At 42.4% G+C, this 202,485-nt stretch overlaps 2 protein-coding genes and 2 long non-coding RNA genes across 4 annotated transcripts; all 4 read left to right on the top strand.

Annotated features, from left to right (window-relative positions):
• Positions 1-12,502: 12,502 nt before the first annotated feature.
• Positions 12,503-97,179, top strand: PLB1 (phospholipase B1). The gene is made up of 58 exons (XM_074579675.1): positions 12,503-12,551; positions 16,884-16,921; positions 18,075-18,138; positions 18,625-18,683; positions 20,169-20,209; positions 21,094-21,137; positions 22,069-22,153; positions 22,675-22,726; positions 23,924-24,010; positions 24,505-24,567; positions 25,887-25,969; positions 28,840-28,918; positions 29,577-29,681; positions 31,222-31,314; positions 37,461-37,529; positions 38,347-38,427; positions 39,896-39,962; positions 40,696-40,754; positions 41,850-41,923; positions 43,290-43,333; positions 44,174-44,282; positions 45,220-45,271; positions 47,191-47,271; positions 48,796-48,861; positions 49,562-49,662; positions 52,393-52,474; positions 53,131-53,235; positions 53,920-54,015; positions 54,497-54,568; positions 55,223-55,282; positions 55,686-55,746; positions 56,481-56,539; positions 58,313-58,380; positions 59,407-59,450; positions 61,472-61,580; positions 65,238-65,289; positions 65,417-65,497; positions 66,623-66,688; positions 67,094-67,194; positions 68,086-68,167; positions 68,611-68,715; positions 70,533-70,628; positions 71,740-71,811; positions 73,642-73,713; positions 75,721-75,781; positions 76,478-76,536; positions 79,046-79,104; positions 80,308-80,351; positions 81,599-81,698; positions 84,031-84,082; positions 85,951-86,031; positions 87,118-87,183; positions 87,730-87,824; positions 88,996-89,077; positions 90,388-90,492; positions 91,559-91,654; positions 95,177-95,251; positions 95,704-97,179. Exons 1-58 carry the CDS (start codon positions 12,503-12,505, stop codon positions 95,923-95,925), a joined length of 4,425 nt encoding a protein of 1,474 aa, XP_074435776.1. The 3' UTR covers positions 95,926-97,179.
• A 12,655-nt stretch (positions 97,180-109,834) lies between these two features.
• Positions 109,835-112,749, top strand: LOC141740657 (uncharacterized). Its single transcript, XR_012586106.1, has 3 exons — positions 109,835-110,108; positions 112,172-112,238; positions 112,446-112,749. It is a non-coding gene; the product is annotated as an uncharacterized LOC141740657 (long non-coding RNA).
• Positions 112,750-133,843: 21,094 nt separating this feature from the next.
• On the top strand, positions 133,844-138,605 carry LOC141740655 (uncharacterized). The gene is made up of 3 exons (XR_012586105.1): positions 133,844-134,582; positions 135,366-135,452; positions 137,418-138,605. It is a non-coding gene; the product is annotated as an uncharacterized LOC141740655 (long non-coding RNA).
• A 1,299-nt stretch (positions 138,606-139,904) lies between these two features.
• PPP1CB (protein phosphatase 1 catalytic subunit beta) lies at positions 139,905-169,429 on the top strand. The gene is made up of 8 exons (XM_074579674.1): positions 139,905-140,234; positions 152,466-152,597; positions 156,002-156,232; positions 156,568-156,672; positions 161,708-161,779; positions 165,181-165,332; positions 166,924-167,058; positions 167,673-169,429. Exons 1-8 carry the CDS (start codon positions 140,183-140,185, stop codon positions 167,775-167,777), a joined length of 984 nt encoding a protein of 327 aa, XP_074435775.1. The 5' UTR covers positions 139,905-140,182; the 3' UTR covers positions 167,778-169,429.
• The last annotated feature ends 33,056 nt before the right edge of the window (positions 169,430-202,485 follow it).

Below are 202,485 nucleotides of genomic sequence, written 5' to 3'. Positions count from 1 at the left end.
AGGGAGGAAGACTGTTTCCACCACGGGGCTGTATGAAAGGCTGAATCCTGTGACCTGGTGCCACAGGGAAGAAAGCCATTACTAATCCCTACCATACAGTGGCTCCGCCTGCCCAGCAGGATCAATGGCGCCATCTCGGCCCCATTATGTTGACTCTGAATCAGCGAGGAACGCCAAGGAGCTGGGAGGAGAGGGCTCCTCCCTGTGTGGGGTACTGCTGTCTGCCTGGGACAGTCAAGTCTTCCTTTTGTCCTCCCTGATTTTGGAAGAGGCGGCGAAGCACTCAGCGGCACTTAAGCCTGCAGGCTAGCCCAGACCCTAGAGGCGGATGGGCAGAGACCCTGCCGGGGTGCGTGCCAGCCTCGCCAGCCCCAGAAGCACAGTGCGAGCACGGCTGCCATGCACTCTCCCTGCTGAGGCCAACCAGTTCTTCTGGCAGGTGGAGGCAGGGGTGGATCTTGGAGCCATTTCCCGGGAGCAGGCTGGTACTGCGGAAAGCAGGGAGGCTGTGGCTTTCTCCTTGCCCTCATGTTCACGCAAGGTTGGGGGTCCAGCATTTTGAAAAGGGTCCCATTGAGAACTCGCCCATCCTTTGCGCTGCTTGCAAAGACGAAGGGAGCCGGCTTTTGAGACTATACCATTTAAGGAGTTCCTCAGCTTAGTGAACCTCGGCTGACCTCGGGGTATGCTGAGTTTCCAGCTCAGCAGAGCAGCGTTTCAGTTGAAAGCACGCCACCCAAAACTTCCCTCCTTGCATCTGGGGGAAGGGGGAGCTGCGGGAGGGTGGGCAGCAAACCTACAGAAGCCAAGGCAACGCTGGGTTAGTGACTCTCGGATGCAGCCAGGTCCCTTCCTAGGAAGGATGTTGCAGACCGACAGGACCAGCTTGAATGTGAAGCAGCTTCAGCAGCTTTTGGCAGGTGCTGGGGCAAGGGGGATGGGAGGGCGCCAGGCCCGCAGCACCACTGGGTGCTGCAAGTCAGGACGCAGGAGCATCGCCCCAGCGATACTGTGTTTACAAAGGTGAAAAACATTAGTAACATGGACTATGCTCCTCCTGTTGTTTCAACAAGATCAAGGTGTGTACAGGAGAGCCTGTGTGTATACACATGTGCACGCACACGCACTCGCTGTGGCTGGCGCGGGACACCGCTCGGCGCAGGTTTTTTCCAGCCAGGCTGCAGTCAATACCGACAAATACAGTATACGTCCCATCTTGCCCACAGCAGCGAGGGAGCTGCGGCAGGCTCGACGTTTTCCTCCCTCTTGTGAAAGACCCGGGGTGTTTTCAGCAGTGCGGGGAACTCGGGTCCCAGCCGCCTCGGGTCCCAGGGGTGCATGGTCTTTGCCACCCCACCGCACGATTCTAGGGGGAGCGACACCCAGCCGGGCGCCTTCCTCGCCGCCGGTTCACCCCTGCGTGCTCTGCCCGCTCAGCGTGCTGCGCAAGACAGGGATTCAGTGTAAGGAAAGAAAAAATAAAAGAAGAAGGGAAAAAAAAAATAGTATGTGAGATCATATAATTAAAGATGGTATCAGAATGTCTAATTAGGATGACTGAGAGAACTTGGCTGGGAGACGCAGCCAAGAGCTGAGTTAGTGTGTTTGCCAGTCCAAAGCTCCTTAACAGTAATTAATCCTTAAATGTCCAATTGTTCAGAGTTCAAGGAAACACCTCCTACTACTGTACTTTGTGTTCCTGTTAAGCAAGGAGACACAGCAGGGCGTGTGCCCTTATTCTGTAAGAGCGACACGCCTAGGGGTGTTGTTAGGAACTAGACCGAAGGTTGAGTATAATTATTAACTACCTAAGAGTTCCCAGCATTGCACAATTACCCAGGCCGCCTTGCAGCTGCGCGCTCGCCCGGTTTTAGTATTTTTTTTTTTTTTTTGGAAACAGAAATGCCCAGCTTCAGTGGTGCATATGTACAAATTATACCGGAGTGTCGTCTGCTCCCATTCCAGTGTCCTTCGTGCCACCGAGCTGGGATGCATTAGCAGAGGGGGCCGAAGGGAGCATATGTACGTATATACGTACTGTATGAAAGTCAGTGCTCTTCACTGAAACTCAATAGGCTTATTTACATCAGTTGCAAATTTGACCCAGAGATTTTTCCTTTGTTTTGATGCTGTCAGCGACTCTTGCATTAACATAAAAGCCTTGGCTATTTACTCTTGTGGGGTTTTTCATTCTGTTTGCATTTTTGAGGTGGGTTGTGTTGGTTTGTTTTTTTCTTTGTTGATATTAACAGGGGGGAAAAACCTGAGGGAATGAAACATGGGTTTGACGCGGTAGGTGAATCAAACTGCTTGTCCTACTGCAGGTCTTCTGCCGTTGTCGGACCCTTGTCCGGGCAGTGACCAGGACGGTGGGAAGGGGTGCTCAGGCGTGGGCAGGTGCTGTTTCGTGCAGGAGGGTTTGAGGGGCAGAGACGCCGCTCTTTGGTGCCTTCAGGAGAGCCCAGCTCAGCGGCGGCATCGCACACCACTGGCAGATAGGAGGGAGTTGTGTGTCATTTCCTCAGATGCAGCATCATCTTTTTAAGTTGCATTTCTGCGTTTTTATCCTCTCCTGTCTTTTTTTTAATTGACCCTTTCTGGTGGGTGTGGTGAGGGCCATGGCTGGGAGCCGGCTGGCCAAAGTCGCTTCTGCAGGGGATCATTAACTCGGGCGTCAGCCAAGGCCGTTTAGTGTTTATAAAACTCAGACAATTAAACACGGTCGCAGCCCTGAAATGCTATAATTGGAAAGCAGCCTGTGACGATGTCCACAGAGAGGGACCGGCTGCCTGGCACCGAGATGGGCCGGGCGGCAGGGCCGGGCGGGCAGGGCCACACCAGCCCAGCCGGGCCTGGCCAGGGCCACACCATGTGAATGCCCAGCCGGGAAGGTCCCAGCCCTGCTGAGCCTACACGAAAACAAAGGCTGGGGAGGGAAACGAAGGAGAAAAGGGACTTGCCCCGGGGCCACCCAACAGCCAGGAGATGGCTCGGGTGCATCGGCCGGGGCCCTGAGCGTAGGCTGTGCTGTGCCCCCATGGGTCCATGGAGGGCCCCTGCGCCAACCCAAAACCGGCTCTGACGTTGCTCCTACAGGTATTTTTCAGGGCATGAAGACCCTCCCTTGCCAGGCTGCCGTTTTGGGAGGGCGAAGGGTCTGGCTTTGTCCCATGGCTGCTACCTGGGGGTTTGGAAACGGCCATTAACCAGGCCCTGGGCCCCAGGCAGGCTTTGAGGTGGCAGCCAGTTGGGAGCAGGGCGGCTGGGGCTCTTCCCGGTTTATACAGTACTCCTGCAACCTGTCCACCACTCTTAGCCAGTTCTGGGAACTGCAGTACCAAACGGCATTGATGCTTGTTCCAGCCAGTGACTGAAAGGCCACTGGGGGCTGCGTCAGGTGGCTGTTGAACTTGCTCTCCCATCAGATCTATGTCTTCTGTAAAGTCTGGCAAGTGGGGAAGATGCTGAGTACCGGACTGGGATCACCACAGCCCTGCTCCAAGCTCTGCAACTGACTCACTGTTTCACCATGAGCACATCACTTCACCTTTTTTGTGACTCAGAATTTTCATCTATCAATTAGGGATTTATGAGGTTTAATTAAGGTCTGCGAAGCCCTTTGAGATCCTTGCTTGAAAGATGCTGTGCAGGCATAAAATGGTGTACGCAATGAAGAAAACAAGAGAAAATAAGTGCCCCAGACGAGAGAGAAGAGAGGGCAGGTTTCCCACTGCTTGGTCTCTCAATTACATGCTCTTTGTTTGGATGTCAACCTCGCTTTAACCTGTGGACAAACGAACTTGTTCACCCCTTCTTGCAGCAGACAGGCAATGACGTGCAGCAGCGTCTTACTCATTAGTTAGCCTTCAGTCATCTTTCCAGAAGTATGAGCAAACGGGGAAGGGGGCAGGGAGCGAGGGCGGGCGAGCAGTACGAATTCCAGAGAAAAGGGAAGTATCAGAAAGCAAGCTAGGATGTGCAAGGGCCTTTATCGCTGCTGCTGAGATCTAGCTCTGCATAGTAACAAACAGGAATAGATCTCATCTGTCCCTAGAGGTACGTGCCCCGGAGCAGGGAAGAGCTGATGAGTTACAGCAGAGAGGAAGCAAGAGAGTCTTCTTATGCAAGGCATCTATTTCAGTGTCAGAGGGGTGGTAGACTCGACCTGAAGGAGTCCGAGGAAAGTGTTTGAACCTAGCTAGTGAACAGATGTTTTATCTATGTGTGTTTTTTAAGGTTAAGGCCTTGTTTGCAAAAGTCATTCAACACACACTTCGTTTGAAGCTCATACTTAAATTTAGGCATGTGTTTAAGACCTTTGCCGAATGGCACATGACCAAATTTGCTTAAGTGGCTTGGTGGAAACCACGTCTAAGATGAGGGAGTCTAACAGCAGCTGTGAGACTAGTGAGACCATGAAGATCCCCAGGAGCTGCAGAAAGCAATAATATGTGAACAGCCTTGCCATACTACTCATAAGGTCAGGTTTACCTGCTGGAGGAATGGACAAAAAGGAAGCTTCATCTCCAATCTTCTCCTTTGCTTGCTGTACAAACAACCCTGTGGAAGCTGGCTCCAGTAGGTGTGGTCTGTGTATGCACTCCTGGGCGTGCCACTTTGTTGTGTTAAAAGGACCATTCCTCACCTGAAAGCAAGTTTCCAGGTTGTCACTGACAGTCACATCAAAACTCGTGACCCCTCCTATCCCCCACCCGCATGCCTTCCCTCTTACGTAAGAAAAACAGAGATACCTGTTGAGATGAATCCCAAACTAGTCTGGGGTTTAGTGTCTGTCTTTGTTCCATGCTGATCTGGGACCCCTCTGCGTGTCTTTCTTCTGAGCTGCCAGGGAAAACAGATGGATGATAATTGCTGCTGGCTAGAACAGCCCCCTGCATTGGGGTCAGCCGTCCTCACTCTCCTCCTCTCTCCTGGAAAAAGCTCCCCCAGTCAATCCAGCTTTCCTCAGGGTTTCTTAAGCTTCCTGTTGGGCTGGCTGGTCTGCTCTAAACTCCATCTTTCTGAAAGCGCTGATGCCCCAAATTTGGCACAACTTTTAGCATCGGTGATCACTCTTTTGGGATAAAGCATAATAATGACCTTCTGTGACATACTTATGACACTCCATTAACATATCCCAAAAGAAATATTTTTGTTGCAACAGCAACATGCTGTTGACTCATTATATGATCCACTCTAATTCCTCCAGATCCTTTTGTGTAGTATTGCTGCTTAACCAATTATTCCAAGTAATTCATTTGTGCACTTAATTTCTCCTACCCAATCATAGTACTTTGTTGTGTTTTTATTGAATTTTATCCAGTTGATTCTGAGCAGCTTTTGCAATTTATTGAGATCACTTGAAATAATAATGCGCAGATTAATTGTTCAGAAAATCCTATGCACAGGCCCATGCCTGCACCCATAGCTGGTTCCAGAGCCCAGCCTTTCCGTCTTAAAAACAAAGGCTTCTAGCACTTGGTGGCATTCTTGCAATATTCAGCTGAAATGTCAGGCTGAAGCCTGGCAAAGCTGTGAATTTTGGAAGGCTCTTTCAATGGAAATATGGAATAAGAGCATCTGTTCAGCTGGCAGTGGCTTTTGGTCTCCGATCATTTAGCATTGATTTGAATCACTGATATTTTCTGTATTATTAGTGGTCTTCAAAGCGTGAAAATATGCAAGCTTGAAAATGGCTTCTGACTGTAAGGGAGGATATGGAACTACTCTTGTGTAGTTGTACAACTGGACAACCATAGGTCTTATTAAGAATCGCCTGGCTTGGGCTTCCCCTCCAAAGGACTGGAGCTACAACTCCACTGGCATTACATTTTTTCCCTGTTCTCAGCCGAAGGGTCCGGATACATGGTGTGTTCCGGAGTGAAAATGTAGGAATTTGGTGTCCTCTGGTGGCAACTATGGGAGTTACCGTTGGCAAAAGCAAGCGTGACCCTCCAAACGTGTCATTCAGGACAACTGGCCATACCTGGGCCATGTGCTCCAGGCAGAACAGTGATATTCCTTTCCGCCCTGGACTGTAAATATTTCTAGTCCAGTCTGGTTTCTATTGTTTCTGTATGCTCACCCCTCCTATTTATTTTATGCCCAGGTAGCCGCTCCCCTTTCTGGAGTGTTGAGGGGTGTGTGACTTTGGGTTTAAGATTGACTTGATGGTGTTTGCTTGTTGTTCGCCTGTGATTTCTTTGCCTCACAAAAGGAAATTTAGCTTCTGTAAGCACCTCTGTACAGTTAGTGAAGGCTTTAGCTCCTTGTCCTTGTATGGTCCCTAAGTAAAATAAGCATGCCTGTGTCCAAAGGCCTTTTAACCCACTTCTCTAAGCACTGAATCTGTTACCTCCAGGCTTGCCCCAACGTGGTTCCACTCACTGGGTGAAAAAAACGGTGAGCAAGAAGACACAGAGCACCTGGACGGCCTGTGTTTGGCCCTTTTAGCCACAAAACAGGCGAGAGCAGCTCAGAGCATTGCATAGATGGTGAACACTACGGTGGGAGGACGTGTTTGCCGCAATTTGCGGTGTGTAAAGTATGTAAAGGGAGCATGCTGAGCCATAAGCTCCTGGCTCCAGGTGCCTCTGCTGGATATGGATGAAAACTGATTGGCCTCAAGGACTGTTCAAAGGTCTGTAAGTGTTTGGTGCAACCGCAGCCAGAAGGGTCAAACAGCCTCATCCCTCATGAGGAAAAGCAGCCTTAACCTCCTCTTCCCATCTCATCCACCCTATTACCACTTGGTAGTCTCTTTTTGAAGGGCAGCACAAGCGTTAATGATACAAAAGGAATATAGCACAGCTGGGACTGGCTCTTGAGGTCAAAGGGATATGTTTTCTGACATGTAGATGCAGGCTGAGAAACAAACTTCTGCGGGGAAGTCAGGTAAACAGAGGGTTTTTGGGATGTGGGTAGATGGACTAGGAAGTCTGGGACACCATGGCACCTAGACAGGTTGACCCCACGGAGTCTTTGTGTGTTGTACCTTCATGTGGGAAGAGCTTCAGAGAGCACAGGGGAGTCAGGAGCTTCCCACATGGTTGCTGCAATTACAGAACTGACTGAAAACAGAGCCCCTTTGTGGCGTGAATACAAACAGCAAAAAGCTGGCACTGCTCTGGGAATTTTATTACTTAATGGAAAAGAATGGGAGAAAGGGAATACTAGTGTTTCTATTTTATAGAGGACCACGGCGCTTTGAGACCTGGGCTTCAATTCACAGAGGTATTTATTCAGGTGCCCATTTTCCATGCAAATCTTTGAGAATTATGTACTTTGGATATGAGACTGAAGGAACTCACCCAGAGACTCACAGGAAGAGAGCCTACATTTTCTGGTCCCTACTCTAAAACGCCATCACTGTCTATCAGAAGCAGACAGACTGCTTCCCTTTGCTATCTGCCTTCCTGCCAGCGCCTCTCTGTCAAGGCTGTGGTAGCACTGACAGACTCTCCCAAGACTGTGGCTGTAAACAGGGCTCTCCAGAAATGAACATTATCTCCTGATCTGATAACTGAGAGGCCAGCTGAAGATGAGGCCATGGGAAGTATCTGGTCCCCAGCTTCTTGCTGCCTACAGACTCAAGCAAATCCTCACGCTACAGCAACGTCAGTAAAGAGTCTTTAGCAGAGGATCTCTAAATCTTGACTTCTGCTGTTCTCTGGGCACTCAGAGCCTTCAGCTGGCTTGCAGCCACCATCAGGCCTCAGCTGGCCCGCAGAAAGGCAATGAGTAGCAGGAGCCCACAGCTCCGGGGCTCCTGCCCCTGTGGAGCAGAGGGGATTTCAGCCTATGGCATGATCTACAGCTTGTCTTTATCAAAGGCTCAGAGCTGCTAGAAAAGGCAGTGAGGAGCAGCTCCAGCTTTCACTGTGTGGGTACACCGGGTTTTTGTGACAGGCGATGGGGCATGAGGGACCTTTGCCAGCTGTACAAGCTGCAAAGGCAGGTAGGGGTACCACCAGCCTCCCAGAAGCGCCGGGGACTGCCTGTGGAAATGGACTTTGTGCTTTACTTTGGTGCTAGCCTCAGGTCGGCGGCTAAAAGGGCTTGTGCCCTTGCCAAGCAGTCAATCTGTGTGGGAGGTTGCGCCCTCCTGCAGGTACAAGGAAGAAAATTTGAGTTTCATTCACCTATTAATGTTGGATCTGAGGTTTCATTGTAATATTGCTGCCTTCACCTACTGCTGGGTATTTGCAGGAGGCTGCTGCTTCATAGCTCATCCAAAACACGGGTATAACTTCAGCGGTGACCTTGCTTATTTACTTATTTAGTGCCACAGCTTAGGTTTCTGTAGCAGCTCTGCTGATACCAAATGTCCACGTGAAGAGCCCACTGCTCCAGTCATGTGCGGAGCTTAAAAAAAATTACTTTAGGATTTTGTGGCTTTGTGTTTGCATTTTTTAACAGGTATTTCTTTTTTAAAGCAATTTCAGAAACAATTTAGATCCTCCTTGTCTGCAGCTCCAGAAGCTTGGGGTTTTTTTTAAGATAGGCACCAAGTAGTACAAGGCCTTTTGGCCACTTTCAGTAACCTGCCCATATGCAGAGCGGTGCTTTCCAATTCCTGCCCGAAATGGCTAAATTAACGTTTGTTTTCTTCTTTCCCCTTGAGTATTTGCATTGTCTCCAGCAGGTGGTAGCAGCCTCCTTTAAGCTGTGCAGCTCTCCTGCCCGCTGCTGCAGAATTGCTGCCCTCTGATTCCTGTCCCTGGCTGCCCTTGGCTTCAATTCATCTCCTCACCCTCTGCTTGCATACCCGAACCCTCCTGTGGAGGATGAGCTGCTGGTTAGGCCCAGAGCGTGCACTAAATTTGCCAGCAGCGTGAGGCATGGCAACCGGAGGTGGTGGCACAACATCACGAGGAAACGTGAAATGTCTCGCTCTTGCGTGTGATTTCCTCCCAATGGTTTCACAGTGCTATAAATGTTCTACCCATTATGGATGGGGGGAGTCTCGTAGGTGGAACAATTCAGGGATATGCTTCCTAAATAAAAAATTCAGGTCTAAGGTCTTGTCTAGACAGTAGGATTAGCTGAAGCACTCACAAGTCACAGACAGGCTTTGTCTTCAAATGAAATGGAGAATCAGTCTGCTCTGTATTTCCACAACAAGTCCTCTGCTATGCTGGTGTAATATGATAGTTTTGTGGATGCGATTACATTACCCTCTGATATATGGCCTCTGCTTGTTAGCAGTTTAGGGCTACTTCCCTAACTTACTCAGTAAAAGGCTGTGCTTGTGGTGACAATCATCCTGAGTTTAAATTATGAGTGGTTGAATGCTACGGGGTTTTGTGTCTGTTTTTTGGGGGGGAGTTGTTTTGTTTGTTTGTTTTAATGTGCAGCCATAGCTTCATTACTTTGTACTTTAAAACACTTCTCCTGTAGGTGAGAACATAGGCAGGTTGTCAGAGTTTCTGGTTTTCAATATTCTGTATAAGTAAAAGGAATGCAGAACCCCCCCCCCCTTATTTAAGTGTGCAGATAAGGAAAATCTTAAACACAAGGTAGAAAAATCCCTTGGCTTTCCCAGCTATAGCTCCCATACCAGGTATGAGAGGTGAAGCTCTAGGTATATTAGAAGCCACCTAAAAATGTTGCAATGGGCCAAGAAGCTTGGCTAATATGTTTGAGTATCTTTTGGACGATGCTTACTTTAAAGCTGTAACTGGGACCTCACTTTTGGTTTTGTGGTGTTATGCACTATTTAGGGCCTCGACATGAGAAATGTGTCCTTTGCTTGAGAACATACCAAGGCACAAAACTTCTCTTTGCCACCATCTTCCATGCAAAGCTCTTCTGTGTAAAGTTGTGTTGTCAGCCTCCTCCACCCAGGGCAGGTGACAAGAAGGCTCACACAATTCAGGCAGGATTAGCTACAAGGTCCAGCCAGCTCCCTGTGCCACCTGAGCAGTGGCAGGCACTTTAGAGAAGGCACAAGATGCTCTGTGTTCATCACTAGGTAATTAGCTGTATGGCTGCAGTTCCTTGGAGTATTCCTAAATACCATCAGCTGGGCATTGACTCATGGTCTGGAGGTTTTCATACCTTCTGTGAGAAGCAGCTTTGCCCTTGCAGTAATGCAAAAGCTTTAATTCGTCTCTTGACACCTTCTACATCTAAGAGAAAATTCTCTCTTCTCCCTTTTGCAAACTTCTTTGATCTTTACTGCCACCTGCTATTTGCTATTCAATCTAGGAGCTATTTTGATGCTTGGGTGGTGGGAAGGAGTGTTTACAGAAGATTTACAAGCCTTGCAGTTAATGCTGTTTCCCTTCTGAAGCATGTCACAGTGTCTAAAGGCTAAACTCTTACTCTTGGAGCTGTGGTTTATGGCAAATGTATGAATTAATGCTATCTTCCTTTCCTTCTTTCACTTGGTGTACAGTGAGGAAGAGACTGCCTGGGATTTTAAACACTCCCAGCTCACTAAGAAGTGTGTTTCTCAGACTTGTTGATAATAAGAGCTTTCTATTGAGGAGTGAAGCAGACACTACCCCTTGTATGTCACGACAAAAACCAGCAAAGGTAACTCCCATCCACCCCGAGAATGACAGTTTGACTGACAGGTGACAATGACCCTGATGAGCCTGACCTGGGGCCTCCCTCAGTCTGCCCATATGCCTGGGAACTCCATTTCAGCTCAGCCCAACCAGGGGACCTGTTGGCTGGTGTGGTGCCCTGCCAGCGAGTAAGCTTCTAATTTTTCATTACCTTACTGGTCAAAGGAGCCTGGGTATCAAACTGTGCTTCGGGGTGTGAGATCCCCAAGTGGAACGAGCTCGACCCTCTCAGACTTGAACGTGCTGCCATGTCTGTGGTGAGTAGCTGCTTGTGCTGGTGAGGTCTATGGTATTTTTGTGCTGGGATGAGGTTGGAGGCTTGAAGGGTAGAGGGAGGTTTTCCCCTGACTGTGCAGATTCCTCCTCGTGTGTCACTCTGAACAATAGCTGTTCATGTTCAGAATTAATATTACATTCCTGTTTTTTGAAAAGTGGGCATAAGATCTACCTCCAATGTGTTTCTTCAAAGAATGTCAAATTTCAGTCATGAAACAACAGAAAGCCAAAATAAACAGCCCTTTGAAGGATGGGTTAGACTACCCAAGATGGGTGTGTTAGTGGTTTATTTAAGCATTTTAAGCTATTTACTTAAGCATTCGCCCACTATTCATGTAGGAGCTCTATCTGTGTGTCAACGGTCTTGGAAGAGACCAGCGGTCTCTCTGGTGCTTTGTGTGAGGACAGCAGGATGTTCTTCAGAGGTTTGATGCTGACACTGTAATCAAGGTATAGCAGAGTCTCGCTGGGGAGTGTAGTATCACAGTCTAACTGGCATTTCTGCATGCTCTTTGAATCTGCAGAAATGACCAGGCTACTGCAATAGCGTCGTAGCCAGGGTTTTGGAGACCTGGGCAGGATAAGGACAGGGTTGCCAATCCTGCTTCTCTGCTAGTACTCTGCCTTGGCAAATACCAATGAGGAATACCCCAGTGAAGGAAAATTTGCCAGAAGAACTGCCTGCATCCCCTGGGCTGAAGCTGCAGAAGTGGTCTTTAATGTGCCAGTTACCAGGGCTGGTGGTACTTAAAGGTTTGTGTTACTTCCCTTGGCGTTTCTCTGCTTCTTCTCCCACCATCAGGAACTTTGCAATCTCAGGTAACACAGGAGAGGTGACACATCTCTTACATTGCCTCACTTGAGGACAGGGTTTCACAGCACAAGGCAGAGGTGCGCTGCCCTACACCATGGCTCGCTGCTGCTCTGAATGGAGGCTTGCTCTCCTCGCTCAGATCACGACCCTCCCACACTCTTCTGTGCTGTCTCTCATGTTATTCACATTCCTCTGGCAGCCAGTTAAACTTAGGGTTTCTGGAGTTTCAACAAGCCAAATCAGCTTGGAGAAGGACCTGGTGGTTCTGGAGCTAGTGGAAAAGAGACAGGCACAGCATGAGGCTGGTTGAAGGCAAGGAAGGAGCAGAGGCAGGGAAGGAGATGTGGAAGAACACAACCTTCCTCTTCAGGTGGCTGTAGGCTATTACATGGGGCTCAGTTGCCTTGTTGCCTCACAAACAGAGGCTCTTTCCCTGCTTGCTAGAGACAGGCTAATGACAAATTAATGTGTTATGTATTGCCTGGAAGACCCTTGACCCTGCTGGAAGCTGACTCATGTGATTTAGGTCATCGTATTTGCTGCGAGTCTCCCTGAGAAGTGGCCAGCTGCCTCTGAACAACCGAGAGAAGCTGTGCTGCTTCTGCACTCCTTTGACCCTTGGATAGGGAAATTTATAAACTGAGGTCACACTTGTCTTTGCAATAAGATACCATTGTCACTTTGCTTTCCAAAGGTAAAGATTCTAATAAATTTTATGGCTGCTGAGTTATCAATTTGTTAAAATATAAAGGAGGAAAAAGAAGATAATTTCTTTCTTCAGAGACTTAACGTCTAACAGACAGCACTCCAAGATTATCAATTCGTACAGGCGTTTATCATGAAGCTATCGTTAGGCCTGGTGTTCCTTTGGTTGCTCTCCTCAGAAGGTAGGTTTTGAAAGGCCCTTTGAAAATTAAAGTTACACAGTATTTAGGAACCTATATTTTTAGTTGTTGCAAGGTGGGTGTATAGCAGGAGTCTTAGAAGCAGGATGAAGAAAATCTGCGAGTAAAACTGATCTTGCAGGTAGTCTGGGGTACGTTTGATCATTTTCGATAAAGATACATGCGTTGGTTTGCACTGTTCTGGGGACTGACTGTGTCTTAGGCGGGCACTAAAGCTTTCTGATGAGAAAAACATCATCAAATAATTAGACTAACAGCGAGATCTGTCCCAAAATGGTGCAGAAATTCAAGCAAGGGACAGAGGTTTTCTCTGATTTCATATCTATGATCATCTTCTTTTCAGTGATTGAAGATTGTGTGAATGGGTTAGGCAGTATCCTGGCACTCAGGACGTCATTGATCAGATTTCTGCACATTTCAGGGTAGGGGGGGGAGCCTTTGTTGCCTATGCCGGGTCTGTGAAGTTCATGTGTGGTGCCATATGCCAGTTTTGTAGGACTAAAAATGCTGTGTATGTTTTGGCTTTATCGGCTCTGTGCTTCAGCTCTCTGTCTGTAAGAAAATAATGATAAACAATAATAGTGCTTTACCTTACCAGTAGTCTGTGAGGATGAGTATTGTCAGATGATTATAATGTGCTCTGATAAATAACTGTTAGGAGGTTTTGGTGCCTAAAATAAACAGAAGAAATGATCACATTTTGAGCCCTTTAATTTAGGGGAAAAGATGCATGGTGACTGGAGTTCCTGTGAAAACTTGATTCAGGAAAAAATGTTGCTTGATAGCAGCCTGTAAAAATTATTAGCTGAAACAGGTTAACTATACAAGCAAGGGAGGAAGGAGTAGAATCTTTCTCCCAGATTTTGGGAAAATTGTCAGAAAAATACTTGTTGGTTTTTTTTTTTTTTGTGATGTTGAGAAAATTAAAAATACAAGCTAGAATTACAAAATGAATAGAGTAAGGGAGTAACTATAATATTGGGAGCAGGCAGAGTTAAAAATAATCATTGTATGGAAAGCATAAATCCAAAGTAAACTAAGAAAACTAAAGAATATATTCTCTGGTAGGTTAAAATTTAATCAGCCAAGCAAAAAAATGAACCCAAGGGGCAACAATGAATCATTGTCAAAGGAATAAAAAAGAATAAATCCTTTTCAAATACATCTGAAACAGGGAGCCTGTAGGGCTGACTGGTGTATAAAAGAAAGCTGAAGCCCAACAGAAAAGCTTAATTAATTTTTCTTTTTTTTTTTTCTTTGGTGTCCTCTGCACAAAAGCTTAAAAAAGTCCTTGTGCTCAGAGCCTTTCAGTGTGGGGGACAAGTTGGGGAACAATCAAATCCTTGAACAAATTGACAACAAATAGTAAAAAGCCTGCCAGGATTAGATGATATCCACCCAAGGGAGTGGAAATATGCCAAGCAGAAATACGAACATGTCTACATATTAACTGTGGTGTGAACTATTTTTTGAGTCAGCACCGGTGTCAGGAATGGAAGACAACAAATGTGAAACCAGTTTTTATAATGGGTTTCTTGTTAGGAGGATGTGGGGAACTGCAGTGGTAGTTGTACAAAAGCAGTAATGTTGACTTCTGTACTAGGCAAATTGGTGATAGCAGCTTAAAGAACAGAGTGAACTGACCGGGAGTAAATATGATATAACAGGGGAGCTTCCTTGTGGAATTGATGAATAAAATCCATGACAATGGCTATGTGCCCATTGATTGATTATTCAGCTGGGATGTATTTGGGTTTCTACAAATCTTTTGTGCAAGAAATCCTAAGGAAGCTAACTGTCACAGTATAAGGGTGAGGAGGGTGAGGGCACCTTTGTGGGCCCCTGGTTAAAAGCTGGGGACTGAAAAATCAGATTGCAAATTTTCAAACTGTGAGAAGAGACGAGAGTGAACCTGCAGAGGCTCGTATTGATCTGTGTTGGGGCATGTTCTCTCCATGTATTCAGATGTGATCTGGATAAGGGGGCACGCTAGCTTGCTGATGCAAAACTATTCAGGATGCTTGGAATGAAAACTTAAAAGTTTAAACTTGCTCTAGCTATGCATATGCTATGGTGAACTCTAATTTAGATACTGCTTGGTCACAGAACGTAGCTATCTGAAAACATCAGCTCAGTGTTAACAAATAATTTCAGGAATCGGGGAGAGAACAGCATAGAAAACACATTTCTGCTGCTGTGTGTAGGTCCATAATTCACCCATATCTTGACAGTTGTCTATACTTTTCATCTCAAAACAGGTGTGGAAAAACCTAGGAGGGAGGGTAAAGGGGAAGAGTGCTCAGACTTAGGAAACAACTTCCACATGAAGTCAAATAGACTGACCCTTCAGCTTGGAAGAAAGATGGATGGGTATATGATAAACACAGACAGACATATGCAAAATGATAAGTTTTCTGGGAACACGGGAATGACTACCCTTTGCAAGAATAACAAGGAAACAGATCAAGTTATTAAAACAAGAAAAAGCATTTTTCAACACATACTTAAATGGTGAAGTACCTTTGCCATGGGAGTTGGGGGGGAAGCCGGAAGTGTGAAAGAGTTAGAAAAACATATAGACAAATTCACAGAAGAAAGGTCTCAGAGTTCTTCAACACTAAGTAGCTGCTTGCTCAGGGAGACCAACAGCACAGATAGTTGGGAGGACAGAGCATGGAATTATACCTGTATTTTCATTGTTCTTTCCCTAAGTATCGGCATTTGGGTGTTGTCAGAGGCAGAATCCCAGGTTAGATGGACCTTCAGTTTGACAAAGAATAGCTGTTCTTAAATCTTTGAAATGTTAAGAGACCATTCCCCAACTCACCCCCTCCTCACACCCCACCTCTGCAATCCCGAAAAATAGGATTGGATCCTCTTTCTCACTCAATGTAACCTGTGGACTATTCTCAAATACAGTTGAAATTAGTGTTAAAAATCTGAAAGATCCTGAGTTACTACAACCGATTTGCATGATGCAGACAAATCCTTCCTTGCACGTGCCTCCAGTATCTCAAACAACAGAGCTGGGATTCTGGTTATCATCCTGAGCAAAGCATCAGCTAAAAACATAGATGGAAGAAGCATGAATTTGAAATAAAATGTCACGCAAATGTCTCAACCTTCTACAAAGTACAGTAAAAATAATATAAATTTGCAAGTAGCTCATGTCTGAAACCCGAGTAGGGAAAAAAAACCAACCCAAATGCATGGAAGTTCCTGATGGTTATTGAAGATGGTCACGTAGTATGGCTCATGAGACAGACTGAGGTGGTTGTGGGGAGCAGTAGTGGCTCTCTGCCACCGTACTGACCTCTGTGTGCTCTGGTACCCATGTCCACAGGGGCTGCTCGGAGCCCCCTGCTCGTGCCAGGCACATCACCTCCTTGCAGCGTGAGCACTGCTGGCTGTCCTATGCATAAGTGTATCTCACCTGCTGGGCTGGGCTGCCTCCGCGTCTCCTCTGTCTTTGACATGGAAAGAATGATTTACGAGCAGAAGTACACAGCAGGACTAAATATTCCAGATGTAGCTCCTGGATGTTAAATGACAATTATTCTAAGTGCAGAAAGACTCGTTATGAGACTTGCTGGATGCTGATGGCTTCAGTGTGGCAAACAGGGACAGCTGTGAGCACGCTTTGAGGTTCAGCTGAGGGTCCACACCCAGACATCATAGCTACCTTTGTGGAGATTTCAGGATAACCCAAAATCTATGCGTATAAATCCAAGTGCATACTCAAGAAAAGAGAATAATGTTTACTGATATAGTTACAGGCCTGACTTCTGTCTGTTTCATCTGTCAACACTCTCTACTAAGAGAAGAAATGGCAGCTGTTTCTGTATCACTATGGCAAACTCACAACAGCATGATGTTGCTTTCTGACTGGGGAAGATGTAGATTAATGTGAACTGCTCCTTTCTAAGGAGTTCCACTTTGTACATGTTCAAATTACTCTAAATTTGTACAAAACAAAGCTACTGAGATATATGGAATGTGCTGAAGAGGAAAACAGGTAGAAAGGGCCTATGGAGGATGAGGTTGGTTGAGGAGATGCACAAGCAGTCTGTCACCTCTGTGTATGACTTCATTGTATTCCACTAATTTCAACAGATCTCACCTGCTTATAATAACTAAAGGCTTATTCTAGTATAGCAAAAACTACAAAAATACATTTGGTTGTTGGAATGAACCTCACTCTCAGAAAGTAGGGCAGAGGAAAAAGGTTGCTTCTGTCAGGATTCTGTCATTTTAGGTATATTAAGTCTTCTAAAGTATTTTTCTAAGGTTAAAGTATTTTTTTATGTTTTTAAGGTAATGCAGAAAATCTGGAAGATCAGGGGAAACTAAAGGTAAAGTATGAGTGCAGCTTTCTCTTTTTTTCCTTTTTTCAACACCTATCATCACCCTTCTGACTGTCACTTCCTCGAGGCAGATAGGAGAAGAAAAACTACAGCTTGGTGCACTAAACTGTTCGATTTTGCAAAGAATAAATGTAAAGCAAATGACTCAGCAATGTGACATTGCAGCTGCAAGATTACAGTACCTAATCAGGAAATAAAGGTTTCTCCGAGCGACGTTTGTTATTACGTTGCGTATCCTGTACGTAGATCGATTGTGGTTAGCACTTGTTCCTAGATGCTCTGTTGCTCTTTTAGAAACAAAAGACTAAACTCTTCCTTGTGCTATAATGGTGCAAGGCGTGCGCAGCATTGAAAACCTCCAACTGAGGACTAGTGGGTGCGTGTGGACTGTGGTGGCCCTTGATGCAATATGGGTTTCACCGTTACGTAGCTAGCCAAACGTGGTCATAGTGATGAGGGAAGCCCTAGCAAAGTCACCCTGGCGGGGTTGTCTTTTTAAGTACTAGGTGTTGGACCATACCTGGAGTCAGGATGTAGGAGGGCATTAAACAATGTTCCTCGTGGTACTTAGCTGTCTCTTATGTTAAGTGAATAACATCAATCACCATCAATCATCCTTGCCTCAAATGCAATTCTTTTTTACCCCCCTTCTCTTTAGTCCTTTCTATGACCACATGGGAATGTTAACAGTTGCCAAGGGCCCAGAACTGGTTCATTCTGCCTCTCCTGTTGCATGTTGGAGATGTAGCTTTTTGAGGTGTACATTGGGTGCCCCTTGGCATATGAAGATGCATGCAGTAGCTGTCCTGATGACCTCCTCCAGATTAAGCTTTCACTCTTTGCAGCAATGGGTGTAACAGGTTGTGTTCAGCACATTTTATTGTTTGCTCAGGCCCAGTTCTATGGCAATCAGTAAGAAAACTGAGCAAAAAGAATCAAGTCTTGGAAGAGTGAATTTGAAAATGCTGCTGTCCAGATCTGTGTTCCTGCGTATTTCTAGCAGAGCTGTAATTGCTCTTTAAAATTGTTGTTACATGAGTAAGAGCTTGGTACTGTGTGAGAATGGAGCCCATAGGACCCCTCCTTCCACAAATTTCCTTGTTAGATCTAAGCAATCAACCATATTTTTTTTATGTTAAAGGCTCTAAGAAGCTTCCAGTTTTCATGTGAACAGGCGATGTTACCCGAGACCCCTTCATCTTCAGGTTTGTGTTTGATTGTCCCTGTAGAGGCTTTCCCTCCCAAAATTATTTGAGAATGGGCTGAGGGAGAAATCAGCTGTTTCAGGGGATGTGTATGTGTGGGATATGACTGAAGTGAGGGTGGGCTCTATGAACTCCTCAGTCTTTTGTTCTATTTAAAATTACTTTTTTATCTTGGTTTCTTCAGCTGCTGTTGTGGCTATCCTACCAGTGGCTATAGGATGCCACTATTATTTAAATCATTCACAGTGGTGTTTTGTGATCTCTTCTGGCGTGATGACTGAGCATTTCAGTGGATCTGAACACCTGAGTAAAACTTCTCATCCTCTCTGACTGATTTAAAACTGACGGTCGAAAAGATCAGCATAGACTTCTTATGTATTAATCAATTTTGCTATGTTTTAGTATACTGGTGAATGTAACTTTCTTTCAAGGTTACTGCCTTTTTTTTTTTTTTTTTTTAACCTAAAGTCTTTCACCTTTCCGCAGTTCATGCTCTGAGGCCAGCTGACATTAAAACAGTCACTGCAATAGGAAGTCTGCAAAGAGTAAGTACAAGCAGGAAGTGTGCTGAACGTGACCCATTTCCTCCATTGTGACTCTGTGATGAGGTGACGATGAAGTGAGCTGATGATGTAGTTTGGGGTCCCAGTTAGTGCATTTAGGACTTGAATCTTTCCACAAGCATCAAAGACTTCTGGTGAAAAATGACTGGAAATACCTGCTGTTCGGTGTTCCAGTATACCCTGAGTCTAAAAATAGCCATCTGACTTTGCGCAGGAGGAAATGTGATCGCAGTGTTCTTGGAAAAGAACAATTATATTTGATGAGAGTGCTTGGATTTTCCTAACAATGAGCAGAACAGATCGAATAACTGTAAGAAGCGGCTGGGAAAACTCAAACTGGAAATAAGTACAATTTTGGTGATCACCATTAGAACAAATTATTGAGAAATGCAGTAGATTTTCCATCCTGTTAAAGTGTTTTCCGCAGAGACTGGTTTCCTATCTAGAAGGCAGAAGCTCTAGAAGCATCACAAAGGTATACTTCTGATGTATAAATCAGTGAGTAAAGTTCTCCTGCCTGTTCTAATACAGTCAGATTTGGATGATCTTTGCTTATTTTAATAGCTGGAAGCAAATATCTGAATAGATTTGGGGCCCAATTAAATGCATTTAACCACAATTCTCAAGTTTTGAGGAAGTATAGAAATGCATGTTGGGCAAAAATTGGTAGCCGTTGCAGGGACTACAACTGCAAAGAAATGGGGGAGGCACTCCCTTGTCACAAAACAAGTCTCAAATTTGAGTGGTATTCATCAAGACATCATACTTTTCCTTGGGATGAAAGCTTTCCATTAGAAAATCAGCACTCCTGGACTCCACCTCTGTCTTTGGAAGAAAATTACTGTCCTAAATGCAAAGGTGCATCCATATCTGGCGGATGGCCCTTTAGAGCCAGTCTTTTTTTGTGTTAATGTCTTTGTTGCTTCTGGATGTTGCCACAGAAAAACATATAAATGATCTTCTTTTAAGGAATGTCTACTTTCCTACAGCAAACATCTCTGTCACTGTCTCCTCCTCAGACTCTTTGAAATCAATGAACTTCCTCTGCTTATGTTTAGGGTTGTTTTTTTAGTAGACATCATACTGGCTGAGTGCCATTCCTGTAAGTTATCTAAATGACTTCAGGTTGCTTTCCTTGTTAAAAAGGTGTAGATCCAGAGAAATTTGGTTAGAACAGCGTTTCTTTTGACCAAATCTGTGTTCAACTTGTCACTTTTAAACCATATGTAATAAATTCATTAATGAAAGCAGTAACTAAGAAAGGATTATCAGACTATGCAAATGGACTGTAATAAGGAAGGTCTGGAAAATAATTTAAATCTGTGAGTAACTGCAACACAATGGAGAAGAGTATGTAGAAAACAATTTTACCTATAACTGGAGTGGAATACGGTAGGGTAACAATGTTTGTGGAGCAGCTAGTGTTCCCTTTGCTTAATGCTATTCTTATTGCTTGCGTGTTCACAGACACCAGGATCTGGCATGCATCATGAGGATTTACTCCAAAGGTAACAATGAATTGTTAGCATTGATAAGCGTCACGATACTAATTTATGCAGTATCACAGTGCAGGAATTAGACCCAAGAAATTCTTATTGTTGTTTTCTAGAGAGGAGGAGAAAGCCTGTGTAAACTAAAGGATTTTGAGACACTGGATCCTTCCCAATCCTTAGTCAATAGAATTTCTTTGTACTTACACAAGATATGGAACTACCTTAGGCTTGCAATAGCCTTGATTAAGAATTGCTGTTCCACGATGGATTCTAGGCAGTAAATATTATCATTAACTAGTTAGAGATCAGAAAGCGGAGATTTATCAAAGCAAAGAAAGAACCCAGGAGTCCTGATAGCCTATCCTCTGTTTGAATGATTCCCAGTGCTTCATGGATAAGCCTTACCTCATTTTCTTCTTTCCTGACCCCTTAGCGGATATAAATCAGTAAGTGAACGTATAGCTAAACCTTGTAGATGCAAGTCTGTGTAGCTCTTTTGAGTCATAACATTCCAGATGAGGATTTGGCCCTGCACTAACCAACTTTAAAAGAGTAATTTTTTTAAATGGTTGCACAAACATCCGTGTCCACTTGTATGTGGGTGAACGTAGAGAGGCTGCTGCATTACTTTTACATATGCATAAGCACAATTACTGCAACACTGAGAGTGTAGAGAGGCACAAAGAATTGAGATCCAAGACTGTGTTCTTACTCAGCAGTAGCTGATGACATGATGGTTTTGGGGAGGGAAAGGCTCATTCTAAATTTCAGCAGCTGCTGTGAATAGGCACTCTGAGCTGCAGCATAGCTAATAAGAAATTGAGGCTGTGCTATAATATATTTTTTTCTTTGAGAAATGGAGTAGCAGCAACTTCCTGTTTTCTCTTCCCTTTCTATAGCACAGGAAAGAGCCTCCTCGAAGTAAGCGTGGAAACTTTAGCAGGTGCGTCTTGCTGTCACACTGAAACTTGAGCAAATTTATTGAACGGGACACTGGCAGGAGCTCCAGTGTTTTGCCAGGCTGCAGAGTGGGTGCAGCAGAAGCACACTATAGGGGTGTAAGGGAAGCCTGAGGGACAGTGTACTCAGGGGACGTGAGTACAGCCAGTCTGAGTCATCTGTGCTGGTTTTAAAGAGTCTGTCTGGGTAGACAAATCAGGTTGAAGAAGCGATGCTGTAGGCTGCTGTAAGAGCCCTACAGGCCCAACTACCCATGCCTGAGTCCCTGCCGGTGTGTGCTTGCTGCCCATGTTAGCCCAGTGAAATCTTGTGTGGGTTTAGCTGTGCAGTACTCTTTCCACTGACACATGTTCAGGATTTACATGGGGGCTGCTATAGATGCATCACATAGGTGAGTTCATCATCTGAAGGAAGCCTTGACTTGCTTGAAGGTTGTTTCAAATAAAACTTTCATGTCCACTGAAATGCTGAGTTGAGTAATGGTTAGCTCCGCACTACATCTTCTTCATAGTGTCTTAACATCATCTCCATTTCCCTGCGAAAGGGGTTCAAAACCTGGCAACTCCTCAGTGCTTCAGGAGGCTGCCTCTGGGTAGCCCTTCCCTGGAGCTTAATTTCTGTGGCTGCCTGTGCTTAAATCTGCCAACGCTACTTGTGTCTGACATGAGAGATGGGGATGGAGGTTTCTAACCCGAGTCTGGAGGCAAACTTGGAGGTCAAACTTCCACTTCAGAAGGTGAGGAGCAAAATCGGCAAGAACAGCTGCAGAGGGGCTCAGCGTACCTGTCTTGCGTGCCAAGAGATCCTCAGACTTTACGTTTTCTGTCTGCTTTAGTTCTGTTGTGTTTATAGTGAAACTGCAGAGTAGCAGTCCCTTGTATGCAGAAATTGCCTAACCTGTGTATGTCATTCAGCTCTCATTAGCAGTTTTAATCCCTCGGTCCTACACCAGTCTCCTCTATCTGGCACAAAGGGAGCGACATCAGACAGTCAAGCCATGTAAGTCTGAGGGGGGTTTTGTCTGGGCAGTTCATTTACAGCTGGAAAGGTGGAAGATGGAAGCCATTGATGCTGAAGCACTTAACTGGACACAGAATATGTTCAGTACTGGCAGAAGCTGCACAGACCATACTACTGTGGCTCAATTGTCACCTCTCAGAAGCAGGAGGAACAAAGTCCACTGTGCTCTTTGGGGTCTGGAGCACCTGCCTTAACATCCGGCCTCCCTCTTTATAGCTGCAGAACAAATTTTTGGGCTCAAATAAAATTAGAGGTGTGCCTACCAACATGTGTCTGCTGTTTTCATCTAAGTGCACGTGTCTGTAAGTGAGATACTTGAATATGAGCTAATCACCCCAGGCTCTCTGTGTAGAACAGTCAAATGTCTAATCTCAACACATTTAGGATAGACAAGATTAATCCCACCTGAAGTCTCAGATGTTGATTTAATGGTAAAAATCAGCCAAAGCTTTACCCTTACCGATGCCTTCATAGTTTCTCTTTTCCTTTCTGCTTTTCAGAGACCTCCTGCGTCAAGCTGAAGAAATAGTGAAGCTCATGAAAGAGAATCAGGTTTGTCTAAAGCACATGATGATTCAGCGTGGTGCGAAGCAGAAAAGGGGAGAAATGCGATGAAATACTTTGAAAAGATTTTTGAGTGCTGCTTAAAATAGAAAATACCATTTCTTGAGGTTAACGGACTTTAGTCTTTCTGTCATAAATAAGAATCAATTCTGTACCTTTCAAGTACAGAGATTTGTTCTTGAAAGTATCCCACTTGGTTTATGTTTGTCAGAGTGGCTGAAGAGCTTGGTAGGGAAGCCAATGTGTTTGTTTTCCATTGGTTAAGGATGTGAGACCTCTGCTAGCTGTGCTCCGTAACTGTGCCAGTGTTTCTGAGAAGCCAACCCAAAATAATAGTTCTCAGTATTTGTCTCTTCAGTTTCCTCTTAGTCTTTTAGCATTATATTTTCAAAAAGGGCAGTGAAGACCCAGATATGCTTTGGCTGATGTCAGTGGTTGATGCTGGTGAGAGCTTGAGTTATCACTCACGGCTGAGTGCTTTGTAAATCCCATCCTGGAGTTTTACGCATTCGTTTTGCTTCTATTCTTAACCCCAAGGCATGTTATTTTGTAAAATGGTCCTGACATAATGGGAATCTGTAATTGCCAAGGCGATTCTGCTGTTGGCTCTTCGCTCTACACGGAGCCCGTTGGACTGTTTGTACATGGATTTAGCATGCATTTTTGTGGAACTGAGTGGTTCTACCAATGCTCTTCAGGATTGGCGAGAACTGCCTAATAAACATAGCACAGCTGAGTGGGGCTTTAGCTCTCAGATTTTTGCTTGAGTCTTCATCCCACTAGTGTTACCCAATCTCAGCAGTTCAGGAAGATTAACCCTGTCAGCAAGCTGCAACAGTGACGGAAAGAAGCAGCATCAAGCTCTGTGCTAAGCTGTGCATGCCCATCTTTTCCAATAGACTCTAATGGCAGCAGCAATTTCTGGCTCTAACCTGAGCTTTTTATAGGTGTGTGTTCAGCTTTAATCGCAGCATTTGTGGCCTAACCATCCATTTGCTGTTTCCTGTTGGGAAAAGCTGGATGGTTTGTCAAAAGGAAGTGATCAGGGTGGCCAGGGTTGGGTCATGGACTACTGCTTGGTATTGCTGATTTAAAGCCATAGAAAATCTTGTGTGAGAAAGGAAAATAGCAAATAGGTCTCTTATCATCCTATTCCTTTCAATTATATCTTTTTTTTCCTCCTAGATGATGGACTTCCAAAATGACTGGAAACTGATCACAGTTTTTTTTAGTGCTGAAAACCCATGCTCTTCCTGTGCCTCCACACAACTGGTAAGCTTTTCATGGGTTGGTTTAGCAGTCAAGGCAGGAGGTTATGAGACTTTTCCCAAGTTCTGCTCTCTGCCATAGTGAACCAAAGCAGTAGCTGGTTCCAGGACGTTGGAATGACTCTGCCCAGTGATGTAAGCACCTGGAATGCTTTTTTTTTTTTGGTATTTATAAACGTGTACTTAATTTGTGATCCCAAGTCCGAGATGCCTTAGTCTTTTCCACCTTCAAGTCTAAAGATACTTTTCTTCCTTATCTCTGTCTTTTTTTTTTTTTTTTTTCATAGGCTAAGTTGTCTAATTATAGGCAGTTAAATTACAAGACTAGTGCCATGTTTTGTTTTTTTTTCTTGGCGCCGGCTACGGCTGAATCCAGAACATAGTGGTTGTTGGTAACACTTCAGTGCACAGCTCAACGCACAGGGTTTGTGACTCTTGGCAAATTGATAACTTTGTTTTTTCTACTAGTTTTGATGGCATTTCTCATCTCATTTACAGAAGAGCTGCATATTGGACAACCTGGAAAAACTTAAAGCTGCCTTGGACTTTTTGTATAAAAAGGTAAGATTTATTCATCAACCTTGAATACCTGAATCCTTTGCTGATTTTTCTAGTCTCCCTTACTGGACATGGGCTTGTACGACTGTTCAGGTGATGTAGAACACCAGTTTCATTGACTTCAATCCACTGGCTTCATTTGTTGTCAATAAGTGTTTTACTCATGCTTTTAAGCTGACACATGCAAACAGAAAGGATGGGCAGGTAACTGCTCTGTTTTGCAACACAAGCTGATGTACCACTCAGTCTGGTGGGTTGATTTTTTTTTTTTTTTAAGTGATTTATATTAAAAATGGAGTACATCTGTCTAGGTCTGAAAGTCATTCATGTTTAGGAGAGCTGTTTGTGACAATAACTGATATCTAATTACTGGATGTATGGAGCTACCTAGGCCGTGTACAGGCTGCTAACTACCTGGTGATGACTTTTACAGACCAGGGAAAACACCCATTACAAATGTGTAATAGATCTTTTTTCCTATTAAGTGTTCATTTTAAGATCTCAGCATTTCTAAAGGTTTTCTAGCTGGCTGAGCTAAGAATTACCTACTTATCTAGGATAGTTTCTGGGAAATGCTCTGCAGTGAGTCTACTAATGAATAGTAGACTAGATGCAGATGTATCGCTACTAAAGCAGACTATTAACTGTTTATCTGAAGTATTTCAATAGCGTCTTCCAAGAATTCTGTTTGCTGTATTGACGGCCTAAAGGCTATCCTAAGCCTGCTATGGTTTGGTTGCCTTGGGCCGCAACCACTCGTTTTTCTCAGACTGATTTCAACAAATGTTGTGTACAGGTGAAGTTCCACCTACGCATTCTCTTCAGATTCTCTCCAATATTATTTCTATAATCTGTTTATGTGCACTTGTAAAAGTTGAAATATCATTATGTAAATGGAAGTTTGCTTTCTGCTTGGGGGAGAGGTGAGGCAGGATGCACGAGTGCTTATGCTGTTATACAGGATGTTTCATCCCCAGCTTTGCATTGGTACATTACTACAAAAATGGCAGTTCCTAATTCATTTGAGGTCAGTTTGGTTGACTGGTGTCAACGTACTGGTTACATAAAATGTATTGGTGGGTCTCAGTCAAGAAGTCATGGTCACAAGTACTTCGTGAATGAAGATCAACATTATTCTAGATGGCAGGCATAGGAGTAAGGTTCAGGATGGAACTGGCAAGGGCTTAGATCATTGATTTTATGCTGGCAGAATCCCAGGCCAGAGGTAACACATGTGAAGCTGTAGACGTAATTTACGATTATCACTACTTGTGGATCTTTAATTGCAAATATAACATGATTAATTTATACTGTCACTGCAGGTGCCCAAAGCCTTCGTAAATTTGGTGGATTACACTGAGCTGATAACATCCTCTCCTGCATGCCAAGGTTACAATAATACCAGGTAACATTCCTTTAAATTCTTGACACTGTCTCCCACTAGTTTTCAGATATGTACTTTATAACTGAGGTAGAGTCTTCTGAACAGTTTTTCTGCCCTTAATATAAAAGTATGTGACAGATTTTAGGACTCCACTTTGTTTCTGACAAACTTTCTCTGCAAGGCATATTTTTGCTAGGAAGAGTAGGTGCTTTTAATCCTGCCAACTTGGATAGCATATGTTTAAATATTGCACGCTGTGGTTGTGGTGGATGGACTGTGACTAGCAGCCACAGCCTCTCACTCACTTCCCCTTTTACCAACCCCCAGCAGGACAGGGGAGAGACTAGGAAGAATGAAAGCAAGAAATCTCACGGGTTGCGATAAAAGAAATCTAATAGGTAAAAGAAAAAGAAGGGGGAAATAAGTTACACAAAAGTGATTGCTTGCCACCTCCCATGAGTGGAGTGAAGTCCAGCCAGTCTCCAAGCAACAGTGACCTTGGAAGCCAAAGCACCTCTCCTCTTCCTCCTCCACCTCAATTTTTGTTGCTCAGCATGATGTTACATGGTATGGAATATCCCCTTGGCCAGTTCAGGTCAGATGTCCCAGCTGCGTCCCCTCACAATCTCTTGCCCACCCCCAGCCTAATCTCTGGGTGGGTCAGAGTGGGGAAAAAGAGAAAGCCTCAATGCTGTACAAACACTGTTCAGCAACAGCCAAAGCAATGGTGTGTTATCAACAGTTTTAGCCACAAATCCAAAACACAGCACCATATGGGCTGCTATGAAGAAAGTTAATTCCATCCCAGCCAGACCTAGTACTGTGATTTTGGTCACAAGACTGCACAGTCTACCTACCCCCAGCTCTTTAGTCAGTGCTACTTCTGCCCTGCAACTCTCGAGCTAGAAACTCTGAAGGCTCTTTAAAAGTTTAACTTTTTAGGTACCCACATTTGCAAAAGGAATAACTGGTCTTAAAGTACATTGTTAGGCTTTGCGAAAGCTACTACTTGGGTTTAGGGTATGGTACGAGGGAGGACACCTAGCTTGTTAAGTCCTTATAGTAGCTGCATGCCTAGATGCTTTCATCCATCTCTCTTCCTCAGTATCTTGTAACAAAAGTGTGAGTAGTTATGTCCTAATTTAGTACAGAGTAGGAGTGTGCACATGGACAGTTATGATGGAGTAGTTTACAGCTGATGAGATTACACTCCATCTTACTCCACAATAATTTTTTTCCTGTGCCTGTGGCATAAGACACCATATGTACTAATATAGTCATCCTGAAGTGTTTCACAAGCTTTGCACGTATACAACCAGGGAGACATTCCATCAATCAAGGAAGGCGTCTGGCTGCTCCATAACCACATGCTTAACAACAAGTATAAGCAGAGGAGAAGTTTTCCTTGTCAAAAGCAATTGTGTGGAGCATTCTAGCTTATTTCTCCTGCACAGGCACTGAGAGGAAAAATGTGCAACAGGTAGATGAGAGGTTGAAAAGATGGCTTGAGGAATATGGGCTTTGCTTATATTGAAGGCCTTGAAAAACAAAATGAAATAGATCTAATTTTTTTTTCCTCTGAGGAATTTTTGTATTTCCTCCTCAACTTAAGGGAATTTACTTTCTCATTGTCAGTGTGCTCTTGTGTAGCTATGTTTATCTGGTTGAACAGTTCCACCAGTTTGCAAGCCAGGTATTTCAGTGTTTGGTAAACTCCTGGGTTCACCTCAGCCTCAGGCCCAGATCGTCTCCCAGATAAAGGTCTTGGGATTTGGCTACCAAGTCCTCATTTTGAACTGTGCTTTGAGAGAAAAACATAAACCTATGTCTAAGAGGAAAGTCTTAGAGGAAAGTAGCTGACACTCCCAGTCCCATGTCAGTACCTAACTTTAGGCATTGAAGTTTGGGACACAAGAGGGATTTAAAGTTCTGTCCTTTATTAGTTTCTTACTAACTAGAAGTGCTGTCTGCAGTAAAAGTAGTGTGTGAACCACATTTTTAGGCATATAACTCTCTTCATGTATTGCATGAGGGCCTTCTGTTAGGCTTAGGTAAGATTCTGGTCCTGAGTTCATATTACTTTTACTTACCAGCAGTGATAAAAGCCCTTTAACAGAAAACTCCCATTTTATAGGTTTATCTAGAGTTCTGTGAAAATGAGAGTCTGATCCTGACAGGTACTTACTGCAAATCCCACAAAAAGTTTTCTCAGATTCCAGTCCATCCAGGCATTTTCAACTGAGTATATCATTGCTCTAACCAGACTAATCCTAACTGTATCTTATATTGTTCCTGTCTACAGCCTTGGTAGAAGGTCTGAGTTCTCCAACTAGCTGCAGAAATACGCAGTATGCATATCTCGCCTTGCAGGTCAGAAATTTGGCTGAGATTGGCTAGCTGTTTGACAGTGCCTGGCCATTCTTCAGCATATATAAGCTTTTGCGGTACTGAGCTTCCATCCGCATTTCTAGATGGAAGTCTTGTTGCCAAATACTAAGGCAGAAGTTCTTGTGGAAGTATTCTGAGGGTGTTCAATTTTCCTATGTGACTGTAGAGAGGGAAATGTTTGAAAACTAGTGCAGCTGCTATTTTAAGCCTGATCATGCTGCTAGCTTGTGAGATCCTGTGCTAATCAAAGTCTGGCATATTTGTCATCTGTCATCATTTGTCATCTTGCTGTCAAATCAAGAAGCATTCCAAAGCTCTGGACATGGCAATATACGTCATTCTACGTTTATATCAAAAATTAGATTGTTCCATGTAGCTTTCTCAATATATGCAACAATTTAGTCTTCAATATATGCTTGTCAGTGGCTTAGAAGAGTTCATGTTATCTGTCTTGTTTATTGAGAGTTCATGAAGCCTTTCATGGTTTTCATTCTTTTCTGCAGCAATCCAGGCAGGAATCAGTGCAATTGTGTTGGTGAACACTCCACATTAGATGATAACATATTGAGGTGGTCCTATCAGGTATGGCATCTTCTGTGTTACTTGGCTCTCATATTGCTAGGCATGTCATTTCATTTTCTAGATTGGACTGAAGTGAGGAGGTAGGGAAGGAATAGCAGTGAGGAAGTTGAGTAACAGTCTTTTTACCACATGCCCACAGCAATCCTGACCCCATTTCTTACATCAGGGACATTGGAGATAAGCTCTGTCTATACCTGAGTGATCTTGGTATCTCATGAAGTTTCTAATGACTATATAGCTTTCAGCAACCTAGGATTTGTTGTATCCCATCAGAGAAATGATCTGTCTTGTTCAGTAACCTGTCACGTGATTTAGAAGACAGAAACTTTATGTTAAGACAAAGACAGTTGTGCTGGAATTCCTCTTAAAAATGATAGGGAGGCAATAAGCATGGTATTTCATTGCCTTGCTAAGCTTGCTGCTCTTTCAAAGAAAGGTATGGTAAATCAGTATAGCTTTCTCAGAGCTACAAGGAGTCTCCAATTATTGTGTAAGATGATTTCATTAAAATACTGTCTTTGTTCTGGATTACAGAATTTGATTATTGTGGTTTATTAGGGATGGAGATAATCTTATTCACTTTAAGACCTGACGAACTGCACATACATTACACTCTCTACCTGATAATACTCATCTGTTTAAATGGTTTTCTATTCAGGATGCTTGGGAAAAACTGCTGGAGTCTGAGAGGTATGATCAAAAGGAAGATTTCACTGTCGTTCTTCAGCCTTCTTTCCAAGAAAGAAATCTGCTGCTCAGACCAGTGAGTAAACCTGAGTTGCTCCGTTCTTTCTGGACTGTATCTGCTGAGATTGAGTGCAATATTCAGCTGGTTCTTTCCTGTCTAAGCTGTGTGTAATGCCAGGAGACAAGGGTAGTTGGACACATGCAGAACACACCTCAGGATCAGACATGGAGGTCCTGAGAGTGGAGCTTGCTTCAGACAGTGTCAGTCAGAGAGCCTGTGTTTCTTGAATGCTATGTTCCTTGGAGAAATCGAGTCATGGCACCTTTGTAGATTAGGTCATGAGTGTCTGGAAACTGTCAGTGCTGCCAATTTGTCCGTATCTTTGCAGTCATCGGCTCATTCATCCCTGATCATGATCATGTGTGTTTGGAAACAAAGGCAAAAAGAAGGTAACAAGAAGTATTTAAAAAAGGAGGGGGAAAGATAAAGGTTTTGTAAAATCTGTTGGAAAGTAGAGTTACCTCCCTGCAATGAGGTTAATGCAGTCGGGGAACCTTGGAATTAATTTTGTCCAGATTTTGTATTTGGTATAGCCAGTGGGGAATGAATATAGATAGGGTTGCCTGGGATGTCAGACATAATTTTGCCATGGGTGATCTACAAAGGGAAGTTCAAAGCTCAAGGTTGTCTGAAACCTGGCAAGGAAAAGCGAAAATATTACTTACTAGATGATTGTTCACTCAGAGCAAGGTATCAAAATCCAACACATAATATTAGGTGGTGATTTGTAAAATAGGTTGGTGGTAAGTCTTGGTCTGGCTCCTGGGCATCATAACAACTCCTTGAATTTGTGGTAATTCCATTGCTCTCCTTAGCTCAGTATCAGAATAAAAAGGACTGGGAGAAGAAATCTGTTTTCCAGGAAGGTTGGGATTTGCTGTGTTGCGAAATGTTTCTTTTCTGCTTTGTCGTCTTATGCTGGGCTTGCTTTGTCAATGGTTGGCCCGTATGCAAATGGCAGACTTTTAACGTTCAGGGCATTACTTTTTCTCTTAGTAAATTGCTCTGTTACTGCCTTAAATGCCATCTTATGTCATAGATGGATTCTTAATTTCTTCTGATTTGTGGTACACCTAGAGGCCACCACGTGCAATCTTCCAAACCCTTCCAACATCTTCCAACAGTAACTTTCTTTTAAAAATAAGTATGATCTCTTCTGCATGCTCCCACTTTTTAAATGCACGTAAGTGTTAGCTAGAGGTGTTGTTTATTCCAAATCAGTCATGTGATCACGTCTGCATGTTTCCCTGATCTCCTATATGTCACTATTGTGGTTGTGCTTTGCTCTTGCTCTGGTCGTCTCGTCCTGTTGATGTGCAGTCCCTTCACTGCTACCTTACAGCAGTAAGTACAGCAATCACTTTGAGGAACAGCATCTGTTCTATCTTAACACACCAGTAGTAACTGAGATCAGCAACAAGTGGCTTAATTAGAGTATCAGAGATTGATGTTCTTGTGGATATCAATATTATTTTATAGAATGAGACCTTTTGTGGCTGAATGTCTCACCTTTTCATATTCTTCTTTTCTCATGCTGAAATGCTTTCTCTTTCAGGGCAGGGATGGTTTCATTACCACATCAAAGACACAAGTAGAAGCTCTGGAAGAAGATTATATTTTCATGGCTGTGGGTCTCTGGAACAACATGGTGAGCAGTACCACAAACACTGTTGCTTACTGGACTTAGTACGCATGCTTGGTAGCAACTCCATACTACCCAGACTGAGTAGCAAGGAGGGAGGGGAAGGAAGAATGTAGGAAAGAAACATCCCATGACTGCTATTCTCAGCTGTGCAGAGAGACTGCTCTCAAATAATACTAAGGCAAATCTCTTGCTCTTCTGTGGCTGCTACTTACTATCGAGACCTTTTTTGAAAGGTTTCCAAAGTAACCCTTTGGGAAGTCTCAGGAAGTAAATGACCTGTGACAGATGACAGACTCTTCTTTTGCTAGTCTTGCCTCTGTGATACAGTGGCACGGTGACAACTGAGGCTCGTCCTAGCCTGAGACTATAGCAATTATGCTTTTCTGTCTCCTCTGTTCTGTATCGATTCCCTTCATTACTAATGAGACTCATAAGGTTGTCTCCTCCTTAACCACCATCCTTCTGCTGTTGTTTCTTATACTAAAAAGGTGATAGATGGCCTTGAGGAGGTCCTATTAATTCCTCGAGAGCTGGATGTCCTACCCAGCTGAGGAAAGCCAACAAATGGTGCCTTCTAATGCGAGGGAGAGTGTGTCTGAGAGAAACCTGGACCCTCTGACCCACTCGAGCTTGAATGCAATGACCAGATCTGTAGGAGGCTGTTTCCTTCTGCAGGCTTGAGCTGCTGGCAGACAGCATTTGTGTGTGTGACTGAGTGGATGCACGTACAGCTGGAAGGGTTTACATTTTAAAATTGATGATGGGGGCAAGTGAAGAAACAGGAGTTGCTTTTCAATATGAATGAGACAAAAAAGCAGGCACATGGGTTTGGGCTCCCCAGAGCAAAGTAGGATGTTTCTGCTTAGTGCATATTATGTTTGGATGTGCCCTGATATTGGTGGTTTTGGATAAGATGTTGATTTTACTGTTCCTTCTGACTTAGAAACTTAAAAAATGTTCTGCTTTTGTTTTTCTAATAATCTTCTTATAACACATATAATTCACTTTAATTAAAAAGAATCTGCAATGGCCAATTATGTTAAAGACAAAAGACTTACTTTTTTTGCTTGTTGTGCTGTCTATCTGTTATTAAGATTTTCATCTGAAAGCACTTGCTATTCCTGTGTCTGTCCAAATTATCCTAAGCATGAAGGGAAAAAAGTCTATACTGTAACGGCGTTTTAGTAAACTGCATTTTAAATAAATCCATGCAGATTGGCATGTTCTTGTTTCCTTTTATGCTAATTCTGGCTGTAGTAACACTGTTGTAGCCCTGATCGTTTAAACTTGCAGGATTTGGAGGAAGAGTCTTTTATTCAACCAGATGATGTAATAGAAAAATCCTACAGTCACTCTAATAAAAGATATTGTCTTTTAGTTAATGCTAGAAGGACTTTAGTTAGTCAGTAGGAGCCAAAGAGTTAAAAATTGATCAACTGTTGAATCTCTAACCTTGGAATCAATGTGCTGCATGCAGTTATCTCCTTTGCTGTTATCTATGACATTCCTCGTGATGATGTCAAAGTTCCTACCTCAGTTCTTCTATCATAAAATAGATGCCATAAGATGCACATTGGCTTCTTTATTATTCTTTTGCCTTGGCCTCACTAGGCAATTAGTTGCACTAGTTAGGTGAACACAGCAGACTCCAAAAGTCAGGTTCCTGACTGTTCCTGCAGTTTTCTTCTAAAAAGAGTGAGTGAGCCCATGTCTTGGTGTCCCTTTCAGTATTGTAGATATTTACCTAGATCACACAATTACTATCACCTAAACACGATCTGTAAGATATTAGAAAGCAGTGGCATATCCTCCTGAGATACTAACTGTTATAAATATTGAAGCAAGTCAGGAGCAAGCCACACAAAGTATGAATATCCAATTTGCTGGGAAAAGTGGCCCTTTACATCTGCTTAGCATGGTTTTTCAATCAGAAAACTTTTAAAATGAAATGCTGAATATTCTTTCAGCTAGTGCAGAAAATGAATGCTTTGGACTGGAGAGGGACCACCGTGCTGCCAGTTTGGCAGCCTGTTTTGTGCCTCTCTGGTGGGAGTTGTTTGGGTCTAACTGAACCAAACTTGTCAGAATCTGAGATCTGACTGTGGTGATAGATCAGCCTGAACTGCTATGTTTTCTAGGGCTTATCAGTTGGAAACTGACCTCCAGCATTGAGTAACGTCCTTCCTTTTTTATCAGATTCTGCGATTAGCAGAGTCCATGTGCTTCTAATGGGCTTCACTTTAATTTTTTCCCATTTTTAATTTTTTCTTTTTTTTTTTCATTTTCCATTTTTTGCTTTTTTCTATGGCTTCTTACTGTCCAGCTTTTTAGATTTCAATTTATGCAGAATGCCAATACGAGGCATCTTGAATATTTTTTTGTAAGGATTTGTGATGGTATCATCCCCATTCCAAAACAGCTACGTTGCCTCCTTCAGATCCAGGCTCTGTAGAAGGGGGTTTCTCTCCTGAAGTTTAATAACTCATGCAAACATACTCAGTTAACCCAGCACTGATTTCTCTTTCCTGCCCTCTCAAATTTTTACACATAGCCTGCAACAAATTCCTTCTGTCTCTTCAGAAGATTTTTTTTTTTTCTTTACAGCTTCTGCCAGCAGAAGAGCCTTCCTCTTTCCCTCTGCTTCATTTTTCTGCCCATGTTTCCCCCTTGTCTGCATAGGCTTTGTTTTGCCTCCTGGTCTCTGTCCTTGAGCATCCTGTTCTTTGCTGTGTTACTCTATTCTTGTCACTTTAACTGCTAAGAGCATTTTGTGGAAATAGCAGAGGTGATAAATTGTGTAACTGTGTCGGGGCAGTTACCCAGTCTCAGGCAGTGACCATGCTGGGGAGCCACCAGAACTAGAGAATTGTCATAAAGGAGACAAATACCAACTTTGCTTTATTTCAGTGTTTTTCCTCAGTGTGAGGTGGTTTCTCTAGTGAGGGGACAGCCTAGGTGATCTGGAGGAAGAGCAAAATGTGGCAAACCACATCTTGCTGCTGGTTTGAAGGGAGGCTACAGGAATGGTAGTATTCCCTTCGCAACACCTTTTCCCCTCTGTTTTCCTGCTTTTTCTTTGTTTTAGTGGAATTTTCTTAGTACAGCTGGCAATCATTGTACAGGCACCTCTCTCGGTAGGTTCCTTGTCTGCCTGTGATGATACTCTGGCATGATGTAAAAGTAGATGATATGAAAGATGCTTTCCGCATAGGAAGCTCTGGCAGGTGTCCTCACACAGTATAGGTCATTCTAGTTATACTGGGAAGCCCAGCTAATGGTTTATGCTGACTTCTTTAAAAACAACACAAACCAACCCACAATGCAGTATTGGGAACTGATAGGAAATCAAGATTGTGACTTGCCAGGCAGCAAACACAGCAGAATCAGGAGGTGCCAGCGAACTGCCTTTGGAGAGTTTCCCTCCTCCTGCTGTCTGCCAGCCTGCCTTTACCTTGTTTGGAGGCTTAGTACCAGCCTTGGAATGATTACCTGCCTATTGACCAAAGGGCAAAACCTTGAAAATCTAGTGGCAGTTGTCAGTTGGACTGCACTTCAATCTGCTGAGAAGAAGCTGAGCTAGCACGTGTTAAGGAATTGTCCTAGGCATGGCTAGATATTTCATTAAAGCATTTCTAGCTAACTAGGAACTGTGCAATTCATACACTAAACATGTCAGAGAACAGTCAGCAAAATGACATTGGGTACCTAGGAAAAGCTGAGAGAGGTTAGTTGTTTACTTGGACAGCTTTTATGTTTACCACAGAGAGCCTAATTCATTAATTTTGGCAAATGCCTACAACGTTACCTCTGAAAATATATCTGGGGGCAAAGCTCCTTTCATGTGTGTGAAGAACTTAGACAAGAAGCACTTGCTCTTGTGTTTGGCATTCTTTTGTGTAACAGAAAAGACCACAAAAAAACCCATCTGCCAATCAAGAGAAAAACTGAAACCAGGCAAGAACCCAAATGGGAACAGCACCACAAGAGGCTGCCCGTGCCTCTCTTCTGTGTGCAGGGGTTTACTTAGGGACTTAGAAACTGCTACAGTACCAGAGCAGACTTATAACTATCCTGCATGAGAGATATGCTAGAAATCAGGGGAGGTTTTGGCTGACCACAATGCAGACTTGGTGCCCCATTTTCTGACCAGGACCTTGCAGCTCTGCTGCATGGGAGCTGTCAGTCTCTGCTGGGAGAACAGTGTTTCTGAGCCATCTGGAATGAATTGCCTCCTGGAGAAATTTGTTCTCATCACCTAACTCCCAGTGACATACAGGTGTCTAATACTTGTTTGAAATTCACTCCTAGCCAAGAAATACCACCGTTGTCCCATGTTCTGTAGGATCATTCTGTGCTGGAAGAAAAATATTTTCTTTTAAGAATGTCATTAAATAGCTCCTTTGTTTTGTCCAAGGGGGATGAGAAAGTACCAGCTCCCAATGTATCTTTTCTCTGAGCTTCATTATTTTGTGTGTTTCAGGGATGTCCCTTTTATTCATATCTCTCTCAAAAAAGCACCAGTTCTGTTTCTTCAAACGCTTCTTTCAAAGAATATCTAGCTCTGTAAACCTCTTCTCTATTTCTCTGAATTTTTCCATTATTTTCGTTGATGGAACAACCAAACCAGAATATAACATCCCTGCCCAGAATGTGCCGGTGACATCAAGCCTGTTATTGCTGTATTTTTCAGCGCCTTCAATCCTATTTCTTCTGCAGTCTGCTGCTTCTGGCAGCTGCTGGTGCAAACTGAGCTGAGGGAATCTAAAACAGTGGCCAACTCCTTTGGGTGTGATGATTGCAATTTAATTAGCACCTAGCAAGGTGCCTAAACAGGTGAAGTGATTCTTTGAGCTATTTGCCGTTTTGTGCTGTCAGTACTGAGTTTTGAATCATTCCATAATTTCTCATTAGCAACAATCCCTTCTCCATCTTGCTAGAAGGTGGATAACTATAAATATTATCAATTATCAAACCTCTGTGCAGAGTTGAAGTGCACTTTTTCATGTTGTTTAACATGTGTGAAAATGTAGGTAAGGAAATAGTTCTGGAAGGTGGGATAAATTAGCAAGCGTTTAGTTGCATGGTCTACAGCCACCGGAGAATTGGTGTGTGATCTTAATGTGTTATATTCCATGTTTCTGACTTCGCTGCAAAAGGAACTGCAGTAGAGGGAGTACATAAAGACAGTGCTCGTAAGACAGAAGGAAAAAAGCTAATGCAACACAAAAGGAAAACTAAAAATCTTCCATTTGGTGATACATTTATGTTAGGGATTTTGTACTTTTTGCTTCTGAGGTGAAGTGATGTGGTCTTACCCAAGCTTTGAGTGTATAATCTGTGTCAAAGCCGCGTTTTCTGAGGAGTTTCAGTAACACCATTTTTACTTCAAAGTTTCATTCTACTCGGGGTTGCTTTTCCTCCCACACAAAAGTCTTTACTTTCTTTATACTTTTGTATGAAAACTATAAACTGTAGCAAGCTGAAGAAAGATCTCCCAATGGTGCCTTTCTCAAATGTTCGTAAGCATGGTTTCACAGCCTGGGAAAAGACAAAAAAACCTGTGGCAGATGAGGCTTGGGAGGACGGACAGACTGCTGCAAAGAGTTGTTACCTGGCAGGGAAGCTGTGGCAACCCACCTTTTGTTTTCTCATACTCAGCCCAGCTGGGAAGTAAAACTGTCTTGCAAATCTCAGCAAAGTTTAAATTTTGCATACCATAAGGGGGGGAAACTAATCATGAGGATGGTTTAAGCTATGCTCTTTTAGAGCATCTCCACAGTTACTATGGTTAAGCTGATAAATAGTGACTCGATTGCAAGCAGTGCAATCTACTGTGGTATGAGATCAGTGCCTTGTGGGAAAAACATCTACAGGTTCGGCCTTCCCAACAGCAGAGTTAATGTGTGGATGCTTAATGATGATGGGATGACAGTCTGATCATGCAAGAGGCCTTGTTTTCGGTTCCTTGCTTTTGTAGGTATACATGTGGTATGTTATACATAGATAAATATTTATCATAAGCAAAACAAGTTTTTAAATATATGGACCTGATGGAAAACTCCAGGCACTAGAGCCTTTGCATTGCTGCTGTTCTCCCTTCCCTCCCCCACACAGCATATGTACGATTCCTCTGTTCTCTCCCTTTCCAGATGGAGCCGGTTGGACAGAAGCAGCCTTATGATTTCACAAAAATGCTTCAGGTGCAGTGTCCATCTCAGGTAAAAGGGTTTCCTTATTACTGTGAGATTTTATTTACTTTCTGCAGAATTTCCAAGTCTTGAAATACTGTGATTGTCTTCTGAAGTTCTTGGGAATGTGCACTTACTCAAGATACTGCACTGTTAAAAACTCAGTGTACTTCCAGTTCATTGACACAGACTCTTTATTTTCTAAAGATGAAATTATGAAAACAAGAACTTCTGACATAATTTAGTTAAATCATTTTACTGTGTCAGATGTTTTTTTATTCAAAATATAACTAGCTAATCTGAATTTATTAATTGCCGATATCAGGGGTCTATTATCAGTATTAAAATCTGTGTCACCAATGAAATTCAATCCATGTATTTTATATAATTTAGCTTTTCTGTAATTTGACTCTGTCTGCTGCCAGGTTTAACTGTTTTAGTCCCCAGAGCTGTCAGTAGCCCAGTAGTATCTTCAGGGTGTGAGCATCTCTGGTTCAAAGAACAAGTTCTTGAATGTTTTTGCATTTAAGCTCTAACTTGAATAATTTGATAGTGATAAAATATTACTGGCATCCGAAAGCTTCACTGAACAGCAATTAAAGCATGAAAGAAATTGAATTATGTGTTTTGTTTGATGTCAGGTTTAAGGCAAGAGGTGGTGCAGTCCCTAGAGCATACCAGGGCTTAATTTTCAGGTCTAACCTGACTTATTTCACTAGTGCAATGTTAATTCAAAAATATAATACTGCAAAGATTTTCTTCTCTTGGAAAACCTAACCAGAAGACTTCAAGGTCAGCTGACTGTGTTTCCACTAACGTTGGTAAACATACTCTCTTCGCTCTGCAGGAAAATCCATATTTGTTCACATATAGAAATAGTAACTACTCATCTTCCCTGGAGACATCAAACACCAAAGAAATATCTCAGGTACAGTAGCACTGTTTGCGTCATATGGACCGAGTGTATTCCAGGCAGTGGGGCAGGTGGGTGAGAGTGTGCTGGAGCCTAATTAAACAACACTACCTGGGAAAACTAAATACAAACCTCCATCTCTTTATTTCCATGCTTGACTAAATAGTCAGATGCTTAACAGTACATTTTCTCCTTGGTGAATTTTGTGGAGTGTGATTTAAGGTAGATGTGTTCAGCCAGCCTAAACTAAGTCTTGCCTTCACTGTTAAAAACCTTTTTTAAACATCTTAAACAGTGTTAATTTCCCTGGGATAAGAAGACGGAAAATTTAGTCCTGGAGGAAAGTAGATCAGATCAGCATGACGCCACTGTATGGGTCTGATTTTGTCTTGTTTATGCCATAGTAAAACTGAAGAACAATGGATTATTCGTTTTTCTTTTTTGTGAGTTAGTTGCAGATTAGATGTGCAGAGATAAATGGCTGTGCTTTTTTTTTTTTTTTTTTTAAGTCATGGTACTCTGGTTCTGAGCAGAGCTTGGTGCTCTTAAGCAGCAACAGAGGGAGGTGATAACGCTCATTTTCATGCACAGTGTTTAGACCACATCTGCACTCAAAATGGCCTATGCGTCATCGGAATACACATTTCTCCTCTCATTTTAATATAATGCCAACTGTTTTGTTAGTTACTCTGGATGTATAGACATCTCCCTGGGGCGATGGTACCTACCACTCTGACTTTTGGTGGTAGTTATAGTGTAGGACACAAGAAGAAACACTGTGTTATGTTTGTGGGTTTGTTTTTTGTGTGGGGTTTTTTAAATAAAAAAAACAAACCAAAATGAAACAATGGGACAAGACACACACATTTATTTTCCTTACGCAAGTTAGCCTACTTAAGGAGTTCTGTAGAGAAATTTGTTCCAAACACATGTCCTTGGGTCTTGTGCAATGCTCTGCTCTGGTACACTGACAGTCAGCCTTCACTGACTGTCCTTGGGGCGCTTCCATCAGTTGATGGCAAGCCAAAAGAGCCAGGAGGGAAAATCCCTGGCTGCATGTAGAGGGCTGCGCGCAGAGAAGGCAGACTCATGGCCTGCTGACAAAGGTACAGTTTCGTGCTGGGATATTCCAGGGATGTTCAAACAGTTTCTTGCGAAAAGAGGCAAGCTCGCCTAGCTCGGAGTATGGCCACACAAAATGTTGCATAGCTGAACACGGCACAGCACGGAGTCTGAAATAACTGGCCCTGCTGGTAGGCAAGAGCCATGCTGCACTAATATGGCCATGTGACTTCTGAGCAGGCTGAGCTTTTGTCTGCCTTCAAAGGGCAACTGTAGGCATGGCCTGAGGACAGGCTGAGCTGGGAAGACGTGTACAAAGTGCGTGGGAAATTTGTTAATCAAATGCCTGAAACATAAATGGTTTTTCGTGACCAGAGTATAGTGAGTCTGATGCAAAGTCTTGCCCTGTCTGTCTTTTCAGGAGAGGATTTATGGAACAGATATTCCCTGTTTTGACCGGGATCCCTCTGATACCGTTCCAGTTTCAGGTACAGTCCTATACAATTTTATTGTAGAGCTACTTCATTTGATGATAGAAGTGGAACAGGAACTGGGTTTAATTAGGAAAGGTACACTTTTCTTTGAAGCAGTGCACTCTATTCACTGTGGCTTTTAAGATCCTGTTTGGAACAAAGTAAATAGTTGTATGCAGGATGTAAGTTCTCCCTCAAGGATGGTAAAAGCTTATGCAACTGCACCTTCCATGTACAAAGAAGTGACAGTGGAAAAGACAGGAGGTAGTTGGGTACTTCAGTTGCAGAGGTGGGTAAACTGCGTATGTGTGAAGTAGGGGCTTTTGTGAGTGCAGTCTGGGGTGCAAAAAGCCACATGGAATTCTGTCCCTGGGTGGATTTTGTCTTCCCTCAGAAGCTGTGATGGTTCCCAGATTTCCACCCTGTGCTGGCACCAGAGCTGTGCCTGCTTTTCAGTCACTTCCACTGGTTAGAACGAATTTGAGTAAGCACAGATGACAGACCAAAATCTTACTGCCTCCCTTGTTGCTGTAGCTAATGCCCAGCTATGGTACCAAGAGCCGTTTCTCATTTGATGCCTGTCAGTGTCTGTCATTTTGAGCTGATGCTGTCATGAATATTAAAATACTGTCTTTGCAATGCTTAATGCTTTATGCTTATTCTAAGGAAAAATTCTGATAACCATCACAATTTGAAGTTTTCTTTCTTTCCTCTTTCCTTTACACTATCTTTATTTTTTATTTATTAGTTCATAATTTGAAGCCGGCAGATATTCGTGTAATTGCCGCCCTGGGAGATTCGCTCACAGTAAGTAAAGATCACTGGATAACCATCGTTAAAGCAAGCAATGAAAAAGCATTTTTCAATTTTTAACTGGAGAAATAGAATACATACAGTTATGCTCTATTGAGCCAAACATTTTTTTTTCACATATTCTTTTCCACACTCCACCTTGACTGACTGATAATCAGATCATGAGTCTAATTGAGCACACAGTTCCCATTTAAAGTCCACAAGAGTGCCACACAAGGAAGAGCCAGGAGATTAGATTGCACAGCAGTAAAACCAGCCTCCTAGAGTGGACTTGCAACAATTGCTTTTCTTTATTGATTCTCGGCAAATCCCAAGGTATTGGCCTTCAAAGCTATTAGTGAGCAGCATAAATAGAAAGAAAAAAAAATCTGCAGCTAATTGTGTCTATGTGTATAGATATATGCTATAATAAATATATATATGATAATACCAAGCTTATAAAGTTATGTTCATTTATACTAACTAAATGTTTGAGTAAAATTGCAATAAATCATCATGTGTATGAAGTGTAACTTATCTTGAGTTTTTTTTTTTTTTTTTTTGGATACTGTTTCTGGAACTACATAAACTTGTTACCCTTAGACTGGCTGTGATTCTTCAACCAGTGACGGCTGCTTCGCAGTGCATATCATAATTCATGTGTCTTATGTGTTCTGTGCTAATTACCACATTAAATCCTTGTAGTGCCCTTTCTTGGGGAAACTGGGTGAGGGAATATGAAAAATCGCCACGCCACTTTTTAATGTAAGGAACATTATAATAAATTATTCATTCAGGACCATTGCTATCTTATTTATTCCTTATGTAAATTTAGAATTATACGAGTATTTTGAACATTCTCAACCAATTTTTTTCCCTACTTGATCTAATCAAGAAGTTGATAGAAGAGGGTAATTCACTGGAGCAGAATTAAAATACCCTCAGCCCTTGATCCTCTTGAGAACAAGGGTCTGTTATATTTTGGTAAGATGACGTAGCTTGCTTCATTAATATACTCTTCAATTATTTTCAGTAGGATCAGTCAGAGAACTAGTTACTGTAGAAATTCTTATTTTCTGAAGGTGAACTCCTCTTTTCTCCTGCTTCCAGGCAGGTAATGGGGCAGCATCCAAACCCCATGATGTTGCGGATGTCCTGACTCAATACCGAGGTGTTTCTTGGAGGTGAGTCCCAGGTATTTCCCTCCCACCAGCGGGAGGGAATCCGTTTTCTCGTGTCTTGATATGTATAGTTGTTTTTGTAGCAAATGGAATCTTGTGGAGAGTGAATGTGACTTCACGTTTTGCATGGAGGCACATGGTTGTGCTATTCAAACTAGTGGTTATCTCGAGTATGATGTAGCATGGCTGGAACAGGCCTGGATACACGGATAAACAGTGGTCCTTGTTAAGAAGGTCTCGACTCTTCAGATGGTTGTAGCTATTGCAAAGGGGACTTTGAGATCCCAGTGGCATTGCACCACTTGCACACTCTGCATTTCTGTCCCTGCTGTTTGTGTATTCTCTCTGCTCTTGTGGCCCACGTCACCCATTTGTCTCATTTAAAATCAGTGGTCTACAAAAAAGTGAAAATGGGATCTTTGCTGCTGCTGCTGTTTCATATGCTGTATCTATTTCCTTAACCCTTTCCCAGCATTGCTTACATCAGGCAGAACAGTTTATCAATTATGAGTCAGTACAGACTCTTATATATGTAGCACTTGATTAGACAGGTCAAAAAGTCACTCTGAAGAAAGGTGATCATGTTCGCTTGTTATTCTGCAACTGTAAATTTATGATTTAACACCAAACCTGTCAGGCTGATTTTCTGTTCGTCACCTCTTACCCCATCTCAGTCACTGCAGGTCTATAAGAAGTTTAAACAGGTACTAAAGCACTTCAAAATATTCTGTTCCAAATTAAAGGGATACTTTAGAGGTGTTTTAAGTCCATCTTTTTGTATTTTGATCTTTAATAATAATCTGCTGGCATTTGGGGTGGGGGAAGTATACTAGCATTTTCTACAGCATGGAGAGTAAAGAGCACGTAGACATATGTTGAATTTTACCAGTCTAGCAGTATTCTTCCTGCTGAGTGAAATGGGGGGCAAAAGGTATTGAGTATACTTATCAGTCTGACGTATATGCTTTTAGAACTTGTTGTTATGGATACAAAGGATTTGTTAACTAAAAATGGAAGTAATAAATATTTTAATAGGGAGAAAAATATCAAAGATGACGGCTTTAAAAAAAAATAATCTAATTTCTTTCAGCTAGGTTTGAACACATGCCAAGACACGTGAGAGAATTCAAAGGGCAGCTCTAGTGTACAGAGCTTTTAATATGATTACTATGATTATGACAGAGTCTCTGATTTTGTGACCCTGTTGGTATGCACAGAAAGAGCTTGCTTTGACTTGGTACAACCACCAGAGAATGTGCTGTGTACACGTGTAGAAACCCCATGAGGGGGAGCTGTCTGTCTTAGTCCGTTGCCTTACCAAGTCCATCGTACATTGGAACACGTTTTCCTTGTTCTTTCTTTTTAACAGTGTTGGAGGAAATGAAAACATAAGCACAGTCACGACACTAGCAAGTAAGTGCCTATTCCCGTAAACCTGATAAATATTGGGAGCTGTTTATTAAAACAGCTGTTGTTATAAAAGAAGACATGAAGAAAGATTTACAATTTGTAGCATGACAGCACCAGTCCCTTGGTATTCAACGTCCAGTGCTGAGTGAAAGTTGCATAATGACCAAGCTGTAATTTGCTGTGCATGACTTAACTATGTATTTTGTAATTCCCAGGGGTTTGGTTGTTTCAATATTCTCCTGTTGTTGGTTATAGTTCTGCCCAAAATGTGTTGAGGATAGATGAATCAAAGATCTTAGATCAGAGCCTAAAGAAGCTATTTTGACTGTATGGGAAAGTTGTTCTAGGCAGTAGCAGAATCACTTTACAAGATCAGATTTTACATGCTTTTTAGAGGTCAAGGCGATCTGGGGTGTTGTAAGGCTGCTTTGTAACCTAAGATCTAGAAGGGAATCTTGGGTCTTTGGGGTTAATACATCTGGTGAGATCACGCTAAAGGATTTGATTCCAACCCATCTGCAGTTAGAGTATGACGGCATGAGAGTCTCCCTCCTGAGCGTAGGGTTACTCAGCCTCGCTTACCAGGCGAAATGGTATTGCTAGCCAAGATGGTCGTGTTAGGTTGTGAGATGATACCTGAATTTGTGAAATTCAGAAATCTTGAAGGCAAGGAAGTATTTGTATGGTGTTGAATCTCCACATTTATTATAGTTAAAGGTTATTTTTTTTTAATAGGTATCTCTTAAAGCTTTTTAAAGGTCTTTTACTAAAGTCTAATCTTTATAACCTCATTTGCTACCTGCTGCAGTACGCAACATTTCAGGGTGCTGTCTTTTTCTGCAGACATTCTTCGTGAGTTCAACCCATCCCTGATAGGGTATTCCATTGGCACTGGAAAGGAGACTACAGATAATGCTGCACTCAACCAAGCTGTGGCAGGGAATCGTGCAGAGTAAGAGGAAATCTCTTTTAATTTTAATGGAAAGCTGATTTTTCTTTAAAACTCAGTTCTAACTTAAAAAAGCCCAAACCCTGGACTTTGGCAGGAGCACAATAAGGCTGATAGGCAAACCGAAATATATAACTTTAGCCCATCTCTAGCATGAAGGCCAAAAATTTGTGATGGGGACTTTGCGATGTTTTGAATCTCTGTCAAATAAATTAGCAGCAAAAGCAATGCTTTCTCTAGTATTTTCAACCAAGAAGCACAAAACACGTTACATGCGCTACTCAGAAAGCTTCACATCCCTATTGTGAGGCAGAGAAAAAATATTCCTATTTTATAGGAGGTATTTTCAAACCTGCTTGTAAGCAGGACCAAGAGTTTGTGTAGAGAAACTAGGAGAAAGTTGTGGGTTGCCTGTGGTCAGTCTGTGGCAGAACTGGGAATTAACTAGAGACCACTATGCTCCGTCTTCAGTGAAATTCCTATCGTCTCTTTTTCTCTTGGGAAGGCTTCTGATAAGACATGCCTCAGTGACTTGAGGGCACGTAATAACATTGATACATGCACGGATGCTTCAGTGGGGTGTTTATCAATGGCATCTGTACGATGTCGGGAAGGAGCAAAGTGCATTTATTTTGTGTCAGCCCAGTGCATTTTCTATATAGCTTGTAAAAGTGTAACTATGCAGCATTTGCAAAGTGCTTGAGTGCCTGTTGGATACTAATTGTTTGACTTTTTTTTTTTTTTCCCCATCACTATCTCAAAATATAGCCTTTTTGGAGTATCATACCTTTTGGTCAATGAAAATTGTACTTTCCCAGGTTTTTTTAGCCGTTATGTGAGGGAGGTCCATTCATCAGCTTTTCTATTAGCCTTGCTGGCTATGCAGGATTCTTTTTTTTACTGTTATTATTTTATGATTTTATTTTTCTCTTCTCTTTAGGGATGTTCCTGCACAGGTTAGAAGACTGGTGGACCGCATGAAGAACGACACTGTGAGTTTAACATGTCATTAATATCTTTAGAATGAAGTTATATGGCATCATTAGTTTCTAACAGACAAACAGCAGATGCCAAACATTAAAACTATGGGTACAGCCGTGTACAGTGTAGTATTCCCTAGTGCAGAACGTGAGTCAGTACAAAATAATCTATGGCTTCGTCTTAAGTGAATTTGTACCAGCATGTGATAGTTACTATCAAACACAAATAATTGTAATCTTCTTATCGTTTTTACTGCAAGTGGCTGGTAAATTCAGCACTGTTGCTTCCCCTCCCAACCTACATTACCCTGTAAAGTGACTGAACTTTGCTAGGATTTTGCTGTGGTACTATTCATTATCTTGTAAGCACGTGGTTTTTCCAGCAGTAATGATACGCGCTAGGATGGTGAGGGCAAGCTTTTCAAGTGGCAAATCTCATGTGGAGTGAACATGTGAGATGAGGAAAGGACTTGTTTTCTTTAGAAACAATTTAGTCCCTTCTTTCACTTAGTCATCAACTGATTTTTGATTTTAGGAATTATTTGATTAATGGTCTGTAAAACACACATTAGGATGAGGATCACTTGCAGATTTTTCACCTCAACTAGTGCTTTGAATGTTTGCTATTTGTAATTTGACAAACATGCTATGCAATCAGTGGCCTAAGTTAGATGATGTTATTTTGGCTTTCCAATTGTGCATTTGGAAAGCAGCCAAAAAGCCTTGAAAATAACTGTGTGCATGTCTAGTATAAATACTCTGGTGAATAACATATTGGCAAAAATATTTGCAGTGCCTTTCTTTTTGATTCACTTTCTTTTAAACAAGATTTCACTCTGGCTGTATCTGAAATGAGATTAAAAGGGATAGCAACTAACAATGAAGTGGTTGGATGCTTTTCATTCAAACCATTCAAGGCTTCTAAGTATTATTCTGCTGTATTTATCAGCTTGGAAAGGTCACACAACAGAAATTAATACAAATACCTTTTATTTACTAAATTCTTTCTAACTAAAAGGATGTTCATATTGGATGTCATATATGCTCTTTGATTTAAGAGCTCCCCCTTTTTTTCCCTGCTTTTTAAAAACACTTGTTTAGTGCAGGAGGAAAATTTTCCCCTCTTTTAATTTGGATAAGTACATATTGAGACGAAACTACTGAAGAGTGTGTTTACTAGTTGGGATGTGTTGCCTTCTGCCTTTGAAGATAGATGTTTTTAAACCACTTGAGGCTGATGTACTATTGCTGCTTTTCTCAGTGGTGTTTTGCACTGAAATTGGAGTGCTAAGATATTGAGTACAACATCTGCTACATGGTACTAAGCATATCTGAACCTTTCCTCAAGGCTAAGAAGATGTGTGTTTACTGCAGCATATTTTCCTTGCATTAGGTAGCCCTTTGCAAAATCCCTCCAGAGGAAAAAGTGCTATAATTCTTTACCAGTATCGTTAGATAGAGTTAATATTGCCTTTCTATTCTTTGCAGTTTGTCTCACAATAAGACCAAAATATAGTGCCCTCCAGGGTTTTCCAGCAGGATAGCTGCATTATTTATGACACAGTAGGACATATACCATCAGTTTTGTAATGAAGATATATTCCTAGAACTGCAGGAGGAGTCACTCAGTGTATACGCACAAGATAGTGCTAAGAAAAGCATACACATGGATTTTGAGCAATAGTTTCCTAAAGCAAATAATTTTGCATGGTGCTACTGATATTGGAAAACCTTATTTAGATCATACTAGTTTCTACGCTTTGTCATGACTGAAAATTTATTTTTGTTGTGGATGCTTAGAGAACTATAGCCAGGTATCCTGAGAAATGTTAAATTTGTGTTTAGTATGTTGACTGCCCCTCTTCCCTTTCTTTCTTTCTTTTTTTTTTTTTTAATTCAATAACTTTCATTCCATCTCTTTCTGTGTGCAGAGAATAAATTTGCAGACTGACTGGAAGGTCATAACACTTCTCATAGGAGGAAACGACCTATGTGATTTCTGCAAGAATCCAGTAAGTCCCCTGCTGCCTACAGCATGAACTGGGACACCCTGGGCATAGGTTCTCTATGCATTGCAGTGGGTGAGAGGGCAGAACTCAGTGAGTGAGACCAAAATAAGGTAGGTCTTATTTGTGCAGCTCTGGAATGTAACTGTACTGAGACCTTCAGGTTGTCCAACTTAATGTTCTGATAAATGAAGCGGTATCTTTAGAACACCTGTAAGTTTTGCTGATAACTAAGATAATCTTCCATTATCTACTCACTTTACCACCTGTAGATAAAAGGGCAAAGGTTTTTGCTCTTCTTTGCCTTGTGCACAGTCATACTCCTTAGTCTTACTTGGTGTTCTCTTATCAGTTTCAGTGCTATGGGAATGGTTCCATCCGCAGCTCATGCTGATGCAATTATATATAATATAATATAATATCTATTGTATATGTATGTAATATATATACATACTGTATATAGCCTTTGGTATGTGTGAATACAGAGAAGGTGAAAGGCTGTGGCACACTCCTCACTTAGTGATGAGTCTTACCTACTTTTAAGCAGCAGAGCACACACTTTTCATTTTGCATGATTAATTTCAGATCAGGAAAAACAGCAAAGCAGCACAGCAAGATGGTTATAAAACAAGGAAGGGAGCAAATTAACCATTCCTACCTACTGCTCCTGACCCAGACACAAAATGGCAGTCACACATGAGTGTGGGTGGCAAGGAGATAGCATATCTGCATCCACAGATCACCGTGATACTTCCTTTACGTTGCACAGCCACAAATAGTGCCAACCACAATGCTCTTGGTGAGCTGTGATTTAGGAAATGAATAAGGGAACTGAGCTGTCTGGTTTTGTGAGTAGGCCAGTGGGGCTCTCAACAATCTTTTGCTTGAAATTAAATCAAAGAGAATTAAGGCTGAAAAATAAGATAGGCGTTTCTCATAGGGAAGCTTATCTGATTGTCGAATAGTTCCACAAGTGAAGAAATAAAAGTTGGATTACTTGAGACAATTAAATTAGAGGGTTTAAGCCACCCAAATGGAACAGGGAAATTTCACTGCTGAGAGGCAAGTATATATTCCCAGATAAACACCTAAGCTTTGCCAGTTATTATTTGTGGCAGGTAAGGAGCATATGGGAGGCGTGTTGCTAATTTTACATACAGCAGAAATAAACCGATCTCTCCCAGAGACACTCCCTGTTTGTGAGTTGCCAGCCATGCTTTTAAGACCAGCCCAAGCAAGCCTGGGGATGGAGGATGTGGTGATGCCTGATAAAGGCCCCTGAATCTGCTCCCTCACTGGTATCCAGCGGCTGCTAGATCTTTTCTTGTGAGTGAGACAGCTGTGATGGGGAAAGAAGAAAAGCAGAGACAGGACAGTTTTGCCTAAGACTCTGTTACTCTTGACCCAACAGTTAAAAACACAAATGGTGCTGTGAGAGCATTCTGTGTGAGAGCTAGCTGACTCTAGCTAGTCACTGTTGTGCCTGCTTGAGTAAACTGATAGCAAAATTCAATCCCCTTGCTTCAACAGGTATCCTATTCTCCTGAAAACTACACCTACAACCTGCAAAAAGCTTTGGACATGCTTCACAGCGAGGTAAAACAAACTTTTCTAGTGTGTGGGAGTGAGGATCGTGTTCTGTTTGTAAAGCAGTCACTGACTATTGATTGAGAATTTTGTTCATTGCTTTCATATGTGGACCAGTGCTGTAAGCAGAGATGCTTGCTTGCAGGAAAATCTTTGTGAGAGGCAGCAGAAAGAGACAGAGAAATATTTTACCAAAGGAATAAGGATGTGCTCGGTTCTAGCTGACGTGCTCTGGACAAATAACATAAAAAGTATTGTAACAAATTTGAACGAACATATGGTATTCAATGGCTACCAAATGCTTTGCTTGTTCATTACACTGCAAATAAGTATATTTTTGTGGTCGTTGAGGGAGGTTCTTACATTCCAGAGGAGGGTGAGGGAGACGAGAGTATTCAAAGAGTTAGCAGGTGTCTGAGCTGCGCTGAGACCTGTAACAACTTATGTGGACCTTTTTGAAGTGATAATTTTCAAGTGACTGCCATCAGCATTTAAAACAGAACTAGGCAGCGCAGGCAGGGGCTGTAATTTAGTATTGTGTGTGTAGGGGATTAGTTGTTTAGAAAGTACTTTGAACACTTCTGTTATAAATAATGCAAGCTGCCCGAGTCAGCAGGCTGCTACCTGAGGTCTGCTGTGGCTGTGTAGGGGCAAAGATGGCACTTTATGCTCCGGGCATTAGCTATGGGTTTACTTGTTCTCTTGGCAGGTTCCACGGGCATTTGTGAACCTGGTGACAATACTTCCCATAACAAGCCTCCGGGAGCTGCACAAGTCAACAAACAATAGCTGCCCAAAGCTGCTTATGAGGTTTGAAGATGATTTCTGTTACAGCTCTTGCTGTTGCTCACAGAGGGCTGCAAGGTCTTCTGGAGAAACTTTTTTTCTTACAGGGAAAAGGCTCTAGTATTGCAGACCACCAAACACTTTCCTCTGTGTATGCACATGTACCTACACAATGATTTCAACATAGCATTTAGAAATACCTGTCTGTCTGTCACTGTCTCTGTATCTGAGCCCTGCTGTTACCACTTTTTGTGGTGGTGCCATTTTAATGACTCATTACTTATGCTGCAAGAGAGTTCAAGCCAGATCAGAAAGAGCTCAGCTGAGTATGACAGAAAAGAGATTCAGACACAGGATCTTCATAGTTGATCACTTTAAACTAGCTTTATTTACAGATTTGCCTTTCTGCAGTCTTAAAATGCTTCGTCTTGCTCGTGTAGTTTCTGATCTCTGTAATCTTATTGCTGATTCTTAGTTTTATTGTTAATTAGTTTCTCAAGTAGAAGTCTGGGATGCTTAATCATGCTACCTGTTACCTCATGGCTCAACAGTCCGCCCAGGTCAGCGTGAATCCACCACTGAGGTGGCAGGTCTGCACCCCAGTGAGCTTCTGGTGACTTGGGTAGGGTCCAGTGTGTCCCCCCAGACTTGTTTCTGGCAGGACTTGCTTGGTTTCAGAAAAGCAAATCTCTCTTTTCTTGACAGAGAGGCAGAATAAACTTGTCCTGTGAAGGTAGGCAGCCATTGCTCCTCCTGCTGCTTGGGCCACGGTGCTGGTACTGGCTACTATGAGGATAGATATAGGAGTTAGCTTGGAAGCCAGAGTCACCTTGCTAAAACATCTGCTTTGAATTGATCCTGCTGGATCCCTTCAGCCACAAGGGACTCTGCAGTTGCTCACAGGGGAAGTGCAGGCACCTGAAGAGCTCCATTAAAGGAAGTGATTTTACAGGAGGAACATAGATGCGATCCTCTTGCTCTGTTTTAAGGGCTCTCCAGTGACTGTCAATGGAAAAAACAGCTTTTAAGCTCAGAGTGCTGGTGCTTCTGATCACCAGTTGTAGTTTTTCTTTTTAACAAAGGTTACTGGCTAGAGTGCACACGTATCTCAAAGCCCTAACCATTGAGCAAGGATAGTTAGTGAAGCCTTTAAGATTAAATTATCTCAAGATACCGGAAATCTTTTCCCATATTTTCAGGTGCTATGCTGAATTTAATATTTGCCTGTCTGGCAGCAAGCCAAGTTTACAGAGTACTAAACAGACCCTGTTGGGGGATAATAAATGCCTTGCTACTGAACTGAAGAAGAACCTGAAGGAGGCTTTTGGTCTTGAAAGCTTGTCTCTTTTTTTTCTGAGTAGCAGCAAATAACCTAAAAAGAGTTTACGTTTACACTAATTTTGCCTTGCTTATGTTACTGAAGCACTTCTGAAAAGGTTGGTATTGCCTTTCATATAGATGTACTGTAGCAGAAAAATACTGTTTTGTTAGTTGCTCTTCATTAAGGCAAGTTTGGAGGCGGTAGGGATGTGCGTATACTTTTTATGTATCAACTGCATCTCTTTGGAGCTATTGCTCCAAGAGCTCTCTCAGGGATGCTTTACTGTGATTATATGACAGGACTTTTAAATGGAATCCTTTTTCTCACTTGGATTTGTCAAGTAATAATGAGGCATGCCCAGGAAGAGGGAGCATCAGAAGAAAAAAATCATGTGCTAGAAGGATCGAAATTTCAGGGAGGGATAAGGTGGCCAACATGAGTTCACAGAACCTTAAAATGGCTCAGGTTGGAATGGCTCTCTAAGGATGTCAGTCCAGTGTCAGTCTTGGCACCTGTTTTGGTGCGCTGCCATCCTCCATGTGAAACATCCTGCAACTTGTGACCCTCAGTTGATTAGAATGAACTTGTGGGAACTCTGTCTTGAAGGATGCTTGCATGGTTCTGCTGAAACACACCACGTTGCGCAGGTGTACTTACGAATGGTTTTTGTGGTGGGTTGGCCCCAGGTGGCAGCCAGGCACCGACACAGCCGCTCATTCACTTCACCCCAGCAGCATGGGGGAGAAAACAAGAGTAACATGAGCAAGAAAACTCAGTGGTCAAAATAAAGTCAGGGAGATCACTTACCAAGTACCGTCGCAGGCAAAACAGACTTGGCTTGGGGAACGTAAATGAATTTATTGTCTGTTAGCATAAATATTTAATTACTGATTCACATATTGGGAAATGAACAAATAAAAAAGTTAAACAGTTAAAGCACCTATCCTCCCTCATTCCCAGGCTCAACTTCACTCCAAGCACTCTCCCTCCCACCTTGTTACTGCCGCAGGGTACCCTCAGTCCCTTCAGTGGGGCATGGGTGGTGTGGGCAGCTAGGATCTGGATGTAGTGGTATCTCTCTGTCGCTCCTTTCTTCTCACTCTTGTCCTGTGCTCTGGCAGGAGTCCTTCAGACTTGTGCCTCTCCAGTGTGGGCTCATCTACAGGCTGTGGTGCCTGCTTTGCCATGGGGCACCTCCTCCTCATTCCTGCTGTTGTTCTCTCCTCCTCTCCCTCTCCAATGTTTTCTGCCCTTTTCTAAACAAGTTTTCACAGAGGCAGCACCATCTTGGCTGACAGACTCAGCTGTGCCCTGTGGTAGATTCGTTCAAGCTGGCTGGAACCAGCCATGTCCAGCACAGGCAGAACCTGGCCTCTCTTCACAGAGGTCACTCCTGCTACCAAAACCTTGACTTTGCCCCTCTCCTTCCACAGGGTCCTGTGCCCTTGTGTCTTAAACCCTCATGATAATTCTGATGAGATCAAGAAGTTGGTCTACTTTAACAGAAGGTATCAGGTAAGGCACGTGGCATTTGTTACAGGTTTAACGTCATCCTCCTGTTGATGAAGGGACCACAGAGAGGCTAATATTTGGAGGTGGAGGACAGTTTCCACTCATTTTAATGATGTAATCGTAGTTATGATTTTAAAAAAAAAAAAAGGTAATGGGGAGATGGGAATAGGCTCAAGATCTTTACAAGTCTGAATCACTAAAACAACAAAACACATAAGAAAAAAAAGTTAAAGAGCCATAGAAAGCAGAGTGTGTCAGAGAGCCAGCAGGTTTTTTTATTACTTATCTCGTTGGAGATCAGATTAAGTCAAAGAACATGATAACTCAAGAACAAACATCGGGCATGGGATGTCAGCCAAACCAAAAATGCTTCGGTGGTTCTGGAAGTATATCTTTTTGACAGAAAATCTAATTACTGAGCAGGCTGCTTGCCCATGTCAGTCAGGCAGCCATCCCCAGGCTGCCTCTCTGCAAAGAAGCCTGGGATGTCTCAAAAAGGTGGCTTTGTTGGCTGCCTGGTGTGAGCTGGAAATCACAGCCATGTCTGGGTTTCTGCACTAGGGAGGGGGAACCCCTGGGTGAGATGTAAATGGATGGACAGACTCATATGAGCTGAATGTAAAAGAAAGAACAGTGGCAACTTTTCTTTGACTCTTTAGGAGAGAACCCGCCAATTAGTGGAGAGCGGAAGGTATGACACTAGAGATGATTTCACAGTGGTTATGCAGCCATTTCTGACAAATGTGAAGATGCCAAAAACACAGGTAAAAACAACCAAAATAAATGTCCCTGCACTAAATCCTGATGCAATTCCACCGACTCTTCAAAATTGTCTTGGCTGTAAATGTGACCATCAGTTTTCTGGCTTAATAATTATTACTTTCAGTTGAATTAACAACCATAAGTGCAGAAAATGCTTATGGAATAACTTGAAGATAATGGGAAACAGGAATACAGACCTTGAAGACGTGATCTGGGGCACTTAGTCCACTCCACTGCAGTTGGACAACCATGCAGTAGGTATTTAGTTCAAAGTCTTCAGCAGGGAGCACTTGCCCTATATCTCCCATACGTCACAAAGTTCCTTCCAGTACTTTGGTAAATTACTTTTAGTATAAAAGCCCACGTGCTTCGAAAGACTATAATGTGTGAATCTCAGGGGAAGTAAAGAATACAATCGATACCTGTGCCCAGGTATTCTATACCCAGAGTCACAGTGGTCTGTATTCCTTATTCCTTTGGAAATCCTATGTTAAAAAGCTTTAAAAGACTTCTTAATTCTGAGTTACTAGCGTTCTTTGGCCCAGTTTAATTCTCTTGGCCTCAGAGGCCTTTGCCCCTACTTCAGTTTGAAGTCAGCTGGCGTATATCTCTGAAAGAGAGAGGGGATAACGCACACCTTGTTGCATATTTACTGCCTCTGTGACAGCACGCGTCTTGTTCTCTAGGAGGGGTTGCCAGACAGTTCATATTTTGCCCCAGACTGTTTCCACTTCAGCCAGAAGTCCCATTCCCAGGCTGCACGTGCTTTATGGAACAACATGGTAAGATTTTTAAAGGTTGTATTAGTCTCTCCTTGTCCACTCCATCTTGCCCTTGGCAGCAACCCCCCTCCTCCTGCCCGCGGGAGCTACTAGGTAGCTAGCCCTATCTCTTTTGAGTCCTTAATTGTGTTTACAAAGGAGACGAGCGGTCATGTGAAGAAACGTCACCTGCACTGTTAAACCAAACATTTCAAACCAGTAAATCTCAGGGTACGTTAAGGCTGGGGGTGTTGAGACTTGTCTCAGGGAGATGATGCCTGCCTGGGATGTTGATCATTAGGCCACATACATGGTGTATGGGAACTAGCCTCTTCAGCACACGAAGAAGCAGTGCGTGGAGGCAGCCACCAGCATGGGTGCAGTGCACTGCAGTTGTCTTGCTGTGTTGCAGATGTAGTTTCCCGTGGCTGGTAGCCCAGTCTTACCCATTGCTCTCTGATACTCATTCAGTTTTCCTGTGTGCACCCCCTTTTCCCCTCAGCTGGAACCCTTAGGGGAGAAGACAGATAATCAGAAAATAGAAGATGAGATTCTTCTCAAATGTCCAAATGCGGTAAGCTATGAGGGTGTCTGTGTTTATGTGGAGGTGCTAGGGGTGGCTGGGAGTCTGCGTGAGCCTTTACACAACTGCCTGGAGCACTGTCTCTGTGAGGGTGTCTCTAACTCTTCTCCACATACTTTGTGCAACTGCCACCAGTAGCAGTATGAGTGCTCCCCCATGAGATGGGAGAGCAAGCTTGTCCAAGGAGTAAGCTTCCTCACAGTCACACATCACTGCTGGCCAAAACACAAGGGAAGGGTGTTTGGCCTGCCTAAACAAGATCATCAAGTATCCACACTGAACAACTGAGCTTCAGTGGGGGAAACGGGGCAACAATGGCACCAGTCAGCACAGCTCTGCAGAGGTCACTGGGACTGCCTTGCAGTGGGACCACAAGCTTCTTGTTAATCACACACAGCAGGGTCCTGAGCGTATTCTCTAAGTTCTGCCTGTGTAAAAATATTGCCCCAGGTTTACATTGTTATTGTATGGATTTTAAAAATGCCATTCCTTTCTTTCTTTTTTCTTTTTTTTTTTAATCATTGGGATTCATTTGCATGAAGCTGCTAATCGTCTACAGACATCTGAGAACTGGTGGTTGGGTAATAGAAATTTCCGTGTATTCTTCTGATGCTTTGCACTGACTCAGATTGCCTTGTTTTGTAGGCTGAGCCATTCCTGAGGACATATAAGAACAGTAATTACACATACCCTAACCAAACTCCAGTAAGTGTCAACATCCATCTCACTATTACTCTGTTGCATCTGCTCCTGTATGGTAACCAGATGAGTCATGCTCTGCACCACAGGTGAAATCAGTCTTTGGCCAAAGGGTTTCGGGAGGCTGAGCGCATGGCACTGAACAGGAAAGCACTCCCTGAGTTAGGCAGAATGCATCCAGAAACACCTGTAGGAACACATGCTCAGACAGCACAGTTATCAGTACGGGATGCTACTCTAATCTGAGCAATACTGAATATGACTATTGAATTGAGCAACTGAGGCCTGTCTGGTTAATTACATACTAAACAGGCTTTGGTTTATCCACCTGGCCTCTACTGGGAAGATCCTAGTTACTGCCGACTGTATTTCCTAGTCAAATGGTATTCAGCTTTCTTCTTCTCTTTAGAATCATGGAAGCCAGCTGCTATGCGAGGACAGGTCTCCATCCTCCCCTCCTGCAACTTCAGGTAGTCTTGCCTGTTTTGTCTTATGAAGCTGAATTACTTTCAACTGTCCTTCAAGATGAGTTTTTATTTTTGCTGAAATGACTGATGGACTGTGGAAAAATACTGGTTGGAAAAGATGTAATGTTTTTTAGCAGCTGCTTGACAGATACAATGTCATACTGTCACGCAAGGTAACTTTCTGACTAAGTAGCTCCACTTAAATCACTGCCAGTGGAGAACTTCAAAATATCTCGTGAAAAAATTCCAATTTGTGTGCTGACGTAGCCTATAAGTGATACCACCTAAATCTTGGGGAAGGAAACCAGAAATCTAGCTTCCTGCATGTTATTCTAGGACATAGCAGTATTCAGTTTTAAATAATACTTTCATATTGTCTTCTCCTTAGTCCTTCTTTGCCTTCTTACAGCTTTAATATGCTGTTCCTGCTTTGTCTAATACTGCATTGTTTTATCTTCATCTTGATGCTGGACATTGTTTGCAACTTAATATTATTTGCTCCTTGCTCTTCTGTGGTTTTGGTAGCAAAGTTAACCATTGACATGCTGAATAATATGCATTTGCTGCTGCTACAAACACATGAGATAAGCTGGAGAGAGCTCCTGTTTTAACACCTGGGTATTGGAAAAACAACATGCCTGAGCATCAGAATGCGCAATGGCATGTTTCACATATACAGTGGTAAAAAAGAACAGCTATTTCCTATCCAGGTTCAGCTGCATCTCTTTCCTTTGCAGTGCATTCCCTGAAGCCAGCTGATGTGAAAATTATAGCAGCTCTTGGGGATTCTTTGACGGTAAGAAGATAAGTGTTTTTACTATTCTCTTGGTAAAACTACAAACATGTGCCTGCTCCAGTGGAGGGGAAATAGCTGTTGTACCTAGAAGCAGAGATCCATTCATTCATGGATGATAATAGATCTAGCAGCTAGAACAAGAAAGAAGGTGTCAGTTCTCCAGCACTGTTCCTCCCACGCACATATTCACATGCTTTTGAACTCAGGCAAAAACACAGGCAAATCCTTTAAAGAGGTGCTTAAATCATTTGCTGAGTTGGAGACAGAAGAGCTCAGATGCTGTTGAAACTAATGGGACAGAGTACAAGCCTTAGATTGTTGTGGTTTTCAAAGTTTTTCTGAATAGGAGTGGGCTGGTGAACCTGTTCTTTTGCCTCAGTTCTTTCAGGAACTAAGGGATATTGGATAATAGCCTTTTATTCATTTTAGCATTACTGAGATAAGGATGTGCTGGGGTGAGAGCCCTCTGACTTTATCCATTTCGGAAGATATTCAGTCTCTTTATTGTGTCTGTTTAACTCGTGGCTAATTTCTTTATCAAGATGTAGTTCTTGCTGAGGATTATTATCTTTGGTAGCCTAGAAGGAATATGTCTTAGCATTCAGACATCCTATATTCCAGTTATGTCTTTCTGCCTAATGTCTTCATACTGGTCAAAGACTGAAACTCTGCAGTCAGCTCAAAGGAAACACTGGGCAGAAAGATGTAATTGGAACATAGATTTATCTGAATCTGAGCCTTAACAACAAAGGCATTGTGTGTACAAACCATGAAGCATTTACAACTATCTGGCAGGCACGTTGCTAAAACTCCCACACACAGGAGGCTACTGAAATAAATAGAAGCATTTGAATGCAAACGTGCAATACTGACAAATGCAAGATATTCTGTATATAGCTGTGGTTGCCATGTTATAATATCCAGGACTTGGCAGGTGTTTCTGCTTCTAAGTATAGTCTGTAGGAAATGAGAAAAAAATTTGCTTTCATAGAAAGTGCAGTGGTGCGTTGCTGTCTTAGAGCTGTGCTTGGCCCACGCACAGTTATTCAGAACATCAGTTTCCCATTAATTCAATAAAGTTTATACATAGAAGAAAATGTAGTATTGTGGTTTAATCTCAGGTAGCAACAAATAATCTATCTGGTCTTGTGCTGTACTGAAGTACTACCCTGTACCCAAATTAAGCATGAAACTATAGTATCACAGCTGACAGGCACTCTGCTTCTGAATTATGGTGGTGTTTTAGGAGAGATGTAGTTGCTAGCTTGCCTCTTTCTTCAGGGTAAGTGTAGAAAGTGCTTTCTTCCTTGCTGTAGTACCAATATAAGTCTCTCCATTTAGCACAATACTCTTCAAATCGGTGTAAAGGTATTATAGTGCTTCTTTCTGAGATACGTTTGTTTTCTCTGTTGAGTTCATATAGTGTTTCTTATCATTAGCCAGAAAGTTTTATGTGTTTGTCTGAGACGTTTTTATCATTCTTGAGTAATGCAAATGTAAATGAGTTATTCAGCTCATCCAGGGCCATGAGAAGAAAGCCTTTGTTTCATGCCTCCATCATATTTTGTACATCATATACAACGTGATGCTTGTAAAAAAAAATAATGACAGGTTTCACTGCGTTCTTCAGGAGGAAGGTTGGGGAAAAGCCAGATGCCTTCTAAAGCTTTTGAAGAGATGCATTCAAAAATAAATAAGATTACTATGTATGAGTGACTATTGTATTAGTAATTGTGCTTTGATTTCATTTGGTTAATGGAAAATAATGTCCAGGCTGGTACAGGAATTGCCTCAGATAATCTCCTGGATTTGGACACTGAATACCGTGGACTGTCTTGGAGGTAAGCCTTCAGCTAAGGTGAGGAGGAGCTGTGTGTTCTCTCCTGTAAAGCATATTATTCCTTTCCACATGTTTTGTGGCTTTCAGCTGTCAGAAAATTGAAAAAAAAAGGTTGCTTCTCTGGCTAGCATTTCTTGTGAAGATGTATCAGGATCCAAGATTTGACATAAGGGTGGCTTCACAGAAGATGTTTTCAGCAATGGATTTTAAGATAGCCTTTTGACTTCTCTCATGCTTTCATCTTTGACTGCTTGTGACACTATTTTTATGGTGGGATGGCAAGTTGGAAATCTACAAAACCAGAGAAAAATCACTGGAAAAAGCAAGTCAGAACTGGTTGCTTTTGGGACTTCCCAAAGTTTGCTATTTCTGAACTTTTTGTAGTACTATGGAAAACAGTTTGTTTAACTGGATAACTTTTACCACATGCAGCACACAGCCATAAAAGACTAAATTTTTTTTGATGTGACGATGTAGCTCAGCTGACATTGACTGGTTCTGTGCTGTCCTAACACCTCTCCATAAGATGGAGCGTGGCCTCAGTGTGTCCCACAAATTGAGAAGCTGGCGACAACATACCCCTGTGTGGGAAGCAAGACAAGAGAGTGAGGAGCTGCTGCTGCTGCAGCTCTCTTGTCACCTAGGGCCTGGCAATTTGGTGCTACCTTAGAGTGGCTTCGTGAGGCTGGAACTGGCCTCAAAGTCAACCTTCTAATCTGCAGTACTTTAGGGCTCAATCATTCAAGTATGTAGCTGTCTTGGGCATTTTTCTGCCATTTCATAATGATTGACTATACCTGTGTACACCTGCAACATCATTAAATCCTTCTGACAAGCATCTTTGCCACTGAAACCTCAGCCATTCTCCCCAATAGCACTTCTGTCCTCTCCATGTATACTGATAGATTGATAGCTACCAAATTAATCACTTTTGCTTTTTCTCGTGATCTGCAGTAGATTTTCACTTTGCTTATTGTCTCTGTCCACCTAAGAGATGACTGACTGGTATTTTTCTTTCTCATTTTAGTATTGGAGGAGATGCGTCGTTAGAGAATGTGACAACACTACCTAGTAAGTAAATGCTTTGCTAGATTTAATTGGCAAGATTGAAGAGAGGGAATGGGCTGATATGTTTACAGAGAGCTGTTAAGCATCTCAAAGCTGTTTTAGAGCAACTAACGAGAGCTACCTTTCAAAGAAACAATATCCTAGGACTAATGAATAAAAAGTTGGCTTCATCAGTGAAGCTAAGAAGCAACTAGAAATTCCCTTCCTTTCTTTTCCCTCTCCCTTCACAACTGCTTCATGAGTGTTATTTGAATTTCTAAATAAGTTTGCTATGCCCATGCTTGTGATGCAATTAACATTTGCTTTTAATAAATATTCTACCACAGCTTTTTCCAAAAAGAGATGTTTGCATAGAATAGACCTCTTTGGTAAATAAAGCTGACTACTCGTGCATGTAACCTGAAGGGAATAATTTTAACTTTCTCTTCACTAAAATATGCAACTTGTCATAGCTTGGTCTATTGTTAATGTAAAGCCACTGGAGTTTCAGTTTGGATCAGCCGTAATAATAAACTTCCATTTGAAGAGGAAGTTCCATTAACTGTCCAACAACTGTGTGTTGCCCGTTTATTACAAGCAGACTGTAACAAGAATCTAATTAGAATAAGCAATTACTGATTCACTGGATGCTATTACATTTGACAAAGCCTTCATTATAATGTGGTTAATTTCAGTCTTTGAGATTAAGGTAGCTTTTATAGTTTATAATGGGACTATTTTCACTATCAATCATGGGGCAATCCCAAGCACCGATATAGGCTGGGCAGCGACTGGCTTGAGAGCAGCCCTGAAGAAAAGGACTTGGGGGTGCTGGTAGACGAGAGGCTCAACATGAGCCGTCAGTGTGCACTAGCAGCCCAGAAAGCCAATCGTATCCTGGGCCGCATCAGGAGGAGCGTGGCCAGCAGGTCAAGGGAGGTGATTCTCCCCCTCTACTCCACTCTCATGAGACCCCACCTGGAGTACTGCATCCAATTCTGGAGCCCCTACTACAAGAAAGATATGGACATGCTGGAACGTGTCCAGAGAAGGGCCACGAGGATGATCAGAGGGCTGGAGCACCTCTCCTATGAGGACAGACTGAGAGAGTTGGGATTGTTCAGTCTGGAGAAAAGAAGGCTCCCAGGAGACCTTATAGTGGCCTACCAGTATCTTAAGGGGGCCTACAAGAAAGCTGGTGAGGGACTTTTTAGGATGTCGGGTAACGGTAGGACTAGAGGTAATGGATTAAAACTGGAGTTGGGACAATTCAGACTGGATGTTAGGAAGAAGCTCTTCACCATGAGGGTGGTGAGACACTGGAACAGGTTTCCCAGAGAGGTGGTGGAAGCCCCATCCCTGGAAGTTTTTAAGGCCAGGCTGGATGGGGCTCTGAGCAACCTGATCTAGTGGGAGGTGTCCCTGCCCATGGCAGGGGGGTTGGAACTAGATGATCTGTATGGTCCCTTCCAACCCTAACAATTCTATGATTCTGTGATCACCTGTGAATTACTGTCAACTTCCTTTTGGAAACTACTATGGAGGCAATAGAGAATGTGGTGGGATTTTGTCAGAACCATGCATCTGAGGCTTTCTTCTTCATATTTGTCAGTAGTATGAGATTTTTACACAGCTGTGTAAAAAATCTCTACTTTTTAGCTAGCTCTAGCTGAAAACAGTCTCCTGCTGGGCTGAGGCCCCTTCAGCCTTGCTTCACAAAGTCACCATCACATGACTGAGCATTTTATTTTAGGCTTTAACCACTACGACATGAGATAACTGCATGCAGTAATCATCAATTCTGCTTGTTTTATCCTGCAGTGACAGTGCAGGGCACAGCAAGCACGCTGCTGTCTTGAGTTGCTGCCAGCTGGTGGTCTCTCTCTTGCCACTGCTTGGTGGATGCAACTCGTTGAGTGGAAGCCACAGCGGCTGTGCTGTGCCGTCAGAGAGCAAAACTACGGCAGTGCTGGTGTGTGTTAGTCCCTGTAGGCAGGAAGCAGACATATATGCTTTTCCCTTTCATTACCATCTTTCTCTTTCAGACATCTTTCGAGAGTTCAATGTTACAATCGTGGGTTATTCGACCGGCACTGGGAGTGAGAATGATTCGAATGCATTCCTTAACCAGGCAGTTCCTGGAGCACAGGCTGAGTATGTAGCTTTTTGTTTTACATTTGCAGGTGATGGTTGCTTCATCTAATTCCCTTTCAACTGTCTCATGTGCTGTCACAACTTGCTCTGAACAGCAAGCAAAACCAGTCTAGTTAGAGTTGAAAATTGGCTCAAAACCGGTTAAATGTGTGGGCTTATTTCATAGCTGAACCTTCAAATGAAGCCAACAGTCCTGGTTATGAAATCCACAAACAAGAAACTGGCAGAAACTGCTTGGTTGTGGTTTCTACTCTTCCTCTTCAACATCTATTCATTTATCAATTTGTCAATAAATCTCTGAGAACATGGATGTTTTCAGAAAATAAGCATGTAGTGAACTGGTAAAGAGATACTAGGAGAAAAACTAGATGAAATGTTCCATAATTCTGGCCTCAGGAGAAGCAAGCAGGAGCGGTCAAGAGAGAGGAAAAAACCCTAGCCACAGTCTGGAATCTGAAGCAAGGAAAATTGCTGATGGCCATATATGGCTTTTGGTGCATTGCAGACCTAGGGACTGTAATATCTTGTGGTCACCTGAATTTGGCTCTTTGCTTTTGGTCACACCTGGGAGGCTGCATGAGTTCAGCTTTGCTGTACTGCTTATCCTAGAAATCCCTGGCTTGTTGAAAGAGTCAGTGCTGTTTAATTAACAAAACAGATGGCTGCTGGAATTCAGTCACAGTTCGGGCACAGATTCTGGCAGACCATGCCTGGATTTGACATTGTTAGTTGATATTACCCAGACCTTTGTTTGTTTGTTTGTTTAAAGAAAAATTCCTATTAATTCCTAAGGAGGTCTTGGAAGTGAAGTTCAGAAGCCAAGTGAGGTGTTTGGGTTTGCTGTATCTAAGCAAAGGTTGTTGGGATTTATCGGGTATTTTTATTGCTCTCCTGTGGGCCTTGTGTAACTTCTGACTCGCACGAGCAATCTCAGTAAATGCTTGGATTTACTGGCAGAAATAGTCTGCTAGGTGCCCTGGTATATCCTACAGCCTCCCATACCTGAGAGAAGGGATTTTGTTTCCTAGCGATGACTGAATATATCTGTGTATGTATGTCAGTGAAACATGTGCAGGGATTATAGCTCAAGTTCCTATGAAAGGCTGAATTGATTAACATACTTCTACATGTTGCATATATCCAGATTAGCTTCAGCGTTCACTTGTTGGAAAGAATGAGATAGGTGCCTATCTCATATTTTAGATCCTAAACAGGCTTTTTGGAGTGGTGGGAGGGCTTGAAATGGGATACACAACCTCTGAAGTCACCAATATGACTTAAAGCAGTTTGTATCAGTTGTAACTGAGGCATTACTATTAAATAGTTACTTGTTAGCTGTATGAAATGAGTTGATGGATGTTAGTCTAATGAAAAATTTTCTACTTCTTCTATACCAATTAGTCTTTCATCTTCTCATGCAAGCAGCTGGACTGGATAAACATGACGAAGTGGAGCTATCTATGTTCTGCAACCATCTTTTGTAAACATTCAGCATGGAGATGCAGACAACAATTGTCCCAGATTTGTTAGTTTTCTGTTGTTCTCTGTCTCATTACTTTCTGTAGAAAGGTTGCAAAAGTAAAGTCCTGTAAACTACTACACTAATATCCCTGAACTTTGTGATGCTTCTTTTGGGTTTCTGTTCTGTCACATTGTGGACCTTGATGCCTCTGAGAAGATGAACGCATCCTAATTGAATATCGAAATGTATTGCAGCACAAGGAAAGGTTTCTTCTGCTTTAGGTATTTGTTTCTGGAATGATGGTGCGATCCAGCATTTATTCTTCATCAGCCAAAAATATCCATTTTACTATGATTCAGAGGGCAAAGAGTCCACCAGTTAATGCTGGTGTTTCAGAATTGTTACCTGGCCTGTCTCACATTTGGGTGCTAATCTGGAAACTGGGTGCTGGGACCTTTCTGAAATCAGGTAGTTCTGCACCCTTGGGAGCTTTTGGAAACCAGGTGTAAATAAATGTTTCTTAAATAAAAACAGTGGATGGTTTGAAGAGCTCTTTAGTGAACTTGATGGCAATGTAGCGAGGCAGGTCTCATTCAGCAAAACATTCCTAAGCCTATCTGCATTCATTGCCAAAGTGCTTACGTACGTGCTGGAGTTAAGGGTAGATCTGAAGCATGTTGCTGAAGCAAAGCCTGGCTGAGATCTCTGATTTCACATGGAAAAAAAGGTTATGAATTTAAAACTGAGAGGAGAGAACAGGTGACAGGAACTGTGAATATCTGTATTCCCCATTAGCAAACTGTTTCTGTTGATGAAGATCTAAATTTGGTGGAAACTGCAGCTCAAGGATGAATGATTGCTGTTACCGCTTCATTCAAGATGTTGTTAGATCTTACTGGCTGCATTGGCTCAGGATGCGTCAGCACTCCAGTGACTGCATGAGAAATCAAAGGTGTTGCAGACGATCAGGTCAATAAGCGGTGTTTTCCTCTGGATCAATATTGAAGTCAGTGCCCTCGCTTAGGGGTTTCCACAATAAGAACAGAAGGAAATTGTGAACGCTTGTGGTAGCTTTGAGATATAAATAAGTAGGTTCTGACAGTGGACAAGGGTGACGGTGAGCAGAACTATTACATGAATACAGTGTCTGTGCCACAAGTAGATGTGTGACAGAGCTCATTCCCCATTATTGCCGGCTGGGGTTAACAGTTAGTGTTAGATCAGTATTCAGTTGGAGAGGGGTGGTGAGAGGTGTCTCCTGTTCCTACAATAAACAGTGTTGCACAGGAGAGCGGAGCTCTGGTTGCCATACAAAACAAGTGTTGTGCTTATGAATGTCAGCTGATACGCTTCCAGAAATGATAGATAGTCAGTGAAGTGTTTCTAACGAGAGCCTGGAGGGAGATGCAGCTCATACTATACTACAGAGCTGCCTGGAAGGCCAAAGCTTTCCAACCATATTCTCTTTTCTGTGCATATTTGAGGATCAGTGTGTCAGGGCAGTCAAACAAGGTTGAAGTGTTCAGCCTTGGTAGCTCAAAATTCATGGCAGTTTATATATATGTATGTATGTATATATACAAAAAAGAGACAGTGCTCATCTGACTATTGGAAAACAGCGAGGCCGTCATCTTAATTTGTCTGAGTAATCTTGAAATTTTCTTGGGTTTTTAATTACTCTGTAAGGGTAGTGTGCACAGAGCTGCTTTACATAATTGAAAATTAAGTATTCACTCTGGGTGCAGGCTACAGAAATGAGGGAGGTGTGCACAGTGAGCTCCGAAACACTTCAGCTTTGCAGGGGGATGAGCTGTGGTTTACACACAAATGATGCTCAAGAGACCAGTTAAATGTTGGGACTTGGGATTCCTTTTTTGTTTTAGTCCACGAGAAATAGATTGATAACAGCCTAGTTCTAAACAGCTGGTTTATGTGCTAACCACTGTAATAGAAGCTGAATTTATGGCTCCAGATTAATTACTGAACATGAGTAAAATCAGTATGCGGGGTCAATTTGATGTTGACTTTCTGCAAAGATGTGAACGTGTAATCCACGGCAACATGAGGATTGTACTGTCTCCTCACTCAGTCCTTCTGCTATCTGACAATTTGATTTAAGGCGTAGGAAGAGCATTAATACTGTTCTCTCCGTAAGGGTGTTTTGTTCACTCGCTAGTTGTTGTCCTTCTTCACAGGCACTTACCAGCCCAAGCAAGAAATCTCGTGAGACTAATGAAAACTGATCCCGTAAGTTGTCTGTGACTCCTTTAATCTTACAGCATGACAATAAACACAATAGATCCACCTGCAATGACACCAGATGTGTATCAAAGACAAAGAAATTCAGGCTTGTTATTTTCCTTTTATTGCACAGAGAATTGACTTCAGTGCCGACTGGAAGCTCATAACGGTGCATATTGGAGGCAACGATCTGTGCAACTGCTGTAAAGACCCTGTGAGTAGTAGAACTGGTTAACTAAAACTGTCGTGGGACTGTAATATCAGTGTAGAAACATGTCAAGGGAAATCCATGGATCCTTAGAGCCTTCAAAGAGACAGCACAAGTTGTATGTGCTGCTGTAGGTTTTGCTGGTGGTTGCTGCTGACAGTGTCCTGATATAAAAACAGTTACCAGCAACAGAGTAGGACGGTTGTGTTATCTCTGGTTTACTCCAGGGTAAGAACCACTGTCTTTTGACCATGAGCAAAAAATGGAAGGGAAGAAAAGCTTCACTTCTTTCATGTGGTAACTGCTCTACTGCTAGCATTGACTCTTTAGACATCCAAGAAAAAAATTATACTGCTTTGAACTACGACTAGTTCAATCCTACAGTTGTCATCACCTCATAACTCACAGTGTAGGGAGGTGCTAGGAACAGGTGAGGTATGTATGAGGGAAGTTGCTGCAGTGCTCAGTGTAATTTGAATTTTATCCTTCTCTGGATTGTGGAGAAGCCTTTCCGGCTGCCATAAGGAGATCATGGGAGTTGAGTGGGCAGGTGGCAGGGAGAGGCCACCTTTCTCTGCCAGCTTTTACTCTCTTGCCTTTAATAAGCTAACTTCTTGTGAGCATTTTCAATTCTCCTGCAATCCCTTGTGCTTGAGAAATTTGCTGCTTCTGCAGGAGCCTCGCTAGGCATCTTTGCTGCTGCTGCCAAGTTTTATAGCTGTATTTATAGCTATGACCTTGACTGGCAATGATTTCACCTAATTTTATGAGAGCTTATCAACTGGCTGTGAGAATGCCTATGGCTGCGAGCACGCCTATGGCTGCTTGGTTTATGCTGTTCTGCATATGTTCAGATTAGGTTCCTTCCTGCATCTTTACACAAAGGACCCAGTGGATTTGGATTAAATATACTACTACTCAACAAGGTTTATTTTAAATCCAAAATTTCACCGAGTCTTTCTACATTTTAGATTAACTGATATTGAAATCCCTGGTCACTGGAAAGAAGCAAGAACATTCTACTGACCACAGAGTATGGCAGAAAAGGAAGTGAATTAATGTGACTCTCCAGCCTCCCAACCAAAATGCCTTGTTTCTCCATTTAGCAGTAATCTTTTCTCTTTCTATCAGGATCACTACTCTTCTGTGAATTTCATCAGAAGGATTCAAGAAACTCTTGATATTCTGCACAAGCAGGCAAGTGCTGTGAAATCGTCTAGCTCATACTGGTACATGACTGACTGATGCTGGCTCTTCTGATTGTTTGATGTTGGGGTTTTTTTTCTGTTCTGGTACCAAACGTATTTCGTTGACTTCTACAAAAGCATTTTCTTTTGTCTTGTCTATCTGAAAGTAGTGAGATGCAGGCTGAAATGACAGACAGTAACACTGGACCATGGTGTTGGAAAAGAATCAAAAGCTGAGTTGGGGGAGTTTGGTGGGGTTTTTTTGTTACTTCTTACCCCCCCACACCCCCCGCCAACTTCCAACAATGGAGAAAGGGAAGGGGTGTCAAATGGCTGGACTTTGGGGTAAAAGTGGGCTTGCATTGTGGGCTGCATAATCGGTTCCTTCTAAGCTAAACTCTGTTGTACCTTTCAGGTTCCGAAAGCTCTAGTGAGTCTGGTTGAAGTCATGGACCTCCTCCCTCTGAGACAGTTGTTTGTGGATACTCAAGTTCAGTGCCCCACTTATATGGCAGAGTAAGGCTTGTTTGACTTCCTTTTGTACATGAGCTTACTGTCTGTGATGATAAAGCATGTTCTTATTCCATGCTTCTCTCATCATTTGAACGGATGTTCAAAGGTAGCACTGCAGTCCTACACACATCCCATGCAGTGCTGACATCACCCTGCCTGATGGTGTTGCCTTCTCTTGGCTTTGACCTAAATGTTGTCAGAGGACCTCTGTGTTTTGTCCAGGTCTAGAACTGTAAGGTTTCCTGTGCTCCGTAATGTACAGGTCAATGAGCTTGAGTTAAAGTTATTGATAAGGGGTTCCTCAAGGTGGGGTTGAAGTCCACAAGCATTTGGATTTTCAGGCCTCTTGAGGGAATGTGGAGTATTTGCAGAGTAGTCAAATAGACAGGTTTCCCCTGTTTCAGAGGCTTTATTGCAATGGGAAATTTGCATTCCTTGATGACCCTCCATACAGGGACAATTTCTGTGTTTTGGGAATGCAAAAGGAATTGTTGATTGGAAAGGTATGAGCTCAGAGGTAATGCAGCCAGTACATTTCAAAGATCTGTTTTCTAGTTCCAGCGGGACTGGCATGCACCTCTATCAGGCTGCAGGGCCTTTGGATCCTGGTGTGTAATGAATGGGACAAACTATCATAGTACAGAGTACATCACTTTGATATACTCGAGGGTGAAACCAAACTGTTTGAAAGTAGGATCATTCATATGAGGCAGAAAATAAGACTAAGGGTTGAAATGATGGCAAGGACGATAAGACATTTTCACAGAAATAGAACTGTACAGGTTTCCTTATTCCTCCCATGTCCAAAGGTGTTGGGTGGCAAAGGCTGACTTCTGCATTCTCAGATCTCTAACTCTCTCTATTCTTTTTTTATTCCTCTAACCTCTCCCACAGTTATCTGTGTAGTTGTGTTCTCACAGGAGAAGAAAACTCACCAAATCTCACGATGGTGAGGCAAGTCACCAGAGATTACCAGGTATGTTTATCAAGAGTGGTGCAGTTACTTTATCTCCAGTTGAGGTGAGCTCTTGATTACCAAGCAACATATCATAGCAATATTTTACCCAAATGGGCCCATGAGCTAAGCAGGAGGTAATTTGATGCTACCCAAAACACTATATGAATAAAACAATGCAGCAAAGCTCTTCAGAAAAATTTTGTTTTCTAACAAAAACAATGGATAGATGGGAGTTTAGTCACCAAAATCCTGTCCCCCACAGACAGTTGTAGTATTGTGTTCCAGCCTTGTCAGCCACTTTGTGAGACACCTTTTGACGACAGCTATTTCAGTTAAGAAGAAAAAGTTTCCTTCTGATTCTTGGGCTCTCAAAAACAAAAAACAAGCCAAAACCAAAAAAACCTAGTTATGATGCAGAAGTATTGATGGGTTATTGGTGGTTCCTTTTTTGTTTCTTGCAGCTTGGCGTTCGGAGACTAGTGGAGTCTGGCAGATACGATACTCATGAAAATTTCTCAGTGATCATCCAGCCTTTCCTGCAAAATCCCAAGATTCCCGTTGGTCAGGTATGGTCTAAAGAGACTTCTGCATGCGAAGGACTACGTGTGGGTATCTAGCCTTTAGAGACTATCTGAAAAACAGCTTCAGCTTGTTCTGTGCTTTTCTTAGAACTTTTTCCTTTTTGGTATAGTACACCAGATTTCTTTATATAGTTAGCAGTTCTTTGTTTTACATAATGTGCTGTTGAAATGAATTACTGTTTTGGAAAAAGAATCAAACCCCGAATTAAGAGGTTGGTTTGTGTATGTTCTCAAGGCTACATAAATAATTTTCTTTCTGAAAATATAACGTGATTAATAAAAGACACAGATATTAAGTTACAGTTCTTAAAGCAACATAGCTGTTTTGCTCACTGGAGACTACAGCACCACCTCCTCTTCATGTTCCATAACTCATTCTTCTATGTCTGACAGAAAGAGAAGTTTGCATATGATGTGGTGGAAATAGCAGTTTTATGTAGCAAGCCCTTTTTCTTGTTATTGACAATTATATTTCAGTACCTCGAATGGTAAGTCTCAGTAAACTACAAATCTAGGGAATGACCCAAACCTTCCTGAAACTCCATTTTCTAGTTGTCACATGCATCTACACTTCCTCATCTCACCTGGAACTAAGAGCAGATGGGGTAAAACATTAAGCAGGGATTGCTCTGGTATAATTGAACCAGAGTGATCCTGAAAATGCTGGCAATAGCTAGTGGTAACTTTGAAAAGTTCAGATGCTGCTACAGACAAATACGGAAAACTGACTGAAAGCTTCACAGGAAAAAACAGGCTTTGATATTTATTTTTGTTGTTGTTTTGGTTTTTTGTTTGTTTGTGAACCTCGTTTATGTGAAAAGTCATCGCTAGGGGTTTTGGTACTGAGGTAGGGAACACAGAAATGAAAACAGAAGCAAAAACAGAAGCAAAATATTTCTGAACCTTTTTATAGTCTCACAAGCATTAGTTCAGATTTTAAAAAAGCTCGAGATACTGGGTTTTTTTGTATCTCACACAACATTTGAATGTTCCTGAACTGAAAACTCTGCCTCTAAACTTGGCAAAAGATCAGATATCGATTGCAAATGTTGGTAGCAGTCTTCTAATAAGCTAGCCCAAACACACTGACTCAAAACCTCCTCAAGTTTTGAGGAAGGACTGCTCTGACCAAAAAAACCCTGCTGTTTCAGTCACCTGTGATGTAAACTTTTTCTCATCTCAGTACTCACATGAAAGCCAAGATATTTAAATTTCCAAACTCCTTTTCCTCCAGATGCTCCAGTATCTGTATTAAAGTATACCTTTGCTCAGAAAGGAGATTGTACTGGTGTACTCGGTCAGCCCGGCTGCTTTTGCTTGAACACTTACTTGCTTCTTGTTCCTTTCAAACTTGCAGAACTGACACAGCTGTGAAAAAGCAGATAGGCTCTCTTCCTTCTGCTAAAGCATCCATAACATGCTCGTTACCATGCAAAGGTACTGCAGAGCACAGTGGTGCCTGTGGTGCCAGTTCTGATAACGTGCCAAGGAGAGGAACTCATCTTTATTGCAGAACCCAAAGACAGACTACACACATAATTGAAAATGGTGGTTCTGCTCCTTCTGGGTCGATCTGCCCTTGGATGCACATAAGCACCTCTAGTTAAGCGTATCTAGTAGCTCATGGATCTCCAGTAGTACACTTTGTTGTGTCACCAGGTAGTCATGAGACTTTCCACATTGCAGCAGCAAGAACAAGTAGCATGAACCTCCCATTACTGGCTCTGATTTGGCCTCAGCAACCCTGAGTTGGAGGTGTGGATTCTTCTGCGCTCAGATGTCTTTTACACTTTTGTTTGTAGGATGGGCATCCAGATATCTCCTACTTTTCACCTGACTGCTTCCATCCAAGCCAGAAAGGCCATTCTCAGCTTGCCAAGGCTCTCTGGAATGCTGTGGTAAGGTGACAGGGTCTGCATATAATGTGGTCTTTACCTAGACCTGACTACCATTAAAATAATCTCTGTAATAAAGATATTGGAGTTGCAATAAGGGCCTGGTTAACGCTGGACCTTGTGTTTGTTTCTTCTTTACTAGTTAGATACCCTCAAATTTCTGGCGCTGCTCTCAGCCTAGAATCTCTCGGTTTTCAAAGTGTGTGGGGAGGAGCGGGGCACTGTAAGTGCGTGATCCCAGTCATTCGTTATGTCAGCTGAGCAAGTCTACTTCACCTATTGTCATGAAAGGCAGGACAGTATTCAATAAAGATGATGTTTCTGTGCGCTGATGTGGGAAACCACCAAATAAAGAAGAACTGTAACTGCATATGTCAATTTAAAATGGATTACTTAGAAGTTTGTTTTAAATCCACATTTTGTGAATGTCTCATTAGGAATTAAAGTGGCTTTAATTTAGTTTTGGTTTACTACCTTTGGAAATGAGTAAAGCTCAATAAAAGTGCGTCATTAAAGATTCCTTAAGCAAACTCATTTTACTTAGCATTGCAATGCAGTAGGAGTACGCATCTAGTCAGAGGCAGTATCTCAGATCCTGGATGGTAACTTCTTATGTACTTCGGGGTAATGTCTTAACAGCTGACATGATTGCTTGCAATCCTCAAGCAGTACCTCTAATTAAATTTCATTTAATCTTCTATGCATAAACAGCCTTTTGTTGGAGACGCCATCATGCAGCTAGCTGTAAAAGTTGAGGGACTCTTAGTGTCTTGTCTTTTATGCAAGAGAAGAGAGTTTATGACCTTGCTTTCTGGCGAAATTCCAAGGTACTTCATGTGCCTGCCAAAATCCTCCAGGAGTTCAAACTGATCCAGTGTAGCTTTCCACTTGCCATTTTAAGCTTCTTTCTAGAGTTGCTGTTTTGTTACGCAGTTGCCATGTTCTTTCTGAGAAATAGATGCATTTCAGCAGTGGGTAAATCAAGGTCTGTAAATACAGGTAGCTTTATATAAATTTGAAAGGTGTATTTAGATTCATTTGGATTAGAATTGTTATACGAATGTAAGATGAGCCGGAATGGTTAGAAAATCGGGTTTTTTGTTTTCCTTTCTAGTTACAGCCTGTAGACCAGAAAGCTGACTCTTTTGATTTCACAGCTGACATTGTGCTCGCCTGTCCAACTCAGGTAAATATACCCACGTTGTGGAGATTGGGTATCAGGTGGCTGTACATGCTCGCGCCTGCTGCAGAGAGCAGGGGTTCAGCATCTCTAAAAGAAGTTCACTGAAAACTTTTGTTCTCTGCTTACCTCTGAGTGAGCAGGTTCTCTCATACACCTGCTCTGGTGTCCCCTGGCTTTTTACTGTGCAATGAATGCTGATTGACAGCATGCTGATTTGTGTGTTTTCAGTTGTAGCAGAGGTTGGGTTTTGTGATGTTTGTGAAGTATAGAGGCAGCTCAAGCAGCAAATAACAGAATATGCTGCATTAACTTTCCCATCAGAATCAATGGGGTTTGGGCACCACAGTGTCTCTGAAAACTCTGGTGTCTGTTATCTTTTGATTTAGTGGCAGGTTGGTTTTCCTGACCTGATCCATAACAGAGGTACTTCAGACTCTTTGGAAGCTGCTTCTACAGTTATAAAACAAGCTGCTGAACTTGCAGTACAGTTGCTAGGTATCAGCACGTGGAAATGGCTGCTGCAGTCAGCAATAATTGGCTCCCTTTCTTCAGCAGTTTCAATGGGGAGGCCAAAGAACTGCACAGATCAGGGAGCTGAGTTATTCTCTCAGGTCTGGAGACAGTCATTCCAGTCATACAGGAGGATTTTGTCCATATCGTATCCATCTTGTCAGAAAAGGAAGATCTGCTGAGTTATTAAACAGCATGTTTCAAAAGTCCTCAGATTCACTTAACTTGCTAATACTTCATTTTACCCAGGCAGCTTAAATTAATTTAGCAACTTCTTTAGTGCCACATAATGTGGATTTTATACTTCCTTTCCTTCATCCACTCTTATTCAAAGATGTTGCTTTTCAGAAGCAGGCATAGAAAAGTTTTATATCCCCTGCAAAAAATATATGGCCATTGTTTTCAGAAACGGTAAGCCCACACTGCTTTGGAAAAGTCATTGATAGCAATGTCAGTAGCTTTCCCTGCTGAGAAAGCTCTGGGGTAGACTATGAAACAGTGCTACAAAGGAATAAATAGACTGTTTCTAGGGGATTTCACCTTCTGTGTTACTAAAGGGAGTAGTAAATTATTTCAGATTCTGACACCCACAAATTCCATTTATTGTTCCCACGGTTTCTTACTACAGTTTTCAAATCTTACTTCAGGTAGTCATGTCCATGGAAATAGCAGGTGTGCCAGATTGTAAACCAAGGAAAGTTATTTGTATTGAAGCAACTTAAAGTAGGATAAAACCTTGCAAATAAAAGATCAGTGGGTCTTCTGATCAATTACACATGCCTTCTGAATTTAGTGCTTTGTAAGACCTCCTCATGCAGATACTGGAATTGCTCTTATTTGAGATAAGTGGGCATCCCAGTGAATTTTTTTAGCCTATACAATGTGCGTGTACTCCTGGCATTAGTAGGGGACAAAAATAACCATGCAGCCTCTCATGGGCGGAAGAGTGATCCTCTCAGTAACCCATCTTTCATCTCCTTCTGCTGACACAGGAAGATCTGCCCAGGTTTCTCTAGACTTTACATCAGTGTCTTTTGAAAGAACTAAACATCTAATAAAGTCTAAGTAATTTGTGGAAGGTTAGAAGAGGAAAATATTAAACTGTAATCAGGGTCTGGCATATGTAATTTTTGCCATAAGGTGCTAAATACAAATCTTACTTTTGAATTTTAAGGAAGGAGCACGGTTTCAAAATCCAGATCTCCATTTTGCAGCTTAGGCAATTACTTTCTTGGTGATATGATGTCTTGCTATCCCTTGCTATCATCTGTGCCATGTGTTTATTGTCTATTTTCTCTTACTTTCGTACTTCTCTTTCTCCAGAACAACCCATTCCTGGCAACATACAAGAATAGCAACTATCTACCTGTGGAGCCCACTAATGAGCCAGTAGAGGTAATCGTTTCATCTTTTGCTGCATTTTAGGCAAACTATGCAGAGCTGTATCTGATGACTGTTCGTGCATCATCCTGAATTTATAGATGAGATGATAAGTTATCACCAGTTTTCAGAAAGGGAAGTCTCTCTTGCATTGCATTTTTTCCTGTGTAAACAAATATTAAACTCTTCCTAAAAGCTGAACAAAATAAATTGTATTAATTGCTGCAATTGTAGCAAAACTGCTCAGCAGTAAGTCACCTGGGATGCATCATGAATTCAGATAGCAAGTCCCTCGCAATAGGGAGAAGATAACTTAGAACCCTGAGCCCCCAAATGATCTGAAAAAGGCTTACATATTCTCTTCTGGAGCCACTGTACTTCCATGCACTCAAGTAAGTTTAACCCGTAGAGGGCAGTCACCTTTACATATTGAATAGGCGGCCAGATACAAAGGTGATAGGAATCCATTTTCAAAGGGATTCACTTTCCACCATGACTGAGGAACTGCCACAAGGTAGATTAAACAAACTGCAGAAACAAACTTGGTGTAGGATTTGAGGAAATGGGGCAGTTATTTGCTCCTGACAAATGGCTGCAGGCATGCAGACTAAGAGTGGTTGGAGATGGCAATCAAAATGGGCTGGGCTAGTTTGGCATTCTGGTGGTCCTCACGCCTAGCCGAATTATGAAAATCTCTGTGTGCCTTCAGGGTTACAAAGAGCAACAACTGTTATTGTTTCAGCAAGCCATAGTTTTCAATATCGAAATAGGGGTTTTATCTGTAAAGCTAGAGTTATACTTTTAATGGGTAATTCTTGCACTTCCACTGAATCTCAACAGCAATAGCTTTTGAAGTGAATAGGGTAAAGGAAAGAAACAGCAGGGAGAGTAAAGGAACAGTTTCCTCTCTGATCTAAAAATAAGCCCAGCTGTCCTTTCGAGGATCTGCAACCAGCCTTTAACTAGATGGCTGATAGTAGAGCCTATTACATTCATTTTTTTTTTTTTTTTACAAGAACAGATGAATTTGTCTTGATGTTTTTTTAACACTAACCATGCTTTCTGAAGACCATTGGTCCATATAGTTCTTCTCGGAATGGTATAGTTGTGCAATCATAGAATAATTGGGGTTGGAAGGGACCTCAGGACATCCCTAGTCCAACCTCCCACTCCAAGCAGGGCCGGCTCTTAGATCAGTGTAAGCAAATGTCATTGCTAGTACAGGGACTGCCCATTACAACAAGTACAATTTTTTCCTTGCTGCCTTCTTAGCTAATATTTTTGCTCACTACCAACGAACGTGGGTGGCACATTGATCAGTTATCTCTGCTGGTGAATGTTCTGCAATGTGTGGTTGACTCAAATTCCTCAGTTGGTGGAGTAAACATAGTAGCTATTATGTCACCTGCAAATGTATGGTAAAGTCCAATTATTGAGAGGCTGATAGTTCTCTTTACTGAAAGTTCTGAAGCTTCAAAATTTTTTAAAATTTTATATTCAGTGAAAGCAAGTGCTTTTTGAAAGTTTCTAGGAAAGTAATAGGTTTCTAGTGAGGTACATGGAGAAATAATAAAAATATAATACATTAATATAGTATTTTAACTTTGCAGAGAATTTTATTGTTGATTTTTTTATTTTTTTTTTTGGTTTTACATCTGATGTCTCTTGAGTCAGAGCAGTACTTCAAACCTGGAGACTCTACCTTCTAGGTCATGGACAAAATCTCCAGGCTGTAAAGGAGAGGAAAAAAAATTATCCTCCTTATGGAAACTTGTCTAAGCAATATTTCTAGATGAAATGCTTTGCCTTTGGAAAAATTGTATGCTTTGCCTAGATAATTTCACCAAAAGTAATTAATGTTTGGACAGTGTTCCACAAAGAAGAGGAAGGGGCTGTTGAGCTGTATAGGCACCAAATTAGGATCTGTGTCTTAACTTGGTTTTGCCCTTTGCTGTAGCATGTCTGAATTCCGTATTATCTTCTAACCACAAGGTGAACCAATTTTGTAACTTGCCATTTCAGAATTGGGGCAGTGACCTGTCATGTTCTGAACAGGCTCCATCCAGTCCTGTCCCAACATCAGGTGAGAAAGCACTTGTAAGCTAAAATCACAAATAGGAAAGATTTCACCTTTTGTTTTTAGAAACAATAAGATCTTGAAATTGCAAATCCTAGATGGAAAGGAAACAATAAAAGCTGATATATTTAGCAGCAAAGGAAGAAAGTTTATCTTGCCATACACAGCAAGTTCTGCAACGCAGCAGATGTGCTCTCTGTATAAATAAGACCACATTTATCATATACATATATCATATACAGCAACGTGGCAGATTAAAACTGCTGTGGCAGGTTAGTGACTCAACAATTTTGACCTACCTGGTGAGCCTACTGTGACAAGCAGCGCAGCAGGCGCACTGTGTGTAGTTGGAAGGCTTTACGGGCAGATTGCTAATGGGAAATATTGATCTATGACCCAAACCTGAAAACCAATTAAAAGAGATTGAATGCATGCATCCCTAAACATATCTAATGTCTTTTCACTTTTTCCTAAGCTGTTTTAAGGTCCATTTATTTCCTTGTTAGTCGAGTACACTTTTGCAAGCAAAGGCAAGAAGTTACGCTTTTTGCCTAGCTGATGCATAGAACTTGAGGCTCATTCCCCCTAAAAGTCCGTAAAAATACCTTCAAGTTGGAACCATAGACTTGTATCTTCATTCTGTTAAACAGTATTTTGTGCCGGTTATCAATAATCATGCTTTTTTCTCCTACTATGTTTTAGTACATGAGCTACAACCTGCTGACATCAAGGTTATAGGAGCACTGGGAGATTCCCTGACTGTGAGTACTGCTGTATTCCCACGTTTAGAATGAGAAGAGCAATTGTCCATTTCTACCTAGATGTGGTCATGTCAGGCATCATCAGATACAAAGCAAATTGCTTTGGTTTGGCAAAGCAAAACTCATCTACCTGTGTCCCTTAGCAAAGAAATAGCCTTGAGGGATATGAATGACACTGGCAATTGTGTAATCCAGTAATGAATAATTCAGGCCAGAACAGAAATGGGATCACATTCTCTATTGCACACAGTTTATTCAAGTGTTTTTGAAAAGGGAAGGTCTGCCTTATAGGAATAGTCTTTTCTGACATAAAAACAAGAGCGAGCAATTTTTTCATGCAATGAGAGATCTTGATGAAAATTCCTATGGAAATAATTGATTGCAGAACAAAGTGCTTCTCACTTGAGATAATTCTGATACTTCTGTATTTCAGAATTTTGCTTTCAGATGTTGCTTCCTGGTTTAGGCTTCTTCCAGTTAAAACTGATGTATTTCATGTATCAAGAAACGCAAACTGAAAAGAATAGGGACAGAAAAGAAAGGCCCCAGAAAAGAATAGCAGGGAATAGTGCAGATCTGCACTGAAGTTTTCTGAGAAAATGTTCAAGAATTACACAGCACTACAGAATTATTCTGGCATGGGAAGAAAGCAAACATTCGTGTCAACAGTTCCCATGAATTTTAACTCCTGAGTTAAACCAGTGCTCATTCTGGCAGCTTCAGCTCCCGTAGAGTTTAGAGGGAGTTGAAGGGACTGAAGCCCTTAAATGATCAGGCTCATCTCCAGGCAGGTGTACATGTCTTCACCTCCTCATTAGCTCTGAAACTGATTTTGCTTGAGCTGATGTAATCCTGGCTTTCCCCCCAGCGCTGAGCTTTGAGCTTTTCTTAGAAGACCTCAGTAATGACCCTGCAAGTCTCCCTGCTATCCATTGCCATGACTCTTGAAGTTAATTGCTTGGTTTCCTCCCCCACATCTAGTGCTAGACATGCGCACTAGCACAGATCTCTTCTCTTTTAAATTTTAATTCTTTTAGTGCCTGAAATGTCTCAGAGAGCCCTAGTCATAAGGGCCAGACTCTGATGCTTGAGGTCCCTGTCTTCAAAAGCTAAGCAAGGCAGTTTTTCATACTGCCATTATTCATGCAGTTTCTGTCAGTTGCCACTGCCACAGCAAGGTGTGACTGGGGTTTTTATGAAGGGATTTATCGCTGGGCGGGAGGAGGGCAGAAAAAATGACAGAGTACATGTGCGTATGTGCACACCTCTGCAGAAAGTGCAGTACGGCCAGCAGCAGCGCACACTCTGTACTGCCTAACCACCCCTGGCACAGAGGGACTGCAGCAGCAAAGCTATGCCTTGGTCCACTAAGGCATTGATTTTCCTTGTGGTATTTCCCACAAGAGCCCTGAGTGCAGTTAATGTTTATGGCTGAATTGATACTGTGGCTTTTCAAAGAATACAAAATTAAGTGAAACCACTAAGAAACTATAAAGCTGTAGAAGAACCCATTTTCATGATTGCTGTCCTGAATGTGAGTCAGGGTGCTGACCTTGCTAGCGGTCTGTCCGAGTCCTGTGAGCTACTCAAATTCATCACAAACTTCTTTGTTCTGATGGCTATATTTATTTATTTTTGAAAGATATTAAAGTTCACACTGCAGGAAGGTTGTTCTCAGTCTAGATGCAGTTGGAGATTAATGTAACGTTGAGCAACTCGGTCACGTCACTGGCTAGAATGCATCTGTCTGACTTCTTAGCACCAAGGCACAGTGAAAGCAATAGATATGCCAACATGCTTATCTGTATTGGCAAAAAAATCCTGCCTACACCTCGTCAAATCTCTGTGTTAGACTAGCAGACTGGGTCCAGCAGAGGAAAAGTGGATTTTACACGGAAGATTTGTTTTCTTGGCAGATTAAAAAGCAGCTCCTACTGATTTATTTACAGCTAAAACTGGCTGGGAATTTTTCATCAGTAGATTTTTTGGGTGTCGTTTCTCCCCCCCACCCCGAATTATTAAGTCTCTCAAAATCAGCTTTCTTCAGGAAATGCCAGGATGAAGCATTCTCCATTAAAAAAAAAAAAAATCCAAACAAATACAAAGCTGTTGATGTTAATCTGGGTCCCATTGCGTTGCTAAAACAATATTAGAGCAGTAGTTCTAAAGCCTTATGTCCTTGACTTTACAGTCTGATGCCTTCTGGCTGGACTATATCTCCTCCGATGCTCCACGGTCTACTATCTAGATGAGCTGCTTTTGTATATGAGGAGAAGCCTGTGAATTTGAAGCACAGGAGATGCAGAGCTGCCCAGAGGACAGCGTGTGGTGGTGAATAAGGACGTGGACCATTTATGCTAAAACTGGGATATTGCAAAAGCTTGGCTGGATTCAGAGTAAAGATATCAAAATGCTTCAGCACTTTCAAATCACAGTGTCTGTCTTACCTAAACTTGTAGCACTTTTTTCTTCTAGTATTTTTGTAACTTATTCTTTCCATCCTTTCCAGACTGCAGTAGGAGCCAAAGCAACTGACCTACAAACAGACTGGAGAGGACTTTCCTGGAGGTGAAAATGCTCGATTTTCTCTTTCTCTGCTTTTGTCCACAGGTGCAGTTAAAAGTGTGGGTCACCTGGTTATGTAGTTACAAACATAAGTATGTAAATGCAGGGGTAGGACGCTGAGATCAAGTATTGCTTGGTAAGGATTGGAGGAATCAGGACCGTAAGAGGGAGGAAGGAAGTGATTCTTGTGGGGGGTTTTTTATGTTTGGTTCTGTGAGGTTTTTTGTTGCTGCCTTTTTTTTTTTTTTTTTTTTTTTAACCAGGCATGATTGCTACAAGCATGGTCCTGTATTTCTGACAGTACTGGATTATTAATATGAGTGAATTCTTTTAGCGTCTTGCTAGCCCTCTGGAGTTTATTCAGAACGCTGCTGGTGGTGTGATTATGTACTGCAGTAGACAATGCAGTAGCATTAGACATAATGCTAAAGAGTCTGAGTGAGTGTGGATTGGCATGAACGTGGTGAGAGCACTACAGGCATATTCAATGAAGATGTCCCAAACATCTTTGCTATTGCAAAGTGGACAAAGACAATACGTGTCAGAGGGGGTGCGAATCTCAATGTCCATGCTAGAGTGGAAGTAAACTGCCTGATTCATATGGGGAGAAGTATGGTTGATGAGCCCTGCGCAGGTATACATTCTTATCTTCATCCTTTCTTTCCCCCTTGTATGTATCTGCAGGCATAGATACCTTCAGGAGGGGCTGCCAGAAGTGGTATAAGAATGTATGGCTATGCACACAGAAAACTCTTGAATGGCAGAGGCAGTGGCTTTTTTCATAATCAGCATTGCCGAATCACAGATGGGTGGTTAATGAGCATTTAATGCAGTTTCTCTTCTATGCATAACTGCACACAAACGTAGTTTCAGCAAGGTCACATGCAGCAACTTTGGTGAGGAAATATGCCTTTCTATGATGGGCATCCCAGCATGTCTATATGAAAAATCAGTTCTCCCAGTATGCTCTATTCCCAGTCTGGAGGCATAGCTTCTATCTTAGCTAACACCCTGCTTGATTTAATGCTAAATCTCCTTTCAGTACTTCCCCTGAATTCTTGTGGTTTATCTCCTTAGTCCTGTTTGAGGTTAGTCTTTTTGTGGTTTTTTTTTTGTTCCTGGGCTACTGCGGCAACATATGGTGACAATAAGATAGACGGTTGCAGGACTAACTCCACTTGATGATTTTGTTCTTTCCCTTTGTAGTATCGGAGGTGATGGGACCCTGGAGACCCAGACTACTTTACCCAGTGAGTATCCTGGAAAATCAATGTGAGAAAAGCAAAAGGCGAGTATTACTCTGAAAGCAGTCTAAGTGGATGTTGAAAACATCTGGAAATGGTCATGCTTTCCTTGCGAACAGTGGGGAATGCCCATCTCTTGTGGATGTGAGCAGTTCACGAGAGTCACAGCTGAAACCCAGACTGACCTGACTAGCTGTAAAGTTGATTCAGCCCCTCCACATCACAGGGCCTGCACGTGATTGTATTGTCCTTTTGACATAAATGATTAGGACTAAATGTGCTGAAGGTGACAGAAGTTCATAGCAGACCTGCTCCTCCCTTATTTCATTTTGTGCTGTCCAGTGACTGACTGTAATGGTTGTGGGCAAACAAAGCGTTATAAAACAATTAGTAGTCCATCTAGAGAGGGTTGTTTACAAAGTTATGGTTCCTACTGATGATTTCAAGTTGCTATATTGCACTGAAAAAAATATAAAAATACTATAAATTTCTTGTCCCGGTGTTCTGTGTAATCAGTCCCTGTAGTTGCCATAGAAACCATTAAGTGGTCAATGTGACCATAAATTGGAGGGGACTCGGTTCACAATGGTTCATCTGTTTGTATGTGATCTGTGCTGTGGAGCAGCTTGACAATACCTGACATCGTTGGTAATAAAATCTGATATGCTTTGTCTTGTACCACACACATTGCTGGGTTTAAAGAAAAATAGAAAGCATGTTTCTTTTATGCATTATAAATGAGACTCTATCAAGAGATTTCAGACAGCGCTACAGGAACAGTAACAATAACAGTTTTCAGACATGACGCTTCCCCACTGAGGGTTTTCCTGAAATCTAGAAATGTGAATAAAATTCACTTCTCTGCAATACATATTATTATCTTGAGGGGTGGCTGGAGGAGTGGGATGTAGAAGGCCATATTTGGAGCATCTGCTCCTCATACATGAAGGACAGTAACCATGATTATTCTGACAATAAAATTCAAGACTGGCGAGTTGCCTGGGACCTGTGCATCTCCTGAGTTGCCAGACCCTGGCTCCTCAAGGCCACAGACAGAAACAGTTGCAGTGCTGAAGTTTGGACAATAACCAGAGTTCTCCAAGCATGTGTGTCTGTAGCTTCTGTAAAGTCACAGTGAATGAGGGGAAAACCCAGGGCCACATTCTCACCACTCGGTTGGTTTTTGCTTCTGTGGGAGGCAACACTGCTGATTGTACTGTGGATGGTTAAACATTGTATTTTCTATTTTTAAGATATCTTGAAAAAATTCAATCCGAACCTCTTTGGCTTTTCGACTGGCAGCTCTAAGGAAACAGCTGGATTCAACGTTGCGGAGAAAGGTGCCACAGCGCGGTAAGCACAATCACAAATGAGAATGGGCAAAGGGGTGAGAACTGATGGACTGGCAGATTAGCTTTGAAGTGCATGTTAAGAATCAGTTAATACTGATGACTTGTTTGTACTGAGCATGTTTCTGTGATCTGATGCTTTTAAATTTGTTTTAATTATTATTTTTTTTAATTCAGGATTTGGGGGATTTATTTGTATCTTTTTCTAAAGCACAGAGAGAGAGAAACTTCCTTTCTTCATTTGACCTCGCCCAGAATTTCCAAGCCAACGCCTTAGTTAGGCTTCTTATTCTACCACTATCTGGTAGAATGCACTGGTGTGTTCTACACTGATTTGAGTGCACCCTCAGCAAGTTTGTGGATGACACCAAGCTGAGTGGTGCAGCTGACATGCCTGAGGGGGATGGGATGCCATCCAGAGGGACCTGGACAGGCTTGAGAAGTGAACCCGTGTGAACCTCATGAGATTCAACAGGGCACCTGGGTCCTGCACCTGGGTCAGGGCAACCCTCGGTATCAATATAGGCTGGGGAGTGAAGGGATTGAGAGCAGCCCTGAGGAGAAGGACTTGGGGGTACTGGTGGATAAAAAGCTGGACATGAGCCAGCAATGTGCACTTGCAGCCCAGAAAGCCAACTGCATCCTGGGCTGCATCAAAAGAAGCGTGGCCAGCAGGTTGAGGGAGGTGATTCTGCCCCTCTGGTCTGGTGAGACTCCACCTGGAGTGCTGCGTCCAGTTCTGGAGCCCTCAGCACAGGAAAGACATGGACCTGTTGGAGCGAGTCCAAAGGAGAGCCACAAAAGTGTTCAGAGGGAGGAAGCACCTCTCCTGTGAAGACAGTCTGAGAGAGCTGGGGTTGTTCAGCCTGGAGAAGAGAAGGCTCCAGGGAAACCTTATTGTGGCCTTTCAGTACTTAAGGGGACATACAGGAAAGGTGGGGTCAAACTTTTTAGCAGGGCCTGTTGCAGTAGGACAAGGTGTAATGGCTTTAAACTAAAAGAGGGAAGATTTAGACTAGATACAGGGAAGAAATTTTTTACAATAAGGGTGTTGGAACACTAGCTCAGATTGCCCAGAGAGGTTGTAGATGCCCCATTTCTGGAAACATTCAAGGTCAGGCTGGATGGGGCTCTGAGCAACCTGATCTAGTTGAAGATGTCCCTGCTCATTGCAGGGGAGGTTGGACTAGATGACCTTTAAAGTTCTTTTCCAACCCAAACTATTCTATGATTCCACCTTTTTCTGCGCAGCCTTCAGTATGCAGGTCCCTGATTCGCTGACAAGCCATATCTGTAATGAGAGAAAAATTCATAAGCATCTCTCATTTATTCCTTGATTTCTGGGAAATGTGCCTCAAACTAACAAATAGAAGTCTACTGCTACCCTAATGGTGTTTAAAAACTATCCGTATTTGCAGTGCAAAGAAAAGGAACAGAATGAGCAGCTGGGAATTAATTTCTTTCTCCTCCTGAAGAAAAACTCTACTAGTCCGTTACAAACTCGTACACATTTGGGTTCTTATTGCATACACTGTCCCTGCTTTATGGATATTCATGGAATTTGCTTCCAAGCCTTTCTGTGATGTCTCTAACAGTCATTAAATTTACTGCAAGGGACTTTCAGGATAGCTAGCAAAGTCTGTGTAGCTACCAAATACTTCTTGGGTGCCCTGGGCAAAGACTTAGGGCAATCAGTACGGTTGTGGGAGGACAAATAATGTAACCGCATTTGTGTAGCTGCCGGAGAGAGGCAGGGCTTATTAGTTCAAGCACAGTCTCGTGCTAGTATATCAGAAGCTCAAGTTTCCAGCTGGTCTCTCAGCATGGTTTGTGCTTCACTCTGTGGACATTGCATCCTGTCCAGAGCTGGACTGGGACTCTACAGCCTGGCAGTTCCACAGTGTAAGCAATATGTTCCAGCCATAAGACAAGCCATAGGAATTTAAGGCCAGCTCAAGAAGGCTGGTTAGGTGCCCAGCTTCTGTGTAAGTATCAAGCTCCCCCACTAGATTGCGAAGGGAGTTATGCAACTAAATGTCTCCGTGCATCTGGGCATTAGTGGTTTTCTCCAAACAAAAACACTTAAGCCAACTCTGAGATGGGAAGAATTCGTCCCAGTTGCCTGCCACTTGGCAGCCATCCTAGTTGAAGCCCTTTCCGATCAGATAATTCACTTGTGCAGCTGCTGCTATCTTGGTCCTTCTACGTTTGTTCATCCTTTTAAGACTTCACTTTCCTTGTACTGATTTCTGTTGATCCTAAGATTCCCTGAAATGAGATCAAGATGATATGCTTTCAGAGCATGCATTTAAAATGCTTCTGTCCTCTTTCTACAGCAATATGTCAGCCCAAGCACGTGAATTGGTGGAGCTAATGAGAAGCAGCTCGGTAAGTGGAATTCGGGCCACCCCTCAGTGCTCCCGTGGTCTCTGGGAGATGATTTTAATTGATGGAGTGCTTGAGTAGTGAAGAGTTGTTAACTGATGGAAGAAAAGTCACTGTCCTTGTCTCCGGCGTGCTTGCCAAGATGAATGTGTCAGGCATTGCCCTTTAGGAGATGATAATTTACCTATATAAATCAGTGCAGGTAAGGTGCAAGGCACACAAGGCAGAGACTGTTGTAGGGTGCAGTGTGGCCAGGAGTTGTAAGGATGGTAGTGAGGAAGAGGAGAGATATGAAGGCTCTAGGGGAGCTCACAGGACTACTCAGCTGTACAGCAGCATTCAAAGTGGAGGTCATAAAGGCCGAGTGTAAAACTGCTGGAGCAGGCACACGGTGACAAACATGAATCACACTATTCACTCTTGGGTCTGGGAAATGGCACTAGTGGGAAGGGGGACAACTGAAGTCTTCCCAGGAGATTAGGCCCTCTGAAACCCTGGTTCTGACCAGGCAAGTGATTAATCAGTGGGCAGAAATCTCAGGGTTGGGTGAATCCCTGTCACGCCACAAGCTCTTAGGGAATTAGTAGTGGATCTAGTGTTGCGGACCAGCATGCTGTGCCAGCTCCCTTGAGAACTACAAAGGGCACCAAAGGGGTGACTGGCTTTTAATTCAGTGGCTGCAGCTGCAGTTTGGGGTGGTGGGAGGAAATCTGGGAGGTAAACAAGGCTGCCCTGCTCCAAGTGTTGGCTGAATTTGAGTGGATGACTGGGTGTGAGATGTTGGTTCAGGGAGAGCACCCTGTAAGGGAATGGGAGTGCCTGGTGCTCCTTGGCTCGGGCTGAATGGGAAAGGAAGGTACTGAATAAGCAGGATTTGTCAAAGCATGTGTCTCTGTGCCAGCATTCTTGATGGATGCTGCATGCGAGTCCCACTGTCAGTTACTCTGCAGTACTGATTGTTTGGCAGAGTGAAGGGAGCTGGCATGGCTCTTCAATAAATGAGTACGTGGCTCTAGAGCTTTGTTTTATTCACTGCTTTTCATGCATCTTTAAAAAAGGGGAGGAGGGACGTCCCTGCCATGCTTTGCCTCTTCATGAAAGGCTTTCCAAGCAAAGTGCAGGTTAAGGAGGAGAATTCAGACCTGTGGGTGATTCCCAGGCCCTTTCTCTATTTGTGGGATCCTTTCGCAGATGTTTGTTATGTAAATGCACCACACTAAAAATAGTTGCCTTTGATTCCTTTCTTTGTACTGAACGTTACAAAATGTTTTGATGAGACCCAGCTCTCAGCAGTGCCTATTGTTAGCTTGCAGTGACGTGGATGCTGCAGCTGCCCTTATATGAGCTCAGTGAAGTCACCAGCCTCCTGGACTCTTCTATTTTAATCCAACTGTCTGTTCCCCGGGGCACCCCTCACCCCTCCTGGCCATGGGGTAATACTTGCCCAGCTGGCAGGGATCCCCAGCAGCTCCAGTTCTGCAGCTCCATGAGTCACGCCAGCATCCACTCCCTCCATCTCTTCATCCCCACATTGCCTGGAGTGTTCAGCCACGGCTGGCAAATCTCTCCTGTCCATCCCTGTCCTGATGCTAACATTCATTTAGGCACGCTTGCTGCCACAGACACATTTCTATGCTCAGCTACCCTGACAGATCTTGTCTGCTGAAGGGGATTTCCTTTTGAAAGCCAAGGTGAATTGCAGCTTATATTTTCCCCCTGGACAGATACTTTTCTTCTGCCAACTTAACTCAGCATGCCTCCTTTCTCTGTTCTGCCATGCCGTCTGTGCCCTCTTTAGCCCCATTTTTGAATGTTACCTCTGCATGCCTAAGCAATGGATGCTGCAATCTGTTTATTTTATGTGCCACTAGAAAATTAATTTCAAGGAAGATTGGAAGCTGATTACTGTCCTCGTTGGAGGCAACGACCTATGCCAGTACTGCTTGGACAAGGTTTGTATCTCTGAATTAGGCGTGCTCATCCAGGCACTTGGCAAGTGACCAGCCCTGGAAATTTAACCTTTCTCTCCCTTTGTGAGCCAAAGCTCCTCTTTGTTCAAAAAGCACTTAGAAGTCCTGTTCCCTTCATCTGTATTGTATCAGAAACAACTGCGCAGCTTTTAATATTGGGGCACTGTAGCTCTGGAATAATGCATTATTTAAGAACCAGCAATCTGCCCCATATGGAACAAAATACCAAGGATAAACTGAAGAGCTCTCCCAGCTTAACTGGACGAGGCAATCAAGACAGCGTGGTGTCTTAAGTACGTTGTTATGGGGACGCAAGTGAAGCTTTATTCTGGAAAGCTTCTCCACGTAAAAATTACTTAGGATGCCTGATTCTTGCTTCAGAATGACACCAAAAGAAATAACATTCATTCATAGTGAAAAAGATGTCTTTTATCTAGTTATCACTGCTCATCTCCTCTGAAAAGGTTCCTGCGGCACAGACTGGGGATCTGGACCCCAACCCATTGAAATGACCGGAGACTGTTCTCTCGGTTTTGCTGCTGCCTGGAGCCTTTGCCCCCACAGCTACACCTCTATAACTAAAGTCACAAAATCATGTTGCCTATGGGTTTTATGGGGCATGACTGCCTCCTTATCAATTTCCCCAGATTGACAGTTAAAAAAAAAAAAAAAAGAATCACTCTGTTCATAAGGCAAACTAGTCTGGTTTGGGTCCCATAAAAGACACCATGAAATCCAAAGGTGTGATTTATGTAGTCATTCATGAGGCAAAGACTCTGCCAAGAACAACTATACGCCTCAGGATTTTCTATAGAGATTAAGGGAATATATTAGTGACATAGAAACACAAGCAGTATATAACCTGTGTGCATGTGGCAATAAAGCCCTTGATCTGAAAATATGTCTGCCAACAAAGGCGAAAAGGAGCATCGAGTCGGTATATCTTCTCATGGACTACCTTGCAACTAGAGAGTCTATGGACTCCTGTGGTCAGGTGAAACAGTTAAACTTCTTGGTTCCTGAAAGAAGACTGATCCAATTTTTTTTTAATTATTTTTAACTATACAGGAAACCTATTCAGTGCAAAAGTATGTAAAGCACCTTCAGGATGCTCTGGATATTTTCTATAAGGAGGTAAGCTGTTAAGATACCCTAGCAGGCTATGTTCCTGGCAAGCACACTGTTTTTCTCACCTCTCATAGACTGTCAGTGATTATGTTTCATACAAGGTCATCTTCCAAATAGCTGGAGTCAGACTAATCCTCAATGCTGTGTTTCAACAACTGTATTAAATAATGCCCTGAGAAAGTGGGCTGTAGTTTCAGGAAGACTGTGTGTTTCACAGTATTTTTGCTGTAGACCAAACATAGCACAACCCTACTGTCAGTTTTGATGGCTAAACCAACTGTACGAAGTTTCATTTACCCTAGAGAAAATGGAAATGCCCCAGGGAGTGAAGCAGCCTTTCAGCTAGTTTGTACTCGCTGCCGGGAATTTTTTGGCTGACATCCACTGTATGTCTCCCTCCCCCTTCATTTATACATAATCCTTGCACATGCCATTGGTTGCAGTCGGTGTAGTTTGCACTGACTCCCTGACCTACGGATGGCACTTCTTTCTCACTTTGTAGTGGTATCACGTTCTGTGATTTGGTATGTCTGGTTATTATAATCCCTGCAGCTCCCAAGAGTCTTTGTCAACATGGTGGAGATACTAGAGATTTCTGGACTGCGTCAGATCTCAGCAAGCTCTTCGGGGTGCGCTTTGACAGCAAAGTAAGTGAGGAAAACAGGTCTTTGCCTTTAAAGTGCTACTCTTTCAGAGCAATCTAAATTGCTTCTACAGGAGGACACTGACACCGAGCTTTCCAAGCTATTTTCGTTGCTGCCTTTACTCGACGCATTAGTTCCCATCAACTTTCTACTGCTTCTTCCAATACTTCAGCTAAAAGGCATGCACCTGTAGATAGCAGAGTTGTCACTTGCCTTCTCAGCTCTAAGGCAGCGTGTCACAGCACAAGTCACCATATAATTGGTTTACTACTGAACTTCGTTCACTGCTCAGCAGCACAGGCTGACTGACATCCCTGATGCTTCTCCTTGTATTCAGTGCTGCATTACCTACGGTGCAGCCTGGGCTGCGTACAGCAGAGTGCACAACCAGGGACTACTTTTCACACCTAACAGAGGAGACCAAAGTCCTAATTCAAAGAAGACTGAGGGACTTGTTTGAGAAAGGAGCCAGTGCCTTTACAAGCGTCAGCATGGACATGAAAATGCTCTTTAGTCTAGTGGAGAAAGGTATAACAAAGACCAGTGATTGGAGGCTGATGCCTAATGAATTCAAATGAAGTTAGGCACAGATGTTTAATAATAGAAGTGATTAACTACTGGAACACATTAGAAGGGAAAATAGTGAATTGACTGTATTGCTTGATGTCTTCATGTTCATTCCAGGCACATCCTTACAGGATGCATTTCAGTGAAACACAAATTATTACCTCTTGATGGTGGGGCTAACAGAATGAAACACAGTGGTCTGAAGAGTCAGACTACATGAACAGTTTGTCTTTTCTACCTTTAAATTCCCAGATTTCTGAAACTGCTGTGAGCCTATATGTAGTTTTGTTTGATTTTTTTTTTTTTTTTTATTCTCACGCATGTGCTTTCCTGCTAATGTGTGGCATACTAAACGCTTTTGTGTCTGACTCAGAACTGTGGATCCTGCAGCTCTTACTGGCTGTGGCAGGTGTTCACTTTGAAAACTAAGTCAATAGGGATTTTTTTTCTGAAGTATCTGTCTACCTCTAAGCCAACAAGGTGGCTCTTCTTCTGCATGTGAGCTTTGAGCACCTGTCCTGAGCTTCTTCAAGCAGACATGCATTGCTGAAGAATTGCACAGGCTATTCCAGGTGGGCTTTTAATTCTAGTATTTCTTTTGTTGAAGGAATGTTTGCCCATGTTTCTTAAACCCTGAGGAAAACTCTTCTGAACTAGAAGAAGTTAAGAGAGTTAACAGAGATTTTCAGGTAATACCTTGATTCTGTAACTGGTCATCTTCACTTGTGTTTCTCTTGATATCACTTCCCTTCCTCTCATGCATATTGTCAGCAGGACAGAGAGGGATGACTGGGAAAGAGCTTGGCTACAGTCTAACTAAACCCCTACCCAGCTAACCAGTTAGCAGCAGTGCAAGTCTTTCCACACTGCTTGTAATTTGACCTGAGCTGGATCAGATTGAGACTGGTTCTGGTTCCAGTTGCTGTTTCGGCAGTTAAAAAGGAGTTACTGGTGATGTCTGTTTTGTTGATATGTGTTTGTCCATTAGGAATCCAATAAATAGGTCACATGAATTAACATGTCACTGTAAGGGTTACAAATTACCTTGCGTCATCTGTTTTGTGGTAAGCCTTAGCAGAGAAAATGAACTAAACCAACAAGGTATTCCTTTCTTTTGCTATGGGCTGAGAGAGTGCATGCAGATGGCTTACCATGGGTCAGCTTGCTCTCTGAGAGTAACTTTTCATAGCCTCGAGCGTAAGATTCACTCAGATCTAACAAAGACTATAAATAGCTATTGGAGCGGAAGGTTTTTCCATCATTATTCCTATGAATACAGGAATCACTGTATCAGTTCACATTATGTTCTGCAGTCCTCCATTCTGTCTCTGGCAGTGGATGTTGTCTGATGAATCTCACAATGCTCAAAAAATCCATCTTGGAAAATACTTGTATAAAACTATCCAGGGCATGTTTTCCTTTACTAAGGAAGTGGGGTTAGGAATGTTTTGAGATATGACCAGGAGCATTATAATTTATATCCATAAGGTGGTAAGTAACAATGAGATGCTTTTATTATCTGTGTGAGTGTCTATTGCCATAGTTTTCAAAAGGGGCAGGTGATTTTTCAATGCTTAGGTTTGATTTTACTTCAGGCACATTTCTGTCTCAAGCTGGCCTTCTGGAGTCATTTGTCACTTCTAAAAGCTTTGGCCTTACGCCTTTTTTTAATTCTCTGTAAATTTGAATCTCATTGTGATTATGCAGCACTGATTTCTATAAATAAGGTACGAACTACTTTCTTCTTTTTTAATTAAGCAACTTTACATTTCAATTTATACTAGCTTCTGTGTGTTTTCCTTATGAAAATCTCTTCATGAACCAAATTATTTTTTTTAGTCGTTCTCTGGACTGCTTTAAACTATTCATTTAGATTTATACCAAATAATCTATGGGTTCCTACATTGAAAGAAGTGTAATATGCATGTTTTTGATAGCTGACAAATGTTTGATGAACCTTTTAAGTAACTCCTGTTTCCAATCACGCAACTCCATACAGGCTGAAGCCTTACAGCTGATCAACAGCGGTCGGTACGAGGAGCGTGAGGACTTTGCAGTTGTCATGCAGCCATTTTTCCGAAACACCTTGTTGCCCCTGGATAGTGTGAGTCCTGTTTTTCTTTCCCATTAAACGAGGACCAGTATCTTAATTTCCCCAAGTCAGTAAGATCCATGCCACAAGGACTGTGTTTTCTTCTCTTTGCGCAGTCTAGCGGCACAGGGTGGAACCTGCAACGGGTGACAAAGGAGAGGACAGGAAAGACTGTGCTGCCTGTGAATCAAAATGGCTTTAGGAAACACTCGTAGTGTGCCTGCATTAAACCTAAGCACCCTCTGGCTTCCTCTAAACTGCACGTTTCTTCCCCTGTTGGAGGCTCGGTTGGCATTCACCACAATTTTCTTCCGATGTAGATTATGGAATATGTTCAGGTTTCCTTCACTCAGAGACCAGCACTTGCATGCCTGACTCATTCCAGCCTGGAAACATGAAGCAGCCTTTGAAACCAAACACTGATTCTCCTTCTTTTCTCCAGCCTTACTATTATGTATGCTGTGTAGTTAGGGATACAAATATTTAGCATGAATCCTGGTCAAAACCACCCAGTTTTGCATAATACCGATCTTTTATCATATCATCCCCATTTTCTTCTGGCAGCCTTCAAGTCCAAAGAGAAGTCACCATACAGGTAGTAATGAGGCAAATTTTTCCTCAGACAGACATTTGCCACAGCTGGATAAGCCACAATTTTTAATGTTGATTGAAATTCAGCGCAAATTTCAACACTTGAAAGGTTATAAGTCTGAGTTACGGAAGTTTAACAAGCAAGAATAAGCAGTGTTCTATCAGTTCTGTACAAGGTGGAGTGTGGGTCAATGGTAGTGTCCGTATAAGAGCTGTGACTGTTGGTTTAATGATAAGTTTAAGTTTGTTATGAAAATTGTTCTGTGAAGCTGAGCAGGCTGCATTAGATCTCAAGATGCAGTAATCAGCCCACAGTTAGGAGTACCTAAGTTTATTTTCAGTGTCAAAATACGAGCATATGGCTTTTAGAAAGATACCAAAATTGTGGAGTAAGTATGCCAAGTACAGTGCGTTATTAGATAGATATAATATATCAGGTGTCAATGGTTGAAATGTGCTGAGAAATAAATTTTTGCTTTTATTGCAGAACGGCAAGCCAGATCTGAGTTTCTTTGCTGCAGACTGCTTTCATTTCAGTTTAAGAGGCTATGCTGAGATGGCCATGGCTCTCTGGAATAATATGGTAAGAGGTTACGACCCAGATCTGTATGTTTGTGGTAGCAGTCCCTACAAAAGATCATGAGAAAGGTGTCTGAAACAAAACAGTAAGCAAGAAATAAAACTGATGTCCTAACAAAAGAGGGGCTGCTCAACTCTGAGATCCTTTTTGGTCTGCATTGCTTAGAACACAATCCAAAGTGATGGTGTTGCATAAAACAGTGTAGGTCTTTGCTCATTCAAAATGAGAAATCCTGACAGTCTTAATGTAATGAAAAAATCCCTTTTCTTTTGGTAAATAACTTGCATTAAAGCAAAAAATCAGCCTAGTTAAACATTCACTTCTGTAGGTTTCCTGAAAATGCGTGTTGAATGAGCTTGCCCTTCTTCGGTGAATTCTGCTAGATTTATTAGGAAAACATACATGGGATTGAATTTTTGCTGCCATTAATAGTATGGACATGTTTTACCACCCACTCTAGTATCTGAAGCAATTCTAGTAGAGTCACTGAAACTAATGGGAGGCTGAAATCACACCTATGATGTCTCTGCTTGCAGTCATATTCCTTCTGTCATTTTGGGGGAAATGGTAGCTTTTGAATAGTGCTGGAAGAGTGTGTAAGAGGCACATGCTGGACTTGATAACTCCAAGGTCACAGCTGCTTTCAGAACCACGGTATTTCCCGTGGTGAAGGGCGACTCTGGCATTTTCATGCCACAGCAACATTTCCTCCTCTTGTCTCATAAACACCAGTACCCAAACACATTGTGGTAGCAGAAATCCCATATCCTGGTTTGTACAAGAAACCAGCATAAATGGAGAGGGATTTTTTTTCGAGTCTAAGTTAAAAAAGTGTGAGCAAGATAAGAAACTTACAGGATACTCCAGAATGAACTTGAACACAAGGACTGGGAAACGTAGGGCAGAAACTTGTGCAGTTGCCCAGTATAGCATATGAGCTTGTAGGTCCAGAGTTATAGAAAGCAGTAGACATACAGTGCATGCACGTGCTCTGAATAACCAATTTGTGCATGCACAGCAAACCTGCATGCTTTCCATCAGGCTTCCTTGTCTGAGACTCCAGATGACAGCAGTCTGCTAGGCTTCATTGTGCAGTAGCTCGAACAGGGCTAATGGTGGCCCAGAAACCCCAAGCAAATGTAGAAAACATTCAAATTGAGCATGGCTGCAGGTTTCAAGAAGAAAAAGAGATGGTACCTGGACATATGGTAGCCTTAAATTGGGTTTCTGTTGCCACGCGGTGTTCCTATTGGACATTACTCATTCCTGAATCACCATCAGTCCTTTTTCTATGCCATCGGAGTTTTATTCTGTCCAGACTGTCACTCATTTCCTACGCATGTAAGGATATTGACACAAAGCTTTCTACTAGGGTGGCGGGGATCAGGTTCTTACTGATGCAAAGTGCAACTATTCCCTTACGTAGAGATCTGTCCGTCTACGCCAACTGAAGATTTAACTGTTTACTATTTAAATCTAAGACATCTCTGCTTTTCACTCGCAGTCCTTGTATGGTGAGGCTGTGCAAGCTTACTGTAAGGCTGTATTGTTTCCCTGTTCCCTGAAAAGCTCAGCAGGCTGTAGGCTTATGGCCAAATGACATGGATTCTTGTCAGTACACATAAAGGGCCAGACTGTGCCTGGCCACTGCTGAGAGTATGCAGGGATGGGGATGGCTTAAGGACCCTCTCCCTCACCATGATGTTCTTTGCCCTTTGCCCTATATGAAAGCATATTCCTACTCTCTGAAGTCAGAGGGTCAGTCTTAAGGGGCCCCCACTGGTTCAAAATCCACCTCATCAATACCCTGGCCCAGGAGAAGAGCACACGAACAGTGTGTTTAGCTTGTGTTCTGCCTCCATGCTTGCCACATGCTCTAGAGGGGCTGTGTTTCTTCCAGAAGTTGCCCTGTACGCTCAGGGAGATGGGGGTACTGTCATCTTCAGAGCTCAGGAGCTAATGCTCCTGAGGAACAGATCGCATAAAGATGAAGCAAAGCACGGCTGGCTACAGAATTTTGCACCTTATCATTCTTTGCCTGGGCTCTGCGCCAGACTCCTCACCAAGTGCCCTGGCAAGGGAAGTATTACAGTTATCTACAAATAACCAGTCGTACAGCAGACAGAATGTTAGAGGATATGAGCCACGCGTCTTACAAATAACCACATCAGAATTTCAGCTGTTCTCTTTAAGATGCAACAAAACTACCAAATTCAGCCTTCGCAACATCAGCTGGTGGGCAGGCCAAGTGATTAGGACTCTCACAAGAGTCCAGCAGGAGCCCACAACAGTCAGCAAAACTTGGCATTCTGTTTTGCTTCTCATCTTCTCTCCACTTGTTAGCTTTCTTCCCTTCCCTCATCTCATTTTGCCGTAGTTCATCTCTCTCTCTTCTTTTTTCAGTCTCTGCCTCCTTTTTTTCTCCTTTATTTTTTTTGCTTTCACTGAACTAGAGAGAGAGAGTATTCCCAGTATTTCCATATGGGAATCTTATGAATAGAATTTATTTTCTCCATCTTATGTTGGGCTTTTGTGGTATTGTTTCTCTCCAACATGCCGCTGACACTTTAATCACTTGCGGAACGCTAATGCACACATAGACAATAGCAGAAGCACCAGCACTCCTCTGTGCTGTATTCACAGAAGTGCTGGATGACAGCTCTACGGTTCTCTAGGGGCCAATCCTGAAGTCATTACTTCAGGCATGTCCATACACAGTTGTAAACACTTCAGTTAACATGACTGAGCAAGCCTCTACTTGTTAGGTTAACTATGGTAACCGATGGTATGTGCGCTCCTAGCCAACCACAAATGCTATGCCATTAGCCTGGACATATTTTATTTTGAGTTTGAAATGGACTCGGGGTGAGCCTATGGTCAGCTGCTGCAACTTAGCTGACAACTGATAATATAAAAGGCTCTATTTAACTCACTTCTTGCAATCTTGTGAACCTAGCCTTAGCTAAAACTCCCAGGGAATTTCTTGTCTGAGTGAAGACTGCAGAAGTTGGCGCCATCACATCCTGTCTCTAGCTCTACATCATTTCTGAAGTCGCTTCCATCACTGTGACATCCAAGAATCTTTCTTTCAGTAACATGCCAAGTAACATGACCAGCATCTGTCATGTGGGTTTTGTTTGGTTTTTTTCCTATGTGGTTTATACTATCATTTGAGATGTGTAAGTGGGAGAACTGGGTGTATAGTGAACCACTTTGGTTTAGGAGAATATTTAAAGTATGTGGTATTCAGAGTTGTTTTTTCCTCCACTAAGTGCAAAAGGCTTCTCCCGTTCCTGGCTTCCTGAGGGAGTTTTTCTGCAGACAGTACAATCAGATTCTCAATGTCTTCAGTTCATGAGCATTAAAGTGTTTGGAAACTTTCCTGTAACGCACCTTCTACAACATTTGTTCATTGCTGCAAGCACCAAAGAACTGGATAAAAAGTTGTAACCACCCAAGTCAGGAGAGTCTGAGGAGGAAAAAAAAAATCATCATTATGTTTACTATTGCTTTTTTCTTCTTCAGTTGGAGCCAGTTGGTGAAAAGCAGACTTACAACAACTTTACCCATGACAGATCAAAACTCAAGTGTCCAAACCCAGTAAGTAAAGGCCAAGATGTCCACTTTCATTTTTCTCTTTCTTCTTATTCTTTAAAAGAGTATATTTGTGAAGGCTTTAAATAGCTAAAATATACTGCTGCTTTGTTATGCACAGGAAAATCTACTTAAAATTTAATGCAAAAAAACCTTATCCTCACTGCAGCAGAAAGCCTCTCATTCAAGCCAGTTTTAATAAGTCTACGTATTCCCATTTGGTTGTCTGCAGCAAGCAAATTTGGAAATGATGCCATCACTCCTGATTTTGAGATGGCTCAGTCTTTTCTTCTAGGAACTTCTCAGGCAATAGGGCAGGAAAGAGTTTGAGCTAAGATAGAGAGAAGACAGAAACAGATTGTCTAAAGATTGACTCTGGGAAGGAGTGATGGCATATGGACTGAAAGCTGCCTGTTAAGTGGTCTGTGGTCAGTAAAACCTTTACTCTCCCTTCATAGGAAAAACCTTTTCTTTCCACACTGAGAAATAGTGGATTCAGAAGTTCTGATCTCATCTCGGACAAAACCGAACCTTCAGTCCCCTACTGGGCTGTCATTGTGGCTGCATTAGCTGGAGTCCTGGTGGGTTCTTTACTCATCTGCCTTGTGTCAGGAAGAAGAACCAAGAGGCGCCAACATGATGCTGACACAGAAAAGAACACTAAAATGACAACTCTGTAAAGCAAGTGGAACAAACATCTGTCTCTGCTGAGGCTACTCTGGTGTGGTGCAGAGCACAGCAGAATAAAAAAACCTGTTGGATATAAACGAAGCTTCTTGGTTAGCCAGGGATTTTAGGCCCAATAATCTTGATCAGAAACGTACTGTAGAGTTAACTTCTGCAGATCAGTCAAGCAGAGGATGAAGTTTAAAGTGTTAAAGCTTTTTCATTCTGGGATGCAATTCTCCATTTTGTGAAAATTACTCAGTATGTCAATTGCGTGCACGAAGTGAGAAAACTTCTTCGTGCATCTTGGCGCCTTAATTGTGCATCTGCCCTTTTTTCTTACAAAATTGTATATAAAATGTTAGCTACACGTCCATGATGTGACCTGGTATTCCTCAATAGCCAGGTAAGTGAGATAAAAAAGAAAAGCTGCAATTTCACATGTTAGATTCCAACAAGACCATCGAGTTGAAGGTGCTAAGGTCATTCTACACAGGCAAGTATAATGCCATGGAAACATCTTTAAGCCAACTTCTGAGCAGCCCAAACCATCCATGTGGCATTCTTCGTGTAGCGCCAGGCAGCACAGCTAGAATAACTGTGCCCTCTCCACTGCCTTGATCTCTGGGCTCCATCTGTCTGGGACTGGATGTGGAGGTGGACCATACGCATCACTTCTCCTCCAGGGCTAAATATCCAAGGGCCAGTCCTGTACCCCCCTGCCTACCACTGTACAGCAGCTGGTTCTAGAATTCTTCCCCGCCTTCCTGGGAAGAAGGAAGAGCACGTAGTAGCTTCGCTAGCATGTAGTAGGGGGTCTAACCAACAAGTAGGTACCTGATGGGCAACCTAGCCTGGCTGAACCCTTCTCACAGGACTTGTGGCATGTTCAGGTCCTGACTGGACTCTCCATGGCTGTTCTCCAAGGATGAATTTGCAAAGTTTTTCCAAAATTCTGATCAGGAGTTCAGAGGAAGCCGCTCCTGGAAATTAGACATTCCTTGTTTTATACTTGCAGGTCAATTCGTATGATCTGCTGATACAGAAGATACTTCACAAGTTCCCTGTGATCTTGTTTTTCAATATCTTTATTTCTTATGTCAAATACTTCAAATTTTTATTTTACTGATTTTTTTTTTTTTGAAGTGTACTACATTTCCACTCCAGAAATGTAAATGAGCAAAAAATTAAAATATTTCAGGGAAGAAAGTGTTCTGGCATTCATAAATCTACTCATTATGCACATGGAAGGTATTCAGACTCCTCCTTTTTCCATTTCACTTGTGTCATTGTTGTTGCTAAGATAAAAAGAGGTGGGTAAAATACAAGTTGTATAGTCAGGTTTCAGGGGCTGAAGCTCCATTCACCTCTCCTTTGATCTGCACTCAAAGGTTGGGCTATTACTAGTAGGACTTTTATTTGCCTAAATCTTATCCACAGGTGCGTGTCTGGGAGCTCTACATGCAGCCCCAAGTGGGGATGTACTTGGAATGCCAAACAGAAGCACCTGCATCTTGTTTCAGTGCAGCACAGGCATCTCTGCTGCATTTCCTGTCCCTGTCTTCACTGTAGGTCACTATCTGCCTGATATCCCAGCTGCTGGTATTTATTTAGCTCAGTAAATGGAAGCAAACACAGCCTCAAACCTGCAATGCAGGAGACAAGATTTACTGTGTTTCAGTCCATTCCACAGCACCTTCACCTCAGACACATTGGAAAATATAAGTCCTGCAAGTGAGGAACCTGAGCAAATATCCCAGCGGATCGCAAAGGCTACAATCTCCTTTCATCCCTAAGTGTTGTTCTTGTGATTCCTCTTCCCTCCTGGGAACTCGGATAGCCACTGCTCATACAGCCCTTGGCTTGGGAAGGAGTAAAAAGATACAGTTGTCTGCAGAACCTTTCCTCAGTACTAGGTATTTCAAAGGAAACTCAAATCAGTGTCGATTTACCTTTCTCATGTGTGCATGCAGGAAAGGGGCCAGGTGTGGCCTAAAGCATGAGTTAGAGCTACAAAATACTGCAGTTTCTCACATCAGGTTTCTCCTGCCTAGAGATGGGTACAAGTCCATCTTGAGTTTCGTGCTGGTGTCCCCTGCTAGAATAACTAGACATCCCCTTTCCTCACTTAGGAAACTAAATTTTGTTCCCAGCTTCTGAAAGCCAAAACAGAAGAGGTGCAGCCAGTTGGGAGGTGAGGGGAAAGATGGCAATATTGGCACCTCCAGCATCCTGAAGCGTGCTAGAGCATAGCGATCCTTGCACAGGGGACAGGGTGACTCCACTTTGGACTGCAGATTCCCAGTTCCCTGCAGCATTCAGCTCTGTAAGGAATGCTGTCTTTGCTGACACTTCTGGGAACTGAGAAGCCATCAAGCTTAAATTATATTGGCTCTGTGCTGCTTCTGCAGCAGGAGACTTTGCCCCGAGTTTCTGTAGCTGTGGTGTACTACTCCTGCACTACTACAGCAGGAGCACGTAGGAGCTGGAGCATGAATTGTTGGGCTTCTTATTTAGTCTATGGAAAGATATTCTGGCATCTTTCTTGTGTAGACTGAAGTATGTGGTGAACTGCACTGACATTTAAAAAAAAAAACCCAACATCAAGAATCATGCAGTCTGCAGCTGTTCCACAAGCAAGATTATTTCCTTGAAGATATTACCGCTGTGCATTCCCTCTGTGCTCATTAAGTGGAGGTGACATTAAGCTGGAGTGAATGACAAATGATTAGTCTGGATCTTAGTCTGACTGCGTTTAGTGTCCCATTAAATCAGAAAGCAATCTGTACGTCCTGTCTGTCAGTTGTCCATTCCCCCTTTTTTGTTTAATAACGTGCCCTGGGTTTCAAAAGGCCTCAGGGCATTTTTTTTTTCACTGGACCACTGCGTAAGCCAGATTGCCTACTGATGCACAAAAGAAGAGAGACCCCTAGGAGGAACTTAAAGCCTGTATGGAAAAAATGCATGAAATGGATACCCTCTTAGCGCAGGATGTTGCTTTGGCCAATGGTGGTCTCATCCACCACTGAAAACTACCTCTTCCGTGTAAAGCAATTTCTTAACAGCCTGAGAAAACAGGCTTTGTGGAGTCGTCCTCTGCAGAAGAGCTACAGCTCAGCCCGCAGTCACTATCCAAAGGACCTTTGTGGGTTACTGTCCCTGCTGCCCGGCTCAGGTTGTTGTGAAGGGTATTGAGGGTGTTATGCTGTTGCCTGGTCTTGAGAAGCAATCTGTTCTTCAAACAGGGAAGTGATGGAGCCTGACAAGTGTTGGCAAATCATTTGTCTACAGCTTAGGCAGCAGGCGAGTTCACGTTCTGGCCTCCTTTGTTGCTGTTGCTGGACCTCTCTCTCGTCATGGTACAGTGTCTGCATTTTGCTTTGTAAGGTCAAATGGCACAAAAGAGTTTCATCTAGGGTTAGTTTGCCCCAAAGTCCATTTTAGGTGCTCAGTGAACTTAGGAAAGAGAGGGAAAACTCAGAAAAACATCTGCACAGAAGGATTTTGTGGCTTTGGAGATTGTTACATGTTTCGTCCCACCAGCTTCTGGATGGTGAGATACAGATGTACCGATTACAAATTATGTCGTTTTAATAGCCGGTCAGTATGTTATAGTTCGGGACATCTGGGCAAGAATTTTGTTACTTTGAGGGGTATTTAGCTAAAATGTTGAGGTGAAACAACCCCACCCCAAAGGAGGGGGCTGCTGGGTATGGAAAAGCCCTGGATTTTTACAACTCTGCATTTGCATGATTCATGTCCCCTCAGGTATTTAAAGAATTTGCTGTTGGAGGACCACAGGTTTGCAATGTTTGCTCTTTTCTACCTTTTTTTTTTTTTAGAAGGAAGGTATCTGGGATTTTGGGAAAAGGCAGACAAAAGTCTATCCATAAAGTAGTTGACAAATTACTTAAATGAAACAAGTTTTCTAGGTATCATAGATCTCTGAGCATGACAGGGAGGGGATGCTCCTGAGAACAATTGTGTTAAAACTGTTTCTGTCCTGATTACATAGTTTTCTTATCCAGGGATCTGAGAAGTATGTCTAGCACCGGGAGTCTGTATCCAAAAAAGGGGATGGTGGAAGAGGGAAAAGAGGCTGGAGCATTTTAATTTACCACATGCTAAGTATCTTCCATTTAACTGTCAGCAACTGTCCTTGCCACCACTTAGCTTTTGTGGACACCAGATGTTAACACAATCTTTTGCCTATTGGATTCCTTTCTGAGTTCAGTAGATTTCTCTTTGGCATTTTGAAACCCAACGTTATCAGCACACACCTGACTTAGGGGGTGAAGCTTATTAACTTCATCTGCTTTTGATAAACTTCCTAGTGCAAAGCAAAAATTGTTCTGTTTCAATCTTCAGAGACAATGGTTGCCCAAAGGAAAAGACAGAGAGCCCATGGCTTGAGCAATTTTTAAAAAAATCCAACAAAACACAGGAGGGCTTACTTAAGAGGTAGTTGGAACTACTCACCGGCCAGAGGCTGGAAGAAGTTCCCTTATGTCTTTCCATTTCTGTCACCTATATAACAGGCAGTCATAACTAGATGAAGTTATGTGGATTTTACTGAGAATACTTCATTCACTGAACTGTGTGAGTTTTCCCTAACTGCGGGCCTTCGGCAGGATTTGTAAAAGCCAGGTATGGAAAAGTCCTCACGTCCTCTGTCAGAGTATGGGATCCATGAATGTGTTTCAGTGATAGGGTGCTTGTACTCTCCAGGCCTTCTGCTTCCTTACAAGAAGGATGTAATGGTCCTTTTGGAGTAGTGGTGCTGCAGGGACATGGTTCGTTGAGAGGCAGTCAGGAACTTCTGCCATTGATCCATGTGCTGACCCTGGAGCTGCTTCCAAACATCTAAGAGTCCTTTCTCATTGGCATAAAATGATTATGGCTGTGAAGAAGGAAAGTGACCTAATACCTTTAAAGTGTCTGTATCATAACCACCAAGGATTTTTTTAAAATTCCTTTTAGTGTTAAAAACTAGCCATGAAGGAAAACCCTTTAGCTACCATTTGTGTTGCTGAGGTGACTGGAAGCGCCACCTGAGGGCCCCAATGGGCTTAGGTTGTGACAGGAGATAATCCCCAAAGTAAAACAGCAGCCAGAGCTGCTGTTCAGTTTAACAACAGCTGGGAAACTGAGCCTTGGGCTTTCCAGAAAACTACATGTAACGGCTCCACAGTGGGTGGATGAGGCAGAAAGTACGACACATGCTCTTGCACCAGGGCAGTTTTGCAGTCAGTACCTCCTGTTGAAGTCACAGAACTGGCAGGTTCAGCAGCTCTCCACCCACCAGGGATTTACCTGCACTTGCCAGCTTGCCCACAGGTATCCTCTGAATCAGATTACAGATCAAAGTACAGCACAGGAGTTAGGAATAAGTGGGGAGGACAGAGCTGGGATAGACAACAAAAATCAAGAGTGCATCTTCTGGGGTTTCTAAGATTTGCTGTCTCAGCAACCGTCTTGTATCACTTCAGTGCAGACGCTGGGACCCTCAGAAAGCTCACCTGTCTGCAAATACAGCCTCTGGAGCCTGGACTGCAGCAGCTCCTTAATGTCCCACAGCAAAACTGAGTGATTGTATGAATCGTATAATATCCTTGAGTATTCCTCCCAGACCCTCTGGGGATCTGAGGCACTGACACACCTTATGCTGTGAATCCCAGACAGCCTGAGGTGGAGGACAGACACTGATATGCTCAGTGTAGGCAAGAAGATAACACCTCTGGGAAGGTGCAAAAGCAGAACTTCAGGTATCTAAATGCTTTTTAAGTCCGAAAACAGACTTGACCATGTATTCTGAAGAACTGACTTTGTGGACCATACTTAATAGGATTAGACATCCGTATTCCATCACCGTTAAGTGTCACCTACATAAGTTTTTTGTGCATCTGGGCTGAAAATGACGCAAATGCCTCTCTGCCTTTGCCATAACATTTATCTATCGTGTACTTGGTTTTGTGGCACAAGCTGACCTTTTCCTGCTTCTGCTCCTGCTGCACTAGTCGAACAACCTCTTCACCCTTTCCCCTACCTGAGACATCCCTTCGGTACTACTGCCAGAAATCTCTGGTGCAAGGTAAGTAAATAAGCCAGCCTGGCAATTAGGACATTCCCCTGGCTGTTACTTATTCAACGACGAAATACTCAATGCCTTTGTTGAAGCATTGTCTAAAGCATTTTACAAATATTTATGAGGGTAATTTGTGTGTCCTAACATTCCTGTGAGATAGTCTTATTACGCCCCAACTAAAGATGATGAAATTTATGTGCAGAGAGGTGAAGTGATGTGCCCCAGGTGATGTGATGAGTCAGTGACTGAGCAGGAAATTAAACCCAGAAGCCCTGGCTCCAAAGACGCAGCCCGGTTGTGTAACCACTACACAACTTATCGCTCAATCACTAACATGGCTAGACTGGTAGCTGTGCCAATTTTACGCTTGTTTTTCCCCTTAACTTGAATGCAAATAGAGCAAAACGTTGGCAGTCTGTGCGAGCGAGGAGAGAGCGGTGGGGAGCAGCAAGCTCAGGGGCGTGCAGGTGACTGAGGATCGGGTCTGCCCCAATGCTTCCTATCCATACAGGGGCACTGAGTGCTCGGCAGTGCTTTGGCAGAGGCACAGGCTGTGATTGTCACAGGGTGGGGAATGTAGAGGAGAGAGAAATTCACTGCTCTCCCATCGTGCTCCCACTTGCATTACCCACACCCAGTAATTAGCTCGCCAGGTTCCACCTCCAGCCTGTGAGGTGCAAGGCTGCAGGTTGCGCCTTCTCCTCACCTAGCTCCGAAGGGATCCTTGGGGATCCTTGCACATTGCTTAGAGTAGGAAGGGTCAGCATTTTTGGGGATCTGATCTGATATCTTTTTACATGGTGAAGGTATGTCCTTTAGAATAGAGAAAAAAAAATCCCATTGAGAAGAAATTATGTTGCTGAAATGGATTAATTTTTTTCTTGCATCCTTAGTCTGTTTGTCTTTTATTTTTTACTTGGTGGAAGAGAAATGATAGGGAAAAGCAGACCTAAAGTGAAATTATTCATATCATAACGTTATTTCAAAGACTATTTAGTTTCAGAATATTCAGAAGAGCTGAATGTCTGCCTTTTGACTTATTCTCCAGCTGAAGGCATATAGTTGAAAAATATTCCTGATTTGGAACCTTTGAATTTTTTTATATTACCATCCTGATTTTTGAAATGGGAACTAAGTCTAAACCATCAGAACGTCAGGGGAGAAAGAAAAGTTGTCTTCTGAATAGTTCCAGTAAATTCAATACTATTATTTCCTACAATCATAGAATCGTGTAGGTTGGAAAAGACCTCTAAGATCATCAAGTCCAACTGTTAACCTAGCACTGCCAAGTTACCACTAAGCAATGTCCCTCAGCACCACATCTACATGTCTTTTAAATATCTCCAGGGATGGTGACTCAACCACTTCCCTGGGCAGCCTGTTCCAATGCTTGACAACCCTTTCAGAGAAGAAATTTTTCTTCATATTCAATATAAACCTTCCCTGGTGCAACTTGAGGCTGTTTCTTCTTCTCCTTGTACCTGGAAGAAGAGACTGACACCCACCTCACCGTTTCAGTGCTTGAGAGGCAGCTTCACTGCAGAGCCAACTTCTCTATTGATCAACGTGAGCTATTTCTACCAAGTAACCATGCCAGCTAAGAGAGAGACAACAGACTAAAACCACTGTTGTGTACAGTCATCATCCATGCTGCTTGACAGTATCAGTCTGTAGCTCTAAAACCAAATTATCAGTAGCCATCTTCAGTAAGAAACCTTGCAATGTAATTATTGTAGTAGTTGCAGCATATGGGTTGTGGCAATCCCAGGCACAAACACCAGTTGGGCGGAGAGTGGCTTGAGAGCAGCCCTGAGGAGAAGGACTTGGGGGTGTTGGTGGACAAGAAGCTCAACATGAGCCGGCAATGTGCACTTGCAGCCCAGAAAGCCAACCGCATCCTGGGCTGCATCAAAAGAAGCGTGGCCAGCAGGTTGAGGGAGGTGATTCTGCCCCTCTACTCTGCTCTGGTGAGACACAGCATGCAGTACTGTGTCCAGTTCTGGAGTCCTCATCACAAGAAGGACATGGACCTGTTGGAACGGGTCCAGCAGAGGGCCACGAAGATGATGAGACGGCTGGAGCACGTATGCTATGAGGACAGGCTGAGAGAGTTGAGATTGTTCAGCCTGGAGAAGAGAAGGCTCCGAGGAGACCTTATAGTGGCCTTCCAGTACCTAAAGGGGGCCTACAGGAAGGATGGGGAGGGACTCTTTGTCAGGGAGTGTAATGATAGGACACGGGGTAACGGCCTCAAACTGAAAGAGGGGAGATTTAGATTGGACACTAGGAAGAAATTCTTTTCCTGTGGGGGTGGTGAGGCACTGGAACAGTTTGCCCAGGGAAGTTGTGGATGTCCCATCCCTGGAAGTGTTCAAGGCCAGGCTGGATGGGGCTTTGAGCAGCCTGGTCTAGTGGGAGGTGTCCCTGCCCATGGCAGGGGGGGTTAGAACTAGATGATCTTTAAGGTGCCTTCCACCTCTAACCATTTTATGATTCTATGTGTGTGCTATACTGATTGGGTAAGCCTTTCCCAGTGACTCCAACAGCAGCCCAGAATTTAAGGAGAGGGGAGGGAAAAAAAAAAGGAAAAAAAAAATAAACAAAGGAAGGAAAAAAGAAAAAGTTTTTTTTTTCCACAGAAGGCTGCTTCCCAGCAGCCAGCATCTCCTCTGGAATGCTCACAGCTCAGACCTTCAACAAACTGCTCTGCTTAACCTAACTGGTGGTGCCACGGCTGGAAGGGGAAAAAGGGGTCATGGAAAGGGGGAACATGCGGCACTCCCTGTGCTGATCCATCCCAGGAAAGGGAGATCTGCTTGTCCTCTCACCTGCAAATAATACCACTGAGTCAGGGAGCTGCTCTTGGCCTTTCTCCCATCTTCCCATCGGACCATTTTTAGCAGGAACATGTAGCTTACTCACGCAGCTTTTTTTGGGTTTTGAACTGTTGTGACTTTACATTAAAGCAGTTGTGAGCTGGAATGAATGCGCTTGATGGGAAACAGGGTTGCCTCTGCAAATTATCGAATCTTGAGATGATCTTATTTACCAGTGTGCTCTCCTTCGGTCCTCCTCGGAGCTGCCCCAACTGACTGTTTGCTATGACAATCTATTTATAACTTAGTTTGGCCGCCAGCACCAGCTGCCTTCGGTTTCTTTTATCTCATTGAACTGGGCAAGCGAAAGTTAGGTGCTTCAGAGCCTGCTCCCTGTGTGAAACCGAAGGAATTCAGAAATGTATTAGAAAGGCATTAGTCTCTCCTTTTCTCTCTCTCCCCCCACCCCCCTCCCCACTGGAGCCCATCCAGATGGAGCACAAACAAGGAGAGGATAAATGCAAAGTGCTCTGCCACCCTGAAAGCACGCGCTGACGTCAGCTTTCATGAACTGGCACTTTAATCATCGCATGGGGAATGTTCCTCTCGCTCGCTCGCTCTCTCTGCAGCCTCCCTTTGAACTTCTCAGTGCACCAACATTAGCATTTATGGCAAGGAAGATTTATTTTCTGTGCTGGTTAAGAGAGTAGTAAATTTGGAATGCTTTTACAAGCTGCTAGACGGAGAGCCCTGGAGATCCGAAATCCTGTCGGCTCAGACTAGGTGCATCAAGGACAGCAAAAGGGCAAGCTTCTTCCTATATGTATTTCCACTTGCATTAATAGCTAAGCTGAAAAGCAAGAGGCTAGTCCACTCAGCATACACAGAGAAGTTATTAGCTTCTCCAAGCCAAATACTCTGTGGGAAAAAAAAATAATAGGGTACCAGACATGAGGAACAGATGGTTTAGGGACCTCCGAAGGTCTTTTTGAGGCATGTAAGCTAAATTTTTCAGAATTAAACACTGAAAATTAGTAGACTCATCTTCTGTACATGTATCAGGCCTCAAACAGGCCTTGCTCTCTTCCCCTACCCCAGTCTTCCTGGCTGCACAACAGGTAATTGGACTTCGACCCCTTCTCACAAGAACCAGGAGTGAAGAATCCTCTGAAGTGCATTCTGAGCTCTGTGAAGAAGAGCTCTGTGTTAAGTGTCTTGCATTTGCTGCTACCTAAATTTCTGCTGGGATTTAGCCTCGTCTGCTCCTCTGCGTCTACTGTTGCCTAGCTGTATTTTCTGCATTTCCTTTGTGTCCTTCACGCATGAGGGAGCGTCTGTGAAGCAAGAGTGGGATGCAGCCACCCTTTCTTGGCTGTTTGCCATAGGTGTGCCCAGAGGTGAAATTCTGCACCCCCCCACCTCGCCCCCCGCCCCAACATAGTGGCCATCATAACGCATGAGTTTGAGCAGATCTCAGCGGAGCAATTTAAAGAAAGATTTCAGTCTTTATGGTGCGGGGAGGTTACCTCACTCTAAACATTCAGAGGTGTGCCAGAGAGGAAGGGGGGGAAAAGATGACAGATACTAATGATGCTAGCGGGCTATTGTCAATGTAGATGCAGTCAGCTGGTCCCATCAGCTGCTGTCATTAGACCGCCTGCTTCACAATAAAGTGGTTTCCTAATTATAGCCTTCGCTTCACCCTCTGTACTGTACCGACCTGCGTCATCAGGTGCTGCTGCTTCCTTTACGCTCACTGGAGCACGGAGCTGTCTCAGCGTTAAGGCCCCGCTTGCCCGTGTAATTAAAGGAGGATTAGAGATGGATTTGTGGCAGCTACGTTCTTACTTCCTAACTCTTGTATGTTGTGGCTGTTGCTTCTTACAAGGCCTTAGGTGGCTAAAGGCTTGCAGGCATTTAAAACACCCACAGGTATATACACACATGTACATGTGTATAGACAGCTCAGTTAATGATGCGTTTCCCAGGTACTTGAAAGCTTCTGTAGTGGTGTGTAAGAAACATGAGCAAAGAGATAGGGAGCGAGTGCGAAGATGCTCATTAAAGACCTAGCTAGGATCCACTTTTAGTCTTTCTCCTAGCTCCATCCCTCAGACACAAAAAACCCCATGTGAAAACTACAGCTATTCCTTCTGACCAACCCCACAGCCACCGTATTTTACTCTCTTATCTTTTGAAAACAGATGCTCCCTCCTAGTTGCCTCTCCCTCAAGAAAACAAAATTTTCTCCAGTTGAGCAGCCAGCAGCTATCAGCTCAACTCAGACCACCGCACATCATGAGCTGTCTGCTGGAAAACCCTGAGAGTTTGGGGGGGCTTAAGAATTAGTTTGATCTTTACTTTTTTTTTTTTTTTTCCCCATTTGGAGTGCTTGGTTAGTGCTTTTTTTAACTTTCAAGGCTGGAAACATTCTTTACTTTCAAATGAGAATAGCAATTTTCATGTAATTACAGAGTAGCAGGAGCAAGGGCTATAGAAAAGAGCACCAAATATTGTGAAATTCATGATATGATCATCACAGCATTCCTGCCGTCAGTTCACAATTTGACTTGCTAATGGCGGAACCCTGGTTTTGTTTTCCTGGTATCTCTCAACCTGCTGCTTGCCCAGCCGTTTTAAAATACCGAGTTGCTCAAAATGACCGCTCTGCCCATAATCTAGTATTTTGCTATGGTCCACTGCTCACTAGAGGAGATTTGATGGTATGGCTCTTCCTGCAGTTCTTCTAGCATAGGCTCAACTGGTGCCCACCAGCCTTCTGCTGCTCATATTAGCTCCTGGGGTGAAATAAATGTGGTTTGCTGGCACCCAAAGCAGCTCCTACTGCTGTACTGAGCCCTTGCCGCTTCTGTGGGTTTTGTGGCACCCTGCGGTACCCAGGGCATAGCTGAGGGAGCTCAGGTGGTTTCTTGTTCTGTTCTGCAGTACTAAGTAACCTCAGAACCACTTGACGACTCCATTGCAGCAAGCTATTACTGTATAAACAGTTATTTAAAATACTGCGTCCTGAAATACCAACCTCATGGTCCAGGGAAACAGTCGTATATTATTGCTCTGTGACACCATATAATCAAGGGAACTGCCTGGCAGGTGACAACGGTGGTGCCTTCTGGAGTCACGTGGATCTAAACAGTCATCATTAGAAAGCAGTGGAGAAGTGCCTGTCAGCCTTTCTGACCCTTACTGACTCCTGCCGGGTAGCTGATCCTCCAGGATGATCTCATGCAATCATTCCAAGTCTAGTGTGCCCACTTTATTGGCATTTATAGGCTGGCAACTTTTATTTCCAAGACCTGTAGCAGCTATTCAGCTGGAGCTGCAGACTGGCTGATGACTCACCCTGCTGAAGCTGGATTCAGATCTCTCCTAACCCGTTTCCAGAAATGAATGTCTGAAACCTTTGCATCCACCCTGCTGTCTGCCTCATTTGTGTTTTATGCCTTAGGAGAGAAATCTTTGTTCCCCTCTCCTTTCTTTGACTTTGTTTTTCTGGATGAAAGAACTCAAGGAAGAGTGGGACCAAGCAGAAGCCACTCACGCTGTACATGCAGCTGTCTGCACACCCCCTGCCCTCCTTATTTTTGTCCCTACAAAATCCTCATAATTCTTCATCAAAGGTTTTTTCATCAGCTACCTCCTGACAGCAGCCGAGATGGCAATCTGTCCATCCAGAGGAAGAAGAAAGCTGGGCACAGTGTTTTCCTTTGGACTGAGGGCCTCTTGCTGTTCCCTGATCTGTGGCCAGAGCTCTTTTTAAAGGTGTCCCCAGCTTCTTCTTGGATCTGGGACGCTGAATGCAGGTTGCTGCTCAGGTTCTGCTCTACGTCTTTCCATATGACACAGTGACCTACATACCTGTCCTTGCTGGTAATGGGTCATATCCTGGCTTATCGGGCCCTCCTTTTTCCAAGGGTAATAATAAAGGAGAGATCTTTAATTATCTTGTAGTCTCCACCCACCAGTCCCCAAGCTAAACGTGCTGCCGTCCTCTGTTTGTGTGTTTTTGAATAAGAACTAACTAACCTAAAGGATTTCCATCCAGGCATCTCTGTGGAGTCTTAAATCTTAATCTGTCCACAATCTTAACTAATTGGATTTGATTGTAGAAGAGAGCTGCCTGTGGTTTGACTTTCTGCAGAACAGTTAACACCAAAAAAAAGCAGGGTGGGGGGACAGCAAAAGGATAGAACCTAATTACAGTAATGAAGAAAAAGCAAACCGCATCACAGCTTACCTGGTTGCATGATAGGCACATTGCTTAAATTTGTATGTGTAAGCAAATCAGCGGACTCCATAGCGCTTCATGTTCCTCTGCCCTTGTAGGTTAGTTATGCAGGGAATAAGCAGCAGCGTTCCTGCAGCGGGTCGCGCTAACTCATGCCTCGTTTCTGCTTCTAGCACCATTGCTCTAGTAAAACTCAGAAAGTAAAACGCTGCTTCTCTTGAGAATGGCTTGTAAGTGCTACCTTAATTTTGCACGCATCACTGATGAATTGGTAAATGCAAATAAAAACATGGGTAGCCAGGGAAACCCAAACTCAGGAGGCTAAATAACTCATTTTAGACTTAAGAGACAAAATCAGGGTAACAATACCTATATCCACTGACTACTGAGGTACTGTGCCTGTCGCACTGTTAGTATGCCAGCATGGCCTGCTGCTATCCCTGTGTCCTCGGCTGTGGGACATCTGCTACAGCTGCATAAATTATGTTCAGATGACCAAAAACGCAAGTGCTCGCCCAGGAAACTGCACCCCTGCAAACACTCTAATGCCGCCTAAAATACCACCGCATCAGGAATGAAAAATGCTGTTTACGGCTCATTTAGCAAGGTCTGTAGTTCACATATGTTTTCTGTTTGGTGCTTCAGCCTTCCTCCCGGCTGGAGGCAAGCAGAGGGAGCCCAGCTGTGCCCAATTATGGTCAGGGACGCACGGAGGTTAGAGTTTAAAAGTGGTGCAAGAGGTCAGTTGTTCACTTTGGCTTGGAGATGGGGCTGTGTCTTTGTTATGACTTTTTTTCTTTTTTTAAACCAATCCTGAAGCTTTTGAGCCTGATTCTAGCTTATTCTGCATTAGTTCTGAATTGACGTTGCTCTGCTGAATCTTGATTTTCTGAAGGTAAAGGTACCTTGAGGTCAGCTCACTGTAACACAAAAGGTCAATCTGAGCCTGCTTCCCGTTGCCTGTGTCCACCGCTGTGATGGACACCAGGGGCTGAGCGTAAACCCAGCGCTGCTGAGCATCAGAGACCTATTTGAATCCAGGAGATTTAGGTAAGGGCTATAATGATACCATTTTTCTGAGCTGTTTTTAGGAGTCTGGAAGAACACTGGTCTTTAAGCGAATCTCGGTTTAATGCATTTAGGACCTGCGTGATTGATGGTGTCTATAAATACAATTTAAGCGCACAATAGAATATTTAACATACCATTTTCAGCAGGCCGTGAGCCAGGCTTGCTGCCTCGCTCTTGCAGCAGCTTCCCTTGGCTGTGGGGGGACCCTCTGGGTGGTGTGTCCTTGCCACTGGGGACACGTGGCTGGGGGGCTCCTCGACACCCCCACCCCCCTTCATTTCGGCAAAGGCATTATGCAAATAGCATGCTGGGCAAGTGAGGTACACAGGGCTACTGGGGAGGGCATCAGGGGATTTATGTGCTTGGAGGACAATTCCAGAGTCCCCAAGCCAAGGGTCAGCATGGGGCAGTGCCTGTTTTCTCACAGGAAAAGGAGAAAATGACCCAGAGGGCAGCACAGGCAAATGGGGCAAGTGGCTGCAGGCAAATAGTTATGGGAAGCACAAAACAGGGATCGGGGGAGGGAAGAGGTGAATTCTTCCCCCCATCCTCCCACACCTATTTCTCAGAGCTATCTGTGGTGTTATTTATAATATTAATGCTTTTCGGGGGGGGGTGGGGGGGGGGAGTGGCGGGGAAGAAGCCTTTTATAAGTATCTGATTATGTGTTTCTATATTTAAGCAGGGAAAGTTTTTTGATGCTAAAGTAGAAAAAAAAGATAGTGGTTTACTATATTAAAATTTGCAAGTACTTAGCGTAATCTAGTGATCAAAGCAGTCTTTTACTGGTACGCTTGTAAATCATAAATTCCCACTGCAGAATGGCTCCTGTGGCATTTTGCCCATTAACCTTTGTGTGCTTTGATTTCGCTTTGACTCTAGAAGTTCAGGCTGCTCCCTCACTTGTTTAGTTGTTGTTAACAAAACACTTGCCGTTTGAAATACACAGTGCTCAGCGTACGTGCTTCGGGTCCCTGAGCACATGCAATATTGATGTCTTGTGGATCATAGAAAAAGCCTGACTCATTAGTGAAGAGATATTAAACAAACAGCCTTAAAGAAAGCAAACAAACTCAGCCATTACGAAGACCATTTTTCAGCCTGAACTGCACTAGCCGAGGCATAGGAAATGTGAGTTTAGTGGTGAGGAGAGAGGAATCGTGTTGGGTTCGCACGGAGCCAAGCTACGTATCCCCTGCCTGCCTTGCAGACTTGCGTGGCAGTCAGCAGTGGGGCTCAGCTGGGAAGAGCAGGGACCCGCTCTGCCTCCTGTCCTGCCTTTCCCAGCGTCTGGAAGCAGATCTGTGGGCCAGATGGGAAGGATGGAGCTTGCAGGGAATATTCCTGCCCGGTGTCTGGCAACCGGCAGCTAGCAAGCATAGCCTTTCTGCAGCGCACTGCAAGCACGATGGCCGCTGTGCGCATGAGTCCATCCTCATTCCTCCTGGCTTCTTGCCCAAGATCTGCCTTTGGCTTACTCCTTCTCCTGTCTTCATATTTAGGAGTATAATGTAGGGTATTTGCCTTTCTCCTTCCCTCCCATAGGTAGTCCTGCAGTCAAGGGCTGAAAACTCTGGTTGAGACCAAAAATACTTTAAGAGGAAAAGCTTATCACAGTCTTGAGTATTCTTAAATAGGTTGGATATATATTTTGCAAGCCATGTGGCATTTATTATTTATAACTAATGAATGTGTGACAGTCGAGAAATATGAAAGAGAATTTGCTCTCTATGTTCAGGGTCTCTCAGTTCACAGGAGTCAGTCCCAGAATCTGAAGCCTAAAAAAGGTCACTGTGCCATCTGTAAGTAGCTTTAAAGCCTTCACTGGCCTTAAAGCATCAGGCTTAACCAGTGGGGAAAAAACCTCCTGCAACAAGGTAGGTCTGGCAGCAGAGAGCTGGAAAATGGAGAGAGCTGCTAAGTCTGCCATCTCCTGCTCTTGATGCAGGTAGAGGAAAAAGAGCAGAAGGTTTTCTAGAGGCTGAGCATATGTCTGATTTGACACAGCTTCAGCTAATAATTCTCACATTTATCTATCCCAGGCTTGTCTGCAAATGACAAGATGTAAAACTTGACATTGCCTTATGAATACATGAAACAATGGAACTGGTGAGTAGTCCTACCTCCACAGAACCTGGTATTCCCTTGTACTGTGTCTCCTGCCTTTCTTTGTCATTGCAGGCTACATATCCTAGCACTCAGCCACCACCACTTGTAGTCTGCTGCTTCTCACTGGACCCACATCAGCCAAAACGTGTGACAGAGTAAGCACGTCTTTTTTTTAAACTCAAGTTTTCTTTCCATCCAAACCTCCAGTACCCACCAGTGAGGGAAGGTGAGAGCCTGGATGTCTCCCATCGCACGGCCAATGACAGAAATATGTTGTCTCAGCACACAGCTGACTTGACTCGACTCAACTCCCCTTCCCCACACCGAAATCCCAGGTGTTGTGCTTTCATAAAGAAGGCACCTGAAAACACAGCCCCTCCCCAAGATCCTGTGGAGGACGTGGAAAGACAGCCCTTCGCAAACAGCTATGGCAGTGACAAAGGTTATAGCCCCTCTTGAGCTGCCCACTGGAGCACCTCTCGACCTGCTCCTGTCAGAACAAGCTGGACTCAGAAGGTAAGCTTCCCCTTGCTCCACTTTGGGTGAAGCAGGAGGACTGTTTGCATGAGCTGCTCAGCTGGAAGATGAGCCCCTGGGCTGGAGTAGGGATGAACTGCAAGCCACAAGGGCAAGGCTGGAGGCAGGTCAGTCTCCTTGGATCAGCACCGTTGAATCCTGGGGGAAGCAGCTGGTCCCTGCTTATTTGACGTAGCCACTTCTGCTTATCCACCTCCTACTAGTTAACTTTCCCTCAGGTGGAGTTTCCCTCCATGCTGCCTTAAACATCTGAGAAGATCTGGGACAAAAACCCACCTTGCCACCTCCCTCATGAATTCCTATCCTTCCTTTAAATGCCTCACCAGGTTGCGAAGCTGGTGCCAGCTGTCAGCATTGGACTGTGACTAATGCTCATATTCTTGCACAATAGTATGCTTGGTTTCTTATTACCTATATTCAGCCTTTCTGCCATCTTTTTCTCTTCCTATCTTCGTATTTATTTTGTGCATCCATTGCAGGTAATTAGCTCTTAGAAATAGGAATTGCAAGTCTGGTTTCCTCAGGAAATGAGGCTTATGTGATCATGCTCTGCACATCCTCAGATAACTGTTGAATACACCAGTTGATTCAATTTGGCTGATGGAGAGCAGGCTCAAAGCTAATTGAATCCCTACAAGTTTTGTGCAAGTAGGCAGCCAGCTGGAGCAGAGAGGAACTCTGAAGTCGCAAGCCAGAAAGAAGGTAGCAGGTAAATTTGCATCTTAGTAGATACCAAACAATTCATAAGGGAGATAACACCAACAAGTGCCAAAAAAGCACCTCTGTTTGTACCTGCAAATGACCACAAGACATAAACCCATAAGAAACCTGGACTCTTCTAGTGCTCGTTGAATTCCTTTTTTGTGTTGTTTGGACTGTGATTGGGACAATAACTTTACATCCCTGAGAGGGATTTTTATTGTTTTACTACAGACTGTGGGGAAAAAAAAAATAATAATAACAGCAATAAAGGCAGAATGTACTAATGAACGTTTCCCATCCACAAAGCTATTTTCAGGGCAGCACCTTTCTGTAATCCTCCTGGCTTTGGCACTTTTCCATAGCTTGCTCTGCCACAGCCTTGTAAAAGTTCTGTTGAGTCTGAATACACGAATTTTGCATCTGTTTCATTTCAAATGGTGGCACAATAGGGCTCAAAATCACATTTGGGCTTTCTTAATCATTCCCGCTAGAAACAAAAGGCAACTCTGGTGCTGTATCACCGAGGCCCACCAGACTGACCCAGTGCAGTTGGGTTTTAGCTGTCTTCTCAGGCTGCCTGCTCTCCTGGCCTATGAATCTCAGGAGATCTAATCACCAAAGGTTCATCCTTCAGCTGCAGGGCACAAAATCTTAGCTCACCATTTTGGTTTTTTCTGCCGGCAGCAGATCCTCAGCCCTTATCCGCCCCGTTCTCCTTCCAGGGACAACCTTAAAATCAGCCAGATGACATGGAAGCGTGTGTAACCCTGCAAGAAATCAACCGGCCTGCAAATGGCAGGTGACGGATCTAAACCTGGCTCAAGGTTGCCAGCTCCTGACTGCTTACGTACCAAAGTGCGCTACTAAAATCGGTGTGAGGTTTTGCACGGTGACACGTGCCTGCCCAGAAGGGGACAAAAGGGAGGATTTAACCACAGACCAATTGTATTTTTTTCTGAAAAAAAAAAAAAAGGCATTTTTCCACTGCAAAGCAATTCCAAAAAATAAAAACATGAAAAGGCTTGTGCAGCCATTTGGCTGCCATGTTTCATGCAGTAGTGCTGTGTTACAGAGATAAACCTCAGTGCTTAGCTTACAGATTGTCTCAACACCTGGAAGGCTGTTATAGAGACAGGTTTAATTATTAATTGCTAGTTCCCTGAGACAATGCATCCTGGATCTCTTAAGGAGCACATTGCACACCAGGTAACAGGAGGAGTCGGCAAAAGAGACAAAAGCATTAAAAAAGATAAAAAAGACTGAGCTCAAATAACATTATTCCTCATGTCATGGTGGAAATGGGGCTATACCCACCTGGTCCTGCGAGGAGGTTGCCTGGAGACGGTTCAAAGTACTTGAGGTCAAAATACTTGTATTCCAAAGCTGCTTTTAAGTAAATGACTCATACAGCTGGTGGCAGGAAAGATGGGAGCAGATCAGTTCCTTGATGTTACTATGTTGGGCTTATGTCATGTCACCCTGCACAGATGGGGATATGGAGGGGTTGTTTTATAGTCAGAAATATATGGTACCTAGAAATGATGCTAACAGGGTATGTTTTCTTTATATATCATACATTCGAATGAAATTAAATGCTACAATGAAGTGAGGGGGTCGGAACTAGGTGATCTTTAAGGTCCCTTCCAACCCGATTCATTCTGTGATCCTATGATTCTACGAATAATAAGACAACAATATTATTCCGCTGAGCTTCTCAGTGACCATGACCCAAACCATAAACGCGGGCCAGCAGAGGAGCGCTAGCATCTAGTTCTCTCTGTATCTTGGGCACCTTCCCATGACAGTTGGCATCACTTACCACCTTACTGGGGGCCTGTGTGTTATAATAGGGGTCCCAAGAAGAAAGGCAATATCAGTGTGCACACATGTATTGGGGGTGAAGGTAGAGGACCAGGTAAAGGAGGTGGCAGGCAGGAGGGGAAGCCCTCGGGGAGGGGAGGCCAGGCCTGGGGTATGCAAAAACGTAAGCACATACGACAGGTAAAAGGGGACTTGTGTCGGGGTGGGCAAATGGCGTGTTTTAAGGTGCGGTGGATAAAAGCATCAGATGCGTATGTAGGGAAGGAAAGACCCCCAACGTATCAACCGCACCTTTGTCCAACTAACGCTTGTATTTTTTTAAATCACTGCTAACACATAAGGGATTTCAGCCACAGGGATATTAATGATGCACACAATATTAATTCCAACTAGAGTGCAGATACAAGCACCACGAGCAAAGGTTATTTGGTAAAATGGATGAATAGATACATAGCAGTTGATGGCACAGAGCTGCGCATTTTGGTAGCAGTGCTGCTTTGAAACTCCAGTGCAGGGCGTAATCTTACCATAAAAGCTTATTTAACCAAATGTGTATGTTTACCGAGGTGAATAGGCTGATCTTAATGGAATTGATGAAATGAGCAAAATTGCGAACACGTGTAAGATATGTACGAGGATACAGTTAACTGCTGTGCTGTGACTTTAGCTGCAGGTGATCAGTGCGTGTTTCATCACTGAGCAAAGCCCTTTGACATCCTGGGCAAGACGCAAAGCCTATTCTTCCCATGGTTTTTATTGCTGAAGAGGATCTTGATTTCAGTGAGTCAGATAGTGTTCTTTGGTAAACATGTCAGCTCAGATGGCTTTGAAAAATGTGTTTCCTTATGAATTGTAGCTGGGTCTCAAGCTTCTTTGATAAGCACAGTGCACAAATTGAAACACCAGTCATGGATCTGTGTAGTTAAATTACTTTTACAGATGGGTCTGATGCTGTTGGGCACATTTTCCCACTGTTGCTGTAAAAGGAAGGAACTCCTGAGCTGGAAGAGGGGTTTAATAGAGGAAATTCCTTGGGATTGCACTGGCTTCTGTAAGAAAAGCTCTGTTGGCAAGCTTCCTCTTAGTTTATGGCCGGATCCTCAACGTATAACTCATCCTAGGCCAACTGAAGTTACTTTTATACTACCTGAGTTTCTTACCCTGTACTTTATAATCATTTTTGGTAGCTTTCATCTGTTAATCTGCCATGAGAAACCAGCCTAGGCTGAAGAACAGCATTTATCAACCAAGTCTGTAAATCTCTCCTCCATAAGACATTTGAACTAATTCATTGTCTCTGGCGTAGAGATTTTAAAATACATAACGGCAAGTTGTATGTGAAGAACCAGCAGGAGCAACAGTGAGATATGTATGTGGGGATGAGGGAGTCGCTCTCTTGACAGTGAAAGGCAGCTTGGTGTGACTCCATAATGTCTGGGTTCTTAAGCAACTGCTGGAACATGCCATCATGATGCCGTAACAAGCTTGTAAAGATTGAACCTATTTCAATTTTGGTTCCACCTCTGATGAAACAAATTTTTCCTATCTCCTCCTTAGCTATAAGTGCTGGCACTCTTGCTACCCACCACTGCTCCAGCACTGGTAGTAACATTCAGCAGTCGCCGAGTACTTTACTTACTTCCAGCATTGGAAAAACATTAGCTCATTAAATCTTCCAATATTTCTCTAATGAGAGCAGTCATTAGAATTGTCTTCACTTTATGACCAGGAATAAGGGAAAATGGAGACTTTAAGTGACCTAACCATAGCAAGTTGGTGGCAAAGTTAGGATGGTGCTATTGATTTCTGCATATCCTCTGAAGACTCCTGAAAATTATATTCCCTATTCACTCAGCTGAGTGGCCTTGGGCTTTCTCTTATAGCACTGGTGTGGACTTCGATCTAAATAGGTAGTGGGATTTCAAATTTATGGCATTGATTTTTTTTTTTTTCTTGAAAACTCTTTGACACTGAGAGGCACTGGAAAATTTTCAGGCTGTTGAGTTTGTGTGTCTTACTTTTTCCTCGCTCTTGAATGAAATAGTAAAATCCATATCAGAAGGAGTTACAGGGCTTTGCACAGCAGTGTTTGCAAGGCACACCACTGCCTGATGGAGCGATGGGAGAAGCTGCTCAGCTCAGTGGTGCCACCACTTCCCCGTTGAGTCACGCAGCGTGTGTGCCACGCCAAGCGGTGCTAACAGCACAGGTCCTCCTAGGTCCTGACAAACCGACCCTCTACACTGACCTTCATGGATGGGAGGGTTTAGGACAAACCACCCCAGCATTCCTTCATGGCTCTGCCCACGAGCCTATGACTCTTCATGATGTTTTGCACTTTTACCTGATTCCTTGCAATAGCCGCGGTGGTGGAGTGGTGCCCTGAGTTTGCAGAGCAATTGCATGCCCTGATTTTTGGAGAGCTCTCCCACCATTCCATGCAACATCATGGCTTAGTATCGTACATTTCCTTGGGAGCTGGCTTTTCAATGGGTGCCAAACGCAAAGCAGATGCTGGGTTGGATTTTCTGCATTGTCACTTATGTGACAGCAGTCACTGGTGTGCAACTGTGCATCTCCCTTGTTTAGATCACAGCTGCCCTGGGTAGACTCCTCCTTGTATCCTGGAACAACTGCAAACTACGTTAAAACAAAAAAAATATTAAAAGTATGGGGGCGCTTCCAAATCAATACAACCTTTTCCAACGACTCATCTTCATCACTTCTGTGAAACATGAATCTTTAAAGTTTGATTGCCATTCCAAGGTCATTTGTATTTTGCATCGAGGCCTGCGCAATGATTCACTTTTTACTCTGTTTGCCGCTGATAAGAATGGATCATCTTTAGAATTTTATTTCCTCTGTGGAGTTTTCTAGGAGCTGGAGGTTGGGTGATTAATTTTATTGGGACAATAAATTATAAAGGAAGGACTATGTCATTCTTCTTCAACAATGCTTCTTCCTGAGATGACAGTATAATAAATTACAGGTGTACAGCAAATTGCTAAATGCAATCAGTTGACTCGTGCTGGGTGGGTGGGTGGGTAGGTAGAATAAAAGCAGTGCCGATGGGTTCGGTCACTGAAGTCGCATGGAAGCTTTACCACTGCCTTAAGCCAGCGCTGAGTGATCTACTTCTGATAGATGGTTGAGCCTAAAAGCTCACGCTGAATAAAGTCTCCTTTGACAAGGTCAGCTATCCTGTGTGTTGGTGGCAAAGATCTCTCCTAATGTGTCATATTTTAAAAAGTAGGATTTGCCTTACTGGATTGAACCATTACTCTCTTTAAGATTTTCATCTGGGCTTGAATAACGATCAATGTTTGAGGCTTCAAAGCAAAAGAGGAGAAAAAAACATTAGCACAAGAAATCCCAAATGTCTGCTACTTACATAATTACTATATAGGGACAGGAAACGTCTGTTCTCATCCCCTTGATTTTTTCAGCTTCCATCTTGAAGATTTGTTTATCTTTCCATTCATGTCCAAAATGCAGATATTCTTGAATAAAAAAAAAAATTATGTAGCCCCTTTTGTTGCCTTTCAGTGCCCCGTACTCGAGCAATAATATTTCAATGGTGTGCTCCATCAGCGGGCCATCAACCGCTATGGCTTGGGAGCTGCCTCGCAAAATGTTTTGAAAAGAGGGGGCAGGAGCTGGAATCAGTGATCATGGGAGCTGTCCCACTGCATTTATTCCCTCTCATGAGTTGATTCATGGATATTAAATCCAGCAGGGACCGTTATGACCATCTGCACTGAAATTCTGCTTACATTGTGTAATTTAACCTGTAATTCCTGCATCGGGCCAGCCAACCTCTGACTGAACAAGGATGTATTTTTAGAAATACCATTACTCCTGATTTAATTTTTTCGCATCGTGGAGAATTCTCCAAAAAAAGCATTGGAAAACCATTCACCTGATTTTCCTAAATGTAACCAGGAGGTAATTAGTCTGCCCAAGGAGATGCTAGGTGTTGCTAGCTACGGCCAGGGAACAGAACTCCCAGCCCGTGCTGTCAGTATAAGAAATCCTTCGACTCCAACGTCCATAGGATGTTCTCGATCAAAGTGAAATACTCAACTTGTCTTTCTAAAACCGTCAACTGTTAGTTTCATTAAGTGCCCCTGTACATGATACCCCGCTGTGCAGTCTCTTACTGTTTTGGGTTGCATTCTGAAGTGAAAAGATGCTCTTCAGAAAACTGACAGACAGTGTAAGGCTAAGGTTTAGAATCGCTTAACTATATTTTCTTCTCCTCTCTATGGCCAAATGATTAAAAAGCTTCAGTAACAGGAGGCAGAAGACACAGCTGCTGGCTTCTAGGCATGACCCCCTAACTTGTACTATTTATACTTTTGACAGAATTAACCAACATAAGGTGTGTTGAATGCAGGGCAGCTATTGGTCAGAAAAACAAGAAATCAGTTGATTCTTTTGCTCTTATTCAGGCAAATTTCCACTGATTCTTATGCAAAGGTGTCATAATTTAGCTGATCAGCTCTGCTTTTTTAAACAAACACGTAAACATGTGCACACTCCTGTCTTTTTATGGACCATAATGTGTTTTTAAGCATTTGGGCCACAGGTTTTGAAGAGAAAATCTGCTTAGTGGCCCAGATATTTATAAAGCTGCTAGCAAATATAAAGAGAGAGACAGCACGACAGATGTGCAGATGCAGTTAGGAGGAATTGTTACAGGCACGAGAATCATTTGTCACTGATGTGTGCTGCCCCGCTTACTTGACCCGCTTGCAGTGCTTGCTTCGTAGGGTATTTGCTGTTGTGTGGTTTTGCTTTTCTAGCAATGTCGTAGAGGATCCTACCTGATCCCTTATGAAATTCAACAAGGGCAAGTGTAGGGTGCTGCACCTGGGGAGGAATAACCCCATGCACCAGTACAGGCTGGGGGCTGACCTGCTGGAGAGCAGCTCGGTGCAAAGAGACCCGGGAGTCCTGGTGCACAACAGGATGACCATGAGCCAGCAATGTGCCCTTGTGGCCAAGGAGGCCAGTGGCTTCCTGGGGTGCATCAAGAAGAGTGTGGCCAGCAGGTCGAGGGAGGTCATCCTCCCCCTCTACTCTGCCCTGGTGAGGCTGCACCTGGAGTACTGGGTCCAGTTCTGGGCTCCCCAGTTCAAGAAGGACAGGGAACTGCTGGAGAGGGTGCAGCAGAGAGCTACCAAGATGATTAGGGGACTGGAACACCTCTCTCATGAAGAAAGGCTGAGGGATTTGGGTCTCTTCAGTCTGGAAAAAAAGACGACTGAAGGGGGACCTTATCAACACTTATAAATACTTAGAGGGTGGGTGTCAGGAGGATGGGGCCAGGCTTTTTTCAGTGGTGCCCAGTGACAGGACAAGAGGTAATGGGCACAAACTTGAGCATAGGAAGTTCCACCTAAACATGAGGAGGAACTTCTTTACTTTGAGGGTGGCAAAGCACTGCAACAGGCTGCCCAGAGGGGTGGTGGAGTCTCTGTTTCTGGAGACATTCAAAACCCATCTGGACGCGTTCCTGTGCAACCTGCTCTAGGTGACCCTGCTCTGGCAGGGGGGTTGGACTAGATGATCTCCAGAGGTCCCTTCCAACCCTATGGTTCTATGATTCTACTTTAGAATGTGTTGTTGAAGAGGGAATGAATGCTCTTCCCTTCAGGTTCGTGGGGACTGGATGCCTTTACTCTGAAGTCGTAAAATAACAAGCTTTATGGGGGTGATGATCTTTGATACCAAAGCCAATAAGAAAAGGAAGGGGGAAGAAAAGTAAGACGGGGATGTCAAAGTCCCCATGTATTTATTTTAATCCTAGCTTGAGAACTACTGAGCTGGAGTCTTCCCTAACCCCCCTCAGTGAGGTTTCCTTGGCAGAGCTACAGAAATGGCCAATACACTACAGCTGTGAGCACTTAGTTTCTCTGAGAGCCAGGCAATTTTTGTGTTTAAAGGTGCTTACAGTATTTTAGTACTGACTGATTCTGTAGAAAAAAGGGGAAAAAAACCCACTAACTTGGGATATTTCTAATTAAATTACTGATTAAATCTCTTTGTCCAAAGCACCAGCTCAGGGACTCATTAACCACTTCAGCCTCATATCTTCTTCAGACTTATGGAGTTGAGGCTAGACTAGCCCACCACCTTGTATAGATGGGTGAGGTTCTTTGATTAATTTTTTTAACCTCACCGGTCGCCACATTGAAATACATGTTTTCTTTATGCTACTTTATCTTCAGACCAATAATCCTGGTATAGTCTCTTAACCACCTTTGAGTGTTTGCTGCACAGAATCTTGTTCTGAGTCATTCTTCCTCCTTGTTTGCTTCTTTATGCTTATTTATTAGGTTAAATCAGGAAAGAAACCTTTTTCCTTGCTGAAAGTTGAATGGGTTTTGATAGGTCATAGATTTAAACCCACCTAATGCTTTCAATGTACTGGGGGCAAGGACTCGTGGGCAAGGGACTGTGAGCCACAAGCTTCCTTCGCCTGGATTAATAGTGATAGTAATATGGTTATCACTACTCAAAAGATAAACATTCTTAGAAGCGAGTCATCATCCAGAACCCATGTATTACTACAAAATAGTAACAAATCAGTAACATCAAATTCTATAAAATGTTTATATAGAGACAGCTTCTAGAGCAAATAAAGAATTCACTGTATTTCTCTGATCACAATTCTCTCTAGGAGCAAGCACTTTATTGTATCGTATATCTGGCCACACAACAGCAGTGAAAAACTGCTTAGCGGAACATCGCTTTCTAAAGGACTAAAAAGCTGAGCTGGCTAGTTCTGACAAGGGTTCAGTATTGGCCTTTCTTTGGAATTAGAGGTAGGAGGAAAAATAGTGGAGAACTTCAGGAACAGAGCGAAGGAAAAAATAGAATAAAATGAAAGGCTAACCAGAATTATATCCCAGCTCTCCCTCTTTAATCCCCATGTATCTTCCCTACTATTCCTGTTCATTTTTCATGTATTCTTTATGGTACGACCACAACTGGGACCTGTTTCTGGAAGAGAAGCTCCCTGCACTAAGCATTTGGCCAGCTGGCTGTAAAGCTTTTCTGTTCCCACCGAACCTTGAAAGAAAGACCTTCTCTTCCTCCGCCTCAGACCTCCACAGACGTGCAACGGGAGATGCCTTTGCTTCTCCTGGGACCTGCCGCTCTATCAGTCCTCACAGGATTGTAGGCTCTTCACTTATGTGCTGTTGTGCTGCAAAATCCCTCTTTTGTCCTCCTCTTCTCATTGTGGATTCGGTCGTAGCTCAGAAACAGAGAGGGCCAACCACAACAACTTTCTCCAGAGGTTCAGAACTAATTTTAAGACAATCCGTTGGCACCAAAGAAATTAACTTTTTTTGAATGAGACTGGACAAAAAAAAAAAAATGTAAATACTTATCTGATAAAGTAGCTTTTCTCAGTCTGTGGAATTATTCTTTAAGCCTGTGCATGTTTCCCATTTGCCTTTCTTCCAAGCTGAAATTCAACCCAGGCAAAATTTACTTTCCCCTCCATTATGATCATCAAACTTAGTTGGGTTTATTTTCTTCCTTGACGCCAAAGTCAGTTCTGTGTTTCAGCCAATTTTATTTGCAGCTCCAGCCAAAAGCACCAAATCTCCTTAAAGTACACAAACCATATATTTGGTCCACTGTGAAGCCAGAGTTGCTAATAAGCATGGAATTTCTCATCAACGATATGGGTGTTTGCAAGAGAAAATGCTACTTGGAAAAGTTGCACGTTTCTTGAGTAAATCCCCCATCAAGAGTCCCGGCTGCTAAGCTGCTGGAAAAGTAGGGTAGTCAGCAATACAGAAGCTTTTGGAAAGTTAATTGTGATAAATCAGATTATTTGACATTGAAGTCAGTAGATGATTGGTCCCCGTACCTCTTCTCCAAAGAAATATTTCTTTACTGAAAAAATACCATGTAAATGCTTACCACTGTGGCTAGTATGAGATGTTTTGGCGTTTTATTTTATATGTTTTGTGGGTTAAAGGCTCTAGGCAGGTGAAAAGATGTGTGGCACCACGTTCATATGAAAGAGTAATGGCAGTTGCAGAGATGGAAAAGGGATGCTGAAGCATCTTGAATAAGGATACCAAAAGGCAGATGTGGTGCTATTTACCACACTGACTTGTGCTGTTCAGGTCGATCACAGCGTGGGCCGGGACCCAGCCTCGAGCTGTGGGACACGTCAGGGCTCTGTCGTCACCCCACCTTCTCCATGGGGAGATGCAAATCCTCCACTCGCCCAGGCTCTCCCCCCAGCTTGTCTTCGGGTGCCCTAGAGCACTGAAAAAAACCCTGTTTTCACCTCTGCCAGCATGCCTGCTCTGGAGGTGTGCCGCAAGCAGGGAGTTTGGCAGCAGCCCCCGTCACACAGGTTTTGTGTCCCCTCCTCTCACCCACACCGGAGCAGACCTGAACCACCGGGGCGTTACGGCTCGCATCCAGAAACCGAGGGCAGGGGAACACAGAGTTTTATTCACGTGTGGAGGAGTTTGTTTTTTTTTTTTAATCTGTCATTCAAACATTCAAGGAACATTCGTAAAGCCCATACTCTCCAAATTATTTACTATTTCTTCTAATTAATTATAGTAACCCCTGTTGCTTTGTCATACGGGAAGTAAACAACTGCTTCGACTAACTAAATACTCGAATCAGGTTGGAGAAGGTTTTAATTAGTTAATTTCATTAATCACAAAGTCTGTTTGTTGCTGTTCATGGGCCGTGGAGCAGTAGAAACGGCTGTTACTATGCAACGAGACTGCAACCGTGCTTCTTCCTTCGAGGCAGTTGATAGTGTTCTGTCCACATCTTGTAATAGGCAACGACAGGTGTACTTTTTCTTAGGTTTTTGTCTTAGAGTTTAATACCACTAATATCCAGTGTATCATTTGTTGGGGAAATATACCTTACGCTAGCAAGAGAACGGGTTATGTGATTTATTGAGGCAAGTTACAAGTTTGCAGTGAAATGGGAATTCTGTGAGTACTGCGGTACACCCCGTTTGTATCTACCAAAGGTTGAGAAGGACAAAAATATCAGAATTTGAGACTGGATTAATGACTGCATGCAGACTAAAAAGAGGAAAAAAACCCAACTTCAAAAGTACTTTAGAAGAAAAAAATATTCCATAAAGCACTGTAAAAAATCTGAACCTATGTGTTTTGCTCCTATGTGCTGTAAAATTAATGTGGAAGTTTGAAATCCGGTATAGTAAGAGAGTGGAAAAAAAATCCAATGCAGTTCATTTGAGAAGCACATTTTGTAACTTTAAAGGCTGGGCCAATTCACCTACAGTAGCCATATTTGAGAAATATATGTAGTGCTCATAAAAACCTTCAGGCTGACATCAGCGTGTATAAACTCTGTTGCGCAGCCTCCTCTGCAGCGTCAGTGGTGGTAATTGCTCTGAAATCCATGACCCAAACTCTGACAATTTGGATTGGCTGCAGGTCTGCCTGTGCTCGTTTTTCATACAATAGGAACAGAACGGGCGACGGTGAGGCTAGCTTCCCACGCAGGGCAATCGCTTCTCCACCCCGATCAAAAGGGATTATTCCCAGATCAGAGTTGGAAGAGACGATTAATCTGCGGACATTGTTCAGTCCTGGGTCTTTGTATTGTGGTCAGCAGTTCATGAAAAACCTGAGTGGGCAGCACCACCACCTCTTCTCCCCTTGGCTGCCAGGCAGTAACAGCTTTCAGTCACTACTAACCTGGTCCAGGCTCACGCAGGAGCCTGGAGGTAAAAGATACGTAACCACCAACGAATCCTTTCAGTTGCCTAGTGCCTGCTTCTTCACCTAGATTATACTGTTTAAGGCTATCTACCAAAATTACACAGTATTCTTTGAAGAAGAAAGTTTCTGCTTTTCACAGGCATCATTCTTTACGTCCTCTCTTGGAAAATTGCAGGTGCATTATGTCACTGCTACAGCTATTATTTATTATTATCTCTACCGGGAAATCAATTGGTGCTGCAGAGGATAACAACAAACACTTATAGCACCGAGGAGATTATGTTCTCCTGTGGTGATGCTGATGACACTGATAGATGGCAAATAGATGGTCGGAGAAAACCCTACTGTTAGCCTGGCAGGATTGACCTTAAACAGCTCTGTAGGCCTCTACATATATATATATATATATGTATACACACACACACATATATATACACACTCTGTTTTCAGCCTGCTACCAAAGCAAAAGCAATGGGTGCAGACACATGTAGGCTGAGTGCCAGCATTAAAATTGCATTTGCATTGCTTTTGTTTGTTTTTAGAAAAATGCTCTTGGCTCTGTTTCCTTGAGTAGTGAAGCAAGAATTTCATTATTTTAATATGAGGCTCTGTGGCCTGAAGTGGAATAGCAGCCACTAGTCCTTTACTGTTCTTGCAGTCAAAAAACAATACTCCGATATATCAAAGTGTCTGACCTCGCCTGGTTCTCTGAAAACCTCAGATGCTGCATCTACTGCGTATCCCATGATCGAAAGCGCATTCCAAGGCTCCACTGCACATCGGGTCCCTGGTTTGGCCTGTAAGTTTGCCTTTTTTGTAGCTTTCAGTGGTGGAGGAGGTGATCTCGGGGGATTATTGTCGTGTAAAGTCCTACAGAGGCCACAGTAACAGCACAGACTCTCTTTGCCAGGCACTGTACAAAGTGATAGTACCTGCCTGGCATGAGGCACAAACCCACCACAGGAATCCCCTGCTATTTTCTGTAATAAAGATACAATGCTCTAATTCAGTTCCAGTTTGGGTAATTACATTGTCTAGTCACGTTTGCCAGTGGCATCTCCAAGATGTAGCGCTCTACATGTATTGCTTTGGCTGTGGCTAACAAACTGTTCAGTGCTCTGTTCTAACTAACTGTTCAGCTAGTACTGAAAGCACGAGGATGGACATTCTCAAAATCTGTAAAATAAGCAGAGCTGATCAAACAGGTCCACATCACACTGCAGAATTAGTTGCAACTGAGAGAGAAATGAGGTTTCTCCTTTATTTAGTAGAAGCCTAAAGCTACTTCCTCTGAATTCAATAACCAACTGTGACTGATTCCGGGGCAAATCTGGTTCCAGTAGATGGAATTTTGGTAGACTTTGGATTTGCAGTAGGTGAAGGTCACACTGTATGTGTAAGATAGTATTGTTTTTCTACATGATCTAATAAGTAACTTTCTGTGACTTCTTCAGGTCCTCGCCTTGCCGATTTAAAAAACTCGTGTCATTGTTTTCTGAAGGGCAGCATTTGCATTTTTGAGGAAACCTAGCAACACTCATGTGAAAGAAAAATAATTAAAATGTGGTAGACTATTAGAAACACAAGACTGAATTATAGTCTACTGAGGAAAACTAATCTAAGTGTGGCTAATGACATCCTTTAGAAAGTGATATTCAGCGAAGAAGATATATTAATGTCATTTGTATTGATGATCTATGTTAGTGCTTGCAAATATTTAAATCTAAACGATTCAAAAAATTGTAGGGAGTCTATATTTAAAGATCCAGTGGAGTATCCATCAAAGTGACAGATGTTTTTTTCTCATTGGTATCTTAGATATATTTACTGTTCATGGTATCAAAAAAAAAAAGGGAAATGAATATGAAAATCCTAAAAAGAAAAATGACTATTAATACACTCAACTGAGATGAAAACCAAAGTAATCAATGTTGGAAGAAATATGTAGGTAAAACTAGTGAAAAATAAGCTGAAATAAAGCAAATTTCCCCCGGCCCTATAAATTTATGATATAGTTTAAAGCAGATTGAATGGTCCCTGTTGAACCGCAGCTATGCAAAAACCAAATTAGATTATACCCCAGCAGATACACAGTTAGTTAATGTGACGCTGAATGGGACGTAACTTTGTCTCTGCTGACTATTCAGTTGTGGTCAGCTCATTCCAACAAATCTACCTTGGTTTTCCATAACTGTATTGGAGCACGGTAACCTCTGGCTGGGTAGGCAAGGTTTAAGATTTTGGTTTACACTTTTGAAGCCTTTGTGTTGTGTAGGGTGATTTTTATGACATAACTATTTCAACAAAAGCCCTAGTGTAGACACAATTATAAGAGGAAAAAAAAAAAAGAAAAGAAGTAGTTTTGAAGTTATGGCTTACATCGCTTGCCAAACTGGAATGCGTTTTACAGGCAAAAAGCACTCTAATTATGTAGGAGGAGTTTACTGGCATAACTACACCAGCATGACAAAACTTTCAAGTGTAAGCGGGAGCTAGGTGCTTATTTAAGTCAGTATGTCTTCTAGCCACTTAACAAAGTATGATTTGTTTTTCGTAACCTCCCCTTCCCCAGCCACACACTGGGTCTGACTCTCACCTGGTTCAGAAGTCAGCAGCGGGACGCCAGCCTGCCGGAGAGGGAGTCAGGCCTGCTTCTGCAGAGAAGGATGCAACCGATGGGATTCACCCGCTAGCAGAGGGTGGTATGACGAGAAAAGCAACGCCTTGGGAAGTACAAAAACATGCAAAAAATTAGTCCTTGTCCTACTTTCACTTACACAGTGGTACGACTTCTTCTCACGCTTCCCCACATAACTCGTGCCAGCTCTGACCTCCTCGGCTATTGGTGTACAAGCGCAGCTGGGACAAAAGGGATTTAAGGAAGCAGCGGGAGATGCTAACTGGGCACCAGGCAGGCTGCACCCTGCACCGAGCAGCTTCTCCCTCACGCGATTCGGCTGCCAGCTCTGGATGCCGTCGCCAGCCACAGGAAAGTGGTTTTTTTCTTGCCTGCAGACAGGCTGGTGCGGCTGGAGTGCACGTGTGTGATGCTGCGTGAGGAAGCCTTACCAGCTCGGGTTGTTGATAGCTTGGCTCATTCTTCTAATTCTACAGTGCAGATGTACCCAGGAAGGCTGGGCAAAAGGTCAAATTTAAAGTATTACAGCAAGTGGGCAGTACCGTACCTGCCTGTTGTATTTCTGACTGTTGCCATCACTATTTTAACAAGCTCTACATTTGCCCCTTTACTCTCCCCGCACCCAAAAAAAATCAAGTCAGACATGGAAAGACCTATTTTGTACTTTTTCTTGTATTTGGGTTCAAAAAGGGCTAGGAAAAAAAAAAAAAGAGAAAAATGTAAGATCATGTTCCAGAAATATTTTGGAAATCCACAGGCTTGATGAGAGAAAACTGAATGAAGGAATGTTGTCACTAGCAAGTCATCTTGAGCGCAGAAGAGAAAATGCTTTTAAAAATTTTTAAAGTAAATCCTCACGCAAAGACGCAGATAGTCAACACTTGAGGCAAAAGGTGTTTTAATTAGAGTGGGAAAAGTCTTTGTTCTAAATAATTAAAGGTAAATTTCCAGAGTAGATGAGAGAAATCCAAACTCCTTAAAAGTTTGACAGCTTTAAAGAGAAATCTGCGAGGGCTCAGAGGTGGAGCGGCAGAGGACGAGGCCAGATTGCCACTTATGCAGCTCTCCTGAGGCATTGCAAGGGCTGAGGAGCAGGTCCCTGCCCGTGCAGGGTGATTCTAAGCACCAGCGACAGGCGTACGGCCGTCCCCTACAAGCAAGGAGCAGAATAAGCATCCTCCAAAGAATGACAAACATCCCACTTGCTAATCAGGGACCTGCCTCAAATCAGTCCGTAGGTGGTATTATGCAGAGGTGTACAAAGAGCAGCGTAGCCTGGACGGGACCTGGGGTTCCCCGGGTCCATCTACCCAGCTCAGAACAGGGCCAGTTTAAATCAGGTTGCTGAGTTCTTATCCTCCTGTTGCGTGCTATTTATAGGCTCCTCACCTTATGGCTAAATATTTAGCAGGATGAGGGTTTACTCTTTAAAACAAGGCTGTGGTGGTGATGGCCTGTTTTGCAGAATGACCTACCAGCTAAAGCATGCACCCAGGAAACAGGATTTGGGATGGAGACATATGACATTCCCCAGGGCATGCTGTAATTCCCAACCTATGGCATAGTCTGAGAAAGAGGGAAACGTCTCCTCCTCCTAGTAAAGCTGGCCTGTAGGCAGCTGGGTGGCCACAGTCGTGGGGCTTCGACAAGAGGTTAGGGCAAGATGCCACACAGTAGGGCACCTAAGCTTTGGTCCTTAATCTCAGAGCTGCTCATGGATTTTATATTAGAGAGCACCTTTTTTATACAGGGCACAAATAACCCTGGCATCAGGGACAAGCAATACAGACAAAGGAACGCCTAAATTCATGGATCTTCCTGAAATGGAGGTGTTGAAGTATCAGTACTGCCCGTGCTCAGAAACAGGACTCCAAGCACATGGAGGATGTGACAAATCAAAGGTTGACTAACCAAAGCCTTCACTCAGAGGCTGAAAGGGTGACTGTGGGCATCACGGTTTTGGAATTTGGCATCACAAGAAGGAACTGTTGAAGACTGAGGCACCTACATATTTTTGGAGGTCTAACCATAAAGATAGACACACTACAGTGACTGTTTTACATTATAAAAGGTTTTATATGATAGAGTTCAATCTCCTAGATGAAAGAAAACTGGAAAAATCCTCAGTGCACCGTGAACTGAAAACGTTCCTTTTTGTTTTATTTGTTCTGGGTACAACAAAGTCAGGTATTAGTCGTGTAATCTTTCGATTCCAATTGTTTTCAATAGAATCCATACTTCGCAATAAGCTTTGCTGTATGAGAGTCATGACTAAGCTTTGAATAATTTGGATTCTACTACAATTTTTAATAGCATTTTCTAGTTTAGTGCTTCCTCCTTTCTCTCTTAATGGTTGCCATTATAAGATTATAAGAAGATTTCCCAGCAAGAGGATTTCTTACCACCCAGAGCTTTTCTATGGAGACACTGTTTTTGAAATTATACTTATGACACAATTATACAGCTACCAAGTGTACTGCATTCCTCTTCATTAACAAGCTCACTGATGTTTACTGAAATGTATTTAATTGAATTTACGTGTATATGAGAGGACACTGTCAAAAGCTGTATCTTTTCTCAGTGCTGGCCAAGACCAAGGAGCTTTAGCCTTACAGTCCAACTTCTGACTAGCACTTCAGAAGGGACTCGCTCACCATCATCTGCACAAAAGCCTAAACCATTTCCTAGCTACATATTTTAAAAGGGCTTGCCACAAGTGGGAGTGTGATTACCTAGCATTATGCAGAGTGAGCTAATCATCTAAGGCCAGTATCAAACGATATAAAAAATAGTCAGATGATGACCGGGAATCTTTACTTCCTGGTGGAATAGGAGAGAAAACAGAAGAGTTAATTTAAACTTTAGTAAACAGCAAGGCAGCTTGCTGCTCTCAGAAGAATAAGACAAGTGCTGAGTCTTTATCAAAGGTGCTGCAGCAGAGTTTCTGACCCCCAGGAAAGAGTTAAAACTGCCCTGTGGTTGCTGAAAGCCTGTTGTCAAAATCGCTAACTAGCTAATTAAAGTTTATTCTGACTAAGAAGCGCTCACATTTTAAAGGATGAGTACATGAAATTTTAACTATCTGTCACACTAACTTCTCTGGTCATTCAATTAGAAAGAAGATGCTCAAGAAAGTCATTATTTTTTTTTTTAATTCCCAGGGACAGCCCCCAAAAGGAGCTCAGCTTCGAATGAGGGATTTACACCTCTTAACTCCGAAACTTGTCTTGTGAAGAACGTTGTTTATGAGTCACCAGACTCTGAAAGGACCATGCATCACACAGGTGCCCTGATTTTCTATTACAAAGTAGTACGTGCCAAGTGTCCTACCCAGGCCTGCTGTGTTAAACACAGGCAAGATTATTCAGGAAAGTAAGATCTCTTATTTTTGTTGGCTGTTTTCTGGTGGGGTTTTTTTTGCTAACTATATCAGCTCTCTCTCTCTTGCTCTCTCTCCATATGTATCTAAATATTTTCTTGTTGCCTGAGTCAGACAGCTGCAGACTCAGTATTTTGGTTTCTTGGTGTCTCCTTCAATGACCCAACTGCCTCTGCCCTGGGTACGGGCTTTTTTCGGGGTCCCTACAGGGGCAGAGCACTGCAGCGCCTGCCACCTTTTGGTGTTGGGCCTTAGGCAAAATGCAGCTTTGCCCTTTTACTTCTGGCCCTGTGAAAGTCAGGAAAGTGTTTATAAGAAAATGTTTTCCACTTGTGGTAGATAGAGCCTCAGTAGCTCAGCTGAAATTGCCTGGATGTTCTAAACTTATAAGCATCATCCCACCAGAGATGTGTTCTTGAATGTTAAATTTAGGCTAATTGGAGGCATATCCTTTAATTTAGCAAGCTGAGGTTACTAATACAGATCAAGAGCTAAAAATTAACAGTGGAGCTGATGTATGCTAAATGCCTAAGTGATATCTTAACCTATAATTATACAAGTTCTGTTAATAGTGAATAATTCAGATCTTCAGGGATTTCAATAGTCTAATGGGCTGTAGTTATTTCCAATTTACATTATGGTTGCTAGGTTTCATTAAAATGAGAAAAAGGCTGTATAGCGTAGCAGAAGAAAATTGGTGTTTCAAGTTATCACCCAGGAATCAAAATATGAAATTTAAATTAGAAGGTGTCCAAGCAACACGGTGACACCAAAGCCAAGCGCTGATAATGAAAGTAGGAAGAGAGTGCGAGTTTGCAGAGAATATGAAAGGAAGACAGCACTACTAGCAACGCACTCCGTAACAACGATATGTTAAACACTGCGCTACGGTATAGCATGTAAGGAGTCCAAAACGTATTGCAAGGCTTAATTAAGCCTTGCTGCATCCTTCTTGAGTTATTCAAATTTTGTTATCGCTGATTGCAGACGGCAGGCTGAGGCACGATAAAGCACACGGCTTATCTGAAGTCATGGGATGACTCAGGAGGATGCGCGAGCAGCAGCCGGGGGCCGCAGCCTCCCCTCCGGCCGGGATCGGCCATGCCATGGCTTTGGGAGGCTGCTCAGCCTGTCCCCCTCCACACTTTGCCACCGCCCCCATCATCCTCATGCCCCGGTCCTCGGTCTTCTCAGCTGAGCTGAGACACGTGTGTCTGGGAGATGTGCTACACACCAGATCGCTCAAGGCAATGTGGGTTAAAGCTAGTGCTTTCCAGAGAGCCAGAGGGAGTTTGTTATTCATTGGAATCACTGTGGACATCTGGCTTGCGCTGCAGCCCCACAAACACACCAGCATGACTGCAGGGACGGCCGATCACAGCGGGAGCTTGGAGAGCCCACCTTCAGACACCACTGCCACCGCCGAGAAAGCCCTGTGCATCCAGCCCCAGCCACATGTGCTTCCACAGACCCGGGATACGCTTTGTGGGGGGATCACAGCATACAACCCACTTAGGACAGCTAATGGTCTCCTCTTAGCCCAGCCCACCCAGGCTTTCAGAGCGAGTCGAGGTTTTGCTGACTCCAGGCTTAAGTCCATCCTTGTCACCCATTGCCACTAGTCCCAGTGATGTCGTCTCTTCCAGCTCCTGCTCTCCTGAGCCATACCGTATGCAGGTGAACTATTTTTGGAACAACGAGGATAAATGAGATTAATTGATGGATAATAAAAATACCACAGAAATTAACAGGAATGTGCAGCAGGTGTTACAATTAGTAGAAGTCAAGCTATCTGACACCTTTTGGTGTCTAAATTTGACTTTAAATCTCTTTTTAATTCTTCTGGAGTGTACTTTAAATACAGAGTATCATCTGCTGCTTATGAGCAGAGTAACAACTAAAATAAATGTTCTTTTGTACCTAAAGATTAGCTATTTCCTCAATGTTTTGTTAGTGATTCATGTTACTTTATGTAAACTCAGCCTCAAATTCCTCACTTGTATATCAGTTGGGTTTTTGAATCTAAATAAAGTATCAGAATTTCTCTAAAAAGGCAGAAAATACTGCTGGCTTTGTTTGTTTGTTTGTTTCAATTTAAACACCTTGAAGTGCTGCAGTTTTCATGTTAGTGAATGAGCCGCAGGATGAAGATTTAGAACTAAATAGTTCTTTCTTTAGAAAATATTTAGAACTAAATAGTTCTTTCTTTAGAAAGTAGGTTTTCCCAACAGCTCCTTTTAATTTGTTCTGAATCAAAGTAACCTCTTAGATCTCGCTCTGAAATACGTGTACCCATTTTGTAACATATTGCTAAATATCTCTGATTTACATAAGAAGTAACAGCAAAACTCCATGTACATCGTGTTAGTTAAATTATTATTATTATTATGTAATTACATAACGGAGAAATAGCAAATTCAAACTCTTAAAATGCTGATCATGAAGTATGTTAAATTACAACATTGCCTCAACTGCAGGGCAGGTGTGCTGAGCGGCACACCCTCCGCCACGCAGACGGTGGGATAAACCAGGGCACAACGTGGCTTCTCACCTGGAAACCGAAGGAAACCACCACCTGAGGAGACATTTTGGACCTCTGCTGTCTCCCGCAACCAGGACACGCTTCAGGGTTCACAGCTGTAGGACTTGGAAGCCGTGCCTAGTGATGCACAATAGATAGGCAGTGCCCTAAGTGATCCCGCAGGTGGCTTCACTCTGAAATTGCAAGTAAAAAGAAATCCTTCCCAAGCCTATTTTTTTCACCTGTGGCAGAGGGCGAGGAGTCAGCAGGTTTGGATTTGGCTGGGGAAGACGAGCTGCAGCCACCAGTGACCACGAGGCCTGAAGCTCCCTGAGCCCCACTCCTCCGGCCACAAGCCATCTTCAGCAAACCACATCGGCCTCCCAGTAGTCCAACCAAATGGCGTACCCGCCAGATGTGCGCAGTGTAATTACCCACTGGTTGGAAACCGCTTTCAGATTGGTAGAAAAGAGACGCTTTGTTACTACAGAGTTACGTTAAGCAGCAACACCACCAATCAATAAAAATCACCAAATAATTAAGCGTCTTCAGACACTTAACACCCACAGCGACTGCCATTAAGCAGAGGTCTGAGGGCTGCTCACAAATCTCTCCAGCATATTATAAATTCCCCCTAGAGCGCTCGGATGTCCCAGCTCTGGCGATGCATGCTGCCTACACCGCAATCCCCTCCCGCTGCTATTAACAGGAATGGTTTCACATTTAAAAATGGTGTCCTGGGAATATGGCTGAGGATGCAGCACGCTGGAGAGGCATTAGCAAGGAGAGAGACAAGCGGATGGTCAGAGCCATGCAGGAGACCAGACCGTGACTCACTGCGTAACCCGGAGGAACTCATTTACCCTCTCATCTTTAGGGCAACCTTCTGTGAGAAATGTCTATCAAAATTTAATTAGTTCGTGGACTGTTATGTACTCTGATTAATAATATTTAGAGTGCACTTGGAGATCCCTGGATAAAGGTTGGGAGTTTTTTTGTAAGTCTGTTATTACTACCTTCATAGCTTTCATTTCTTGTGTCCCTGAGCTTAAAGGAGTTGTTTCTAACACTCTGCACATTTTGTGCTAGTGTCAAATAGCGTGTTCACAGGGCATAAACCATCTGGTTTTGCTGAAACTAAATATTCCCGTGTTTACTTAGGAAAATGGATGCAGACGCTTTCAGTTCTCGCAGCTGTTCCTTCCTGGGAAACAGGAGGAGGAGAGGAACATTTTTCTCTCCAAAGCAGAGGAATAGTAAGCTTGATTGACACTCCCCAAACTGCAGATCCCGCAGGCCCAAATTATTTGCCTTGTTTTGCTTCAGAAGTCCTTCTCCCCTTCCTCGCCTGGGGAGCAACGCCACAGCGGGTGTAGAGTATTTCTGATGGTCTGTGGGCAGTAGGACAGGCTGCCAGGGGAACCGAGATTGTGTCATACGCTAATAAATATAACGGGGCGGGGGGGGAAGCTCCTCGCGCTTTTAAATAGTTCTGACACCAGGGAGATGAAGTAATCCGCGATACCTACGCCTCACCTTGCCCTTGTTTTGTTTTGCGTGTGGCTCCCGGGAGGCTCCCTCCTGCCGCCGAGGCGCTGCTGTCTTGCCCAGGCTCTAACCCAGCTGGCAGCTACGGGGATAGGGCAGGGGTAGCTGCTCTTTTCAAAGCAAGACTTCCAAGTCACGCTTACTGGATTGAAATGTCTATTCTTTTTTCTTTTTTAACTCTTTCACCACTGTTTCTTGCCATGAACAATCCGTTTTCTTGTTTTAATTCCAGAGAAAATAAGGGAAGATCTAGACCTGGCCCGCCTTTTAAGTATGCAAAAAAGGCAATGAGGACATACTCCAGTCACAGGAATCGAGGGTCAGTATTAATCTACAAAAAAAATAACCTTGTTCTTCAAAAAATATTATTACTAAAGCTTTGACGATTATAGAAAACACATTTGTGTATCAGCCAAAGATCTCATCATGGGTTTCAAATATTTCAGTTATGTCTCTTCACTCCCTGGAAAGGTTCACATATGTCATTAATTGTGCTTTATAAACGCGGGAGTTAAAAGTGAGAGCTCACCAAAGTTGCCCAGGTGATGATGAGCAAATGTACGACAAGAATCAGGGGAGGTGAACTCTGACTTACCTATTAGCTCTTTGAAGTGGAAAGAATAAGTGTAAAACATAAGTAGAATATTTACGGTGTTACTTTAATACTAGCCTGCCCCTTTGGTTGGATTAACTATTTCTACAAAGTATAATAGCTACATCAAGACGGATGGACCAGCTCCATCGCTGAATGATTGGGGTATTCGTCGGACACAGATCCAGACTCAAGTCCCTGTCCCAGTGGACATTTAATTACTTACACGAAGTGTTGCAGTTCCAAAAAGTGAGAAACCAAGAGACCTGGCTTGCATGCTGCAGTTCACAGAAGTTTTTCACATCCTAGGTACCTGCATCCGAACCCAAATCACTGGCTATTTTGGGACTGTCCTCCTTCTCTAATTTCTCAGGAAAGTTGGGAAAGTCTTGATTTTACCTCAGTGTAGAAAAGCATTATTTTCGTGTTGCTTTTTTTTTTTTTTTTAAATCTTAAAAGGCTATAACGAAACCTACTATTTACCTAGCTTTAGTGTAAACACTGAGAAACGAAAAGTCATAAAGTGAGATCGGTTTGGTTTTCTGCACCTGTCTCTGAATCTAAACTTTTGGGACAAAACAGTGATAATTTATCTGCAGTCTTTGCGTATTTTGAGATTACTTCGATACTGTTTCTTGACATTTCTAACTAAAGGCACAGGACCTGTGAATATTTTGCAAAGAAACTACCCTAAGAAAATACATGGCCGATTTGGACGACTAATTTCTGTTTCAAGGCCAAAACTGAAGGTGGCCACTGAGGAGGCAGCGGTGCTTCAGCTGTTGCCGCTCAGGGAGAATATGTTCCTAATTACACGCTGGAAAACGAACCACATGGCTCCTCCCAGCTTCCTCCTCCCATCTACATAACAGCTGCAGTCAGCCCTGAGTTATAGTCGGCGAAGGTGACAGAGTACATTAGAAACAAGCTGTAGTGATGGAATGACGCTGTAAAATACTGCTGCGTGCTGTCTAGCAGGTAACTGATGACAGACCTAGGAAGGCAATGCAGCCGGGGATGTGGTTTTTGAAGGCAGCAGTTACAATGACATAATAAATAACTTTAAAGTGCGTGTAGTGCACTAACTTTAAAGCGCAGCGAGTAGCAGAAGCACTGGCTCACCCAACGTTAAGGTTACTAGGAAAGAGCAGGTAACATCAGAGATGCTGGTTCTTGGCAGCTGGGGACACAACCGTCTGCAATTCCCAGCAGCAGCATGAGAACTCGTGTCTAGAGAGACACAGTTTAGGGAATGACACTTACTAACATATAATCTTTTGCCACCTTCTCTGGAAATGTCTGGCCTTCAAATCTCCTAAACTCAGCAGAAGAGCAGCGCAAATTAAAGGACAGCTCGAGGCAGCATGCAGATAAGGAGAGGGAAGTTGATACATAGGGTATTTAGGGTAAATAACACTGAGACCAAGGAGAGGAAAGTTAGAAGCAAAGCCATGTTGGTGGACATTAGGGGAAATGTCAAAATAACCGAAAGGAAGTTTAGAAAGTTGAGCATTATTAATGAGAATTTGCCCCAGGTATCAGCAATGTTCAGCTCCTCCTGCTACTTAAATCACCAAGTAGATATCTTTGGTCTGTATCTGTGTATAGTATAATGCTAAAAATTACTGAGCATCTCCCCCGATCAAAGAAAACGTATTCGCTCCACATTAACTATTTCTTTCTGAATCACAGAAGACAACAAGCCTCATTCTCTGATCTTTTAATTCTGTTTGCTGTGCTGGGATTACGTCAACGTAAACCACGGGACCTGTCAAGTTTTACCCACTGAAGGAGAAACTCGTGTCCTGTTTTCCCTGCTCAAGCCAGGAAGCCAGGCGGCGGCGGGGGCAAACCCTATGGGGTTGTGCAGCGCAGGGAGGTGACCACCTCCCGTGTGACAACCCACATGTGGCCGGGCAGCGGCCCTGTCACCCAGCCACCTTCCCACCGCCGGGTCCGAGGGAGGAGGAGGGATGGCGTGCGTGCCCTGGTGTGCGAGCTGGGACGGATGCAGCCACGACGGGGAGAGAGAGGCATCCTGTGAGGTGTCCTGCTTCCAACGTCAAGGGCAGCACCACTGTGCTCTCCTCATCATATGACCCGGCTCTCTGTCAGCCAACTCAAGAAAACTGAGAAAACAGAGTAGAAGTGAGATGGAGTAGAAAAAACAAGCTTAAATATATTTACCAGAGATCCTCAATAATGCAACGGCACGAGTTACACAGGTCAACGTGGGTTCAGATGGGATGTGGTGTAAAGTAAAGTAAGACAGTGGCGCAGCGTCTACAAGGACATCAGTGAGGGATTTTTTGCAGCTTGTTCTGTTCCCCAGCATCTCCGCTTATTATTTTGTTATTATGCTATGCCACTGAATTGTTTCTGGAACATGCTGACATGCCTGGTATAAACAGTTGTTATGGAATTACGTTTTGCTCAGTGTATCTGAAAGTTTAGTATCTTCTGTAATCTTGGAGGGCAGATTAATTGTATCTTTGTGCCACAGTGAAAGATGATAATTTCATATCCCCGTTTTGTTGTCAATGCAGAATGTTCTGTGATGTTCTATTATGATGCTGGAACCTGATGTTGCGACGGCTTAAAATAACCTTCAGGGCAGTTCGGTTGTGTGAAATGAAACTGGGACAATTCCTAAAAGCTCAAGAGGGGCTGTGGATCTATTAGTTTTGGCAGCAAGAAAGCAGTTGGGATAAGGAAGATCCTTTTAAAAGCTGAATAATTATTTTTCTTAGTTGGACAAAAAAAGAAAGAAAAACATTTTAAGATTTCTTTTTCTTTACTTTTTCACTACTAGCAGAATTTGAATAATAAGAAAGGATAGCTGTATATGCTTTCAGCAGACGAGCTGGAATTACATTTCCGTATATGCTACCTACAAACGGAGATACAAAACCAATTTTCTTTTCTGGAGTTTCTTCCACTTCCTTTGGTGTATCAAGTGAAACTTTATTATCATTGCATAGGTATTTCAAAAGAGTGTTCTTTTGCCTGACTGTCTGGACACCTAGCATCATCTGACGCCTAATCATTGCCCCGCCTTGTCCTAATTGCTTTTGTTTTGCTCATACTCATTTTCTCCTAATCAAGAGATGAAAAACTGTGTTTTGAAATCATTTAAGGTGAAAGGATTTTGCTGGCTTGCACAGACCGATGGAAAAATTCAAGTTTGAGCTCACAGAACTAAGTTTCTACATCTGTATTTAGGCATATAAATAAGCTGCCTGTTTTTTGTAGAACATCTGCTCTTTGTTATTTTGTCAACATACACGTATTTGTCTGCTGTCCCAGTTCACAAGTTTTCACCACCTACATTTTAAAGCACTTCTCTGGCCATCCAAGGCAAGCATCCGTTGACAGAAGTATGTAAACTAACATGTCTTTAGAGCATTCGTCTTTAAAAAGTTTCAGAAAACACCAAAAAAGTATTCTGGGCGGGTCCAGCTGCAATGAAACACAAACCACATCGGTTAGGAGGTTTTTCTGACAACTGTGTTAGAGGAGAGCTATAAAGAGCACAACTTGTCGTTCCAGTTCTTACTGATATTTTTTTTTTAATGAACTCTGAGCTGTCGCAGGCGCAGTTTCAGCAGGAGGGGTGACACACAGGTTACACACAGCCTGCTAGGACTCTTTTTTTTTTTGCCTTTTGCCCATCATTGATGGCTGCCAACGTAACCTCTTCTTCAGGCACAGCCACCGCTCCCCGGCCGTAACACGCCACAAAGAGCCGGGGCACCGTGAGAAGTGCCAAGTGTCCCCACATCCAGGATGAAGTCCTGGGAGCGGGTCCCCGAGTTTCAGAGGCAGCCGGCGGAGCCGCCCAACCCCTCGGGGAGGGCGTTCTGACAGGAAAGGGCCTCCTCATCACTCGCTCCGCGGCGGCCTGAAGGGGCTGACCCAGAGGGAAGCCCCACCGGGGTCTGGCTTAGAAGCCCACGGCTCCGCGGCACGGGCAGAGCACAGGCCACGGAAGCCCGGTCCGGGGCAGGGCAGGGCAGCTCCCCCCTGCCGGGGCCGGCGAGCGACGCCCGAGGTGCCGCCCGCCCGTCCGGTTACCGGGAGACCGGGGGGCGGGAGAGCCGCTGACGCTCTGCGCATGCTCCCCGGAGCCCGCCAGAGCCGCCTGCGCCTGCGCGGTGTCCAGAGCGGCAGAGGCGGGCGGGGTGGGGGGGGGCGCATGCGCCCCAGCGGCGTCTGAGGCGGGGAGGAGGCGCAGGGCCGGCCGCTTCCCCCCCTCCCCCCCCCATTTAGCGGTGAGGGAGCGGGCGCTGCGCTTTCGGCTGCTAGCGCGGGAGAAGCCGGGCGGCCGCAGGGGACCGTCGGAGGGGGGTGGGAGGGAGCCACCGCAGCTGCGGCCACCGCTCCCTGCTCCTCCTCCTCTGTGAAGCGCCCTCCACCCCGCCCTCTCCCCGCCCGGGACTGAGTCTGGCCGCCACAAAATGGCGGATGGGGAGCTGAACGTGGACAGCCTCATCACTCGGCTGCTGGAAGGTGAGCCGGGCGGCCCCGCCTGCCGCCCCACGCCCGCGCCGCGGAGGGCCGCCGTGGAGGGCGCCGTCGCCTGTCCCCGGTCGCCCTGTGGGAGCTGGGGCTGCCGGCGGGGTGGGGGGTGGGGGGAAGCGGGCGGGGCGGGCTCGTCCCGCCGTGCGGCCGGGGGAGCGGGGGCAGCGCCTTCCTCACCGCGCCGGGCCCGGGGTGGCGGCTGGGAGGGGGCTTGGGCCCTGGGCCCGGCCCCCCGGAGGGCGGAGGGGCGCTTCTAGGCGTCCTGCCGGCGCGGGTGTGCGCGGGGGTCCGCCCCCCCTGCCTAGGCGAAGCGGCTGCTTTCCTATTTAAAAAAAGAAAATAAAAAGGCTCGCTTTCTTTCTTGCCCCCCCACCCCGCCGCTGGTGCTGCCTGGCTGAGGGGCGAGCTGGAGAAGCCTCGCTGGCAGAGCCACGGGCGGCATTCTCCCTCCCTCCCTCCGGCTGGGCTGGTCGCAGTCTTCCCCACTTAAAATTGTGCGTACGAGCTGTGTTAGATATGGAATTGTATGTACGTGAGCGTCAGTGGGAGCAGAGGGATTTAGCGCGCTGACATTCCTCCGCCTGCCTACGGGGCACTCCAAAAGTGGCCCTCACGGATGGCTAGTAAAAGATATGACGGGGTTTGTATGTATTAAATAGTATTTCTTTAAACTAGGGAGGAAACTGACTTACTCCCTGCTTTAGGAGGAGATGAGGAATTATTCCTAGCATTTTCTTTTTATTGAAGTTATGTCTTGAGTATTTAGTCTTCGTAGGCCTCTTCTGCCATTAATCTTTCATTCCACATTCAACAAATACCTGGTATGTTGGAGACCAGAGTACATGCACGGGTATGCGCTGTTAGCTGACTTGGTTGCTGTGCTCCTTGGATAGTTGGATCTCTTTGCACAAGGCTTAAGGGAGGAATTTATGGAGTATGTACAGTTCTGGAACTGAAACAAGTTTTGAAAGTCTGAAAGTTTTGTTTAGCAGAGTTACTACAAAGCTGAGTTTTTAGGGCTTTGAGGATTTTCTTTTAGTAGTTGCTATCTGTTCTTTTTGATGTGAAACTCAATTATCAACAGTAAAATCAATATTTTAAAATACATAAAGGCTCTGGGCAACTGTGCTTATGTTTGTGATTTAAGGTATGCAGCGTAGTACAGTATGAAGAAACCTGTAGGTATCATGAGCTGAAGTTTATCTTTGATCACTAATACAGATAAAAATCCCTTTTTCTGGGTGTTGAAACCCAGATTAGTAGGTAGGTTTTTAAGAAAAACCAGATAGTAATCTAGTAAACATTGAGTTAGTAGTTAGGATTTTTTTGGGGACATCAGAATGCACATATATGTGTGGTGGTGGTGGTGTTTTTTTTGAGAGACTTTAAAAAGATATTTGGAAAGTACTTGTCCTCTTTGCTCATCAGTGTAGTTACTTAAATATAGATTGCCTTAAGAAGAGGGGATTCTGCAGTGTTTTGGTACGTAACTTGTTGGATTGTTCGGCTATTATCTTAAATATTACTCTGTTTATCCTTTTTTTTAACTAAGACTTTTAAAATATGTGTTCTGTACCTTTTACATACAGCATAAATACTTGTGTTGCAACTTTCTAGCTTTTGGGGTTATGATTGGGTGCCTTGTGTCTGAGCAACCTAATCTTTGTGTTCCATAGTACTTTAATCTTTAGGGATACGTATGTGCAACTTCTGAACCAAGTTTTGCTTATTATTTTTCATCTCTGTTTCTCACCCTCTTTCTCCCTCTGAGCAGAGATTAAGATGATTCTCAAGGGATATTTTTTCTCTGCTTGTCACCCGCTAGCAGTAGTAGGGTGCTGTGTACGTTATCTTATATCTGAAAGGGAATATAGATTCTTGCAAGTTCTATTTGAAAAAAAAAACCTACAAAAAGAATGCATTGCATATGAATTATTTTTGCTTCCATTTAACATATATTACTTGTTGTACTGCTAGCGTACAATATTTTAAGCAGTGGTTCAATTAGTAGTGTTTCACAATGAAGCTTTTTTTTTGTGCAATTGGCATCTCACGTTCTGGAGCCTGTGCTGTTGCTTAGCTGAGCTGTTCTGATAAAGTGAGTGTGCATCCCTCCCCACGCTGCTTGCGCAGAAAAATTTCTCTTGACACTTATCTCTGGAGCAATTAATTAGTTTACAGCAAGTTTTTTGGCTCCATCACTCCCAGTTCAACTTTAACTTAAGGGACAAGGAAATGTGGGTTTTGAGCTTTAAAAATGCATGTTGAAATCATAAAAAGACACTTTTATGAAGTGTTGTCATGCAGTATATATTTAGTCCTTTTGGTTACTTTAAGTGACGTGGATCCTGTAAGTTTGAATAGCAGTCTACAATTGTGTTTCTGTGGCTGCTGCACGTACGTTTTTAAAGGGTGGCAAATACAGACCAAAAGCCTCAGCAACAGGAAGCTTCCCTGCTGCTGTTGGGTTGCTGGTTGGTGACACCTGTTTCTAGGCTGTGATATTAGCTGTCGTGAGTTCTTGCTCTTACTTTAATTAGGCTACTCTGTTTTTACTCTTGATGCTCAAGACTACGTATCTTTTGAGTTACGTGACACAGTAACTTGCCTTTTGGTTGGAGTTACCTACTTAGATCGTGTTACCCTCCGTGTGTTGTGGGGTTTTTTTCTTCTTTCTGAGATGTCAATATGAGATGGCTTATAGCCAGGATGCTTGGGAGAATTCATCAAGAACATCTCTCCAGCTCTTAATGCATGTGCATGCATGCTTATCTTGAATGTATAGTTATTTTAGAGATCTTTTGAGTGCTGGGAGCCAGATTGATTAACTCCTGAGTTAAATTGGGGATAGCTTTCAGAAAGACTCAACTGACTCATAGTGTAATGCATGGTGATAGTCTTCTAGGACATTAACTTTTCACTTCCATGCTCTTTTATGTATACCAATTTCTTATCCTCTTTATTCATCGGTGAATTTAGGAGTGGTAACAGCTTGGTTTGAATTGACTTTCTCTTGCAGTGTGTCTCATACTTGGTTACTAGTTAATGATACCCTATAGATAATGCCTATTTAGAGGAAAGTAAAACTAAAGTGTATACTGTATGCTTAAAGTCTGAATGTAGCAATGCTTTCTCTTACTTCTACCTTGAGACTTAAATTCCCGTTTCTTTACTAGAAAAATGAGGGAGATGCTAGTGCTCTTAAATGTGTGCCTGACTAATTTTGGAGATACTATTAGCTTTATTATAAGACTTCTTTTGGTAAAGAAATCACTCATAAGTAAATTTGCAAAGACTTACAGGTCATGTAAACACAAAACTTCATAACCCTGCTAAAACACTGTTAGACTTGTGTGACCTTGAAAATGAATAAGCCAAATTAGTCTTAAGACTGTTTTCTTCTTGCAGTAATACTCAGAATTCTAGTCATGGGTCAGGTTTACTTGTGCTATGGTACACAAAAAGATGATCACCTCATTTTTGCTTCATTGTGCTGACTTTTCTTGTTATTTGTTTTTTTTTCTTCCTACCTTCCCAGCTATGCCATCTGGTGGATAGATTTTCCTAGTCCTTTCTAGCAGTGGGCAGCACAGGAGTATGCGCACACACACGACACTGTCATGAGTACAGCAGATGTGGAATACATTGTGTTTTGCCCTATCTAGGCACACCATGTATCCATCCCCCCTGTAAATATAAGCCAGGTTCTAAGCTAATTCAAGCGTTGGTGATGTGTGGAAAGGTTCCCTCTATGTCCAAGCAAGGATGCTGGAATATGTGTGACCTTACTTGTAAAAACTGCTGTGGATGGTGTTAAGTAAGACTGGCGTATTTCTGTCTGAGTGGTGGGCTTCCTGTTTTTGTGCTGCAAGTGTCGCTTAAAATTTCTGGATATCATGCATCCCACCTGGACTGGACTTTCTGTGCTTTGAAATATATAGGTGTTTGTCTTGGTAAACACTAAGGAGTTTACCACATGGAAGAGAAGATGTACTCGGGGGAAACCCAGGCATATAGTAGCCTTAAATACAAGCTGTGTTTCTGTGAAGAGGGTTTATTTATATATCCGTACAAACAAATTTACCTTGCCTAGGCAAGGCCTCTTGCTTGCCTAAATGTAGCTAACCTATTTCAAATTAACAACTTGAATTCAGTTGATGGAGCTTAATGTGGATCTGCTCTAAAACAAAATTACTTTTAGTGAGGTTAGGAGGGCTACTTGTTCTGATAGTACTGATCCATCAAGAAAACTGGGAAAATACTTACCCAAGAAAAGAGCTGTCAGACTTCCAGTAGACATGGAGAGTGGTTGTTTCTTCAATGTTCAGCTCAAAGTGTGATTTTTATGATTGCCTTAATAAAAGCTGGTTGTTCTGTGACATGTGAGGTCTTCTAAGAAAGCCTCAACCTTCAGTTTCTTCTGATTTCGGAGGTCTTGCAGGTTGTGATAAAGATAGAAATTTGAATATTATTCAATTTTTCAAATGGAAGTTGGATTTCAAATGCTTATGAAATAGTGGAGATTTTTCTTGAGTTTTAAATGCTGTAAAGCTACTGGGCTAATGTATTGTGGTCAGTAATGTATTTCTTGTTTGGTTAGTGTCTTAACTAATTAACATATCCAGTCAGCCTGATCGTCTGGTATGATACAGTAGTAGTGCTTGCAGTTCCACAGGCTCTGGAACTGATAATGAAAAAGAGAGGCAGTTACAGAGAAGAAAAATAGACCTTAATGATCTGTTGCAAAACAATATAAACAAACCATGGAGGTGAACCTTGCACAAACAAGGGTTATTACCTGTTTTGGTGTGAAATCACTGGATAATCTGCTATTAGAAAAATAAACAAGGAGAAATTAGTAAGGATTTCCTTGCAAAGGACGTATTTTTGAAATAGTCTTTAGAAAGAGGAAGCAAACAGGTAGTTTTCCTGTGTTTCTAGGAGGGTAGGTGTTGTATGAAACAGGGAGAAGGGATAGAAAGAAGAATGACATTTGATTCTGTGTTTGTACAGCAGTGCAGATATTGGCCAGTTCATCTTTAGCTTTATAAGTGCATGACGAATGGGATAGTTGGCTTGAAAAATTCCAGTGAAGGCCAAGAGCCCAGTGTCAGGCAATGTGCGCTGGTGTTCCTTTATTCTGGCTGGCTGTTTTGCCACTTCAAGGCTGCATGATTCAGTAACTATTTCATTTTGATATTCTGCAGTACACTTTTTACTTCAGTTATTCAGGGTCTTTCTCAGAGTACAGCTAAGTCATAGTATAAAAGGAAAAAAAAAATCACTGTTTTTATTTAATGTAGATTAGATGTTTTTTAATACTTGATAGTTGCAATTAAATGCTCATTAGTGACCACAAAGTGTAAGTATGTAAATTTTAAAATGGGGGGAAAAAAAAAAAAGGAAAAAAAATGATTTAACACTGAAATCAAGCGTACTGTATTTGGCTATTACCCAGTAAGGTCAGATGCTGTACTCAGTGAAGGGCTGGGTGTGTATAGGGGAATCTACTTTTAACTACAACCAGTATCTGGTTCATAATTTGAACATAGACATGAACCTGTTTACTGCCTTCTCTTACTGTGATGTGATTTGTCTGAGTACATAAGCTAAGTCATCTTAGTTTCGCAGCACCATCTTCTGTGTGTTTTGTGGTTTGGTTTTTTTTTTAATATCAAGCTTGATATAAAGCTTTTGTGTGTATATCCCCCATAGCCAGTTAAATACCTGAGAAATTGAAGAGGTGCAAAAGTCATCTTAAACCCTAGCTTTTTGTATTACAACTCAAGTAACTTCTCTCCTTGGTACTTCTCAGGATTATGAAGTAACTTGGTAATTTGCCTCTGCCTTTCTCAGATTTTAGGAATTTTACTAGCACTGCTTTATAGGAAAAGAAAAGTCAAACTTTGAAAAATAAGCTGAAATTCTTTGTATCGTGAAATTTTTATGCTAGGTTAGCCTTCCAAGTGGACTAGAATAGGAATTGCCACCACTTTGTATAATACAGTGTAGCGAGAGGCTTCTACCTTCTGCTTTGCTAGTTTTGTGAGTTTTAAGTTCAAGTGAACAGTAGGTTTAAGTGAACAGTAAATATAGACCAATAACAAGCATTAGGGTTACACATTTTGCTTACAGAATGGAGTAATTAATGTGATTTTTGCCCTTCAACCTTGAGTTGGCAATTCTTGGAACTGTGCAGGATGATTGAGACCATGAGTTAGTTTATGGAACCTCTGCGTAAGGAAGCAGGTGGCCCATGAAGAGCAAATACAATGGGCAGAGGTTGGTGTAGGGACACTTGAAGATTTTCGTGGGTTTATTTGGGTATTCTCTGAAGCAACTTTAGATATTAGTTTCTAATAAAGCTCCTCCTCCATGAGCATTAATTCTGCTGGATAGCATGTATTTTAAGTACATAAATTCAAGTTTGGGTAGAAGAATGCTGTATTGTTTGGCTGTTTTCCTGGTTAGAAATTAAAGGCTTGGACAGTCTCTTACTCTGCAGTGAATTTGTTTGATGTTAAATAAGTCCTACTACTACTACTGAGTTCACAAGCAATCACCATGTTCTTCAGCAAAATACTTAATATCAAGGGCATCCAGTGAAAGCAAATTTACTAAGATTTGAAGAGTACTTGTATGTAAAAGCACAGTTCTTCAGGAAAAAAAACCTCCCTAGAAGGCTGATTGTTCTATTTTTAGTGGGGAGTTTGGATGATGTGCTCTATGAAAGGTACAGGGCTTTGCGTATGCCATGCAGAGTGGCTGTATATTCAGCAATATGCTTCTTACTGAATTGAGCAAGCTCTGGCAGGGCTTCATTTATATTATTGTTGTCCACCAGTGTAACACATGAATGAAAGCCATTCTAAGGTTAGTTCTGTTACGCAGGATTTCAAAGTTTCAGAATTGCTGTTGCTGGCTTAACTGTGTTTTGCTGCAAGATAGGGAGTGGCTGTTTCTGGATGACAACTGAACAATTTAAATAAGAGAAAATATTTCGAGGGAGTAGAAGTTTTGCTTTACAAAATGAAAGACACTTTCTAAATCCAATGTAGGATTCCTGACTTAAGCCCATGAAAATATGTAACCTGGATTTTAAAAATGATGAGAGCAGATAGCTTCAGAGTATGTTTCCAAAATCAGTGTAAGAACTATTTGGTTTTTTCGAAGTCATAGGTAATGCTACTTTTGGCTTCCAAATCCATTCTGCTTCTACTATTGGGAGGCAGTTCAGGATTCATCAAATACTACAAAGTACTCTGAATTACAAGAAATAGAGTATAATGTCGTAGTTTTTAATCACCAATCATTAAACATTCCACAGAATGTCTGAGGGGGAGTGTAAGCTTGTGGAAATTGCTTGTGTGCAATTTGTAAAATTGCATGCTTGCAGTCTTATGTTGTAGTTTTGGGGTTTTTTTTTAGATACACTCTAGCAAAATAGATCTCTAAAGCCATAATTTCAGAAACAAGCTTGGCTGGAGTTACTGTGAAAAGAAGCAGAATCAGCTGCTTATTCCTTCACTAGTCCTAGCCTGAGTTCACAGTCGATGTATTCTCCAGCTTGGGGAACTATCTAGATGTTTTTGCTTTGTGTCTGTACTAGAAACAAAAGATCAGTTCACTGATGCAGTTTACCGTGTGTGGCCCCACAAATGCATATGCCTGCAAAAAAAAAAAAAAAAAAAAAAAAAAGAGAAAAAAGCAGAGTCTGGGGAAAGGAGGAGGCTGCTTCTTAGCAATAATGCTTGCCTAATTTTTTTATGGTACTTAGAAGTCTGTCGGGGTTTTGATGTTATACTAAAACCATGAGTATTTTGTCCTGTAAACAGGACACGTGTGGTGTTGGGGAACAGTATAAATGCTTAGGACAGCTGTGCATACCACAGCTGATTTAGTAATTGAAGAAATTTCTATTAGTGATGCCACAAAATGAGCAGCTTAGTTACTTAGAGGCACATGAGAAACAGTGTGACAGAATAGAGTAAGCGTATTTTCTTCAGTTCATTAAAGAGTGTGGCAAAAAGCGATGCTTGTAGAACTTCCAACAGCCAGTTTTTATCTCACTTTCCTTAGTGTTATTTTTTTTTCTTCTCCACTATTGCCTTACATAATCTGCTACTCTCTGGCATGAATTTGGAGTGATTAAAAAAAAAATTATTTTTGCTGAAGTTTTTCCTGCCACTGTGCAACTCATGTCTCGGATTACTAATTGCTGTTAGTAGATTGTGAAGACGCAGAGACCATTTTAATATTGAATAGAGCAGCTTTTGGATTACTACAGGATCTATTGTGCTAAAATAATAGCATGACAGTACAATGCATGAAGTTGCTTTTAATTCTCTGTATTCCTTGCTATGCCACTCTGCTTTAAGCCCTTTGCAGCAAAGGCTTGTTCTGGCAGAGAGCTGTGCACTTGGGATTGTGTATTACAACAGGAATCACTGTCCCTACCAAAGACTTATGTAAATCAAAGCTTGTTTACGGCATCTGCATCTTAGATTAAGGATAATTAATTTACCTCTAATGTTGAGGTGCTGTTTCTGCTCTGGGTAAATGACAACCATTAAAAATGATGGTTTTCCCAATGCTGTTAAAGGCTTTTTGTGAGCTACAGATTCTGCAACGCATGCAGCTATGACTTGCATGTTTTAAGAATGGTTAGCTGTAGTAATTTGCAAATGAGTCTGAAAAACATCACTTACACTCCTGATCTCATTCTCATAACCTCCTCTTAAATCTGTTCTTGAGGATTTGGCTTTTGAAAAAACTAAATGTGGTGAGAGATGTTCTTGGTTACAATCCATACAGTGCTCGGCTGAGTCAAGGAAACTTGACCAAATTTCTAGTTGCAGTGTAAGCTGGTGAAAGATGTGCTTAGTCTTGCTTGTGTACGTGTACCACAGCTGTGGTACAGCTGTTTCAGGTGACTACTTGGCAAACCTTTCAGTGCCTTTGTGAATTCAGTGAAGGGCTAAGGCATCCAGGGTTGCACTAGCTTCTCATTTTTCAGTATGTAGTGTCCTTATTGATGATCAGGGGATTGTGGGAGAAAACTTCTCTCTTAACTATATTATTGATGAATATTCCTCATAAAACCCCAGGCTTTGTACTACTTCAAATGTTACTGAGCGTACATGTTTGCTATGTGGAGCTGCTGCCTCTTTGGATGGAGGGGCGAGGGTGCCTTTGCAAAGGGGTGGTGGCCAACATTTGTACCCTTCCTAAGGGCTGGAAGTAACTGCAATGGTTAGGTGTGTGGTGTCTCCTCTTCTGAGAGTGACATACTTGCCATAGTTGTAGAAACTTCTCTTATCTGGAGAATCCCAAGTGTGGTAATAAGTCACTGCCCGCTTTGTCTGTTAAGGGCTTGCAACATTTAAGGCTCTACTGTAAAAAGTAAAGAATTAACATCAAGACACTGGGTGCTCTGACTATGGCAGTTAATTTTGAAGTCAGGAACTGCATGTTCACTGTGTCTTATAGTGCAAAACTCCAGCAGCACTTAAAACCTCAATCCTATAAAGCAATTGTTCCAAGTTTAAACCTCCATGTGAGTTTCAAAGGGAGCTAAAGGCTGATGTTCTAAGAAATATTGATTGGATCAAAGTTACTTTAAGTATTAAGTGCCTTCCTTGAACTGCTGTGTCAATTTTGGACTCTGTGCTTGGTCTGATGCTAGTTATGGTAACGTTAATGTCGTGTGTGGTGGGCTTTCCTGGGTTTGAGTTCTGAGACTGGAGTGGATGTAACAAGTGTGCAGTTAAGTCATTCTTGGCTTTACTCTGCATGAAACAGCTTAATTCCGGTGTTGCAAAACATTATGAAAGTAGTTAAATACAGAGGAGACTATCATTGCTTATCAAAACAGGTTAAAAGAATGCATGATTTGTGGAGGGGAAAAATGGGACTGAAAAGCTAGTTGTGCCGCATGCTTCTTCAGTGTGACATTGATTTTATAAACCATGGGTTTAAAACACAACAATTGCTTCAATAAAATTATAGCTGTTTTGTTATTAAGACTCAGATACTCTTTCAGGTGGGAGCTTTCTTGAGTATTGTGACAGTTTCTTGTGCCTATCAACATGAGTTTCTGGTCTATGGAAGGGATCATTATAAGCTACCGGAATGTGAGCGTTTGAAAAGGTGGAGATTGTTGGAGTGTTTCGGATAGTCAAGTCCTGTGCAAAGTTGTCGAGCCTGAGATTTTTTTTTTTTGCTAATAATCCTTACCGTGCTGAAGATGTATCTGTAAGTGCATCATTTAGTAGATATTTGGGATATGGTGAAGTGGAAGCCTGTAGGCATTTATTGTTTTCTAGTCACCTTGATTGTGTCTAACATCTGCCTTTGTATGCTTTCAATATGTAAGCCAATGAAGAATAGCAACAAAAAAGTGTTACTAAAAAGCTGTTTACTTTCTCAAATACAGTTGAAATCTTAATTAAGGAAAAGGAATGTGACTTACCGTATGGTAAATATCACCTGGTACTGATTCAGAGTTTCACTGAAAGAACTCCTGTATGCCACAGCCTTGTTCTTGTGGGATTCTAATGAGTGAAATATTTCCAGTGTATCCTCACTGCAGATAGACCAGCCCTCCTGGTATTTTGACACTAGTTTCACATCTTCTCTTCTCTGCTTGAGAAAAGCATTCTTCATTTCTGCCTTTTCATATATTCCTGTGGCTGCTTCCTAGCCTCAATTTAACAAGTGTGTCTGGTGTTTATTAAAAATAAAAAATAAAAATTCATAGCACAATATTGGAATGGTCAAATGTGTGGTTCCACTGGAAGAAGTACGCAGTGATAACCCAGAGCAGAGCTTTTTGAGCTTAACACTTCGGACTGCAGTACTAGGTGACCTAGGACAAACTGTTGTCCCTCATATCCTTTTTTCCCTGTTACGCGATGTAGGTAATGATACTGATCTCCTCTGTAAAGTATGTTTTCTAGGACCTAAGTGGAAATGAAAACAAAAGAGAGGTTATATTAATTTTTTAATTTAAAAAAAAGTTGCCATTTTACTCTCCTGTTTTGGAGAGGGGAAGCCCAAGCCGGGAACTTATTTTATATGTGAAGAACTAGTTTTTGCTGTTCAGTTCGCACATCTATCTTATTACACTTTCTGAAGTTGCAGCTAAAATTTTTGCAAGGTAATGACTTTGTGTTTGAGTTTGGAAGTATTTCGATGTGAACTGCTAAAGTTTCATACTACCTTCTTTTGTAGCTACTACCGTGGTTTAATGCTGAATGTTGCTTCCATCTCAAGCAGATGGTGGAACAGGATGTTCGCCTGTTGTAGATGCTGATACATTCTGGCTTATTAGTTTGAACTCTGAAGTTTGCTTTATGCTGAGGTGCAAGACTGAACTGGATCAACCAAAGTGCGGACACATTTGTTCTATTTTGCCATCTCACTAAAGACATATTAAAGCCTCTGACGGAGGAATTGTATAGATATTTGTGGAAAGAAGCAGCTGCAGATAAACTTGCCAGAGGATGTTGGTTGGAGTGCAATGACATGTGAATGCTTTAGAAAACTAAGTGCTAAATATAGGTCTGAGTACCTGACTTACTGGTTTAGGAATTCAATTTCATTCTAATTAGAACGTCTTTATTTGGATATAAAGATTCCAATAGCTCAAGAGCCATTATATATGAATGAGGGTTTCATCAAACTTTCATAATTTTTAGTGTGATGTTCCTAATATGGCAATTTCAGCTGCCAAAAGTGTAAATGTGCCTGTGTGTTTGTGTTGTTTTGTTTGTTTTTTTTTTTATTTAGCTAGCTAGCCTTGTTGAACTCAACAGTCCTAAAGTTTATTTTCTGCTAATATGAAAGTGTTTTCAGGATTTTGATTATCAGGACTTTTTTGCCTATTGTGAATGCTCTAGTATAATGGGATTGTTAATTTAAACACTCTTTGAAGATGCTATCTATCCAAATGCGGGTGAAAGCAAGGCCTAAATTGCTTTTTTCTGAGAACCTGATTTAACAGGAATGCATACAGACCTTTAAGCACAGGTTACTACAGTATCAGAGATTAATTTTATAATTCGTTGGAATACATAATTCCAACACATTTGGTATATAAGTTGGAGTGTGCTGCTGGTTTTTTGTCAAATATAGATTTCAAATACAGCTCATCTGCACTTACCTATTGCTGTGTATCCCTGTGATAGTTACCTTCAATTGTTAAATGTCTCATTTCAGTACGAGGATGTCGTCCTGGGAAGATTGTTCAGATGACCGAAGCAGAAGTTCGGGGCTTGTGCATAAAATCAAGGGAAATATTTCTTAGCCAGCCTATTCTCCTGGAACTAGAGGCACCTCTGAAAATTTGTGGTATGTAAACTTTGTGTGTATCTGTTTTATGTAGGTATTTTAATCTAGTTGTATGCTACATGGGTTCAAAGGATACTGAGATAGGCAAGTGGTCTTGACTTGGGTGATACAGATTAGACTGAGGTCTTCACAATCTTAAATGTAACTTTCAATTTAGATATGATTAAGTTGAGAAAAGGCAGTTAACAGTTGGCAGATCGCCGATGCTCCTGGTACTACTTAGGAGCAAGTTCCGTTGGCAATAAGAGCTGCTTCTGTCCTTGTCTAGTGTGAATTTTGCAACCTGTCCCTGTACTTCCCTAGGGACTGCTTGTACAGAGCTGCTACTCTTCTGAACACTATGAGATAGTTAGTGGTTAGCAGCTTTAAAAGAAAAGGAAGCAAGTGTTTAATGCCGTAGTTGCTCTCTTCAAAGCATAAGCAAACAAAGATCTTTACATGTTGTGAAACGGAACACATCAAAAAGTGTTGGAAGAAAGCATTGTTAGTCTTTCAATTGAAAAAAAAAAATACAACCGGATGCAGACTGTTAAATTAGTCTTAGTTACCATGTAATAAATTCCTTGAGCTTTACAGAAATTTAACAAACTTCATTATTACTGTCAAATATGGATAAAACTAAAGCGTGTGTGTTCTTTACCTCTAAGCCCTTATAAGACGCTAGACTTCTTCAAAAGTATGCTGCTGTTAGTAGGTATGCAAGCTTGTAAAAAAAAAAAAAACCTGTTACAAAAGTATTGTAATAAATGCTGGCTTATAATCCTTCAAGTTATTAACAGCAGACACAGTCTTAGAGTAAAATTTCTTGAATTGGACTTCTTAAAAGTGTTGTAGCATTGAAGCAGTCTTTTAATTTGTTAGTAATGACATGCTCAAAGATGGATTAGCTTCTTTTTAGGCTTCCTCCTGGCAGACCTAATGTAGCAATGCTCCTTACATTAAGAGAGGATGTTATCAATTAAAAAAAAAACCAAACCCAAACAAAACCAAACACTAATGGCGAAGCCATTTTTAAATGACTAATTGCTTGGTAGGGTGGGGAGGGAAAACAGACCAGCTTGCCTAATGACATAAAGTTGAAGGTAAAATCCAGCTTTGTCACATTGTGTTTATGCTGCACTGAAAAGATTGCAGTAGTCTCAATGTATTCCTAGATAAAGAAAAGATGAAAACTCAAATTAAATATTTAGATTGTACATAAGTCACAGTCGGCAAAGTATAATTAGCCTCCTTCAAAGTTAATTTCTCATTTCCTTAAATTGAGACAGTTGAAAGGACTGTTAGGTGCACAATAATAGGGTAGCAAATGCACAGTTAAATAGGCGATTGTTACTTTTAAATTGGATTCCAAACACTGTGATAGCACTGGGAAGTGTCAGGTGCATCTAAATTTAATATTAGAACAATTGTCAAAAGATGCATTTAGATAAAAGTGAAGGAAAGGTGATCACTTTCACCAAAAGCAAAATATGCAGCTGTACTGCTTTGAACTACTATTTTAGTGTGTTCAGGCAATGCCTGAGGAACCATTAAAGAATTGTCTTGTCTTGTAGTCAAGTCGGTTCAAAATAAGCTTTTACATCTTGAATGGCTGTGTTTTAATGTAAGATGAAAGATATTCTTATGTAAACATCCATTTTAAAATAGGTGCAGTTTTTACTGTAAGGCTTTGTATCTGGTAGACTTCAATTCAGCTTGTGCCCATACGAAGCTGTATTTTAAAATGCCGAGTGCCTTGAATGGAGTAGTAAATACTTTTGTTGCTTTACAAAATGGTTTCTATAAAATGTTCCTTTAAGCGCTTTGGTCCCTCTGGCTCATGTGTAACTGAAAGTAGTTCTAGACAATGAACACAATTACAATATTCTTTCTGTAGTACATTTACTTGGTAGTTAATTCTGGTGGTGGTGAAGTCTGGGCAGTGAATTGATAGTGTAGTTCTGGAGTACTATACTCGGCATAGCAATGACTTGCTGAGGAGTCTCCTATGTTTTCTTCTGGTTGTGACCTGAAGATTTGTGAATGACAAGTAGAATAGGAATCATTCTCGTTGCATCGTATATGAAAGTGATTTTAGCCAGTGAAACTTCAGATTATTTCTGGAATTGGGTAGTAGATAGTGTTCCCTGTTATTAAAGAAAATTGATAAGTGATTCCTCTCCCTGAGTGAGAAATAGGTAGGGAAGAATGCAGCCTAAAGAAGGGAAGTATCGCATTTCTCTTGGAAAGAGTAAAGAGGAATATAGCTATGTACTCTTCTTACCACTGTATGCTTTAAGAATTGAACTGGAGAGCATACAGGTTTGGGAAGCTTTTTTCTTTTTTAAGGTTATGGAAGAAGTTGTAGAGAGATGTCTGTGTGTGGTTTTTTGCCTTTTTAAGGCCATAGTAGCTGGCACTCTCCAGGAGAGTAGCTGTGCCTAACAAAGTCAGGATTTTGCCACTGAACAAGCAGCAAAAATCAAAATATGTTTGTGGAATGTTTAGTGGAAGGGGCGAGGAGCTACTAAGTTTAAACAGCATACAGCTTGTACTGAAGGCTTCTTGCATAGCTTTTTTGCATTCAGTCACTTTGGTAATTAATTCTACAGTCATCTGGAATAAATTGTGTGTATTCTGGAAGCTACTGTAGGGCAGTGTTGGTATCTTCTTTGACCTTATGGGCAGCACACAGAGTTAGCTTTGGCTAGTCTGATATGGTACGCTGTGGTGGTATAAGTGCCACACAGAGCTGTTTCATGGAAAGCCTGCTTAATTTTAAAGCTGGCAGTGTGATGAGTACCATGACAGTTATTTTTCCTAAGATATACCTGCAGGGTTGTGTATCTTGTAAGGGATATCAGTCTTTTGAGTCTCTGTACTGTTTTTGTGTGAACGATTGCATCAAAGGAGGAGTTTAGCCTAAATGCTGAGGGATGGGAATCTTAGTACAGCAATGTTATGGGAGGATAAGGAGTTGACCTTTGAAATAAGTGCTTAGTGCCAGCACAATGTTCGTTTTCTCTCTAGTCGATATCTAGATTCTTTACTGATCTGTTTTTGGAGTAAATAATGTGACTTAACTTTTTCTTAATACATTGACTTCCTGGCCATGTAACTTCAATTAGAGGCTGGCTGTCTGCTTAAATGTGAAGACTTCTGTAGCTTTTGGTTTTCAAATTGGCTTCGTAGCAGACATAGCAGTTCTGCAAATACTGTGGATTATTTACATTTAGTGAGGACTTCAGGTTGCAATATTAACATGGTTCTAACCTTTCTGATACCTATTGCCAGTCTGTTTTTAGAAGAACTATTAATGCTTTTCTTAAGATTAATTAATAAAAAGTGATTGGCTGACTTAAGTTCTTGATTTGTGTACTCTTTATGTTGTTGCACTAATCCTCGGTAAACATTTTCTTATACAGGTGATATTCATGGTCAGTATACAGACTTGCTTCGATTATTTGAATATGGAGGATTCCCACCGGAAGCTAATTATCTTTTCCTTGGAGATTATGTAGACAGGGGCAAACAGTCTCTGGAAACAATTTGCCTGTTACTGGCATATAAAATCAAGTACCCGGAAAACTTCTTTCTCTTAAGAGGAAATCACGAGTGTGCTAGCATCAATCGGATCTATGGATTCTATGATGAATGTAAGCAAAACCTGTTTCTTTTGAAAGACTGTAACAGACTAGCATTGTGTTTTGGAGATGTGACTCGTACTGCAAGGATTTCAATATTCTGTGAACCTGCTTTGAAACTTCTAAAAGTACATTTCAAACCAAGGTTAAGTCACTCTAGAGGATGATGATTTGCTCTCTGCTGTCCTTGACATGCTGTTGCAGGAGATTGAAACTGAAGTAAACTAACAGAAATAAAGCCCTCTGAAGACAGTTTGATGACATTTTTAGTCAGGTTGTGATACATATTGCAGGTTGGCTTTAGGAACACACCCTTCTCTTCCTAATGTTGCACACTGTTCTTGTAGGCAAGCGAAGATTTAACATTAAGCTGTGGAAGACCTTCACAGACTGTTTTAACTGTCTGCCTATTGCAGCCATTGTGGATGAGAAGATCTTCTGTTGTCATGGAGGTAAGCTTATGACTGTTTTTAAAGCTGTGTCTAAACGGATCGTTGGGTTAATGCTATACTAAGTGGAGTGTGGATGTGCATACCTGATATTTGGCTGGGGACACATTTAACCTTATATTGTCTGTAAAGGTCACTGTTATGCCTTGTGCTTTTCTGTACACCTGGCAGCAGACAGGTGTCATTCTTACCTGATACACATGTTCTTCCATGTCTGAGGGGCAAGTGTGTCTGTAAGTATTCCCATCAGTGTGTCCCTCCCTGAAGGATACTGAATGCTAGAATCCTTGCCTAATTTGCCACATGATTTGTTGCTGTTAACCATGTGTCAGTGCAGCCTAGCAGTGAAGTGAAAGAATAACTTTGACAAGTAACCCCAGCTTTATAGTTTTGGTCTCTTTAGCTGTTTTTGTAAGATGTTGGTGGAAGGGACCTCTGAAGTCACATAGACAAGCCTGCTGCTTGAAGAAAGACATTTGTTAACATTAGAGACGGTTAGCCATAGCTTGCTCTAACTCCATAAAACCTTTGCTATTGGAAAGTCTCCATTCTGTAGGCGCCTGTCCCAGTGCTGCCCTGTTCTTATAGTGAAAAAAGTGTTTTGTGTTGACCTGAGTGAGGCTTGTGACTTGTCTGAATGTTGGAACTTACTTGGGTGCTGTTCTCTATATAAGGGGACTCCCCATGTTTTTACAGGCAGTGATGTTTACAGGCTTTTGGGAGCATGTAGAGTCAAACAATCAAACAATTTCAAATTACTACCTGTAAGAGCCATCCTACCTTTTTGCAGCTATCTTTGCAAGTGCCCCCATTAATAAGCAACTTGGTGCCTTGCACTGACTGATCCAGAGATGGTGTGATGGGTGTCACACCTGCATTGTCAATGAGACAATTAGAGATTAGTGGAAGTGAGAGAGCACTGCAGAAACCTCCAGCTCCATTTGGAATTAGAAATAGCACGAACCCAAAATTTCTGAGCAGACTTCCAGACTTTGAGACTTGCATTGATGGCTGCCATCCTGCCTTTACTAATTACAAGTGTGTCAGCAAGAGCTCTGCCTGCATTAAAAATAATCCTGGCTCTTCTTGCATCTTGTATTGAAACTTTTGCCTTCAGTGCCTGCTAGTATAAGCTATCAGAGTGCTATGCATAATATGCTCTAAGGTATTGCCATGTGTTTGTAAATACAGAATTAATGCAATGATAGACAGTTGAGTTTGCCAGTCTCCAGGTAGTACTAACATGTTAAAAAAAGTACTTGTTTTCTCACATCTTGTGAGAAAATCAATTCTCAATCTTTTCCTCTCGTTCTCAATCAGTGTAATGTGTTGTCTTTTTTTAGAACTGGTGCCTATCTTATGAGCTAGATCTCATAATTTTAAGCATGTGAGGTACAAAATCACTTCTGCACCATGTTAGCCAATTACTAGTGGCTAAAACCATGTAATAGATTTGTTTCCAAAAAAGCTGGTGAAGGAATTATTCTTTTACTACCATTATACTTCTTTGAATTTTGATTTATTTGGGAAATGGTAGAAAATGAATGGTGACAGAATACAGGCAAATAATTAAGTGGGTGGTAGTAGAAGCTAATCCAAGAAGCTTAGCAGGTAGAGTAGAATGCTGTGTTCTGTGACAAAACTGATAGTTTTGTGTGTATATGCACTTGAGCCCTAAGTTATGAGCAAGCAGCCTAGAAAGCTATGTTTCAAGAAAAAAGAAATAAAGCTTTATAGTATAAGTATTGGGGGGATTAACCTCTTATTTAATCAAGTAGAAAACTTTCGTTTTGTGCATAGTATACTTTAAGGATCCTCTTATGAAAAGTAATATTTATTTCATTGAATGCTGATTGTCCCTTAAGCTTGTACAGGCTTCATCTGTCACTGAAATTACTATCACTCACAACTGATCTGCGGCTGTGAAATAAAGTGAAAAGATTACTAAATGTGCTGTGTGCTCCTAATAAACGAAAGTGGACATTCAGCACATAAGTAAGTTTTGCCCATTTTCCACTCTTCTCCAATCCTATCCAAACTGCATTCCAGATCCTATGAAGTCATGGACTGTCAACGCCTTTACATGATGTTACTACTATAATAAACACTGAGGCAGCAACACAAACCATTCAACTCTGCTGGAGGTTGAAGCTAGCATGTAGATACAAGGTAGGTGCCTTTTTTACTATATTGCGCATTTTTGCATAGTTTATTTTAAAAATATTGTCCTCTGGGATATATAATAAAACTTTGCAAAACCGCATAACATAGTAAAACAAAAGGCACCTAACTTACCCCAGTAGGCTATCTACAATAGCTTAAAATCCTGAGTCACCTTTTTTACTTAGACTTTTCTGGGCATCTGCTGTTTTGAGTTCTCTATCTCACAGTATAAATCAAACCTCTCTTGCCATCCCTGTCTCCAAATGTTTGTGCTGATGAAAGGAATCTTTCATTGTATCCTTCCCCATTACCTCCCTCTCTCTTCCCTGTCTTTTCACATTGCTCATACAAGTCACATTTTGGCATTTTCTCAAGGTCATCCTCTACTCTACTTCTGACTTTGTTCTTTATTTTGCTTCATTAAAGCTTATTCCATGACCATTCACAACTTCTCCCTTTTGCTCTGTTTTGTATTCTGTACAGTATTGTCCTTATGTCCTCTTATCTATGATACCACTCCCTATTTCTGATCTTTAGAGACCTTATGTGATTACTTTCAATTATCTGTAATTAAGTCCATGTTTTGGTGTCATGTTGATGGAACATATGTCTTATCAAATTGCATTTAAGCTCTGAGATGGGAGTCATGGTAGTTTAGTAGAATCCTGGATTTATGTAATATTTTCAGGCTGTGGAATTCTATTTTACTTGTGACATTAGTGACAATGAAATGTATGTTGAAGGTCAAGTCTACTTGATAATCTTACGCAGTACCCAGAGAGACCTGAGGAGATTCCTGGATTATGCTAGAAAAATAAGTAACCATCACTCTTGCTTTACCAATTCCACCTGATCAAGGGAGTGGTTCAAATCTAGATCCTGGATTTGATGAGTCTGCCAGGAGTAATGTCAATTCATTTTTTGTTTTCCCTTAGGGAAGGGATGCTCTTATGCTTCAAGAAGATAGTATACTAAAAGATACTTGTTCTGTGCTTCGCTGTCAGTATGTGTCAGGACAACTTAGTTCAATTGTGTACTTTTCAGTTTTCTTTCAGTACACAGTAGGTTGCAGCAATTGCTGTAGTGGCAGCAGCTTGACAGTGAGCTTTAGTGGCCTGTATTTGAGTTCTTACTTCCTTCATTTAATGCTGATCATGTACAACTTTTGTCTGTAGGTCTGAATTTGAGACATTAGCTATTCCTTTTTGTGCAGGGAGAGTTAGGAAGATATTTGGGAAAAGACCTCTTAGGTGGTTACAAAGAGGTCTGCAAACACGCAGGCAGTTTTGTGGGGTTTTGCTATTTTACAGTGATGTAAAATAGCACAAAAATTAACAGCTACAGGGTTGAGACACGGTTTGTAATAACAATATTTTATAAAGAACTTAGTGCTTTGGGTGCAACCTGAAATGCTAAGAGCTGTAACCTCATAGAAGGTCACAGACTGGTTGTGCTTATTTCACGGAGATTGTCCATTACTGTCTCAGGGTGTGGTGCTGAGTAGAATCCACATGCCTTTGTGCTAATGTAATCTGCATGCAAATAGATCAGATCTGGGGAATGGTATGTTGGTCAAAGTTTAAAAGCTGATTATCTACTTGAATTTATATTAGTATCCCTGTGTTGTTGTGTAAGTAGACTTGACTGAAACTCCTTTGGTATGCTATTTAATGTAAGATTTCTGCCATCCTTCACAACCTCAAGATAATATTGTGAAGACAGCTTTAGCAAGCCGATGAGGATAGGCTTTTATCATAAGACTGCTTCAATAAAAATAATCTAAAATCTTAATACTTGAAGAAAAGTTCCTCAAGTCTTTATATAAAATGCATTGGAGTCATTGTTCCTGTAACATGTACGTTGCAACTGTGCAAACTGATGTCAGCTGAAATTACTTTGTGGTGACTTCTTTCCAGTGACAGGTTTTCTTCTGTCATTTTCAAAGTTCTGGGCTGATTCAAATGGATATGGCTTGTTAATATGGAATACGTTTCATCACAAATTAGGTCTTTGTGTTCTGTTTCCAAATATGCAACTTTTTAAATTAAGTGATCTTGGCCTGTGTCATTTAAGTCACTTAGGACCCTTATTTAAGGACATGTTAAGGTGCTAGAGCATCTAGTAGGTGCTCTTTCATGCCTGTATGCCTTGCATAGAAAAGCTCTGGCGTGTCTACTTAAACTGTTCAAAGGGTGGCTTTGGAATCCCCTGCTTTGGCTGTAATTACATGTTAATATGGTAAAAGTATACAAAAAGAGCTGTGTCTTTGTGATAAATGACTTTTTGAATAATCAAAGTGCAATGGTTATATAAATTACTAAGCATCTGAGCTATAGTAGATGACCACCTTTGTGCTCCTTATCTGTTGCAGCTGAACAGCATCCGGTGACTGCTGCTCAGCTGGTGTGTGGTAAAGCACTGAAATACAGTGCTGTCAGTTATGATTCCAGTCACACCTGCAGACTGCTTTGGCTTGTGATCTTTTAAAGCTGGGTAGGGGATTTTCCTTTAGCTTTCATAAGGTGGTTATAAAGAAGGTCTTCTGCACCAGTTTAATTGTGTTAGGTAATGGGAATGCTGTCTTTCACTGGTTCTCTCTAGTAAGCTGTTTAAGAGAACACACTTAACTGTAGAGTTCTGTGCTGTGTGGCTAAAAGGATGGTAGGAAAACTAATAAAACCCCTTGCTAATTTCATTGTGTTATACTCTGCCCTTCTGTTCAGGAACTTAATTGTCTTACAGCAAATGTCTTTTCTTTATATTACAGTGGAAACAATGGATGCTGTATGACTTTGAACCTCTAATTGTGTGTTCTGTGGAATCCTTTTTACAGGTAAAATACGTGGATAAGTCACTAGTTTTCTTGTACTTACAGGCCTGTCTCCAGATCTCCAGTCAATGGAGCAGATCCGGAGAATTATGAGACCTACAGATGTTCCTGACACAGGTGAGTGACATGGAATTTACTCTAAATAGGTCTTAATGATGAAACAGGTTTAATTTCTGTACAGGCAATGCAGTGACTTAACACAACCTCTGTTCACAGTACAGTATTCCTTGATGTCTGTATAGGGTGACAGTCTTGTTCCTCGTGATGGCTAAGTTAGCTGATATGTTAGAGGCTATTGCCCAGGTTGTTACTGCTTCTCATAACAAATTAGGATATGTTGTCCAAGTCCGGATACATTATCCACAAGTTTGCCTTAAAACAAACTTAGAAATCTAATAAAAGATCAAATGAAATTAAGCAGTTCTTTTTCTTGCCTTGGTTAGGCACACCAAACCTTTTAGTCTATCAAAGAACACAACTGTTTAAAGCTTGCCGAGTATTATTTAAAGTATTTGGGCTTCTCTCTACTTGGGGCTATGTGTCCTTCCTCTAAATTTGTAAAGTGTAGCTCCTACTTCACTGTGATTGGGTTTTCAATTAGTTGTATCAATGTGTTAGTCCTGAAACTTTCTTCTACTAGTACGTTAATGCTTTGTATATAGGTGTTGGATGCAAATTGCCAGTGCTTTCTGTACAATATTATTTTGAATGGTTTAATTAATCATCATCTTCAGTGTCCCATTTATTTCAAATTCTGTTACTAGTGGAACTGTCAAGCAGTACAATGGGAGATTTTTTAAAGTGTTGATTTCCAATAGTGGTCTGAAATTAACTTTCAGAGGAGATATCGCATCTAAACCTCGTTTTGAAACACAAATTACAATTACAGTTAAACCTTGGAATAGAAGAATTCTACTTCCTGTAATGTTCCTCAGTGCTGATGCATAAAAGTAATTCAGGGACGGATATGAATATGTCAACTGTCCCTTAAACAACAACATTTCTGTGTGAGCTGGTGTATACATACTTGATGCTGAGAAGCATTACTAGACTGGTAGTGTTTCTGTAGTATAAATTACTACATTGTTCTTCCTTTTATGCTACTTATAATTCACCCAATGAATAACCAAATAAATGTCAGTACAAAACGAGTCAATCTTTGCATCTATCAGATCTCTCAGAAAAACGTAGTTCTGTTCAACAGGCTAGTACTACTGCTTGAACCACCCCCGCTTCAGGAATGCCCTAGCAGAATGTAGTTCTGGTTTCCATGGACACTCCACTGAAATCATATGTATTCTTAGTACCTCCTAAAAATAAATACAGAGATTTTAAAAAAAAAAAAAAAAGGGTTTTGATCTACAGAGTCATCTGCAGTCTTAATTTTGCTTTCAGAGGCAATAGGTGGATGCTTACCAGCAGAGGTAGAATGAAATGTCCCATCAGAGGCATGTGTACATGTGGTACAGTGACATAGAAGGTCTTGGTCTTTTGGACCTACTTAAGGCAACGAACATTACAGAATTAAAGTAAATCTTGTGGAAAAATGTAAAATAAACTGAAGTGGTCTCACTTCTGTGAAAGTTACAAGTCCTTAAAAGCTATCCCTTTGTGGAGGATGTCACTTGGTGAACGTTTGTGTTGATACACAGACATTTTTGGTAGATGTTCGTATGGCTTGTGCTGAAAAGATTGTATCGCAATGATTGTTTCTTCTAGCCTGGTGGAAAAAAAGCCTTTTCAACTTAAACTGCAATTTGAAGACCTCTTAACTTTGGCATTTCTATGGGTTTGGGGAGCTGTTTGTTCAAATCTAACTTTGTATTCCAACTTAAATCACTTGCTTCTGGTAACTGTTAAGGTATTTGCTTTCTGTGAGACCAAGGTATAAATGATGTATTTTGGTCAGCATTGCCAACCATTTGCTTATTAGGAAACTGTAACTCCCTCTTCTGTGTAATCATGAATGTCTCATATCAGCTGTGCCATGGGATGCTCCTGGTCAACCTAGGCTATTGTAACGGTAGATGTTGCATATTAAAATATAAGTCTACCTGGGCAACATAGCTTAGTTCAGACAAACTTGTTGCAGGGTTCTGTTACGCCACTGCTAAAGGTTATAGGACAGATTTGCCTATTGCTGTGTATAACCCTAAAGATTATTTGATTTTGGGATAGAAGAGGAAGCGCTTCCTAGGTGGCTTCTGTCACTTGTTGGAAATCCATGATAAGAAACCATTAGGGCTGCAGTGCAACTATTCTGTTTTGAAAAACATGTTATTCAATATAGAACTAAATTTCAGTTGACTTTCTTGTCATATGCTGTCTGTATTCAGTAGTTTATTTCTAGGTAGATATTCTATCTAAAATGCAGTTGTACTTGCTCTGTTCTTCATCTTCTAAAAGCAAATAAAATTTTAGCCTCTGCTAGAGAAGAACTGTGACTGGTACCAGACCATTTGATAGCTGTAAATACAAAATTATCTAGTTGTATAATAGGTTTCAGACGTTAGTTTTGCTTGATTACAACTTGAAGGATCTGTTAATTAAGAAATAGTGTCTTCAGTATTTTGTTTAGCAAACAACCAGATGTAATTGTAAATCAGAACTTCTGAGTGCCAGATAAAGGAGCCTGCTGACATCTCTTTCAGATTGTGAAAAATACTTTTAAGCATTTAAATGTTTAAGAGTTAGTCATCACAGGTAAAGAAAGTACAATTTCATGGAAAACTATGAAATACATTTTGAATGCTTTTTGTTTGTGGTGTGTTTGAATTGGCCTGGTTCTTTCTCATGTGAAAACGCTTTGAAAGTTCTATTGTCCAAAGGCATTGCAGTTGATCTAGAGAATTTTCTTTGTACCCAGTTCTAACTCCAGAGTTAGCTGACCTTTTGTTGGTAGCGGAAAAAAGATCTTGACTAGTGCTAAAACAACAAAGAGGTTATTGTGCTAATTTAGATTCCAGACTAGTTGGCACGAGGCCTTTTAAAAAGTCAACAATAGTCCAAGCAAACTGAAAGTGCTACCTGAAACAATATATCAGAATTTTGCAATGTTAAATTTTGATCTGTAAGGTTCTTCATGTATGGTAAGAAACGTAAGAATCAAAGCTGACCCATGTTCAGGAGGTTGTGGTACAAATTTATTTGCTGTATTAATGACTGGCCTTGCATAGGATTTTCTAATTTGCTGCAGCTTTCAAACTAAGCTTTCTTGGTGAGCTGTGAAATAGATGGTTGCCTTCTAAAATGCACCCACTGCAGCATTTTTAAACTTCTCAAATGCCAACTGTAAACATGCTGAATATTTCAAGGTACTATCAGTGGTGAGGGGGGAAAAGTCTCCAGACATACACAGACCGTATCTTTTGTCTGAGTTGCAGTTTAAATATCGCTGTATTTGCTGCTAAGGCTTATTTGCTTTAGGAGAGCTGCTCTGGTAATTACAATAAAAGTATTTTACATTGTAGAATGATACCTCCTAAGACTAGCATCTTCACTTGTATTGTCTTTCAAAGGCTTGCTGTGTGACCTGCTGTGGTCTGACCCAGACAAAGATGTGCAAGGTTGGGGTGAAAATGATCGTGGGGTCTCTTTCACGTTTGGTGCTGATGTGGTCAGTAAATTTCTGAATCGTCATGATCTGGATTTGATCTGTCGAGCTCACCAGGTATGAACTATGCCGCTGTTGCTTCTTAGAACCTCTCCTTCTAGACTTTCTGCGTCTTTGGTGCTGCTTATCAGTACGACATATTTGAAACTTAGTTTGCATTGTGTTACTTTTAGGAAAGAAAGATCTTCCTAATAAAGGGACTATAAGGCTGTGTCCTTCTATTGACTCGTATTGAACTGAGTGTCTAACATTAGTCAGTGAAGTAAAATACTAACACTAGATTTCCCCCACTGATCTTTTGTAATGTCTATTGTTAGACTGTTTTATATGAACATTACGGGTAAATTGTCCAGGTTTAAAGTGGCAAAGTGACTTGAATTCGAGATTTACACTGAAGTTTCAGAGTTCTTCCATTTCAGTAGTAGTCAGTTCCCTTGTAGTTGTGGCTTAAACTATCTCTGTGTCACTTCATGGAAGTATTAAGTGTATTTTGAATGTTTCTGCAAACAAGTCTGAACATAAAAGCTTTCACCATTGCCTCCTTTTTGGTTCAGCAATCTAGAGTACTTTACAATAGATTATCTGACTGAAATGTGCGGAAAGGAAGGTTATTTTTGGCACCATCAATCTTTAAGCACACTTTTCTGCAGTTTTTCTTAAGTTACTTTAAGCAAGTGTCCTAGTTAGGTGGACATTAGGTTTCAATTTCCTGTATAACATTTCGGTTTCATTATTTAGTCAATTTTAAAAGCTGTCTCCTGCTGTGAAAGAAAAATAGGCTTTTTATTCTGTGTCACTGTTAGGCTTGGATATAATATCAGAACATTTAAATATTTCTTCTTGCAATTTTACTGCTAAAACATTAGAGAAGATTGGTCAGTGTGTGGAATGGATATTAAGATTGCTTAATTGCTGATCAAGATTGGTACCAATTTCCTGTATTCACGTAGTCACTTCAGTTAGTTATAAAAGTATGACATCTTTTAAAAGACTGTGGTGATTGGATCAAAGTGAGCAGTTGGTGCACTGGTTTCACTGCATTATAAGGTGAGGCTTTTATTTTGGGGAAGAGGGAACATCCTTAACTGATGCATCATGCTACTTGCATTTCAAAGGTGAATTATGCTCTTAGACAAAATATGGCAGAACCACTTTGTTTTTAGAGCATCAAAATTATAAAAAAGCCTACACTTGAGGTTTGTATGATCAACACTAGTGTGACTTAAACTGTACTGTTACGGTTGCAATGAAGGTGGTATCTAAACCTTGTGCGTTCCAAACTAGTAGGTCAAATATTCAAATTCCATGTATAAACCATAAAATTCTGGGAATCCTTAAACTGGCAGTGCATAATTGGACTTAAAGTATGAAAATATTGAACAGTCAAGCTTATGCATATTTAACGTTCGAAGTATCAGACAGGTTAAGCTACCTGATTTGGCTGATTTGGCATTCAGTGTCCAGTTAAGACAAAATGACTGAACCTGTCCTGTCTGAAAGCCAAGACATAAAATACCTTTTTGATGAGTTCTTGTCATCTCTTTAATATAAGTCCTGTTTGCCTAAAGACTGGCTTTTTTCTTCAAAATTTGTTTGTTTTTTTTTTTGTTTTTAATGTGAGCTGTATTGATTTCTCTGGTGTTGACAGGTGGTTGAAGATGGATACGAATTCTTTGCTAAACGGCAGTTGGTCACCCTATTCTCAGCTCCAAATTATTGTGGAGAGTTTGACAACGCAGGGGGCATGATGAGTGTGGATGAAACTCTGATGTGTTCCTTTCAGGTATGATATATTTGGACATTAAGTATTACTTTAGGTGTTGGACTATATGGACTGAGTCTGCCTGTTGACGTGCTTACGGTTAGTCTAGGGTAATATACTTGAGTTACAGAAAGGACTGCAGAGCAGGCTGGTGTTTGTGGCCAGTTAGAACTGCAAACCAACTGTTCTCCAGAGAACCGTGTGGGATTTGCTATTTTCCAAATTCCTGCATATTGAGTTATTCCATTTATTCGGATGCTTATTTCAGAGTTTAATTGGGTGATTCTTTTCAGTTGTACCTAGTGATCGGAGTACCTAATTATGCAGACTAATGGCCTATTGGGACCCTTTTAGTCTGGTTACTCTGAACAGATTTTAATCCCTACTCCTTCCTGGACATGTTTTCAGCCCCTTTTCTTTCCCCTTCCCAGCCCAATGTAGTAGTAGAAATAGAAGGATTTAGAAGTAGTAGTATTGTTGTATATGGGACTAATAAATCTGTAGGATTGTGATGTGATTTCCTCCCCACCCTCACCTCTCCTGTTCCTGCTGAATGAGATGTCATGTTCATTTAACAGTATTTGAAGTGTTCTGAGTTGTCACTGACTAAAAAGAACTGCTTTATTTTCTCAAAGATATTGAAACCATCTGAAAAGAAAGCCAAGTACCAGTATGGTGGACTGAATTCTGGGCGTCCAGTCACTCCACCTCGCACAGCTAATCCACCGAAGAAGAGGTGAAGAAAGGAAAAATGTAGAAACACCATCAGATCTGTCAAGGACAAAACTCCATATTACAGTAAATAATAAGTGTGCACTGTAAAACCATCCAGCCATTTGACACCCTTTATGATGTCACACGTTTAACTTAAAGAGACGGGTAAAGGATCTTTATTAATTTTTTCTAGGAGAAAGATGTGCAACACTGTATTGTAACAAGTATAGCTCCAAGTTCTAATATCCAGCATAGAGTAAAAAAATATTAGGAAAAAACTATTGCAACTACATATTCACATTTACCACGGTTTTTAAAGTTGACCAACATCCCAGTTAAAACTTGATGTAATAGTTAAACCAGATGAGAGCATGATGTTCCATTTGTGTAATGTGGTCTTATTGTTGCTTGATTGCTTTTACTTTGATTATTTTGTAGCTAGAATGATGCGAATATGGTATCTAGTCTTATTTCCCGGCTCTCTCTTTGAAATTGAAATAAGGAAGGGGCTTTTTAGAACAGCCATTGGTCTCTTATCCTCCCCCCAAGCCCCTGTTCATAATAATTCCGCCCAAATGTGTGCCCCATTATAATGCAAAGTTTATAGTATGGTAGTTATTAAAAGGCAAACTAAGTCCAAAATGCCCAGACTGGACAGCTTGACAGCCAACATAAATTGAGACAGAAAAACCTGTCTTGACATTTTAACTTAAACTGCCACACAATGAATTTGTGCACTACACTATTTTAAATTATTGATGTTACACTGTGCTATGGCACTTCATTTAACTTAGGACAAAAATGGTATTGCCTATTAGTTGGTAACTTGATTATGTGGTACCTTGGCTTTAGTTTTATTAGCATGAAACACCTTTGGCATGCTTAGCTTCCAGGTAACTCCCTACCTGCATCAAAATTCATCTTACATAGTTCCACAGAACATGAAGATCCTTATTTGCTAAGCCTTTGAAAGCTGACATTCTTTTTCAGAAGAGGGTGTGTTTAAATGGATGTTCATCAGTGGACAGTAGGCTAACTAGCGAGTGGTGATCTGAAAATGCTATAGGAATGTCCAACATGATTATAAGGCTTATGTCACTAAAGATTATATCCTTTGGATTTTCATGATCAAATTTCATATACTATTGTATAGACTTATGCTTTGTAGTGTACTATAGTAGCAATAATTTCTGTACATGATCAAGAGTTATGCAGTATTTCTTTTCAGTTTTCTCCTTTCTTAAAAGAGTTAACATTGGTAAATGGCAAGATACAGAGAAGATACAAAATTTCTAGTAGAATAAATGAAAGGCACAGATTTGTGATGCTTTGGGATGCAATACTTATTGGATATAACTGCAAAAGTGTTTATTGAATATTGTCAAATTTGTAAGATTCTTTGGGGGAAGGCTTCAGATTTATACCATTCTAAATGTTCATCAGTAGACGTAAAACTCTTGACTTCAGTATTGTCTTTGAAAATGTTAAATTGCAGATTCTGGTAACTTACATTTTATGAACTGGCACATTATATAATGCAAGAGATATATTGATTTCTGACACAGTGAGCAAGTTCTTTAAAATGGATTTAAGTCTCTTTTCTAATTCCATTTTGTTTTAAATGCATATTTTAAATGTAGGTTTTTTCATTTAGTAAAAGTTGTCTAATTCATTTGAATGAAGTCTGACTTGTTATTTTAACATACCTTACTGTTACTCAAGAAGTGTGGAGTTTGTTTGTTTTTTTTTTTTTAAAGAAAAAACAAACAAACTTACAGCATATATATCTGTTCCTGATTTATATTGGTTTGGTCTGTGTGTTTGAACAATGGCTTAATTTACCCCACCTTGAAGCAAGCACCAGAGTTTCAATACATAAAATGTAGAAGTAGGGCGGAATTCTTCTGATACTGCTCAAAGACACTTGTTCTTGAAATTCAGTGACGAGCGCTATGTAAGTGAGAGTAACTTCAGTTTGTGACAAGATAATTGATGAAATCTATTCTATAAGCCCTTGACAGGGTAACTTCCTGCTCTAAGTCATTGCTTACTTGAGGGTTAGTTTTACAAGTTTTGAAAATGCTGGGTTTTATGAAGTGCCAGCCTCTATTATAAGAAGCATCATGTTACCAAACATCTGGATTAACACTTTTCCATTTTTTCCTTAGTTTCTGGAACAATGTCTTCTGTATCATGAAATGTCCAGGTGTAAAGCTGTATGTTATGTGAGTACCCAAGATGCTCGCTTGTATTACAGATGCTATGTCAAAAGGAAAATAAAGTCTTCAGGCCTTCTTATGTGTGCTAAAGAAATAGGAAATTTCTAGTTTGTTTTATGGCACTAGAAAGCCAGATCTGGTGGTGGTATTCTGAAGAATTGCTGTTTTTATATAGCAGCAATCACTTGCGAAGGATTTGAATGCTGTTTTGACTTCTGGGGAGTTGGGACATCTGCTAACATCCCTCATCGTCCTATATTGCAGAAAAAACACATGATTTAATAAACTTATCCCTACAAATACAATTGATATTCCATACTAAAAGCAAGTCAGGAGCATCAGATACATAACAGAACTCTCCGCACCACTTCAGCTTATGCTTACAATGTTAATGTAGATCTTTCATATTTTTCCTATTGTTTATTCTGGAAGAGATAGAAAAGGGAACCTGAATCTAATGATACTTGGATACAATTAACTCCTCTTTCTGTGGAAATCTCTAGTGGTCTAATTGCTAATAAGTTCTTTCCATGTAAACTTTTTGTCCATAAAAGCCAAAAATGCTGCTAAATAGTACAGTGTTAATGTGCTGGGAAGTAACAGGATCATTCTCAAACGAGCTGTTTAGGGGCATATAAAACTACACCGTTTGAGGAATATTTTGTATGTTCTCCCCCCACCCCCTTTTATCTGACAGTAATACCCGTTCCTGATTTCATAGTAGGGTACAACACGGCATATAACCTCTTATCTTTTTCCTTTTTGGTTGACTGGCATTTTGTGATTCCCAAACACTAGAGAAATACCTGCTTTAATCTAACTTAAAATATCGCTGCAGGGAGTGCTTCTTTGGTCTCTTTTGTGTTGATTGATACGAGATTGTTGTTTTACATCACTTTTTTTTTTGTATGCTTCATAGTGGTCTGTTTTCTATGCATGGAATATTCATAATTCCTTTCTGCTTTAAAGGAGGGGAAAAAATAGTGTTTCATATAGTTGTGGTTATTGTGCTGCTCTAATACCTTGAACACTATTTCTGTTTAGGTTGTTTGTGTTAATCTGATCTATTTCCAAAAAATGCTGTAGAAATAGGCTCACTGAAAACACTGTAATGAGTCTTCTATTGGTGGATTGTATTCAGTTTGCTACGTCTGGACACATAGAAGTACTTGTGGCTGCTGAAGTCTGAGTTGGTCTTTTTGCTTCTAACTTAGTGTGATTAACTGCAAGTGTACTGCTGCTAGGCATCACCAAGCTTCACAGTCCTATTACGAAGACAGTTTGCATTTGGACTGTATGCTCTGAGAGAGGAGCAAATAGGTATGTAAGACACAGCTTTTAGTATCCCCGTGCGTTGCTTGTGTACTTACTTGCCTGGGTAACGGATGGAAATTCTTCATATCTGTGGAAGGAAGTTGCTTTTATTGTTAATAGCCTACATTCCCTGTTTTAAGGTTGTTTGAAGACAGGCATCCTTTCTGCTGAAAGATGATAGGAGTCAATGAGCAGCAAGCTGTCTTTTTTGTGAAGAAGTGTTCCTGTCTGGCTTATCTTTTGATAAGTCCAAGAGGATATTGCCGTCATACCGTGGAAACTGTCAGATTAAATTACTGGAGCTGTATGTTGTTAGTCTGGGTTTGGCAAACACATTTTTTTGCTCTCTAATAATGGAAATAGAAAAGATACTACTGCTGTTGAATATGGCTGAAGTGGAGGTAACCTGAGAGTAGCTCTGTTTTGGATGGCTGGAATTTGCAGAATACGTTGATGACAAACACAGATATCGCATGCTGGGCCCTTGGTGTAAAGCTCAAAGGTTAACAGAAGAGGGTACCTGCTTTGTAGAGGCTTATGTAGATAATAGTTGTAAAAACCTAGCCTTTAGCTGGGTGTTGAGTTTCTTCCTGGCAAACTGTTAATGTTTTATCCATGGCTGGTGTTTCTGGAACTTTCCTTGCTGTCAGGTTTATTGGAGATGAAGACACTTTATACAAACCTGATAGGTAACATTACAGCTCGGCAAAGAGCAGAGGCAAAGTGATACTGTCAATATTGTATTGCTTTTGAAGTTGAATTGTAACTTGATGCATGATTGGCATCCATCTGCTTTGTAATGTACACGAGGATATATGTGAATATTTGGCTTCAGATGAACTGGTGAAAAAGTAAGAGTGAGAGAATATCTCCTTAGGCTGGAAAAGATGAAAGCACAGTCAGATGTCTCTATCTCTGAGCCCACATGGGCTAATAATATGCTTTGAAGCAGTGTGGGTGTTTTAATACAAAACAGAGTTGCGATGAAGTTCATGCACATAGTTATTCTTGTCAATAAAAAGGAACTTGATGAATCAATACCAGCTTGGGATATTTAGGCATAGCCCTGGATATTTTTTTTTTTGCAGTCATCTGTTTGCTTCTGCCAATTAGCAGTAGCAGCTTCCAATCTTGCTGTCAGTGCAGCTGTATCCTTTTTTTTTTCTCCTGGATCACGCATTGATTTTGGATGCTTTGCTCCAAAGGTTGATCAAGGTTTTGATGACAGCATCTAACCAGGTGGCTGCACGCAACTCATGGGCTTATAACCAAGCATTCTTCTCACTGAATGTATCAGATGATCAAAGCTGAAGGAACCTCAGGCCATGTTGGATTGTAAAATAATTTGAGTTACTGATTTTCCCCTTGGTAGAGAGTTCTGCCTGCTCATGTTACTCCAAAGGTTTGAATCTTCCGGGTGCAAGAGAATGCTGTAGATGGATCCAATTAATTATTGAAAAGGCTTAGCCAGAAAAAAAAACCAAAACCTGGTACCTTGCAGGCAAACTGGTGCAGCTCATGACATGAAGCAGAGGACAACCTTGGTGAGTAAATATGTTCCAATGTAAAGTTTTTCTCCATTGCTTTGAAGTCCCAACAAACATACCGTAATGTGAACATAAGTACAAGTATTTCACATTGTTCCTTCTGGCTGCTTCCTAGCAGCACTTCTAATATAAGTCTGTCATTGCCTTGTTGAATTTCTGGGCATGTATAAATTAGTCATTTTCCACTAGTTACCCCAGAATATTTTATGTTTATATTTCAGATTGCTATTCCTGAGTGGCTTCTTGCATCTTCCACAAAGATGGAACACGTATCATTTCTGTGAAACGCTGGGAGAAGGAATGTGTTATGAGAATTACATTTTAATGGGCATCTTAACTGCACATTAATTGCATCTCGTTTCCAGGAGGCTGGGTTAAGAGGACGAGCTGTAAGACTTAACGCCCCCTTTCTGTTGAAGCGATGATGGGGAACAAATAGCTTATTTACTTGTTTCCTACTCAAGGCTCTTTCCTAAAGGTGCTATAGCAAACAACTGACATGCTGGTTTTAGAGGCTTTTGCCTTGCCTTTACCACATAGAGTGAGAAGACCTATGCCTTTCCTTGGTCTGTCTTGTTTATACTAATGCTATACAAGAATTTAAGAGTTACCTAGGAAAAAAACCTAATCAGCTTGACTAAGTTTTCTTCATGTTACAATTAGTCTAGGATGCAGATGCCCTCTAGTGGTCGAAGGCCGGTGCATGAGAAGCTGTTACTGCAGACCTGGCATTTTATTGCCTGTTTATCTTGCACTTGTCCGATGTGGAAACCTTATCCCTTGATCAGTAATGAAATATATCCATAGTGCATGGCTTCACAATAACTCAGATCTTGTTGTATTGAAGCTAGGCTTACCTCAGACGTACACATTTGTTTCCCTTAAGTTAGGCAGACTTCGTGAGGTCTCTTAAAATTATCTGGGGAGATAATTTCTGAAGGAAAAAAAGAATCAGAGCTGCCATGAAAAGATAGAAAGGTTAGGCTTTGTCTTAGGTGAAGGTTTCCAGGTTTCTTCCCCATTCTGGAATCTACTGTTCCCAAGTCTAACCAAGTAAGGTGGGATTCTTTGTATAAATTTCCAGGGACTGGAGGGAGGACTGGTGGAAAATATGTAAGAAGTATGTTTAGCTCTGGTATAAACCAATATAACTACATAGGGGAGAAAAAAATAATTGGTTCTGGCTTAGGTGTGGAGAGCTAAATGGGAGATGCTATCAGAATAGGGATGGCATTAAATTTGAATACCTTATCTACACAAATATTACATAATTTGTGTTACTTTTAGTTACACAGTTCTTCCTCTGCTCCACCCATGGGCTTAGTATCACAGGCATATATTGTTGAAAAGATTTGTAGAGTTTAGACCTGATTTGGGGGAATCACTTGATAGTCAGACGGGTTCCAATAATTGTCAACAATGAGTTGCTCTTGAAAAGCTGTATCTATACCAGTGTGTTCGGAGCAATTACGTATTTTTTTTAAGTCTATCCTCCTGATTGTCCTCATGTACTGGTTTGGATTGTGGAGCTCATGCTGTTGTATGCAAATTAGACCTTTTGGTTTAGTTTCATGCAAAAGAAATTTGTTCCTAGTGTATGCCCGTGGTGACAACTATCCAAACAACTGAGGGGGCCATACTGCTGTGAAGTCCCCCAGCAAGGATGGGTGACACATGGGTGCACTGATAGATAGAATGGAATCAAAATGTGTAGAGCTTATGTGACACTGAAATGCTTCCCATGCTGTGTAAAGTCAGACTGGCATCTGCCCTTTTGACATTGTCAAGAGTCATACTGAAGTCTGTTACTCTGTTGTTCCACAATCTAACAATATTTTCCTCAATACCTTTCATTTTTTCTGTTGTACTTTCCGTTTTTCCGATTATTTATTTATTTTACTCTCTCTTTTCTAACTACTTTTCTACTTAATGGTGGCAAGGTCTCTTTGGTTTCCAAGGTGTTCCAATATGGTTGCACCTTAGGCTGCAAGGAAATAATAACTTTCAATCTCTTATGAGAGGGCTGAAATCTTTGGCTGGATAACCTTGCAGCAGTAGCAGGTGGCTGTGTACCTCAGAAGACCAGCAACTGGAGTATGTGTACAGTTCAAGAAGGTGGAAGAAATCTTGAAGACCAGGTCAACAGCCAGATGTTGAGGTGTCATAGCATGTGTCCTTACTACAATGATACTGAAGAGATCTCTTTGGAAGCATACCGCCTCCTCTGCTGGTAGCAACTCAGATTCAACCCAGGTGAATGTGCTGCATTCCTATACATGTTGTTAGGGTGGAGGGGGAGGACAGGCATGCAAGGCTTCAGGTGGAACTAGGGCATGGGTCCAAGTGTGTGGAGAGACAGTGAGTTGCTAGTCTGAGCAGCAGAGCTGTTTTAGGCCTTTAAAAGCAATTCCATATGGCTGTGAGCTGTAGGAGAAATCTATCATGAAACAATTTTGTCTCAAAGTGCTCACTTCTTACCATGTTAGGTCTATGCAAGGAACAAAGCAGACTGGATAACGTGCTTGCGTAACCTTGCTCAACTTCAAGAGGCCATACAGCCTCTTTCCCTCCATAAATGCTGCAGGGTACAAACTAATGACACTACACGCAACCCTGTGAAGAGCAACAATGACAAATATTGGTTGAGGTGTCAGGTAACTTGGAATGAAAGGCAGATACCTGCTGACGTTGCAGTAATGTTTTTTCCCCTCCACATTCCAGCAAGCCAGAAAGGTTTCATGGCTGCCTTTCCTTAGTCAGGCCCTGGGAGCAGCAGCGTGAAGTTTGCCCTAGAGCAGATGCCTCGTACAACTGTAGAGTCACTGCGGGATCAGAGGCTTGGATGTCAGGTACAGAGCTGCTATTTCAGTAGGCAGCCTGCAGTCATGGATTGGTTGTGGGCCAAGTGCCCCCAGGGTGGCAGGGGGAAAAATGATGTGTTGTCTTGCTTGCTGGCATGATTTTGTTCCAGATATATAGGAGTCTAGTGGGAGGTAGACAAGCTTATGTCACAAGAATTTCAGGTGGTTGGTTACAAAAGGGAGGCCGTGCTGGAAGGCATGCTGTTCACAACTGGTCGAAGGGAATAGAGAAGGAAGAGCTTGGAAGACAGCCGTGGTCAGTTACCTAGAAGTCGTAGCAAGCCTGATAGCAGTTCTTGGGCAGCCTGCGTGACAGACTTAGTAAAGCTCAGGAGCAGGAGACTCTGGGAGGGTGGTGGGAAGACCAATATCTTCAGGAGGCATTTGATTTCTTTCCAGAGTTTCCCCATCGTGCTCTTAGGTAGTGAGTCATGGGCCAACTGCAGGAAGAAAGGAAGGCAAAGGTCAGCTTGATTCTGCTCACAGCTTTCATACACCTCTGGTCATCAGATGCTCTTTCCACTCACATAGGTGAGGATGAGGTAGCATGGCATGGAAGCAGTGTTTACTGGTCCTCTAGCCTTGCTCAGAACTGGGGGTGTGAAACTTGCTGCTTTGGTCACACTGATAAGTTTGGGCTATTAGTCCCTATTGAACCCCTAGGAGAAGTTTGCATCGGCCCACTCATTCATATCACTTTCCCTATCCCTGAAGTTCTAGGCCCTACTGGCTCCCCCTGGGGGCCTGGCTCTGGTCATCCACATAGGGATTATGCATCACTTCTCAGGGAATACAATTTGGACACTTCTGCTGAACCTTTTCAAGTGCAGGTGTTCTGACCACTCAGATTTTTAGGTTTCCAGCTCAAATTACCTGACTTCCTGACTTGTGGTTTTCTGGAATACAGGCTGAGCCATTTGTAATGCTGGAAGGGTGTGATAACTCTGGAAAGGGTGCTTCAGCGAAGACTAGGCTCAGAATAAATGGATGCCTTCTGCTGAATTATTGGCTCAAACATCCGCGTGGGATGAGTAGCATGTGTCTGTTTTGGTTATAAAATACACGTTCAGCTCTTGTAGTATCTGGTAGTTGAGAACAAATAATAGCTTATGCCCTCAGGGATCTGTGGTGTTGACCTGAGGCTATGAAGCAGGCTGGGAAGAAGTGGAGCAGCTCTGAAGCTTGTGGCCAGTTTGTGGGGACAGAATTGAGTGTATTGCATGTGGTTTGGGGCAATGCCAAGCACAAATGCAGACTGGATGGAGAATGGATGGAGAGCAGCCCTGAGGAGAAGGACTTGGGGGTCTTGGTGGGTGAGAAGCTCAACATGAATTGGCAATGTGTGCTCGCAGCCCAGAAAGCCGACTGCATCCTGGGCTGCATCAAAAGAAGTGTGGCCAGCAAGTTGAGGGAGGCAATTCTACCCCTCTACTCTTGCTCTGGTGAGACCCCACCTGGAGTACTGCATCCAGCTCTGGAGTCCCCAACATAAGAAGGACATGGACTTGTCGGAGCGAGTCCAGAGGAGGGCCACAAAGATAATCCCAGGGCTGAAGCATCTCTTCCATGAAGACAGTCTGAAAGAGTTGGGGTTGTTCAGCCTGGAGAAGAGAAGGCTCTGGGGAGGCCTTATAGCGGCCTTTCAGTACTTAAGGGGATCGACAAGAAAGATGGGGAGGGACTTTTTATCAGGCAGTGTAGTGACTGGATGAGGGGTAATGGTTTTAAATTGAAAGAGGGAAGATTTAGATTAGGTATCAGGAAGAAATTCTTTACTGTGGGGGTGGTGAGGCACTGGAACAGGTTGCCCAGGGAAGCTGTGGATACCCCATCCCTGGAAGTGTTCAAGGCCAGGCTGGATGGGGCTTTGAGCAGCCTGGTCTAGTGGGAGGTGTCCCTGCCCATGGCAGGGGGTTGGAACTAGGTGATCTTTAAGGTCCCTTCCAACTCGAACCATTCTATGATTCTATACCTTCTTGGGCACCTCTGGGAATCACGTAAGAGCTTGACTGTCACATAGTTACCAGGCACGAGTTTCTTCCCATACAGTGCTGCATAGTCTTTTTTTTTTTTTTTAGCTGGTAATAGAGAAATTTTAATGGTGGTAAGTATTTTTGCACTTGGATGAACTGCTGTCTTTCCCTTAAAGAAAATAAAAACAAATCCGTACTAGATAGAGAAGCTTGTGTCTGAGTTATCAAAATGGCCAGGAGGAGGCATCGGTGTACCACAAATAAGCATTTGAGCCTCAAAGTGACACTGAAAGGAGAGGGGTTCACCGTGGACATTTTTTCAGTGCTTGCTTATTCACCCATGTCTGTACAAGGATGCTTGGCGTGGTAGGTGAGGTGCAGTATTTTTATGTAACTTATCTAAATCAAGAACTAATAATCTGTAGGCAGTTACAGTCAGATATTTTTTAGGGTGATTCGATGTAATTTTTGTGCACAATGACTCAAACTGTATTTGTGTGATTACCAATTTATGCATGTAGGTTTTTTTTTTATAGGTCACTGATCTCAGCTGCTGGTGTTAGTGTCGTAGTCTTCAAACTGAAGAAAACTTGGGTGGCTGAAGTTTATAACGTTAATGCTTTATGAACAAGAAACGTGTGCTCTGTGCCGCAAATATCATGCATTCCTATCCTCCTTTCATGTTAAAGTAGTCTATAATCCACAATTAACCAAACAATAAATCTGCCTCACAACCTTTTGAGGTAGGTAAGTATGAACAGTAGAAAACAAAAATATCAAAGGACTTTTTGACAATAAAGTGCTTGTGAGCACTAGAGTGAAGATGCAGGAGTTCCTGGCTCAGGCCTGCGGCCAGGGTTAGATTCCTACTTAAAGACAGTAATTGTGTCCTGTGTACAATGCTGGCAGCGCTGGCCACCATTTCCTAATAAAGGGTTCTATTTTTTTGCTTGGAATTCTTTCAAAACTTTGGTTCTTCCTCAGTCTCTTTCTTTAATCCTATTTATTTTTTTTTTTTCCTTCATTTTAACCTTTTCAACGAATGAATAATAAGGGAAAAAAAAAAACCACAAACATTTTGTCCACCCATATCAGAGACACTGCTTTGTTCTCCTGTTATTTCTGACCCACAAATAACACTCCTAACCAGTAGCCGACGAAAACACTGCAATCCCTCCTTCACAACGGTGTTGTCATACTGACAGTAGCACTGACCTACTGCAGGGTTAATGTGCAATGTTCTAATCGCCCTAGATTGTTGGCTGCTCATCTTCCTACCGCGATTGCTACTAGATGTTAACCTTTTCTGTTTGCCCTTCGAACTGGTGACTTCAGTTCTTGGAACCAGTTCGACAGAGGAAGAAGCAGTACCATTGTGAGACAAGAAAAAAAATCATGATCCTTGCTCAGCTTTATTACTAGCATGTACCAGAAGATGACCTGTGCTATGCTGGGATGATTGTTGGTATGCTGCAGTGATTTTGCATGTGGCTTTGATAGATGATTTCTACAAAGAGTGAGGATGAAAGCATCTGTCTGCATTCTTCTTGTCAGAGCCATTTGTTAGTATCCTGTGGCTGCTAGCAGCTGTGGAAGGTCCCATGTCAACATGTCCATGAGGTAGGAGGTGTACTTCTGAAACTTCACAAGGTGCTTTTGCTGTTCCTATCAAGAAACTTCAAGTGAGTGTAATTCTCGAAAGCCTAGTTTTGCACTTGATTTTCATAGGTCACCATTTCTTAGAAAAGCAGCATGTATACTTGAATCTACATGGCATTAGATGGTGATATTAAGTCATTGTGCATCTGTCTGTCCAGGAGATATTGCCCTGTACAACTTGCAAGAGAAACAGCATCAAAGTGGAGAGCATTAGAATCATACACATGCTTCTTTGAAATAGGCATCTGAGCCTACTGCTAGCTTTTACTGGCAACCACTCAAAATTCTGCTCTGAAATAACATTTGAAAGTCAGTTATTTTTATAAACTTTCCCTATAGGAAAACCAAAAGCAGTGTGCTGCAGTTGATGCTTACCTCTTGTTTCCGCAGGACCGACTTTTTTGTCAAGAAAAATATGAGTTCAGCCAGTTTGAACATTTCCATTCTGGGAGTACTAAGCATTGTAGGCCTGGTGGGAAATAAGCTGCTTGTGTAGTTCCTTACCCATTGTGGCCTTTATTTTTATGTATCCACTTCCCCCAGCTCAAAAATCTGCCTTTATTTCTATTATCTCTGCTCCATGTTTCTTAGTTCATGGCTTCTGTTGATATCCCTTCTTACAGGTAGGTAGGGGGTGTGTGTGTGTGTATATATATTCAAATACATCTTTTCACTTCTTTCTTTGCAGTGGAAAATTAGGGTGGCCAGCTTGAGAGTTGGGCACCCCTGAATCCCACTAGGCACCCAAGCTCATTAAAAACAAAGTTAAAAGAAGCAGTTTTAATTGCCGTAGCATAAAGTAAAGGTAACTCAACCTGCTGAGCTTTGCATGTTCTGTGCTGCTTTAGCGAGTGTTTTACTGGTATTCAGGCTACTTATTTTAAAGCTCTTCAGCTGGAGGTGGTTATGATTGGTAATGCTGTTTTATAAACAGTACAACTGGGTGTGAACAACCCCAACAAATACATCTTTGAAATGAGTGATGCTGCTGGCCAAAAGAGTATACGCAAAGTGGCCTATCATACGAAAAGTTAGAGATATGCCTTTACTCACTTACATTTGAGCTAGAATAATTTAGGAAAATAGCCTGTAGAAGCTTTTGTTGCTGCCTAAAAGGAATTCTTCAGTTGAGTTCTGTAATCTGTGTCAAAGAGATTGATAGAATTTATAGCGGGTCTCTTTAGCCATTCTCCAGCAAGGAAGATTTAATCTGGCAAAATGCTGACCTCTTCTATTAACAATTAGTATTTCCCAAGAATTCGTTCTACTTCAGAAATAGTCGTTTGTGAATGTCTGGAAACAGAAAAACATGTCTGTTTTCAGTGGCAGGTCATCTGTATACCAAACACTCTCTCTTCCTCCTAGGGTGGTGTTCTTAAGAACTACGGAGATGCTGCGTTGAGAACAGAGGATTGAGCCACAACCCTGAACACCCAATAGTTCAGTTTATGTACCCTGAACCTAGCATATTTCTGAACCTCCTTCCTCTTCCAAAGAGCTGAACTCATGCTTCTGTTGTAACCGTTTGAACCCTATTTATGATGTAGGGTAATGCAAGATTGTCTGTTGTGGTTTTTTAGGGTTTTTTTGGTTTGGTTTTTTTTTTTTAAGAACTCCAAATTGTCACAGATTAGAACATTAGCTGCAGTCATGCACCATCTGTTGTTGCCTCTTGGGCATACAAGCATGTTCCTGAATGTGCCCTGTGTCAATATCCCATGTATGATAGGTAAAGAGATGTAACTATTTGTTGAAGAAGTATCAGTGTATTGATTTTCTTTTTTTTTTTTAAGCAAGTGGTATCTTGCATTAGAAGATTTCCCTGTATGACGTGCTACTTTAACTCAAGCCGTTACTGTTATAACAGATATTTCAAAGAAAAAAAAATTTAATTTTTTCAGGCATATTAAACGTTTATTGATTTCAGAATCATAAAATTTTCACATAGTTACAGAATATAGCTGAATCCACAACCAGTGTATTTCTGTAGTTATTGACTCTATTGAAATGCTGTCTCACTAATAAGAGCAAATGTTGTTCCATAAAGAGCAAGGAGCTTATGTTGATTCCCTGTGATTACTTTTTAAGCAGATGGAACATACATGTCCAGCTTATTTCAGAAGCCCCGGGCACAGCAGTCTTGCAGTTACGAGGAATCAGCCTCGCTTCCATGAAAAGGAATGGCAGTAAAGATAAGTTGTGAAGTCGTCTTGATCCCTACCACACAGCAAGGGTACTGTTGAAGGGCCATGGGAAGCCTTGAAAAAGTAGCTAAATAGGAACGAATGCTGCACAAATTGCCCTGGGCACTGAAAAATGCTCATTTTCAATGTTCACCGTTCCCAGCGTGAATCTTTCAGTGCTGCGGTGGTCGTATTTTGAGGCAGGCCAGCCTAGTGAGTCAGCTTTCTGGCCAGAATCCTGCATGGATCATTAACAGGTAGTATCCAAAAAAAAACCAGGAGGGCAAAGGTTCCTTCTCACACAGTACAAAAGCTGTCTATTTGGGCTCAAGGCTTATCTACTACTGCATGGAATCAACCCTTTATTGAACATAAAAGTCTCATTTTAAACTTGTCTGATGATTAATATCTGCAAACTGTCTTTTGTTGGTGCCCAACAAAAAGCCTGCCAGGTCATGTATTAATTGAAGCATGACAAACAACTGTTTTTCTCATGCATGATGGCAAAAAATAAAAAGCAACGATTTAAAGGGCTACAGTTGCTAATTTGGACAGAAACTGAAATAGAGGATCTGGATTCCTTCCTTTTGGCTTGTACTTTATCATCAGGATTTCTGAAAGCAGCTGGAACTTCTGCTAAAGAGAAACAGGGTCTGGCTGGCTTCAGCTGAAGTGTGTGTTGCGCTGCCTGTGCCAGCTGAGCCCCCTCTCCCAGAGGAAGAGTTCCACCCTGTGGGAGGGCACATGCTGGTTGTGCCTCCTGTCCTCCTCCTGGCTTTGCCAGAGCAAAACCCAACTCTCCGAAGAGTCCAGGAGATGATGCCCGGAACCTTTGCACTCTTTTGTTGCCCTGGCAAAAGCACCATCTTTTCTGAGCTGCTTCTCTGCCACAGGTACTGTTGCATACCCCAGGGCTGCAGCTACCTCTTTCTCTTACCACCTTTCTGTCCAGGTTTCCACTGATGGAAACCAGGTGTAGGTTAGGCATAAACTTACTCGTGAAAAGGTCAGTGTCCTCTTGTGCATATTCACCTCCCATTGATTTTGGTGAGAAGGCACACCCAAGAGAAGAACTAACACTTGCCACATAACCATGAAATAAGACACTAACCTTAGTAGTTGGTTCCTGTAATAGACATCCCCAGTAGATGTCTCTTCAGGTCAAGCACTCACCTCGGTCTGTTTCTGTTGTCTTAGATATTTTGTCAAGTATTCACAAAAGAATGTCTATAGCAAGATGTAGCAAGTCCAGATAACAGAAATTCTTGGCCCTCTCACTCTTAGTGTAACTTTTTGTGCGTTGCAAGATCTTTCTTCTGCAGTGTGGAAGGGGTACATGTAGATGTTATCCGTAAATGGCTTTTTGACATGGGTGAAAGTGTGTCAGGGTTTGCGCCAAAAACTAACTAGTACAGCAGCTGTGTGATAGTGCTTGGCCCCATTCTCTGGCCCTCTCTAGTTTACTCATATTGATAAGGCTGAGAGTCCTGCAAGACTAATAAATACATCCAGAAGGAAGGTACATAATGTGATCCATGTAACCTCTTTAGTCATAAGTTGTCCTTAAGTTGCAACTTCAGTGAAGCCCTTGCCAGCAGCTCCTCTCGCTGTAGTCATCCTGTTCTGCATCTAATGGCTGTACAAGATGAATTTCTAGGAAAGTTGCCCCAAAGCCTAATCCTGTATTTATGAAAAAAGAGGTGTCCTGGAATCCTCAGCAACCTGAAGTTTCATCTAGGTTCCTCTCAAGACTGTTAATAAGAAAGAGAGAGAACTGCCTTACAAGAGAGCAGCCAGCTGCCTCCTGAGAGGAAAGGGGCTCTTTTGAAGGGAAGCTGGCTTTGGACAGGTGATGTGCAGTAGAGCTGAGCTAGTGGAAGCAGGAACTGCACTTGCAGATGGTGCATATGGTGTTCTGTAACCCTCTGCTGACATGGGAAGGGCAGTCTCTGCCTCCTTACCCCTAAGTAAAGTGGCTTGGAAGCATCTGAGATAAGCTGCTCACGTCCCCAGGGACTGTGTTAGTTGCTGGAACCGGTGCAAGGTGTATGAGGAAGAGGAAGATCAGGGCCACATGGACCTAACTCCAACACAGCCTTAAGAAATTAAATTCTCACTCAAGCAGACAACTGGCTACTCTCTTGTGAGACTGTTCTCTAAGGAAGAAGAAAAAGCCTTCAGCTAAAACCTGACTGCCTTCAAGTTGCTGAGCTGTCCCAGGGAGATGCTTTCTCATGCTGAAGATGAAACACGGCGATGGTGCTTCCAGTAGAGAGCAGATCTGCTTCATCTGCCTTTCACTCATCATCATTTGGGGACTTTATAATTGTTGGTGAAGAAGTAGCCTTTTCCACATATGGAATTTGCTCTTGCAGAGTTTGCTGACAGTAGTAGTTATCAGCTGTTAAGATGAATTTCTTTAATCAATCAGACTAGCTGGTGGGAGGGAGAGGACACGCCGTTCCTTCTACTTGAGTAATCAACCTCTATGAAATAATTTGTACGTAAGGTTTGAAATGTTTTACTGTATATGTTTCTTTTCTAGTGGGTAAAATAGATGTTCCAAAAGCGGAGGCTTTGTGCAAACATGAGAATTAACTGGAGATGAAAGTGAAATCAGAAGCGTTCTGTCATTTCCCCTGGTACTGCTGTCCTGCAATTTGAGTACTGCTCTTAAAGCCAGTAGGTCTTGCTCATGTTAGGGTTCAGTTTGGTTTTGCGTTATCTTTGGTAGCTTTGCACTATTGAAAAGTAATGTAGAACCGTAGCAGAAATTAGCCTTTCAGATCAATTTATTAAATTGTGTTCTTCAGGTATGTAAGGTAGAAGGAAGCTTTTATACAGATTAGCAGCCCTTAATCCTTTCAAACGCTGATTTGGTGGAGCACCTAAGTGCGTACTTAAAATTAACACAGAAGTAGTTCCCTTTCAATCATTAGGACTATTTGCATGCTGAACTCTACAGAAGTGTTCAAGCGCTTCTCCAGATCAGGATCATAAACAGGGACTCTCTGACATGGCAGCAAAGTACGTTAATGCCAGCTCTAATCTTTCCTTAACTGTTTCACATCTTTATCCTGTTCGTGCATGCTTTATCCAGTCAGTAGCTTGAGCCTGTACGTGTCTGATCCTTTCTTGAGAAGCTTCCTGGTCCCTTCGGGTTTAGCAAAGCAGTGTTTTGTCACACGTTCCACCTATGTCTTAAAAACAAACAAACAAAAACACAAAAACCCCAAAACAAAAAAAAAACCAAACAAAAACTTATTTTTTTAAAGTATTCTTTGACCTCAGCAAAATTATATGGTTGCACTTGGAAGCAGAATGTGGCTTTTGACCTACTATTTCATCCCCCAAGTTTTGCCATTGGTTTTAAGATCACGTATATACTGTGACAGAGGGATGGTAGACTCTTCCATCTTGTGCACCACTAGTTAAGAATCAGCATCAAACAGGACTCAGACATTCTCCAAAACTTATGACGCCTGCATCCTATAGACGAGTGTCCCCAGCCCTTTCCCATGTATTCTACACATTATCGATCCCATTAACATTTGTGCAGTTGCCTGCAGGCTCTGTTCTGTAGTTTGTTCCCAGGATTTCCCATAACTCAAATGCCTCATTAGTTACTGTTTGTTCCTTTTCGTGAAAGTTGAATGCAGCCTTTAAAAAAAACAACAAAACAAAGCAAAAAAACAAACAGTGAATGCCTCGGGCCATTTGAAAGCTGTAGTTGTGTCCTCCTTTCTTTGAAGGCACAGCAGCTCATCCAGGAAACATGATCTGAAGTTCAGGGAGGGTGGTAGAAAGGCAAGGAATCTTGTTAGCCTTGTATAAGGGCGTAGATGTGGATTTATCTATGGGTTGGTACCTTGCCCAGGCAATGTCCATGGGTTGCAGACTTGACCATAAAATTGTGCTCTCCCTTAAATATAGCTGCTTGCAGAGGTATTGAAAAGACTCTTAAGAATGAAATTACAAGCAAGAGTAAGTACTGGTGTCCCAAGCTCTTCACAGAAGAGGCTTTCAAATCCACCAGAGTGATTTGGATGTGCACTTCCTATTCCTTCTAATGGGAAGTATTCGTATATCCAAATAGCATTGAGAATCTCAGCCTCTGTTTAACCTTATGTGTAGCCTCTATATGTGTGACTTACGTATGCCATGTTTCCCCACATGCGTGTTGCCAAGCTAAAATTGCCATTTGACAGTAGTGCTCCCGTCATTGTGATGTCTGTTTTATTTCAGGGAAGAAAAAAAGCCAACAAACTGAATAGCTGTGTCTTGTTTACTGCCCCTAAATATATCTTTTCTATAGGCAGTGATTTTGTTTGCCAGAGAAACACAGTATGTCTTAGCCAGCTTCAGTAAATTTAGTCTTGTTGGTGTTTGAGTAGTAAAGAGAAAGAACACAGAAGAAAATGAATGAAAGAAAATATTATTCAAGTTTTGCTATATAAGCCCCTAGCTCTGTAAAAGTCTCCATAAGTCACAAAGTTTTAAAGGAACAAGAAGAACTGCTGGAAAAAGCTGAAAGGAATTCTCTATATAGGGATCAACTTGCAAATAGACATCAGTATTACATAATGACCAGCATCCTTCTTTATCTATAATGTAAGTGATATTGCTGTCTTATTTTAAGATGATGAATTAGAGCCTTTTTTTTTTCTTTTTACATGTGTATAAACTAGTTAGGTGGTCCAGGAAAAAAAAAAAATCTTATTAACTGCTATGCTGGTAGAAAAGTTTGGTATGTTTTTGGTGCTGCAGTAATTGTGCAGTGCAAAAAAGGCTCCAGACAACTTGACCTAGGGCATTTTGTTAGGGAGACTTACCTAGGGAGTGTACTAGTAATTTGGTATGCTGTGGGTTAACATCTTGTAAGTCCTAAAGTGGAAGAAAAAACAGAAGTTGGTATAGTCAAGGATGTGGTGGTCTATCCATTGGAACTGCAAACTATGGGCACATAATGATCTAAAATACATAACTTCAAAAGCAAAGTGACAGGGCAAGAGGTACCAGGCACAAACTTGAGCATAGGAAGTTCCACCTAAGCATGAGGAGGAACTTCTTTACTTTGAGGGTGGCAGAGCACTGGAAGAGGCTGCCCAGAGGGGTGGTGGAGTCTCCGTCTCTGGAGACATTCAAAACCCGCCTGGACGCATTCCTGTGCAACCTGCTCTAGGTGACCCTGCTGTGGCAGGGGGGTTGGACTAGATGATCTCCAGAGGTCCCTTCCAACCCTACCATTCTGTGAATGTAACACCTAGTGTGCATGTTAGGCTGTCTTGCTTGGTACTTCGTTCTTAGAAGTTTTATAAACATGTTACAGCAGAGGGCAGTAGGAACCTACCTCTGCTTAAAGTTGTTTTGTTATCGCAAGCATGCAAGTACATATTTTCTCCCCACTCCTCTTCCCTGCTCTAATGATATTCAAGGGCCAGATAAAGCTTCCAGAGGGGAGCTGCCACAACTGTTGTCACTGTACTTGTCACAGCAAATGCAAGGTCTATGTTTGTCGATCCGTTTCTAGGTTCTCTAGATTTGATATGTACTGCAAAGAATCCAGGCCCAAGCTGATGGCAGAAACTGGGCAATTTTTATGTCAATTCAGAATCCTCTAACAGTTGGTAGAAGGGAAATGATGTGACAAACTATACAGCTCATCCTCAAGCATGTTTTCCTGCTAGTTGCTGAAATATCTTAATCTTCTCCTGGAAGGCTGTTTCTTAATTTCCCAGTACAATTATCTAGGGTCTAAAAACCAGAGACTTTAGAAGCGCGTGCATTTTAGGGAAGGAAAAAGCTGATGCTGCAAAGCAGCTTCAGCTGGGAGCCCTTCAGATCCCTACAGCATGATGATGTCAACGGTGCCGGGATTACCTCCCCCCTGCGCATCTCCTCTCCCTGGCCTTCGCTCCCCCTCAGCATCTTCTGCCAGCGCTTGGGAGCCACTGCAGTTCCCTTGGGTTTGGTTGCCACTGTGCCTCCTGTCAGTCCCAGTTAGCGTTCCAGTACTGCAAGCCACCTCAGTAGGTTTGGGCTTTCCCTCCTGTCCTGTTTTTACTTCCCGAAGCAGGGGGACGTGCTTGTAGACCTCCTTCTCTGGCTCAGTGGTCTTGTGTCTCGGCAGCCAGCGCAGTCCTCTCTGAGCACAGCGCAAGGTCACAGCTGAGAGCAGCAGAGGCTTTGAACTTGCTCCTTCCTCTAATTGGAAGTAGCCCCGGGTCTGATGAGCTTCCAGACAACATTGCAAAGCTCAGCTTTCCCCCGCCCCCGGCTTCTCCAGGCGTGTGAGAGTGCGTGTGTGGGAAGGAGGGAGTTGTCATTGCGAAGAATTGTTCGGGAGAGTGGGGGGAAATTTACTCATTTCCTAGTTTCCTGGTGAGGATCTGCCTTATGTATTGCTACACCTAGGATGTATTTTTAACTTTTCCCTGGTAACTATAGCACGCGTACAGATGGACTTACTGAAAGAGAGATAAAACATACTACGAATTGCACAAAGTGTGCATAGGGATACCAGGAATGTGGCTGGCTGTAGAAGTTCCTAGCTCTTGCAGTCACTCATATTTTTTTCAACTGAGACATTACTTGATAGTCTTGTGTCTTTTTCTGTCTTTTTTTAATTCCTTTGTTTGCCTACATGCTTGTAAAGGATAGGCTGAAATCGGGACTCACGTAGCAGAGCAATTCACAAAGTGGGTTGCATCTGAGGCCAGACCAGTGCCATCTGCAAAGGACAAAGGCCACTCGCTGCATGGTGGTTCAGAGCTATTCAAGGATGGAAAATGCAAGAAACAATAGAGGTGAGCTGCAACTTCCAAAGATCCCGTGTATTTCGTTCTGGTGCTCTTCTTTCCCTATTACTCAGATCAGGCCCCTGCCAGGTGAAGTCCCATTTTGGGCAGACAACCGTCTTGTAGGGTAAGCGGCAGGAGGGGAGTCAGGGAAATGAGTTAATAAAGTTCTTTTGCTCTGGTAATGTCTGCAGCTTGTCATAACCCGAGCGTCGCATTGCTGCAGCTCCGTGTCCAGATGACCGCTTTGTGCCACGCTGTTGTGCCGCAGGGGATCAGGGAGTACCCGAATGTCTGCCAGCTCCTCGGAGAGCTGTGCCCAGGATGCTCTGATGCGGGAAATGTCCACTAGGTACCGGGTGGAGAACACACACCTCTCCAGGCTATCTGTGCTTTCAAAGCTAAATATCCCTGCAAAACTCCTTTTAGAAACTGGTTTCACTATGCATAGCTATAAAATAGCTTTTACAAAAACTATATTTTTTTAAAAAAGAGCACTCAAAATTGACCGCACAAAAAAAAAAAAATCAGTAAGATGATTGTAACATAGGAAGTTAGTTAATGATTGTTCCCCCGAAATACAACCACGTGGACAGATAAACGTGTCTTGAAAATATATTTAAGTCCAAATTTCCCTACTTATACCTGAAGGAACAGCAAAGGGCATAAAACTGACCCGTGCAGTTTTAAGAAATCCTTAAATGGGCGTTGTGTGGTATATTATCACAGTTTCACCATGAAATGTGAAGAATGCAGCTTGAAACGAGCCTCTGTTCTCAGCCCAGCCTCTTGGGCAGATGGGTGTCAAAAGGCTGTTTTCTTCTGTGGGCATCAGAAGACTGAATGATTCGTCATGCAAAATGTACCAGGACTCCAAAGACAAAAAGCACAGCTGATTAAAGGGAAATCTTGCATTTAAATGTGAACTTACTGGCTTGTCAATGTAGATTTTTGGTGTGAATACTTGCGCTGGCTCTGTTTGTGTCTTTTTAGGGGAGAGCAGAATCACCAAAACTCTGGGGGAAAAGCTAAACCACATTATTCTTATCTAATTCAGAGGCCTGCGCGTGCTGCGTGCTACCAGTGAGGTAACTCCTCTCCCATCAAGTCATGCTGCAGTATGTACCTTGCTTACATTTAATTATGTGCTGCTTATTAACGGAAGATGGTGAAAATAATCAGCTGTTCAGAGGACAAGAGCAAAATTACTAAAGCAAAACAGTTGATGATTTTCAAGCAAACAGGTTTAGTGTTGGAATTTGCTGATTAAGTAAAATGGAAGCATTTCACATACACAGACACATTCTGTTTAAAATTTCAAGGAAAGCTTTTGAACCTTTTTTTAATTTGACAAGCCAAAAGCATCTCATTCCAATTATAATTTTAGATGTTGCATACAATCTAAGTCGGTACAAAGCACTTTGCAAGGCCATTTCAGTACTTTATTCTGCCATTTTGGGGGTATTTTTAATTGTAAAGCAAATTTGAACGTTTTGACGTCTTCCAGAGAGCATGGAAAGTCTATTTTGAAGTCAGGACTGCCTGAGGTTGGTCAGTGTCGTATGCAGATGTGAGGTCAGCATCCTACGTAGCTGGGTGGAGGAGTTAAATTGCAGGAGTTAAGAGAAAACAGAGACAGAAATTTTCACATTAAAGCTGCACAGCCTGTCTGTTTTACCCTTGGTCAGAGTCTAATGGGTGGCTGCTTTAATGTGCCTACCTGCAGCTGAACCTGAACCAGAGGGCTGTTAGAAATGTTAAAAATCCTAGTGTAGGGTCCTGGGACTCCACCATCACTGGACTTCCCCACATTACCGAAGTTTTGAGTTTGATCAGCTGTCACCGATACGGAAATTTAGGGGAAGATTCAAAGAGGGTTCAAAAGAGACAGGATTGATCCAAACATAGGGAAAAGAATTAGACAACAGTAGAGCACCCAGCTGTTGAGGACCAGGTACTATCATGGTGTTAGCTTCATTATGTATGCTTAGAATACGGTAATCTAGAGGAAATAATCCTATTGTTATAAAAGTGCTACATTACCTGATAGGTCTTCTGGTTTCCAGTGTCTGAGGTCCATAGTCAGCCCTCTTCAGAGTAGTAGGTGAAGAAATAGGAAGGGAAAAGCAGGCGTGGTTACCTGGTTCCTCCTATTGGCACACATTGAGAGGGATTTGGGCTCTGTATCTGGCTGTGTCATTGTTTGGGGTCTAAACTGCTAAGAAGTAAACTGTGTCCCCCAGTGCAGCCTCTGGTCTGCTCCTGGCAGGGTGCTGGAATGTCCCTGCAGAGATCGGACTGTAAAACTAGCTGGATTTGTGATGGCACAATTGTGGCAGTGCCTGTAAGGGAAAGCACGGAGGCAGTAATTTGTCACACAGGTCACTTGAATATCCTTAATAAGAAGCTTCTAGCACATGATTGAGAAAGAAGAAAGTAGCTGTACAATTGCTTCTTTATATTCAACAGATGTTTCCCAAACTAAGTAGTAAATTCTTAAGACCTACACCATGAGCTAATCTTCCCTGGAGTAACACCCCCGGCTATCTCAGGATAGTTATGGTTGTTACTATTGCATAAATACATAGATGGCGCCGGGGATACAAGGGTTCACGATTTCAAGATGTGCAGCATATACAGCAAGAGGGGCCACCTGATGGTAAGAGATTCAACCTAATCAGAAAGGCAGAGGAAGGGAAGCATTGCAGTATGCTCGAGTCATGAATTATCTCACTGGCCTTTGCTTAACAGGCCTTGCTCTGAAATACAGCTTTCACTTTGCCCCGCTTTCAAATTCTTAAAAAATCCTTTTAGAAGAAATTAGGCAGAGGTTAATAGTAGCTTTACTTTGAAATCTGCTTATGCTTTACATAACATAAAAGCCTGCCTGTCTAGGTTAGATGTCTGCTTAGTTCTGTGCCACCTTGTATGAGCACAAGTAAGACTCAGTCTTAAACAACAGAAGGTCAACTGAATTCCAGTTAATCCATTTCTTTCAACTCACAGAAAGATTGGGGGAAGACAAAGAAATCGGTGCAGAATAGGATGAAACTCAAATAGTGAATTTAGCATGTAATTTCACGGGGTTCCAGCAGAGGTAGGTTTAGCCTGTTCATCCACTGTCTCCACTTTGGGATCAAGTTCAGCCTTTTCCTATTCCAAAGGGGAGAGTTCACCTCATTGGGACCACGACTGTGGCCAGCAGACAGCATCTGGCAGATGTTCTAGCAGCTACAAGCAACACTTCAGCTCTTCAAGTGAGTGCAGCCAGCCATGACGGTCTGTATAGATGATTCCTGGGTGGTTTTTTTTTTCCCCACAGCCCTTCTTTCAACAGCTGGGAAAACTTCCATAGATTTGAGACCTGCATTGTAGCTGAAAATTAGTCAGCCTGGGTTTTGCCAGCACGCAGTTCTGCTGGCCACGCTCGCACGCTGCTCTGACGCTGCCTGCTACTGAGGTAAAACATCCTACTCCTCTGAGATCGAACGGCGTGCCAAGGAAAAGAGGTCACAGAGGTTTTGGTAACACAGCTACCTCTTTCAGAGCTAGCCTGGGTCCCTTGGCACAGCACCACATCATGTGTGGATGTGTTTGCAGCCCAAAATATATTAGCTTGCAGAGCTGTCAAACTGCATGACGTAGTCTTACCTATGACCTACCCTCCTGCTCTCACTTCCAGTTCACTTTCATTGTTGTTGCTTTTCAGATTTGTCTCTGGTCTTAGAGGGGTTATCTGCAGCTTTGTTTCCTGCAGAGAAAATGCTATTTTGTGTTCTTCTCCTTCAAGAAGGTTCTAAAGCATCACAGAGTCAAGGGCTTTCTACCCTGAACTCAATAGACTTCAGGTGAGGTTCTAAATTTGCTGGTGTTGTATTTTATTTCTACTTTAACCACACTTATATTACTTCCCTTGTAATGTTTCTTGGCCCTTGGTAGTACTTGAGAAAAGTTCCAGTTTAATACTGTACATGACTGTCATTAATGTGACAATGGCTCTGTCTTCCATATCACTGAGGATGCTGAGAAAGATGCCTGGAGTCATCCCCTTCTTTTCATATTTCAAATTCATATTTATTCTTACTCTGTTTATGGTGTTCAGGGAGATCTTAGTTTGCATGACCTGGCTCGTATCTGAGACAATTTGAATCAATTTTGAGAGGAAGCAGTGTTTAAATTATCTTCTATAATCTAACCCTGTATCTGATACTTCCTTTTCATTTGCTGGTGGTATGTCTAAAATGAAACAAACAGCAGCAATATCAGCAACTGAAATTAACCAAAGATTTGTGCTTTAGAGACCCAGGCAGTAGATTACTCTTACTTCTCTTATCCTCTGTATGCCTATAGACAATTTTTTTGCCACTCAGAATTTGTTCCCTTTCATTTTATTGGCAATAGATGCTGTCATTACTGCCACAGAGCAGAGCTCAGCAATTTTTCAAGGATGCTTTGCTATATTGCATTTTCTGTCCCAAGATGGAAGTCAAATGTGTTGGCAGAAATTTAGCTGAACCCAGGAGACACTTCCTCATGAAGAAATAAGATGCAGCCAGGCAGTTTAGCAAAGGTGCTGGTCTTAGCTTTGGCTGAGTTCAGTGCTCAGTGGGCACCAGGAGCCGCTGCCTTTCATGGAGGTTTCCAGAGGTGCTGTAGTTCCCAGTTCCCCGCAGTAGCGTCAGGAGGAGACCCAAGGATGCCCAGTGACGGGGGAGCCTGCCCTGGGCCTTGTCTTGGTGTCTGTGGTTGAGTGTGAAGGTGCTCAGCACTTTCCAGGATTAGGCTATCAATAATAAACCATTTCAAATATCTCAAAAGCAGTGCAGTGATGACAACCCACGTAATTAATTGCATTACTTTTAATAGGCCCTTCAAATAGCGCCAAGTCAGTGACATCTGCTGCAGTGTGGAAATACCTTCAGGGAAGAACATTTTTATTATGGTGATACCTCAAAAGGCAGGCCATAGATAGGCTGAAAATGGCCATGCAGGGTATAAAATGTTTTAACAGACTGTTAAGCTCTCCTGCTTATTGCTCAGCCAAAAAAATGACCATTCATACAGTTGCTAGCGGATGATTTAATTAGGACCTGCTTCTAAAAACACAAAGCCTGTCTGCCTAAGATGCACTCTGCACTTCTTGGAGAGGGCCGTGTTCTCCTGCACCTTATTTGTGTTTGGTATCAGTATTACTATTGCTCGTTTTAGCATAGTTATCTTTGATACCCAAGGGTGAATCAAATCCAGGGGAGGCCTCATCCTCGGCTGAGGCAAACAGGCTTGCCCAGAGCAATTAAGAGCACTGATTAACAGCAGCAGAGTATGTGGAGCTGGAGTTTTCACACAAACACAAATTCACTTGCTGCTCGGGTTCTCCTGGGGGAAAATGCAAAAGATGTTATTAAAATAGGGCTTGTTGATTGACCTTCTCTAATTTCTGTGTTCATAAAATAATCTTGTTTATTAACAAGTCATCTTTAGCTGAGATGCACTGTGTTCCCTGAAACATTTTGTGCAAAATTCATGAATCGAAGCTGAACAAACTGAATACCAGGAATTCATTTCAGAGGATATGATCTCATAATCTCACTAACTGTTCATCTCTGGAGAGGGATAGATTTTGGCTGGCAGCTGCAACCCTGGAGATAAATGCATCCATATATTCGAAGAAGATGGAACCTTTTTAAAAAAGGTATTTACTATTACGTTTTCATGCTTGTGTCAAGTCTTAGGGTTTGGATTAAAGGCCAGGCTTGTTCTTGTTTTAGTGCTTGTGCCAGGCCCTCTCCTATTTAGTGGAGTTAATGCGGAAATAAATAGTGACCTAACTTTTATGATCCCGCTCCAGTGAATCTCAGGAGTTCTGGCAGAAATGCAGCTTTCTAGGGTCTCTCTTCAAGCCTTCATGACTGCCTCTGCACAGAGGACTGCGTGCTGCAGTTGCGTGGCAGAGCTGGTGGAGTTGGCTTTATGTCTTGAAGTGGTGGACTTGTATGTCTAGGAGGTTTTTTTTCTTTAGAGCCAGCCACTTCTGCAGCCCCTTCTCTCTGTGCACGCAGCAATGGTGAATCACACATCCTACAGCGCTTCAGAAATGGAGAGAGGGACAGTGTGCCATGCCAGGTGGAATTTTCTTATTGTTTAAGAACATCATCACGTAGGAAATAGTGGAAAAGTTGCCTAACGGCAGCATGGAAGCAGGGGAGGATTGTTCAGTGCGTCTTTGTTATCTCTGTGGCATGGAAACAGAGAGCTGGCAATGGTGCCTCAGTGACTGGAAATCTCCAAGGTAATTTCCAAGATTTGCTGATAGCTTACATGGAAATTGGGCAAATAATTTTACAAAAGAGTACTTCCCAGTTAATTCCTCTTCTCTGTGTGCTGTTTCCTCAGTAAATGACTGTTCTATTGCCAAAATTTACTTATTTGGCTGCATTGTTTGTACAATCTTAATTTACACTTTATGTGCCTAAATTTCAGAGATTTTCAAAGGACTCCCCTGACATTAGCTAAACCTGATGGAGTTCAATATCTGAAAAAGGAGGCTTGCCGTGTTCCTTTAAAGCAGCAAGTGAAAAACCCAGCCCCCGGCATTTAAACCCAGAGCCAAAGCTAGGTCACATCAGCTCTCATGCAGTTAAGCATTTGGGTAGGTGAGTAGGCAATGTCACCACTTTGATTCCTAGGGGCTGTTCTCATGTTTAAAGTTAAACCTGCCTATCCGCTTTGCTGAGCTGCAGCTGATGTCCCAGAAGCTCGGGTAAAATGAGCACCTTGATGCTGCCAGGCCAAACTGCCCCACGCGCGGATCTGTGTTCAACATCCTGTCCTGTGGTGAGCTGGACCCTTCTAGAGGAACGAGGGCTCAACCTTAATTCTATTTCATTAAACCTAAATGAAGGGAGCAGACATAAAGTCGCATGAGAAGGGAAATGGGCTTGCCAGGTGATACAGGACATCCATAGGGATTAGGGCTGGAGATCTGAGCGAGGGCTCTGTTAATGAAGCAAGGCCCTTAGGCTGGGCTCGTAGGTAGAATTTCTGGAAAGAGACACTGGGGAATAGTGTGAAGCTGGGAGGTACAGAGCCTGATGCTTGAGAAATGATGGTTTCTGGGATCTGCTGTGGGTGGGGGTTGCATAACGCTGCACCCAAAGAAGCTTTTCTTGGCAGGAAGGAGGAAAAGGGATGAAGGAAGGAAAATTGAAGTTTGAAATTGAAGACTGACTGGGTTTTTTCCTCTTGCTTGGGCTTTGGTTCTGGAAGCTGTAGATCAACATTAAGTCACCTTAGCTGGGTCATGACCCTGTGATGAGAGAATCTGATATGAATGAGCCTATGGCTAAACCGAATAACCCCCTGCCTGAAGAAAACTTGTCCCTGTTTGGTGTAGGAGTAGGCGGCTATGTTTTACCCTAGTCTAGCAGATGTAGTCACCTTGCTCTGCACTCACTGCTGTGTGAGCAATCCCACCATGCAACATTTCCAAAGTTATGATAAGCTAAGTGGGAACAAAAGCACTTTTATGATGTGCTAAGGAAACTGCATTTTAAAAACCGTGAGCCACCTTGAAACGCTGATCCTCTCCTGAGGTGTTTTGCACATTGCAAATTGCAACTAGGTTTTCAAAGCTGGGAGAAGGAAGAGCAGCACCAGAAGAACACTTGCAAGAAGGGCTGTGTCAGACACTGAATGTTAGTCTTCTCATCTCATGGGCACACCATGAGTGAGAAGTGTTGCCTGAGATTACAGGATGAGATTCAATAGGTATTAAAAAAAGAGACACAATTAAACCTCCTTTTCCATGAGCTTCCACCTGATAAAAACTTCATCATGTGAGCCTAGTACTTCTTGCAGCTGAAATGGTGCAATAGTCCTTAGAACAGATTAATGGGTGAAGAAGAACAAAGGTGATCCATCGCGTAACTCGGGAGAAGACGGCGCATCTGTCAGAGGTTAGCAAGGATTAGACTTTACGACAGCAAACACCACAGAGTAGACTGGTTAGAGGACTGTCTTCTCCTTTGCCTTCTGAATGATTGCCCACTAGCTTAACTGATTAAGCTTAAAGATTTTTGGTGCTGGTCACTCATTTGTTGAACCCGACAAGTACTTTCCCATCCTGGTTGTAGAAGACTGGAAGGTACAGAGCTCTTGTGTCAGCTGCAGGCACGATTTCAATTAATGCTTCCATTTATTTTCACTTTGGCAGCTGTGGGCCTGTGGGTGGTCCTGTAACTTCTGTAATAGACCTGAGTATTAAACCCTTTTCTGAAAAAAAATCACCTAGTATAAAGCAGATTTTAATAAAACTGCACAAGTTGGTTTTTGTAAGGGCTTATTTCAGTGCCCGCTGGAATCCATAGAAACATTTCAACTGACTTTGGTGACTACTGACGAGATGAAGTAGGCTGTTGCATGGAAAACCTGGAGGAGAATGGCGATGATGCTATATTAAGACTGTGAACAAAAGCCATTACTCTCACTAGCACTAGTAAATGGGGGGAAAAGATTTTTTTTCTTGGTCTTTCTTGCAGAGAAAGAATATATGAAGGTTAGGAAGAAAGATGGGCCCTAGAGCAAAGAGAAAGACGAGAATGAGTCAGACTCAGGACCTGACTCTGGCTGGGGTTTTCATCTTTGTGCACAAAATGAGTATAGCATATAGAACAACTAGTGAAATTGAGTCTTATATGCAAAATAACTGAAGTGGGTGAATTTGGTATGTGTGACGGCTTAATTTTTTGATCTGCAGGATAAAATGTGACAGACTTCCAAAGAATGGCAGTCATCCTTGTTTCAGTACTAAGTGCTCTGTGGAGGGTTGCAGCACTGATTAAGTTACAGCCTGTGGATTTCAAGGGTCCTTTTTCGAGTGTGACAGTGAGAGTTGTTGCAATAAGGTTAAACTTCACGTGGAAACCAGGTGATTCAAGGAAGCCGAACTACAGCGCTGCTTTCTGTGCCGTGATCTGTGCCCTGCTCAAAGGTCAGCTGGAAGAGGTGGACCTAGGAGAAAAGCAGCAAGTGAAAGGCAGTTTTTCCTTGCTCTGATATAGAGCAGGAAAGCACACTTTGCCCTCTTTGCCTCAGTTTTTCCACAGCAGCACTGCTTTGGCAAGGAAGGGACATAGAAATCTGTTGGGTTTTATTGGTAACAGGCAGTTTTATTGATGATTTTTGCTGGTGTGGACTCTGTGCAGCAAGCTCCACATCTTTCCAGAGACGCAGTGAAGTCAGGAAGGTCTATACAAGTGTGGAAGTGTCCTGTGCAGAGATCTCTGTCGCTGGAGGGTTTTAGACACTGCATGACATGAGGCTCATTTGCTGCACAACAAGCAGTTTTGTGTTTGAACTTGTTACAATAATATGACAAAGACTTGAAAAAAAAAATTGCTCCCAACTTTAATTGAGGAGGTAATTGCTAGGAAGAAAAGAATGGGACTACTGCTTTTCTTGTGTGTTACCTACTTAGTTGGCATATCTCCAAAATTAGCTGATGTGGAGATAAATCTGCATTTTTGGAGAAAGCCGTAGGTAATCCAAAGCATATACGTGGCTATGCACTCCCACTCCACTCAAATTCCCTTCTGAAGTGATGAACATACAAGGAACTTGAATACACTGTGGAGGAATAAATGCTACAATGATTTAAAAGGGGGAAGAAAACCCACGAACCATGCTGAGCTGCTATTTTCCAACTTGTGAGTTAGATTAATTTTTTTTTTTCTGAAGCTGTTGCATTGGTTTCCTCGCTTCCATGCCTTTCTCTGCCTGCTGAAGGATGAAATGGGCTCTGGTGAAGAGAGAAGTCCTATTTTTTAAAGTCCTATTCTATGGATTGAAGTGGGTCTTAATTTCTGCTTAGACTTTGTGCCAACTGTCTCCCAAGCGGATTTCATTCATTAAAAAAATACAGCTTTATTTCTGCATTTGATGCATATTGAGTTTGGGTAATGTTCAGTCCCAGCTCCTGTTTAGCTCAATGAAGAAAAGTTTTGTTTTTTCATTAACGCCCACAACGTAATCAGTGTTTGTGGATATATCATCTTTTATTTCCTCTTCAGCTTCATTTTAGCCCACCCGTATTAGATGCGTGATTTTGCCATTTCCCTTGTTAAGTTCTTGTTTTTCTACCAAGCTCTGTGGTGTATGCATGTGACATAGCAGGACAGAGTTGCCAGGCACAGTCTCATGAGCAAAAAAAAACCCAATTCCCTGCCTTGCAGTTAACTGGTATGATGTCTTTCAGAAAGATCTTTAAGCATTTTCTCTAAGTTTCTCCTTGAGTAACTTTTATAGGCAGTGAAGAAAGTCCCTGTTCATACCAGGATCAATTCTGAGAGGCAGAAAATTCCAGGTAGGCATGGGGGGCTGTCTGCCGTCAATGGGCCAAGGGCACTGCTCAAAAGTACGCAAGCCCCACACCAGTACTCAAAATATTGTTTCGGTTTCTTCCTAATTATCTAGTCCAGAAGCTACTTTCCAACAGCTCAAGGTCAAAAAGTGGAACGCGGTTTGTAGCCAAGACCCAAACTGAGAGAAACCAAAGGGTCTTCTGTGCAGGAAACGTTTGTAGCCAAGACCCAAACTGAGAGAAACTAAAGGGTCTTCTGTGCAGGAAATGTGAAATGCTGCGTGTTTCCTTCCCTAAGTGTAAATAATTTTCTCTGTGACCCCAGGTGCGTCATCCCTTGTGAGTGATACAAAAAGTACTTTCCAACAGAAGTGACGAGATGCTAACTTTCTCGGGAATGTAGGTAGGCAGGCCTCTAAGACCGACAGGAGGGACACTTGAGTAGCTCAGACAAAAGCTGGCTTTCAAAATTCACGTTAGCAGCCTGTTCACCTGCAGAAGCTTGGGGGTTTTTCTGAAGCAGGTTTTGAAGCATATTATTACAGTAAATGTAGGGCTCTAATAGTGGTGCTGAGCTGATAATCCTGGAAACCAAAGTTCTCAGCTTGCCCCGTGCTAGGTTGTTTTTGGGGTAAGCAGGAAAAGTGGATGCTTCTCCACCCTGTCCCCGTCCCGGGATGTGAGAGCGTAGCTGTGTCCCTATTCCCAGCAGGCGCTTTGCCTGCCGAGCTGCTGGTAACAGGGTATTGACTCACTGCCACTCGAAATATCTCACATGCTGATGTTGCCCAGAGCCCGAAGTGTATTACCTCTGCATTAATTGAAATGTAGCTTTCAGCAGCCCTTATAAACGTGCTCGGCTGTAGTGTGAAAGCATTTGTTTCCAGCGGAGATCCTGATAACTAGTGAGATTCAGGAGCAGTGACTGACCTTTGATCATTGGCTTTCAGCTTGGCTTGCTGCCTTGCTGGGAGGAGGAAAGGAAAGTTCTTCCTTATAAAAGCCAACTTCACGTCAGTGTCTCCTGTTAGCATTTAGTTTGTTTAGCTAAAAACACACAGCTTTGAAGCACCCTTTGTACTGAATTGCATGGCTCCTTTTTCCCAATGATACTTGTATCTCAGAAGTTACGTCTTATTTCATTTTTAATCCATATGTGACTTCCATTTCGATGGATATTGCAGCCACTGCGTTTCCAAGTTTGCCTGTCTCCTAGCTTTCCCCTCATTTCACCTCGAAAACTGCCTTGGGATTTTCCTCGAGGCTGCCAAAGCCAACGTCACCTCTTCCTTGGAACCTCCTTAGCCCCACTGTTTAGGGACAAAACCTCTTCTCGGATGCTGCCCAAGTACTGCTCCGGGCCGTGCTCCCCCAAGGGCTGGGAAGAGGGAGCAGCCCTGCAGGCTGCGGAGTACTTCTGCAGTCCTCGGACTATCAGAGCGAACCAGGCCTCTCGCCCTTGCGGCTCCTTCAGGATTCCTTCCCATCCATCCTCCCCCGGTGCTTTTTCTGATCGTTCTTCGTGGCAGGAGGGTCAACCGACACCTGTTCAAATCTAGGTTTTAGATTGCCGGCTGCTATATGACCTGGTTCCTCCTGTGACTTCGGAGTGATTTATGCAACCTGAGTTTGACTCCTTGCTTTTCTCTGAAAATACTCTGCTTTACCCTGATTATACAAAACCCCTTTAGCCCATGTCTCACTGGTAATGTAGTTCATTATTGGCGGGAACAATAGCAGATAAGTATCTTTGGCTCCACCCATGCCCGAAAAACAAAACAAAAATGAAAACTTGCTAACACCTGGTAAGGCAAGCTTAAAAAAGGAAATGCAGAAAGTGGAGCAAAGAGGTCACAATATTTAAAAGAAATGTAAATTGAGCACACAAAACAAATGCATCCCAGGACAGAAGCTAAATCTGCCATGGCAGCTGCCCACTTTGAACTGTGTTTTTTCGTGGTGCACTGCACCATTACGCTGTAGGTTAAATAGCCATGACGTAAGGTCGATGGCCCATTCAGGAGTGTGCTAATTTCACACTATGCCACTGTTAATAGGGCAAGATTTAATGGACATTACTCTTGTTGTTATCTAGTCTCCTAAACAAATTTTAGATCATTTTGATCTGCTTTGTTAGAGGATCAGTTCATTGTTCCTGGCAATTTTCTTGTTGGAAAATTAGGCTCATCTTTAAATACTGAGAGATGCATGCTGTTATTTCTGTTGGTGTTCTCCTCCTCTGCTTTAGTTTCATGTTTTCTGGGGCTTGACAAGGTCTGTACAAGCAGATATGCAGAAAAAGGGGAAGGAGTAAATCTGTGATTGGGTCGAACTCAGTTCTGGAGCAAATTTAGAAATGTAACCATCTTCCATTTTTGCAAATGTTTTTGCTGTCACCCTTAATGGTATATTTTGAATCTCCTTTGTTTTAACAGGTCACAAGTCCCTTTGCGTTTTGCCTGAGCCACGGATTCTTTGGAAACCTGTGTTGGTGTCTTCAATCAATTCATCATATACCACTTTTACAGGGTTTCCTAGAGAGCGCCAAATGTTGATCTGGTGTGAACTGATACAATTCTGTTGGCTTTAGCATTGCTGCGTGATTTTTGTGGTAGCATACCTAAGGGATAACTTGCATTGTACTTATGAGAAGAGGCTTGCAAAGCCACCTGCCTGGCAATCTCACTGCCTTTGCGGTCCTCTGGATTTTGCAGCCTGACTTGGTTGTGAGTATTCCCACTAACAAGCTGCCCGAATGTGCATTAGGAAACATTAGGGTGAGCAGCTTCACCACATGCCTGTTGTTACCTCTGGAGATTTGATGTGCCACAGCAACAGCAACCAAGCTGTGAAGCCAGGAGAGCCTGATTCTCAAAAAAGGAAAATTGAAGGAGGGCATTCAAATTCTGGATTTAGAAGCATGTAAGTAATAGGACAGTCTGACTGTCAGAATCTGAATGGCATATTCGTGTATTCTGGTGAATTCACCTTTTAAATTCGGCTCACACTAACATCACCCAGTAGCCCACAAGGTTCCTTTATTAGGCCAAAGCCCGGCCGTGTGGCACCCTTGCCCAAGTGGAGATCCTGAGTGGAGGCTGGGGTCTGGCCTGGGTTTCGATGGCTTAAGTTATGGTGAGGCTGTGGACTGAGAACCTCTTCTTTTTCAGTAGGTAAGCACATTTTGAAGGTCTGCGGCAAGAGAGCTTTTAACAAGCCTCTGCTGGAATGAGCACCAACAGATTGTAAATTGCAAAGTGCAGTGTAATTGAATCTGATCTCTGGCTTTCACAGACTGTAGTAATTGGAAATTGCCTTTCTTTTAAATATATGCCATTCCTAGGATGGCTCCTCCTTGAAACTGTGATCTGATCATTTTTAAAGACATAATAATGTAAAATAAGAAGTGGTATACAGTCCCCTTGGTACTGGTGGGGAATGGCAAAGTGGAGACTTTGGCATACTTCCTGCTGTGTCATTGGTATTAAACTAAGTCCTACACAGTAATTAACAGCTTAGCAAACATGAACTCAGTCCTTGAATAGCCACAGCCCGGAGCCCAAATATCAGCACTCTGCTCCAGGTCAAAACAGACGACCCACAGAAGGGCTGAGTGGAAGCTGTCCCGGTTTGCACTTGTCAGGGGGATGCAGGGCGCTGCCGCAAGTGCCCCTTGGCCAGCCCCAAGGGATGTCTCCCTGCCGGTCCGTGTCTTCCTGGCTGTGCTCGTCACACCTTTGTCTGAACGCCGTCCTTCCCAGTGGCTAAGCACTTCTGCGCATAATGCAGGGGGTCTACAATTTTTCTTCAGCCATGGAAATACA

This window comes from Larus michahellis, chromosome 3, assembly GCF_964199755.1.
Source record: "Larus michahellis chromosome 3, bLarMic1.1, whole genome shotgun sequence".
In the NCBI taxonomy this organism is placed as follows: Eukaryota; Metazoa; Chordata; class Aves; order Charadriiformes; family Laridae; genus Larus; species Larus michahellis.
This window is presented reverse-complemented; position numbering and strand designations above follow the sequence as displayed.

What these genes read in the sequence shown, in the direction of transcription:
- PLB1 (XM_074579675.1), top strand. Translation starts at nt 12,503, where the DNA reads ATGAAGCTATCGTTAGGCCTGGTGTTCCTTTGGTTGCTCTCCTCAGAA. An exon ending in TGGACTTTTTGTATAAAAAG is followed by an intron (nt 24,568 to 25,886) that starts GTAAGATTTATT and finishes CTGTCACTGCAG; the next exon opens with GTGCCCAAAGCCTTCGTAAA. An exon ending in GACCCAGACTACTTTACCCA is followed by an intron (nt 80,352 to 81,598) that starts GTGAGTATCCTG and finishes TCTATTTTTAAG; the next exon opens with ATATCTTGAAAAAATTCAAT.
- PPP1CB (XM_074579674.1), top strand. Translation starts at nt 140,183, where the DNA reads ATGGCGGATGGGGAGCTGAACGTGGACAGCCTCATCACTCGGCTGCTG. An exon ending in CATCACTCGGCTGCTGGAAG is followed by an intron (nt 140,235 to 152,465) that starts GTGAGCCGGGCG and finishes GTCTCATTTCAG; the next exon opens with TACGAGGATGTCGTCCTGGG. An exon ending in TACAGATGTTCCTGACACAG is followed by an intron (nt 161,780 to 165,180) that starts GTGAGTGACATG and finishes TGTCTTTCAAAG; the next exon opens with GCTTGCTGTGTGACCTGCTG.